The sequence below is a fragment of the Odontesthes bonariensis genome, chromosome 23 (genome assembly GCF_027942865.1).
Source record: "Odontesthes bonariensis isolate fOdoBon6 chromosome 23, fOdoBon6.hap1, whole genome shotgun sequence".
Classification (NCBI taxonomy): Eukaryota; Metazoa; Chordata; class Actinopteri; order Atheriniformes; family Atherinopsidae; genus Odontesthes; species Odontesthes bonariensis.
Window position 1 is genome coordinate 22,109,870 of NC_134528.1, and position 286,101 is coordinate 22,395,970.

The window sequence follows — 286,101 nt, forward strand, 5'->3', positions numbered from 1 at the left end:
ACTTCCCACACTGCATTTGTAGAGACCCGTTGACCCGGCAAAGTTATTTTGAACTTCCAAAGGCAGAAAACACCAAACACGTTGAGCTCGTTCTAACGCAACATGTTGCATAACAATTACAGCTGTTGCATTTTACTGTATTAAAATATCTAAATGTTATAGACACTAATTAACATCCACACAAAGGAACTAAAAAGTCTCGTAAGAGTGCAGTTCAACGGTTTGATTGAAGCTCTTTTGCAGAACAAGGGAAGGTGTGTGGGATACAAAGACCTCATGATGGATAATTAGACTTCTTTTGTTTCTAAAAATGATCTAATTTCTTTCCGTAAGAGAAGATACACTTCATCTGCGTGCATAAAATTTGCAAGCATCCATCCAAGGCAGCTGACGTCTGTACATTGGCGCCCTCTTGTGGCTATTAGCTCCATCATCCACTTTTACTCGAGGCATGAGGTGAGGTACTCGGGATTTATAATCACATGAATAAAGCAGACTATGCTCTTCCTTTAAAGGTCTCCGCTATAGTCAGATGGCTAAATAGGAACATATTTTCGAATAATAAACTTCATTTTACTACATTTGGTACAAATTGTGAATGTTTATGTGTTGTGAAAATGCAAAAATCAAAACAAACTCCCGTTTTTGTGTTTTTATAGCATGTTTATTTCCTTTTTTTTTTTTAAACAGTTTTCTTTAAAAAAATGACAGGGACCAAGTGTTTTGGAAGCCCCATTCTGACCCTTATGTTCCCCGGCCGGGTCGCTCAACTCTAAAGCAACCAGCAAAGAAAAATAGTCATATGGACAATTGATAATATACACCCCATATACAGCAATACATAGTGGTCTACCATAATGTTACCAAGAATACGCAACCTCCAATGAGGCTTCAATTCAAACTGTTGCCACCGATATGGTTCAATTTAATAGCAACTGGTGGGGTTCAGGTTGCCAACAGCTGCCTTACATTACACACCATCAGTGGCTCAGCTGATCAACAAAACACATGGCGGCTTTCACTCAGCTCCAGCCAGCGCTAAGATTATCCACTGACCTGAACGCCCCCTCTAAACCAATCAGATTCAGCATAAGTGCAAAGTTTAGGAGGCACTGGCACACACTGCTATCTCACGGAGGCCCAGCAGGCATCGCCGACAATCCCTCCTCATCTCTTAACTGTCAAACTTCCAAATGGTTTACATTAAACCACCTAACATTGCCGGTCCGGACACAGGAAATGGGATTTTATTACCCTGGCTGTAACCAGTCCGCCGTATGGTTTCCCATAGATTTCAAATTCAAAAAGGTCCACCTCAGTTCCACCGAGTTCCAGTCCTTTTTATGAACTCAACCTCTATGTTTCTTGCATATTTCACCTCAGCTCGCATACAGAAACAGCCAGTGACAAACCGTGTGAAGGTGTGTGTGTGTGTGCGCGTGCGCGTGTGCCAGTGACCCCCGCAGTGGTAGAGACAGCATAGAGAAGTATGTGCATGAAATAAAGACGGAGCCTGTACACAGTGTGAGCGACCGCATGTCCATCCGCGTGCGTCTCTGTGAGCGGCTACAGACACGACTCCCAGTGCAGCTGCAGGTCTGTGCTGTCCAGAAAATCGGTCGAGAATACGCTCTGCGGGGTGTGCGGCGCCAGCGGGGCTAAACTCGTCCCTCCATCTCTTTCACCCGCCGCTGCTCCGCCCGCCCCCCCTCCGTTGCCGTCGCTCCCTCCATTTGCACTCCCCACCATGGAGATGTCCAGCCAGTCCATGCTGTCCAACGCTGGGTCGCCGAAGTCCAGCCCCGCAGAATGAGGCGAGAAGCCGAGGTCGGACGTGTCCATGGGGGAGGGAGAGTGCTCCAGGATGCTGGGCGTGCTCAGCATCTGGCTGTGGAGGTCGTCGATCAGAGTCAGGCCGCCGTCGGCCTCCATGCCCAGCAGCGGGGTGCCGGTGGTGCTCTCCAGGAAGTCCTCCAGGCGTCCGCTGCTTGTGCAGGACGACCGAGGGGAGATGAGCGACTCTGTGGGGGTCGGGGGGGAGAGGTGGAGCGGGGAGGGGGCAGCAGATGGGGAAGGTGGGTCAGATTGCAGAGGGGCGAGGGAAGGGTCCGGGTTGGCCTTAAAGCCCGGGATTTCTGTGGGAGGACAGAGACGGATAAAAACCATCAACACACGCCGACAGACGTTCTCATGAGATCCTCTCCTCAGGTTTATGGTTTTCTTACCTCCACTCTTCAGCAGGATATCAAACAGGTCATCCATCTGCTGGCTGTTCACACCATTCTCCTGCTAACAGAGGGGAACATGCCATCAAATAATAAGCCCAGTTTGGTCAGTTTCTCCCCTTTGACAATTCCCCTATTTCAGTACAAAAAAACTCAAAATGTGGAGAGTTTCGAAGATGCTTCTTGATGCAGCGACGGAACAAAATCCAGAGTTTTGTAGCCTAATTTTTTTCCGGTATCAGTGAAAGTGGCACGAGGAGCTACACTAGCCATTTTTTACCCAGACCAAACATCTGCAACCTCGACGAACACTTACAGCACAGCTAAAGGGCCAAGATTTAATAAAGCTGCCGGCATCCTTTTGTTCAAAGAACGGCCGGTTACTCCGCAGTGTGAGCAGAGGTTTCCCATCAGAACTCTACGTCCAAACTGAAGCCCAAGAACTTGGTGAGTACGGTAGCAGTTACACGCGATAAGGTGAGTGGACGTCAGTGCTGAACGACTTGTATGTAACCGAGGTGGGTCAGCTTTTTTATGCTGGACACAGTCGTCTGAGTTTAGTAAAAACAAAAACTTAACAAAAAAAATAAATAATTTCAGATTAATTCGACTCACTGTGTTCATTAATGAAATGTATGTACAGTCCCCTCCAAAAGTATTGGAACAGCAAGGCAAATTCCCTTGTTTTTGTTGTTCACTGAAGACATTTGGGTTTAAGATCAAAAGATGAGTATGAGACAAGAATGTCAGCTTTTATTTCCTGGTATTTACATCTAGATGCGTTAAACAACTTAGGATATATCACCATTTGTATTACACCACAGCATTTTTAGGTGAGCAAAAGTAAAGGAACAAATAATCTTAAAGTAAATAACCTTTAATATTTGGTGGCATAACCCTTGATTGCAATAACTGCCTCAAGCCTGCGACCCATCGACATCACCAAACTGTTACATTCTTCAATTGTGATGCTATTCCAGGCTTTTACCGCAGCTTCTTTCAGTTCTTGTTTGTTTCGGGGGGTTTCCCCCTTCAGTCTCCTCTTCAAGAGGTGAAATGCATGCTCTATCGAGTTAAGGTCAGGTGATTGACTTGGCCAGTCTAAAACCTTCCACTTTTTCCCCCTGATGAAGTCCTTTGTTTTATTGGCAGTGTGCTTTGGGTCATTGTCCTGCTGCATGATAAAATTCCTCCCGATTAGTTTGGATACATTTCTCCGTAAATTGGCAGACAAAATGTTTCTGTACACTTTGGAATTCATTCTGCTGCTACCATCATCAGTTACATCATCAATAAATATTAATGAGCCTGTTCCAGAAGCGGCCATAAATGCCCAAGCCATGACATTACCTCCACCATGCTCACAGATGAGCTTGTATGCTTCGGATCAAAAGCAGTTCCTTTCTTTCTCCACACTTTGGCCTTTCCATCACTTTGGTAGAGATTAATCTTGGTCTCATCAGTCCATAAGATTGTGTTCCAGAACTTTTGCGGCTCACCTCTAGCCTGAGAATTCCCATGCTGCTTTGCGCGCGATTTCATTCACACTGCAAAGGCAGCCTGGAAACCACCGCCCTTATTTTTGCCTGAGTTAGGGAACCAATCACAGAACAGGGGGGGGGAGGCGGGCAGCAATACGATGACGACGTCTATGCGCTACACCGAAGCTTGTAGAGTGTTAATCCAACATGGCAGCGGACACAACGTTACCGTTCAATGCAGCCTTGGAAAGTGTTTTAAGTAGCTTAGAGCGCAAGTTTACTTTTAAAAAAAGAGCAACGTTTGGCGTTGAAAGATTTCATTGCCTTCTTCCTCGTCGAATTTCTGTCGCTCTACATACGTCATCTGGTATAAGTGATACAATTGGCTATGAATCGCGCGCAAAGCAGCATGGGAAGAACCAGACGCCATTTGATAGACATTCGTATCGCCCAATAAACGGCTCTAGGCATTCGTAAACCACGCCTCAAATACGAGAAAATGCACACCTAGTTCCCAGACCACCATCTCATCGAGATGTGGACGCGTCAGCCAGGCTAGCTCATCTCTGTACTTCTTTGCAAATTTCAATCTGGCCTTCCGATTCTTACTGCTGATGAGTGGTTTGCATCTTGTGGTATGTCCTCTATATTTCTGCTCTCGGAGTCTTCTTCGAACAGTGGATTGTGATACCTTCCCCCCTGCACTGTGGAGGTCGTTGGTCATGTCACTTTTTGGGTTTTTTCTTTACAGCTCTCACAATATTTCTGTCATCAACTACTGTTGTTTTCCTTGGCCGACCTGTTCGACGTTTGTTGCTCAGTACACCAGTAGTTTCTTTCTTTCAAAGGGTGGTATGTCCTGAGTTGTTTAACACATCTAGATGTAAATACCAGGAAATAAAAGCTGACATTCTGAACTCTTGTCTCATACTCATCTTTTGATCTTAAACCCAAATGTCTTCAGTGAACAACAAAAACAAGGGAATTTTCCTTGCTGTTCCAATACTTTTGGAGGGGACTGTATGTGCAGTTATAGAGGAATTTAAGGATGTAAGACAATGGGCCTCATGCAAGAACCGTTCGTACGCACAGATTTGTTCTTAAATCCGTACGAGTGATTTAAGAGAATTTGCGCATTCACCAATCTTTTCGTATTTTACGTTTTCTTTCAGGTACGAACAGAATTCACAAGTGATCCAGAGCTGTCGTAGGAGTTTCGTAAAATAGTCCGCTGTTATTCAAATCAAGTTTGCTTGACTAATGGATTGTATATTTAATTACTTTGAAGAAAACATAAATAAATATATACATTATACCCCATAATTATGCTGACATTATTCTGTTTGACTTAAATTGTGCACTAATTGAAGGTTAATTTGACTCTGTATATAACAAGGTTAATGGGAAGCGTATCCAGCGGCTGTCTTGCTACTTTTGGATGCCTTGGCGCGTCAGGCTCTTGAAGAGACCGTGTGGAGACAGACGAATGGCTGACATCGCGATTAAGACTGCCAAGGGCTGTGCTGCTGCAAATATGCAGCTTGCTAGAGCCACAACTTCAGAGAAAAACACCCCGATCAAACCCAATTCCACCACATGCCCAGGTCCTCACCATCCTTGGATTTTTGGCCACGGGAACCTTTCAGAGGGAGACTGGAGACAGATCGGGTGTGTCCCAGTCCTCTGTGAGTTCTCATCAGTTTATCACCCATGATACATCAAATTCCCATACACCGCTGTCCAACAAGTACAAATTAAGAGGGACTTTCATGCCGTGGCGCGACTGCCAAACATAATTGGAGCAATAGACTGCACACATATACGCATCAAAACACCCGTGCTGTCGGGAGCGCACTGAGCTGAAGGCCAGGTGGGTGTGTCTCAATACCTCGTTCATGGCGCAATATTGCCATGAACGAGGGTCTCCACCTGAACCAGCCCAGGCAGACAAGAAGCTGTGGTGCCAGAAAACCCCCCTCATGGACCACCCCATCAAAGTGCCATCATGATGAGGCAACAACTGATTGCACGGCTTTAGTTGCAGTCATCAAGCGCCTGGCCATGGCGAGACGTTTTTTTTTAAGCCATTTTCATATCAAACCATTTATTTTTTTATTTCGGTGACATGGTATTAACAGCACTCCTAATTGCTTCCAATTTCTTCGCTTTAGCAGGTCCCGCAATTCCACTGCTGACACTGCTAAAAATGACAGATTTTCCTTTTTGGATCTCTGAAAGCAGAACTTCAATCTCAGAGCCCGTAAAGTTGTTCTTTTTGCGCCTTGATGCCATTCTCATGACTCAACACTTCCTGACACAGGAGAAAGGAAGCACTGCCTTATATGGTATAATTTAGGGCGTGGAGTATGCAAATCTACTATCCTCGTGCACGTGAACTTAGATACGCACGAGTGGGATTCATCATTTACGCAGGTCGTTTACACACTTTTTACGAAGTTAAGAGCGTTTGTTGAATCTGACGTGGCGTGTTCGTACGAGACCTTCTTACGAAAAAAGTGAGAGAAATTTAGAGTAAAAATACGAAAATGTTCTTGCATGAGGCCCAATGATACTGGATGAAGGATTTCACAATAAAATCACAAATTAAAGACAAGAGGCATGTCTTCCTCATCCAAACCACGGCATAGTGTGTGGAGTTTCTTTCTAAAACAATGGAACTAGAAAAACACGCTCAGTTTAGTCTTTTCTAAAAGACAAAACGGCAGCAAACATCACAGCGAGCTGAAGTGGGCTGAATCCCACTTTTTGACATAGTGAAATGGCATTTAAATAAAAACAGTCCTTTCATTTTTGGAGCCGATGTGAAATCATAGAGCATCGGTTTCATCCTGATGTCTGGTTTCATGCTGTTGAACAGGCATTATGCAAATAGAACAACAACAAAAAAGTTTGAATATTATTATTATTACACTTATTATCTATAAATAAGACAAACTCGACGCATTGAGCTCTTATCGCTGTACGATACAGTGTGTTGTGGTTGCTGCAACAAGTTTACTTCTCTTGACTGGTCACCATATGCTTCCTGCACATGTTTCACAGCTTTATGCAGCACGGTTACAACAGCAACAAGCAGCTCTGGGAGCCAGACAAAGAACTAAAACCACAAAGAAATCCGACAGCCAAACGAGTCAAATACGCAATAAAAATTACACCCCACTGGGCCACTGTTATTCTGTAAATCAGAATCAAACTTTTCCATTTGTCCCCCAAGTTGAGGAACATGAGCACACGGCTCAGACTGAGTAGATAGAAATGGAGGCAAACACACACACGATAAAAAAAAGAGGGAAAAAAGAAAAGAAAAAAAAAAGGTAAATACAGCAAGAGAAATGGAAAGAAAAGACATGCTGGAGGACATACTTTGGAGCGCTGAGAAGAAAGGGAAGTGTTGGGTTTGGGAGAGGGAGGGGTGAACAGTGTGTGCCGGTCGTAAGGCGGACACACCTCCTCTCTCTGCCCGGGTGGAGTGATGAAGAGATGAAATGAGAGGGAAAGAAGGAACAAGGAGAAAGAGCTGATTACAAACGTGAAGAGAGATGACGTGCTCAACGGGAGCTCTGGCGCAGAGGAGGCGACGCTGGCGTTACCTTGAGAGAGGACATCAAGTTGCTTTGGCTTTCAGTGTCTGACATGTCGTCGAAGAAAGGCTGCAGACTGGGCGGAGCAGTGTGCGGCAGGCTGGGCTGCGGAGCGCCGTTGGTATCCAAGTGCAGGCCTGGCTTCTGTCCCTGAGGAAAGAGAGTGACCAACACATTTAGACAGGAAAAACCTTAAATTACATTTTTTTAACATTTTCATCAAATTCGCATTCAGGTTTGATCGGCTTTGAGGGTTTTTACACGCATCTGCGGTGACACCTTGTGGTGTGATGAAGTGCTGCGTTGCGTCGTGGCCACAAAGTTGCATTGCATTCATTTGGCAGATACTTTGTCCAAAGCGGCTTACACCTTCATTTATTAAATGAAGTAAAACCCAATTCCCAAAAAGCCGGAACCCTTTGTAAAATGGAAATAAAAACAATTTGTAAATCTAACGGACCACCATGTTTATTCACAGTAGAACGTTGTAAACCCGTTGAATGTTTGAAGTGAGGTATGTGACGTTTTTGTGAAAAATATCAGCCATCAAATTTAAGATGAGCCAGATTTAAAAAAAAAAAAAAAAAAAAATAGGAAAAGATCTCCAAACCTTTTGAGTTGGGGCAGTAATTTATCACAAAGGTTCAAATCGGGCTGTACCTTTTTCTCTGGTGGGCTCACGGGCTCGGTCTCTGGCTGCTCTTTTGATTGGCTGGCAGTGCTGGGGAGTTTACTTGGAGTTGACTGCAATCTCTGAAAAACGAAAAATCGCAGATGAATGTTTTGTTGTGGTTTTACGAGGCTGTTCGCAGCCCACCGGAGTGCAACGTCCCCTGTACCTGCAGCTTGATGCGTCCGTTTGTTTTGGCCAATGAGGACACTCCGTTCTGTCCGTCTGCGGTGTGACTGGTGAGAGCGATCAGGTAGTGATTGCCGTTGCTGTCGGTAACCAGCGTGGGTGTGCCGTTGGCCTTGAGGAGGTCTAATGAAATGGCTTGAGTCTGAAGAGGAGTGCCGTTCTGTTGGTTGATGACGACAGGAGTCACCTGGAAACGCAGATCAAACACCATCATTCAGGACTTTCCCGGCACTCCAGTTATTTTATTATTATTTTTCTAAATCAAACTTTTAGTTGCACGTATTCCTGAACGGAGCAGTGTCTCGTCACCTGTTGTGAGGTGGCTGCTGCCGTCTGCCGTTTCTGCTGCAGCCTCTGCAGAGCCCTCAGCTGCTTCCTCTGCTGGGTCTGGCTCGCTGCAGGCTTCGGGCTCGTCGCCGTCTGGTTTTGGATCTGCACCTGTACCTGTTTCAGCAGAACCTGGTTCTTCTGCTGAGCTTGGACCTGCCCTTGGGTTTGTTTGACCTGGCTTTGCTGCATCAGCTTCTGTTGTGCGAGTTTCTGCTGCGCTAACTTCTGCTGGGCCTGGAGCTGTTTCTGTTGGGTCTGCTGGATGATGAGCTGCTGCAGCTGCTGCTGCTGCTGAAGCAGGATTTGAGCCTCTTTCTTCTGCTGCATCTGCTGTTTTTGAGGGTTCGGTTTGACCTCTGCCACTTTCTGCAGCTGCACCCGACTCTGCAGTTGTTTGAGTTGTGGCTGCTGCTTCTGTTGTTCAGCTTGCTGGGCCTGCAGCCGATGAATCTGCTGCAGTCTCAGCAGAGTCTCCTGAGAGCACTGCATCTGCTGGACCGGCCTCTTTGTCTGGGCCTCCTCTGTTACTCCCTCCATGCCTTCCTCGGGCTCCACCTCCTTCTTCACTGTCAGCACGATGCCATTAGGGAGCGTGGGGGGCTGAATGGCTGAGGCTTTTATTAGAGTTTGGATTTTGAACTCTGGGGACATTCTGCTCTTTTCACTTCCTTCCTTCTTCACCATTATCCCACTTGCCATCTTACCCTGCTCCAGCTGGGACCTCAGGGTCTCCACCAGCCTCTGCTTCTGCCTCAGCATCCTGGTTAGCTCCTCGATTTGTTTGTCCTTCTCCTGGAGCATCTGGTCTTTGTCCATAGTGTCTGAGGCAGCTCCAAACTGGGGCTCTGGAGGCTGGACTGATGCAGGTGAAGACCTGGAGAAGCTGCATGAGCTCTGAATCTCCTCTTTGACTACAGAAAGAGGAGAGACGTTTGACGGGTGCTGAGGAGAAGGGTGGAGGGTGAGCTGGGTGAGGGGAGAACTCACCTGAAAGACAATAAAACAATTAGAGGTTGTTAGTGGGAGCCAAATAGAGTCAAACATTTTTTCTACTGATGACAAACAAGTGAATCAGCTTGTGGATCTCACCATCTCCCCAAACGTGTCTCCATTACAGCTCGTCTCATCTGGACTCATCCCGGCCAGCGATCGCTCCGATGGCGTAGGTGACACTGGAGGGCTGGAGCTCGTGCTGCCAAATCGCATGACCCGCCCTGGGACCGCATGAGCCAGCGAGGACAAGGCTAACCTGAACCCGCCGTCTATGGATGGCTGGTCAGGGGTGGAAGTTGTGTTCGGAGAAGACGGGGTGGTGCTAGCAGCTGAGGTGGCGCCCAGCAGGCTGTACTGCGATGTGCCGTTTTTCATAACCGCGGTGGTGCCGCCGTTTTGCTCCTGGTAGTTGCGGAGCCTCTCAATGAGATCATTCTTTGTGCCCGAGACGGTCAAACCACGCAATTTCAGTTCTTGTTTCAACTCAGCAACCTGGAGGATGAGAAACCATAGCAGCACTCATATAGCAGCAGGTACTGACTCAAAGTCAGAACTTACCAACACAAGAAAGGCTCAGTTCAGCTGAACTTCTAACTTCTATAACTCACACCTTTTTTCATAGTTTGGCTGGTCCTTCGACTTATAGTCAGGTGTGACTTATATTTCGAAATATATATAATTTAACATGTTTTTAATAGGGCTGGGACTTTAGCGAGTTAATTTCGATTAATTAACTACACACATATTAGCGCGTTAAAAAAAATAACGCATTTTAATCGCACACTAATTTTTTTTTATTTATTTATTTTTTAAATACAGACGGATGGAAGCGTCGACAAGAGCGTGCTTGTGTGCAGATTATGCAACAAGGAATTCGCGTATCACCGCAGCGTATCAAGCCTCAAATATCACCTCAACGCTAAACATGTAGCAGCTAGCGTGGAAGCTAACGGGGGCCCAACGCAGCTTAACATCCAAGATTCTATATACTGTGTTTTCATGCATGCTACATTCAGATTTCAAATAGGGATATGTTCTGTGTTTGTTGAAATATTGTTGAAAATGTTAATTTTCTAAAGGATAAAGTATATGCGATTAAAATGCGATTCATTTCGATTAATTCATTTCAAAGCCTGTAGTTAACACGATTAAAAATTTTAATAGAGTCACAGCCCTAGTTTTTAAATGTTAACTCATACTGACTGACATGAACCGAGGAGTAAACATTAATATCTGACTTTGCTTTTTTGCTTCTTGGTGTTACTGCTTCATGCAACACAATTCGCGTCTCTATCAGAGCACGGACAACCGTGTGTCAGAAACTGCCGGCAGACTTCCAAGCCAAGGTCGACAGTTTCCGTGAACTCATTGAAAAGCAGGTCTTGGATCTTGGGGAATAAATTTCTAAATAAATGCCGCATATAGTCCGGAAAAAACAGTGTATATATTTCCAAAATGGCTAATGATGATTTGAAGACTTCAAATCATTTCTGAATTCAGCTGCAGTTCTATGCAAAGTTTTCCTAGAAAACAAAGTCTCTGATCATATTGGATGAAGCAATGACATCAAAGAAAAGACAAAGAAACATCCATCATAAAGCACCGAGGGCAAATGTTCTGTGTGAATGAACCTTTATTTGTCCACTGTTTTGCACATCTGAGTGTGCAAATGTTGCCAAATGTTGTGCAACTGTGTGTGTGTATTTGTTAAGGCGAATCTCTTTGTGTTTCCGCATGCTTTAATGTCATCAGCGCACCAGTGAAGTTTGGGTGATTCGCTTTACTTGCATTTACATTGGAAGAAATCTTACTACGCATATTTGTGTTGTGACTCAGATCTGTTAATGATCCGAAATGTGCCAGCATGCATTTGGGTTCTGCCCTTTTCTACTGCAGCTGCTGCCCTCCCGCGTCTATGAGCACATGCTGTACTTTTATGACAAAACACTGACGCAATGAGTCGTCTGTGCAAACTCCACTAAGACGGTGAGCGGTGTGTATTTACCCAGCAGCGAGTGCTGCAGAGGGCAGCTGACAGACAGGATATTCTTGTGAACCATCATAAAGCACCAAGAACACAGTTTTCTTTAATATACACATATAAGCTAAAAAGGATTCATTTCTGGTACCGAGTAAAGCTTTCTAATTTACCTTGAACTCATCCAGGTTGGCTGGTAGAGTAGCTGGTTTGGCTCCTCCCACTGCTGCTTGGATCTGACGGGCCGTGGAGGTCTGACTTGAGGGGGCCGCGTTGGTTGTTGTGTGAGCGCTGCGGGAGGGGGAGGGACCGGAGCCGGTTGTGGGAGTCTGGTCGGTTTGCGGCCTGAGCGGAGACACAAAACATTAAAGCTGTGTCATAGGAGAGAGAGAGAGAGAGAGTAGCATACATCTATCCTCCTTCCCTGCCATAGCCCGCACACTGCGACAGAAACCGGTTAATGCGGATACGATTAATGGTAAATGTGGAAATTAGTGTCCTCGAGTGGCTGTCGCTTCCAATTTTAGAACTATAAAACAGCCATGAAATAGTTTTAGTCACTGACATGTTTATTTCCAACTGCACCACAAGTCACTGATGTTAAACGGTCATGTGACACTGAAGAGATCATTTTTAAACTCGACTTCTGCTTTCAGCGACAGCCTCTGTCGTCTCACCCAAACAACCACTGAAGTGGAAAGAAAGAAAAAAAAATAATATATATATATATATATATATCTCTCTCTCTCTCTGAAAGGCCTGGAGGGGACCACAATTAGTCATTCGCACTTCCACACACACCACAGCCTGCTATGCTTGCCACTTACTTGGGCGGGGCAGGCAGGATGGTGTGGTAGTTGTAGTGCTGCTGCTGCTGACTGAGAATCTGCAGCTGCAGGAAGAGCTGCTGCTGGTGGAGCAGCTTCGCATAAGATGAATCCATCTGAGGCGGGCGCTCCTTGTCTGCCTTCTGGTCTGGAGGGATGTACTGATGGTACTTCAGCTTCTTCACCTTCACCGAGGAGACCAACGGGGAAAATGAGACGACTAAACTCTGGAAATATTTTCACACTGTTCAAAGGAATCGGGAGCTTGAAATGAATTCTGTCTTGAGTTGGTGTGACATTCTGGATGGTCAACTTTAACTTCTGCCATAATGACAGTAAAGGATCTGGTAGTTTCAGCTATGAAATGAAGACTGTTTTCTAATTTTACGTTTTCCTGTGGTTGCAGGAAATGTCATCTCTTCCTCTTTCACCAAAGATTTCTCTGAACACAAAGTATAATTACTTTAAATGTCAAAATGCAGAGGTAACAGAGAACCATCTGTTCTACTTTTCAAAAGGAACCGACACCAAACCCACAAAGAGGCCTTCCAATTCTGAGGATTCACATTGAATATTACTCACCCTTTTTTTTTTTTTTTTTTTTTTTTTTTTTTTTAAATAATCTAATGGACAACATGCAAAATGAACACCCACGAGCTTAAAACGAAATCCTGACAGCTTTCCTCTGTTTTCCTTTACCCTGTCAGAGCTATAAATTCTGTGTCAGTGTGCTGAAACGACAGTGTGGAACAAAGCTCTTGCTGACCTTGGGTTTGTTGTCCTTTGGCTTCTTCGGTCTCTGTGGGGGACGGTCTGAACTTGTCTTGGCCTGAGACTGCAGGCAGAAAACCGTGAGAAATCGGGTTGGGGGGGGGGGGGGGGGGGTGGTGAGGAAATGAAGAGATGAAGAAGGGTGAGCCGGTTATAGCTGCTCCACAAATAGAGATTAAGGTCACAATAATTCCAAAGTCTTGAAATCTACAGAATGTTCAACTAGAAAATTCTCTGTTATCAACACCAACATACTTTGACTTGTCCAGAAGAGGAGCGGGAGGATGCCGAGGTCAGTGCTGCCCCGTTAGTTATCTTAGGGAGCGGAGAAGAATCTGACCCCGTCCCTGGGGGAGGAGGTGCCGGAGGAGGTGGAGGTGGGGGCTGTGTAAGAAACTGATGAGAGGACGCGTTTAAAATCCCGTTCAGGTTCAAATGATCCTCATTGGATTCAGCTGATTCGACCGTCATGACATGTTGAAATACCTGTGTGGGGGACATCTCCCCGTTCTGCGTGAGCGCATCGGAGGGAGACAGCTGCGCGGCCGCACTCAGGGGAGAGTCGTGATTGGTTAGCTGGTCTGGTGACAGAGCATCGCTGCTGTCTTCATCTAAAGATGAGCTCTCCCCCCCGCCTCCCTTTGGGGAATCTGTGATGGAGCAGAAATGTTTACAGACTCAATGAAAGAACATATCTGTCGAGGCGTCTTTATGTGTGAACTTCAGTGGCTCCCAGAGTGTGAGAACGGCTTGCAAAGTTTGGCCTCGATTCATGGCTTCCCCACAGCGCGTAAAAGCGAAACGAAGTTGCTGCTGTTAAGCGATCAGGAATGACTAATTCTACAGTGGGTTCTGCATCTAATCTCATGAAACAGGACTATGTCCAAACCCAGCTGCTGTGTAATTTCTGTGTAATTGTTTTCAATTTTATCACATCTCCGAGGATCAGGAATCCCGAGGCTGCTACAACAGCAGTGGAGGGTGTATTCACACACTCAGCCGCGTGTAAACCAGAATGTTGCGATTGCTTAAGGTACGCGAGTCCAGATGGGACGTCAATCATATTTTAAAAAACTGCACACAAAGTCATTAGTAGAGTGGCAAACATGCTTTAACTTGAATGCATCCTATGTCGTCAGCGCAGGGCAAATGTTCCGTGTGAATGAACCTTTATTTGTCCACTGTTTTGCACATCTGAGTGTGCAAGTGTTGCCAAATGTTGTGCAACTGTGTGTGTGTATTTGTTAAGGCGAATCTCTTTGTGTTTCCGCATGCTTTAATGTCATCAGCGCACCAGTGAAGTTTGGGTGATTCGCTTTACTTGCATTAACATTGGAAGAAATCTTACTACGCATATTTGTGTTGTGACTCAGATCTGTTAATGATCCGAAATGTGCCAGCATGCATTTGGGTTCTGCCCTTTTCTACTGCAGCTGCTGCCCTCCCGCGTCTATGAGCACATGCTGTACTTTTATGACAAAACACTGACGCAATGAGTCGTCTGTGCAAACTCCACTAAGACGGTGAGCGGTGTGTATTTACCCAGCAGCGAGTGCTGCAGAGGGCAGCTGACAGACAGGATGTTCTTGTGAACCAGCTCGATGGGACCTGGTCTGTGAGAGATCTTGTCATTGAGGTCGTCGGCCAGACGCGCTCTCTTCAGCTGCATCTGCTTGGCCTGCAGAGACGGCTCTGCCGACGTCTCTGCGGAGGGAACAGCAGGGCGTCAAGTGGGAGCTACAACAAGCAATTCTTTAACACTCTGATTTTGAGGATCTGCTCAAATTATTGTAACAGGAAGTTGGCTTTCTGAAGATGAGAGATATTGAACTTCAGGTCTGTTTTACCACTTCCTCCATTAGAATCAAAATGATTGAAACTGATAACACCCGTTACACTCGTCTTTTAAACTAAAGCATTGACGGACCCAATATTTGCTGCGAGCGTTTCTTTTTCCTGTAGTGTGCCAAAAACTGTGACGCACAGAGCTCCGTTCATCTTTTCATTGATCTATTATTATTATAATTCTTAATCTATTCACAATGCAAGAAAGGAAAAATGGACGGATCAAGCAGCGAGACTAGAACAAGGAAAAGGAAACACTGGGTCCATCTCACCTGGCGTTAAGCGCGAGTGTCTCACCAGCTAACAAATCAACTGCAGAATTAGCCCAATTGATGCAGGCTACTTCAGTAGGTCAGTGATCTGTCTGCTGGCAATACCGGACCCACACCAAACAAAGAAGAAAACCCGTTTCCAGGATCCAAGTAAACTTATACTCCTTACATTAAGTGTTCGGTGCTGGGAAACAAAGCAAATCAGTTTCTAAGATGGTATTTTGGATAACGACTTGATAATGTTTTTTTGATGCTGAATTAGGCCAACGAGTTTTACGATACTTCTATCAGTAAAACAAATGACCGCCTGCCGCTGTCCAAACATAAACATGACGCAGAAATTATAGGCCTGGTTACATGGAAACGTTTTTCACTATAACCGATATTTTTGCTTATAGTTTGTCTGTCGCGGCCATATGGAGCCGGCGTTCTGGGTACCCCAAAACGATATTTTTGGAGAACGGGTTCCAGAGTGGGAAGATCTAGGAACGCCGCCGTTCGCGTTTCCATTGTTACAGCCAGAACGGATTTGTTTACATCTGCGTCACAGCCACATGACCAACGCCAGTGACGTATACACATACGTCAGTGACCAGAACAAAAAGCGGCTTCGCGCGCAACATCCATTCAAAATCTGGAAGAAGAAGACAACACAACAAGGACAGACAGCGATCATCATGGATCCCCACAACATTAATAGTAGCACTGCTGCAGACACTGCTAACTACAGCTAAAAACCTCGTTTCATTTTCGTGTAGCTGTAGCCTATGCATGACTCTTATCACAAGGAACTGGCTCTGTTTTGCACACAGTACGCTTCCTTTTTAAAGAGGCCTCGTCTCGTGTCTTTGGCTTTTGACGATGCTTACAAAATGCTTTGGAGTTTTAAAAACCCCTTTTCAATTTAAAAAAAAAAAAAAAAAAAAAAAAAAAAAAAAAAAAAAGGCATAAACTCACCCTCCAGAATGTGCATCCTGACCAGCTCAGAGCGCTCCGGACGACTCCGGATCTTCCTCTTCAGGTAGTCCTCGGTCTGGAGAAGAAAAAGAAAAAGTCAAAAGAAAAAGAGGGGTTCGGTATTAAAGAAAGACAAGACAACAAAAACACAGAAATGATGATAAGGAAAGGCATCGTAATAATAATAATAATAATAATAATGGAGGAGGGTAAACAGCAAAGTTCTAATGTAATCATAATGTTTCCACACCTAACTAAGTAGAGACCTGCGGTTAACAGTGTACCCAGTGACTTACTGAGGGTAAAGTTTCTGCAGATCACACTTTTCAGCTAAATTTGAAAGAGTCTCTACTATCCAGATTAGTTGTATTACAACCCAAGTGGTATGTGTGGCTTCATAACTGACCGCCGCCACCTCACGATGTTAACGTTTCTCAATATTCCCATCTATTTTGCACAAATGCCATTTTCTACATAAGCCTGTTGCCTCGCTGAGGAAAAGTTACAATGCGGTAAAGGTGCCGCGCTTGTGATGCTCACCCTTGCTCGCTCCAGACTCCTCCGCTGTTCGTGAAAAGCTGCGGGGCTCTTCAGAGCTGCATGGAGAGACAAAAATAAATAAATAAATAAATAAAAATGTAAAAAAAAAAGAGAGAGAGAGAGAGCTGAGAGCGGTTCACTGAGGATCCGATGAGTCGTGCTGCTCCTTTCGGCAAAGTGAGAATGTGAAAACAGATACGGCTACAGTGGACTCAAAGCAGAAGTGTCCGGGAGAGAAGGTCAGAAATGTGCTCCAAACCACACACTCTGACGACATCTCAGCAGGCTGATGGCTTTACGTTCTCAGTGCAAGAATAAAGCATGTTTTTTTTTTTTTTGCAGGGGTGGGAGATCACCTCACTGAGAAAGTTGTTACTGCAAATGTTTCAGGTAACCAGTCTTTTTTTTCTTCTTTTTTTAAGTCAAAACAGTCACCATTTCAACCCAAGCTCATTTAAAGCCATCAACAAACACAACCTGTTCCATAAAGCCTAAAAGCTTTGTAAAACTACTCCACATCAGCGCAACGGCCTGACACCGTGACAGTTTCGTGGCCATTTTAAACGGATAACACTGTTCGTGACGGTCGGCAGTGGCAGTGAAACCACACTTTGAGATTTTTAGGTAGGCCAACAGTCGCATTCTGTGTGATCGAATGACTTTGGCAGGGAGGCTGAGGGACGGCAACACTTCATGAACAGCGGAACTTTGAACAGAAGTAAAGAGACAGAGGAGACGGTGGACTGATCAACAGACTGCTGCCTTCACACACACACACAAAAAGAAAAAAAAGAAAAAAAAAATCTACATGTGGGAGTGGGAGTGGATGTCTGTGATGTGTGTGCAGAGGCGGGTAGTAACGAGTTACATTTACTTGAGTAAGTTTTTGAAATAATTATACTTCTAGGAGTAGTTTTAAAATCACTATACTTTTTACTTTTACTTGAGTAGATTTGTGAAGAAGAAACTATACTCTTACTCCGCTACATTGGGCTACAATGAGCTGGTTACTTTTCTTCTTACCTCTTTGGTATTCTACGCATCATTATTTTTATCCACCCGCGTACGCTTCATTTTGATGTTTTATTTTGACAGCGAGAGAGAGACTTCTGCCAAAGATTCTACCATGTGACTGGGTTTCACCAATCAAACGTAGCCGTGCAGTCACATGACCATACTAAATCACAGCGGCGGGACGGGTTAGCTTTACAATTTACAGTTGTAGCAAACAAAAAAAGAAAGAGATGAAAAATGTCAGAATCAATGGTCAGAAATGAAAAGACAGACAAGGCCTCATACTGAAAGCATGTTTACCTTACAAAAAGTGCGAAACAGCAGCTACATTATGTGTCTTCTGTGTTAACCAAAACAAACGGACATTTCAGGATTAAAAACTCAACATCTAACTTGATCAAACATGTAGCTTACAAGTTTACTAAATTCTTTTTTTCCCCCCATGGATAGGCGAATGTTTGTTTTTTAGGTTTTAAGTTGATTATTTTAATTGAAGCTATTTTGTAATTAATTAATTCATTTTAATTTATTTCATCAATTGGATCAACTCTAATTTGCCTAAAGATGATTATTTTGTATTATTGTCTGTCTGATTGAATGCTTCTGTTAACAAATAAATCAGACGTTACTCAACATTTACTCAGTACTTGAGTAGTTTTTTTAATCTTACTCAAGTAATTATTTGGATGACTACTTTTTACTTTTACTTTTACTTGAGTCATATTATTCTAAAGTAACAGTACTTTTACTTGAGTACATTTTTTGGCTACTCTACCCACCTCTGTGTGTGTGGGAGAGCAGGACTGCGAAGTTCTACCATAATGGCACTTTAGAGAAGCTTTTTTAACATCCTCTCCTCCAACCACACCATTCACACTGTTTTGAATACGAAGCTGACAGTCTCTTAGGCGTCACGTTATCGCAGCAAATGTCAACATCAGAGCTTAGAGTTGCCAAGCAGACAAACAAAGTAGGCCACTTTATTTGGGGAAGGATATCGGAGGGACAGCGGCAGTTACGATGATGCAACAGAGCAATCGTCTGATTGGTCCCGTCAGTCAAAGGCTGGTGAAATCTATGCCAAGGGTGTGTTAGTGTGGAAAATCTGGCTGGGGTCAACTGTGTGTGTGCCGCAGAGGACTGGGCGGAGGTCGGAGGTATTCCTTGTGTCACAAGCCCTGAAGTTCAAGGAAGACCTACATACCAGTTGTGATGTAACCAGTGGTGGAAAGCACCATGAAAAGAAAAGTGAAGCAACATGAAGATGCTCAGAAATGCCCCACTGAACGCTCCAACTTTCAGTTCATAAATTCTTAGGGAACATGCGAGTGATCCGCAGTGATGATTGAGAGATCAGTCAACAGCCTTTCATTTTTATCACTCCACCACATGACATGAAAACATAAATCATGTCAAGACACTGGACCATTGTTATTCAGAGATCTACAGCGGCCATTTTAACTCTCACAAGCCAGCAAAACGAGTCTTTTTTGGTATTCTTCTGTGCAGAGAAAAACATTTGCCAATGATAGTGGCACAGGGCAAAGCTGAAGACACTTAGGAGCATCACTGCAGCAGGAGGCAGGTCAAGTGCCTTGCTCAATAACAACGAGACAGCAGTGAGGGTGGAAAGTTACTCATTCACACCGCCTTCAGCTGTAAAAACCAGTGTGAAGTCTTGCTGCCACAGCAGGAACTGACCATACTCAGCTCCCAGCCCTCTCTGTATCATCTAAAGCTGTGCAACACAGTTACAAACACATTGTGATGACGAAAAGATTTGTCTTATAAAAAGAGAGAGTTTGCAACATTTCACAGCCAAACAGGGAGCTCTTTCAGCGGAGACGGGCCAAATATCTAAAAGTTCTGCCTCCCCTTCTAGTTCAGACCAAGCTGAAGCGATCGACGCCCTTTGTTTTCACTTTTGTTTAAGCTTTCATTTTCATAATGTTACAATTTCCCAAAAGTTGATGAGAGTTAATGCGAGTTAGGAGAAGAGTCTTCAGTGGCTCGCGTGACCTTTAGTGTGCTACATTCAAAAAGTGTAAAAAAAAAATAAATCAATAAATAAATCCAGCCGTCAATCTTGAGATCTGTTTGGGATCTAACCGAAACCCACGTCTCTTTTCTCTGCCTGAATTTTGTGGGGGGCCAGTACAAGCTGATCCCAGCACAGCAACGGTCTGGCATGAGGCCTGTTGCAGAAGAAGGCACAGAGATTTACTGTAACTAATAAATGGCTGAATGTGAGACTCCACGCTGTCGACTAAAACAAGCCCTGGGTCTGCTCCAGGAGTTTATTCTTTTCGCCTCGGCCATATATTTGAAGCAAACTGAGCTAGATCAGTGACATTTAGGGGCTTTTTTAAGTGGACTAGTTAGTGCCATCTTTCTTTTTTTTTTTTTTTTTTTTTTTTACAGCCAGTCAGATAATAGCAACAGCAAACAGCAAAGCCATTCATATTGAATGAGATGCTGTTCCGGAATGAAGGTTGTTCTGGTATCCAGGAAAATATCCATCTATTTTCACACCTGCTCCTCTTGAAATGCACCTACAGCATTTTCTCAGATAAAACTGTGAATCGATGGATAAACAAACAAATATAAAAGATATGGCCCAGACGCTGCTGCACGGGGTACACTTGCAGCTATGATGGGCTCCTTTACGTTTGTTCACCGTGTATCTTACCGTCAGATCAGAAAAGCTGCGGCGATATGAGGGTTATGTTTCGCTCACTTGATAAGGAGCACTGTTTGCAGAGGTGTAAAAAAAACAAAACAAACAGAACTCTTGTTTAGAGAAATTCATTAGACCTTGCTCGCCTTGTTGAGAGTGAGTCACCGCTCACCACAGTATTTACATTGTGTGCAAATTTAAGGTAAAACAAGATTAAAAAAAACCCACAGGAAGCAGCTTTAAACTAAAACATGACCCAACACACAAATCAAATATAAGGAGTTGGAACTAAAATACCTTCTTCTAACATGAGCCTGCACCAGCCATCTTCTTTTTACCTTGTGCGATGGAGGTAAATGAAGGCACAGGTCAGCATTCCCTTTGTCAATCGTCAGAAATATTGTGCATTAGGCTGAGTGCTGGCTGCTACGTTTAGTGAAAAAAAAAAAAAAACAACAACAACAACAACAACAACAACAAAAGCCTTGCCTAACTTTTTGACAACGAAACAGGAGAAATTTTAAGAGGAAAAAAAGAAAAGAAAAAGAAGATATCTGCCTCTTGTGTGCGGAACTCTCGAAACAGGAAGTGAATCGTATAGAGGAGGAAGCTGCCCTATTTGATAACACCAAGTGGTGCTGAGACACAACTAAATATGACACGCGCAGATAATGCAGATAAAAGCTGAAATTTTAAGCAGAAAAGCCAAAAAAGGCAACCTTCACAAAACTATCTCAACAGACGATAAAACAAAAGACCGGACCATTTGCAAACGTACCAACTCTAGCTTAAGATAATCAGATATGTGATAGTGTGAGGCTAAAACAACCATAGACATACACACCATACATTATTATTACTAGTGCAACGCTGGAGAACAAAAGGGTTAAGACTTTGACCTCGGCTCAGGGTCACCGACACATTGCCCCGGTTGTCTGCATGAAGTGTCACAACATCACGATCATCGAAACAATAATCAAAAGTATTTTTGGGTAAGACTGAACGCTCATTCTAATATCCGCATCGCTGGCAACCAATACGGCACTCCGCTATATGCATGTTCCTGTTAATATGCAGCTACCGCAGACATGCTGTCAATACAATGCAACATATATGAATTCAGAGGGGGAAAAAAAACAACCTGCGTCTGACTTTACATATTTGAAATGGAGACTTACGCGGCATGATCCCTTGGCTGACCAGCTCCTCTCTTGTGCGTCTCTGCTGAAGCTTGAGCTGGAGGACTGCATGGAGACAGAGGAGGTGAGGAGAGAAACGAGAGAAGCAAAAGTCAGTGACGGCTCGTGAGAGTGAGAAACTGCAGGGATGGCGGTCTGAGCCTCGCGATCAGCAGTCCATCCGCCACACAAAGGTTAAAAAAAAAAAGCTCTAAAAAGGAACATAAATGTTTTCAGACTGACATGAGGGTGACTTGCACACTCTGGCAGCCTGTTCATCCTCCAATTTCCCCTTCTTTTTTCTTTTTTTTTTTCTTTCAAAATCACATTGAAGGCGGGTACAAAGTGGGTGTGGACAGACTACTACACTCTTCCTGTTTCTGGGTCTTCTTTTTTTTTCTTCTGTGTACAGAAGTGCGTTTAAAAAAAAAAAACTTAAAAAAAACACAGCAGTCACTCATCAGAGTCAGTGGAAGACAAAAGGCAAATGCAGCCGAAATGATGTGAGAAATTACAAATGGAGTGAAAAAAAAAGATGACATGGCGGACTGCAACGAGACCAAGATTGATTAGAAAAAAAGCGGAATATGGGCCGACTGCAAAACAGGAAGCACTTGTTATATAACCAAGAAGCCGGGTGAGAGAGTTTCAAAGAACACAATGCTTGGCAAAAAGAGCTGGACCATGTTTGACCTTTGGGTGCACATCGAATGTCAGTCGTCTAGTACTTGTCATGGTATTTTCTGAAGTCAAACTAATGGCACAAATCAACCCTGACGTGCCATTAGCCTTCACTGTAGCCTCATTACAATAGCTGAATGTAAGATTGGATATCAATTAACAGTAAATTACGAGATGAGGGCAAGAGTAGAGAATAAATACTTAAAAAAATGGAAGGCTGCAGAATCAGCCATGTGCCCAGTTTTTCCACAGTGTTTCTTCCTCATCGGTTTTAACACACTGGCAATTGAGGGAAGTGATCTGAACTCCTCAGTCTGCCACACAGACCAAAAAAAACAATCAACTGACCACGACAGAAATGCATTGAGAACGCTGCAGGGCCTGTTTGTGGTGTGAAAGTTACTTTTTAAAAAGTTGTTGAGCAACCGATACTGCACTATCCTTCAACTGTGCTCCTTGGCAGTAGGGGTGTGCAAAAATAATCGTCAGGACGATGCATCGCGATTCTAATTTTTCGTGATCTACTGCATCGATTCTTGACGCCAAGTATCGATTTTTTTTATTATTTTTTTTTTTTTTTTGGGGGGGGGGGGGGGGGGGGGGGGCCTTTTGTTATTTTAAGTTTTATAAATCCTATGCACTTTTTGTGATGAGTGTGTCAAGTAATAGTAATATTTGTGTCCAGTAATATTTGTTTTAATGGCAATACCTCCAAAAGTTGTTTCAATTCAATAGTTATAAATTGATTTGCTTTGAGTTATGTATCAATTAAAGACATTATCCAGATCATACACAGCCAGTCAGCCACTGGTAATGGCTGTATTTTTTTTTTAAGTATGTTCAGTGAAAACATCGCAATGCATCGCAATAATTCAAGTATCGTGATGCATCGTGATAGTATCGCATCGTGGCATGTGAATCGTGATTCGAATCGAATTGTGATTTCTTTGCCAATACCCACCCCTACTTGGCAGGAGCCCGAGTCTTACTTTCCGTCTATGTTTCAGTTAAGAGAATTAAGTAAAGTCAGGAGAGGAAGGAGTGTGTTGATGCTAATACTGTACTGACTGCAACAAACAGTCAGATGAGGCCTTTGTTTTATATGTGACAGTTGTCCTTGCTGAAAGGGTGTGAGTGCGGTTGTGCGGGTGTGCGGGTGTGTGTGTGTGTGTGTGTGTGTGTGTGTGTGTGAAGTGAAGTGAAGCACGCCGCTGAAGATTCCCAAACATTTCTGGCCAGAGTTATGTCTGCTACTTTGAGGACAAGCAGCACCTGTTCCTTCCCAGTTACAAAGTGACATCATTGGTACGCGCAGGCCAGCTAACCAGTTAGCTGCCGCGCTGCTAGCCCGCAGTTCTGACAAACCATTCAGACCTGGACAGCGACACAGCGAGTCCCCTGAAATAATGTCCGAGCCTGCACTTCTAAATGTCACTCTCTGGCTGAATGCTCCACATCTTCAGGTATCAGTCTAACACTAGAGCCTCCTCTCTGGGAGCAATAACACGTCAGGTCACATTCAGCAGCGTAAACTCTGAGCCAGGCAAATTCATGTACATGCTGAACTCGTGCAGCGGCCAGAGGATTAATGTTACCCTGGTGCCGGACACATGGGGTGCTTAAACTTGTACACAAACACACACAAATAAAAACACACGGACACACAGACCATACCACGCAGGATAAGATGCCATGCCACTTGCCATTTCCAGGGAAGAGGTTTATTCTAGGAAAGAGAATCTTACACTTTGCCTCTATGCCCCCGCCAGACATTCGAGTTGCTTATTTATTCTCTCCTGCGCTCTCTCTTGTTCCCCTTTTTATTCCTCAGCTCTGATGGGGAGTGAACTTAGAAGCCCAAGTACTGTACAGTAGTTTAGTCCAGTGGCAATACCGGCTTGTAATGTCTGACTATAAAGTATCATTGAAGAAGTGACAGTATGCAAGTTTACATTACACTAGAATTATTGCGTCACTCACATGTAAGGCCAGCTGATGTTGCACAAAATTGAGCATCTCAAAACCAGACTAAGGCACTGCAGTCCTGTGTATAAGCTCAGCTAGACTCAAATGGGACTGCAGATGGTTGAATGCATCAGAAATTGTGATTGATTACATGCCAACTCGCAGTCTCCATGCTTAACTTGGACAAGGATTCCCCACAGATAAAGGGAGCTGTGACAGAATGTCTTGAATGTTTTTTCACGCGGTCCGACATACTTAAGCCAATGACTTGGTTCCCCTCCTCCGGCGCATGCAAAATGTTACAGGGAACACGGTCCAGTTAAATGGAAGCTGTAACTACAGAAAAAAAGACGTAAATCAAAGCAGGGAACGCAAGTGAAAGTAAACTTTAACTACTAAATCATCAATAACTCGCTTCACGGCGAATAAAAGCCAAAAGACAAAACACACATGGAGGTTGTGAACCGTTTCTCCTTGAATCATTAACTCAAAAGTAAACTTGATGTGGGAGACAAGTCCTTGGGTGTGTTTTTGTATCTTAGATGAGGTTGTTTTTTCAGCACTTATAAAGATTTCTTCCTGAGTGTTTTACCTCAGGATCTGAAATCTTTATTTGATCTAATCATATATTCTCATTAAGATAGAACTTTCTTTTCCAAAAGAGGGAATCGAACTACACAAAACTTTAAGAGAAAAGCACAAAATCAGCACACAGACAGTACAGCTGAGGCCCCATAACTACATGAATCAACAGTAGTGTTGTTGATGAGTTGTGAATCGTTAGTGGGTAAATATGAGAGTATGTCTTCTTCTTATGGGGACCAGGAGACGCGCTGTGACCTAAATCAGGTTTGAAAGCCGTTGGTTAATTTAAGAAAAGGACAAAAAGGCAGGGCAATTTTATTGGGATACTAGGCCACAGCCGAAGCCTGCCTCCATAGTCATAAAAAGCTAGAGTGAAGGAACACAGAGCGAGGCAGGAAGACAGCAGAGATAGCAACATTTACAGATTTTAGATGAAGCAGAGGAAATGACTGTAAAACCACAGTCTGCTGGCTTTCTCAGAGACAAATTGCTCATTCAATCAAACCTGTGATGTCAAAGCTTTAGCCTGAACAAGCTTTTTAGGAGCTCATGTTGCTTGAATAACGATAAAGTTGGAATTTCGGGCAATCTCAGTGTTTCAATCGTGCAAAGAGACCGTCAATCGCTACAGAAAAGAGCAAAATAAGCCAAGACAGAAAAAAAAAAAACAAGGATTACAGGGCAGGGATAGAGAATCATTAGAGGAGGTAAAAGAGTTCGGTGAGGTAGAGCAAGGACGCTGGTGGCCAACTGGGCTAATCCTGCTGCGCTCGTGTGTCAGAAGATCTGATTAAACATGTCTGACTTGGTCACTGTCCCCAAAGACCCCTGGCTTGACACAACTAAGCCTTAACACGTGGCAAGCACAGCAGCGCAGATAAAGGCTAAATGATTCATGCCCGGGGATGGTCTAGGGAGTGGGTACACGCAGCAGGAAACAATCCCACCCAACTAAACCCTCAAAGAGTCTGGCTCTTTGATAGGCTGTGACACTTGGAGCTGGCATTGGAAAACATTCCGCGTGCGAGATGCCACCGAGCGTGAGCTCATCGTTTGCTCGGTTCGACTGCATCTGTCGAGCAGAACGACGAAAGCGGCGCCTGACCAAGTCAAATGTTCAGCGAGAACGGAAAGAAGCTACAGGAACAATGCAAGGTTAAGGCTATTCACACCTTGGAATGGCTCCCACTGCGCCATGCCAAAGAGCCAGATGACAATAAGAGGAGGTGTTGTGAATACTAATCATCTTAAAGTTCAAGGAACGTGAGTCAAATTCCCAAAGCACACATGGCAAAAAGCAGGCCTGGTAAGTGGCTGCGGAATGCGCAGCAGCAGTGTAATACGTCAGCTGTAGCTACTGGAAAGTAAGTATCTTTTCTTATTTATGTATTCCCCTTTGCTCCTCCATCTTCAATCACTGTAACCTCGCAGGAATGTTTTGTGTCGTCTGTAACTCTGGCCCGCGCTCATAGTGCTGCTTATAAACAAACTGAAGACTTTTTTTTTTCTTTTTCCTTTGCACTGCCGACACAGACCATACCAAATTAGGCTGCAATATCAGTTTATAATAAAAGGTCAGCGCCGGCTGGCCTGATTCTTTGGAACCAGGTTCTTTGGAAGCCCGTTTGCGCCCAGTGTCACACTTTTGCTTTTAATACTTCCCTGCAAACGTAACATAAAGCGATTCTGTTGAAACAAAACATCTGAAACTTCAAATCCAAAGTGTAATATTTCAGAAATATTAGATCCAACGCCACTAGCTCCGATTAGGTTACAATACAGAGCGACTGAGGGGATTCTGCCCACTAGTGGTGCTACGGAGCAATGATTTTACAAATCGTGTCTCTGTTTTCTTTGGTATGATGCTTAATCAGCCACATGATGGTAACGCCCAAAGAAATGCTGCAGCATACTGAGAGAAACACTGAAGAAGAATATTGCTAGCAAGTCAAGGTGCCTGCAAAGGATGTGGATTAAAAAAACGGGAGAAAAAGTTGTGTAGATACTTTAAGACTTCTTCTAGACTTGACCGTGTGAACAGAGCGATAACTGCAAACCTAAATTTGATTGTCTGCACAAATAATAAAATAAAACTCAACAACGAAAGCTATGAACAATGGGACTGAAACACCAGTCACTTACACACACGCAGCTGCTCACGTATCCTTTACTTAAAACAGTTTTCTCTATTGGAAGAATTTCAGAAATTAGAACCTCCGAGACTTCCTTCTGTTTTACACACACATGGAAACCAAATATCCTCAATAACTATGAAAGCATAAAGTACTGATATTAAAATCTCGACCCAGGATCACAACTAATATCTTGTGTCTACTGTCGATGTGTAACTCTAGATCGCCCACCTTCTTTCAGGCTGTGGTAGACGAGTTTGTCATGATCCATGTTCAAGCCTGCCTTCTCCATGTCATCTGCCATTGGAGGAGAGTCCAGGGGGGAGGGTTGAAATGACAGGCAATGGTTGGTGTCCAGCATTATCATTCGGAAGTGAGATCAATTATTTGGTAAGCATTGAACTGCTCTTTCAAAAGTGGTCCTCCTCTAAATGCTCGATAAAGAGGGGCAGACAGTAGAGTCCTTGGTGTGTCAGAGGCTGTCCCCACAGCTCGCTGTTCATGGGCAGAAAGAAAAAATTCTTAATGCTTCGGAAGACTCCCGTACGAGTCAAAGAATGTTTCCTTCCAAATTAGAACGGCAAGGAAAAGTACTGGTGCTGCCTCGGCTCTTCTCTCCCGCTCTGTCCCCTCTGTATCAGAGTGATCGATTGGTCTGCCTCAGCTTCTTTCCCCTCTCTCTTCTGCCTCCTGATCTCTCCCCTCTTTGCAGTGGCAGCCGGCGAGTCACGACGGCACCGTTCTGCGGTTTCCCAGAGAGTTGGGAGTGAAGAAATCCGCAGGGCGAGCTGCGGACAAAAAAGAGCACGAGAGCGGAGGGGAGGAAACTGAAAAGAGGGCAGCGGCTGAGGAAGGGAGGACAGCAGTGAGCTCGGTAGAGAGAGTACCCAGTGAGGCTGCTTTGGTTGCAGCTCCTCCTGAATCTCACACATACACACATACACACAAACACACACACACAAGCAGTGACTGTTGCTGATAAAGTTCTCCTGCTCAGCTGTTGCCATTCATTCACGGTTACAAGCTCAGGGGGGCTGCCACATGAAGACCTCCTCCCTGCTGAACACAAGCACGGTATACAGACCAAAATCCCAGCAACGACACAGAGAGCGTGTTCTGAAACGCCATCTGTGGCTACACAGGCTTCCCTCAAAGATAGGGACTCAGTGAAACAGTTTTTACTGTCATTTGTTAAAGTGGCAGCAACTGCTCTCTGGGATGACCTCATCCAACAATCATCAACCTTTGTCAAAGACGCTTGCGTAAATCTGATAGCGGGATGAATCACACGGACACACTGAGGGATCGATTGACACACAATCGCCACTAAACTTTGGCAATGTTTTCTGAGCAGTCTGCCCTTGAGTAACGGCTGCTTGTTCATGACTCACACCAGGAAATTGTTTCAGGCAGCTAATGAGACGGGAAGAAAATCGGATGTATCCCAATCTTGTCTAAATAGTCTCCGATTCATGTGCAGCCCAGGTTCTAACACTGTTACTGTCGGTTGGCCCCTGCAGAATTCTGATGGTAAACGCCACCCGTACCCCCACCTCTGGGCTGTTTTAAATAGCACGGCCAGCTGGCCATAAGGGGGCTATATTCAGCTTGGTATCACCTGTGTGCTGGCAGTCTAATGTTACTTTGAGGCACACATATATCCCAGCCTACAGATACACAAGAGAAGGTTAAGCCTCACTTCCTTGAACTAAATCAATGTTTTATTACATACCTTTGCATAAACACAGCACAGAGAGTGCACTTATTAATAATGAAACAGCCTGAGCAGAAACACCAAAAATCAAACTTGCAGGTGACGGCAAGCACACCTGAAAACTCAGACGACACCTTGAGCAAACGGTGTCTGGTAACAACAATTACTGTCTGTTATGAGTGTGAGATTAAAGTCCACCTGCTGTTATGATTTTCAGTCTGGGCAGGAAGCTCAGAGATGACACACGCCGGGGATTAGGACGTCAGTGTGTGGGCTGAACTAATCTCAGCAATACACACACACAAACAAACACAACAAACTGAAAAGTGCTTGTTTTCATATTCATGCCACGACATCTCAAATATACCGACATCCACGTGGAGAGAGAGAGAGAGAATAAGTTGCGTCTGTGGGGCAATGAAAATCTTCAGGTGCTCATCGGTATCCAAAGTAGCATACTTGAGGTAAAAAGAGAAGGGGTCCGAGGCACTCTGAAGTCCTTAAAAGTCCTTTATTAGATCATGGACATCCAAATAAGCCGACGCGTTTCGGTCGCGTGCGACCTTCTTCAGGGGTAATTGATACCGACATCCACGTTGCTCTCCTGAATCCCAACCTGTTCCGCGTCTGTCCCGCAGTTCTGTCCGTATATTCAACATAACTACGGCCCAGCAGTAAATTCAGATTTATTTGATACATGTCATTGTTGCCCAGGCTGATGGGCGAACGTGGCAGTTTGACTACAGAGTTTTTGTGGTTTTAGGGATTCGCAGCCACAGTGTGAAGGGAAGTACATTTAACCTGTTTCCCACCACTTGGCTGCCCTCATAATTAGTAGTCTCAGAATACACTTAGCTTTAACCAGTCGGCTACATGCTGGCTAATGGTTTTTCAGAACCGTTTTTAAGATATAATGTCTGACCACGTCAGAGATCACATGTCATCCTGGCAAACCATGCAATTAAACCCAGTAAAAAAAAAAAAAAAAAAAACGTCTGTCACGGAGAGAAGGGAAGCAAAATATTGACACACAGAATTTATAGCTATATAATCTAAGACCCTGACAAATCGAAACACACAGCTGCTTACCAAAAATATTGTTCATTAATGTGTGCCATGTTTATGACAATAGCTCTGTCCCAACTATGAGGGTCAAAAACGGAGATGAATCGCCTGCAAAGTAAACAGCTGAACAAACTGTTTGGAATCCATCCAGTGGATGTTGAGAAGCACATCAGAATCATTTAAGAAACTCTTTGCAGAATTGCAGATTAGAAATCTGGTGCTGTGGAGAGTTCTAAACGTGTACAACACTGGCGTGGCCAGAAAAAAGACAAATTCTGGGTGTGCCAAATTTATTTTCAACAGTTACTACGGTGGCCGACACGTGCAAACGGCAAAACAAATCCAACAGTAAAACGCTGCAAGAGAAAAATGCGGCAGTCACAAAAACGACCGGAGCACACGCGACGCAAACTTCAAAACGCATGCGACACAGACATTGCGTGCCCAATGAGATGAACATAGAGAAATATAACACACTCAGGCGCGTACTCTCACAGAGCCATAACGTATCCACATAATGCATGATCAACTAGGCTATTTAACCATCTGAACACAACTATTGGGCTTAGCAGCAGAGTAAAGGACACAACAATATTGCTGCTTACTTGTGCGCACTGCGCAGCTCTCAATTTAAAGGCGCGCATTTATTATTTCATCAGAAATCACCTCTTTGGGTGGCACCGGCACACCCTGGCACACCCGAGGCTACACCAGTGGTGTATACGCTGTATACCTACAGAATATTTTACAGGCTGGAACCAGAACGAAGTACTGTTGTCCCAGTTATTCAACCGAGCGCTTCAAACCTTTTCCGAAAGAAATTGGGGGCTCCCAGTTCTGGCTCAAGGAACATTCCAGAAAAGCTATTTGACCCTGAACACTCTTATCTGAGTCTTATTTTATCTTTCACCCAAACACATTGCTCGGAACTTTTCAAAAAACAAACCCTTTTGGTAAAGTCAGACGTGGCAAAATGGTAAAAAGACCATTTGTTCGAATAGTGATTAAGACTTCCTGTTGGGTCGCAGATAGGAAGGATTGGAATGGATTATAAAGAAAGCATCCTAGTGTTTGGCTTAATGTATGTGCAGAGCAGCGCATTCAACCCCCCTCACCCCGTCTAACCCCTCCTTCCCTTTTTCAATCCAGTTCCAGATTCCAGTCAGTGCAGTAAAAATCACAGCCGCTTCCTAATCCTTTAACGATGTCTGAAAATGATACCCTGATTGTGGGACAACCTGACCTTCTTGGCAAAGCGTGTACCAAATGATCCAAAACAAATAACGCTTTCCACAACACACACCCCCCCATAAAAAAATATTGGCATTGGAGCCCAATAGTCACAATACTGTCTAGACCTATCTTGGCCTCTAGTTGACTGAATATCTTCATGCCCTAAACCCTCCTTGTCAGTTTATTTCTGTGACCGTCTACGATGACTCGTCACCACTTCTATTTATTTTTAGTCAGCATATTTCTCCTCATTTTAGATCATGAAACCCCAACAAAACAGTTCAGCGACTGCAAAACTATTCAGTTAGATCTCTATCAGTTCCGAACATTCACTTTATAAGGCCATCACATAGAGATGTGGGTGGGGTGCTGTTAATTACCGTTACTCACTATTAAATTTGTGTACCATGATGAAAACCGAATTATGACATTAACATAATCTATTAAATGTTTTTATCAATTTGAAACGACAAAAACAAACCAGTATTTCCATTACAATATGGGAGTGATTAAGAGGCCGTAGCAGTCTCTAGTATTTGAGGTTTGCATCGAATAGTTGGCAGGAGTCTTCGTTATGTTTATTCACTGTTTGACCAGATGTTTTTCCAATTAAAAGTCAGGTGACTTTTAACATCACACTGTTTTTGTTCAAGTGACCCTCTGCACCCGACACCCGTCAAATATTTGGCTCGGTTTTAGAAGAACGTTAAAGGCCTGTTTCATCATTGAACTCGAGGAACTAATTGACGCCGTCCACCGTAATTTATATTCATTTGTATTTTCCCAAAAGTGACATGGAGTCTTGCAAGTAACTAAGAAGTTAAGCACCAAAACAAGGAAAGAAGGAAAGAAAGAAAAAAAACAAAAAAAACAAAACAACCAGGCCAAGCATCAATCTGCCGCAGGTTTGACCGACCATTAAAATTCCAGCTTTGAAAACAGAAGGTGTTTTTTCTCCTCTACTTCCTGGTTGCCCGCCCCCCAACCCGCTCCGGCGTGGAATGTACCAGAACCCCCCCTCTGCATTTGGCCGGGACTCAACACTGACATCAGACCCCAGGATTTGTTAGCGGCCGTCCACCGACATTTTCAAACCGCAAACAGGCAAAGCCTGAAGAATTTATGTAATGACATTTGAACCCAGCTGATGTCACTGAGGATACTCGGAGCTCCGTGGCAACCGTGTGTGCAATCACGAGGAAAGGATGTGGAATTTAGCACAAAAACCCAAATGTAAACAATGCAACGGCGAGCCTGCACTTAATCATTTACTGCTTTCACTGTTTGTGCTTAAAGGAGTAAACTCACTGCCAGAGGCCTGCAAGCCGACTCCGTGTGTTTAGAGCTGGATTCTACGAGTTCTCTTGGGATACCAGATGCAGTTTAATCCCAAACTGACCCGTAGGTATCCTCTCTTTTCAGCAGCCAGATGCAACTTGTTGCAATCCCTCACTGTTTAAAAAAAAAAAATAAATAAAAAATCGTTTTTCTTTGCACACCTATGTAGGAAAAGTAAACCGTGATTACTTACAAGGCCACTGGAAAGTCTTAAACTTCCAAATAACTCCCAGGAGTGAAACTACTTTATTTAAAATTCAGGGTTATTTTCTTTCAAACTGCAACTAAAGTTTGTATCCATTGTGATAAACTTGTGATAAAGAATCAATAGAAACAGGCGCATAAATAAAAATTCAGTGCAAAAGTTTTATGTGAGGCAATACCAAGTGAGCTGAAGATAAAAAAAACCTGAGGTTTTATCTTACCTCCAACCATGCTGCTTTCTGTTGTAATCTGATTACACGCAAATGAAGCTAAAGTCGGGGGGGGGGGGGGGGGGGGGGGTTGTTTACATCCCCCACATGATCATCTCAGCCTGTAAACTGTCACTTAAATCAACTCACATCTGTATTCCTGCACACATGTTCCGTTCTCTCTGGAAATCACCTGATCGGAATGTGCTCACTGAAGTTAGTGAACCTCTTCCTTCGCACTGCAAAAGGATGCCCCGAGGCACACGCTTCAGCCTCCAGTCGGTCCGGCTGTTTCGGCGTATACATGCTAATGAGGACAGGAAGACAAAAGGAGGACATATTTTTCCCAAGTTGCATGATGCACCGAGTTTGAAAATATACTGGACCCGTCTTGCACAGTTTTCTCACAGGACTGTAAGGCAGACAAATGATAGAAAGATAATGATATCAAATGAAAGCCACTTAAATTTGGATTGACGTGGGAAGAAATTTAAGAGCTCAGAGAGTCCCTTGTGAACTTCGTCAAAAGGTTCTTTGTTGACCAGCCCGCAGCAGCACTCCTCGCTGTCACATCGTGTCAACGAAAGAGGACCAGCTACGCTTAACGGCCTGCGGCGTAAGGAGAGAGAAGCTCATATGAAAACGCAACCGGAGAATTGACAAAAACAGAGTCGGGGTTTCAGAAGGCAGCTGTTTGAATCTGCTGCCATTTGCCTTTAGCGGGGGGGGGGGGGGGCTGAGGACACTGAAGAACAGAGTCTAACAGAGAGGGGAAAAACTGTACGAGCCCAGGAGGGGTGTTCCCTGCACAGTGATGATGGCTTCTTAGCAGACCATTACATAACTCGGACATCTGAAAATAATTTTTTTTCTGGAACAACCCCCCCCCACCACCACCAACCCTCTTGCTCTACTTACAGCGGAAACGTGACTTTCTTTTTTCCATTACGACTGGTTTCCCTCTCAGCCCTACAAAGACAAACGGTTGGAGCTGGACAGAAATACTGCTCTCAAACCGTTTCAGTGAGGATGAGCCCCTGCGCACACGTTTCTGAGTCAGAAGCACCTTTCAGTTTGTAAACAAGAGCGTCTTTTTTTTTCTTTTTCTCTGCGCGTTTCCATCAGGCTGCTCTTTGAGCTTTTACAGGCCTCTTCCTTCTCCCATCTCCTCTTTCTGTTACTGTATAGTATGACGTCTAATAAAAGCCTGGCTGTGAATTTGCTTCAGCGTCAGGGTTTTTTTAATAGACGCAGACCTTTAATGGGGTTTCAGGTTTCTATCTTTTTTTACACGAAGGCCCGAAGCTTAAAAGCAGAAGGGGATGGTGTTTTTTTGCAAATATCCACAAAAAAAAAAAATCATACAAAGCCTTCTTGATCTATTCAATGTACTGTGCATCCCCTTGTTCTTTTAATCCGCTTCCAAGAACATTCGTTTGTCATGGGGAGGGCGGGACGGGTTGCAGATTTGGTTCATTGCTGATAAAATATCCCTCTACCCCGTCTTATTCCCAGATTACGTCCACTATAAGCACTTAAAACTTGGCGGTTAGCCCGTTGAAAACAAGCTACAACATAACATGGCTGGGAATTTGTTTCATATGCAGCCCAACAAATCTAGCCTAAAATTTCCAGTTTTACTGTTGTTTTGCGAGAGAGACGGCGCAGCAGATTTGCATCTGTGACGGCCTTAAAACGTCATGAAATGTAATGCAAGGTTACCGATTGGGCAACATCTGTATCCAAATCAGACAGCAGCTGCGGATGAGTACATGCATGTTCAATTCTGTGTATAGTTTCAAAACAGAGGGGGGGGGGGGACTAAAAAGTGCATCAGAGCTCATCTGCCTGGCACTTCTTGCTCCAAGGCTGAAAGCTGGAGAACATGTTGCAAGATACAGTGGATGCTGCGTGAGTGGGCTTGTACCTGTTGGTGTACAGGCACCGTGTTCCTTTTTCTTTGGCTTCAGGCTACAAATTGGAGACAGGCTGTTCGGCTACGAGCTCCGACTTCCCCATTATCAAACAGGAATTTACTGGATCACAAATCAAACACGTGATAGTGTTGGAGCTTGCTGACATACCTGACGCGCAGTTACACTATACCGTTTGTCACAAAGAGATACACACTATCCTTTGTGGTGATTCTTAGTTGTTACTCGCTTATTTTCACTCCGTGTACTGGACCAGACCTTCCAGCTACATTATCCGAGTGCGAGAGTTCGGCGTTGAGAAGCTCCGTAATAAGTTTAAATGAATTTTAAAAAATACGGTATGGGTCGGACTAAAACAATGGAAATGTATTGACCATGTCGATTTGCTGTTGTTTATATTCAACCTTTGTAATGTGTCTGGCGAGCAAAGGTTTGGGCTGCTTTTTCATAAGCAGCGAAATCCCCCCATCCATCTATAATCAAATAACTGCGAGATACCAATGACATTATATGTGTTCAAGCTAGAGGTGCCGTGAGTACAAAGCACGCTGTTGTTACAGCACTTTTATGCTTTATGATAATTGGATGGGATGACATGCAATTCGTTTTCAGGGTCTTATTGCAGTTTGGAACCTCTGGGGTTTTTTTTAGATCGTCTCATATTGTGACGGAGTAAGAGGCGCTCAGGAGATGAGGCACACAGCAGTCTGCTTGGACTGAAACCTCACCTTTCTTAAGCCACATTCTACAGTATCTTTTCTTGCAATTCTTAAATTCCATCTACATTTATTCCTCATATCTCTTTTTCTCCATCCTTATCACCACTCTTTCTTGCTATCTATCAATCTCCCTATCTGATTCTCGCCCCTTCACCCCCGCCCTCCTACTCTCAGCCTGACACGGTGCTCTGGGGCCTCAGCTGCTGGCAGCCTCCCAGTCTGTTACATAACCGTACCACCAGCTCCCTGAATCACTGCTGGGCTAAACTAGCCTCAGCCAGGCTGGATATCTAACCATCTTATCTTAAACCCAGCTCACAGCGTACTCAGATTACATTAGCGGCATTAATCTGTGTAAGAAAATGGATCGTTTCTGCCACCTGCCAACCAGACCACAACATGGATCACTCAACATCATCTACAGACCCTCATTTGTCATTATGGGTGGGTGGGGACAAAGAGGTGTGCGATTTTTATCTGTTTCTGTTTAGTCTAAATGATGCAGGGCACTGCAATCCAAAGCATCGTAGATGGGATTTAAAGTAGCTCCACAGACGCAGTCCGTTTTCTGTCCCAACAGTCGCCGTCGTTTTTCTTTATTGTGACACAGTCTACAATTTTTTTAGTTTGTTTATTTTTTTTCAACGCAAACAAAACACTGCAGCACCGACTGCACGTCGAAGACACACCCAGGCGTCATGATAAGTGAAGAGATAAATAAAAACTAAACAAACGCTTTCTGCTGGAAGGGCCGTTTTGCATTTAGCCTTCACAGACCACTTTCTAGTCTCAGCGGTGGTAAGATGCAGTCTGTGTCGTGATCCTGGAACAGTTTGTTCTGACTGAAACGAGTGGGTCATTTCCACTTAAATCTGGAGCAGAGTCGGGGACGCACTCTAACCCCCCCATCACCACCACCACCAGCTCTGGTCTCTGTCAGTGAGCCTGGGCTCTGTCCCATTTCCTCCTCGCCTCAGCTCCGCCTGGAACCTGGCCCATTGTCTTGAGTCAGTGCTCATGGAGAAGTGCTAAATTGGCAGGACAGTTGACAGCTGCTGTGAGTGAGGAGTGCCCTCCGTAAGAAAAAAAAAAAAAAAAATAGACCGCTCTCAACCCCCACCCCGCTCAGTCCTGCATTAGAAACTCTGGCCTCACAGCCCCGCCTGCTTCCTTTGCCCTCGGGACACCAATTCATTTACAACCATTTGCAGTTTACTCCGTCGTTCAATAAAATTCCTCGTTTGAAGCTTCAGTTCCCAACTACAGCACATCGTAATACAAGATTTTAAAAAAAAGTGTGATGTGTCTAAAGAGTGTATTGTCCTTCTAAACTTTTGCAGCTGCGGTGTAGCAGTGCAGTGTAAATACAACTAACATATACGGACACCAGCAAGCGCTCCCTACACCCTTACTTAGCAAAATCCAGCTTAAGGTCGACTTTGTAGGAACCTTTCAGTCATTAAGTCAGTAGACGTGTACTCAAATAGACTTTACCTGACAGGATGGTCATATCCCTCTGCACCATGCCTTAAGGGAAAGCTCCGCCGTCCTGGCTAGATTAGCGCTTCATACTCCACCGTCGGTAACAACAAACCATGTGATCAAACACAACAGCAGCAGAGAGCCACAAAGACAAATGCCAGAACGGCTTCCCTTTGACCGGCAGCTGGTATTCCACAGGTAGCAGTGCACCTCGCACTCTCTCCTCTCTGGACTGTGTCTACAAGTGTGTGCACGTCCCGGCAGAGAGGGCGTGTGCGGGTCCTTGGGTAACAACAAGGTCCACCCATAGGTTCCAGTCTCTCCCTGTAGTTACACCTCTCGTGCTACCATCTACTTCTTTTAAGCTCCTCTTAGAGAGGAGAGGAGAGAAGAAAAAAAAAAAAAAAAAAAAAAAAAAAAGAGACAAGCCTTTGGTCACTCCTCCTCATTCTCCGGCAATTTAGAAATGCAAACTATGAAAAAGTACAAACAAGCTGGTGCCAAGTCTCACCTCCTCAAGTACAAGTAGCACACCCCCTCTTTTCTTGCTTTGCACTTTCCTTCGCTTTCTTTCTCCTCCCTGAGAGAAGTTATGCAATGCTGCCATTTCAGACGTAAACTCCCCCTCTTCTCCTCTTCTCCGCTTCCCCGTCCTCCTCCTCCTCCTCCTCCTGCAGCTCGCACTCCCACACTCAAACCAGATTCTCCGCCTCAAACTTTTCAATAGTCTCAACACTATCATAGCGTGACCATTGTTTGCTGCGGAACACCTCCGAAGCGAGTTCATAGCTGGAAAGACGGGAAATGTAAATGGCTTTTAGGAGCCGTCTGTTTCGGCTGTCTTGAAACAAAGCGGATTCTCCTGATATGTCTTAAAACACTGACACACACAAACACACACGCACTGACATCCCTGAACATCTGTCTCTGATTCTCATCCTGAAACACATGTCATCTCTCGCTATACACACACACACACACACACACACACACACACACACACACACACGTATGTGTGTTTGACAATAAATCTCTAAGCACTGGTCCATTCCAGAGGTAGGAATATTGTTCAGTAAACACATTGCATAACTGGGTGTCAGAGATAAAGCCTTACTATGCGGGCGCTCTGCCCGTGCAGTCACACGCGGTGCACTTCTCCAGCGCTCTGAAAGCATCTCCGTGCCGTTTAAGCTGCAGGAGTGCCTGCGTCGACATGTCCGCTTCTGACTGGCAGAATAAAGTGCAAGGAACAGTCCGAATTTGGGAGTGGTGGCCTGAGGCTGTGAAAGAGCGTGTCTTTGTGTTGGTCTGTGAGGAGAATACGGTTCTATGACACGCAGTCACACGGCCATTCTTCGGCGTTTGTAAATGATGTAAACATCACTTGACACGTTGTTTACCTGGCATAACGTTTCTTCCCCTTTTAGCTCATCGTATTACCACGGCTACTTCTGTTTCGCGCATGTTTTATTGTGCAGGATGTTGCGCTTTCACTGCCTGCCACTGGTGAGTGACCAGCCCTACAGAGGGTAAATCATTTACTGGTCCAGTCTTGCCTAATCTTCATCTCAAGAAAAATCCACCCCAGGTCACCAAAACAACAGGCAGCCAACGCCCTGCAGGGAACAATGGCTGATTGCACCATAGCGTGGGTGTATGTGTGTGTGTTAGCACCATTTATACCATCCCACAGTCGAGCAATGCACTGATATCTCTGCTTATCTAAATGACTGTTAGCTATCGTTTCCTGGTGGCAGAAATGTTCAGAAGCTTTACTGTGCTCCAACTTCTTCTTTCGAAAACAGAGAATTTGATTCCCACCAAGAGTTCCATCCGGCGAGGGGATCAGATGACCTTCGATATAGGCTGGCATTTTTGGATCACATACAAGATAAACAGTTAACAATTAATAAAAAGTTAACTCGTTGATTTTTGATCAGGTAAGCCAGTTAATGGGCTCCTGTTCATATCCAACTATTCTTCCGATAAGACAGGTTGTTAGGCTTTAACTGTAGACATATTAAAAAAAAAAAAAACTCTGCAAAAACCAACCCCATTCACTTGTAGCTTGGGAGCACAATACTAAAAGAAGCAAACACGGAAATCGAGCCAACTCGACTTTTCCACCGCGTTTCAGACCAAATGAAGCTGCCGCACTCCACGGTCTGAGCTTAGCTGACTCCAGACACAAAACAGGCCTGCAGAGTGTCGAGTCCACGGAGCAAGTGTGCAGGACGCTTTAATCCACTACAGCAGGAGGTCTGTGCAGAGGAGCAGGGCAATTAGGCTCAGCAGCTTCTTCACTCCCTTCTTTCTGAGGACTATAAAGCACTCAGTGTTCTAGGTGCACACAGTTTCATCCCTGAACTTACATTTCTTTTTGCCCGTCTCGCCTTTCGACGCTCTCTGGGGTGAGGTAATCTCTCTGCTGACAAATGAACAAGGCGCACTGGGACATCTGACATTTAAATTCTTCCTTGAAGAGAAGTGTTTTTTTTTTTTTCCACTTTCCACTTGGCCTCTTCTTATACAGCGCAACATACTCCCTAAACACACTTGTTTTTGAGGGAATTCATGTTCATTTCTGTGAGATAATTAGCCAATACATAAAGTAGAGGCAGAAGCGGGAGTTTGGGGGGGCAAGATGTGTAAAGTGATTCTTCTGAACTGACAAACAGACAGGTTTCTTTTCACTTTCCAAAAGTCAAATGAATGAAATAGGCCACAGATTGTTGCTCGAGGGCGGCGGTTCAGGCTAGTGGTTGTAATTCAGTAGAAGAAGTAGATGCTCTGACCCCAAACAAACCTTACAGAAGGGAAAAATTCTCTCGGGATAATCTGGGACACAATATAACATCTGTGAAGATGACGGTTCGTGTGAGAGTAATGCTCGAGAAAAAGCAGGCGAGTCGTATCATTTCAATCTTCAGACACGATTCTCAAAGATGTCTCCATCACCTGCGATGCATCACAAGTGTTTAAAAAAAAAAAAAAACTGGCAAGAACCACCTAAAGCAAGCTATAACCCGCCACGTATTAGCTGAGCCTTTTTCAACTCATTCACCTTCTTTTAATCACACTTTCTTTTAATCAAAATGGCAAAGTAAACCCAGCTCTGAATGGGAAAGCATGCGTTACTGTCCACATGTTGATATGGAAACATCGAATAGATAAAGATTAAGTAGTTGTTTGTCTTTCGGGCATTTCATCGTGGGAAGCTCAAAAGTCCTCCGTGCAAAACATTGTAAAAACTACAATTCCTGTTAAAATGAAATGATACCTGCGGCAGCTGCTCTGACATCTATCCCACAAACACAAACAGCAAACACACACCACACTGCGTTTGACAAACTCATGATGGAGAGAAAAAAGAACAACGGCGTGGTCTCACCGTTCTTGCGCTCCTGTAGAGGCAGCAGATTCGGAGCAGGCTGAAGCGACAGGTCCTGAAGCTCATTGGTCACTGCCTCGCTCTGAGGGCTCAGGGCCGAGCCTGGCGTCCCAGCAACTTCCATTGTGCCGGGACTTGGCTCCTCCCCTTTGTGTGAGTCTAATGTTGCCAGGGTGACGGACAGACCTCAAATAAAACAAATAAATAAATAAAAAATAAAAAAGTTCAATGCCTAATGAAAAGATCAGAATACACAGAGGCAAGAAACCAACCACTGAAACGAAACTGGGTTTTAACCTTAAAGGAGCAGATCATAAACCCTTTACATCATTTTTTTTTTTTTTCCTTCTGTAGTGTTTGTGTTTACATTTGGAAGTTGAGAAATAAAGTAACCGATGGAAGTATGTCAGCAAGAGGAAGAATGCATGGCTGTGGGCTCGGGATTAAATCTGCCATCAGTGAAGCATTTGCATGTTTAACAACTGTTGCTGCAGCAGCTGTTTTAGAGAGGCCATTTATAGATTTCTTTGGGTTGACTTGTGTACGACCGCAGTGAGGTTTCCATGCATTTAACCGAACCTGACAATGCACCGTCAGTGCTGAAGGAAAGAAAAAGGGACGAGACGGTTCATAATCCCTGGGTACAATAAAAGATCATCCCGGTTGATTTCGAAGCTGAAATGGTTTTTACTGAAAAACCAATCACTTTTTAGCCACACGTGTGACATTTGATTTCACCTCGGTTACTCGGACAGCTCCCACACAGTAAAGTCTCTAAATACCCTTTATTATCACGTTATTAATATAGTTCTGTTATCACATTGTTATTGGACTTTTTAATGTAGAACACAAATATTTAAAAAAAAACTCAACAGTTGGGAGTTTCTCAAATTTGACTAAGTTGACTACTGCTCTGGTACAAAACTAAATTGTCCCAGTAATCCATGCCGATAACAAGCGAAACCTGACTGCCGTTCAAACACACCTTATGGAAGAGATTATCTTGATCTGCTGGGTGGAGTGAGCCATTAGTTATTTGTCTTTGTGAGACGCTCCGCTGCAACTAGCAGAGGAGGACACTGACATTGATTTGTTTTAAAAAAAAAAAGAAAGAAGATTTAAAGACTGATAGAAGGGGGGAAAAAAAGGAAAAGGTGACAGCAAATAAACAGCAGTCAGAAACTATTGTAATTACCCCTCGAGCTGTCTGACACCCAGCAGCAAAGGACTTCGTGGCTGCATCAGCCCACCTGCCGGCCAATCCTTTTGGGTTCCTCCTAATCTAACTCACCTTCTGCCGAAGGTGCGCTCCACCTTTGTTGCAAAGGCGTGTGTGAATTGTGCATGTTGGGTTGGACCTGGAAAAGACCCGGACAGAATTTGCTGGGTGGATTTAGAGCGGATCCAGACAAGAGTTCGAGACTGACGGTGAAACTCTGATTTCCTACGAAATTTAATCACGGACTGACTTGAAACTAAACAAATGCCCAGCCCAGACGACAAGGTGAGATACAGCTCGTTGTCACGTTGCCAAAACAGCATGTGATCTCTGCCTTAATACAGAATGTCAGTTTGAGATGCATATCTCTTGTCAACAAGATGGGAGAAAAGTATGTGTGGCTTTCTGTTGCTGCAGTTTCTAAAATCGCTCTGATCTGCCAGATCAGATCACACGCCACACATTTAATAAACCTGGCCATTTGGTGGGCTGCAGCATCAGTTACCTCATCAGAACCTTCATAATAACAGATGGCTGCTGTTGAAACATGCTCCTGTGCAATGCGCTGAAGAAAGACACCCACATTCCTCTCAGCACGCCCACACTAGCCTCTCAGAAATGCATGACAATTACAATGGAACACAACAGAGGCACGCATGCCCTGACAGCTTTGCTTCTTCGGATGTGAGACACAGGAAAACCACTAGAACGAAACACATCGGCTCCCAGCTTTCAGGTGGAGGATGTGGCTACAGTCTGACCTGTAAAAACACGGATGGCAAAGCAGGCTCGCTGCTTACCTGAGTTAGAAAACATTGGAGCGTTCTCCCATTTCACCAGGACAGGGTTTTGAGCGGCTCTGTTGAAGAAAATAAGAGCAAAGCATCATCAGTAAATTAAAAACAAAACAAAGCAAAAAAAAAAAAACTGTGATCCCTTCTATCCCTTCTCATGCCAATTTAATGTCTTATTGCTCTCGTGCCACGCCACTGATTGTGGTGGTAAACAACAATATATCTGGACATTGTGTGGCATGAGCAAAATAAAAACCGTTGTCTAGTCAAAGCGGCTAAAAAAAGAACCATGACAGCCGACGGTATGGGCTGGAGGAATTCACGTTTCAGGAGGCCTCTGCACAGATGTCATGGGGCCGCAGCCGACAGCTGTCACTGTCCAAAACACATCTACATGCTAAGCTATTGTTAGCTTGTCTGGGTGGGAGTTCACCTAAACATTATTAGCACACGCTAAAGTCAGGCTGCAATAAAAGCCCTAAACAAACAGCATGTTGTACATGGAAAGCAAGTAACTACTGCAGTTACGAACTAAATGCCAACAGCGGCTCCATCTGAGTTCTACTCGGCTGACTGCAGACAGACACCCCAAGTTAGCTAGCATCCGTTAGCATAGCATGGCAGTCAGACATTACCGCTAACCTAGCTAGATGCTGAGCGCTGCTCTTGACTGTCAACGTTGCGGCTGCCTCTCATTTCACAGTCAATGCAACCCGAAGACTGTCCACTAATTTCATATGTCCGTGCTTACTTATCATGTTCGCCCCTTGTATGTTGTGTCTGAGGATGAACGGCTTTGGCATCACATCGCCACTTCCGAATAACAAAGGAAACTTTAACCGGAAAACCCTCCTCTGCGTGGAACGCAAAGACCCACTTCCTTCACAACATCGTTCCCGCGGGTTAACTACAACTCTGCTGTAACAGGAGACAATACAGCGAGAGCCGGGCCCCAAATGACAGAAACAACGCTATCCACCAGATAGAACATATCAACAATATTGAGGCTGAAGGTTAGATGTTTGCATTTCTTAAAACTAAAGCAACATCTGTCTGCATGGTGTTTGTCTCCCTCTAGTGTCGATCTTTGTGTACTGCTATTTGTAAAAACTTCTGAGCGTTTGTTAAACACTATCCGCGTAGCGAGCACTCGATAATTGTTTCACAATCATGATGTCTCATGTATCTACCCTGTTGACAAATAAGGTTAAGATAGATTTCTTTGAAGTTTTTAAACTAAATGTTTGTGAGGCTGTGAATAAAAGTATATAAATGATTAAAGTTGTGTTGATGCTAAAAACCTGTATTGTACTTGTTTCCTTGTGGAATTGATAAGGGAATCGATTAAGAACCGGATTGATAAGAAGGCTTAAGAGTCAGGGTCCCTTCATCTCCAGAAATATTAGATGACTCAACAGCTGTTGGGTGTATCAGTGATGGGCAGCAAAACACAACTTCTGTCCTAGGAGAAGAGATAGGGAGATGTTGGACTACGGATGGGAGTTTACCTGGACTGGAAATGCAACACTGATGCTGTCTACCAAAAAGGACAGAACAGACCATTCTTCTAAAGGAAACTTGGGTCCTTTAATGCCTGTACCTATCTGTATATCCTTTATACAGTAAGTCTGTGGTGAAGAGTGCAATCACTTTCAGTGATTGGGGTTGCAACATTAGATTCAAATAAACTGAATGAGTAGATGGGAACAGCTGGCTCTGTGCTGGCAACTGCTCTGGAGCCCCTGGAGCTGATTCTCCAAAGAAGAATGCTGCAGGAGCTGCTGAACCTGCACACAAACATCAGACTGTGTTTAGCCAGAGGCTTCTTTAGCTCTGTTGCAACAAAGAAATGGCGGCTGAGTGACGTCACTCGTGCCTGCAGAAGAGCTGAGCACAGGTGGAAGAAGGCCAAGCTTCAGGTGTTCCTTTGACACGTTGAAAGACAGTTGGAGTCATTATCAGATCACTGTCAAAGCTGAGAAGCAAAAATGTTTTTCAGAAATAATATCATCTCACTGTCACAAGCCACATGCTCTCTTCAGCACTATAAACTCCATTCTTAATGTGCCCCAGTCTGTCAGCTTGGAATCCTCGCCTGAAATCTGTGAGAATTTTTCTCCATTTCTTTGTAGACAAAGTTTCTTTAACTAGATGTCTCATTTCACCTCCTTCATATAACCCGTCCTTTTCAGTTTTTTGCTCTGCTGCCTTTAACCAGTTTGAATTTGAGCAAATGAAACGCTCCGGGTTCCCCCAGTGATCCTATACCCCCTCGTGTTTTAAAAGAAGCTTTTACTACCTTAGGACCTTCTGTCCTGGCTATTGTTGATGGCAGTGTTACCACAAGTCTGGTCTGGTTTGGTGTGCTCAGGTTTTTAAGCACGCTTTGGTGCAACCTTTAATTAAAAAAAACAGGTCTTGACCCATCCATTTTTTCAAATTTTTGACCAATCTCCAAACTCCTCCGTTTAAACTGGTTCCTTTAAAGAATCTTGGAGAAAGTTTGTTTCTACACAGTTGATTTTGATTTTTGATTGATTGATTTTTCGGCAGAAATGGTATTCCTGAGGTGTTTCAGTCTGGTTTTAAAAAAAGTTTTAGCTTTTGATGCTGGTAATTATGTTGTTCTTGTGTTTCCAGACCTTACTGCTGCCTTTGACACAGTGGATCATGGCATTCTAATTCCTCGCTTTGAGGACCGTGTCGGGATTAAAGGTGCAGCCTTGGAGTGGTTTCAGTCTTACCTGGCTGACAGAAGTTTTTGTGTAAGCATAAATGATTTTGTGTGTGTCTCTTGGCTGTTGGGTGCCTTGGGGCTCTATTCTTGGACCCCTCCTTTTCTCACTGTACTTGCTGCCCTGGGTTCCATTTTTTGAGAAAATTTGAAATCTAATTTCATTGTTATGCTGACGATTGTCAAATTTACATTCCGCTGAAAAACCATGATTGCGAATCTGTTCAGCCTTTGTCGGATAACTTTAACGACATCAAAGCATGGATGACCCTGAACTTTTCGAGTTTCAGTGATAAAAAAGACTGAGTTCAGATTATTTCACCCAAGTGGCTCTTGTGGCACCCACCATGTGGACCTTAGCGCTTTGACTCCGTATTCGAAACTGCCACCAATCTGTGGGTGAAAATAAATGCCGACCTCAAATTTGATACACAGATCACCTCTATAGTAAAATCCATCTTTTTCTAACTGCGACAAATTGCCAAAATAAAGGACTTTGAAAAGATTATACACGCCTTCATTACCGCTCATCCGGATTACTGTAATGTGCTTTATTTCGGGGTCAGCCAGGCTTCCCTCTGTCGCCTTCATCTTGTCCAAAATGCTGCTGCTTGTCTTTTAACCCAATCACACAGGCGAGAACATATCGCTCCCGTTCTGACTGACCTTCATTGGCCCCCTGTGTGCAACAGAACTGGTTTTAAATGTCTTAATGGCCTCGCTCCCTGTCTCTCAGGCTTGCTCCACCTGTACTCTCCTTCACGGTCTCTAAGAGTCTCTAAGAGAAGAGTCTCAATTAGTCTGGAAAGATAGTTTAATAACGTATGAGAAAGCCCTTTGTAAAGCTAGAACTGCTTATTATTCATGATTGATAGAAGAGAATAAGAATAATCCCAGGTTTCTTTTCAGCACTGTAGCCAGTCTGACAAAGAGTCCGAGCTCTGTTGAGCCAGGTAATCCTTTAACTCTCAGCAGTGATGATTTCATGAGCTTCTTTATAAATAAAATTGCTTCTATTAGAGAAAAGATTGATAGAGTCCTTCCCACTGTTATCAGTGATGTATCATCAAGTACAGCAGCTTTAGAAGTATCTTTAGAACCTGATTTGTATTTAGACGGCTTCTGCCCAGTTGATCTCTCTGAACTAACAACAGCAATAGTCTCTTCTAAACCATCAACTTGTGTTTTAGACCCAATCAGAACCAGACTGTTCAAGGAGGTTTTCCCATTAATTGACACTTCCATATTGGATTTGATCAATCTGTCTTTGTTGACAGGATATGTACCTCAGCCTTTTAAGGTTGCTGTTATTAAACCTTTACTTAAAAAACCTACTCTTGATTCAGAAGTGTTAGCTCATTATAGACCTATATCCAATCTCCCTTTTATGTCTAAAGTTCTTGAAAAAATAGTTGCAGCTCAGCTTTGTGATCATTTACACAGAAATAATCTGTTTGAAGAGTTTCAGTCAGGATTCAGAGTGCATCATAGCACAGAAACTGCACTGCTGAAAGTTACCAATGATCTCCTCTTAGCCTCTGATAGCGGACTTGTGTCTGTGCTTGTCCTGTTGGATCTCAGTGCTGCATTTGATACGGTCGATCACAGTATCTTATTACACAGACTTGAACATGTTATTGGAATTAAAGGAACTGCATTAGGCTGGTTTAAGTCATATTTATCTGATAGATTTCTGTTTGTTCTTGTAAATGAAGAATCTTCCTCACACACCAGAGTAAGTCATGGAGTTCCTCAGGGTTCTGTGCTTGGACCGATTCTTTTCACTTTATACATGCTTCCATTAGGTAATATTATTAGACAGCATGGCATAAATTTCCATTGCTATGCTGATGATACCCAGTTGTACTTATCTATAAAACCAGATGAACCCAATAGGTTGGTCAGACTACAAGCATGTCTTAAAGACATAAAGACCTGGATGACTCAGAACTGTCTGCTGCTAAATTCAGACAAAACTGAAGTCGTTATCTTTGGACCCGAGCGTTTCAGGGAGAAATTTTCTAGCTATATAGTTACTCTAGATGGTATTTCCTTGGCTTCTAGTTCTACAGTGAGGAACCTTGGAGTTATTTTTGACCAGAATTTATCATTTGACTCGCATATAAAACAGGTTTCTAGGACTGCCTTCTTTCACCTTCGTAATATTGTTAAAATCAGGAACATCTTGTCTCAGAGTGATGCAGAAAAACTAGTCCATGCATTTGTTACTTCAAGATTGGACTACTGTAATTCTTTATTATTGGGCTGTCCCACATATTCTCTGAAAAGCCTTCAGTTGATCCAAAATGCTGCAGCCAGACTTTTGATGAGAACTAACAGGAGAGATCATATTTCTCCAGTTTTAGCTTCTCTTCATTGGCTCCCTGTTAAATTCAGAATAGAATTTAAGATCCTTCTCCTCACATATAAAGCTCTTAATGACCGAGCTCTATCATATCTTAAAGATCTCATTATACGATATTTTCCTAACAGAGCACTTCGTTCCCAAACTGCAGGTTTACTTGAGGTTCCCAGAGTTTCTAAAAGTAGAATGGGAGGCAGAGCCTTCAGTTATCAGGCCCCTCTATTGTGGAATAAGCTGCCAGTAAATGTCCGGGAAGCAGACACCCTTTCCACTTTTAAGACCAGGCTTAAAACTTTCCTTTTTTATAAAGCTTATAGTTAGGGATGGCTCAGGTGATCCTGAAACATCCCGTAGTTAAGCTGCTATAGGCCTAGACTGCTGGGGGGCCTTATCTGTCACACCTTTCCTCACTTTACTCTCTTTATGTATAGGTGACATTATTGTGGTCATTAACTCGTGTTACCCTGTTCCAACAGATATCCTTTGAATGGTGTTACAGTGCCCCCCCCCCCCCTTTCTGTCTTCTCAAACCCCAGCTGGTCGAGGCGGATGGCCACCCTTCCTGGTTCTGGTTCTGCCAGAGGTTTCTTCCTGTTCAAAGGGAGTCGTTCCTCTCCACAGTCGCCTCAGGCACGCTCAGGCCGGGAGATTGGACCGAAAAAGAAAAAGTTTTCAGTGGAATCTGTTGGTTTCCTTAGCTAGGAAATTGTTTTTGAATTGGCTCTATATGAACGAATTGGATTATTTTATGAATAATTATGATTACAATGAATTGAATTCCAATTGGCTTCAATTGGACTTTATTATCTAAGTGCCTTGAGATGACATTTGTTGTATTTGGCGCTATATAAATAAAAATTAATTGAACTGAATTAAATTGAATTAAGGTCGGCTCATCAGTTGCTGTCGGCTGTTCCAAAGACGAGGCTGAAGCTCAGAGGGGATCAGGCTTTTTGTTCCTGGCCCCAAAATGATGGAACGGGTTGCCTCTACATGTTAGGCAGGCTTCTTCACTGTGTTCTTTTAAATCCTATCGAAAGACTCATCTTTTCTCTCTGGCGTTCAAAACAGCATTAGTGCCCCGGTAAACATGCGTTGTGCCCCTGTAAATATTCCCATATACGTACTTCTGACTGCTAGACTGCACTGGAAAAAATCTAAATCTTACCAAGTATATTTTTCTCATTGAGCATCTCATTACACTTGATATAAGACACAATTGCAGAACAAGTACCATTTCAGCAAGATATAGGGACTTGTTTTAATACAATACATCTTGAATATCTTGTTAAGTGGAAAAAGTCTTGAAAGCATCTTGTTTTGAGTCATATTTCACATGAAACAAGCTTTTTTTCCCCATTTGAAGAGGTTTTTTAGTTAATTTCAAGATCACTTTTAACTCAAAAGTCCTAAATATCACATTTTCTTTCAAGAAATCTTGACATTTCACTAGTTCCATTGGCAGATTTTTTGCTTATTTCTAGCAAAAAAGTCTTGTATTTGCTGTTTTTTTACTTATTTTTGGAGGGGCATTTTTCCAGTGTGATGTGCCAAGGAAGAATAAAATAGACACCATTTCCCTATTAACCTCCTTTAGCCAATGCTGCATAGGTCTATCAGAGAGTGAAGAGAAGAGGTTGTATTCGCATGGACATAAGGAAATTCTTAGAGAGTCAGAGACAGAGAAGCAACAAGGAGAACTGAGAATGAAGTGGAGGCAGGCGAGAGATTTGTTTTCTCTGTTGTGTCGACGCACACGCCTACCTATAGGCCACTGTAATTTCTTACGCCAAATACACAACGTTTGCATTTAGGCTTAAACAGTGTCTGGTTCCATGGCAGATGAAAAACGCGAGACAATATCCTATTCCGCCTATTATAGCCTATTTACTAAACTATCTTAGGCATTGTAAATGGGTAAAATGTGGGTAGGCTAGTTTAAAAGGCTACTCAATCAGTGGAATAACTTATCAGACCAAGTCAGGTACTCTTAATTTAAGATTTTGACTTTTTATTTTGCAATATTCCATCTTGTAGAAGTATTTAGCGACTGTGTTACAGTAAGATTAAAAAATGTTCAGCACCTGGACTGAAATATTGTTCATTATTTATTTGTTGATCCGTTGGAAATTGCAACATTGTGCATACTGTGTTTTTTTTAGTAATATTGCCTCTTGTAAAAGGCTTACTTGATTATGTTTGATGAGCTACAGAAGGAGGAATTAAGCTAAATGGTTGAACTCAAAAGTGTTTTTATTCGCTTAGAAAGCCTGTAGCTCTGTTAAACCTGTTGAGGTTAATGCAAATTTGAATAAATGTTCTTATACATCCAATAGGCTACAGGCATATTTTCTGTACACAGTAAGGCAGTGTTGGTGGTGATGATCTGGCTGGGGGCCTGTGCCCCTGTACAGGTGTATGCCTAGCAACGTCCCTGCCTGTTTCACTTATTTATCATTTTCATTTATTCTCTTAATGTAGGCTACAGCACTTTGGTCAAGCATTGTTGTTTTTAAATGTGCTTTGGGAATAAATTTGGACTGGATTGAAAGAAAGTTAGAGGAGCTCATTCCTGCCAGCAGCCGTAGCCATATGCAATGGCTGCTTATGATGAATAATTCAGAATTAACTGCTCATGACTATTCTTGACTTCATGTCTAAAAAAAATGTACAACAACATTCTATTCTCTCCTTGGGATTAACAAAGTATTTGTTTCATTTTGTGTGCTGGAAATGAATATTTTGAGTACTGAAAGGGAAAAAAAGAATAGTTTTAATCCTATAACCGAACAATCTCGATCAAAAACCTCCATTTTTCAACAAAACACTTGGATCTCAGGGCCATGCACAACGTTAGTGTGTGATACTGCTATTGCATTGTTCAGTTCAAGTCGATGCATCTCTGAGCCGGCAACGAGCTGCACACCAAGTCTGCATATAAAGAACATCCCACACCACCCAGAATTAGTTGGGCAATCATAAAAGAACATACCCAGAAAGCTAAGATAAAGGTTTTTTTAAATGTTGTTTTGGGAAACTTCAGGGAATTCCTGTAATGTCTAGAGAAATTTCCCTATAAAGCTGCATGTAGGACTTCCAAAGGTTCCATGGAATAATTCTTAGTAAACGTTCCATAAATGCTTCCTGGAGGACTGAAAAAAACCTTCAGAGCAGCTACAAGGAGATTTCTCCGAGGGTTTCCCAAGTAAACTTCCAGGAAACAAACAGAAAGAACCCAGGGAATGTTTACAGTGGCTTAATTGAGTGGTAAAAAAAAGAAACATCTTAGGATGTGGGGAATGCTCCATAAAAGGTCCATAAATTTGTCAACAGCTTAAACTGATGCACAAAACTCAGACTCTGGAGAATCAGTATTTTTTCAAGGCAGTATCAAGTGGATTATTACAGCGAATTTTCAGTTTTGCAACTGATTATAAATCTAATGATAGTGACATCGCTGCAGGCATGGGACAATTACTAAAGTAAGTGGACAATAAGGTACCACATAATCAGCTTAACAGTAAAATCACTAGTCATTATTACAGGTTAAAATGTGTCTTTATATCATTATGGAAGTGTGACAGGGAAAATAAGGTCACAGGTAGGGTGTGAGGTCCTTAAAGATTTCTAAAATGAATTCAGAAGTTTAATTTTCTTTAACATTTTAATTTAATATTTGAATTCAATTATGGTGACTCATGTGAAAACAGTAATTTGATTCTTCTTTCAGCAATAAAAACAAATGAAAATGATATATAATAATCAATTCAGTTAAGATTTTGTTTCAAAATAAAACTGAGCAATTAAAAGTGGGAGGGGCTAATCATTTGCATATGGACTGCTCTTACATCCTATAGTCTGTATGATGTCCGAGCTGATGATGTCATCATGGCATATCTGAGTACGCAACGATTCCATTTTTGAGACAGTTTTTTTTTCTGAGCTATATTGATTTCTAACAGAAGATTTTGACAAATTCTTTGACACTGATTTATTATTATTTATTATATTGATTTATTCCCGTACCATAAACAAACAAGAGAGACCAAAAAAAGAAAGACTAAAGACGACCGCACTACAAAGCCAACTTTCTTTTAACGCAGCAAGACAACAAAAGGTAACTTATCTGCAGAGTTTGGTGATTGATCCTTGTCATGTAATCACATTAACTTAACTTGTAGGAATTTATCTATTAAAAACTCACTTACTTAAACTACCCTTTATATGTTGCTAAATACAGAGTATTAGATCATTTTTGTAGCTTTCTAAAAGGCAAGAAACTAGTTATTTTAGATAGAAAGATCATTATTTAATCATTTTGTTCCTTCCAGTTGTACATATGCATATCTGTATATCAACCTGCAGCACAAAAAATGTGCCCCTCTGTCTTTCTACCATTTTCCAGTCATGTTGCTAAAAAGTTTACGTCTGCTAACTATTAGGTATATAAGGAAAGACCTGTTATCTCCTACAATGAGAGATTAAACTGGATCTTTTGAAGGAGACATCAACAGGGTAGTCGCCTCAGTCCGAAGCTTCCGGCTGATTATCCAGTTGATGATGAATTGGAGTTTAAGCTGACTGAAAGGGCCAGTCAGCCTTGGGTTCCTAATAACATCGAAGGACCCGCTCATTCACGGATAGACGAGCAGAATGAGACAGAGAGAGTAAGCACGCCTACTTTCCTTTACACATAGCTTTTTTTTTTTTTTATAAGGGAAACTCTTCCATAAGCATTTTTATTTTGTGACAAAGCTCTAATCATCTTGTTTGTCTTCCTCCACATATCCAGCAAACTCCAGCTTTCCTGTGAGGAGCGTCTGCTTTTTCATCATCTTGCTTCTTCTTCTCTTCTCTTTCTCTCAGTAAGTTTACTAATCCTTCCTTCTTACAATTGTTTTTATAGCCTGAGTAAAACTCCAGACAACCACTCTTATATCAGTCCCTGGTTCAGAAAGTTACTTTGTAAGCAGAACACACATGTCTGACTTTTATGTGTTTTGTATTTCAGGAGTCACCTCAATGGGGCTGTTTTTTCCCCTTACTCCTATCAAAATGAAACTGTACACAATGAAAGTACCCATGAACAGTAACATTTTTTGTATTACAAGTTTCTTTGAAAATAAATTGTAATATGCAAATTAGCTATACACTAATCGAATATGCCCAAAATACACCCCAATGGGGCTATTTTTTTCCTTTACTCCTATCAAAATGAAACTTTACACAATGAAAGTACCCATGAATAGTAAAAATTTTTTGTATTACAAGTTTCTTTGAAAATAAATTGTAATATGCAAATGAGCTATACACTAATCGAATATGCCCAAAATACATCCAAATAGGCCTAATTTTTTCTTTTACTCCTACCACAATAAAAGTTCACACAATGAAAGTGTACATGAAAAGTAAAACATTTTGTATTAGAGGTTTCTTTGAAAATGAATTTGAATATGCACATGAGCTCCACCCTTATACTAATTTCCACAGGCAGAAACACCATTCATGTATGACAAATACATCGGCCCAATCTTCATCCAATCATCCTACTACCAATGGGTGATGGCAATGCTGCTCTTAGACTGGTCTCTAACCTGAAAACTGCGTGGCTTGGTAGTACCTGCCAGGGGTATAACCCCCGCCGGTATAGTCTTCAGTGTCACGGAGGCACACAAGCCTCCCCACCACAACAAGGTAGCAACAACAGGGGAGGTTTTTTTTTGGTTTTTCTAGATTTTTTTATTTACTTATTTTTTATTAGTTTTTTTCTTATTCATCTGATAAATCAGGCAACTGTGAGTTTGTGCAGCTAGTACCACGACATTCTCCGCAAATGGTAGTGCAAGGGAGTCCATGTCTTCTGCATGTGCATTTCTTTGTGCTGCAGTCTTTCCTGCAACTACAGCGGACTACATCGAGTATCTCTGGTGGTGCCGCAGGCTGATCTGTCATTATTGGCGTAAATCTCCCATCCAAAACATACCACCCCCAGTCTTTTGGGTTCATATGTTCACTTTCCCCTTTCCACTCCATTATCTGGTAAAAGACCCGAAGACTGTGGAACTTTGCAGCTGTTGATGTTGGAGGGAGAGTTTGAGGTTCCACTGGAGACGAGTTCTGAGTGGCTTTCTCACAGAATCGCCTGTATCTCAGCATATCCAGTGATTCGTCTTTTTCGCCCCCATACAGTGATACCAGAACTTTCTCGCCTGCTGCAATAATGATGCCTTTTCCCACATGTTCCTGTGACTGGCTGAACACCTTAGCTTGTTCAAGAAAGCTAGTGTCATTCTTGACTTTTTTCAGTGCCATTCCCTTTCCTATGCCAAAAAGACGAGATGTAGAATCACAGCCTAAAATGGCATGGATAAAGAGGAGATTGTCACACACCTTGGGACCAAGTAACTCCTTCATTTGCTTTATGCACCATATCCGTCTTGTTTGTGTTGCTTTCTTTGGTTCTGGTGCCAGAAACAGCTCCTGTGCATTCAGATCAGCATGATGCAACAAGAGTACTAACAAGTCTGTGTCATCACCTACTAAGACTGTGTCTTTTGTTCTGGCATTGTGTAAAGTTTCATTTTGATAGGAGTAAAGGAAAAAGATAGCCCCATTGGGGTGTATTTTGGGCATATTCGATTAGTGTATAGCTAATTTGCATATTACAATTTATTTTCAAAGAAACTTGTAATATAAAAAATGTTACTGTTCATGGGTACTTTCATTGTGTAAAGTTTCATTTTGATAGGACTAAGGGGAAAAAATAATCCCATTGGGGTGTATTGTTGCTTGGCCCTACTGGCACACATCTCGGATTGATGAAAATTTAACATATTTCCTCAACTGTGATTTCTTAGGACTTTTAGTATGTTGTTCTGGACACCCCATAGAAATTATTTATGCTGAAAAAAAATCTTTTACAATTAGTTCCATTTCCACTTCCACTGTGCACAATGAGCTCCTCAGCTGACATCTGTCTGTTCATCAGGGCCGGTTCTTCCTACAGGCCACTAAGGCGGCTGCCTAGGGCGCCAAATTGCCAGGGGGCGCCCCCCCCCCCCTTTTTTTTGGGGGGGGGGGGGGCTTTTTATGCCTTTCACACGGTGGCCGACACGTGCAAACGAAAATGCCCCAACCCATATTTCGAATGAAAATTTAATATTATATTACATAAAATATGTGCATGGGTGTCGTCATGACGATGCAGTTGCAAGTCACAGCCACACACACTGGAACTAGATCACGCTAACGGTCGTAGAAGGTCAACTAGCGACATGAAAAGGACCAAACTCTCTGGTGCACAGGGGCGAAAACGAAAAAAAGATGAGGAGGAGAAGAAAGCCCAGTATAGAGGTATGTATTTTCATCTCAGACATTAGTTCTAAAGTTGAATCAAAATTGTGTTTTCTGTCACTGTTCATGGTTGACGTTTCATTGTAGAAGCTAGCTATCACTGCATAACGTTACTCCGCTAGCATTAGCTATTTATAGAAAGCTTGTGGGCTATCGATTAGCCTGCTAGCTTAATCCACAAGCTATCTTTCACAGGCAACAAAATCGTTTTTTTAAAGGAAACTTAAAACCTAGAGTTAGTCTTGTAAGCCACACTACTTTAAGAAATAGCCTAGCTAGTTTTCTTTTGTTTTATCATTTAATATTTGTCGAGCCTTCCAGCTAGGTAAACATTCAAAGTATCAGATAAATGAGTTAATTTGCTAGGAAATCTTATGGAAAAAATGGCTTATGTAGAATCTGCTACGGTCATGTAAATAGTAGATACATGTGAATACACAATTGTAATAAATGTGATTGTGTTGGTGAGTGGTGTGTTATGCTCATATTATTTTATATTTTTAAATGTCTAGGTGCACTCCAGAGATTTTTGCAGACACCCTCAACTGAAGAAAGCTCAGCTGATATCCCAGGTTCACCTCTCTCTGAATCTTCTGAGTTTATTTATTATAGTTTTTGGTAGTAATAGCATTTGTTTTAGTAGTAGTGGGCTATACATAATAAAGCTATAATCATCTGTTATAGGAGTATGTTAATACAGTCAAAATATGATCTCACACTTCCAGTCATTGTAAAACTATAAAACTGTAAAATTCCCTGATTTGTCAAAAGCTGGCATGACCACTATGGATCTTCTAACTTTCTTATACGAGAAGAAATTAGGAGAAATCTTTCCAAACATGTGGGTCGCCCTCAGAGTTGCTGCTACCCTTCCCGTAACAGTAGCTTCTGCAGAGAGAAGCTTTTCCAAGTTAAAGTTGATAAAAACATATCTGAGGTCAACATTGAGCCAAGAACGTCTCAATGGGTTTGCTCTTATAAGTGTAAACCAAGATGTGTCAAGCCAGATATCATTCGATGACACCATTGATGAATTTGCGATTAGGAAGGCTAGGCGTGTTTCATTGTGAGCAATTGGTTGTAAAAGTTCCAAAGTTTCTAAAAATAAAAATGTTCAAAATCGCCATCTCGCCTAGGGCAGCCAATGGGCTAAAACCGGCCCTGCTGTTCATTTCCAGGGCAGGACGAGCGCAGAGGATGAAGGGACCTTTTTCGGAGCTGCGGCCTACAATGAAGAAGCTGTTGGGTTTCAGACATTTGAACTGCATGTGCATATATTTTTCCTATTACAAAGTATCTTTATTGGTCACATTCAAAAACTGAATTTCTCACTTTGACATTACTAACATATCATTCCGTCTCCCTGCAGAATCCAGACAGCAGAGTTTTTAGTCACCTGTTGATAAAGATTCACAGTAACTATGGAAACAGTGAGTACAGCTGCTTTCACAGTGTAAGGGTCTATGGAAAACACCCTGTCTCACGGTAAATGTGGTGGCAAGACCTAAAAATAAATTAGTACAGGCAATACAACTTAATATGATCATTTCTAACATAAGTAATAATACAGCGACATTAGAATAATTAGTGACAATTGGTATAATAATCATTCATATCCATAACACTAATAGTACAAATTTTTTAAAGTTATATGAAGGTACAACCCCAGATCCCAAAAAGCTGGGATGCTGTCTAATATGTAAATAAAAATAAAGAGCGATAAGTGGGACATTTTGCTATTTCATGAATATTGGCTCATCTCAGGTTCGATTGCAGCAACATATCTCAAAAAAAGGTGGGAAAGGGGACATGATGCAATGAATAAGGTTTATTGGCAACAGGCCAATAAGATGAATGCATATATATATATATATATATATATATATATATATATATATATAAAAAAAGCATCTTAGAGAGCTAGGGGCTCAGAAGTAAAGATGGGAAATCACCGACTGTGAGCACAGTTTACTGTACCATCCACAAATCCAGGTTTAATTGTTATGAGTTAGTGCTGAAATATTACAGACAAGCATGGCAACCTCCGAGGAAGAGGATTTACACGACCAACAGATGTAGTTGCTTAGATACTGAAAAGATTTCTTTTCCAGATTCTTTACAAATGAGAAGGGAATTATATTGAAATGAAATGAATTATACTTTTCACATCCCCAAAGGTAAATTGTGTTGTTTGTTGCAGTATGCATTGTTGAGGAGGGACAAAAATTAGAAAAATAATGATGAAATCTCCCAAGTTGCCATGAATGCATTTGGATATTGTGCTTGAGGTGATGATGCCACATTCAGCGTTGGCATGTACCACAGCTGAACTCTCTGGGTAGGCAGTGTGGACACTAGTAACCCAGCCAACAGTTCTACATCTGGGTGCAGAGATGCTCCCTCTCAGTAACATGTCCAGGATTACACCATCCTTTGTGAACTAGCAGTGAGATTCTTCCTCCTATGTTCCTAACACTCTGTTTTTATTTTATTTTGGGGGGCTTTTGTGCCTTTAATGGATAGGATAGTTCAGAGAGACAGGAAGCAGGGGGTCCGATGCGGGACTTGAACCGGGGCCAGCTGCAGCGAGGACTATAGCCTCTTGTACATGGGGTGCCTGCTCAACCCACTATGCCACAAACCACCCCTGTTTTATCATTTGTTTTATTATTGTAAAAGTCTGTTGCTCACAGGCTTTTATTTTATAAAAGTCTGTTGCTGTCTGCTGCGGAACCGGAAAAGAAAGTAATTGGCGGATCCCCCAAACATGGAGAAGGGTACGGAACTTTTACTCGGCCATTTTCATTTTAAAGTTCTTCCAGACGGCGGAGTCGACAGAACCAAAGTAATCTGTAAACGCTGCCAAGTTGAATGGTCTTCTCACCGTAGTAGTTCCAGTCTAAAATATCACTTAAAGGCAAAACACACAACTGATAGCAGCAAGTCATTCAAAGAAACAGACAGTGGAGCGAGGCTTCTACATAAAAACTAAATAAAAATGCTGATGTTGAAAGTGTTTTATTTAAGTGTGTTAAATGTTATGGCGCTTTCATTCATATGGCAGCACATTTAAAATAAAACTAAATGCTAAAAGCTATACACTACTTTTGAATTAATTTTTGGATTTTGCGTACAAATGCGATTAATCGTGATTAATCAGGGAAATCATGTGATTAATTAGATTAAAATTTTTAATCGGTGCCCAGCCCTAATACAGACGCATGAAGTACTCATTGTAACACAATAAGGAGCCTCGTGTGCTATTCTTGAGCTGTTGAAAAAAAGTCCACACAGCGTAACATCTGCATCTGTTGCTGCAAGTCGTGCACTCCAGATGCTGCCTCTCCTCAGCATTTCCTGCAGAGGAAGCTTATCTCCAGCAGAAAGCCTCCTGCGGCGATGAAGTTGTGTGAGAGTCACTGTAGGACGACCAGACCAAATTGTTCCCACTATCTTCTGAACTGATCTCCGGTATTCATGTGTGAGAATGGCTATGGGCGGTTTTCAACCTTTTTGGCTTGTGAAAAATGAAGTGTTTGGGTTTCAAACGCTATCAAAAAAGAAGACTTTCATGGAGATCAAACAAGACACCAGTGTCAAAAGAGAAAATTAAAGAAAAGTTTTGGGAGAAAAGTGATGCACGGCTTAGTTTTTCCTCTTCTATTGATCATTTTACGAGCCTTCCGATTCCTCTGACGAACCTTTTGATCTTGTTCCCTCAGCTTGGAACCACAAGACTAAATGATCTAACTGGTTATAAAGTAGTTTGAAAACTGTCTGCAGGTTGAACAGCTACAAAATGAATAGCATCCCAAAATTGGAAGGCATTAAGCTCAGAAGAAGGTGGTCTTCTCACTTCATGATGAGTTTACAACACAAACTGTAATTTTTCTTTGTATTCTACGCAAATGAATGAACAATTCCCGTTTTCTCCTGGCACACAACATGCAGAAATACGAACACTTCTGTGTACATATGTCTTTCAGTTGCAACACAACATACACAGAAGTATCCACAGTAACTGGCTTCTAAATGATTTAACAGACAGTCAGAGCTTCTCTAACTAGACCAAATCACGTGTTAACAAGTGCACCTCTGACATTTCTGATGGTGTTTAAAGACCACATGTATTTGGGAAATCATTTGAAACGTAACAATTTAAAAGAAAACCCGTACCACCTCTCTCCCCATTTACAAACCTCATAAGTAAGGTTGTTTCTTCCTAGAATTCAACAAAAACTTATTCAGCTTATTTGTTTGAAACAGGCACAAGTCCATTGTATTATTTCCAGAGTTCATCAGTTTTCATAGAACATGCAAACAACTTCTTTATATCTTTCTAGAAGATTCTACAGTCGACAGATTAACTGCTACAAGTGAGAGTGTCAGAACTGAGTATAAAAGGAGCATCTACTAAAGGCTTGGGTAAAAAAAAAAAATCAAGAAAGATTGAACTTGGCTGGCTGAATTACCAAGACTGTTTGTACAAGCAAGTAAGACGGCCTACTGGAGGTGGAACAAGAGAGATGATTGTCTGATAAAATGATTTCGTGTCCATCCTTCTCGAGAAGGGTCAAAAACTTTTTCCCTGCAATGGGAAATCAAAGAAGGGCAAAACAGAGGATTTTGACTTCATGCTTTGTCTCATGGGTTCCGAGGAGCCCCTCGAGGGCAATGTCACAATTGGAAGTTTGTATGAGCAAACTGATCACAAGCTCCTCAGGATTTGCCTTTCTACAAAGGCCAGAGATGGTAGTGACTGTAAGCTGAGTAATGTTACAGATGAGCCTCTTTTGCCTTACACATCCAGCACCGCTGAAGTGTAAGGCTACAGTTTATCTACACATAAATCCTCATCCAGCTCATCAGTGGGTACCTCCACTGCGGCGAACAGGCCTTTGTCCACCCATGGGTCTCTCACTTGCAGCAAATGCATCTGCAGCCCAAGCTACTCCTGGTTCTCAGGAATCAGTCCTGCTTCATGCTGATAATGAAGTTATTTCGTTTTTTTGAACAATCTGTTTATAGAATTTTACATAATTAGAAAACAAACAAACAATTGTGTTTCATACAATAGTAATTACAGAGGTAAATTCAACATACCACAGAACAGATGCCCCCCAATCCCCTCTCCCTCCCCAATCCCCTCTCCCTCATGATGAAGTTATTGAATCTGACACAAACTTACCTTCTGATGACTTTGCTGACACACTGACGTACTCACCCCTACACGTCAGTGCTGATCAGCTAGCAGCTGTACTGACCACTGTAGGTTCAGACTTAACCCAGCTATTAGCCTCCAGTAACCAACGGTCATGTGGGACAAACATTTTCTGTTTAAATCAAACAGTGGCGGCAGCGGTAGCTGAAATTGAATTCTGCAAAGCTGCTTTCCTTACATGGCGGTTCCAAAGAACAATTACAGGTGTGAGCCTTCGGCTGCCTTGTGAACTCCAACATCTGACGGGAACAAGTCAGACCCTGTACAGAATCTGAGGAAAATCTCCTTTTAATTACTTTCTCTTATGAAGCTCAAGTCTTGATTGGTGTTTCAACATCTGATATAGATCCAAGGAACTGAATACAATCGGTGATATTTTTTGCTCTGGTTTTCAAGTCATCAAAAAATCTTGTTCAGTCCTTCACCACTTATGGATTCTCCGATAGATCTAAGAATTGTCCGCCAATTCTTTCTGATGCTGTCTCCTGCACCATCTCTTTGTGAGCTGTTCCTTCCACCAGTTTTGGCAGATTTTCTTCTGTTGGAAGCACAGTGCAGTCGTAACTGCTGAGCATGCTGAGGAGTTCTTCCATATCAGCCTTTGAGAAGTTGTCAAGAGCTTCAGTTGGCACATCGTTCTCAGTGGAGCTGATCTTGTCAGCAGATGCTTCAACCAGATCCATAAACCCGATATACAATCATGTGTTTCTCAACAATATTTACTGGATTTTCAAAGAAATCCCTTGCCATTGGGTTGGTGGATGCCAGGCCAAAATCAATCGTGGGATTAACATATTCAGATCTGAATTTTGCTTTGTATTCAAGAGTGGAGCGTGGGTGATGGACGTGTCCTAAAATATTTGTTTGGTGAAGCCACAAAGGATCAGATTCCATCGTTCTGTTACACATATGCCATAGAGGGAGGTAGAATTTTAAACCCTTTGTCGTTGCTGTTTTATTTCTGTTGAAATTGAAACTGTCATGCGGTCCCAATGGTGCCATGTGACAAAAAAAAAATCCAAAAACAGTCACACTGGAGTAAATTATCCAAGAAAACCACTTTATTTAGTATTCCTAAAAAAAAAAAAGACAGAAACTAGTTACTGTACTAATGGCATAATCCTGCACCAAAACTAGTGGCCACTCTAGGCTTCCATAGATTAAATGCCCCAGATAATACTTCTAGAATTTACATAGGCCCATCATTAAATTTAGTGGGAGCACCGGGAGATGGAAGACAGGATCTAATGTGAGCAGACTTTAGCGATAAGTGAAAAGGAGAATGCAGTTGTTCTGGTTCTTCACCGATGCTGGATTTTACAGTGCGCTGCCCAGAATGTCACCATCTATGGTTTGTAATCATCTTTTCATTTCACCATCTTTAAGCAAATTTCTCACTTAAGTTTGCTTTTTCAAATGAAGAGAAATGCTGTCTCTCCTTTATCAGCCAAACTGATGGAGAAAAGCACAGCTCAAACTGTGGAATAAATGCAATAACAGAAACTTCAACAAGCTCCCTATTTCCATCAGTCATTTTATGTATTTTATCTAGACATGTAAGTTTCAAAATGATCTAATGCTCACAACATTTCACAAACTCAGTCCGTGTTCCCACAAATCTCCCACCGGACCGCAACACATCGGCTACGGAATCCGAGGAGGGTCCGCTTAGTTAAAAGCGTGCAGGTGCTGTGTCGAGGTCAGTTTCCCTGCAGAGATCGGGTACCCCCGAGCTCCGCTCCGTACACACTGGGAAAGGAGCGCGCGGCCATTTGTTCCCGTTGTACGCTTGTACCACGGAGTTACGACGGAAAAAGAGGAGGCAAAAAATGTTTCTTTTTAAAGCGATTTGAAAACATTGTCAAAACTTTCTTAATTTTATACTCTCTACACTGCTGTTTCTTTTTAGTTTTTTTTTTTTTAGCTGTAATAGCTTATGTATTGTACACAATAATTGTATGATGTGGAAGACTTTTGAGTTTGAATGCATATGTGATGAATTTATTTGAAGGTGTGCACATTTCCCCATCAAGTCTAACTTCAAAGTGAAAAGTCTTAAGTCATTATAAAAGCATTGTATACAATACACTATCTGTCACTGCAAAAAAAAAACTGCTTTAGACTAAAAATGAAGAAAAACGGTTTTTTTCTCCACTACGTTTTCAATCTGCTTTCACTTTGTAAAGAAAAAAGTCGTTGTCGAAAACAAATTTGGGCCCTTACATTTTCCGTAGGAACTGCGTGTTACGAGCGCAGTTCGTCGGGAGCGACTTTTCAGCGAGCGCGTCTTTCACCGCGTGGACGAGGCGGAGCTGGAAGAGGGGTCGGGTCTCCACGGGGAAACTGACTTCGACGCAGCACCTGGTTCGCTCTGTCAACACTCGCAGAGCTCTGCTGCAAAAGGGCGACCATGTCGGAGCCGGAGTCTCTGAGGTGCTCCAGTGTCAGAAACCGTGGGGGCGTCCAGAGAGTCGAAGGAAAACTGCGAGCCAGCGTAGAAAAAGGAGATTACTATGAAGCACACCAAATGTATAGGACTTTATTTTTTAGGTAAGACTTAGCTCTGTGTTCGTTGGTAGGCGCTGTTGTAAGTGTCGTTTAGCTTCGACGCCGGCCTGTTCCAGATCTTTCTGCTGTCAACCCTGCTTTGACTGCTACTTGGATGTGATTGGTGGGATTTCTCCGCGGACCCACCTCCTCGTTGCGGTCCGTGCGTTTGTTTGGACAGTCGTCGTTTCGATCTTTAACGGGACGGCTAACTACGGCTGTAGGCTAGCTACATTTTTTGTTTTTTAGCAGCAGCACCACTGATAGCAAGCTAATGATAGCAGAGTCGTGTTAGCTAAGAAACTAATGGAAGACAGCGACAACCTGTCTCAGTTGTATTCGAGATAATGCTTCCCCCTAAAATGAACTGAATACAGGGGCTGAATATGTTCTTAGGTTTCGGCTGTCATTTCCTGAACTTGTTTGTTGAAGCTGGCCAGCTGTGTTAGCATGTAGCCATGTAGCAACATTCTGCTTCAGCGAACTCTGAGGTGGAGTATGACGGCAGGACATGTTCCTGCCTAGTTGATTGTTTTGTCTTCAGGTACGACCAGTCGTCGTTTGATCGCCATCATTCATATTAAAAGAGACGTCATGTCGGATTTAATTTGCTCCCGTGTGTTGGGTTTAATTTAGACAAGAAGCAGTCTCTCAACGTCTCACAAATCTAAACTCCCTGCTCCCAACACCGTGTAACGTAGAAAAAGCTCTATTTTCTCTACCTCATTCATTTATTTGTAAGCCCTTCTTTTCATGCGCCCACCAGATCTTTTGGCTAAATAGAATTATCCCTGTATTAATCTTGTTTGATTTTTTTATTTTGTTGCTGTTGTTCCAAAGAGAATATGTCTAAATATTATTGGTGGCTTGCAGTCTTCAACAAAAGCATCATAACCAAATCAATGAGTAGTCTTGAAGCTACACGAATCACGGGCGGTGCTGTTTTATGTGCAATACTAACAATGTTGTGTTCCATCAGGTACATGTCACAGGCAAAACATGCCGAGGCCAGAGAGCTGATGTACAATGGGGCTTTGCTCTTTTTCAGCTATAACCAGGTACGTGCTGCATTAGGCTTTTTTTTTTCAGTCTGAAAAATGTGGTGTTATGTTTGAAAATGGCTTATTAGACTGGAGACTTCATGTGCTGCTTTTATGTTTTGGGATATAAGGCTAAGATAATGCGTGTAGGGTTAAAAAAAAAACAACAAAAAAAACTTGAAGCCCGGGGATCTTGTGGGCACATTTCAGCACCCGTTTGTTCATCTTTGATAGTCTGGTTTTGCTTATTCACACAGCACTGTAGTTGTAGAAAATGGCAGCTAGAGGGTGAATTTGGTTGTATGTTACTTTTCAGCAAAACAGCGCAGCAGATCTGTCCATGCTGGTGCTGGAGGTTTTGGAGAAGTCTGATACAAAAGTGGAAGATGAAATCTTAGGTGGGTGGCAAATCGTAAATGCCCCTTAAAGGCTACCCGGAATGTCTTGTGCCAAACTATACATTGTACAATTTAATGCTTTTTTTGTATCTGCTGCCCACAAAGTAATGTCCATATCAAGTCTGATGGGAAATTTGTAGGTTTTGCTACCCTAAATGTACAACATACATGTACTATTAACCTGGATGTAAGATGTTAAGTGTGTCAGTGAGTCGGGATCCCAAATAAAAAGTCATCTGTCAGTGCTGATTTAATGGCTGCTGACATATAATTTGGACTAGTAAGATCAGCTTGATCTATCTGTAAACTTTTGGACTCTTAAAACCACCGTTGAGCGCTTGGTACATGTGCGTATTTTTCCATTTCCAACATCCCTTCTATTTGTTTTTTCTTTATTTTGCCGGCTTGCGGTTTGTGGAGCAGAAAGCTTGGCCAAGCTGTTCAGCCTGATGGATCAGAACTCTCCGGAGAGAGCAGCTTTTGTGTCCAGAGCCTTGAAATGGTCCACAGGAGGATCCGGCAAGTTGGGCCACCCAAAGCTGCACCAGCTGCTGGCTGTCACCTTGTGGAAAGGTAGGCGTCTAATCACTCTCCGCTCTCTGTGAGCAGAAAGAAAAAAGAAAAAAAAATGCACAAAACCAGCGTGACGTGAATGAAACTGAACAAGATGGAACGGTGCACAGATCCCTCCTTTGTCTTGCATATTTGGAATGCTGTTGTTTGTAATTAAAGAAGTTATCGCTTTTCTTGCTACGACAAGCCAGAAAGTGTGTTGTGGGGGGGGAGAGAGAAAAGAGGCCTGCGGGGATGTTGGAAATCACATCTCTGTTGGTCTCCACCTGCCATTTCTCCCATCAGGTGATCGGGCTATTTTTATGGTGTGCAAAAATAAACTTTTTGGAGGCTTGCATCATCGCGCTTATCTCACTGTTGCAGCTGGAGCTTATCTCGCTCTCTCCCGGCTGCTTATTCTTTTTGTTACCCAGAATTCATCTGGGTTTCTTTTTTTCTTTTTTTTAAAGTAACATCTGTCCATTGCCACCGAAAAAAGTAGTTTGTTTATTTATTTTTTCTCCCCTTTAACTGCCTATCCCCGTTCTCCGTAGCCAACCCCGGGCCTGTCCCAAGTGCGCTCCGACTGCAGGTTTTCACGTCCACATGGAATTTGATGCGCATGTCGCAATTTTAGAAAGTAAAATAATTTTTTCACCCCAAAACATTTTTTTTTTTTCCAGAGCAAAACTACAGCGAGTCTCGTTATCACTTCCTGCATTCATCTGACGGGGAGGGCTGCGCGCAGATGTTGGTGGAGTATTCGGCGTCACGAGGCTTCCGCAGCGAGGTCGACATGTTTGTGGCGCAGGCCGTCCTACAGTAAGTGAGCCGCCACGCCCACTCTGTGAGACGAAGATATCAGTTGTTGATTATGCCGCATGGTAAAAGCTGAAAATCGATGGAGTTGTGAAAGCTGTCAAACCCGGGCCTGCGGCGGTCTGGTACACGGAACCCAACCTTGTCGTATTCCTCAGAGAATCGCCGAGCTCTCTTGTGTTTTTTGTTCCGTCACGCTCCCCGACCTTGTCTTCATCCTCTGCCTCCTCTCTGTTTCTGTCCTGTCCCGCTATCAACCCTCCAGGTTCCTCTGCTTAAAGAACAAAAGCGGCGCTTCCGTGGTGTTCAGCACGTACACAGAGAGACACCCGTCCATAGAGAAGGGCCCTCCCTTCGTCCAGCCCCTACTAAACTTTATCTGGTTTCTGCTGCTGGCAGTGGATGGGTGAGGACAGCTCTATCTAATGCACGACTCTTTAGAAATGATAAGAAGCCGTATTTGGAAAAGATTAAAGCAATGATATACGTTTTTTGTTGTTGTTTGTTCTTCAGGGGTAAATTAACAGTTTTCACAGTGTTATGTGAGCAATATCAACCTTCCCTGAAGAGGGACCCCATGTATAATGAGGTGGGTCCTACTTTCTTCACCCATGACTCCTGTAAAATCTGATCAAATCTTTTCACGTCATCTCTTCTGTATATAATGCTGGAGAACTGATTGACCACTGTTCTTGACTGTAATCCTTCTGTCCTCCTTTGTCTTTCTCCCTGGACACACCTCTGGCTCTTCAGTATCTCGACAGAATAGGACAGGTTTTCTTTGGCGTTCCACCCAAACAGTCTCCATCGTACGGCGGCCTGCTTGGTGAGTTGAACAATGCTCGTTCGTTTCATAGCCGTCTGCAGCAGACTGCCTAAACCGATCGAACAACTAGTTGTTTAATGCAGGGTGCGTATTCAGCAACAAGAGGCTTTTAGACCACAGAGGGATTTTTTTTTTTATAGCTCTTATAACTATCGGAGGAAGCCATCTGTGACGTACAGCGCTGTGAAAAAGTCTTGAGCCAACCCTCATTTCTTTATATTTTACTTCCAAGCAAACCAGACTTTCTTGTGACCAATTTGTTACTAGCAGCCTGCCACAAAGACACTTCATTTGTTCCCATTTCTTCAGAATAACCGTATAGTATTGTTGCACCAACGAGGTGATTTCCTCAAAAAAGCAGTTCTCTGAAAACTTGGCACATCTCATGCACGGTGTGCAGCGTGTCCTTCGGTTGATCCGTCTACCGTTCATTGAAGCCTCATCAGAAATGGTCTCCGGGGAAGAGTGGCTGTCAAGCCGTTCTTAAGGAAGGGAAACGGGGAGAAAAGGCTGAGGTATGCCAGATGACACAAAAACTGGGCTAAAAAAAATCAATGGCAACAAGTCTTGTGGAGGGATGAATCTTCCCCAGAGCCCGGACCTCAACATTATTGAAGCAGTGTGGGATCATCCTGACAGAGAACGGAACAAAAGGCAGCCCACATCCAAAGAAGAGCTTTGGGATGTCCTTCAAGAAGCCTGGAGAACTATTCCTGAAGACTCCTTAAAGAAATGACAAGAAAGCTTGTCTCAGAGGGTTCAGGCTGTGCTGACCTCTGTTTTGCCTTATTTACTGCATTTCTCTCGATGTTTGCACATATTTAGTTTATCACTGCACCGATTTCTTGTTTTTATGGCCACATATAAGGAAGTGAGGGATGGCTCAAGGCTTCTGCACATTAGCGTTGATATTAGCTTACTGAATGGTTTATCGAGCCTATATTCAGTGAAGGAAACGCAGTGTGGTTTTCACACATCTACAGCGTGGCAGTTTCAGTGTCGGTGACGCAAACGCAACAAGAGAAGCTCTCGGAGGAGCTTCCCAGCCCCCTCAAGAGTTCCTCGAACTGTTCTGCCACAACATTATGACCACCGGCCTAATGCCAAGAAGGACCGTATGCTGCCAAAAGGGCTCCTGTTGGATGTAGCTGATGTAAAGCACGACCCTACTCAGAGAAGAATAGCAGGCTGAGGTGATCGTTTGGATATATACCGAGTTTCATAAAGCAGCACAAGTGGAACAGTCTGCTGCTGCATTAGTGGTTGTAATGCAAACGTTATCGTCGCCACTTCAGTGCATAATGAGACGGAACCCTCGTGATAAACCTCGATATCAGGTTTAAATGTAAATGTGTCTGAATGCAAACATCAAAGGCTTCCGATAACGACGGAAACAGCCCGTTGTTCGTGCTGCATACTCCCATGATACGATGTAGAGAACAAGGTAGCCGTAGCACCTTTGTATGTGCTTGCTTTTGCAATGTTCTTTCAGAGAGGATAATGATCGGTTTGTCTAACCTGGCAGGAAACCTGCTGAACAGCCTGATGGGATCTGGAGAGGAGGACGATGGGGCCGAAGAAGCCCAGGACAGCAGCCCCATAGAACTAGATTGACCCTGCAGCCCAGGACAACGAACAAAGACAAAAAAAAGGAGAAAAAAAAGAAAAAAAAAGAGAGAGGAAGAGCACCCCGCCTCCCTCCCTCCTCCACAGGTCAGAGGGAGGTGCTGGTTTGCATTTTCAGAGGCGTGCTGTTTGACTAAACTCCCACCATCCCGGCTATCCAGTACGAAATCAGAACAAGAATCATTCCGCCAAAAAACATCCCCATCAGCACGGCCTGGACTGACTGCGCCAAACTGCGAACTCTCCCCATGATGAACTGTCGCGTTGTTTTATCTTAACCATATTTCTTTTGTTGGTTTGGGACTTTCTGTTTAGAGGTGTATGGTTTTTAAACAGGAGACCACAAACTGTCCGCTTCCTGTGGAAACCTGCTCAAAGGAGATGGTTGAAGTGTCAAGATCTTTTTTGGGGGGTGGGGTGGGGGCAGCATCGAGTGTAACCCTTCGATAACGAGGGGTTTAGTCGGTTCACTACAGTTACCAAACTTCTAAAGTTGTCGTACAGCCTCGCAGAAGCTCAATCAGAGCCACGATGTAGCTGCTGTGAGCCCTTGCAACAACTTATTCCGTTATTCTCTTCTGTCAGTAGTAAATTAATTAAAATGTACTCCTAGCCAAGGCCGTGTGTCAGCGTCTCATCTGTAGTGCTGTGGACAAGAAGGCATCAGCGCTCTGTGGAAGTTGTCACCAGCTGTCATGTTGCACCTGAAATGTCAGCTGGACACTTTTAGTGCAAAGATTGTGGAATCATTTGTTCATTTACACCCAAACGACCACAAACGGAGAGCCGTCTGTAGAGAACTGGCTCGGTCGTATCGATCCAACTTCGAGACAAGTTGTTGGGAAAACATCCAGATTTGGCTTTTTTTTTTTTCAAAAAAAATTATTTTCTCCTCTGACATGATTGCAAGACATCAAATTCTAAAAAGTGGCTAGTGTACATGTTCACGCACAGCAATGCGCTGGCTATTCACCTTATAATCGAGACAATATTCGGAGGATGGACATTCTTACAGGACATTCCACTCCTACCTACCAGTTTACATGTTCCACAGTAGTCTGATTAATGAAAGGCACGTGCAGCCGGCGGTGCCACATCTCGTCTCAGAAACGAGCTCCAACGTTGGCAAGGAAAAAAAAAAAAAAACCTCCAGCAGCGTGTGACGTGATTAAGACGTGCACGTGTGGCTGCGGAGGTGCAGGTAAGGTCGGCGCGCTCGCCAAAGCTTAAGATGACCTCTGACGAGAAACACCAGTCGACACAACGGCTGCTGTTCATCAGTGTTAAATTAACGGGCCTCCCAGAGAACACATCTTACATCGTCTCATCTTCAATTTGTAGGGACACTCAGATCTGTTCAGGTGTTAATCTGCTGTTCCTTTTCTTTCATGTCCAAACTGCACCTCCCCGTATTATCTAAAGTCGGGGCTTTTATTAAACCGTGACACTGGGAATGTCCACAGGTCTTCTGCTGTGGAGCGATCTGTGTACTTTTTTTCTTTTTTTGTAATAATTTGCATTCGTCTGTGAAAGCTGCAAATGGCCAACATTAACTTGGAGATCAAAAGTAAACCGCAGATGAACCAGTATATTGTGAAATAACTCGGTAGGATAGTAAAAACTTTTTTTTTTTTTTTTAGTGCAAATAATTGAAGAAAATCCACTGCCGATGATTAGCTGTTTTAATAATTTATTAAATTGTCACAGGTTTTGATTCATTTGAAAGTTTTCCTCGAGTTTCGAGTGTTGATTGGGGTTCGGAGCTCCGGAAAAGGACCACAGTGTTGATTCGTGAGCGTTACGTGCTCTGCTACACCAGCATTCAGCTGATGGCATCAAAGCGCTGACAAAAGTGGTCACAAAAGAAAAAAGAAAATTCCAGCATCTCACTTAAAACATTTAAATAAAGTGTTGGCAACCGTTTCGCAAAGACGTCCGTTGGATGATCAGAGAGTGAGTTCAGACACCCAAACGAGCTGCGCGTTTTTTTTGTTTTGTTTTTTTTATATCTGGCGTTCAAGCAGTTTCCATTATTGGTGGGTCAGGAGCTGAAACATGAAACCTGATGAAATAGGGTTGTTTTTAATTTAGTTTTTTTTTTGCTCAGAATGCTTAATCAGAATGTGTGACCAAAGGCCGTCTGTGTCAGTGAACATCATTTCACTTTGATTTTTGTCCTTTTCAGAACTAAAGCGGAGTGTTTTTGCCTTTTCAGAAGTTCACTAATTCATTAAATAAACTACAACTGAGAAGTTTGAGAATTTCAAACGGCCTCCTCTCTTATTTTCCTTACTCTGCCTCCGAGCAGATTCATTCTGCAGCTCACAGAGTTGAACAGGACAAAGTAAGCAGTAAAACAGGTGCTGCAGGTCGTGTGCGTACATCATCAGTTCACATCTCCATGCGGAAAGCTTTAAAACAACTACTTGGAGCTTCTTTTTCTGCTTTTATTTACATGAACGTGATCATCTCAGGGTTTTTCTTGAACTCGTCTTCAGGTGCGGGACTGCAGTGCGAGTCTCTGGGCCGTATCGTTCAGGTGAGTCATGTCGGGTTGCTGAGCCTGATATTTGATGTACTCCAGAGTCCGAACCTAGAGCAGACAAAGGGACAAGACGAGTTAGTATTTAGTGCGACGGCGGCAGTAAATAAGGCTAACAATGTGACGCATTCAAGCCTCGATTAGATTCTAATTTGAGTCGAGTACGGGAGTCATTCCAGCAGTTGTGTATAGAGCAGCTCGAGGAATCTTTGCACTCACGGAGAAGCGAGTCTCGCAGTATCCGTGTTTGTGGCTGAGGCTCCACAGGTTGACGGTCAGCTGGCTCAGCTTGTTGGTGCGCAGATCGCCGTGAGCCAACAGGACGCCGAAGAGGGAGAAGGCCAGAGCGCTTTGGCGGCGCAGGCTCTGCTGCAAGAGTGGGAAAGTTGTGTCAGCCAAACGCCTGCGCATGGATACTGGGAGCGGTCTGCCCCCGCGTGCACGTGAATGAAGACAACACTGTTCAAAACAGGGATAGAAAAACCGAGCCATGATGGTCACATGGGGGCGTTTCTGTCTGGTCTGACCTCGTCCCGAGCGAGCGCCTTCAGATGGTCCAGGATCTGTCCGATCAGAGTCTCGCACAGCTTGTTGATCTCCGATAGAAACTTGGGGTCACCTCCATATAGTGTCTCATTGGAGTCCACTGGGATGAGGAGACAGAAATCAGCTACACTCCACAACTGACGAAACCAAAATACACACAAAATCTTATCTTAATCCGAGACATAATTGTGTGTCTGTGTGTGTGTTGTTACCTTTGGGGATGGTATAGAGATAGGTTTCCTGGCTCATGGCAGCCAGCAGCGGCAAAGCACTGATGTAAACCCGCACCTTCGCATCGCTGTTGTCCTCCCAGGTGTAATCCTGAACCATGTTGAGCAGACCGCGGACTAAGTAGAGAACCCCATGCTCCGGATGGTCCTGTGAATACACGTAAGGAGACGTAATGGGTCTGTTACACAGCCTGCAGACCCACATCTGCACCCTTCGCTGGACTGTCGGATGCGAAATGACAAAAAAAAAAAAAATCATTTTGAGAGTGAGAGAGAGAGAGTTGACAGTGTTACCGGGACAACAAGTAACGTGGCCAAGAAGTTATTGATGAAGTCCAGCAGAAAGCTCTCAGAGGAGCGAAGCTTCCCCTCTACGCTGATGGAGCGAGGGACTTCAGGAAGAATACTGACCGCTGCCTTCAGGAAAGCATCCGCTGCAGGAGAGGCACAAAAGACTCAATAATGGAGTAGAAATAAAGGAGGGAGGGTTAAGTAAGGGATGGAAACAGTAGGCCACAATGAGGTCGAAAAAAGGAGGAAATAAAGTGACAGAAATAGAAGGAGGCTGATAGAAGATGACAGAAGTCAGCAGATTAAGAGAAAGCCCACATTATGAGCTTAAAGGGATAGTTCGCCTCTTTTGACATGAAGCTGTATGACATCCCATATTAGCAATATCATTTATGAACATTGACTTACCCCCTGCTGCGTCCTGTGAGCCGAGTTCCAGCCTCGTTTTGGTGTTGACGAAGCCAGTCCGGCTAGTTTGCTAGGGTCCCAAAAATTAAGCGTTTTGCTTCTCAAAACAATATGTGTTCACAAAGAGTAATACATTTGCATCACAAAATCGTTAGCCAGAAAAAGTCAGACCTCACAATCGCTTGGCGCTATTTTTGCCTCCCTTCATTTCAATGCGTTCAGCCACCTAGCGATAGCCGCACCTGTTACGGTGTTTGCTGCTCGGAAGCAGCGGACTGCTCGGTCTGCACTTCGGTCTGCAGTTTGCACAGCCCGTAGTGATACGAAGGGAGAGAAAATAGCGCCAAGCGATTGTGAGGTCTGACTTTTTCTGGAGAACTTTTTTGTGATTGTTCAAATGTATTACTCTTTTGAACGCATATTGTTTTGAGAAGCAAGACGCTTTATTTTTTTAAGCCCCAGCCAACTACCTTCGTCAACGCCAAAACGAGGCTGGAACTCGGCTCACAGGACTCAGCGGGGGGTAAGTCAATGTTCATAAATGATATTGCTAACATGGGATGTCATACAGCTTCATGTCAAAAGAGGCGAACTATCCCTTTAAAAGCCAAAATAAAGCAGCAGCTCACCCTGGGAGAGGCACTGGTTGGCCAACGCAACCTGACCAGACAGCAGGTAGAGGTTGAGGCGGCTGAAGATGCTGCTGAGAGACGGTATGGTGATGAAACTGTAGGCAGCGCACGCCTAGAAGACAGACGTAAAAATTCATGTGGCCATGTTTAACTTCTGGTGAGAATGTAAAATGACCTGTAGTGATGAGAGGCTGTGTGTGTGTGTGGACTGACTCTGACAAAAGCAGCAGTTTTTCGGGAGTGACTCCCTCTCATCACCCTCCTGGTCTCCATGGCAAGCTGGTTGACAGTCTGGCAAAGATGGGGGAAACATACTGGTCGTGAGGACGGCGTTTGTGTGTGTGTTGACATTAAATTCAAACGTACAGACTTCTACTGACATGAATGAGCTGCACCAGCACTGGCTCCAGGTTACAGAAGGTGGCTCTGGCCTCCACGCAGAAACTCAGCTGCTGCTCGAAGTCACGGCCAAAGGAAACCTAAAATAAATAAGAGGATTTGAGCCACACTGTTCCCGTATCCAACACCCTGCTGCCTTGAGAGTCCCTGAGCTGCACTTTGCTACAGGGAACACAAACAGCGCTCTTCAGCTAAGGAAATGTCAGTTACGGGAACTTCTTGAACAAAATTCCTCTTCTTTTGAGAACTCCAAGCAATGTCTCCGACACAGAGACAAAAAAAAAGAAGAAGAAAAAGCTAACGTTAACATTAGTTCCACAGCTAAGCTAGCCAAACCGATATTAGCCTATCTAGCTAACAGGCTACTTTTAATAACAGCAAACGCTTGCTGACAAAACCTGTAAAATGTTAAGTAAGCATTTTTTTTTTTTTTTAAAGTTTGAAATTAAGGCAAACTGGAAAAACAGCTTAATGTGAAGCGATGATTCCTTCATCAGTTCTTCTCTTAAGACTTCACAGACTGTACCACCTGTACCATTTGAGTTGAACATTTTGGTTTACTAAGGTTTGATATATGACGTAACATGGCTGAATACCCTGTTTAGTTGACTTCACAAACGCACCTTAACAGTGTATAAAACTGGAGTTAAAAACAGCCCCCAAAAACTACACTGCCTACACTCCTCTAGCGTAATTTGGGCCATTCTTAAAAGATCCTTTTAGGTGAGGAAAAATCCAGAAGAGCTCAGGCAAAGCTCAGGAGCCTCACCATGCGGATGAAGCCGATGATCAGCTGAGCCAAAGATCTTTTCTCGTCCTCAAGAGTAAGAGCGCTGCAAGACAAAGAGGAGAGCGGTCACTGACAGATACGAGTCACCTTATTATATCAACAGAACTCAAACACTGAAAAACAAAATGGAAAATGATGATCAAAAGATGAAAACAAGAGGCAATTTTGCAGGATAGCAAAGAGGCGAACTATCCCTTTAAGGCATACAAATAACCTACTTGACAGAGTCGTGCATGGTCTTGCAGATGTGCAGCATGGCGTTGAGGATGACCGGGTCTCTGGTGAGCTCCACCTGGTGTCTGCAGGAGAGGAGAAAAACATGCTTTAACAAAAGGAGAAACATTTACTAAACCAAATAAACTTCTAAGTGGCTCTTACTTGATGAAGACCTCCATGATGGATTTGCAGACCTCCACCCTCACGCTGTCCTTCTGGAACATGTCCAGGAACGGCAGGAAACGCTCCTGAGGAACGGAGGGGTGCAAAGCTGTTAAACCCAGGTGAGAGGCAGGAGAAAGTCTGCAGCCTCATCGGGAACTTTTTTTCAAACCCGCTCACCATGGAGAAGAGGACGGAGAAGTCGTGGAAGTAGGCGAGGATCTTCCTGATGACCGACTGCAGCTGCGAGCAGAAAAAAAACCCCAGAACAGTCACAGACGGAAAGGGGATGAGCGAAAAAGCGCAGCTGGGTGAGTCATGGTGCCAACCTGAGGGTAGGCTTCTTCGAACGCTCGATCGGGGGTCATATGTTTGATGATGTCAGCCAGAACCGTGTTGACCTCGCGTTTCTGAGAGCGACAAGAAGAGTTTCAATCCGTGAGAAAGAATTGGACAATGGCTCTTTTTCTCCTCTCCTGATGGATGATAAAAAGGTGCTTCTTACTCACAGTAAAGTGCCGGCAGGTGAACTCCACCCAGATCTCAGCACAGTTGATGTAATCCTAAAACCCCAAAAAATTAAATCAGTGAGTAATAAGCTGAAACTTTTTGTTTGGAACAGAAGTGTTTTGTGAAAGCAGGCGTCGGCGTCACAGAACCTGAGGACTGCGGACTTTGGTGATGACCTTCCAGGCTTCGTTCAGGATCGTCAGCCTCTCGGACTCCGGAGGATCCGCGCAGGCCAGGCTGCGTCCCAGAGATCCGAACAACAGATGCTGCGGAGGAGACGACAAACGCTCATTCGCATTTCAGCCCGGCTTAAGACGACCCTCTGCGTAAAAACTAAAGATCGGTGAGCACAGAGGAGCTCTTACCTTTGGGAAGCCGGACTCATCGCAGTCTTTGATCATGCCGATGAAGTCAGTGGCTCTGGCTGCGACGAACTCCGGTTTGAACGCCCTCATAACGGAGTTCAGGAGCAAGGCACTGTGGGAAACAGTAACATGGCGAGTCTTTCTTTTCACCGCACCCACAAAGCTCCGACTCCCTTCATATACACCCTGAAATCCGCAAAAGTGTCCAACACGGTGAAAGAACAGCAGGCGGGAAACGTTTTGGGCGCCAGTATCTGACGAGCTTAATAATTAAGCTTAATGCTGCAAATTCCTTCATAAAAGTGTACGCAACTAAATAAATAAATTACAGCTGGGCAACGATTAAAAATTTTTAATCGAATTAATCACATGATTTCACTGATTAATTTGTACGCAAAATCCAAAAATTTATTCAAAAGTAGTGTATAGCTTTTAGCATTTAGTTTTATTTTGAATGTGCTGCCATATGAATGAAAGTGCCATAGCATTTGTTGCGCAAACACACTTTTAACATCAGCATCTTTCTGTAGTTTTTATGTAGAAGCCTCGCTCCACTGGCTGTTTCCTTGAATGACTTGCTGCTATCAGTTGTGTGTTTTGCCTTTAAGTGATATTTTAGACTGGAACTACTACGGTGATAAGACAATTCAACTTGGCAGTGTTTACAGATGACTTTGGTTCTGTCGACTCCGCCATCTGGAAGAACTTTAAAATGAAAATGGCCGAGTAAAAGTTCCGTACCCTTTTCCATGTTTGGTGGATCCACCAATTACTTTCTTTTCCGGTTCCGCAGCAGACAGCAGCAGACTTTTACAAAATAAAATACTGTGAGTTTTACAATAATAAAATATATTATAAAACGGGTGGTTTGTGGCGTAGTGAGTTGAGCAGGCACCCCATGTACAAGAGGCTATAGTCAGCTGGCCCCGGTTCGAGTCCCGCATCGGACGGCCCTGTGCTGCGTGTCGTTCCCCCTCTCTCTGCCCCCTGCTTCCTGTCTCTCTGAACTTTCTAATCCATTAAAGGCTCAAAAGCCCTCAAAAATGTTTTTTTTTTTAAATTTTTAAAATTTTCTTTTTAAAAAAATAATTACTGCTTTAATAACGAGCTAAAATAAATATATGGCCACTCGGCACCGATATCTGAGATTTGAGAAAACAAAGAGCAAAATCAGAAATATGACGAAGAACAAGAAAGTCAACAAATGAATTTCTGCTAAGACGCACTTACTTATTTGCCATCGTCTTGCATCTCTCCATCATCTCCGTTAGCAGCGGCTGATGTGGAAACAAGGATGACATGCAAATCAGAAACAGCAGCCAGTATGCCCCCATTTGCCACTTTCTTTTTTTTTCAGTTTGTACGTATCTGAAGTACCTCCGGAGCTCTGTAGGCGATGCACTGCAGGATCCAGTTGATGGCCGGAGAGTAGAGAGTCAGGTACTCGGGCACCTCCACCCGCTGTTTGAGGAGCTGCTTCTGGATGCTGTCTCCGCTGATCTGCCGGAAGGTGGCGAGCAGGTCGAAGAAGTTTCTGTTCAGGCTGTCTTTCAGGTGGGGGGCCACCTCCATGCCCACCTAGAGTTCAAAGTTCAATTCAGATTGAGCCCGAGGAGGAGCAAAAGAAGGCAGATGAATGTTGAGAGTCGAGCGCGTCTCACCCTGCAGAGGTAAGCTCTGGCGTATGCAGCCACCAGCGTGTCTCCGATCCCTCGGATCATGGCCGTCAAGCGAGGGAGAGTCTCTTGAATGCCGCTGTGTAAGTTGGACGGGCAGAAAGAGGGGGAAATATTTGGAAAAAAATAAATAAATCGAACAGGACTTATTTAAATACTACAGCTACATTTTTATCACGCGGGAGAAGAAATCAGGACAGAGACACCGGCTGGGAATTTGTTCGGACTCACGATTTGTTGAGGAAACGGTTGCACTTAAGGATGGCGGCTTCAACATATCTGTGCCCAGAGGTTAAAGAGTCACGTTTAATGCAACCTACACATAACTGTCGGGGTCAATAAGTTTCTGTTAACTCGAGGTGAAGCTAAAAGGAAAGAAAAAGGATGAACATCCTCTATGCTCCAATTGAAAAAACAAATGTTTATAATAGGGCTGGGCAACGATTAAAATTTTTTATCTAATTAATCACATGATTTCCCTGATTAATTGCACGCAAAATCCAAAAATGAATTAAAAAGTAGTGTATAGCTTTTAGCATTTAGTTTTATTTTGAATGTACTGCCATATGAATGAAAGTGCCATAACATTTGTTGTGCAAACACACTTTTAACATCAGCATCTTTCTGTAGTTTTTATGTAGAAGCCTCGCTCCACTGTCTGTTTCCTTGAATGACTTGCTGGTTTCAGTTGTGTGTTTTGCCTTTAAGTGATATTTTAGACTGGAACTACTACGGTGATAAGACAATTCAACTTGGCTGTAAATGCAGGAGTTTTTAAAAAAAATAATTTTGAAATACGTGCTTTTATGTTGAAATAAGTAAAACAGGACGTAGCGCCAGTTAGCTCCGTGAGCTTCACACAGAGACCGGGGAGCACCTGTAACGGTGATGTTACAGACAGACACAGACTTTTATAATAATAAAATAAATAATAAAACCTGCGTTAATGCGCGATAAAATATTTATCGGTGTTAAATAATTAACAAGTTAACGCGATAATAACGAGTTAACTTGCCCAGCCCTAGTTTATAATGCTTCCATAAACGGAACGCTAAAGTAGATCAGTCTGCAGACACTGTGGATGTAAAATAAACCATCCGCGTATCATTTTTTCTTTAAAAAAAAAAAGAAAAAAAGGGGGAAATTAATTAAAAAACTAGGCCTGTTCTTTGTGCAGAATGATCTGAAAGCTGTGGTGAGGGATACAGCCTGGGCAGCAGCTCTCTGATGGAGGCGATTTTGAAGAACCAGTTGAGGCACGTCTCCTTGGCCGTGTCGTTCACATCTTCAACTGTGAAAGAGTCTGAGGTGACACGAACAAAAAAATAAATAAAATAAATAAATGATCAAGCAGTGTCACAGCAGAAGGCGAAAACAAGCTGAAACTCCAGCACACTCACAGGCGCAGAGGACTAGAAGTAAGGCTCCCTTACCTGGTAAGGGTCTCGGGTCTGAACACATGCTCCAGATTCTATCGAACACCAGGCGGCCTACAAAGGAGCAAAGCCACTGTCAGGACACATGGAAAACATTTCTGTGACAGGGACTGATCTGAGGACAAGCAGGCTTCTTCCCTCACCAAATGTGTCGAGGATATCTGTGATGAGAACGAACTTGCTGGGATAGAACTGGATCACCGAGGTGTCGGACAGAAGCTTGGAGCACTGCAACACGGATCAGAAATCAATGCTGGCGTTCTTAGAGGGGAGGAGCGGGATCAGTGTTTTTCCACCCCTTTGGATTTACCTGGATGACAATCTTCAGGGCTTTGACCTTTTGGTCGGAGGCCCACGCCTCCTTCAGGGACTGGTTCAGCTCTTCGATGCGGTTGGCATAATCCTGCTGGGACAGGTTCAGCAGCTCTCTCTGGGAACCCTGAGCACACACAAACAACGAGATCCGAACAACATTCCCGGCTCTTTAACAGCCGTGGAAGCCGTTCATCTGAGAGGAGAAATTACTGATGCCGAAAGCTCGTAAAGGAGGTAGATAAGGAGGATCCGGCGACTTCTTTAAATCAAGACGTGTTAAAGTACCAGAACTCTGTAGCCTACGCCAGATAACACAAAGTGCGACGGGTCAGCAGACAGGGCGGCACGCACTGCACATGCGAAAACAAACCTACCTCCTCCAGGTCATCGAGCTCCTCCAGGCGAGTGCGGACTTTCTCTGAAACAGCTGACGATCCTGGACAAGGAGCTTTTCCTAACGTAGACCAGATTGATAGATACACTTTACAATCAATGACAAAATGCTGGGCAGGACAGAGTGTTTACATTACAAATGAAGAGCATACTTGTTTTAATCACTTTCCCTTTGCTTTAAAAGAGATCACCAAATCAAATCAAATCAAATTTATTTGTATAAACATGTACAAAATAATTAAAAATGCTTCACATAAAATAAAAGCAGTGCAGCAGGGAGTGTAAGAAGCATTAAAAATACATAAAAGAATATAAAGAGAAAAAAAATGTAATAATTTAAATAAATTTAAAAACAAGCAACATTCCAGATAAATTAAAAGATATCGTGCAGATTTCATGCATAGACACATGAGAACAGAAATGTTTTTAACCTGGATTTAAAAATGTCTCCATTTGGTGAAAGTTTAATCTCCACTGGCAGTTTGTTCCACTTGTTTGCAGCATAACAGCTAAATGCTGCTTCTCCATGTTTAGTCTGGACTCTGGACTGGACCAGCTGACCTGAGTCCTTGGATCTAAGAGCTCTGCTGGGTTTATATTCTCTGAACATATCACAGATGTATTTTGGCCCTAAACCGTTCTGGGATTTGTAAACCATCATGCAAAGGAATAAGACTCGTAGGATGTAGTGGCATCTGGATTTCTATTCTACTTCTATCTACTGCTTCAGTGATGTTGAGGTCCGGACTCTGGGGAGGATTCATCCCTCCATAAAATTTCTAATCCAGTGCTAGTCCAATCAGCTTGTTGGTGCAAAAGCACTGTTTTATGTCTTTAAAACTGGGCTCCTCTGAAAGAGTCAGGCTCATGGAACGGGACTGAAAATACGTGAAAAGGAGGCCAATGTCTGGAGAAAAACTTTGAAAAACTCTCATAAGCTGGGAGAACTACAAAATCTGGCTCCTTGGAAGTAAAATATAAAGAAATGAGGGTTGACTCAAGGAACAGTATTGTGCCTCAGCTCACCGTGGTCAAAAAGTTCTATTTCCATTCAACTGGTTTGCGGGACTTGTGTCCAAAATGCATCAGGTTCAGTCAGATCATTATTTCTCAATGTTGCGACAAGGACGTACATTTGGGGTGAGGACACAGGAAAGGATTTCTTTTGATAGCCTTTATGCGTCTGCTAAGCCTTCAAGGAGCTCTTCAGATTATCGTAGGGACAATGTACGAGAGGGCAACGTTTGAATAAAACTTCAGGTTTTGCCATCAACTGGCCTTTTTTCCAACAAAGAGCCTGAACAAGTTTAGCCCTCACGAGATGAAAGCGTTCTGGGATGTTGGTGAAAGTTACCTAGAAGCCCAAATCTCTTGCGGTATCGCAGCTGGGGTCATTTGTATTTAAATCTAAAACTGTACCAAACAGAGAAACACAAGAGTGTCTCTGTTCGGTCCATCGAAGAAAGTTGAAAATTGTGCTTTTGTAAGATCTTACCTCTTTCAGAGCCCATGAAAAGATTCTGTGAAGACAAGGACATGGAAATAAAGTTTTAGTCTAACAAACCATCCCTGTGCACAGCAACCAGAAGGTGAAAGGAAACGGAAATAAAGAACTAACACCTCCCCCCAACAAATTTGCCAGAGATGAAACCAATTCCTGAACAATAACTTTGCATATCCCTCTCGTGGTTATCCACCACAGCATTTGTTGTCTTTTCTTGAGGTAAGAGCTCTAGTTTCTGGTTAGAAAAATCAATTTTATGGAATTACAAGCAACAGCAATGCAGCTTATACTGCCGCCCTCGAGCGACACTACGCAGCCTAGTTCATTTACTGTTAACCAGTCATGGAAACTGGTTCGCGTTAAATTCACCTTTATTTTTTGCAGCTTTTCAAAAGATTATTCAAAGGTTTGAATTGCTAGTGAGTGGAAGCCCTGCTTATGTAAGAGAGTAACTGAACTGCCTCTTGTGTGCTATTGAAGCTTCGAGGTGTTGGTCTTTGCTGCTACAATGGAGCATGACTCACAATGGAGAGTTTCTCGGTGGTGGTGAACCGGGCTAGGATTTCCCCTCGCTTCGATGACCAGGGTTCAAAGTCTGGTCCCACTGCCTCTTCCTCATTCTCTTTCTTCTTCCTCCCGAGCTCCTGAAAGCACAACATCTCCTTTTATCGTCAGCTCGAAGCAATTCCACTTTTTTTTCTTTTTTTTTCTCCAAGTTAGAGAAGCTCCTGCATCGACATTTGTCCGACCGGAAGATGCTGCGTCTGCGATGTGAACTGACCCCTGTGGAGCCGCTGTGCGACGTGGCTGGAGGTTCGCTGACCGAGGCCGCGGCAAACATGGACAGGGGGTCGGTCCCGTCCAGCATGGAGCTGAGGGGGTCTGCCGGAGCTGAAGATGAGGATGACGAAGAGGAGGAGGTGCTGCCTTTGCGGGTTCCACGGCGGGTTTTTGTATCCGTCACCTGGGCGGACAGAAAAGGGTCAACTCTATCACATTACTGTACCAGTGCCTTTTGCTCATTCAATGCAAACATAGTTGCCATGACAACTGGCTGGATTGTGTGTATTTCATGAGGCTTCAGATTGTGCAATCAAATAGTGTGTAGAGCTCATGGTGGTGCAGCTGAACAGGACACCGATACCATGATGGGTTTGAGGGGATGGTAGTCTCCAAAGTCGACTGCGGCCGCCTCAGGACGCCACCTCTGTAGCTCTGTGTCATAATTGCGCCCACGGGAACGCCTGCTTACACAACAGTCAGGAGACGGAGCGAATTAAGAGAACACACTGTTCATTCACTCACAATTACTACAATTCATGCTTACCACGCTCTGATTATTAAGTCCTGTCAGGACATGAGAGCTGACTACAAACACATAAATGAGGGTTTTTTTGGTGGAAGTTGCATACAAGCTTGCACCACATTGCAAGTTACTATGACTTTGAGGTGCAGGCTGCTAACATTTGTCTTTGCATCTGGAAAAATTCTGAAAATATCATATGTTAAAAATGCACAATTAGTTATGTTTGTAAGACACATTCAGAGGTTGACATCTGCGCATAAAATGAAGAGCTATTAGTGATAATTAGAGGTATTATTTGATACTATTTCAGTCCCCTCTCTTCACTTATTTCTATACCCTGCTACACAAGATAATATCAGTGTATGACAGCAATTCTTGAGAAACCTTTGATTCACCTGGAGGGAACTGTGACATATACTCATAGAATTTGTAAGCTAGCAACCAAACTATAGCCAAAGACGACACTTTAATGAACTGCATAGCCTCACTAACGTTTGAAAACATTGATTTTCACTGGATATGTTGACAACATACAAAAAGTTAACGTTGTTTGTGATGCTAACCTAAAAATAAACGCGCGACACACTTTTTATTGCAATGGATTTACGTTCTGTAACGTTGCACTGCGTTAACAAAGTACTGATACAACCGGTATATATGAATATATGAACATGAAAACTATTTTTCATGATAAGAAAATAGCATCTTACCACTGCACGGCAGCCATTTTTTCTACATCACATGACACCCCGTGGACTTCCTGGTTAGGCGAAAACTTGATAAAGCGTTTTTGTTTTTGAAGAAGCGGCTCGTTAAAACTTTATAGCTGTAACTTTATGGCTACGGTAAATTAATAATTATGCACCACCATACCAGCACTTGTGACAACGATAAAGTGACAATAAGAGGCGTTTTAATGCACTGTCTTGGCACAAGATAACTACATTTCCCAGGGTACATTTCAAACCTTAGGGAACGGTCCCACCACAAAGAAAAAAAGACGAGGAAAGAGGTGCCACTCCAATGATATTTTGAGCACAAAATAATTCAACACGAAGTTTCCTTTGAAGAACGAGGGAAGTATTTATATCTTGCTGGAGCAGTTTTCTCCCTAACAGCCACATTTCGCGATACCTTTCTCTTAATTAATAAACGTTTGTCGTTTTTCGGCCACAGTGGCACATGAGCTGTGCTAACTTTCTTTCTTTAACATCTGTATAATATTCGATCTTTGTGACTCTCACCGCTTTGTCGGACTTGCTGCAGTCAATGCAAAAGCTTATGGCTCACCGGTTATATCCGACCATGACCTGACCGTGGGGCTTCGGCTTCTCCTCCCTGTTCTCCCGACTAGGTAAAGTCAACCAATGTCAAGTTTGGCCCGTGATGTTTTATTGCTTCTTGTGAAAACAACTAACCCGGCGATTTGGAGGTAGTTAGCAGGTTGCTAGCTCATGTTAAAGCATGACATGTAGCTAATTGGAGGAGTGCTTTCACGTCGGTTGCCAGTATTACACGATTCATACATGACAGCCTAACTCAGTCAGATTAAAATATTTTTTTATCTTGTTGACATTTGTGACAGTTAACTGGTTTCATTCGTCTCGAGTCTGTGATATTGTGACAGGTCTTATCGACAGTGTGAGGATGCTTTACGTCTGCAGAATTGCAGGGTGTGTGACACAGACAGGGGGGGATGAAAGTCACGTGACCAACACTCACTAATTGCTGGCATGTTGTGTACAATTTCTTCCGCTAGTAGTACGGTGGCCGTGAAGTGCAAACCACAACGGCACGTTGAAGTCACGTCTCTTTAACTGCATTCTGATCCAACTAGCAGGAGTGCTTTCTTAGTTTTCAGCTTTGCAGCTTTTGTAACAAGGAGCACATGCCAGCATGTGTTTCGGGGGAAATAAACTGTTTCCAGTATCCAGTGTTTCTATTGATCTGGATCAGCAACAAAGAACACCGTCTTCTTCATATTTTGGCTGATTGGGACCCTCTTTTAGAATAGAAAAATACTTTATTCATCCCCCAGTGTGGGAAATTAGCCATTTGGAAAATTAGTCAAATGGCTCAAAATTTAAAACAAAAATGAATATTTACAATGATGTAGATTACAACAATAATGATAAATTAATACATGAATAAATAAATAAATTAGAAAAAAACATGTCAGCACAGCAGTCCGTGTTAAAAAGTCTTATGGCTGTGGGGACAAAGGACCTCCTGAACCTCTCAGTCCTGGGGGTTCTGAGCAGCTGCAGTGAAGGTGAGCCTCTCACTGCAGCTGCTCCTCTGTCCTACCAGGATGCTGTGGAGAGGATGTTCATTGTTCTCCAAAACAGAATATTTAGCACCGTCTCTCTCAATGCTCAGACACATTCAAGCAGTGACCGCAGCAGACCATTTATTGTGGTATAAGCGGAGCGTTTCTGCTGGTTGTAAACTTTGTGTGTACGTGAGAATAAACCAAACCAAGGTAGAAATGCAGCCGCCGTAGCAACTCATCCATTCATTCGGCCCACACCAAACAAGCTGCTTTTAGAATGTATCCGAAGTCACTACCAGTTCTGTTTCTGGATCCTGAGCACTAATAATGCTCTTTAATGTTTTATCTCCTGACAAGAAAATCCGACGCATTTTTGTGTCCAATCAGAGCGACTGGCAGATCTCCACAAACCCTCATCATAGTGCGACTCCAACAGGCTATCTAGTATCTTCTTCCCCATAAAGTAGACTTAAGTAGACCCTGGATGCTGTCATTCTACAGGTGTTGCTCCCTTTAAAACGAGCTGTTGTGTTTTTTTTTTTTTTTTACCAAAATGCGTCAGAGACGTTCCATTAAGACCTCGTGGAATTATTTCAGCTTGTGAAAAAAAAAAAGAAGCAAACTATGCCTCCTTTAACAGAGTAAATGTTTGATCGTAAATCAACAATATGTGTGACGTTGCACGCATTTTATATCTATTCCCCCCCCCTTAATATGCATGTCGAGCAATTCTACTAATGTCTTATCTCTAGATGACTTATTAATGATGCATGTTGCCCATTTTAATGAAGCGGCCGGTGGAAAACTAGTTCCATGTGAAACTCAACAGGTGGCCTATGGGTGATATTTTCACGATGGGGACTTAGTGGACTTAGTTAGCTCTCTCCAATAAAGGTCTCTGCCTAGCACCTCTCATTATTAATGCCATCCAATTTTGGAGAACCTAAACAAGTCTTATCAGAGTAACCAATACTCAGTTTCATGAATGATGCCCCAGGATCGGGTTGCCACTTTATTTCCTCCTCAAGGCATTTCTTCTTTTGCATCTCCCTCGTACAAGGTTACCACTCTGCATCTCCACTCCTAATTTCTTGGAGCTTTTTTGGCCTGCAGGTCTGGATTTGCTTTGAATTATTAAGAGGAGAAGTTGTTTTGTGGGGTCTGATGGGTATAACTAATTACCTGATAGCCCCGGTCCTCGTTGGCTTCGAGGCACAGATGTCTCAGAGGGGGAAGCTGTCACAGTGCTTGAATGACTTACAGTTTTTTCTAGGAAAGAGAGCTCTTTCTAGAACTCGGAGTCTCTCCTCTTCTCTTGTCCGCTCGCTCGTCCTCCTGCTGGTTACCCTCTCGGTGCCCTGACTTCTCCTGAAGGAGATGGCGATGGAAAACTCGGCCGCCATCAGGCTCCGTTACGAGGAGCTACTGTTTTACGCGGCCTGCGTTTGTAACTGCTGGTCTGTGTGTCTGTGTGTTTGTGTGTGCCTGGAAGGCAGAGTGTTTAGGAGGGGAGGCAGCGGTGGGATGCGTGTGGGCAGCAGCTGGAGGTGGCAGCTCTCCCGGGCCATGCGACTGCCGCTGCGCTGGTGCCGGCTGTGCCGCCAGCAGAGAGGAGGCCGAGGCTGGGGGAGCAAACCGTGGATCAGCAGCAGGTTGTCGGAGCTGTGGAGCTACAGCAAGCTGCTGCTCCGCTCGCTGTATTACAACAGCCTCACCAACTCAGACACTCTGCTGGACTGTGCATTTGAACCCGTCTACTGGATTGTGGACAATGTGACCCGCTGGTTTGGAGTGGTAAGCTCTCGAATCTTCTTCATCTATACAATGCCACTTATAGTGTGTGTGTGTGTGTGTGTGTGTGTGTGTGTGTGTGTGTGGGGGGGGGGGGGGGGGGGGGGGGTGTAATTATTTGATCCCCTGCTGAGGTTGTATGTTTGCTCACTTTCAAAGAAATCTCTCATCTGAAGTCTCTTCATTTTAATGGAGAGAGACGGAACATCAAGCAAAAAGTCAGCATACAAGTTACAAAATGATTCGCATGTCATTGAGTGCAATAAGTATTTGACCCCCTTCAACCCAGCCATTCTGGCTTCTACAGATACTCCTGATCTCAACTCATTGAGTGTATAAAGCACACCTGTCCACAGAATCAATTTCTTCCATTCCAACTCCTCCACCACCATGTGCAAGACCAAAAAGCTGTCAGATTAGTCGGGTACAAGAGGCTAGACCAGCACAAGGCTGGACTGGGCTGCAAGACCATCAGCTGGAAACTTGGTGAGAAGGTGACAACTGTTGGAGTGATGATTTGTAAATGGAAGAAATAAAGAACGACCATCAGTCGGCCTCAGTCTGGCGCTCCATGGAAGATCGTACGTCACGGGGTGAGGATGAGTCATGAGAAAGGTGGGGGATCAGCCCAGAACTAAGAAGTCCCATGTACAGGCCTGTCTTAGGTTTGTCTGTGTGAAACCAAAATGCAGCTCTGTGGCATCAACTCGACCCGTTGTGTCTGGAGGAAGAGAAATGCTGATTATGACCCAAAGACCACCTTCCCCACAGTCAAGCACGGAGGTGGAAACGTTATGCTTTGGGGCTGTTTTTCTTACAAACGTACAAATTCAGCCGGGGATCAAATAATTATTTCCCGCACTGTATTCTCTTCACCCCACGCTCCTTTTTTTCCCTTCAGGTGTTCGTCTGTCTCGTTGTCCTGCTGACGACCTCGGTGGTGGTCATCATCTACCTGTTCGTCATCCCCGTGATCATCAGCACCTACCCCGTGCACTGGGTCGTCTGGCACCTCTGCTGCGGCCACTGGCTTCTGGTGATGGTGGTCTTTCATTACTACAAGGCCACCACCACCCCCCCAGGACACCCACCCAAGGTACTACATTCCACACGGAGAGTCGTGGTTACTTCGTTTTGTGCTTTGAGACAATTTTTACGGTGTTTAAATGTCACGTGTTCGAGATTCACAATTCGAGATTAAAGAGAAAGTGAGACCAAAATGCGGTCTCTGTCTCTCATGTGTCTTTTTTTTTTTTTTTTTTTTTTTTTTCTATTCTAGGAGAAACTTAACACCCCCTCCGTCTCCATCTGTAAGAAATGCATCACTCCAAAGCCACCCAGGACGCACCACTGTAGCATCTGCAACATGTGAGCTCATCCGGGAATAAAACCGTAGACAGCTGGCAAATGAAGTCACTCGATTGTCCTTTCATTCAGTCACAGCACACCTTTTCCTTTGCTGTTACAGGTGTGTTCTGAAGATGGACCACCACTGCCGTATCCTTCTAACCAGCAGCGCACGAAAAAAAAACAAAACCCAAAGCAAACTCTGGACAAAGGACTCAGTTTGCTCTTTTCCGTTGTTTTACATCCTTAAATGAGCGTTGTTTTTTTTCCCCAGCCTGGCTCAACAACTGTGTGGGTCACTTTAACCACCGTTACTTCTTCTCCTTCTGCCTCTACATGACCCTGGGCTGCATTTACTGCAGCATCAGCAGCAGGAACTTGTTTCTGGAGGCTTACGACGCTGTAGAGGTGAGGCTGTTTGTCTGTGTGTCGTCAGCTCTGTGACGGACCTGGCGACCCGTCCAGCGTGCGTGCCCCGCCTCTCGCACAACAGTAGCTGGGCTAGGCTCATTTTAAGACCCGGGGAGAGCCAGATGATGTGGTCAATCCTTAGAATTGGGTGTTTTCTTTCCTTTTCACAAGACCGTAAACGTTCCAGTTCAGCTCAGACACACTGTAACTGGATTTGTTAGCCCTTTTCTCGAGGTTTGTTTAGTCGTAGTTAATGGCACCCTAATCCTCAGTTTGGCTGAAGAGCATTTAAGATCTTTAAGATGAGGAAGTAAACAACTTTAGGCTTTGAAATCAGAAGACGTCTGTGTCCGAAGGTTATCGTCGGGGGGCCAAGAATGTTGAATTCACGACACGCCTATTCTGAGGGGCCGCCTTTCCCGTCTGTTTCAGACTTACTATCAGACGACTCCACCAGACTACAGCTTAAGAGAAAGCACTGCTCATAAATGTGTCATCTTCCTCTGGGTACTGACCAGGTAAGCAAAAAAACAAAAACTGTTGGTGACATCACACTGGGGTTGTAATGGGGTCCCGTCTCCTTCTTCAGATCTGACTTTCAGCAGCCACATCAAAGCTGTCACCAAGGCAGCTTTTTACCATCTCAGAAACATCAACAGAATTAAAGGTTTCCTCTCCCAAAAAGACCAGGGGCCTCATGTACAAAGACTTGCATGGATTTCCTACTGAAACATGGCGTACGCTCAAACCCAAATGCCCTCCAACGTCAGATGTACGAATCTGTGCGCACGGATTAATCCAAGCACATTTCGTTTGTACATCCCAATCAACGTGGAATTGAGCGCACGTCGGAGCACCCGACTCCTCCCTGTCCACGCCCCTACTTAAATACGCAAATCATATTTAAATGAGCCCTGCACCTGCGATTCACCTCTGTGTACGGTCAGAAAATAAAGAAAAAAGACTGAATAAGACGTGAAAAAAGAAGAACTTCACAGAAAGCGAGATGTCGGTGCTACTTTCTGAAGTGAAGGCCCGCAAAAATGTGTTCTGTTGGCACGCTGTCCTCCGGCAAACACAAGAAGAGTGGGTGGGAGAGCCTGAGGCTGTCAATGCTGGGGGGTCTGAGAAGCCTCACAAGCAGAGGTGAAGAAGAAGTGGTCCAACATTAAGGTGGAGGTGAAGCGGAGACTGGCTGCCCACCGCTGCAGTGTGGCCAAAACAGTCGGGTGGGGGGGGTGACCGACTGTTTGAACAGAGAGTCGGCGCAACTATGGGTTACACTGCTCTCTCATGGGGTGGTGGGAGCTCATGTGGGTGACTCTGATTACCCCCAAGGTAAATACCGATGTTTTTGTGTAACTCACAACAACGTGTTCATACAGTAACGTGCAGAAGTGCGCCGGGGAAAAGTCGAGGCTGATTAAGACATTTCACACTTTACGCACTGGGTTATTAATATATGCCCACAGAGACGATCAGGGTAAAACCGGCTCTCGCTTCAAATTGAGCTTTAATGTTGGCCTGTTGGGAATTTGATATACGTGGCTGAGATGTGGATAATTCTGTCCCACGCGGCTGGCATGGCTCGGCTTAGGGTTGACTAGCACAGTCCCAATCGGTTGGCCAGCTCCCCCTGGAATGCCCCGGTTGGAACCCAAGTGTGCACATCACCTGTGGGCACAGGCAGCGCATGGCTCCTCGCTGTGTTGCGCTCCAACGCCGGCCGCAGCTCTGCGCACAGTTCCAGGAGGGTTTCCCTCAAAACGGCTGATGAGTAATCACATCCCACCAGTTTTAAAATCTTTACACTGGCTTCCAGTCAGTCACAGAATAGATTTTAAAAGCCTGCTGATGGTTTACAAATCCCAGAACGGTTTAGGCCCAAAATACATCTGTGATATGTTCAGAGAATATAAACCCAGCAGAGCTCTTAGATCCAAGGACTCAGGTCAGCTGGTCCAGTCCAGAGTCCAGACTAAACATGGAGAAGCAGCATTTAGCTGTTATGCTGCAAACAAGTGGAACACACTGCCAGTGGAGATTAAACTTTCACCAAATGGAGACATTTTTAAATCCAGGTTAAAAACATTTCTGTTCTCATGTGTCTATGCATGAAATCTGCTTGTTTTTAAATTCATTTAAATGATTTTATTTGTTTCTCTTTATATTCTTTTATGTATTTTTAATGCTTCTGCCACTCCCTGCTGCAATGCTTTTATTTTATGTGAAGCACTTTGAATTGTTTTGTACATGAAATGTGCTATATAAATAAATTTGATTTGATTTGATTCAGCTCAGTCGCAGTAGCGCTGGGAGGTCTCACACTGTGGCACGCCATGCTCATCAGCAGAGGAGAGACCAGCGTGGAGCGCCACATCAACCGCAAAGAGGCCAGAAGACTGAGGGAGAGGGGCAAAGTACGTCCTCGCTTGGAATTTTGAAGCGATTGCTGTATATTTCTGGCCTTCTGGTGCCTACATATACCCACTGCCTCGCAGGATCCTGGACACAGAAAAGACTAAATGTTTGTTCTCTTCCTCTTTAGGTGTTCAGGAACCCGTTCCATCATGGTAGAATAGACAACTGGCAGCTGATGTTTGGCGTGGAGTCGACGAGGTGAGTTTGGTGGCCCCTTCAGATCTTGGAAGTTTTTTTAGTTTTTTTTTTTAGTTTTTCCACTTAACCGTTTGGAGCACCTTTAGCTCGATAGAAAGGGGGCTTGTAGAACACGTAGTCGGACCACCACTACCTGACAGACATAGAGGGTAAAAAAAAACATAAAAAAGGACACAAGTTGATTAAACAGGCTCTCATTTAACCTGAAAACTTCCAATGTGAGATGAGAGGGTTTTTAAACGCCTCCAGCCACATTTCATCTGATTTATTCTCCTTTTCCTCAGTCACTGGCTCACACGGGTCCTCTTACCCTCCGGCCATCCTCCCATCGGAGACGGCATCACGTGGGACTTCACCTTCATCAGGAGGGAACCCATTTCCATCTGACTTTTCAGGCGTTTCTTTCTCATTTGACATATCGAAAACATATCAAGCCAGCATTTACACTACAGATGTAGTGATGAGCGATGACGGGGTCGCTCACTTCTGAGCTCACGTGCTGAAATCACTCGAGACGGAAAAAGAATCTGTGAAGTCGCAAAAAAACCGAAGAGCCTTTGGCTGTGTTACTATTTGCACTGGCAGGACGTCGGAACCAAATGGAAGCCAATTCGCGATCCGTTCATCTAGGAGCAAGTTATTTCCCAGCATTTCCACCTGCCAGCCTTGTACAGTTTGTCTGAACTGGTGCTGCTGGTCAGCACCGTCGCAGAGCCCAAACGTCTCCCTGATCCCGAAACTAAAGACATGACCAAGAGCTGTGTGCACGCCCAACACAACGGAGCCATGCGAGTGGGTTAGGTGGAAAGATTTCACAAGGATTTGGTTGTGTGGGAGCGATGGCATTCTGCAGGTACTATGTGTTGCATTTTCAAACATTATTACAGCTCATTGTATACTTTTCCTCCGTCAGAAACGTTTGTTTCTATGCTAAATTTAAGCTTTATTTCCATTGCGTGCACTCTTGATTGGCGCTGTAAGGCAGTTGAGGTGGATGAGGATATAAAAGGAAGATCAGTTTTTTTTTTTTACTGGCGTAACGTGTACAATTCATTAATATTTATAGCAGTGCAAAACAGCACCGTTAACAGCCGAGAATCTCAGACTCTGGCTAAGTCTTAAACCTGCGCCTGCTCATTCAAATGGTTTGGTTTTGATTGTATAGTTTGTCAGTTCTGACTGTGGGAATTGTGACGTGCGGGAGGCGAATCTTGCTGAAAACATTTTGATTTTATGATTTGTCCTGTAATTATTTGAATAATTGTTTTTTATTCAACAACTCAGCATGTTTACATGCGAGCTGATAGGACTGAGCCTGCCTGATGTGACGTTCTGGTGCCAAAGATTGAGGGGGGAAAAAAAGAAAGAAAGAAAGATGAAACCGACACGGATCTTTTGAGTTTTTCCAGTTGAAGTGAAAGTGGAACAGAATCCACTCGATTCTCAGTTTTTACTGTTTCTTTGTTGTAAACTAGCGATTTAGGTGTCGTGTGCCTTGTTTGAACGTTCAGGCTTTTAACCGAGCCAATTTAAAGAAGCGAATCAAAGAAAAAAACTCCTCCTTACTTTTAAACCCCGACGGATTTTTCACAGCAACAAAGCTCACATCAGCGACTTTATGATGGACAAGCTGGATCTGTAGTTGCCATAGAAACAAGACGCACAGCTATGATGTAATGCGTAACCAACCGGAGCTGCGCTCCTCTTTGAATGGTCTTTTTTTTTTTTCTCTCTCTTTTTAATAAAAACAAGTTTTCGATACTTCCGGATTAAAAATGTCTCCATTTTCAAGTGACACCGTCTCATAAAATGACAACAAAGAAGCTTTTGGTGTAAATTACAAAGAAGTTTTAATGACATCTTAAGTTAGACTTATTAAATATTGTCTGTTTCCTTGGCATAAGATGATGCGGTCCAAAGTCGAACCTGCCTTGCTGAAATGAAAAACGCTGATATTCAGTCTCACCGGTTTGTTCAAATATTGACAGAATAGAAGGCAAATGTTCAACATAACTTAGACTCAGTCCATTAACCAAAATACAGATATTTAGTCATGTCAACATTAATTAGAATATTTCACTCTCTCTTTCAGTGGATTCATATAGAAGCGCCCCAAACGGTCACCCTGTAAGCAAACGGGGGACAGATGACGCCTCTTTCTCCCATTTAACAACTCGAGCGGCTGCTGCTTGTGATTTTGCTGCGGTTAAACATTCATGAGGTGACGAGGTCAAAGGCTCATAGTGTGGTGCTGGGTTCAGTGCTGCTCTCATCTACATGTGATCGGGCAGCCAAGTGGAGATCCCGGCCCCAAATTCTGAAAAAAAATGTCTGAAGGCGCCTCAACATTTTCATCTCAAAACAACGTAGCTGTACTCTTAGTACTTTAATTTGTTAATGAAAAAAAACAAAACCACATCAGCTTGTAACCTTTGGGCTTCTTTGGACAGATCGGTGGGATTGCGCGTGCAGCGATGAAGCGGCGAACAACCAAAATTGTTTTCCACGACTTGTTTGTTTGTTCCAGTATGTAGAGAAGGGGAGAAAAACATGTCAAAAGTGTGTTCTATATTAACAGAAGGCTCGTTTTTTTTCTTCTTTTTTTTAAGAAATGCTGGTAGGCTAAAAGTTTTGAGCAGCAAAAATGCCAAAAGCTGATCAATACTCCCATAAAGTGAGTACGTATGAAATGATTTGCCCTGGTTGCAAAGCATGCCAGTCCTGTAGGAGCTGTGGCCATCTGTGCTGAACTCCACTGATTTTAGATGTAACACGTCCAATCGCTGCCAATCCCCTGGACAACTGCAGATATTAACAAAGCAGCCATTTCAAACCCTTAACTTTGTGTGCACTCCACACTCTGATCCACGTGTCGGCCGATCGGTCCACTAACCCTTATCGTGGGTTCAAGCGAGTACAGCGAGTTGAAACAAAAACATTTCTGCATAAAGAGGAAGAAGGTGAGGAAGGGTGGTGGTAAGACGGGGAGCTGTGGAGCAGGGTTGCGCAGCTCTGATACTTGGTCCAGGAGTTTCTTCAGAATTTGGTTGCATCTGAGGTGGAAGATCACCTTCCCCCAGGACTTCCTAAGAGGAACCTGCGAGGAAATTAAAGGCAGAGACACTTTGTTGAGCAGCCAAGTTTGATAAAACACATGAAAAAAAAACGTGAGCACCACAGATGTGCCCCTCTGCAGTGTTAGCTGATCCTCACCACTCTCCTCTGGCCTGAACTGCTTCCGTCCTCACCAGCCTCTTCTTGTCGTCCAGAGGCCGAGCCAACGCTCGCAGCACCCGCGCTCGAAACGGCAGGACCTGAACCACACGGCGACACGTGCCAAACATTCAGTCCGGCGCCTCACTGATCACGTTCATTGTTCAACACCACTTTTCACTCTCATCGAAAGGTTCAAAGAATTTCGCCGCAAATTGAGTTCGAAAGCAATAAAAACATCTGGAGTCGTACCTCGTGCGCGGGGAAACGGGAGAGGGCGTGGATGCACCGTATCGAGGCAATCCGTACATTCTGCGAAAGAAACCAACATAATTAACACTTTGACTTCTTCTTGTGGCCGTATGTGGAACCCAAAAACATCTTCGCTCCACGACGAGCATGTTTTGGAACGGCACTGACCATGGCTGGACTACAGACGAGGGCCAGCAGCCTGTTAACCAAAGCCTCCAGCTGCTGTATGAGAACCTGCGGCGGGCTGACGAGGACGGGCTCCAGACAGCACAGAGTGGACAGCTGCACGGCCTGATCGGGACACGTCAAGGCCTCCAGCAGCAGAGAAAGTAACTGCAAAGGCAAAGGAAAACAAAAAGAAAACCCAGCTCGTTTGTTTTCTGAAGCTCACTGACACGTGCGAGTCGGCCACTTCTGCTGCCTCAAACTTACTGCTGGTAGCTCGGTGACTTGAACCTGCTTTGGCAGCTTATTCACGATGTTAGACAGCGCCTTCAGGTAGTTGGGCTTTTTCTCTGTTGGACAACAAAGAGATTCAGGAGGATAGCAACCAGATGTATAAAATGGCGAGTCCCTCTCCTCACCTTGCGGCGCGGCGTTGAAGCCCTGGACCAGCTTGGCCGAGTTCTCGCTGAAGAAGCGCTGGCGGTACATGATGCGAACGTCGGCGTGGCAGCTGCGGTTCAGGACGTCGGCAGAGTCGCTCATCAGCAGCGAGAAGCTGTCCGCTGCCGCTGGACCCAGGTCGGCGTCATCGAGCAGAGAGAAGAGCTGAACGGCGCACAGCGTGGGGCCAAAATGTGACTTAACGCGGTACAAAACAGAAGATCCGCTTGGCGTTGCCCTGCGTTCTTACCTTGTCGGTCAGCGCTGTGAACAGAGGGTGGTATCGCAGGAGCAGAGCTTTGGCAACCTGGAGATGAGAACAACTTTGGTGAACACGTCAATCTGTTGCCAATCGCCAGGATATCTTTGTCTGAAGTCGTATCTCACAATTCAAAATGAGCAGCAAAGATGCAGGAAGAGTGTCATTCTTACCCAAATCAGTAGTGTAAAAGCCTGAGTGCGCACAGCAGAGGCGGTGCAGTCCAGCTCGCCGCACACCCTCTTCATCGTCCTCTGAATTAAGCTGTCGAGAGCATCACCTGAAGAAGAAACCAGAACACCACTTTTTAAAAGTCGCCAGGTGCTCCTCTCAGATTCGCGACAGAAGCTGAGCTCTGACACAAAAACGGACCCTGAGGCCTCTTGTTGACCAGGCCGGCGAAGCACTTGGCCGCAGACGTGTAGGACAGCGGGTGGCTGCAGGTGCAGCTCATCTCCTCCAGCTGTGACAGCAGCTGGTCGACCCGAGGCACCTCCACCTGTGAGAAAACAGCAGCTTCAGATGGATCAAACTTCTCGAGATTTAGAGGGAAATTACGGTGAGGTGTTTGAGTTGAGACTCACGCCGCGAGGTAAGGAACACACGCAGCCCATGAGCAGACACACCAACTGAGACCGGCTCCACGAGTCCTGCTGCTGCTTCGGGAGAAAATGTCACGCAGCTCAGTATTCAAATAAGGTGATCGTAATAGAGAGTCAGACATTTTCATTCAGAGAGATTGGTTTGAAAAGCACCAGATCTAAGTGTTTTAAATGTGCAAGTGTCCGTGAAAACTAGACAAAACAACAACGTTAATGTAGCCATCAAGGTACAACTTGTAGAGTTCACCAATCTGCATTGCTTTGTATGTCAAACCTAAAAGTCTGGCTTTTTTTTAACACTTTCCACGCAAAAAAAAAAAAAACAACAACCTGGAAGCTGTTTGGTCTCTTTTTAAAAGTCCCCGCTTTCTTTTTCAAATTACAGTCAGAATCCCTCAAAGTTTTTACTGGGACATTCCGCTGCCTGATGTCTTCCCTGGTCTGAGTCCAAATTTTCCAACAACAGCACAAGAAACAGTTTGATAGTCTTGGTGACTATCAAAGCTGGTGGACACGACATGGGAGCTTTTACATGCTCAACCTCAGACAAACACTTTTCAATCCTATACAAAAATAATCATTCTCCTATCAAGGATAAAGCTGTATTGATTAAACTCTGTGAGATGAACATAAACAAATGAGAACTCAGAGAGTATCTTTTATAAAAACTACTTTTAAGGAATTTATAGAACTAATGATGTCCATCTGTTCACGTGCAAAGGCACACAAAACACACCTGAAGCAGCTGGATGTGTGAGGGGAAGGAGTTGTCGGGTAAAAAAGAGACATCGCCGTCCAGGAAGAGGGAGACAGCCCTCGACACCGTCTGTCCCGCCAACCTGATGACGTGAAACAGTCAGAGAGGAAACCACACGCACCTCTGTTGTGTGCACTGCACCAACAAAATCAGAAAGAATGACAAAAAAAAACAAAAAACTGCTAAACAAAGGGGAAATAGAATTAAGCACAGTCGGATCTGCCGGGTGGAAAACAAAAAGATGAAATGTGGCAGGTTAGAGCTGCTCACACGGGTTCAGAGCAAAGAGGTTTACAGTGGAGGCAGATTAATGTGTCAATGAGTCCTCAAACGAAAGGAGCAAAGCAAGAGATGAACAAAGGATGGTTTGGACTGACGTGGGCTGCAGCCGGGAGCAGGAAGTACTGATGACGGGAACCATGGCAGACAGGACCAGCTCCCCGACCAGAGGACTACGATGACCGGATGGAGAGTCACCTGCAAAAACACACACAGGAAGTGCTACTTAAAAAAAAAAAAAAAAGACCATTTGGGTTTAGTCAGACTGAATTCCAGGTTTGCAGAGAAGGAGCAGAACTCCATCAGTTCAACCGCTCACCCTGCAAAGCTGCCTGGAGCGCCAGAGACAGCAGGCGCGGGATGATGACCTCGTGGAAACACCGCCCCGTCTCCTCGGTGTCCTCCACCTGCTCCGCTATCCTCTGAAGGCTGCGGCACGCCAGCACCACCTCGTCCACAGAAAAACTAACGCTGCCTGAAATGAACACGATGCTACTGCGTCATTCATCTGAGACCAGTTTGGTCGTAGTTCTTCTTGAAATTTGACGGCGCATGTGACCGTATACGGCCGCTATCCTGCTCGACCAACGGCACCAGACAGCTGGGGGCGAGCTGGAACTTTCGAATGTTGCAATGTGACTCCACCTGAAGCCAGAAAAGTGTTTTTCCAGACAGATTACCTGCGTGTGCTGAACTGAGGACCTCCAGGATGACAGGCGTGCACTCCTGAACGACGCTGGGCTGAGTGGACACTGCAGCCAGAGCAGACAAACACCTCTGACGCACTGCATGATGGGAATTTAGCTTAGGAGCTTCTCTGTGGTCTTCAACAGAGGAGAGGAAACCATACAGTCAGGCCTACTGTAAAATTCAAGAAAATGCACAAAAGTGTCTGCGTGCGACAGCTGTTAGCATCTGAGCAGTGTTTGCACGCGCTCACCACAAAACATCTCCTGCTTTAATCTTGGGATCAGTTTAGCGATGAAGGCTGCTGGGTGCAGCTGTGCTAAAGCTCCGGCACACTCCACCACAGCAACACTGGAGCCAGAAACAGGACAAAGACATTAGAGGTAGGATTTGATAAGAGAGGGACAGATGTTGGCGTGTCCACCCTGAGCTCACCTGACTCTCTCATCCTCGTCAGTCAGTAACAGTCTGATCAGGTGATCTATAGCGAGCTCAATATCAGAGTCGAGCAGCAGACCTGAATAACAGGGAGCGGACGTTTATGGCAACTGTAATATTTTGGACAAGACGAGCTGTAAATATAAGAGTTAGGTGCCTCACACCTGTTTGCTGTGCCAGTAAGGTGAGCACAGAGGTGGCAGTCATCTGAAGAGTGGAGTTACTTTCAGAAAGAGCTGAAAACACCATGCTGCACAGAGCTGCTCTGTAGTCCGAAAACACACTTTCATCTTCTGAAAGAGAAGGAGAAACACAGAAATGAGGAACAGGCGAGCTCTGATCTGAGGCTTGTTTTGTAAATTCAGAAAAGGATGTTTCTGCTGATGTTTTTACACAGCATCGTAACTCTCCCAATATAAAACCCACGGAAAACACAGACTCTCAAACAGAACCAGTCTGGAGCTGGATCAGAGGCTCCGAAGCAGAGCAGTAGTGAATGCAGCACTCACCGCCATCTAAAGGCTGGCAGGCTTTCACCGACTGGATGAATCTCTGCACCACCTCCAGCAGCGTCCGTCTGTGGGAGCACTGCTCACAGAGAGAGAGAGAATAGAATATCATCACATCAAAACCCTGGTTTTAGTTTTATGAATATAACTAAAAGAGGAGATGCGGGAGGAGAGAAACAAAACAAAATGGGCTGAATAACCGCTCTCCCTACAGATCCTGCTACAGATCCTGCTCTTTCTGAGCCAAATCAACATCTGGCTACCAGCCGTCTGCCTTACCTGTGTTCTGTTGTTGTACTGCTCGATGACGGAGGGCATGACGGCGGCTGTTATGATGTGGTTCGCCCTGTTGGAGGCGCTGCAGGAGGCCTGGAGGAGCTTGGCACTGGGCCATACCAGCTTCAAGTCGGGCTCGCACAGGTGATGCTTGCAGTCTGGAATGAATTTTTCCAATTTTAAAAAAAAAAAGAAAAAAAAAGAAAGAAAATAGAGAGTTACCATTGATTACAGTTAAGAATGCCAGATTTCATATCATATGTAAATGATCAGAAACTGAACGTCTATCAAAAACTAGGGCTGGGCAACGATTAAAATGTTTAATCTAATTAATCACATGATTTCCCTGATTAATCACGATTAATCGCATTTGTACGCAAAATCCAAAAATGAATTCAAAAGTAGTGTATAGCTTTTAGCATTTAGTTTTATTTTAAATGTGCTGCCATATGAATGAAAGTGCCATAACATTTGTTGTGCAAACACACTTTTAACATCAGCATTTTTATTTAGTTTTTATGTAGAAGCCTCGCTCCACTGTCTGTTTCCTTGAAAGACTTGCTGCTATCAGTTGTGTGTTTTGCCTTTAAGTGATATTTTAGACTGGAACTACTACGGTGAGAAGACAATTCAACTTGGCAGAGTTTACAGATTACTTTGGTTCTGTCGACTCCGCCGTCTGGAAGAACTTTAAAATGAAAATGGCCGAGTAAAAGTTCCGTACCCTTCTCCATGTTTGGTGGATCCGCCAATTACTTTCTTTTCCGCTTCCGCAGCAGACAGCAACAGACTTTTACAAAATATAAGCTTGTGAGCAACAGACTTTTACAATAATAAAATAAATAATAAAACAGGGGTGGTCCGTGGCGTAGTGGGTTGAGCAGGAGCCCCATGTACAAGAGGCTATAGTCCTCGCTGCAGCTGGCCCCGGTCCGAGTCCCGCATCAGACGGCCCTGTGCTGCGTGTCGTTCCCCCTCTCTCTGCCCCTGCTTCCTGTCTCTCTGAACTTTCCTATCCATTAAAAGGCACAAAAGCATCCCCCCCCAAAAAATTATTTTTTTTTATTTTTTAAAAACAGCGTTACTGCGCGATAAAATATTTATCGGCATTAAATAATCAACGAGTTAACTCGCCCCGCCCTAATAAAAACTCAAACAGCAGGAAACAATCCATCATCTGAGGGGTAACATGTTAGACTGTTAACATGATATCCTGTCCAAAAGCGGCTGCTTAAATTTGTGTAAGGTGTAAAGATTTATTTATCTATTCTTATCTATCTTTTTTCCCCCAAAATGGGGTTTGGAGACACTCGACAGTCCCACTGGTCTTTTCAATACCGTTAGTCTACATCCTCCCTCGCTGACAGGTTAGACAAATTTCTACATCAAACGCACTCTTTCTGTCACACGGCTGCAGTTCACCTTTGAGAACGAGATCCAGGAAGGCGCCGAGGGCGTCTTCAGAGTCAGAGTTGAGGACCGAGCGAGACAGACAGGAAGTGAGTGCGGTAAGAGCAGCGAGGGCTGCGCACTCAATCTTCTCGCTGGTGGTCTGAAACACCTGCAGTGAAGCAACAAAAGCACCCGACTTCAGTGAGATGACACAGGACGTTTTTTTTTTTTTAAATGGTGGATGGAGTGAAAAAGTGACACTTAAAGAAGACGAACAATGTGCCGACAGAGAACACAAGCACGCTCAAAGCGGAGACACACGCATACACACCATTTCTGCTCAGATAGAAATCTATTTCAAGCAAACCTCTCTGCGCAGTGACACCCACAGTCCCTCGAGGAATTCAGCCAAGTCTTTGTGCTCGTACTGCATCACACAAGCGCTCTGAAACACAGGTAATGAGCAAGCTGAGAAATCGCCTTAGAATGTTCCCATTTCCTCTTAAAGACTCCTGCCAGATGTCCGCTGTTGGAGGGGCAGCTTCTCACCAGAGTCTGCAGCGAGTCCAGCTTCGCACTCTGAACGTCCGAGTCCAGCTTCTCGATGATGAGGGGTAACAGAAACTGTGCAAGAGAAGAGCGCGTTAAAAGACTGACACAGAAACCCCTTTCCTTTTTTTACCCTAATAGTCGACTCTCAAATCCGCAACAAAATCTCGTAACGTTCATCTGAATTGATACGACCTCATTTCCCAAAAAAAGCTTGAAAATGTTGAAAGTGGCACATTCTACTATCTCGTGATAAATATTAGCTCATCTTGAATTTGATGGCGGCAACATGTCTGCCATCAAATTCCCGGATTCCCATCGCACGTTGTCAATCAAATTCATTTTCGAGACCTGCGAATCGTTGCGGTCTGCTTTCATTCACACGTTTGGCGTCCAAACTTTCTCTCTTTACAACTGGAGCTGTACTGTCCTACCTCAGCAAAGTTTGGAGTCCCGGTGAGGACGGCCCTCAGCTCCTGAATGAGCTCTTCTTTAGTGATACCGTGGGGGTCGTTGGGAGGCTTGATGAGTGGAAAGGAAACAGAAACAGTGCGAGATTACAACACACAGAATGCTACACATTTGCACATGTGATGAGAACATAACCAACAAGATCTGCAGTGTACGTAAGGCGTCTATTAGAGCTGTAGCGATACACGAATCTCACGATACACGATATTCAGCCAACGATTCAATACACTTACATCATTTTCTGAAAAAAAAAAGGGACAGTGTGATTGGACTGGTGGTCCGTCCTTTGAAGCGGAAAGACAACACCGCCAGACAAACAGAAACAAACGTGAGAGCTATGCACTTTATATAACATTTTTATGAACTAATTTATCACTGTCTTGTAGAATGTGACCCCCTGGCATTGTATTGTATTATATTAATGTTCTGTGTTTTCACTTATTGGAACGCCTGACTTTTCAATAAAGTTTGCTTTAAAATAAATAAATTACATTTTTATTTTTTTTAAATCGATACTTGTGGCCGAAAAATCGTTACTTTATCGGGAAACAAAATATCGATATATATCGTAGTATCAATAAAATTGCTCAGCCCTAGCGTCTATAGAGCTTTCTTTCTAGGCTGATCGGTGACGAAAAAAGGAACTTTGGCAGAAAATTCTCTTGCTGTACTGTACTTCTGTTGCTCGACATACGGTAAAGATACTGGTGCGCCATCAGAGTCCTGGAGAACAAAAGCGAGTTTAGAAATGCGCTGCTTGTGTGAAATATAGGTTTGCAGGCCTAATTATGCCAATGCCTTCAAGCTCATAGAAATAAAACGTGCATGTATAAAAAGCGATGCTTCAACAGCCTTGGGCGCTTTCTTCCCGTGCCCCACACCGCTGCCCATGTTGGCTGAACATGATCAAATGATGCCGTTGTGCTGAATTTGTGGGATTCTGTGAGATTGTGGGGTTAATACACACGTTCCCTCGCTGGAATGCAGGCCCCGCGTTAAAGTACGACTCTCTCCTGGTATCGGCATTTTAATCAACAGCTGAAACGGGCGAGTAAAAATGTTTTTGTCGCATCAACTACTTAGATAATCATCGTTGATTGATGATCTAAAATTGGGGTTAGGGTTCATTATGAGTCAATTATTCATTTTCTATGCAAAAAAAAACAACTTCTCAGATATGAATATTTGCTGGTCTCTTCTGATTTCTGATGTTCCTCTATTGGCATTCCATAAAAACAGAAGGAGACACTTCTATGTCAGTTATACAGTACAAAAGGTCTTAATCAAAGCCTTGCAGAGAGGAGATGATGGTTCGTGAGTTCAGAGACTCGTTTCCGGGTTTCAGAGGAGTCCTTAGCACCGGTTTAAAGCATGTAAATGAACTCTGATGGTGCGCTACGTGCTGGATTTGTGCTGTTTGCTAGCTTGCTGTTTCGCTGCAGAGAGCCATGACGTGTGAACGGCACTATGAGGAGGTGGAAGCCACAGGAAGTATTCAATGACTCGCCGGTTTGTTGCGCTCTCCTGCTTTCATCAGCAACAAGTTCGAACCAGCTGAGGGAAACTTACCGGAGTGAAGTCGATGGGGAAATAGCAGGATGTCACTTCGAACAGCTCCTCTGTGAATTTACCTGAGGCAGCGGAGAGGAAAACAGTTTCATAAGCAGGTTAAAAGAGTGACAGAGATGTAGAGGAGACGGCAAGAAGAGGATGCTACGCATGTTCTCACCTAGATCGTACCCTCTGAGAATGATGTTTTTGGCAATCTGGAAAGCTAACAGGAGGTTGCGAGGATCCCTCTCTCCGTCCATTGATTGGACAAAACCGAACACAAAGTCGGTCCCCAATCCCTTCAGCTCTGTTGAAAGAAGAAGCAGGGACGTGCAATTTTTCTAGCGGATCATTTAATGTTTGAACGCTACTGATAGGGCTGGGCGATATGGGAAATAGTCATATCACGATATATATATATATATTTTTTTTAATATCAGTCGATATTGATATATATCACAAACAATATTAAACAAATTACTATTTTGTCAACTTTAAATGTTCCCTGTTACTCTTAAGTGAGATTTGAAGATATCAGAAGGTTAACTTTTAATTAAATATTAATTTTCTGTCAAAGTTGAACGTGACATGTAACACGATACAACCGTTTCAGATAGAATACACAACAGGTATTTTAAATTCAAATCCTTTATCTGACTGGTCAAGTAATCAAATAAAAGTTTGCGTTCTCCGTGCTCAAACGGGCGGCGCTGCTTCAGGTGATGAAAAAGATTAGTGGTATTCCCCGTCTTTGCCGGAACATGTGCTCGACATAATTCGCAGTGCACACTACTCCGTTTCGTGTTGACTTCCAAAAAATCAAAATACCTTCGCCCTCATTTTTTATTTTTTTTAATACGGCTGCAGGGGCACAAACAAACAAACACGCCACAACTAGCTGCTGGCATGGCTCTATTCCAGCCACGCGATTGGTTCGGCGCGGCACAACTCTCGTCGTCATTGGCTATTCGTATTGTCTGTCCAAGGATGGACGAATGTAATTTATCGAAAAGTGCATCAACCCTGTTTCATATATCTATCAAGGAAAAGCTATTCCTCGATGGCTATCGTTATCGTTTTATCGCCCAGCCCTAGTTACTGAAATCATTCTTACACGGGAAACACCACCACGGACCAAATTTACACAACCGAGAACATTTTCTTCATTAAAAACTGAGGGGGTTGTTGGGATTTTAAGCACAGAGTGAAACTACTTTCATGACTGCTTCAGGTAACAAATCCTGTTTGTATAAACCATGCCAAATCATTCATCTGCCCAACAAAAGCAGAAGGCGAGACAGTGTCGTTCTTCATCGCAGGGATACTACGCTCACGTGACCACCGCCATCACAGAGCCAACTGCTGAGACTTCCGGCTTTCGCAGCTTCCTATCTATTATTCCGAATCAACGGTGTGTTGAACTCGGAACCCTCCAGTTTCCTTCAGCAGAGCTGCATCCAATGTTCCCTATAAGCTGCGCGCCTGCGCAATGCTCGCACATTCTCAGCGCACAAGAAAATCTATGCAGCGCATAAAATAAAATTCACCATAAACGTATTCATTAATATCTAATACTAAGACCTAATCTAATCTAATTAATTAGACCAATAATGTGTTTATCTGTACCATTTTTCAATATAACACAGTGAGTGACAGGTGTTCAGCCAATGATACGGTTTACTTACGCTATGCAGCCAATCATAGCATTGATAGTGCTTGCATACGTGCCCTACCCATACGCGCCGTGCAGGTTAGCTAGCTAACAACAGTGCCAAACGAACGGGCAGCGGCAGCGACACATCCACTCACCAAGCCATAGTAAAAAAGAAATGCGGTTCTTTTAGGATGGAATGGCTGTCTGAGTATATGCAAATAGAAGAACAAGCGGTGAAACTGGGTGAAATTTTTTCTTTTTCGAGTGAGAAAGGTCTACTCTGCAAAACATGCAGAATGCAAGCATGACTCTCACACATAACAGATAACATACTACACATCTCATGAACAAGATTTTTGTCTTTTTCAATTTAAGTGGGCCAAATCGCTTATATTAAAAGTAAACTAATGGAAATTGCTGCTGTGATTTGATTCTTTTAATAAGCCGTGTAACTGGCTATGATCCAAGGTTTTGAACAGGTGTGAAACTGGTGTGTGGCCACAGCGTGCACACCTGATGTTGCTCACAGTGGTCCTCAGTGTCCTCAGGGAGCTTTTGTGTATGCCCAGACACATGAAAAATTAGAGGGAACATTGGCTGCATCCCTCTATTACTCACGCTCCTGTGAATCATACCCAGACTTGCCCATTATCCCTTACCAGCCTCTCTGCTTTCCATGAGGTTGATGAGCATGTTGTAGACGCACGCTCTCTCTGCAAGCATCAGTGACTGTAGGACGAAAACAACAGATCATACAGTATGAGCCAATTCCAACAAGCCGCAGTGGCAACAATTTCTGACGTGTCAGTTTTATGTCCATAACATACAGGTATTCAGTAAAAGCGGAAGGTCAAATACCACATGAGTGTGGGTTTGTGAATATCAGGACTAAAGAGGGCACATTGCAGCATGAGATCAGGCAAAGACACTTTGCGGTTGTGCTTTACAACAACAAGGAAAGGGTCAGTTACAAACAGTAGGCCGATTGATTCATCTACTGTTCATTTCGGTTGATCAGTCGTCACTGTATTTAATCATGAAACGTGAGCCTCACCTGTACATGGACATCCTGAAACAAGGACCTCAGCATTGACACGGCTGAGCCAGGAGGCAACGTCTTACATTTTGTCTGGGGGAAAAAAAAAAAAAAAGCGCACACAGTTACATGCGCATGCACTTCTGTCACTGCTCTCACCCATCTGTAATTTCGTACAAATCAAAACAAGCATCAAACCGACGTCACGCAGGATGTTCCAGACGTTGCCGTTACTGGAAGTCCATCCCTGAAGGACTCACCAAGGCTTGGAGCCCCCGCAAAACAGGCGGCGTGATGACGTAATGGTCCTTGAGACGATTTTCATAGAAGGCGATAAGCACTTCCACTGTGGGGAAAAAGAGAGACGGGCGAGAACATGATGATCACCCTTTATGTCGACACGTGAGGTCCCCAACCCCGTTATCAGTATTGTTTATGGCACTGGGAGTACAAAAGCATAGGGGAGCAGGCGTACCTTCTCTCTCTGTGAGCTCTCCATAGCGCTCCTGCAAAACTTCAGAGAGAAGCTGGACTCCTCGGGCTCGAGTGTGAGGCTGAGAACTGGTCAGACTGAGGCTACAACAGCACAAAAAAAACCATTGTCATTTTGACAGAGATTTAAAAAAATAAAAATCAAACATTGCTGCAATGGGCATACTTTTTTTTTTTTTTTTTTTAAGGTTGTTAGAAAAAAAAAATGTAACAGCTTACCCCAGTGCTTCCACTAACTGCAGTACAGTGAAATGTCCATCTTTGACACCTGAAAAAAAACAAGTTTAGTGAAATGCAACAAGAAAACCACGAAGACACCAAACTACAAGCACACACACAGCGGTAACTAGTAGGTAACTGCAGATAAACTAGCTGAAACGGCAGGTTCAAAGGTAATGTAACAGGGTTCAACAACAGGATGCGTTCATGTGGACACAAACGCAACAGCTAGCGGGCTGCTGGCGGTTAAACCTCGGCGGACCAGCGTTTTATTCAATTGTAGTCGCGTGACAGTGCAAAATTACACGAGGTGTATACTCGTTGTGCACATTTACAGTGAGCAGAGAAGATTATACCAGCGTCACAACGTCTGTATATTGTTTCATAAGGTCGGAACACCACAGACAGGATGTTGTGGCGCTAACTTAGCTAGTTAACCATCATGCCATGCTGCGCATCCTTTAGAACGCAGTTCAACAGCCTCGGCGGCGTCTTTTTCGGGAGGACTCTGGTGCAAATATGTCGAGCGAAATGTGACGAAGACTTGTGTACCTTTTGCTGCGTCCTTGGCCTTGCTGTCCTGTAGTCCGGAGACAAATTCCTCCACCAGAGACAGCAGCAAGGTACCGTCAGCAGCCATCGTGCTTCTGCCCCTTCGTTGGGTGTGCGCATGCGCGAAAACTTAGGGGCGAAAGTCACATTTTACATCAAGTTTTATTTGATATTACTATCAACATCCGATGAATAAATGAGGGGCGATCCATTGCAAATCTGTGCATGTTGTTTGGAATCGAAAGTATTCAGGAAAACATTTTTAAGTGGGATGCTGCTGCATACATGCACTGCCGAAATTCCAACAGCAACAAAGAGTTATGCCCTGTAACTCTCTAAATTCTCTAAATCATCGGAAGTTATAATCTCAGCTCTGTTTGAGGAGAATTTGGAACGTTTACCAAAGTCAAAAAGACTAATGGCAGGCAAAAAGTTCTCTGTAGCAAGTAAAATGAATTATATGGTACATGTAACACTTAGGTTGATATAAATATAAGTACACATTGGATTAATATGAGTGTGTTCTACATAATTCATGGTTTAGTTTGTGAAATCCCACATAATTACACGGAGCCAAAATTACTTATTTGATTGTAACAAAAAAATGAGTAAAACTGCAGATTGGGACATTTTTAATACTGGAACTATAAAGTGCTCTTGCGAGATATTTGACAAAATAATCAACAAAAATAGATGCCATTTTTTGTTACTGTATTCTAGCTAAATGTAAACTAATGAACAAGCAGTTATAACCCTCATATGTGATTAATGACACATTTTAATCTTACCCATATCCTCATATGTCCTTTTTACGTTTATCAATTAGTGCTGCGAAAAGTTATCAAGTGCCCCCCTGAGATAAAGTGGAGTAGACGTGTAAAGTATTATGAAAAGAAAAGGCTAGTTAGGCTGTACTCAGTTACATTTAATCATTGATAATTCTATGTATTTGTTGTGGGATACCTTTGCTGAGTTTAGGTCTAACTGACGTCTGAAAACCCACCTGCCTGAGTCCTTGTGCGCATGCGTTAAAAAGTTCGGTGGCGCTAGCTCACTGCCTCTGGTCACCTTTTAACCAGCAAGGGGGGAAGTACCGTTTGGGGTATTTAAAGAAAAACGATATGGAGACCGTGTCAATGGGTTGAAGTATCTCTTTGCACTGAGGCCCGGAGGAAAACGAAACTATGTACCTGCACATGTAAGAGAACCAATATGCTGGGAAATTAACTTCGCGCGGAAGTTTGTGTTCACTGACGTTGTTGTAGCTAGCTGGTTAGCTCAGTTAGCCTGTTAGCGAGAAAGGTGCGCGCTGTTTGGACAGCTGGACAACAGCATTTACAACTAACCCAGCTTAACAGGCAAGTTGGGTAGCACGCGCTTGCTGAGTACAGTATATCCTAACATTTAAAAATAGTTCTTTGGTTTTGAAACTCTCGTAGGGTTGGTGCGGGCCACGGGCTTTGAATCTTGTGGGGGGTTGGTTTCAAAGTAATTTTTCCGTAAGCCGAGGAAACGCTCATCCAAACACAACCTTCAATATATAGATCAGCTTAAGGCCATCAAGCATCTCCATTGGATGTCCTCATTGCGGTTTCGGATGACATATCAGGCTTGCAGCGTTGGACCTGCGACCCTTCCTCCTCACCGGACCTAGTTCATCGTCCTCATCCGCGATGGGCCCCCTGCTCAGCTAGTATAACACCCGTGGAGACCGTCTGCAGCCCTCAAACCATGGGAGGATGTGTGGGGAGATACTGGGAAGGCTGGGACGACACACAGAGTCGAGGCTCGAACAGGAACGGAGGACGAGGAGGTAAGGCTACATGTAGTGCGTCGTTAAATCGCTCAAAACTGTTTCTTTTACAGCTGTTCTGCTTTTAATTTTAAGTGCTGGAGTTGCTAAATCACTCTGTTTTGACACTGTTCACCATTTGAGCGTGTTGACCCTCGCCGTGACAAAGACAGGTGTCATTTGGCACCTGACATCTGATCAGCTCTGATTATCAGTTTGAACATCACGTGTAAACATGTCAACAGACTCGCTATGTTCAGGTGTCAGTTCAGGTTCAGGCTTTGGTTTGGAGGCTGCCTTCCTTTCCAGATTTCTGGAGGCACAGTTTTGGTGTGGATGTTTTGTTTTTGTTTTCCTTTTAAACTGTGTCCTTAGTTCCAGTTCATCTAAGTGGATCAGTGTGTGTTGACCCTCCAGGGGGCATGCGACTGCTTCTCTCTGATCACAACTTGGAGTAAACCCCTGCTCCATTTTGACATCTCTCATGTGACATCTGTAATAAACCTGACAATTTTCTCACCCAACAATAAAAATGTCTCTTTTAATCCCACAACAGTAAGTTTTATTGGGCGAATAGCTATTTTAAAGTGATAATAAGTCCTGTGAGCACCGTATTTCATGCTGAGACCAAAACAGGATCACCGCTTCGACTTTGCCTTTTACTGTTAAACTTTGGTTCTCTTTCTGAATTGCATCATGTGCTCTTGGTTGGATCTTTGCAGGACGCCCAGTTCCTTCATTTGCAGACAGTTTAACCTGTCATGGATTGATGAACAGCCAGGTCTTCAGTCCAGTTTTTTTTTTTTTTACATCTCTCTAATGCCTCAGCTAATGTCCTGTGACAGCTGTGATTGTGGCATGTTTCACACCAACCACTAATTCTAGAGAGGAGCAGAATTTGACAGCGATTAGACTTTGAAGGCCTTCGTTGCGGTTGGACGCAGCTCCTCGAGCCACAAGTCCAGTCTCATCTCGTTAACTCTTTCAGACCTCAGACTTTGTTTTTGGCAAACCTTCTACAACCCGGGGGGTTTTCTTGGAAGTTTAAAACATTCATCTCTCATCCTCTGAAGAAGGAGAAAAGTTTAAACCTTTACCCTTCATTGCAAATGACCAACTTTGCAGTTATGTCTGTCATTATACACTCGTATGTCGCGTCAGGTCTGAATAGGTTAATTTGAGCATCTAACATGATACACATGTTCCCAAGGCCACATTTTTCACACCAGGAACTCGATGTCTTGTCCATTTGTTACACACCCGAAACAAAACATTCCTCTGAAGATAAACACTGGTCAGCTGCCACGTTTTGCTCTTTTCCACCTGTGTTTGATAGAATGGACAGAATTTGGATCGTTGCTTCAGCTCTTAGTAAGAGTAAATGTTATATTTACAGCCAGACTAAACTGAACACACAGGTGCCTCACAGCTGAGCTGGCAAAGATCGTGGATTTTTGCATAACTTAAGCCTCAGACAAGTGTGTCTGTGATATTTATTCTGACCTTTTTTATTCTAGATTTTTTTTTTGGGGGGATAATTAGAGGCTAAACAGGCTGCAGATGTATAAATGTTGTCACCTCAAGGAGCTTAGAGTTCAAGCTATTAGTCCTGATTGTTAGAGAAAATGAATGATTTCGCATTAGATTTTCTCAGCTGTTTTAGGTTCTATACGATAGCGGTAGTGTAGAAATCTAATTATCCGTTGATGTGCAGTTTTCCTCCCCAAATCCGTTTTTATCTTGGTTTGTAGCTGCAGTTTCAGTGAGTTGCCTCCAGTTTGCGTCAGTGACGGTGCTTTTTAGATTAGTTCCAGTTTTGCACATTAGAAAAAGGTGAAGTTTACCTCTGTCCTCATGGCTGCATCCCTACATCAACATCTAATAAAGCTTTTAAGAGTGCAACATGTTGTGTGCCAAAGCAGCTTTTTATTGTTCGAGCTGTCATGGCCAACATTCCTCAGGTTTTTGGCCGTGGCTCGTGGTAGTTTCCCACTCTGATTGGTATCATCAGACACTCCCTCCTTGGCCAGGGTTTGATCAGAAAGAACAAGTCTCATCACGCCCTGATGTTTTATTGACTGGATCCTCTTTCGGGACTTAGTCTGCCCCGCTTGACACACCCTCATACAGGCAGCTAGCTTAGTAAGAGCAGCAGTGGCGCTCATGTGGTATATCTTTTTTTTTTTTTTTTTTTTAAATTAAATCTCATTCTTGCCAACATTGTGTCCTTTGCGTCCTCAACTATTGGAAATGTAAGCTTTTTATAAATGAAGATGCAAGCTTACTTGGTGCAGGCACTGTTTGCCATATTGGTTGTAATGTGGAAGTGTTTGCTGTTGAGTATTGAAAAGTTACAGAAGACACACTGTTGCATTTACAAGCTCCAGGGAAGTTGCTGCAGTGACTATTTGTGCACTGAATCAGATACCATTTTGTTTGCTTCTGGTCAGTTGAGGATGTTTTCAAAATGGATGCCAAATTTGGACTTCAAGGTGTGGGGGCTGTCTTTATCTGTAGCTGCAGAAAGCTCAAGGCATCGTTGTAGTGATAAGATGACTAGCTTTAATGATAGTACTGCATGTGTGTGTTGGACTGCACATGGGAGGGTATTCACTCTGAGGAATTACACTGATGCAGATGGGATAAACACAGCACTTCCCATCTATTCACTGTTTAAATGCAGAAGGAACACCTCCCAATCATTAATTACCTCAGTTCAGGAGAATGCGTGTGGCTATTAAATGTCTTTGCAAGGCCAAAGCAACAAGATGTTCCAGATTATTTTTTTGTATGGGTTAAGTAATCTTTTCGCAGCCACCTGTTGTTTTTTGTTTGCTGACATACAGCATCGAGAGGCTTTGTATTTGTTTTATGACTCATTTCGTTAACACCGACATGTACAACGCGCTCCGTTGCCGCCTCATCACGTGGCCCCTGCTTTTATGGCCCCAGCAGGAGAAAAACACCCTGATATTGCTTCATCTGTCTGCAATGCATCGTCTTATGCGTCTATTTTTGTACAACAAGGCAGTTTTAGAAATTGCTTCCTTCGTTACTGCCTGCTTTTCATGCATAAACACATAACCACAATTATCCCCATTAACTTTGTTTCTACCGCTGAAGTTCTCTGAAGTTTTTTTTTTTGTTTGTTTTTTTTTCTTATAACTGTAAAATTTTGATTGTCAGTTAAGTCCTCAGTTGGCCGTCTTCAAAAAAGCAAAAGAAAGTGGAAATTCAAATATCCCAGAATGAAGAGTATTTCAAAAGCTCACCTTCCCGATGTCACTACAGAGATTAATGTTCTGTTTCACAATATAAAGCGAGACATCTTGAGTAATGCCGCATCTGTTGCTTTATCATGACCCGGACATTACTAATGCCGAAACTAATCATGACCTGCACAAGCAAATGGGGGCGGGGGGAGTGCACAGTTATTTAAAATCTAGGGCCAGATTTACTAAACGGTGCAAATTAGCTTGATGTTGCAATCCAACAGTGTTGCAGTCAGTCAATTTCAGCAGTGAGTCCCAACTCATGTGGCGTCGCACATGAAGAGGCGGGTTGATTTATCAGGATCGGGTGATTAACAATCAACGTCTGTTTCTTGCATGATCTTTGTCATCGTTTGGGGAATGTGTTCACTGAAACGGACTGTGGTTGAGTAGTCGGCAACACACCTCAGCAAATGGACAGGTTTTGACAAATTCTACTTTACAATCTGCCACATTTAACATCAGTGACACAGATGGTAGTAGACACTTCAAACCAATCCTTGTCTGGAATAGTATCAGGACTTCAATTTCCCAGCATATGTTTTTATTTTTTTCTTCTTTTCTTTGAACAGAAGTGAAAAAACAACACAGTCCAAGCTAACTATGTAATCGTTTCTCGCTGCTGTCCCATACTAAGCTAGCTGTCAAATTTCTAAGTGAGTACTTGCATGACCTGATGCACACCATTGAGAATGCCATCAAGTGTTTTTACAAACAAAAATAAATTATGCAGTCGGATCCTAAATCATATATTTCTGTTCTTTAAATAGTTATGATTAGAGTTTTGCATTTTCAGACAAGATGTGAGCACTGTAGAGACGTTGCTGCCTTTAGGACTCCTGGGACTCGGAACTCCGGGTCTCTGGCCTCCGGTCTGCTCTTTTATAGGACTGGATCCACAAACTTCTTCGGCCCTTGGGGAAATGCCTGTGATCACCTTGGAATTTTGAGCCATTTCCAATCTACCTCTTTAGGCAGAAAAATAACGTTTAGTGCCTTGTCCTCTCTGTTTAGGATTTTGCCAAACAAACCAAGTTAAGTGCGGCCTTCCACTCCCTAGTTGTACAGAGACCCATCTATTAGCCGCTGCTCTAGCATTTGGAGTCTTCCCTCTCTGTGCTTGAAGCGGAGGATGCAGCATGAGGAACAGAGTCTTGCACTGAAAGGAATTATGGTTCGCTCTGATGCTTACTTTAGCTGGGAAAGTCTGAAAGTGTCCAATAGTTACTAAATCCATCTTGAGATGGCGTAATCCAACTAGCGTTCCTGCAAGATAGTGTATCGATCTGGTATGTATGTTTTTTAAAAGGGAGGGGCCAATGTAGTGTGTGTGTGTGTAAGAAAGGGGAGTGATGGGCTGAATCCAAGTGTTGCATGCAGCGCTGCAGTTATAGATTTCATTGTTTGGATAGTAAAAAGTTATGAAAATGATATGCAAGTGTGTTTCCAAATATCCGAGTGCCCATGAATATACCTGGTTAAGTATTAGCATTTTGTGGGGACAAGGGAGCATTATCTGCTGTTTATTTAACACAGGGGGCAAGTGGATAGTTAGAAAAAAAAAAAAAAGAATGTACAGGTAATATATGGAGGATTAAATAAATGTACAGGTAATATATGGAGGATTACATTTAAAAATAAATAAATGTACAGAATGTACAGGTAACATATGGAGGATTAAAAAATGAAAAAAAAAAAGTCTTCTAGAAGTTGAAGAAAAGGGTTTGATGAATAGTGGTCAGCTATGGTCACAGCAGGTCCACTTGTATTAACTTATTACTGTTAGTAAATCTGCCCCATATATGTACATCCAGACAGGTTTTTCTCTTAAGATCTTATCTTATGGTTGCTTTTTGTCTATTACTAGTTTAGCTGAGTGCTAGTGAGGACGCTCCTTTGGGACTGACTCGAAGAGGATTTTCTCTCCTCTAGTTGCTAATCTTACACCAAACCGTGTCCTACAGATCACTCCTCCTGAGCAGCGAGCACTATAAATAATTAGTCTGACAGGAAGGCAACCTCTTTCATGCGACTGGTGTCTTTAAAAGCTTCTTTATTTTCCAACACTCCTCTACTCGGGGACCGGCATCTCAAGTTTAAGTTCTGGATTTTAGGGGGCCTGAAAAATGGTTATCTTTTTTTAAAACCTAAACTCGTAAAACAGTTTAAATATGCCCCTTATTTTCAAGTGTTTACTTTTAAATTGCAGGTCTACACAAGTTTGTCCCGTAGTAGGAAACGGTTGTAGTGAACCATTGGGAGATTGATTGGGGGATTACTACAGTGGGCAGAGTGGTTGGACCTGTCCTGATACCAGGCTGTTTGTGTTGTATAACCTTAATGTGTTCCTTCTGCTTTAAGTGCACCCCTGGCCTCTGTGAGTTAATATTGAATGGTGGGAAACGCAGGTAAAGTTACATGGACACACATTGGCTGCACTTGCTTCATGCATATTGCAAACTCTGAATGACCTCCTAATTTTAGAAGCGGATGACATGTTGGGGTGTGGTGGGGTGTTTTCTGTCTCTGGTGACAGCTAGCATTTCTCCCTCTTGGCAGCTCTGTTTATTGCTGTCAATAGTTGAAAGCACAGAATTAGATTGAGTCCTTTCTTCCCTCAACGTTGCCCATATATCTGTCTGCAGCTTCTCTGAGCGGACTGCGGTGCACGCTTGTACCTGATAATGAGTCGCTTAAAAGGGGGTGTGACAACTTTGAAAATTCTCATGTAGTTTTGAAAGAAGTCCAAGGGGGGCTTTCGATTTTATTTCATAGATGTGTTTGTTGTTGTTAGAGGAATATGTTGGTGATGTCTTATGTTCTTTATATTTCCATTCATAAAAGGAATCTGAGCTGGTTTTATCACAAGTCACCTGGCGATTGACTTAAGAAAAAAAAAAAAAGATGTGTGTAATGCCGCTAAATCTCTTAACTGTACTAATCACAGGACGCAACGAGCCTCTGAAAAAAGATCGGCCCAAATGGAAGAGCGACTACCCAATGACGGAGGGGCAGCTACGGAGCAAGCGAGACGAATTCTGGGACACAGCGCCGGCCTTCGAAGGCCGTAAGGAGATCTGGGACGCCCTGAAAGCTGCTGCCGTGGCCCTGGAGTGTAATGACCATGAGTTGGCCCAGGCTATAGTCGATGGAGCCAGTATCACACTGCCTCATGGTGAGGATGAAATGAGATGACTCTTTTCTTCAAAGAATGAGATGAAATTGTTGTAATTGATCTCTTTTTATTTTAGATGGAGTTAAAGAAAATTAAGTAAATCATTAGAATCACCTTGTAGTTTGCCTTACTAAGACAAATACCTGCATTATGTCTCGGTATGCAAATGTGGAATTAAAAAAGAGTGCTCGGAGAGCTGAGTGAGCTGTCGCAAAATTTAGAGCAAGTGCAAACCAAATGGGATGTTTGTGACTGAACTCTAAGAAACCTGCTGAAGAGAAAATGAGATTTCCATCCAGAAGAGCCCAACATGAACCATCACTAACGCTTAAATGAAAGAAAACAAGCACTTTACTCATAATTTTTCTTCTTTATATGAAAAACATCAGTTAACTGTAACCTCAAAAATGTAGTAAAAATGTTACAAAGCCAGATGTTAAGCTGCTAAATGAAATGGCATTTTTTCCACAAAATTTAAAAGCTGAACATCATCCAATACGGTGTATTCTTTGCAACCCCCCAACCTCAGGCACTCTGACAGAATGTTATGATGAACTCGGGAACCGCTACCAGCTGCCAGTTTACTGCCTGGCGCCCCCTGTGAACCTCATCTCAGAGCGCAGCGACGAGGACCCCAGCGACAGCCCTGAACCCCCCGTGCCACCCAAGAAAGAATTCCAGCTCAAGGTACCAAGACAAGTACATCTCCCAAAAGGGAACTAGGAAATTATCCATAGTGAAGATGAAAATCTCACGTCTTTATTTACTCATGCAATATGCAAAAGTGACAACATTTTCTCAGTAATATAAGGTATGGAGCTTTCATTTCAGTCATATGGTGCAAAACATGCAGTTTAAATGTCATCTTTGTTCATCATCTGCTCCTCCACAGGTACGACTGTCCACAGGAAAGGACCTTCGTCTCAGCGCCAGCATGAACGACGCCATCAGGCAGCTGAAGAAGCAGCTTCAGGCCCAGGAGGACATCGACGTGAGCCACCAGCGCTGGTTCTTCTCCGGTAAGCTGCTGACAGACAATACGCGGCTGCAGGACATTAAGATCCAGAAGGACTTCGTCATCCAGGTCATCGTCAACCCACAGGCCCTCCGAGGCTCCAAACTGTCGCCGACCACTACCACCTCCTCTCCCACATCTGAGTAACAGAGGGGCATACAGGGAGGGGGGGCAGTAGGTGGGACTAACTGTAGGAGTATGCCCCCCTCCTCAATGCTGGATAACTTTCTTTTTTTTTTTCTTCACAACAGCTGCTGTTATTGAAAGAAGATTAAACCAAGGAGGGACAAATAAGCGGAAAAAAAAAAAAAAAAAGTTCTATATATTTATACATAAGGGAAAAACTGAAAAGTGCTGCTTTCATTCATTTAACATGTTCACTGTGGTTTCTGTTTTTTTTTTTTTTCCCTTGGAGGGCAGGGTGCCGATTTGATCCGGCATCCTCGTATACTTTGAGCCATCTTCTTCTATACTTTCTTCTTTTTTTTTTTCATCTAAATTTAAAACGGAGCTCGTAGTGCCGTCTTTTCAGCCCCATGAAAAATGTGCTCACCGCTTCATACGTAGAGTGCTTCTGGCCTTCTTGTCTGCACTAATACAAAAGTCGAACAGTCGAAATTCGGTGGCGCTCGGTGTTGGTTCTGAAGCACATTTCCACTCTGACACCCAGAAATGGGAAAGGGACGTAGACCATGTGACGCCGAACAATTCTTCTTCTCCCCTTTTTCTTTTAGCGAGGAAATAATGTCAACAAAGCTGTTTTGCACATTTAAAAGTTATTAATATACTTTTGTGGTAGTTTGTGTGCCTTCTACAAGACAAAAAAAAATGGGTTCATGTCATGAGGGATGGTAGTTTTACAGCCAGGCTAAACTCTGTATTTTTTTTTTTTGTCATATCAGTCTGAGCTATGACTGCTGCTGCCTTTTTTTTTTTTTTTTTTAAAGTTTTCTTAAATCTTGCTGACAAAACATGTAATGAAGTGTGAGCGTCGGCAAAGACTATCTGTGATACAGAGGCGACGAGACTCATCTGCAAGTTAGTCATCCTGCTGGTCCCGGGTAAGGGGAAAGTCCCACGCTAAATGTATTGTCTTAGCAGCTGCCTCACTGACTGCGTAATGACCACCAACGGGGAGCCGCACAGCCCTTTATGTAATCAGTGAAGCCACTGTGCTCGCCCGCGGTCCGGCAACTTTGCCGCAAATGCTTACTTTTTGTGTCACATTTGCTCATTTTCATCATCGGCACACTGCTGACTTGGACACGCAGCAGCGAGTCAAAACAGTGAACCCCCCCCCCCCAAAAAAAGCTGTAGGTTTAGCCTTTGAAATTCAGTGGAAGCTGCCGTAGCAGCGCCCCCTGCAGGGAGTGTTCTCAGAAATATTACACCCCTGCAATCTACACAAAGAACAGTTTACTTCCCTGGCTTTTTTACATTTATTTTATTTTTTTCTTTGGCTGTAGAAGAAAGATGAGCTGAGGTCCCAAAATACCCCCAACTTCCTCAAATACACTGCGGTGCTGGTGAACCCTTTTCATCATTTTTTATTCATAATTCGAGCGCCTCATCAGTTTCAGATGTCTTCTCGTTTGTAGTCCTTGTTCTCTCCCTGATTCTGAGTGAGCCCTGCTGTGGCGCAAAGACGAACGTCTAAAAGGAAAGGAGCCGGCTGCATGCCAGAGGAGATGAACAAAATGGCTCTGAATCAGCGCTGTCCACTCAAGTTTCCTCAAGGCCTGACAATCTCTCCAGTAAAAAAACAGTTTGAGACTGAGCTGCAGTTCAGAACAAACGCAGAGTTTAGATGGTTCCGCCATCATCAATGACGCCTGGACTGAGCTGTTTGACTGCCGTGGATCATATGTGCGCCTGCTCCTTTGGACTACTCGGCAGCTTTGTGTTCAAACGTGTCGGGGGGGAAGTCACTGTAGACGGAATGTGTCAGATTTTAAAAACGGTTGAGTGTTCGGACCTTCTTTATGGGTAAAAATAATGTTATTTATAAGTTGATGGGCTTTGTTTTCACTCAGCGCTCCTGTCGTACACTTCTCCAGCAGTATCAGCCAGTTTCAACTCTGAGGCTCTTTAAAGGATATCACCTTGTGTTCAAAGCATTGTTTTCCTCTGCAGTACAACGGACGCAGACCGGGTTAAATTTTTTTGCCTCTCGTTTCTGCAGATTTCATTGAGCACCAGCCGCTGGTATTGTTCAAATGTCGTCAGATTCCAGGTTGAGGCCGTGCAGTCATCTAGCGTCTGTGTCACATGAGCGGCTTCCTGTCGGTGGTTTTAAGAGGTTTTTTGGAGGTTTATTCCCGGCTGGACTGCTCATCTTCTCTGTAGTATCTGAACATTACAAATGGCAGCTGTTTTGCTGATCAAACGAAGGTCCCTGAGCCAGCTCTTGGAGGAACCTTCCGCTGATAACTTTATCGATAGCGTCTCCTGTTGCGGCATCCTTGCTGAAGTGAGCCACGAGTGGATGTTTTGAAATACTAGTGACACTGAGCGGTGGTCATTGAATCATGTTAAACTCAAAGGGATTATGTTCAACCATTTAAAAAGGGCTCAGAGATTACAGTGCTAAATCAGTTGCGATCTAATGAGGCAAACTCTGTCTGCATGGCTTTTCAGTAAAGTCATCCGTTTGTTGCTCTTCTCTGACCTTTTATTCAGCACAGAGACGGGAACTTCTGTCAGATAATGGTTCAAAGGTGTCTCTAACTTAAGGGAGAAGCCTCAAAGATGCAGTGTCGGATTCCCGTCAGCACATCACAACTAAAATCGTGTTTTTTCGTGTCTTAACAGATCATTTCTCAGCCTTGCCAGTTAGATCTATCATAGCAACGGGCAGAGTTTGTGTTTAGCTTCTTCAAGCTGTGAATTTCGCTCCTCTGTCTCGGCCCACAACAACTCCATCAGTGAACATTGTTCCAAGCTTGTAAAACTGTCGAGTACTAAATCAGAAATCCCATTAAATCTCACTTTTTGGGGAGCTGGAATTTGCTTTGACAAATCTCGTGTCAGAGTCTGGAGATGAGAGAAGAGCCTCGGTCTTCACGCTCAGAGCGACCGGAATGTGGTCAACGTCAGTCTGCGCGAATACACGAGCTGTCCGGCTCTCGTTCAAATGCACGCCCGTTTCTGCATATGTGAGCATAATGCAATGCTCGACTCGGACAAAAGACTCACGCACGTGTTCTTTATGAATTGCATATGAAATAGCTTACTAAGCTGATTATAAAAGCCATAACAGGCAGGACACTTTTACATTTCTAACAATAAGTAGAGCTCCATCAATGAATAAACTTGCCTTTTTAGGAGCTGAAAGTCCCTTCAGTGATGGTTAGGTCAAGCTTGTTGCTTTGTTTTCACACAAAAACAGCCATATCTAAAGCATTCAAAGAAAAAAAAAAACTTTCAAATTGTCTACAGCAGTCTGTGTTTAAAATATATATATATATAAATATTAAAAAAATGAATGAAACATTGGGTTTATTAAGTAAAGAGAAATATTAGGGACATGCCTTGTTGGTGAATGACAGGGATTTTACACTTGGGGAGTTCATTTATATGCTGATTTCATTTTAAACTGTGTTTTTAATTTGTTGAATAAAATCAAACTATGGAAAAAAAAATATATATATATATATATATATTGTGTTTTGAATTTTTTGCTTCCAGAAAGGTAGATGCACTTTGTTTTTTTTTTGTTTGTTTTTTTTTTTATTGCATGCTGCAGCGAGTCCACATGTGTCATTACCACAAGATGGCGCCATCCTCCTTTGTAAAGACCGTAGCAAACGATTGCCTCTTGGGCAAAGTCAGGAACACGAGTGCACACTCTCTGTTTCTGTCCTGAACATCTTCAGGCACGGAGACAGACGATTTACAGCATGTGTGTTCCTTGAAAGCAAATAAAGAGCAAAGCAGAGAAAATATTCACCATGAGACGCTTGTGGAAAGCTGGGGGGAAAAAATGCATCTATGGGACATGAATGCACGGTTCTGCCCACTCTTTCTCAACAGCTACATTGGAGTCGATTGGAGAGTCTTTCCACTCTTCCTATATTCTGCTAAACACTGTGTTGAGCAGCAGAGGTTTTGATAATTAGCTGCTTTCCATCTGTTTATAGCAAACTCACACCAGCTGTAAAATGCCTCACTTCCTGTGTCAACTCTGTTCAATAGCCACAGAGGGCATTTTCTGACGTTGTGCAAAGACTGCGTCCGCCAACATTAGCTGCTAGGGAATTTTCAAGGAGTGCAACTCTCAACTGTCTCTATATACAGTCAACACAGGGTCTCTGGTGGGTTGTGGTACACTGGGCCTGGAAAAAGCCCCTATTGACGGTGGAAATTCACAGGGAGCGCTGTGTTTGTGGTCACTCTTTCAGTCAGCTTTAAACTCTGCTCCTCCACAATGACCCCACACCACAGAGAGCTTTTAGACGACCTGGTCTGAGACTGGTGTCATAAAAATGTCACAGGATGGATTTAATCCGATTTTTTTTTTTTTTTTTTTTTTGGTTTGTTTGTTTTACTAAACTCCCATTACATAATGAGAATGTCTCTCTTTTTTTGGGTTTAGCAAAACCACTGAAGTTCCACTCTAATCTTCCTTAAAAAAAACAAAAAAAAAAAAACTGCAAAGTCAGAGCTGACATTTTATGGGATTCGTGTGCATCTACATGATTTCTGTTTAATTTCACCACTACCCTTCAAATGTGGAAATTCCCGACCTACAGGGTGATGTTACAACACTGGTGGCTTGCAGTCTTTCCAACTGTCAGCTTACAATGCAAAAGCTAAGACCAAGTGGGACTAAATACAGAAGGCAAGTGAAAACGGAGTCTTCAATGCAATTCATCTATTTATTTATTTATTTTTAATTCTTTTTTGTTCCCAAGTAGGGTTGTGTGATGTTGTCATTATTTTATCTGCTGTTGACAGCGGTCCAAGTGCCCCAAGTTTGGAGAATCAGAAACAAATCCAGATGAACAAGTTTAACTGTAGCGTTAGCAAGCTCAACACTCAAATCCACTGACATTAAATGCTGGCTAGCTACTATATTATTAAATATTAGCATTAGCAGGAAGAGGGATAAGAACATAAGAAATATTAGCTTAATTAACTTGTCAGCTTCTTCAACGGGTACTTTACTTTTGGCTAGGTTGAACATGATTCCTGTCACAGGCACAAGAAATGATTTTTATGTAGTTGGTTGTCTTTTAACAGACAACATTAAGCTTATGCTCTCGATCAAAGACTGAAAATTCGAAGCTGTTGCCCTGGTTGGCAGGTCGTAGCTAGTTTTTTAAAGTTTGTCTTGATGTAGAAAGATTGTATTTCTGAGTAATTTTTAGAGCCCCTATAACAGAGTAGCAGTTTGGGGGGGAAAAAAGTATCAGCTGACATTTTCCCCATTCATTAGTGGAATTCCCCAAGCTAAGAAAAGGGCAAGATTTCTGAAGGTAACTTGATTTTCTGTGTGGTTAAATATGTACATATCTTGCCCCGTACAGCTCTAATTTCTAATGCCCTGCATGATCCTTCCCTCTTTTCCATCCCAGGCTAACTTGTTTTTTTTTTTCTCTTCGGCCATTGTTATTTCTTTTTCTTCTAAGAAAGATCAAATTTCTGCTTCGCTCACTCTGATGACTTGGTTATTTTCTGGCTGGCAGAGGTATGGTGATTTTCCAATGGTGTGTTTGGTGCCATTTCCAAAATAAGCGTTGTTTCTTAGCAGCGGCAGTAACTGCAGTGCCTTTCAACATAATCCCGAATTTCTGTTGAAGAACCTACAATGATGTGGTGACTTACCGAAACTGGAGGTCATTCAGGAGTCATGAGAACGTTTATGAGAGGAGTGTGTGCTCCCTGTGGGATAAGTTCAGCGGATTGTTATGCAAAGCAGACTTTTGTCCACAATAGATGAAGTAAAATCCCCTAAGCACAGGGCTCAGTAGCATATCTGTGTGTGTGTGTGTGTGTGTGTGTGTGTGTGTGCAAGCCTACGTGGACTTGGAGGGCTCGTTATGCTGGTTTTAAAGCTAATCCCTACATTCCCTCTCTCAATGGACCTTCACCCACTTACCTAACACTCACCTGGCTCACATCTAAACCTTCTCGAATATATTATAGTACTGCATGTTAGTGAGCCACCTAATACTTTCTACCGTAAACCAGTACTGTGAACTTGCTCACCCTGTGGCCTGACAGACCACGTCACAGAGCCTTTAAGAGCAGAGCCCATGAAAGGTGTTCTAAAGCAAGACCGTGTTTCAGGGCTTAGCAAAAGTCTAAAGGCCGTCCTGTCTGCAACTCATCTAGCCAATCTGTCTATTCCCCACTCTTTTAAATCTCACTCCTACCTTCATTCTACCCTCCAGTCCGTGTCTCTCACAGCCCACTTCCTCCCCATCTCCACCTCCTCCAGTTAACTAGTGAGGCATCTCTTTAAATGTCTGCCGCCTCCTCAATCCGCCCACACCCATCATCCATGATGTCTTGTTCCACCACGACTCATCATTGGAGTCTTGTCATCATATATTTGTTACTCAAATTATAGTACGCCAATAAATTTGGTGTCATCCTTTCAATTGTTCTCTCCATGTTGAACAGCAGACAAACAGTGTCTGAAAGTGATGTCCTTAATATATATGGGGGGGCAAAAAATCCAGTAAAGACCTGACACAGAACCTTAGAGATGCATCGGGCCAATCAGTTGATCCAGCTACTGTTCAACAAAGCTTCAACAGAATGGGTGTCCATGGAAGCGTGGCTGTTAAGAATGGAGAAAAGGCTGAGGTATGCCAAATGGTACAAGAAGTAGACTAAAAATCAGTGGCAACGGGTCTTATGGAGGAATGAATCCTCAACATCATTGTGGGATCGTCTTGAATGAGAACGGAACAAAAGGCAGCCCACATCCAAAGAAGAGCTTTGGGATGTCCTTCAAGAAGCCTGGAGAACTATTCCTGAAGACGACTTAAAGAAATGTCAAGAAGCTTGTTGAAGAGGGTTCAGGCTGTGCTGGAGAATAAAAGTGCTCATAACAAATATTGAATTAGAAGGGAGAGGAATTTTACAAACTCGTTTTTTCCCTTATGTTCCCATTTATGTTTGCGCCAGTTTAGTGTTTCCATGGTAATATCCCGTATAGAGAAGTGAGGCACAACTTAAGACTTCTGCACAGTAATGTAGATATAGCCACTGTGACATGAGTCATTGGTTTGAAGTCTATCCTTTTGAAGCCTTGTGGTTGATATTTGACCTTTTGCTACCATGGGTTTTTGGAGTCTGACGTGACCCTGTTTGGATGAGAGAGACGGGCACTGAGCTTTTGGCTTGGTTAAAGAGGTGCTTTACTTGTATACCTCTAATTGCAAAGCCATGACAAGCTAGACGCTAACAATAGTCCACAGTTTGGTCACCTCTCGTTTAGATTATTGTAATTCTCTTCTGTTTGGCCTACCTCGGAAAACTTTACATAAATTACAGTTGGTTCAAAACTCAGCTGCCCGTATCATCACGCGGACCCCTTCAATCCATCATATCACACCTGTTTTGCAACAGCTTCATTGGCTTCCTATCCCATATCGTATTAACTACAAAATACTTCTTCTTACCTTTAAAGCTATTCACAATCTTGCTCCTCCGTATCTTTCAGACCTTCTTCACATTACTATACCTGCTCGTACCCTCAGATGCTCATCCTCTATTCATCTCACTGTTCCCCCCGTCCGTCTTGTTACTATGGGGAGCAGAGCATTTAGTCGATCTGCTCCCCAGCTCTGGAACTCTCTTCCACCTGATCTCCGTAACGCACAAACATTACCACATTTCAAATCCAAACTTAAAACTCACCTGTTTAAATTAGCCTATGCATTGTGATTACTATTGCACTGTTTTAATTAACTTTATTTTTATCTATTTGGTATGTATTTTAAATTGTGTTTGTTTTTTATGTAAGGTGACCTTGAGTGCCTATGAAAGGCGCCTATAAATAAAATGTATTATTATTAATACGAAAACTACAGTGACAAACATCAGGTGAAACGGAAACAGTGGCATGTGGAGGAAGTGCTGGCTGTACCCATTTCAGTGGCCCAAAGACACCAGATTAAAAGGACATCGCCTGGACAGCTGCATGTGTAGGCAGAAACCGAATTAAGTGAACTCAACACACTGACCAGACAGCTTTGTCCTCTTTCAGAGCCAAGACTCAGGCTGTACGACTGACCCCCCCCCCCCCCCCCCCCCCACCACAAAGCTGTCCAACTGTGCCAGCTAAACACACGCGTATACTCATGCTTTCTTTCCAAAGCAGGTTCATGGTAGAAGAGACTGATTCAATTACTCAGAGCCAAAGTAACTATCTGCTCATTCCCCTGCAGCCAATCGGAAAGCTTCTGTGCGGCTCCATTCTAATACGCAGGCTGCCCTGTACCAGACTGAAGCTTAGGTGAATCACTCAGTGGCCTATGGGGTCTTAGACGCTGATGTGATCTCTATCAAACAGAAAATCTTCACATGTTTAAGGAAACAGGTGAGGGAGCGGTCGCCTGGAGGTCAGAGACCTGTGAGTCAGACTGTCCGGGAAACTAAAACGGAAGCCTCACCCTGTTGGAAGTAAGAACTTAAAAAAGGGACTGCGTTTTTTTTTTTTTTTTTTTTTTTTTAATGAAGTAATAAAATCTTCTTCACACTAACGAAGAGGAAAAACTTATCGAACACTTGCAGACTTATTTTGTCAGCTGTAACCATTAACTTCTGTCAGTTGTGATTAATTGTTACAGTGGCAGCAGTGAGTAGGTTTGCACCTACATTATCTCACTCCCATATGTCTACTGGTGGGTGGGGAGGAAAAGCTACAAACAAGGCCCTCTCTCATTGCTCCAGAACATGTCGAGAACATTTAAAGTTTGTAGAATGAAACGAAGCTTGTAATAGTGTGGATTAAAGTCTGGCCTTTCTAATGGGCTGGACGTAGTTCTCGTGTACACTCCCCCCGTCGGTGCCTCGCAAACGCACGTCTAGGATGTTGTAGCGTTTTGCTGCCACTTGGGGGCAGTCTGAGACCTGTGGGCTGCTTTTGGCTGTGCTAGCACTGGCGTCGTTCCTTTAGCTTTGCGCTGCTGTGGAAACGATGGAGGTCGGTGTTAAATAGCAACTATTATTTAGTGCAGCTGTGGTCGTTTTTTTACCCCTGTGCTTCTTTTTTTAAAAATGTTTTTTGGCCGTTCGTCCTTTAGTTGTGAAATTGGTGGTTCTCGGACGTTTTCGGCTCTATCTGGCACGAGTTAACTTTCAACTTATCATTATTCACTCAAAGCTTAGCGTCGTCACTGAAACCTGGGTGTAAAGCCTCCTGCATGGTTGCCGCGTTGGCTAGCGCGAGCGGTGTTGATGACGTCATGATTTCGTGCACGATATATATGGTGTCGCAAGTCGATGCGCCACTAGTTGCAATTTTCTCCGTCACAGAGGTGTCGCTGCAACGTGAAGGTTACCGCTACTCTACAACCACGAAAGTCGAGAAGAAAACAATGCCACTGTCAAGAGCAGGAATACTAGCTGTGTTTGAAACTGCATACTACATACTTCCATACTGCATACTCATCGATCAGACAGTATGCAGAGCGTTTACCCACAATGCATTTCACTCCTTCCCGAGCCGAAATCAGCCGGCCTGATGCTGATTTCGCTTAAGCTCTAAACTCTGTAAACTTTAGCAACATTTGAAACATTTTCAGGCGAGAAAGTAGTCGTTTAGATCCCCAACGTGTTGAAAATCTGACAAAATACCGGCTCTTTACAATTTTGTTCCGACGAATTCGGCACTACTAAAGCTAGCCGTAGTGAGCAACGCACTTCCAGTTATTTTCACAAAATAAAATACCCGTTGCCTTTTATCATAGGGAAAGCCATTACGATACAATTGGTGCCTTTGATTTGAAAACAGGAAGTGAACCTACCCTCGTTGTAGCTAGCTTGAAACTGCCGTTTTGACAGGAAATGACGATCGGCGACATCACGTTACGTTGCATCTTGGGTAGTTTGAGTATGAGTAGTAACCTCATGATGCATGCTCAACATTTCGGCGAATCTACTATGCATTCGGGAACTTCTCGCTTACTCAAACTCGCATACTAACTCAAAAAAATTGTATGAGTAGTAGGAGGAGTAGGAGTCTACTACTCCTAACATTTTGAGAAGTATGCGGTTTTGAACACAGCCACTGTCATCAATGATACTGCTGCAGTATCTGGAAGATGAAATGCTTAGCAGTTTGATTCTATCTGGCTCCAGCCACCAATAGAAGGGCCTAGTGTATTTGTATAAAACCTTACTTTCTGCGTATTTCTGTGTGATTTAGGGCTATTTTGAGTCAGAATGCAGAAGAACCTCCTTTCTTCCTCTGGCACAGATGCAACCCACAAAGCAACTTGATCACTGACAGTCCAGCCATTTGGGTAATGCTAGTAGTGGCTCTAACGTAATCGTATTCAATTTGGTCTGGGACTGCGTGGATGCATTTTTCCATTCAGTCATACCACATCTACTCTTGGTCTTTAGCCTGTGATTACTTTTCTTTGACTATAAATATCAGGGGTGTTTAAATCTAACACTATGTGTGATGTGTAGCCGGTTCCACTGAAACCACTGGAGACAATGTCTACTTTTCTCTTCACTTTGGTCAAACTGTTCAACTTTGCCGTGCACTACAAACTCATCCCGTGGTCGCAGTTACACCTTAATAATTCCATTTCTTCCCCGTAACACAATGCATGATTTCAATCAAGATGCCGCTGTTTAATGGAGCCTTAAACCAGCTGCTCTTCATCACATCCGCACTTGGACGGCAGCTGCTAAAATGGCAGAAAAAAAGAAGTTGATGAGGCAAACGCTTTTCCTTCGTACGCTCTCTGCGTCAAACAGAATTATTCGTAATTAGATGTGGGGATTAATGCAGACCAGGCCTGCAGCATTCACAGGAAATTTAGAAAAGTACGTGTACCGCATGAGAACATTTGTGGCAGGAGAGCTCATCTCAGTCCAGTATAAAATGCTAATTTGTATGTAGTCCTGGAGTTTGGTGAGCTCTGTTTATATTAATGTCTTTTACTTTAAACCATCTGCTGTTCCTTCTAGTGATGTAAAACTCTGGGGAGAGTCGATTGCCTCAGGATGTCTGCGTGAAAACTGGAAGTCGGAAAGACTGTGTATGCAGTCACAGTGAAAATGTACATTCTTTTCTCATTGAAAGGAGAGTAGAGGTGTTAAAAGTGGAGGGTCTTTAAAAATTTCTTCTTAGATCTACCCAGATTTGTTATTTGAACTTTCCCTTTGTGAAATTCGTAGAAAAAAACCCAGCAAGGTGGTAAACAAAATGTTGATTTAAAGTGTACATTTAAAGCAAGAAATGTGGTGAAACGGTACAAGTTAGCTAATGCAGTTAGCTAATGAGCTCAGTCAAGGTTTCGTGTTTTGAAAATACGAATATCACGAGAATGTATGTATTTATCGATTAATTAGCTTTTTTTGAGCTTTTGTATGAAGCAACTAACACAGACCTAAACACTTAGAGGACAAATGCAAAACTCGGGTTCAACGATTTATTTGATCGTTTACAGCGATCACTGTTCCGGCTTAGCGAGAATACAGTCACAGGGCAAAGACAGTGGTTAAAAAAAAAAAAGAAATAAAAAAAAAAGACAATATGATAATGGAACACTTCTCACAGAGAAGAAAACTGGGACAGGAAGAAATAAACACACAGTCTTTGTACGCATGGAAGACAGACAATTGGATGCAGGTGTGACTTCCTGAGGGCAGACAACGGGGAACAGGTGACCACGAGGGAGGCAGACTTTAGAATAAAGCAAGAAAAACAAAACACGCGCCGTTATAGTAACATTTCAAAAGCTTGGCTCAAATCCACCTGAACCTGTCCCGATCGTGCTTTGCTGTGGTGTTGGTTTTGCTTTCTGAGCCTTAGGTGGGGCTGAGCAGGTTCCAGGAACTCCGAGGCGGAGTCTGGATTGCTCCTGCTCTCACACCTGTTCCTCGTCTGCCATCATCAAGGCGACTTCTTAAAGGGGAACTCCGGGGCATTTGAAGCGCAATCCCATTGCTAGAGGTTGTCAAATACTGATAGTAGGACACAGACAGGTGCAAATCGGCGCTCCCTGTGCGGAGACTGCGCTGTTTGCGCAGCCTGTCATGCGAGGCTAATACGTGGTGGCTAAGGGGCAAGTGCTAACCCTTCCACGTAAAACAACAACTTGCGCACTGCAGAAACGTCACACCACTTTATAAACCATCCGACAATAAAGTCACAAGCCTTACCATCAAAACCATATGCATGGTTCTCACATTACTGGCATGGGGACGTTACAAAACAACTTTATAAACAGCATGTAACTCACCGGCTGGTTGTAGGCTCGCGCATGTGAAAGCCCAAAAGAGTCAATGGACGATAATACCATATACAAAACAATTATCTTCTCTAGAAAAACTGCGTTCAAGTATTTAAAACATTACAACAATACATGCCCAGTAATATTGTCTTCTGCTCTCCTTTGCTCAAAAAAGTTTGTAGCCAAGCGTGTTTTCTATGACAGGGCTACATTCTGATCTCATGAAAGCATGAGATCATGAAAGCATGTCAAACCTGTCGAGATTGAAATGATTGTAATGCATGGTAAACAAACCCCATATTACTGAAAGTTGCATAGCGCCGCTTTAACTATTGGAAAAAGGTGCTGGGAAAAGCTCTTCTTCAAAGAGATGCATTCATAAAATGTGAACGTTACTGCTGGAAATTCTTCCGTACAGTTTAGTTTTCAAAGTGTGGTGCTGGCACTTTGGCTGAAGGATCAGATCCGAGCAGATTTTCCATCATCTTAATCTGTTCACAAACAACTTTTGATAAAAACATGATTGTTCTGCCCTCTAAACTCTCTGTAAACCAAGCCACTCTTTCTCTTGATCCCCGACAACCAACTCCATATGTGTGTGTTTGTGTGTGTGTGTGTGTGTGTGTGTGTGGGAGGAGCAAGCTGTGTTCTCTGTTTATCGTTCTTGTACTTCCCGCTCCTCAGTCAGGGGGTTGCGTGGTCATAAAAGTTGAAAGGTACAGCGAAGCTCACTGGAAACAGTCTGGGTCAAACCTGATTCAACCTGGAAAACCTTGAGGATTGCTCGACAACAAAAGAGCAAAACGGCCCAAGAGTCGTCAACAACAACAACAAAATTAAAGATGATTAGATGAGCTTGACTGGCAAAGAGAAACATTAAGCACATGCAGTTGTATGTTGAGCCAAGAGAGGCCTGGTGGAGTCCATGCTCGGGGAGATGGGGAGGGGAGTCTGTGCCACACAAGTCGCCCCTGGGGCCTGAGTGGTGGTGTTAGCTTGGCAGGAGCAGAGAGGAAGTAGGGAGGGGGAGGAGTGGTGTTTGTGTGGACTGGGGCCATTGAGGGCAGCTTTTAGTGCCACGTTTGCATCACAGAACTGTAATTCCTTTCAGAGCAAAGCAGAGCTGGCACGATGGCTGCCTTTCGCTAATTTTTTTTCAATCCGATGCTGCATACAGAACTACACGGTAACAGCGGGGTGTGGTTTCTTTTCTTTTCTTTCTGTCTTTCTTTTTATTTTTTACACAACAGTCACATGTCAGCTTTTGCTCGATCTAGCACCCTTATATGCACCTGTGAATGGGAGGGATGACAGGAACAACTTTACTCCTTAAACTTTCTAATAATGTTTAACCAACGCGTACTTTTTCTCAATGCTGGCCAGTGAGAATCCGTTTTGACGCCTAAAACGTAGTACTGCCAGGCAGAGGGGTTTTGAGGAAGTCTGTTGTATTCACCCACTTTCCCACTCGTTTGCTGATTTTTGGAGGCTGCTAAACCCTTTTCTGCTCCCTCCTACCAGCATAATGTCTCGCTCTTCCCATGCCTGTACATCATCTTGCAACAATCTAGACAAAATGAGGCTGTTTTGCCGCATGCTGCCACTAATGTCCCGATGAGAGATTTCATGCTAGCAGTTGATTTTGAGCTTGAGCTCAGTAGCTAGCTTGATTGAACAAGCAATGGAGTAAACCACTAATTAACTTAAAACTACAATTTAGTCAATTCCAAACATGGATAAACAACAATTTGCATTCTGCCATAAGACATTATTTTTTTTCACCCTACTTTCCCATCCATCTCAAGTCTGACTATGAAAAGTGACTGAGGTCACAGATGTGCTCAGTAACGCCATTAACAGAGAAAAGGGACTGCGAAGGTGTGTATGTGATCTTATGTACTTTAGAAATGGATTGCTGTCAATAAACAGTCAATATTAATCTCTATTTATTTAATAAAGGTAGATATGGGGAGGAGGGGCCAAGTTGGAGTCTTCTGTTGGCAAGCAGTGTTGGGGAAATTCTGGCTTTATACCTTAAAACCTGAAAATACTGTTGAAGTATTTTATATATATATACGTTAGGTGTCTCGTGGTGTCAAATAAACATGTGTTGGTGCCCAACCTAAAGTCCAGTCAGTTTTAGGTTGAGCGCCATTTTTAAAAAAAAATGAAAGAAAGAAATAGCTGAAATGTGCTAAAACAGCTCCATTCAGCTGAGGGGGAAAAGTCCCTTTTGGTAATGGAGATGATTAAGGGTCGCCATGACTCCATGTTGCTTTGGACTGGTAAAAATACGCCTGCACCGTCTTCAAGAACTGACTGTTCGCTTTCTGGTTAGCACGTCTCACAGCATACCTCTGTCACAAAATAATCTGTCTGTGGTTTTAAAGTTTTTTTTTTTAATGTTGTAACTTATAGAAACATCTATTACAAATCAGACCTAGGTGGTCTTAAAACAGTTTATGAATGTTTGGAGAACCGTCATTTGTTTCAATTGGCCGTGATATTTGAACAGAAAAGCCATACAACCTTTGTCATTGTTATGTATAAACAGCGTTGAACAGCTCTTCACTGAACCATTTTGAGCCATTTTTATGCACAGAATCGAGACCGGCCGCATGCTGTAATATACAGAGTTAGACCGAGCGAATATAGTCACACAGAAACCACCACTATGCTTACAGGACAGCTTTCTATCTTACTGGCCTGCTGTTTGCACTCAGACTAGTTACCATGGATACCAAGGGCATCAAAATACAGGCACAATGACAAATACCAACATCTGTGTGTGTGTGTGTTACTGTTTTATAGTGCTTCTGGGGTCCAGGAACTGGGAGCCCACTATACTTCTGAGGTCCAACAGGTTTCATGGGGCCCAAATGGCGAGCCCCCCGTTTTTAAAGGTACTTTTGAGGGTCAAAACTTGTTTCTATGATCAAGGTCTGACTAAGGTTAAGGTTAGGTTTAGAGTTCAGGTTTGGATTAGGTATGTAACTGTGGTGGTTAGGGTAAGGAGCTGGAGAGTGCATTATGTCAATGATGAATCGCCACAAAGATGTAAAAACAACTTTGTGTGTGTGTGTGTGTGTGTGTGTGTGTGTGTTGGGTCAGTGAGGTTCAGTCTGGGCGGTAATGTGAGACCAAGATGAAACATTCAGCCATCAGCACATTCCTATGGGCTTCGGTTAACTTCTGCTTTAAGGACAAAAGAAAGAAAGAAAGAAAGAGAAAGAAATCTATTATCATTTTATTATCATTATAATAAGTTACATAGAGAGGGTAGAGCAAACAGATGAAAACATGTCATCCCTTCTAGATGATGCAGTTGTCTCCAGGGCTCTCATAATTAAAGGGCAATAACTCCTCCAGCGCTCAGTTAGAACTGTATGTATGGCATGAGGCTGTATGTTGTTATAGATTTTATATAATGATATGTTTTGTGCAGATTTAGCAGAGATCTGCCTTCAGGCTCGTCTGCTTCGTGGTGGTGCTTGATGGGAGGAATTTGCTTCCCACAAATATTGTCTGAATATCTGCAAACCAGACCAGGAACAGAGCCGTAGCTTCAACATGATTGTTGTGGCGTGGCCGACGGACCATTAAACTGCCATTTGTGTCCCTCTGCAGTTAGGCTTTTGTTTTTGCTCAACCCAAATGGGATGCAAAAAAAAAAAAAAAAAAGAAAGAAAAAAGTTGGCCGTCAGTTTGAGGGGACTGTTGGAAAAAAAAAAATCCTCATTCTTTCATCAAGGCCACAAATTGTAGCGAGTGTGCAGCCATATGGATTACTCTCAGAATAAAAGTAACAGTTTTGACATTTAATGCTCGACTTTATAACCATGCAAACATGCCTTCACATCAGCATCATTTTCACTTTGGTGTCAAGAACTGCAGCTTCGGAAAGTATGTGGACGAAAGTATTTTTTTGCTCGATTATTCTGGCAGGGTTCAGCGTCTCGGTGATTACAAATTTACACAGATGGGTTCTTCTCCATCCACAAAATTCAAAAATGTAACCAAAAAACTCCAATCGTAAGCAGAACTGAAACGGATAGAAGTCGGGGATGGTGCTACAGCAGGCATGGTGAGGTGATGGGTCGAGGGAGAGTCCCAGCTGCTATTCTTGCTTTCGTAAGCTCACTCCCTCGTGTCTGCTTGAAGGACTTGGTGCCTCCTTTTCTCCATTCTTTTCTCGATTTTTCTGATTCGGCCAACTTCTTTCAACATCCCACATCCTCTTCTCCGCTGCATGCAGAGGGGGAAAAAAAAAAAAAACGCAGACTCCACAGTAATTACATTGCTAAAAGTGCTCATGGGGGCTATTCTAGCTGTATCAAATTCATTACCAACCAGAGTAACAGATTGTTGAATTCCCCCTGAGCGCACGATATGTTTTCATGCACACACTGAGGCATTATCGAGACACCCTGGAAGGCAATGCTCTGATCAACTTGAACTCGAGTCTCACACTAAGAGGTCACCAAAAGGTGCTTCTTTAATGTCAGTTATAAAACATGCACTGTTGAGCTTATAATCAGAAGGAGGAGGTAGTGAACCCATTATGGCAACAGAACGATGTGTTTGGAGAAGTTCAGTGGGAAACATTTGTCTGGTCCTCTCTTCCACAACAGGCAAGCTGAAAATGGGTAGATGGAAGTAATTAAGTGTAAATTCCATGTGAAAGAATTCGGCTTTTGCTTGTCTATGAAACGTTTCGTAGCATATATCCTGTACATTTTATGCCATATGTGGAATATTATGAAAGTTTTCTTCAAAGGGGCAAGACATGCTCGCTCGACTTTGGGCTAGCATGTTAGCGAAGATGAGCCTGTGAGGAAAACCATGGGACAAAAGTAAACCATATAATTTGTGTTTCTGTGAATCTGATTAACCATACTCACCTTTTTTTTTTTTATAATTCAATTCATTTCAGTTTTGGTTATATCGTGCCAAATCACAACAACCTCCAATCCAATTCAAGCCAATTAGAATCCAATTCCTTTATTTCTTTATTACTTGTCAATTACTTTAAACATTTCCCTTCTCCGTGTGCTAATATTAAAAGGACAGTTGGCAGCTCCTGAACTTTAAGCTGCTCTCTTAAAGTTGGAAGTCAAAAAGCTAACCATTTCCCACCATGACATCAACTGACCAAGGGTGAACGTGTGCATACTTGTAGTTGTAGAGATAAATTGGTAGGTGCAGGCCAGTGGTTATCGACACTGTAGCTTGTAGAACTGTACTTTTAATTCTTCTGAGTGACGCACAGAACAGCAAAATCAATTTGGAAATAGGAAAAGCAAATGTAATGGCAGAATAATTAGAAATAGCAAAAGCAAAACTGTTCTGACATAGCAAATACAACTGAGTATGAGCAATGCAGAATTTGTAATAACGAATATGAAAACAAAGGCTACTGAAAAGGAAGGGGCCAAAGGTAAAAAAAAACAAGAGGAAAACTATTTAGATTTAGCAAAAAAACTATAATAAAATCTTTTCATGTTTATTTATTCTTTTATTAATTCACCTTTGTATTTCCTCATTTTTATTTTCTTCTTCTTTTATAGATTTTTTGCTTTTGTGGCACTCTTATCATTCCGTATATTTCCGCGGGTAGCATGAATTCATAACTAGTAAACCCTGAGAACCTTATACATAGTTGAAGCTCCAGTCAATGCTTGCGTAGGTAGATGCAGAACAACCAAAAAAAAGGTTTGCACAGATTCATATCGTCATTTTTATTTCAGTGTTGAGGAGAGATGGAAAATACTTTTCGATTTCTAAAAGTGCCAAAAATTTATGCTGTCCAACATCTCAGATCTGATGTGTATCTGTCCTGCAGGCATTTGCTATGATGCATGACTCTGAATATCCGACATTCAAGTAGTGATCAAAATGTATTCTGTTTCCTTGTGAATCGTTTATAAAGTGAACATTATATTGTACAGTGAATATTATATATATTGCGGGGACAGCTTGTCAAATAAAGGTGTAATTTGCCAGGATTAGTGCATCCTAATCAACCGGACTGTATTTGCAATGTTATTTACAGAGCCTGTGTTCTTCCTGGTATACTGATGTATAATGATGAACAGTGCATTTGTATATGCAGCATCAGGTAAATGTATGGGAAATAAGCTAAGATACAGAGGATCTTGCTAAAGCAAAAAAACAAACAAACAGGAGACTGTATGTGTGAGGAGTAAGTACAGGAAATATTGCAGTTAACCAGTGCAGTGTGAGCTCTAAAAAGCAATAAGAAAAGTCCAAGCAAAAATGACACAGAACCATTCGAGTATAAGCTTAGGAGTCAACCTTTATTGATACTGTTAAAAAAGTCATGTCAGCCAAAAATAGAAAAAAATCAGTTACGTCGTTCATATTTACTTCAGTTTATATTGGTCATGTAAAAAAAAACACTTGTTACTATAATGTATCTGTTATGAATCTGTAGCACCACTGAAGAAGTATGAGGCATTTCTTTAGTGTTGTACAGTTCAAATCAATTAGCATAATACAAAGCTGTACCTCTCCATCAAGATGTAAAAAAAAAAAAAAAAATAGGCCATTTGATTGTACAACAAATGTCACGGAAAAACGATGTAATTCCTGGAACCTGGAAACAGTTTCAAACCTTTTTAAGGCAAAAATCTGTTTAGGATGCCATGTAAAAGGTGTAAAACAGGTGGGACATAATACATAAAAGTCATGTAGAATTAATTATGTAATTACCACAAACTAAGAACCATCACCACTTTGTTACAGCTCTAAATAGTCAGAGCAGATGGGAGCAATGGAGACATTTTTGTCATTTTGAATCAGGCAGGAGTACATGGCAACAGGGACTTGATGAATATGGTACATTTAGCTAATTTGATACAAGAAATTGCTAGCGTGTTGCTGTATGGTTGTCTTGTCTGTGTTGTTTTTGTTTATGGTGATTGCAACAAAGCATGGCAAATAAATTGATGATTTCCAAATGTAGCACATTAAAGGTTCAACCACAGTGTGCTACCAAGAGATTTTTGAATGCATGTAGTTAATACAGCGGTAAAAGGACACAACTGAATGACGTACATAAAAAAAAGAGGGAGAAGAAGAAAAAGAAATTGAAGAAAATTCCAGAAGGCACTGGATATAGGAGGAATTCCAGCAGTTTCATCCTCTCTTCTACACTCTGAAGTCAAAATGTCATTGTTATTTCTTTTAGCGGCTGATGTCCACCATTGTCTTGTTAGCTTCATCACTGCTAACAAGCTCATCTTTCACTAGCTAAATCTTTATATACGCTAGCTAGGAGCTACTTATAATGTACATGACATAAAATGGATCCAATTCTAATTAGCTTTTAGCTAAATGTTTTACAGTGTAGCCGAGGTGTCAAGAAATGCTGGTATGACTTATATGACTTTTAAATGGTTAGCTGTGTTTCTAAACTCTGCACAGTGTCCGTCTTGGTGGTTGGACACCTTGTCAATATTCAGTTACTCTCCTTTATTTCTGTAGGGGAGTAAAATAAATTAAATGCTCTTTGAACTGCCCTGCAGTTGCAATGTGACCGGTGGTGGTATAACTGAAGACATAAAATATACATAATGCTACCAAAGTACAGTATCAGGATTGTGTTTTTTTGTTTTTTTTTTAAAAAAAGAAAAATTACAAAGTGAGGAGAGACCTGAACCTGATTTCTGGATGCTCGATTTTATGAGTTTAAACTTCCAGATGTGGAAAAAAAAACAAAACAAAACAAACAAACACGTACTTAACTTGCCAAATAGTCTATGTGCACTGATACAAATAAAAAAAAAACTTAAAGCAAGAGACATCAAACAAACAAAATAAAAATCCATATTGTTGTTATCTAAATTCATCTAGGTGAATTTCAAAATCCAAAGCCTCAAAGACATCAATCAATGTAGCGCTTAAAACAAATCTCAAACATACACTGTAAAAACATATCCTCCATGTAAATTCCGTCCTCTAAACCATATCACAAATCAACGATCATTTGGAATTTGTTGGTTTAGCATGCTGTTGGATATATGTGTGTATATATCAATATATATAACACAAAATGGTGAATTTGTTTTAAGAAAATCAATATTTTTCCAATAAATCTGATCTGTCTTACCTGACAGTTGACACCAATTAGAATTGCTTTGAAATCCAGATCCAAAACCTATAATTCACCAAACAGCATCAGAGAAATAAACCAATCGATTTTGCTTTAATTTGTTTTCAGACTTTCATGCCCGACCTACTCTTCACCTTAATTCTCAATAAAAATGGCCGAACTCAGTAGTTGAAAAAGACAACAAAGGAATTTCTTCCAATGCTAAATTCTTCTCTGGACTTTCTGTTCCTACATGCTTTGCTGTCAAGCATCAATCCTCCCTGATTTCAGAAATGCAGACGCTGAGTGAAACATCTCCCTTAATCGCGCCACTCTGTCTGTATGACACACAATGTCATATCAAATTGTCGGTCATTTTATTTTTTACACATATATATATTTTTTTTTTCTCACCAATAACCAGTAGAAAATTTTAGTGCCTGATCTTTTGGTGGTCACTCTAAACACTGGCACTACATATTAACAAAAAGCCCAAAGGTCCATAAAATTTCATACGAACACATTTAAAAATGGTCTTTTTCTACAATTTTCATGCAAGCTGGCTGCACATTGTGACTTAACTAAAATTATGAGCCTCCAGTTTTTTCTTGAGACTCTATCCCGTAATAGAAAAGGAACGCAGTGGGACTGAGGTTCGAAAATACTTTTGATCTTTGGCTTAATGGCAGGAGCATCTTTGGCAGCAAGGACCACATTCTTCAAACTTAAAGAACTGGTCAAGAGGGCGGTAATATCAATGTGATATCAAAGCAGGTGCTTGGTGTGGTGCATAGGGGGTGGAGGTTTGCGTGACTCAGGGTAGAAGGCTGGGTGGAGGGCGCGATGGCGGTGGACAAGGAAGCCCCGGGGGTGTGCGGGATGGTGGTGGTCCTGGCGGCATTTGGCCTGAAGGAGGTGATCTGGCAGGTGGGCTGGTGGAGGTGGGGGATGAGGGGATGCTGCGCGCGACCGGTTGGTAGTCTGGAGAGGGTGGCGGAGGCGTGTGGATCGGAGTGCGAGGTGGAACTTTGGCTGCTGCCGCCTCATCTTTTACTCTTGTGAAGTTGATGCATCGACCCTGCAAAGAAAGAAATATGTACGATTAAAGACGGATCAAGTGCTTCCGGAAGGATTCAAACACCGCCACTTCCTGCTCGACAGTCCGTGTTAATCGCAAAGTGTGCAGCCACAAAAAATGTTCTGTAGGTGCTGCGTGTGAGAATGCAACTGTCCCGGAGATAGCCGAGCCAACAACTTAGTAATAACTCCAGGAAAAAACGGAGAGATTACATATGTAACTACAGCAGGTTATCCTCTGGAGTGAGTGCATGCACCAGTAGGAGTTGATGCTTCATACTCTCTTCTATTGACCTCTGTTCTTACTTTCCATTGACTCAGATATGAGTATTGCAGATATGCCGTAATACAGCTATGTGGTATTGATATCGACACAAAAACAGACTTGTGTGCTCTACCCAGGCCCCACTCCAGAGTATTCATTGTCTACGGTGGAGAGTCTCCCTCTCAGAAACGGACGCAGGAACAATAACTATTCACCGGTGGCCTCAACGAATGTCTTAAATTCTAGTGTAGAGATGGAGAACCGTTCCTCTCGAAGATTTTGTGTTTGTCAGTTTTGATGATGGTGATGGGCAGCGCCATCAACCAAGCATTCCAAATTCTTCAAGAGCTGTTCAGTTGGGTTGACATCTGATGACTGTGAAGATCATAGCAGATGATTTACATTCTTTTTACACCCAAGAAACCGCTCGATGAACCTTGCTCTTGCTCCGGTATGGTACAGTCACCACCCTTTGAATGTTTGTGTGTATGTGTGTGCGTAGTTGTGTGTAGCCAGCTGGTGTTACGGATTACATGTAAATCCTTGCTTTTACGCCCACACTCCAAATGATCCCAGATAGGCCAATGTTCTGTACCAAGAACAACTCGCTTACCAAAGTACTCCTGCTTCTGAGGCCATATGGTGAAAAAAGAAGGGGCTGGTGTTTGACTGTGTGTGTGAGCAACTCATAAAATATTAAACTAACCACAAACTACTGTAAGTTCACAGAGGTTGCTGCTGCCATAGAAACTCTCCACTTGCATGTAGCTGGTGGCAGAGGTGAAGAGAAGTAATGTTAATCCACTAATAAGCACTGTGTGATTTGAACCACAGGATCATGGGTTTACATAATGGAAAATGGGGGAAGAGGTATTTCAGTCAGTTATAAAGCCGGGTGGACCAAAGACTTTGGATTTGGATTTTGATAATATTATATATATATAATATTACTCCTATAGTACAGCATTGATGCAGATAAAGCACTGCAGATGTCCTCGATAGTGAGTAAATAGAATATCAAAGATAGAAATCCTATCTCCTCCTGTCATTTACACAGCCTCCTCTCTAAAAGCAGCACACTGGATGATGGAGGAGCTTCCATTGAAAAAAAAAAAAAAAGAGGTATATATCTAAAAATGACCAAATACAGACTGAGCAATGTCACATGCTGGGCACATTTGGCAGGGAATCGATTTAAAAACACAAAAATAACCGAAAACAGAAGAATCTGGCTGCAACCACCAGTTTCTGGTCTCTCGCCACTTAACTAGTCTGGCATTCTGTCAAAAAACTGTTCACGAAGAGGTTTATTTTTTTCTTTTTGAATATCTGTGTTGAAACAATGTTGCAGTTGATAAAAAAAAAAGAAGAATATTCTAAGTAAAGGCCTCGGTATGCTACTCCGTAGCTATCGGCCAATTCGAATCCGTGGTCACGCAGAGGCTATTAATCCCATTTCTGGGGCTGAGGTTGCCGAGGTGGTCAAAAAACTCCTCGGTGGCAAGGCCCCGGGGGTGGATGAGGTCCGTCCTGAGTTCCTCAAGGCTCTGGATGTTGTGGGGCTGTCTTGGTTGACACGCCTCTGCAGCATCGCGTGGACATCGGGAGCAGTGCCTCTGGACTGGCAGATCGGGGTGGTGGTCCCCCTCTTTAAAAAAGGGGACCGGAGGGTGTGTTCCAACTATAGGGGGATCACACTCCTCAGCCTCCCTGGTAAGGTCTTTTCGGGGGGTACTAGAGAGGAGGATCCGCCGGATAGTCGAATCTCAGATTCAGGAGGTGCAGTGTGGTTTTCGTCCTGGCCGTGGAACAGTGGACCAGCTCTATACCCTCCGCAGGATCTTGGAGGGAGCATGGGAGTTCGCCCAACCGGTCTACATGTGTTTTGTGGACTTGAAGAAGGCGTTCGACCGTGTCCCTCGGGGACTCTTGTGGGGGGTGCTCAGGGAGTATGGAGTGCCGGACTCCTTGATATGGGCTGTTCGGTCTCTGTATGACCGATGTCAGAGTTTGGTCCGCATTGCCGGCAGTAAGTCGGACATGTTTCCTGTGAGGGTTGGACTCCGTCAGGGCTGCCCTTTGTCACCAATTCTGTTCATAATTTTTATGGACAGAATTTCTAGACGCAGCCAGGGCGTTGAGGGGGTCCGGTTTGGCGACCTCAGAATCGGGTTTCTGCTTTTTGCGGACGATGTGGTTCTGTTGGCGTCCTCAGGCCGTGACCTTCAGCTCTCACTGGAGCGGTTCGCAGCCGAGTGTGAAGCGGCTGGGATGACCATCAGCACCTCCAAATCTGAGACCATGGTCTTCGGCCGGAAAAGGGTGGAATGCTCTCTCCGGGTCGGGAATGAGATCCTTCCCCAAGTGGAGGAGTTCAAGTATCTCGGGGTCTTGTTCACGAGTGAGGGACGAATGGAACAGGAGATTGACAGATGGATCGGTGCGGCGTCTGCAGTGATGCGGGCTCTGCACCGGCCCGTCGTGGTGAAGAAGGAGCTGAGCCAGAAGGCGAAGCTCTCGATTAACCGGTCAATCTATGTTCCTACCCTCACCTGTGGTCACGAGCTGTGGGTAGTGACCGAAAGAACGAGATCGCGAATACAAGCGGCCGAAATGAGTTTCCTCCGCAGGGTGTCTGGGCTCTCCCTTAGAGATAGGGTGAGAAGCTCGGTCATCTGGGAGGGGCTCGGAGTAGAACCGCTGCTCCTCCGCATCGAGAGGAGTCAGATGAGGTGGCTCGGGCATCTGGTTAGGATGCCTCCCTGGTGAGGTGTTCCGGGCCGTCCCACTGGGAGGAGGCCCCGGGGAAGACCCAGGACACGTTGGAGAGACTATGTTTCTCAGCTGGCCTGGGAACGCCTCGGGGTCCCCCCAGAAGAGCTGGAGGAAGTGGCCGGGGACAGGGACGTCATCATTTACAGGAAATACCCACCTTTGAGTGTAAGCTTCCCTCTGTGCTTAATTTCATACTGTTGATGACCTTTTCCACAGATGGAAAGTGACCAAAGCATTTGGTATCAACAGTATGTGTTGTGGGATTTCATATCAAAGTTGTTCGGTTTGGACAAAGGAACTGGAATAAGAGCTGTTATTCCACTTCGTTAGCAGAAACGTCTCCATTGTCTCAAAGCAGAAAATACTGCCTATGCTTTTGCGATTCTGAAACTTACTTTTAGATGCTTTTCAAAGACTTTAAGCTATGTACGTTTTTTTTTTTTCGTCCCGGCTTTTCTTCTTACACATTGTCCTGAGTTAGCTGCAGTTTGAACTTCTTAACATTTTCCTGAATTAAAGAAAACCGCACTTGCTTGTTCTTTCTCGCTGACCTCCTCCACTGTCTGCAGGCTTACCAAGGTCGTAAAATTGTCTAGGTCTGGGCAAAACGTGTCTGTGTGTGTGAGTGCGTGTGAGTGCGTGTGAGTGTGTGAGACACATGGCTGGTCGGCTGGTGGAGACAGGCTTGGCAGTCGTCTGCCATAGGTATTACCTCATGTCCTTTAGCCAGCTAACTGCCTCCCTGGGGAAGCTCGTGTTTATGTGAATGAGAAGGTCTCAGGCACCAGCTCTGTTTCATACTGTATACTCTTACGTCAGCATCATGGATGTGGTTAAGTGACACTCAGCCTTATAATGGCACACTACTCCCTCAAATCTAAATACCATGATCTCAACTCTAGTAAAGCCTAATATGACATATAAAAGGACTTACCTGTTTTTATCATGGTGTGAGTCGGCACCGGCTAAAAACAAATGTGGTTTGCTGATTTGAAACAGATTTAATATTCGAAGGTCATCATCTGTTTTTTTTAAATACCTTTGTAGCAGGGGGTAAAATGCTCATTTATTAGCATGAAATAGCTGGAAGTAGCTTGATGATAGATGCACTCTCCCTGTGCACTAACTGAGGCTGAATGGCAGCCTGGCAGCCAGGTCTTTTATCAAGTGTTACATTCAGCTGTTCCCGCGGCAATGTGCCTATCTTTTTAGTCTTAACATCTGCAACGAGGTGTCTCACCCGCTTCCCCTCTTTCCTCTTTGAAATAGAACACTGCACCACCGGGAGACGAGCCAGCCTGTTGGACTGTAAGATCTTTCTGCAGCTTTCTTCAAACCGCAAACGACTTAAAGGGGAGACGTCATTTAAGAGGAAAGAGGGACAGGAAAATAAGCATTGCAGAGCTTATGCATGAAGCCATGGCTACAAGCTTTTCTGGGTAGCAGAAATCAAGTGAAAATAGTTTTTTCTTTCTTTTTTTTGCGGGGGGGGTGATCTTACCACCAGTTTGCCCAGGTAAAGATGGAATTGTAAGCTCACGGAGACTTCTTTTTCTCTTTTTTTTGTCTCAGGGAAAGCCGAGCGATCATCTGTCTCTGTGCCCGAATGTTTTGCCAAGAAAACAAAAAAAACAAAAAAACTAACCAAAAAAAGCCAACAAAAACTCTAAAACGTGGAATTTCTGTTATAAAAAAGATCATCGGAAAGTTTCTGTTAATGTGGCAGGACTTTAACTGGTGCTCGGGATGGGGCCCGATCGGTGGGACAGTGGGAGAAAGAAACAGAGAAAAAGGGGTGGAAACAGCTGCAAATGAAAGAAAACCGAGGAGATCAGCTGGAGGGAAAGCAGAAAAGAGTGACCAGGAGAAAGCAAAGAACAATGGATGAACACAAAAAGATGTTAAGATTACTGCAGTTTGAGGGCCGATGTCCAGAGGCAGCTGTTGATGTGCAACCAAAATCATTTTTCCATACATATTTTCAAACGTTCAGCATAGACTTTGCTCTTTAAGCCCGTTGCAAATACTAAGCGTACAGCTTTTTTTTTTTTTTTTCCCCCTGCTGCGCTTTTTGTGCTAATATGCCGCAGCAACACTACCTTACGCATAATGCTGCTAGCATAAACAAAGCTTGGAGTATACACTCTTCATTTATCACGTACCACTGAATTAAAAACAGCCCATTATGATTAGTGGAGCTGGAAATTATTAGGAACACGTTTAATCACTAAAACCCAACTTTGCTGGATGTGTCTGAAGACTTTATAAGATCCCCGGAGAGCTTTCTGGCCCGAGTGTATGCCCATTTTATCTCCACATTCAGCCCCAACTATTATCTGGTGCTTTTTGATTAAGGTTCTGGGTATTAAAACTGAACCATGTGGTTCACGTGTTAAGACCAGAGTGGAGAAATAAAACAAACAAAAAAAAAAGGATGTGAGCTGGGGTTCTGCTTTTAATCTGGTTTATGGCATCTAATATGAAGCAGGTGTGAGACCAAGATGGGCTCCACACCGTGGAATAGGCCAGCTGAGGTGTGAGCCAGCTCAGGAACACCAAGAGTGAATGAGACGGACTGACAGATGGAGGAAGGGGGGGCACGGTGAGTCCTCGGTATGGATGAGTGAAGCAGTCCGAAAGCACCAGGGGACATTTAAAACTGGCATTTTGGAACCTAATGTTGGTGTTTCTCACCCTCGAGTGGATAATTGCACAACTTAGGAAGTTACATGTATCAAGACACATTTTGTCAAATGTGCTGTAGGAAAATGACCGTTTGCTAACCTTAGCTTAGCAGCTGGTGCTGGGAAGCTTTGGATTCCCCCACAGTGAAGTTTTATACTGTACAAAGGGCTGTCGTAGAGTGAAAAGCTTGGAGGGTGATGTCTTTTGTCTCCTTATAAAACTAGAGGTGTAAAGAATGGACCTTTATCTTCTCTAAAGTCAGCTGCAAACTTACTAATCCATGTCTGGTGACTCATACTATTGTATCCACGGCAGCACAGAACTAGTGTTCCCTCCGAGGCCGATGAGCATCTTCTATCAGGGCTAACTAGCTACACAACACAGTACTAATAAAGTGTTTCCGCCCAAACTGTCTCGACAACAAATCAAAAAAAAAAAAAAACGAACAATCAATTTAGGTGTCAACATGGGAATCTCTCATTTTTAAGATCAAGACAATCACACCAAAGGGTTATCTTATGATAAAATGTTCTCATGTGTTCTGATCTTGAGAAAACAAGATGAAATAACTTGTGCTCTTGAGCTACATTATCTTTAGACAACAGATTGATTAACTTGTGACTTCGAAATAATGGAATCAAAATAAGCACTTTCAGGCAAGTCCATTCATGGCTTCTGTAGAAACTGATGTGTTAAATAGTGTTTTTATGTGGCAAGAAGGTACAGCTGGGACCAGAGGTTGACATTTGAGTCGTATTGTTTTTGTTTTTCCGACTCATATCTCTCTCTTTCTTCAACCAACTCAAAAAATTGTGAAGGACAGCTGTGACTAAAGCGGTCATTCACTTACCTCAAAGACATAGATGGAACAGTGAAGTGAGGAGGAGAAAATGAAAGCGATACGATAGAGGGAGGTCGAGGAGGAAAGGTAAAGATATGATTACTGGTGGCGGAACAGAACTTAGCTGATCAAGAGAGATCAAAGAGTCTCACGGCGAAGAAACGGTAACTAATGGGGATGAACCTTATTCATAAAGTCAGATATGAGGTTTATTATTGTTATTATTATTCCTTATATACTGTAGCTGAGTGTCACCACCTATATAAAACACTGTTGGAGGCATGCAGCTGAAATGATTTGATGCCGAGAAACTTACATGGTCACCAGGCTGGGGCCTCATCAGAGAGACCTGATCGTACCCGCGGCGAAACAGAGCCCAGATAGCATCCAGTTTACCCTGAAAGGGACAGAGAGGAAGGGAGAGGTTCAACGTCTGGACACATCTGGACACCGAACTTAGATAAAACACGAGAGTCTGCAGGTTTGAATCCCAAACAAACGCAACAACAGCTGACCCTACTGATTACTGCTTCTATCTATGGCAGAAGCTCTACAATCCCCGATTAGCCTTAAAAAGGCAATTGTTGGTCAGTTCGCCACTAATTTATGACACGATCTCAACAATCTCAAATTACAACCGAGCAGCAGGCACACACACATAACACTGCATAGATGTAATGGTGTATCGTGGATAAATACAGCAATAGGGGTTTCATATTCAAATCTGATGTATATATAAAAGAAAAGGTGCATCAGAAGATCTTAAGGTGTAAAACTACAGCCCGACATCTACTTTCACTAGTGATGCTCAGTATTTACAGTATTCGCCCCACAGTCGGTGTGTGTTTGGCAGTGTAAAATGACCCTGTGAATCACTGCAGTGTACCTTTGAGGAAGTTGCGTTGAAAATACGATCTTGAAAGTTTCAATGTACAGTACCAGTGAGTGCAGATACAATACTGCTCCTGTATGAGAGGCCAGCGAAGAGCTGAGCTGTAGAATGTGATGGCAGCACAAACTGTGCGGCGGCCACTTACTGAAGCCTCACTGTCTGCAGTTTAAGTTTAAATGGCTTTGGTTGTGGTGCTTATGCAACTAATTATACATAAACATGGCCTGAGCAGGCTTTATTCCTCTCCGCTGTCTTGTGAAAAGTTACTCCATCTGCGGTGCTTTTCATGTTTTAACTTCAGCTCAAGGCTTTCAGGCCTCTCTGTGGGTTGGGAGGCTTTGCTACACTTGCTTATTTAAGGACCGACGGGCAAGAACTAAAAAACGCAGAGTGGTCAAACTGTAAACAAAGCAGATTCTTTCGTTTCTAAAACAATATTTCATGTCATGGTGGCAAATATGCATTCCTAAACTAAACGCTAACATTTGAAGCTGCTATTGAGAATAACAGAGGCTTTTAAGGGGTTCAGTGCTCCTTTGTCTGCTGATTCTGTGTGAAACTGCGGCCGTGTTTACCCGGATGGGCGTGTACCACTTATGGCTTTGCGGGGGCTTCTTGTTGTGAGGTTTCTTGGGTTTGGGCTCGTAGGGTTCGTACTCCTGCTCCGGCATTTTCACCACGGCATTCTTTGGCTTCTCCAGCTTGGCCCCCTCCTCAGTCGAGCCCTTCCCTCCCCAGCGTACCTGCAGACAGCAGACGGTGCCGAAACGTACGGCAACATAGGGGCAGTGAATGAAATTCGTAGATTCAATTGTGGTTCTTTGTCAGCATTTCGGTGGATCATCTTTTCACCTCCATCCTCTTGATTCCTCCGATTCCTCTTCCTCCATAATATGAGGCATCCACAGTTGGCCACTTCTTCTTGGGCAGGCCATCGTCATCATCGGACTCCTGAGAGACACATAGTAAAATCAGTTGAAGGTACTGCATTTTTATAGGTATTACCTTAATTGTGTTTATTTGTGTATGCGCGTGTTTTAACTCACAGGCTCAGGAGGAGGTGGGGGAGGTGGCTCCTTGATCACCTATGGACAAACAGGAGACAGGAAATCAACCTTCCTTGCTTATTGCATCAGCAAAGACAGATGAATGAGTTTTTTTTTTTTTTTTTCATTTTTGCAGCGATACGCATGTTGGTTTGTATCGGCTTTTTTGTCATTGTACCTTCTCTTTTTTTTCATTTACTTTTGGTTTTCTTTACCATTTTTCTCTTCTGAATGGGATAAAACATTCTTATTGCAATGAGCTGTAAGGTGTTTTTTTTTTTCTCTATATATTATAGAATGGGCGGTATCACTTTTTTCAAATTTGTCCGACTTAAATCAGAAATGTATGATCCGTACACCCGCCCAGCCAGTGTTGTTCAACTCCGGCCCCTCGGGGACCACCTGCCCTGTTTGTTTTAGATGTTTCCCTGCTCCAAGACATCTGATTCAAATGAAATGGCTCTACTTAAATTCTTGTTCTTAACTGCAAAAGCCTGTTAATGACCCATTCATTTGAGCCAGGTTTTCTGAGTCAGGGAACACATCTAAAAACTTGCAGGGCAGCGGCCCCCAGGGACCAAAGTTGAGGCACACGGCACCAGTCTACTTCAGCCAGCTCTCTGTGTTGGGGCTTCACATATGGACGTCTACATATTGTAGTGTTTTTTGGCCACTTGGGAGCAGTATCAGAAAGATGTGAGCTGTGAGCTGCTCTTGGTTTTGTTGGTGCAGTTGTTGGTCCTTTAGCTTTGCCCTGCTGTTGTCTCCTCGGCCTATACGCTGTTAGACTTTTTGGAGGACTGCACATCTGCCTTGAAAACATACCCGCCATTTTTTCCCTCCTGTCCACCGATGGACAAAGCCTCTCTTCACTGTAATTGGGATTTAGGTGCTTTCATTTTAAATCTTCAAATCCTAGATTTCCCCTGCGACCCTGAATTGGATTAAGCGGGTATAGAAAATGGATGGATGGATGGTAGGAAATTTCAGATTTTAGTTGGAGTTACTTACCACAGTGCAACAAAGAGGCCAGAACCACCACATGAACAGAAGAGCCAGCAGGAGGATCAACACCAGCAGGGTGATCAGGAGTATGGTGCCATCAAACTGGTCAGGAGACAGACACAATAGTTCTTCATTAGTACTGAACCAGGAAGGGCTGACTACTCATTGGATATTTACTAGAAACATTTGCAGCAGCATGAGATGAAGCTCAGTCATTGTACCAACAGAACTGGTGGTGACATTAAAAACCTGTGCAGCACATTCGCCATTGTTGTGGTATGACAGATTAGAGAGAAAAGAGATAAGGCCTGCCCTGATCTGGTTTTAGTTTGTCACTGTAGCATTCGTGTTTTTGTCCCAGTGACAGTGGCTGATATACATTGTGTGATCCCTGAATATGTCCCTCTGTTAACACTGCTCTCTTTAAAGGAGACAGGCCTCCATGAGTCAAACATGGTTCCCATTACAGACCACAGATGAGGATCACTTGCGGTTAGACTTTCCTCTATCTATCTTGGGGTAAAGATGAAGGGGATTTATCTGAACTCGGCAGTGGGGCCCACTGCAGAGAGCTTGTCACGGGAGCCAAATGAGTGCTTTTCAGATCTCTTTCTATTAATACGTTGTGATTGCTTTTAAGAAGAACCTCATGAGGTGACAGTTAGAGATTTTGATGCGGTAATTGTCTGGCAATCGCTACTGAAAGTTTCAATGGTGGCAGTTGGCAGACTTGTCCTGTCTTCTGAAGCATGGTGGGACTTCACCCTACTATATATGGTTATGCTTAGTGGTAAAAAGCAGTTAATTGCGATGGTATGTCTGACTGAGGTCTATATATCATGAACCACAACACAGCAGTTTGAATTCACAGTATCTTCATGACTAGGACGTCACATGGCCTAAAGGAGAACAGCTTCAAAGAGAATATTTCTTCTCGGTTGAATGGGGCTCTGCTGTGGCTTCACTCCATGTGCTCCATCTTCTATTTTGTTAAATTACTCTAGAATATGCTGAATTGCAATTTTTTTTTCTCATAATGAGGCTCTACCCTTCTTCCATACATGCACACCCATGGCCGTAGCGACATTAGAGGACAGCGAGGTCTGGACCTCCCTAATTTCATCCGAGTTTTTTAGTTTTTTTAGTTTTTTTTGGACCACCAAAAATGCCCAACTGAATCAAACATAAAAAACCTCGAAACCTCTGTGAAACGTGCTTTGCAGATTGTGGTTAACATCCATGGGCTTTGTTTTCGTTTTTTGCCTGTGTGAGTGAAAAAGACTGTACGAGTGGAGTGGTGCGACTCGTGGAAGAGAACGCAATTCAGCAGACATCGCAAGTGATTAAGCCTGCGCAGCGCAGCACTTGGGCGCAACAAAGCCAACAGTTTTAAAACAGTAGCCTATGCATAATGAGTTATGAGTAGGCTATGATGTCTTCTTTGACAACTTTGTGAAGCAATTTGATAAGTTACTGTTTTTAAGAAGCCGTCATTTGGTTAGTGGAGAAAAAAAAAGACCGACTGGCACCATCAGCTGCATTGGTCATAGGAGGATTCAGCTTGCATTTGATGAAAAAGTTGATTGTTGAGATTTTAGGTGATGCCATTTGTACTTTTAGGGGCTGTAATTTGCAATGATTTATTTCTACTTGAATATTATTTTTATTTTGGAATATCACTACCATTCATCATTCAGTTCAACAAGTTCAAAGTTACCCCCTATATTCTTTAAAAACATGGTGGTGTACTATTAAAAAAATGTAAATTTAGTACAGTACATTTAAAAAAATAAATGCTGGTTTATACAATTAAAAGACATTTAAACAATACAACTCTTGTGTGACCTGTAATTTAATAAATACATTAAAAAATATAAATATATATTGTACATATACATAAATGTAGGCTATATATTAAAAACTATATAATTTAAAATATATATATTGTAAAAATTTCGGCGCTCGCCTATTCCAAAATCCTGGCTACGGCCCTGTGCACACCCTAACAAAAGCTAGACTTTCTGGTCAGCGCCATTAGCAGCTACAACTCAGGGATAAACTCTGTTACGGTACTGGATGTTTCCTTTTCCCTTTCACGTGAGATTAAACCCTTCTGTCTTGCCTCCGAAAAAAAAACTATGGGGGATTCAAGGGGAGAAGGATTTAGATTAGATAGATTAGATAAAGGCGTCACTGCATGGAACAAAACAACGGACTTTTAGGAAAAGAGGAGAGGATGGAGAGGGCAGAAGAAGACTTGGAAACTACATATAATGGTGGAAGAAAATACATCATAAATCACACTTTATCTGAAAAAAAAAAACACTTCAAGATAAGAAACGCCAACTTACACACTCTGTGGTGGTGATGTGGACATTGCTGCTGATGAATGAAAGACCATCATTCATGCTCACTTGGAGATAAATCACCCTGAAACACAACATGCAGGACAAGAGAATCTATCAGTGTTTAGGTGTAACATCACAGTCCACAGTCGTTTGTTTGATAAGAACGTCATTTGAACCCGAGTTCACACTGAATAACGTCACCAAACTGACTGCAGACTGTGAGGCATTGCTTTTCGAAGTGAGACTGTGATTTAAACGAACAGGAAACAACCACAAAACACAAGGGATTATGATCTGAAGGAGACAGATTTTCAAGCTCAGAGCTCAGCCAACAGGACTGACGTTCACACTGTTTCTTCTTAGGCTGGAGAATCTGGGTTACTGTCGACCCTTTGCAGCTGTGTGAGGACAGGCTTTCAAAAATCTCTCACTAAATAAGCCACTCGGTGAGTCACGTGACTCGTATTTACGAGTGCCGTTTCACTTGTGATTGAGCAACCCGAACCAAAATGAGCCAAAGTTTTCCACAGTGATTTAATAAAAACAGAGAAAAAAAACAACCAGTAGTTGTGACTGAGCGACTTTAAGGTTCTTTTTTTAATTGTTTTTATTGATCTATTTTTTCCATTTACGTTTTTTATGCCGGTAATCTCATTGAGGCAGAGCCTCATTCTCAAGAGAGACCAGTTTTCAAACACACAATTGAACAAATCATCCAGATGAGACCAGAGTGTGTATTTCTCTCATCTCTCTCTTCTCCCTATTTCAATGCATTCTATCATTTCTGCTGAGTTCTGCAAAGTTTATCTTTGATGGACTGAAATTTCCGGCAAATGTATTTTCTCCCTTTTAAGAACAAAAACAAAACACACGAATACAAGTTTCTCCCTGCGCTCTCTCCACCTCAAACACCATCTGCGTCTAAGGTCTCCTCTCTATCTGCCTGCACCCCCGCCTCCTTTCCATCAGTGAAAAACAATTCTGAGAATTTTCATGTGATCCCCAGTGACCTTTTTGTTGGGGGGGGGGGGCTGGTGTGGTTGTGTTTCTAATAAATGAGGATGAAAGGCAGGCTTGGATGTGAAGGGGTCCGGCAAATGGGAAGCAGGCCATTTGACCGCTAAACCTGTCTTTAATCTGATGCACAGACCTGTCTGAGCTCAGAGAAGGAGGGCAGGCAGAGGGGAGAGCTGGGTTAGTGGATGGTCATGATCACTCCTGTGATGTCAACAGGCACAGATGGACGAAAACATGCTGATTCTTCTATTAAGCACCCGCTAAGTTAAACTGAGCAAGGTTTACAGATCCAGTTAGGTCGCTCTGTGGAGCACTCAACCTGATTCTTGTTTGTTTTTCCCTTCCACTCCTCTCTGCTGCTTGCTCTCAGTCATTCAAAGGAGCGCTTCTCAAACCTCTCATCTTGAGGATTCAGAGAGCCCCGTGTCTCTCTTTTCTACCGGCTCCTGTGGGTTGGCTCCCCAAAAAAAGGAGGGGATCATAACAGAACTGAAAGGTGGGGAGATGAATGAGATCAATGAAAGAGAGAAAGCTGGAGAGAGCACAGGAAGAGGGAAGACGAGTGGAAACAAAATATGCTAAAGATGGAGAAAAAAAAAGAAGTTAAAAACAGGACTATCAAAAGACAAGAATCTTTTCATAGCAATTAATCGCTTTTCAAAGATTTTTCAAATGCACATATGCTCCATACAAAAAGGCTGTTACTAGTAAAGACTGCACAACGACTCCATGCTGGCAAAGGCTATTTGATTAGTTCATCATCAGTGTGCAGATGGTTCTTTTGTTCCCGAGTCCCTGTTATCTGAATGTTGTTCACTGTGTTCAGTGTCTCGGAAACAGAAATAAGGACCCGGTGGATGCAGAGCCGTTTCAGAGTCACTCTACACATCTCTGCTGTTGGCCCAAACAGTACGAGCACGTTAGCAGCCGGGCTACACGTCGGGCTTTCACTGCAGACACACCATCGCAGTTGGGAGCAGCAGTTTCTACAGAGATTACACTACTTTTGTCAAGATTTTGTGTCACGTGTTAGTTTCCTTTTTTTTGTCAACACTTGCAACACTTTGGTCACCTTGCTTCCCAGAGCTTGCCTCCATGAGGATTCTGCTACTTTTTACTTCCCGTACTTGTCGGTCATTTGGTCTTAATTTACCTGCTGCCTTTCATTTGTCATTGGTTTTCCCTCAAAATATAGTCTGCCTGCATTCCTGTGTTCGCTGCCAGATCCTTGCCATCGTTTGCGGTTGCTTCCCATTTGTCAGTCCGCCTTCTGTGATTTGTTAAATTTTAAATTTGATGTTCAGCCTCTGGGTTCCGTGCTTTGGCAGTGCTTTTTTTCTTTCCTGAGTTTCAATAAAGCCTGCTTGGCTCTTGCCTGCTTGGCTTCTGTATTTGGGTCCTTAACCACCACTCAACGTGCCCCGTGACACTTGACACTATGGAATGGCACCGATTGGAGCAGATCACAGTCCGCCCTGTCATCAGGAATAACGCTGTTGGTGCTGTGTTCTGCGGCTGCGCTGTCATAATCATCTCGAGTGCCTCCAATATCCAAATTCACTGGAAAAAATGCCCCTCCAAAAATAAGTAAAAAAAACAACAAATACAAGATGTTTTTGCTTGAAATAAACAAAAAAATCTGCCAATGGAACTAGTGAAAATCGGCTTGTCAAGATTTCTTGAAATAAAATGTGATATTTAGGACTTTTGAGTTAAAAGTGATCTTGAAATTAGCTTAAAAACCTCTTCAAATGAAAAAAAAAGCTTGTTTCATGTGAAAAAAACAAGATGTTTTCAAGACTTTTTCACTTAACAAGATATTCAAGATGTATTGTATTAAAACAAGTCCCTATATCTTGCTGAAATGGTACTTGTTAGGCAATTGTGTCTTATATCAAGTGTAATGAAATACTCAATGAGACAAATATAAGATTTAGATTTTTTCCAGTGCAAGAAACAGTAACAGAGGTTAAGAGGCAACTACAGACATGAAAAATTCCCAAGAAGGGAGTCAGACGCCAGAGAAAACTAACCAGTGTGAATATGAGGATGTGGAGGAAAATCAAGGTGGTAGGGGTGAAATGTTGAGCATGGTCACAGACAGCTGTTGGAGGAGGAAATGAGGCAGACTGGGCAGTCAGTCCCAGCATGTACACACACATGTGCACGCACACACACAAGTTCCCACATCTATCCTTAGAAGCTGAAACAACTAAACGATTGCATTAACTTCTAAACCTTGACCTCAACTCACACTTTACCCCATCCCCTAACCAGGACTTCAGAAAAACCCTTTTGTCTCATTAAGACTGGACTTTGGGGGCGGTCGGTGGTGTAGTGGGTACAACAGGCACCCCATGTACAGAGGCTACAGTCCTCGCTGCAGCTGGCCCTGGTTCGAGTCCCGCACCGGACGGCCCTTTGCTGCATGTCTTCCCCCTCTCTCTGCCCCCTGCTTCCTGCCTCTCTCCAACTGTCCTCTCCATTAAAGGCATAAAAAAGCCAAAAAAAATAAATAAAAAAGACTGGACTTTGGTTCCGATCAGTTTGGTGTTTATGATGAAAAAGAACCCAATCAGGATATAAAAATAATTCCCTGTAATTTCTTAGCAGATGACTGCCCAACCAATAAAAGAAAGGAAAATTCAGCGTGGCAACAATAGCGGCTTGATTTTAACAAGGTAATTACAAAAATGACTAAAGCGTCAAATCTGCCACCAAAACTTAAGCAGTTTCATTCCTCTAATGAGTGAAAAACCTTCTTCATCAGTTTGGCTTTTAGAATACCAGGACCGGAGGTTTTTCCACCCTGCCGAGAGGCAGGCGGAGTGCAAATCACACGTGGCCACACACATGAAAAGACCAGGCTAGCTGCTGCATTGCTTTGATCAGGCAAAACCCGACAGGGAGACAGCTGGAAGAGAATGGAAGACTTATAGCGGATAAAGCAAGGAGCTCATGTGCAAAAGAGACAAATAAAAGTCAGGTACTGAAAGAAAGATGAAAAGTGAGGCAGGCAGAAGAGAGGCTGGGGCCGGAAAACAACTGACAAGATGGTAAAAAGGAGCCAACGTGGCACCGAAAGTGAGAACGGGGCAAAAAAACCACTCAGGGATTGGGGAGTTGGGAGGTCAAGTGTTCAGATACAGAGAAAAAGAAAGTTTCTAAGTTCTACAGAGGGGAAAAAAAAAAGTTTAGGAGAAGTAAGGACACACAACGTTCCGCTTAGTGTCACAATTCTTAAGCCAGGGTATTGACAAAAGATTTAGAGACCGACCCATTAGTGCAGGTCGTTGAAATCTTTCCACACTGCAGTTCAAATTCTCTCATTTCACACCACTGCCAGCCAAAATATCAACTGCAAATGTTATTTACAGTTGCTATGGTAGCGCACGTGCCTCCAAAAAAAAAGGGTCAACAGTGTATGTGAGAGACTGTGTGAGAAGCCTTCTTCTGTTTGTGTGTGTGAAGTCTTTACCAGCATCCACTCAACCTTGTGAACTGCTTTCTTCCCATGAAGACTTGGGTCAGAGAGGTTTGTGGATTGTTGACGTTGGAAGACGGTTGGTGTCTAAAAGGAGAACGTTGCCAGCTGATGAGGAGCAGTTCTGCTCACTGCCGGGGTTACAGCGAAAATTTGTGTGACAGTTGTGCGGTGGAGGTTTGGGTAAGACAAACCTCAGATGTCTTGGCTCTCACAAGACATTTGTTGTTTTTTTCTCATTGCAAACGTTGAACAAACAAATACGGAGATCTTCTCCTGTTTATATCGGCACAGTTATGATATTTTTTACATATTTAAACATATAAAACAAAATTATTTGTTGGGGAAAAAGTTAATCCAGGGCCAAAAAGATTAGATTTTATACAAAATCACGTTTCTACACATGCATGTCTAAATAGGATAGTCTTTCCCCTTTTAGCTGTTTTGGTTCCCAAACAGGGAAGTAATTGCCTCTTCAGTTGTTAAATGCTCCACGATGTTCACCAACGCGTTGCTAAACGTGCCTGCAGGTATCATGCAGGGTGCTTGAGAGCTTCTTTTTTTCCTCTTTTTCCTGGCAAAGGCTGACTGTTGTGGCTGGAAAATCCAATGTGAGACTGCTCCAAAGCTTCATTTAGATCTGTGGCTGTTTGATCATTCTCTCAGTCAACATACATGTTTACCCATGTATACCCATGTATACCCATGTATACATTTCTAATATTGAAGGTTTATAGACATACTTATGCTGAACAGCTGGGATATTTTGCAGAAATGACTTGGCAAGTTGTCGGCTGAGCTCCATGAGATTGGTGAGTTTCTAGTCTTGACTCACCGGTTTCTATTTGTGTCGGTATTGAAGTTTCTGCTCCTGTTTTTCCCGTTTTGTGCTAATTGAGGACAGAAGCAGGGCAAATGCACGAAGGCTTCGCCACTTCATGATCTGACACGGCTATGGAGCCCCTTGTATTTTGCTAGGCTGTGCTGGGATCTAGAAAAGAGGAATGTGGGCCTGGATAGGGATCATAAAAATAGCTAATGTATGTCAGGATTCGTATGGTCCGCTCACATATGCACATGAATGCATCCATGTGTTTCTTTGGTTTAAGGCAAAGCATGTGATATATGATGCACGTGGATCCCTCTTAGTTTGAAATATTTGCACTTTTACCTTGAGAGGAATCTAAAAGCAGATGAATGAGCACAAAAGAAATGATGGAAAAGAAGCACTTACTTTCCAACTTCATCAATGACGGGAGCTGGACACAGTAAGAATGTGTTTTCTACACCGGCTGGCTTTTCGTCTAGAAAAAAAACGAAAAAAAGACAAATGGCCGTTTGTGAGCCAAGATAATACCGATATTTCTGTATCGTTATAAAATTAACTTCCACTGGTTACACTGTGTTTTGCTTTTTGTTAGGGTCTGTTTTCTACATTAAAAGTAAAGGATAAAGTGTGGGTCTACTCACTGACTGTGATGGTGTCGTTGATTTTGAAACTGCAGAGCACCTGGTTGATGTTTCTCGCATGGAGAAATCCATTCCCTCGAACCACCACTTGAAAAGACTCTGGTTATACAGCACAAGGGGACGTTTTTTTACATTTTAGACAGACCACACGTAATACAGCAAAGTCATTACAGTTCAACCCCGCCACCTGTAACTGCTGCATTCACTTGAATAGTTGAAATGTCACCTGTAACTGGAGGAAAATACTGTTAAGTCTGCCATTAATACGCGGTCAAGTAAAAAATGAAATGCACGCCTTCTTTTAGTCGTGAGGGTTTACACATTAGTCCATATTAAAAGATAATTGAAGATAAATAACCTCAGAATAACAACACCACACGGCATATTACACCATGCGATTAGTTATGTGAAAAATACTAATTCAAACTGCAGAATCAGTGTATGAAAAAGTAAATCAACCCATACTGCTTCAATAGGAATAAAGCAGGTAAGCTGCAGCCAGGTGCTGCTACTCGAATGCACTTGATTAATTGATCTTGAGCGTGAGCACCTAGGAGGAAAGACATCAGCCATGATCTTAGAGAAGCAATTGTTACTGCCCATCGATCTGGCAAGGGTTATAAGGTCATTTCCAAACAATGTGGAGTCCATCATTCTGCAGAGAGAAAGATTATTCAGAAGTGGAGAACATTCCAGACAGTTGTCAATCTTCTCAGGAGAGGACGTCCCTGCAAGTTCACCCCAAGGTCAGAGCGTGCGATGCTCAGAGAAAGTGCAAAAAACCCAAGATGCTCATTCTCAGACTCTGCAGGCCTCAGTCAGCATGTTAAATGTTAAAGTTGATGATGGTACAGATAAAAAAAAAGACACAAATGAAAGCCTCTTCTCTCTAAAAAGAACATGGCAGCACGGCTTAGGTTTGCAAACTTGCTTCTGAACAAAGCACGACTTCTGGAACAATGTCCTTTGGACAGACGAGGCCAAAGTGGAGATGTTTGGTCATAATGCACAGCAGCACGTTTGGAGATAACCAAACAAAAGATGGCTGCCCAAACACCTCATACCAACTGTCAAGCACAGTGGTGGAGGGCTGATGATTTGGGCTTGTTCTGTAGCCACAGGACCTGGACACCTTGCAGTCATTGAGTCCACTATGAACTCTTCTGGATACCAAAGTATTCTAGAGTCAAATGTGAGGCCATCTGTCCGACAGCTTAAGCTCGGCTGGAATTGGATCATCCAACAGGACGATGATCCCAAACACAGCAGCAAATCTACAACAGAATTTCTGACAAAGAGTTGAGGTTGTTCAATGGTCCAGTCAAGGTCCAGACCTCAACCCGGTTGAAATGCTGTGCTCAGAGAGCCGTGCGTAAACAAACGCAGTAAACATCGGTGAACTGAACCAACCAAAATTGCTCAATAACGATACGAAAAGGTAGTAACGTCATCCAGAAAATGGCCACTTCAAGTTACTGCTGCTAAAGGTGGTTCTACGAGCTATCAGGTTTAGTTCTTCTTTTTTTTTTTTTTACACATTGAATCTGCATTTTGGATTATATTATATAAAATAAATGTAAAATAATTGTAAGTAATGCCAACGAGTAATTCTTCACGTGCTGTAGTTCATCTGAGGTTGTGTTTAAATCGTTCTAAAACTTGCCCTGATACGTAAAACTTTAGCTTTGTAAGAGGGTGTGGCTTCCACTTTTCTCGTTACATGACTGTATATGCTGAGGCTGAACCTGCAGGAGTGAACTGTGCAGTGCAGTGTTGGCTCTGACTACAGAACACTGATCTGTGTCAAATGAAATAATTTCCCTTGTCCATTTATTGAAGGATGAAAGTAATTCATTGCTCCGTAAAAGACAGAGGCAGATGTGAAAAACAGACAGAGCCCTCCTGCTTTTGCCAAAAGAAAAAAAAGAATCCTCACCAACCCAGACTTTTATCTGTTCATTCGGGCCTTCTAAACGTTCATTTATTACTGCTTTAACTGTCATGCTCGCGCTCTTGGCAGGACACTAAAGGACGTTGTCAGCTTTACGTTTCATCCAACTGCAGCCGCACTCTCACGGCCATTCTACTTACTCTAATGCAGACGTGTAATATTATTCCCAGTGCGGTTCCCCGTCCCAGTAGACATCCTGAGGGTGACCTGGATGCCCATATGTGGTCTTTTTTTTTATCAGTGTGCAATTGTGAAAACAGAAAAGAGAAAATACGGCACCCAGTAATTGAATTAACACAGTGTCGATGGCTCAAGAGGGACCCGTTTCAACGTGTGCGTGAGTGTGAGTGTTTGTGAGAGTGAATTCTTCTTGCTACCCACCTCCTGCACACACACTGGAGGGCTCGGCTGCCAAAATTTCAATGCAGGATTTCTTGATGATCTGGAAAAGAAAGACAGCTGTAATTTTGCGACACATCTGTTGACACTAACATACGGGCAGACTTTCGAGTTTTATTTATAACAGACGAGACTCTCTTAGTCTCGACAAGAGTAAAGTTAGTCATACATAATTCTGGCTGCTGTAGCTAGGCAGATGTAACAAAGCGCTGGATTTGTTTTTCAAATAGAAACACAATACATCCTATTGAGACACTTTTCTTATATGTAAGTGTGAATGCTGACTCAGCTGGAGACTGCATTTCCAATTTTGGGTGGACCTAAAGATAGCTTGATACGCTAGCTGGCTACGGCAGGGGTAAAGCAAGCCCTCATTTCGGGGGTTTATAAAACAGAAAAAAAAAGCAACTGTCAGCTGATGAAAGCTTTTTCAACATTTGTCACTGTCGACACAGAAAGCTTGTAGCTCTATGTTTTGCCCTTTTTATTTCTCCACTTTCTACACCAGCCTGTGTGTTTTACAATGAGAACCGTAATCAGGAGCTTGTGGCAAAAGATCCCAACTCCATTAAACTGCTCGCAAAAACCTCACAGTTGCTTCCCGTCACCATCTTGAATAACTGCTGTTTGACAAAGCGGTGCCTGAATATTCAAATGCAAAAAGTTTTCTTTTAGTTCCTGCAAAGGGAATGTTTGAGACGGGCAAGGGTTTTTGCCTGACAGAGACGCTTTGTTTGCTGTGAGTTGACAAGAGCTGCAGTGGGCTCTCGGGCCTGAACTGTGCTCCGAACAGGGGTTTCATCAAGTCAGGGTACACAAAGAGTTACAGTCCTGCCTGCTGCCTGGTAAAAACATTGAGCTGCGAATGAGTGAAACCTCGAGGAGTCAGAGCTCCTTTTGCACTCTGGTTAAGGACTTCTTTATGTTGGGACTCGACTGCAGTAATATGTTAAAAATAGTCCTTTTACCGAGTGGGTTTCCTGTGAATTTGTACTGCTAGTGTTGCTCATGGCCATAAAACAAACAAAGCAGTAAAGATGGCCAAAGTAACTGTGTTGTTGCGGGGCAGATTCACGTAAATATCTAAACAGCATGTTTGAGAGTTTCTGGGCAGAGAGGAGTTTAGTTACCGAATCAATGACACCCCTGAGGGCGTGGAAACCTCCCAAAACAGGAAACACGTGCTCAATGGTGTCAGCAATAGTGGCAAGCTGTAGTGGGAGAGATGGTGCAGACAAAGAAAAAACAAGGTGGGGGAAAAGAACAGAAGAATGAATCCACAAAATAATCTCACATGGGATAGGATGGTACCCTCTCAGCAGTTTATTTTTCATGACATGCCCAGTTTAGCCTTAATGTAACGATACGATCCCAGACATTTCAGACAATAACAACTCAACCTGTTTACAACCAGTGAACTGGCTTTTTACTCAAGGTCTGTCACATTACAAACAGGAACCAGAGTCCAGCTGTCACAGCTAATTTCTATTCCAGTTACAGATATATTTTTGTTTCACTGTAAGAGGCGGCCCAGGGTTAAAAATCACTGGAGTTGGTTTTCAGGAAAGACTGTGGGTGAGCCAAAGTGCATACACAGTGGTATAAGCCTTTTTTTTTTTTAGGTTTGCTCATCCTTGGAACGCTGAGCACATGATTCAGTGCAAATCCCACAAGAATGTGCTGTTTTTAGGCCATCATTGCCATCTCTTCTTCAAACCAGATGTTTTCCAGTTGTGTTACCTGCGTCTCGTTGAAGTCTTTGACACCGACACAATACACGATAGCTCCCAGGGATCTGGCTTCCTCTGCCTGGTGGAAGACGCAAGCGAAAAAAATCTGAGTTAGCTCCAGAAAACTGTCAAGGAAAGTGATGGGAGAGTTCCTGCCTCTGGATGAGACTGGAGGGAATTTTCTTACCTGTTGTTGTGCATTGATGAGCTGGTGCTCCTGCAACTCTCCATCTGTCAGTGCAATGATCACACTGGCTGTGCCTGGAAAACAGACAAGAACAAGCTGTAACTTCTACATTCAATGTAGAAGGGCTTCGCAACACGGGAGTTATAAGATGCTCACCAAAGTTCTCCCTGCGTATCTGCTCGTTTGCCTTTAAACAAGAAGCATTGTTCTTTGTTAGAAAGGATTTAGACATGTAAATCAGTGAACTTGAACTGTGTCGGAATTTGTGCTTAGGTCGATTTGTGGCGGAACAAAGACATCACAGTGCAGGCTTACACTCTGTAACCCGAGGTGCATGAACGTGTCTCCACCAGGAACCTCTTTTTGCAGGGCGTTCAGACCCTTTCTGATGTTCAATCTGCAGAGCAAGAAAAAAAAAGGTGGTTTTGAGATAGACTTCCACTACTTGGCTGGTTGTTTAATTTGGGATTTTGTCTTATTGCCCAGTGGTTCCCAACACATAGAAGTATATACTGGTTATCAAAGGGATATTGTTTGTTTTTGGAATCGTTTTATTGGAAATAAAACGATTCTTGAAAGAGCACATCTCAACTTAAATTAAATGAAAATTCAATTCAATTAAATGACAAAAATACTTTATTTATCCCAAAGGGAAATTATAGTAGTTTTTCTTAAACGATCATAAGCTTCTGTTTATTATGAAGAGTTATTGCTGCTGGCAGGAAGGACCTCCTGTATCTCTCTGTGTTACAGGAGAGCTGAAGAAGCCTCATACTGAACTCTTAAAAAAAAAAAAGGTCTCTGAATAAAAAGTAAAAATAGGTAATTAGAAATAATGATAATAATAATGATGAAACAGACCGATGTGCTTCTAATATAACAGCATATCCCTGACTCCAGCTCAATGGTAGCTAGGACAGGTTCCCTGGGGCTTTTTTGTGGAGATACAGGTGATGGGGCTTCCAGAAAGAAAGGCTAGAAGTCCAGGTTCTTGCTTATAAAATATGTTTATTAAAAATGTTAAAAAGGTAAAGGTACTGTAAATAAGAAATAAGCTATAGATTATTTAGTCTGTTGTGTAAGATCACTCATGTAACAAAAACATCTACATAAAACGTAAATTCCATTTGGGTTTTGTCAGTTTGTGTAAGTCAGTCATTTTAAAGAGATATGTTTAATAATCTATAGCACTACTTCCATTGTACCCTCTTTGATTTACCTGTTTTCTGTCAGTTTCATGATGGTGGATGACCTGGAGGAGAATGTGATGAAGGACATCCTCAGCATTGGACTGCAACAGGAAATCGGGGGGAAGCAAAAGGACACATCATTGCACCGACTATACAACAGTCCATCCTACAGAGTAACCTGCAAAGGCTGAAATTCAACATTTGCCTGCCTGTTATAATAGTTTCTAACTATTGAAAACACTTAAGCACCGTCCAAGGTTATTATACTTGAAATGTATTCAGTCATAAAAAGTAAATGTATTGTTATTACTCTGCAGTAATGAAGTCATGCCACTAGCCTGTGTAGAACTGTTTTGTTGTACTGAACGCAGAACCCCACACCGTGTTACACCATGAATGGAAAAAAACGTACCAGTGTGCAGGATTTGAACCCAGTTTTGCGTCACCATGACAAAATGTTGATATTGATACCATGTCTCTGAAGCTTCAGATCCAGATTATTTTTGTTTATTATCGGTGAATTCTGTTTAGAGAGAATTTTCACACATGTTTTAGTGTCCCAAGCGAATCTTTTGTAGTGTCGTTTGCGAGACACGGTGAATGAAGGCAGATCTGAGCTGTTTGAAAATCTTTCCTGTTTGTTTGAAACTGAAACTTCGAGGAAGCATGGAAGCATGTAGGGAGAACTTTTGCTGTGGTTGGGCCACAAAGCTCCAGGTGCGGCTGTGGCTGCCTTCGAATCAGACAAAGCAAAGCCACACACAAACTGAGGACAGATGGGACAGCTTTCTACAAATTACAAATACTTCCACACATGGCAGTTTTTCATCTGTAGTTCCTGGAAATCTGGGTATCTGAAATAAGACACAAGAGAGGCTATAAACCCAAGACTAGCCATATACATAAAGACCCTCCATCTTGTAATCAGTGAGGGTGACCCCCAAAGGCACCAAACATCAGCCCAGCTACTGCAACCTGAGTGAATCGTCAGCTTGGATACTGATTGAATTAGCATATGGTGAGCTGTAGCACAGGGGGACAGTTTTTATTTTACTTTACAGCTGTGTAAAATGTGTGTTTCTCTTTAGTTATCTATATCTCAGGGCTTCAGGAAGTCAAAAAGGGGTATTTGGAGACCCAGAATCATGTTTCAAAACATTTCACATGTTACAGTGCCATCCACTTATGCAGTCCTATGTTTTTGATGCATCTTTGCCTGCTTAACTGAGCTACCCTGCGTGTTTGCAGACATTTCGGAGGTCGTCTCTTACCTTTTGAATTTCTCAGCTAAATTCTTCACAAAGTCATAGATTTCGCTCCAGTGATCCTTCACGCTGCCAGACCTGAGAGACAGACACAAGGAAAACAAAGAACTGTCAAAAATCTAGCTACCATGGTTTTCTTGAATGACTGGCATAGGCTACCAACAAAATAACTGATATACTGTATGTGAGTGAGTTACATTTGATTTGTTCAGCCAAGTCTCACCTCAAAAAAATACCAAGATTTAAGTTATTTGACAGACACACACTGACCTCCATATGGTAAAGCATTCAAACTAGAAAATTACAACTTAGCTAGCCAAAAATGACAGGGGGGGTCAAAACATTAGCTCCACAACATGTAGAGCAAGCTGTACAGGTGCCAGGTCAAACACAACAGTTTAACTCTACTCTGTTAATAGTGTTTGCAACAAACTTCAGTTAATAGAAGTTAATGCTTTAACATGCTAACATTTTTGGCATTTAGCTTAGCCCCTGTAGTCAAAAACATTAAGCTAGTAAGTTGGACCAGACATTAGACATTCCAATTCATGTATCTCACACATTACTGGTGGAGTAACTTATAATAATTAGCCTGCACTGGGTTAGGTGCCGGTAAGTGTACTAGTGAGATGAAAGAGGGTCAGTAAATAAGTCCTGGTCTCCCCAGGGGACTTCCACAAAACTGGATCTTATTATTTCTGTTTAGGCTGTCTTTGTGTGTTTGAGGCAATTTCAATGAGTGTGAGCTTTAAAGAAGGGGACTTTGATTCGATCAGCCAGCGGGTCATCAGTTTGCTGATGAACAAGCCAGAGATGACTCTTGGGAAATAAGCTAACTGACTGTAGTAAAACTCCTTCTGAGAGGATGAGACATACTCAGTGAACAGTGCCATGCTGATTCAGTACTAATCTTTATACTGATTATCTGATATGTAACCACAAAGTGGAAGTACACACAGATTAAGTGTGTTAAGAAGTCAAATGGAAAATATTTTCAGGAGCATGCCAAATAAACGGTCTTGACAGTGTCTTTAAATTGTTGGTTTGTATCACTTTGATGGGAGAAAATGGGAAACAGAATGATTAATGACACCGTTATCAAACGTTACCTCCTGTGTTAGCTTCCAGCACATTAAAGACCCTGAAATCTGCCAGAGAATCTGGTCCAGACACAACAAACTGAGGGAACTATTTCTTGTATGTGGGCACGTCATGCTTTTCGCTGGTGAGAAAATATTTGCATTTGTTTTCAGGAGTATATACTGTATATAAACAGAAAAGAAGCAGCTTTCTGGAGTTCCTTGAGAAAACAGGACTATCCGTGTGGCTAAGGTTTATATGGAAAAGCACTGAGACGTGTTTAGTGCTTTGAAATGGATACGTAATTTTAACATTCAGCCAAGTTTTGGGCAAGAAACAGCCAGGCAATACCAGGGAGTTTCCCATCATGCTTTAGTCATTTAAAGCTTTTTTTTTTTTTTGTCTCGCTAAACAGAACACCAGATCTGTATTATAAGCTCTGTTGGGTTGACTTATGTTTTTGTAACCTTGTAGCTACGCATTTGCTGTTTTAAATGGCAATAACAACCCTTTTTATTGATCATATAATGTCAGATGCACTAAAAGTGTGACTTTCAAACACCGGACACCATAGACTGCAAATACACCAGAAGAATTCCACAATAGAAATAAATATATGTACCGTTTTATGTGAGTTACAGTGTGTTCAATCGTCTAGTCTGACTATTTATAAATGCTGGTCAACTAAAAGTCAGATGTAAGCGTTTTCTCTGTGTTGCAGCTTTTCTGATGACATGTGCTGTTCTTCCACATCAAGGCTTACATTCCAGCGAGGCTGACTGAGCAAAGACACAGGACAAGACCTTACAAGCTGAACTAAATTTGCCCCAAAATAAAATTAAAAAGCTCGAGGTAGAGGAGGAGAGCGTTCAGTTCAACGAAATGTGCAGCGCAAACAGAAATAGTCACAAAAGCTTTGGGCGCATGCACACACCTACACATGTTCGCTGACCCGAAGGAATAGCAGGAGCCAATTTCTTATGCAGTTTGTTCCATTATGGCAACAGAAGGGGGGGAGAGAGAATATACAATCCGGTGGAGACTGCAGCTAATAGTTGCGTAGAGGTGTGAGAATCATTTCTGAGTATTTATTTAACATGAGGTGAATCTGAGGACTCCCACTTTTGGTTTTTTAGCTGCTTATCTTTATTTCTGAACCACAGTGGCTCTTGTTTGCCTTGGAACACTTTGATTGTCTGAGGTGGCTTGCAGTCGTGGGACCGAGGCCTAGCTTGCAGTTTCACTCACCTGTCCAAACAATGTTGGGAGAGGAAGTGGGCCATTTCACTCTATGGTTCTTGATGAAACCATTTAATTCTCCTTGATCTAATTTTAATGATCTGACTCGAGCGCTTTAAGTTCAGAGGTTTGAGGTTTGGACACAGAGGGGAAAGGTTTAGAGAAGTGAGGGGGCATCACAATTTGCAGACAAAGTGATCAAGCCCAACAGCAGTGCGAGGTTATGTAAGAGTAAATTGTCAAAGCTGAGTGACTGTGTTTTTTTGGACTGGAGCAGGATGAAAACCATATGTCTGGTCCAGTGCCATCTGAGAGCGGAGAGAGAAAGAAACAAAAGAAAGGGAAGTGGAGAGGAGAGGAACGTTGATGAGCCTTGTTGGTAAAATGTTGGCTCAACAGCGTTCTTGTCTGCTCGAGGCTACTTGCAAATGTTTCAAGAAAAATTTCACCTGCAAGGTCAAGTCTTTGGCCTGCCACAGTTTTTTTCAGCTTGTGTGGTTATCAGGAAAGCAGATTATGAAGTAAACAACTGATTAAATCATTGTGTGACTAACAGATCCTTATTATAGAGACTGCGTGCCTTGACCAGGATTACTGTTAATGCGCTGGTGTTGCAAAATGCCACTTTTTCCATGACCAGATTTTAGATTATCTCTTTAAGACGAACTGTGCCAAAAGACAAACGGATGGAAAGGAAGGGTATGAGCATAATGATGAGCATAAAAGTATATGGAAGCATTTAAAACAAGCAACTTACATGACAGTGTAAAAACTGACGTTGATAGAACAAAGAATGTACAGTTGATACATCAAGGTTGAAGACGAGAAAAATGAGTAGAAATGAGGCCTATTGCCTGCTCCAATCTGTTTTCAAACTAACATCAAACAAAGATGTTGCTGAATATTAAAAAGGGTTATGCTGAAGTCTGGAAGGCATGCGCTGTTAAGGTCAACTGCCAGAAGTGCTTTCCCTATTCTGGATAACAAGAGTTCGGAAATGTGATCAAAGTTTTCCAACCAGACGTCATCTGGCAACAACTGGCAATTACAGAGACATTTGTGGATGTTTGCTCCTACGCTATGCGTCCATCTTCTCAAGCAGTGAAGAACTCATTCTGTGCTGGTAGCATTGCAACATTGCGCCATGCTGCAGCAGTAAGTTAATCGTGTGACACATTTAACTAAATTCTCAGTTTGAACCCCTCCTCGAGTAAAAGGATGTTTACACATTATGAGTGAGGTATTTTCCTGCTGACTCGGGGGAGATTGCAGGATCTGCAAGTTTGTGTTTTTTAGGAGAAAAGGCATATTTGTGTGTTTCTTGAGGAAAGCGCAAAGTTCAGCTGGAGGAGGATCGGGAGTCAGTGGTAGGGAGAAGACAGAAAACAGGAGATAGGACAAGAAGAAACAGGGTTGGGAAATAACGACGGAAGAGATGGAAAAAAACAAGCTCAGGAGAACAGATGCCATGTATGAGGTCTCCTTGTGTGTTCTCATGTTTCATATCTTTACTGACTAAAATGCTGACCGTGCATTTTTTTCCATTTTACCAGGTACCATACAGGTTTCTGCTCATTTTCATACCGTTACATCCTCATCCCACTTCGACAGATATTGACCATTGCTCATGATGCCACTGCCTCAGTTTTAAACGCATAGGGTACCCCCAAGAGTAAATCTCCTATTCACAGGGTATCTGAACTAGGAAATTAACAGTTGTGGGATATGTCACCATGGCGGCTTGGAAAATGTTAACAAAGCCTTGTGCAATAAAGTCTGAGTCTTGGGTTCCCGTCGTCATTGAGCCAAAATTGAGCTGATTAACACCTGCCTAAATGCCAATTAAACAATTTCACATTACTATCAAGAGTCAGATGTTAGTTGGTGTTAGCAGGTTGTTTGACCAGAGCAAAAAGGCCTTAAAGACGTACAGTAGAACAGCACAACAAGTCAAAATAAAGGGAAAAAAAGGATGCTTTTCCTTTCCTCCGTACTCCTTATGCTTAGTTTACTATAGGTGTTCTTACCCTCGTGTACAGTGTTCAACGCTACTGATGTCACAATAGCTGGCGCTCTGGTGTTGTTTCAGCTAGATGATACAACTATTTTAAAAGTTACAAAAACATAAAAAAGATAACTTAAATGTGAAACAGAGAAGTTGAAGCAGTGTAGTTACATTTTTTTTTAAATGCAAATTTATTTTAAGACTAATTCTAAAGCTATTCCTTTGGTATTGGAGCACCATTTTCTTAGTAGCGAAGCCTAGTGTTTAGGAAGTAAACGGTTATGGCGCAGTGTTGACATCCCGATTTGCTTTCGCAATGACCAGTGAGCATGATCGCAGCTTCCCCAGGTCTATGTTGGGGGCTGATAAGGTAGCACTAAAGAATGACGTTTCCCTGTTGGCGTTTGCAATTGGTGCAGCGGGGGAAAAATATACAGCCACAGATGGACACCTGGCAACATTTCAGGCCAAATTTTATATTTGAAATTCAAAGACCACATTCCTAAAAACAAAGTCCTTTAAAGCTCTTGTAGTCAATATTCTTATATGAACAGGCTACACTCGCCTCTGCGGTTTGCATCATTTTTCTTGGAGGTTTTTTTTATTCTTATTTCAGACTTATAGAGCTTGTATTTTTTAGGTTTTACAACCAGGAAGTTTTACGTTTTAGTTTAGTTTTCTTCTGATTTTAGGTGATAAGCATTAAAAGCACAAATTATGTCATTGTTGTGTTTACAGGTTTTTCTGCTGCCTTCAAGTTGACAGTGGAATAACGCTGCCAACTTTGTAGAAACCAGCCGAAGTGAATAAAGATGGTGGTGCAAAGGTTTCTACAGTAGCTATTTGGAATATCGGTGAGGTGTTGAGTGTGCCTGAGATCCTGAGAGGATATTACAGCTGAAATGTGTTACTTTAATATAAATACTTTTCAAATGATTCTCTTCGACTCATTTTCTTCTTTAATTTTCCCACCAAGTCCCCTCCTAACAACCCAACAGCTTCTCTTCTCCCAGAGTGCAACGGTCCAATGCCATATGGTAAAATGCTGCATTGGTGTAAAAACATAGCTGCTCAGTGCCATTCTCACGGTTAAGAGTGTCAAAAAGGAAAAGAAAAGAAAAAAATCCCAGCTCCGCTGTGGAGGCCGTCTGCCATTCCAGCCGGGCTTACTCACACCACCCCAGCCTGCAACCAATGACGATGATCCAATTTAACTGAGTGGGCACAAGGATTTGTTTGTTTAAAACCGTAAAACCGCTAACCTACTTTTGCAGCAATTGCACAAATCTAAATCTTTACAACATGATTGCTAAGCTATTGCTGTGAACCTTTCCCAAAAGTGAGAGAGACTCTTGGACGAAAACCACTTGATATAAGCTGCTGGAGAGGTATTCAAGATGTGTGCTAAGGGCATCTGAATTTTTCAGCCTTTATTTGACTATGTAAATCTGTGCTCTGTGATGCAGTTCTTCTGTAGGCAAAGCAGAGTCTTGCATCATATATCAGAGCGACATCTGACCATTTTTTAAACCCATTGTTTTTGTCCCAGAGTCCCTGAAAGACTGACACAATCATTTCAGCGGAGTTGTCCTCCTGCTGTAAACACAAAGGCAACATGCTGGAGGCAGGAGTATATTCAGACATATCAAGGGTATTACAGACTGCAGCTGCACTTTGGGGTTTTTTCCGCTGACTTGCCCGGATTCAGGCAGCATGACTCAAAGTCCCACCAGAGCGCTAACTCGTGACTGCATCTGCAATCGAGACATTTCACAAAACTATAGGCAAGATTTAAGTTACAGAGACCTATTAGCTATTGGTTATCAATGGTATTACTAAGCTGTAAGAAGTTTTTTTTTTTGTGTAAGAAGTAAGAAAGTAACATTAATGCTGCAGAACAAAATGGGTTATGCAGTGAAAAAGTTTGTGGGATTGAGAAAGATAAATAGAAAGAGATTGTGGAAAAGAAAGGAAGAAAATATGTATATTTTTTCAAATGACCCAGTAGCATTTGTACTCTAATAAACTAGAGCTACCATGTCCAGCAACGTCCTCTAGCCTGAGGCCAATCATCAAAAAACAAAGATGACTAAATGCAGCATTCATCCCAACGTGAACATACATGTAAGCATTTGGTCTATAGGTGGATTTCTTTCTCTGCCATGAACACACCCGAAACATTCCTCTGGCAATGAACTCCATATAAAACAGCAAGCTTTGGCCCGCCTGCTCTGAATCAGCAGATATACATCCTAATCTGCACACATGCAGCAATAAAAGGGCAAAAGGCTGGACAGCAAACGATCCCAGAGCCTAAAGGCTTGTGGTTTTATGATTTGACAGTTAATTTCTTGACAGCAGTTTAACTGTGGGATGGCATTGTGGGTCTCTTGGTCGCTTTAATCCAAGCAAAATATCGCATAGTTGTTGGATGGGTTGTTGTTGATGGGTCCACAGCCATTTATAGTTCCAATCTCAACAACTTCGATCATCCTTTGATTTTCAGCCAAGGACCAACATGATGCTGACATCTTGTCCTATTGGTGAAATGTCTTAGAAGCTGAACAGCTTTCATCAACTTTGATGGGGACATGGATCAATGCACCATAAAGGATCGTTTGATGATCTTTTAGCTTACTTGTCCATCCTCACGCTTGTGTATCACAAAGGGATTTTGCAAAAGATAAGACAGGTTTGTGTCAAGTTCCTAAAAGCTGAGTGTCTTACCTTCAGCAGACGCTGGTCAGAGCGCTCTCAGTTTGGAGAATCAGGAGAAATACTGACAGATTTAAGCTAACAGCTAACAGCTCCACTGGTCCTTAAAAAAATCCTTAAATTTTTCCACCACCTAAAACAACTTAAGTCTTAAAACTTTCAAAGTGGTTTGAGCACACACCATAGTATTTTTATTCTGAGTTGCATAAGACTCGTTGGATAGCTTACTGCTAGGCTTTACTTCAGCAAAGTTTTTCAGTTGAGAAAATAGTAACAAAGTAGATGACTCTGATGTAAAAGTGACTTAGTATGAATTCATTGTATGGAGCCTTTGTTCGAACCGCTATGAAAACTCAAAGTTTTGAGTTGTTTTAGATGGAGAAAATTAGCTTTTCTGTGGCTCCTGCTGAATAATTTACATCTTAACTACTGAAAACTGAGAGCGTTGAGTTGCCTGTTGTATGAATGCGCTATATAAATAAAGATTGATTGATTGATTGAGCGTTCTGACATCCGTCTACTGCAGGTAAGACACCGATTGCTTTTAAGTAATTCACACAACCCCACTTTAAAAAACTGATCCATTTAGGACTGACTGAGCTGCTTAGACTGTATACTATAAGTCTATACAATGGTTATAGGCCTTCAGTCTTTTGTGTAACTGATCATTTTAAGGTGAAAATGGAGAGGAAATCAATTTATTGCTGTGCTACAACTGCTCAAGAACTATATGTCACAATACAATAAAAGGATATGATGCCACAATCCAAAAGAAGGTGGTCTCATGGGTAACTATCGATTTCTTGTTTCTGGCGGATGTTGGTACATTTAACACTGCCAGGAAAAATGGACTGTTGTTGAGGAATCTAATTACACATTCACTTGCATTGAGGGTATCGATTTTAATGTTGTTAAAATGACATTGCATTAATGTGCTATTATCACTTTGCACTGCGATAGGGCAACATAATTCTTTTTGAGCCTCTCTGTTTTGTACATGGTGTATTTTTTATTTGGTTTTACTTGTGACAGGCCATCATTTACAGTATATCAAGATTCTATGAACAGCTGTCATGCCTTTTCTGATGTTGAGTGGAGTCATGCGTTTGAGTCTGCACTTGGGTCCTCCATCGCTACCAAACGTGACAGCTACAGTGGTCCGGAGTTGCTGTGGCATGGATTTTAATAAAGGAGGTTTTTGAAGAACTATAGAAAAGTTTCTTCTTTCCTAAAATAGTTTGACATCTTGGAGTTGGTAATTAGCTTTAGCTGTATTTGATTTGAACTTCTTATGCCTGTGCTGTTTTGCTTCATCTCGCCCCTTCGATCCCTGTCGCAACCCAACTGTCATATAGGATCTCGTATCTAGTTCTGCAAGGCAAAAAAACATTTTAAAAATAATGTTCTCTTTAATGCCCTCATTTTCCAAACCCTTCCCAGATGTCCCAAGTTCACACTGGCAGCGATACAGCCATTAGCCACCTTCTCTACCCTTTACACGTAAGCCAACAACACATCTGAACAAGCACTGCCCTGCATGTATGAGCCATGACATGACCTCATCTTCCCAAGTCGGCAATAACTGCTTTTGGAGTCCACTTTATGAGCCAAGGCAGCAGTTTCTTCCCCCATTTCAAACTCCCAATCCTTTTCTTTACCTAAACACACATCTCTCGTTCCAAATGCAGCATCTCTACAACACTGATGACAACCTGAACTGTATATTTTGCTCAGTGCTAATTTGAAAATGAGCGAGCTAAGCGCTCCACTTAGAGGGTAAACCTTGAAAAACATGTCTGTTAACAAATGTTGTGTTAACATGGTCACTATGACAATTTGAGTCAGATTACTGCTGTGCCTAAGTAAAGCGTTGCTCCCAGAACTGGTCTTTAAAAAGAGATGAAAGTTGTTACCATAATGTGTTATAGATAAAGAAAACTATTAAACATCTTCTGCCAGTCCAATTTAACTATCTATCCTTGTGCACAATTCTGGACTCTTATTTAAGATTTTAAGATGTGGACAGGTTTGCAATAGTTCTTGAAAAGCCTCCTCTTGCAAACAATGATGTTTATGTACTCCATATATATATATAAATTAGGACAGAGAGGTCAGGCTGTGTCCCATAAGGAGACCTGCGATTTGGGGATATGTTTAAAGCTGCTCAAAGGGGGCCGTGACATGTCTCTAATGAGTTTCCTCTTGTTTGAAGTCCACAAATGATGTCTTGTTAGTCACCTCTTCATAGTCGGCACCAAAGCACGCAACAGCTCTAATTATAGTATCTAACGTGGGGCGGTGGAGGGAGGCTGTTTCCTTATTTGTAGCATGTGTCAGTGTTTATCTCACATCACATGCTAAATGCTGGTCTTCACATCTGTGGAGCAGTCCCATGTTTTGTGCTATTCTTCTTTTTTTCCCAATTTAATTTCGACTCAAAAGCCAAGAAGAGTTCAGTGAGTGCAGCAAGACAGATTACATGGACTAACTCCTGCGGGGGAGATCACTGTGAAAAAATGCACTTTAGATAAAGCAAATAGGACAAGACGCTTTAGATTTCCAGGTGATTCTGAGCTGTGTAAAAGTTGCCATTTCCTTCTGCCACAACCTCAGTAATGAGTTGCCAAATCTGGCTTTTAAAGGTGCTGTGTGCAACATTTTTCTCTCCAAATTAAGACCAGATTTTCCATAAACATTGCTGCTTCCTGTGCTCTCTTGTTTCACTCCTCCCCGTTTCTGGCACTGCTCCATTACAATGAGTAGGAAGTGAAGAGCATATGCAGAAATGTTCTTTAAATCAAACAGGAAGTCACAACGGGAGAGAAATAAGGTTTTCTGTTTCTCTGTGACTCCATTGGCCTCCAAAGTAAATCTACATGCTCAAAGCAGCTGGGAGGTTGCATTAACTTTTTAAAAATCAGAATTCTGTTAACTCAAACGTATCAAGTTCCTCTGACAGTTTCCTCATTTTTTTGTCTTAATTCAACTATTTTTGATTAACTTCAACTGTCTTCTGCATATAAATACTTAACACTTAAAATAATTTCACTGTACTTCTTTCTATTGTCCTAAAAATGAGTATGTGGATCTGATGTCAGGACACGCAGGAGTTATGGAATCAATATCATTGGTCTAGTATCAGCTAAAGTTGACGGTGGTCAGCACAGCCCCGGTTCAGAAAAGCAGAGAGAAATACTAGCATAGCAGCTGGTTCTTGTGGTACTTGCGGGTCAGAAGCTGAAAAGTTTGGGAACTAGTGTCTTTGAGACACTAGAAAAAGTATCAGTACGTGTTTACTGTGCGTGTTTGCGATAATTTACAATATTCTGAATATCTCTTTATAATATATAATATAATATATAAGGATAACTCTTTACCTTGCTCCCAAACAGCCCTTTTCAATTGGAGACCGGAAGCTGTCATTTATCAAACATTCAGGCATTAACTTCCTCATGTAAAGTTGCCAGATTTCCCAGGTGTCACACGTATATAAATCAATGTAGCATGCATTTAAACTGATACTTATTTTCCTTTGCACTATCCTTAGAGTGCTAAAATACATTCTGCTGCTGACCCAGTTGACAAAAAGTGAGTTGTGTAGGTTCCACTCCGGCTAACTTTCTCTACTTGAAAGCCCTTTTTATACTGATGGGGGGGGGGGGTCACCTACAACCTTGCTTTTGAGTGCAATGTTAAAGTGTTTATTCAGCATACAGTCCCGCATCAAATGAATCTGCAGTAGCCGTTGGTTTTCATAGGCTATATCTCGCCATGGCGTTGATTTGAACACAGCACCCGGGTTTAAATGACCATTTCCACAGGCGAAACCTTTCGTTGAGGGCTAGAAGAGAGCGGGTGCAGCTAACATTGGCTTCGCGGAAAACATTTGCTGATCACAAGGTCTGACACGGAGGCCCTAAAACTGATAGTGACAACTCATAGACGAAAACGGATGGGATTGATTTTTCCTGCCCGAAAGACATTTAGCAGGCTAGTCAAACATACTAAACTTATCTAATTATCTCTAGTTCCCAGAGAGTTGTCTCTAGTTCCAGCCTGCATGTTGGTGTAGTTACAGGCTTGCCCCATAGAAGGCAGTGGTGGCAACTGTTGCAAAATCCCACTACTTTTGGTGTAAAAGTGAATGACTGTGGATAAGTAAACTTCAAACCAAGCTTTTTATCCTGTTACACCAGGCCTCAGAAGCTGGATTATCCCGTCATGGGAGCCGCCATCTTCTGCTGACATCAGCAATGTTACAAGTGTGCAGAGGGGGACAACAGGAAAGCATCCTACCTGTTTGTGTCGGAGGGGTGAGCAGACTATTATGCCTGCAGTCATAGAGTGTATTGTATGTTTTTAGGTGATACTGTACAGCAGAGTATGTGAGTGGGTGTGTCACTATGCACTCTGTCAAATTGAAAATATTCCGTTTACCGCTTTAGCTTCAGGCGTGTGTACTACATTGTGTAATGAAAAAGATTTTCATTTGCCAGAGATTAAATTTGACTTTAGTTCACATAAAAGAACATTTTGCTTGTTTACAGGAGTCGTTGGCTTTTTAAAATATTTTTATTTTCCTTTCCCTGAAAGATTCAAGACCTACATCATATGTCAGAAAACAGAGAGCGGGGGCAATGACAGGCGCTCCAGAAGTTTCTCCTGTTTTTCTCTGACATTTCATTTTCTCCCCAGCTTTCCAGCCTCAGAAGTCCAGAGCTAAGATGTCACACAACCACAACATTTTTCCTACGTGGGCGTACAGAGAGTGCAAATGAAGAGCGGACGGTGTGCAGCCACTGTGCAGGAGGGTGGGGGGTGTACCTTTAGCCTGGTTGGGAATAAAAGAAAAGCTTCGCCTCTATCCTTTGTTCTCTCTTTTTCTCTTTTGTCAAATGATGACTGTAAGGTTTTAAAACTTGGACATAGACGCGCCATTCTTGTTGCATCCACGTTCCATCTTTTTTGCTTATTCAGCAAAGGGGGAGCTCTGCAAGTCAGCCTCCTCGCGAGCCAGCGTCATCACACGCGCGCTCTCCTGCGCAGACGCGGAGGTGCTCTTTAGCCGACACTTTTGCCTGTTTTTTTTAATGCTATTTTAAAGATTACACGACACTCGACTCGGTTTCCGACTTGTGGGTCAGGAGCAAATTTAAGGGAAATTCAACTTAAAGCGCCGACAGGCAGATACTTCATTTCCCCGAGCTTTAATGATGTAAAAAAAACTTTTCAAATGGACCCTGTTGTCACCACAAACCCAACTTTAACACCCGTCGGCTGTTTGTTAAGTTTCGGAAGCTAATGTCAGCGTCGTAAAGAGTATGTTAGAAGTTCAACTTTAATTATTTACCTTTTTTTAATGAAAAAAAAACATGACACCAAACAAAAGTAAAGCTTGCATAAAAGCCCCACAGTCACTTAAGTGCAGATGCTAGCTTGTTTTGTTTTTTTTAAGCTTTGCTAACTTTTGTGAAATTGGAAGCTGCTTTAGAGTCACCTCGGAAGGATACATGTGTTTAGGAATGATGTCAAACCGCTTGCACTTACTTATCGAGCACAAAATAGAGGTCAAAAGCGCCCTGACAGGAGCTCTCCTCCTCCTCCTCCTCATCCTGCTGCTCCGGCTCCGCTCTTGATGATGGAGAAGAGAGCAAAAATAATCCCAACAAAACCAGAGCGAGACGCGCGTTCGATGAAAGCCTCGCCGTCATTTCTTTCCTGAGTGGGGAAAAGGTTATTCCTTTGCAGATGAAATGAAACCAAATGTCAAAACGGGTCTGCTCGGGTGTGTTTATCTGTTCTCCTTTACATCCCAGAGACAGTTGGGGAGGCAGAGATTCAGTAAGACAAAGGAAAAGGATGCAGATGCTTTGGCTTGTATAGTTTGGAGCTCAGTTAACAATCACGACCACCCGCATCTCGGTCCCAGTGCCAGCTGGAGAGTTTTTCTCAGAGAGGATGGAAAAAAGTTCTTGGATGGTTCAGAATCCACATGCATGGAACAATAAGAAAAGAAAAAAATTGTACAAACAAAAATTCCAAATTTCGGTTCGCTGAGGAAATGATGAAATAAGTGTGCCGGGTGGTTCGTGAAAAACTGAGAAAAGTTTCGTGTCAGTGTCTCAAAACTGGCTTAATTCTGGTTTTTGCAGAGCGGTGTTCAACGCTGGTGGATCTGGGAGCCCGGGGGACAGGCTTGACTAAAGTGAGCCAGGTTTCATATTTCATCCTGAGGAGGAGAGACAGCCGGGAAGAAGAAAAAAAAGGGGGTCAAGAGCCCATTTTGCGCCTCCCTCACGTGGCAGACGGGCTCATTTTACTGGGAGCGGGTCAAACAGGATGGGAAGATCATTATGGCGGCTGCTTTATTGTCACTGATCAGCACAGCATCCTTGCCAATAGAATCCTCAAAACCAATGTGCTTATTTCTCAAGCGTTTTTTGGCATTTTTTCCCCCCTGACAATTTGTTTCCTTTCCCTATGTTGCTACCAGTTAATTGTTAACAGCTCCATCCTCAGTAATTACTGCTTCATGAAGTAAAGGCTGCAACGACAGTGCGGTGATTACATTTGTTTGCCACATTTCCAGGTTAAAGCAGACACACAGTTAGCACAAGGAGGAAATCGGTGCACATTTAATCCATTTTGAAACTCTACTATCACTCAGGATGAAGCTATTATTACTGATTTTCACACACTTGTCATGGTGACCTTCAGAATAGATTAAGATAGATTTATCTCTGGCCACTTAATGGATACAAAAGATGAAATAATTAAAGAATTATAAAGAAGACAGTAAAGGCAAGCATAGAGTTGGACGTAAGTTTGCATTCATGGAAGTCAACTTGGTCTCACAACAGGACACAAATGGTTTCCAGATCTCATATCTGGTTGGAACCTTTGACAGTGTACCAAAGAAAAGCCTCAGCAGTGACGCTTTTAGAAACAAAGGAGACGCGCAGTTTGACTTTTTTCTCAACCACAAGTTTGCATTACGTCAACGTCTCTCTGTCGTGAGACACGGATGACTCCACTTTGGGTGGCTTTTCAAAAGGCTGTTTTTTTTTTTTTTTACACCAGATCAGCTGCTTCTAAACTTAAAGGGATAGTTCGCCTCTTTTGACATGAAGCTGTATGACATCCCATATTAGCAATATCATTTATGAACATTGACTTACCCCCCACTGCGTCCTGTGAGCCGAGTTCCAGCTGAGTTTTGGCGTCTACAAGGTAGTCCAGCTAGTTGGCTGGGGCTAGAAAAATAAACCGTCTTGCTTCTCAAAACAATATGTGTTCAAAAGAGTAATACATTTGCATCACAAAATCGTTCTCGATGAAAAAGTCAGATCTCACATCGTTTGGCACTATTTTTGCCTCCCTTGATATCAATGCGTCCAATGTAAACTGTGCAGACCGAAGAGCAGACCGAGCACTCCCCTGCTTCCGAGCAGCAAACACCGTAACAGGTGCGGGCCGGCTATCGCAAGGTGAGGTCTGACTTTTTCATCGAGAACGATTTTGTGATGCAAATGTATTACTCTTTTGAACGCATATTGTTTTGAGAAGCAAGACGCTTTATTTTTCTATCCCCAGCCAACTAGCCGGACTACCTTCGTGGAGGCCAAAACTCAGCTGGAACTCCGCTCACAGGACGCAGCTTGGGGTAAGTCAATGTTCATAAATGATATTGCTAATATGGGATGTCATACAGCTTCATGTCAAAAGAGGCGAACTATCCCTTTAACAGAGAGGTTCTGTTGCCTGATCTTTTCGAATCCTAATCGCCGTTGAGGGATTCGGTTTACAATCACCAAACTGTGATTGAGAGTTGAATTTTAAAATCAGCAAAACTTTCTTCCAGCTGATGACAACAACTGTCAAGAGTGGGGAAGAATGCAAAAGCCTCAAGGCAAGTGGTTGCTGGTATCTCCTTAGGGAGGACTAAACAGCGGTTAGCTGAGTCGAGCTACATTTCTAACTCGACATGGGCAGTTTATTGGGCCGCTGTCCTTTTGTCCCAGTATACATGCATGGGAGCGGAATCAAGCGACGGACTAAATCACTTCATGATGCTGTGGACTGTATGAGAAGACATTCAAGAGATTCTATATTCTACCACATGTATCGATAGCCTAAACTATACTGCACAAACACTGTCTATAAGTTGCTTGAATGGTGATCGTTTCCAGATGACGCTGAGGTCATAAAATCAGGATTTTTTTTTAGAGCACACAGTCTGTGGGGATATTTTAAACGGCCAGGTATGCTGCTTTCAAGTTACACTTTCTGATGCATTTAGCTGTCTGACAAAGGAAACGGAAAAATAGCGGCTTTATTGGGTAGGAGGCTCTTTTGGTGCACACTCACACCTTAGGCTACTCTCTTTACAATAAAAGAGAGCATGTGTGGAGTATCCAGGTTAATAAAAGTGTAGATGAAGCGTATAAACGCAGGAAGGATTTGACTCCCGCCTGGCATTTTGTTCTATGATAGTAATTTGAGGGACAAGTTACAGCATTTTCACAATGGGGATAATCCTCCTGGAAACATTCTTTTGCCACCTTTGTTTTTCTCTTTGTAAATAAACCAGGTGCGATGTGACAGAAACTATTTAAAAGGTCTGTCTAACATTTGATTCTGTGGTCAGTAATAGTTAGACTGATTTATGTCAGCTTGCTACCACCGGTCACATAGCCATAAAGTTTAGCTTTGACTTGTTGTACTCCTGCACTAAAAGCACAAATTTTACTGAACTCTGCGTCAGTAAACAGCCAATAATGTTAATCGCAGCATTAGATAAAACTTGGTCTCCTGACAATGTAATTTTTATCATTGCTCTTTCGTTTCCATTTACTTGTGAAGCAATCTTTGGAAAGACACAAAAAGAAATGGAAATCTGACACGTTTTCATTGATTGGTTTGAAGTTAAAGCAATACTATGGAACATTTCTACCTTAAAATAACAGCTTGAAAAAAATTGTGCGGCTAGAATAAGTTTTAATATTACGATTGGCCTGCCTCCTATGCCCTTCGGGTGTCTGAGTTGGAATAACTGCGCTATGTAACTTTGCTGGAGCGGCCCGGGAGCTGAGCGAAAGTACTTCGACTTGCTTTCTGGCACACCTAGCGCAAAAACAAATAGACCCCTCTCACGCTCCCAGGTATAAGGCTAAGCTAGCGCAACATTGTCAGTACGATCATTATGGCAGAGGCACCGAAGAAACAGAAGAAGACGTTGACTGATGAAGCAAGGAAGAGAAAGAGAGAGGCCGACAAAGCAAGAGACCGGACTAGAGTTGCCCTCGGAACAGCTTTTACTCGTTGGCGAGTGTCGTAAACGTACATTACCTCCAAGCCTGTAGGGGGAGCTCCATAATGGGCTTTTTGAGAAGTTACATAGTATTACTTTAAAAAAACAGGTTGGTACCATAGGGTGGCAGTATAAGCTGCTTTCCTAGTGGCTTTAATTCAGTAGAAGAAGTAGTTGTCCAAACAGAGAAAACACCCCAAAACAAAACCAGGGTGCACTTCCACAAGAGGTAAATGGAGCTCCTCCTCATGAATTATTTTCTGATATGTCATATCTGAGAGTTTATGACATATCACAGGAGATTATTGTTTGCTGGCGTCAGACCAGAAACAGCTGGTGAATCACGTCATTTCAGTCTTTGCCAGATCAGATGCATTCCCCACAGATGTTTCCATTTCTCCTCATGTGCACATGCCACATTCACACGACACGTCTTAAGCATTCACAGGGACCCGTTGTTCAGTGTTTTGAAGAAACCGGGAGTCAAACCACCGACCTTCCAATTGGTATGTGACTGCTCTTTGTCCTGAACTACAGCCACCCCTGTCCTAACCTTGTGAAATATCCTCTCCTCCTTGATTAAAAAAAACTGTGTGTTGACTTGTTAACTGGGTTAAAATAAATGTTATTGGGGTATGCTTGTTCCACCCAAAGGTGGGGTCAGTTTGGGGATAAAATGTACAAGTTAGATGGGTCTCAACTGCATCTGATGCAGGTCAGGGTAAGCCACGCTGGTATGTGAAAGTGTGTGTTGATAGAGCTCTGTAAGCTGTAGGTATCACGAGAAATTGAAAAATGTACTCGTGTAACCGGGACCAAATCTCTGCGTTGTGTTTAAGGTTTGGAAGGATGGAGACCACACCGCTGCTCTCTCGAAGGTCATTATTTTCCTCAACCTAACTAACCTAACCTAACCTTTCCTTTCCTTTTCTTTCTTTAGGCGGAACAGTGTCTTTTATAGCGCATGTTGCTCCCCCATAAAAGAATATACAGAAAAGAAAAGAAAAGTTCCACCTGAGTAGTCTTATAAATGTCAGGTTAAAAACATAATCATTTTGTGGAATTATAAACAAGCCATATTAACCCTTGTCACACTCAGGAGAGTTAAAGTATTTCTTAGCTGTTCAAAAAAAAAAAATGAATTGACCTTTCTTTGAGCACCGTCACCTCACAGAAGGTTCCAGGTTCAACTCCCAGCTGGGGCCTTTCTTTGTGGAGTTTGCATGTTCTCTCCGTGTATGCTTGTTACTCCGGCTTCCTCCCACTGTCCAAAAAAACATGCATGTTAGGTTAATTGGTGACTCTAAAATTGTCCTTAGGAGTAAGTGTGAGTGTGTGAGTGGTTGTTTGTCTGGTTTGTCTCGGTGTGGCCCTGTGATGGACTGGCGACTTGTCCAGGGTGTACCCCGCCTCTTGCCCGATGACCGCTGGGATAGGCTCCAGCCCCCCCGCGACCCGAGCGAAGGATTCAGCGGGTATAGAAAATGGATGGATGGATGGACCTTTCTTTGGTCTTTCATTCCTCACACCTTTGATAATTTTTTTATTTGATTCAATTCCATTTAGAATCCAACAAACATTTCAGTGGTTTTGGAATCTGGGCTTTGACTTTCCCATTCTCTTGTCCTTACTCTCTTCATTTTTAGGCATTCTTTTTGTCATTAATATTAATTTGGATGATTACAAGAACCATTTCAGGAGCAACTTCACTTCTGAGCACTTTATATCCTAGCCTTTTTTTTTTAATATGTTGCAGTATTCAGTGATGATTGGAGGCTGCCCCGTCCCTAAGACTGTAAATCAACTCCAAACTATAGCATTTACCCCACCATTGCTTGTGGAGTTCATTTGCTGGACTTGCCAGTTCTTGACAAATTGGCAGTCATTTAATGTTGACGCCTCTTGTAGACCATTCTCCTCCAGTGGAATGACTAAATAGGAGATATCTTAAAATCCTTTACCAGGAACATAGGCATCCACAGCTTTCTACAGCAAAAGGAGCACCAGATCTTAGATGTCTGAGGTTAAAATGAGCAAGCTTCCAGCTCTTATTTCCTGATGAGGTTCTAATCGTTGGCACCTAATGTGAAACTGGCTCCACCAACTTAATCCTCCTCTTTCAGAGCTAATTGACCTCTGAGAAATACTTGTCTTGCTGAACTGTAATCCGTTACAATATCCCTTGCACTCCAACAAGGGAGACAAACAGATTATTTAAACGTCAGTGGCAGCCTTACGTCTTCACACAGTCGATCATGCGATGACAGATTTACACCCACCACCTCTAAACCGTTGGCCATATTTAACACGTGCTTATCCTGATCACTGATCCTCTGTGATCTTTGTCATTTATAACTGAAATTTCCCTCCTTCCTTAAGCCTTAGCATCGCTCATTTCCTCTTGCTTATTACTAAACCTCACTTTAAAGCCAAAATGCTTGACTGATGAATACACAGTATAACACATGCGCGACTCTGTGTCTTGTATTAAGTGCTGAGTACTTTTAAATGCTCAGAGCCCGTACAGTTATTTTCTGGTAAGATTCAGGCCTTAAGCCTGGTCATTCTATCCGCTATACCATCATTAGCTATGTGATCTGATTTGTACTACCGAAATAATTGCATTAGTGAATCCAATGGAGAATATCTTCCGCCTCTTGTTGCATATTGTTTGAAACCTCATTTTGTCTTTAATAGGATGACTAAAAAGCTGGAGGTATAATCAGTTCAGATTAAGATCGATCACAAAAATTGGTTTTATATGTGTTTCTGTAGTTGTTTTGTGTTATTCAGAGTGCTTTATGCGAAGATCAAGGGGCAAGTCATTTTCTTGGAATAGAACTAACCTGCTGCTGTGGTGAACAATATGCTGCTGCTGCTGAAAAACTAAGAGCACATAAAGTGTCACACATCCAAGGCTCACACGCTCCTGCAGTCCCTCGTGTAATTTCCCTTAAACACTCTGTAATCTTCTCAGTGGTATTGCCACTGAAAACTGGATTTGAAAAGCTACAGGACATTCCTTTTACCGGATGTTTACAAGTTCCCATTTTTCACATGTTTGCCAATGAACTAATGCAGTAATTTATCTGCACATTTCATTTAAGAAAAAAAAAGAAAAGTTGACTCCCTTCTCGACTATTGGAAAATAGAGCTAAATTGTGTAACAGATACCAAATGTTGTGTACTATGGAAAATCTTGCTGAATCCACTTAATAAACGGCTTCCACGAACAGCTTGTAAATGAACTGTTGTCTGTGTGATGACTCTCAATTAAAGATAAGACCAACACACGCTCATTTTTGCACTTTAGTTGTCTTTTTTTATTGTATCTTACTGTAATTGATACAACCTATGAAGGTCAACGTGACATGATGGACATGCAGTATTTTTCATCCACAATGAGGACATCATATGCAATTGTACCAGATTAACAAACTGATGACTTCTCAAAGGCCTCACTTCCAAATATCTACCATCACAAAAGAAAAGCAAACTTTGTCTTTAAGCACATTTCCATACATTTGGTTAATTTGTACCACCTCCTTTTAAAGTTGCTTTGCTGTTGCAACTTGTGTTTGACACAGACATGGTCATACTCTTATCTGCAAAGAAAATGCATCGGCTTTTCAGCGCCACTCACTCCCACAAGCCGCCAAGACTCAATTAACAGGCATAAAAACTACAGAAAATACTTTTGGACCTTTGCTCTACATACAAGCACCCTAAGAAGGCTCAGGTTGTGGGAGAATTAAGAACAGATTATACTTTGCACTAAACCTACATCGTTCACTTCTTAAACAAGCCTAGATTCACGAGACCCTCTGGCTGCCAAAGCAAAAGTGAAAAAGGCGTCTCCCCTGGTTTTGTTCAGGACGTGGTTTACTGTTGGCCTGCAAAGTGCTTGTTGAGGATGCCCTTGGCCGTCTCGAGGGCAGCGGCAGCGGGGACAGGAATGTGAGGTGCGATGCCAGCTCCCTCCCAGGCTGGCCCAGCTGTTGTGTCTGAGTGGACTGTTGGGATGCTGAGGAAGACCCCGCTGTCTCCAACAGGGAAGATCTTTGGTGGGTGGGAGGCTCCAGCAGTGGTCTCTCCGATGATCATAGCGCGGCCTAGCTTTTTCATGATGTAAACAAACTCCTCTGCAGCACTAGCAGTAGCCTTGCTGGTCAGAAGGATGAGGCTTTTCTTGGAGCCGTACCTTGCACCTGAAGAACAGGTTGAAAAAAAAAATTCAAGGTTGAAAATATCAGTTAGACCAGGGGCAGAAGTGACAGGTGCATAGTGTTAAGGTCTGTGTAAAGGTGTGCAAGTGAGCCATGGAATAAAGTTACATACTAACCAAAGAGGCTCTTAACAGTGACACAAAAAGAATGTCATTGCACCCAGATAGCACAAAAATGTCTTTGAGCTCTTGCTAGCATTCATGCTAAAATAAATCTACCAGTACAACATGAATAAAACACTTTTATGGTTTTATAGACTTTTATAGTTTGTTTTTTTCTCATTACCAGTGAGCTCAGGCAGGGTTAGGAGCTCTGTGGTTGTGCCGGATGGTCTGTCATAGAGCTTGTCCAGCAAAATCTGCTTGTCTGCATCAAAGAAGTAAGAGCAGAAGCCTGCGATGGCTGTTGTTGGACCACCGATGTTGTTCCTGAAATTCCAAATCGAAAAAAGCAGTTAGAGAAACGCGATGCAATTCACTTTAATCATCTAAGTCCTTCATGTCCCAACATTTAGACCTGTACCGTTGAGCTTTAGCAGTTTTGTCAGATGTTTTGATTGATCAAAATGTACAAAGAGTTTTGAATGAACTCTCTGACCTCCACTGTGAGCAACATTACCCACCTAAGGTCAATGATCAGAGCGTCAGTGTTGATAACTTTGTTCCAGACATGCTCTACAATGATCTGGGCGATGGGCTTGACCTCTTCAAAGTCTCCGAACATATCAAAGCGCAGGTAGCCGATGTTGTTTTCCAACAAGTCTGTGTGGAAGGAGATTTTGATGAGCTCGATGTACATCTCTGGAGAATAATCCTGCTGAGAAAAGTGAACAAGGATTCAGCATTTGTATCATGTGCATGCAAATATATATGGGAATATATATATATTTCTATATTATCATATAATGCTTTAAAATTGATCTGAAATGTGAACAGATCATCTACCACAACAAATACAGCCAGTTTACTTTATTTAATGGCAAATGTCTTCAGTGTTAAAAAGTAATGATCATACAAGGGTCTTACCACAGGTGGTAGGGGTGGGATGTTGCTGTCGGCCTTCAAGCTCTTGTCTCCAGAAAGCGTGTTTAGATCAGCAGACAGCTTTGTCTCCAGGCTGCTCTTGGAGATCACCATGCTATATTCACCATTTGCCTGGAGTTCTTTCAGCTTTTCAGCAACATCTGCCCCGATATTTTCAAAGGCGTAGTTGTTGGCAATCAGGGTAGCTGTTTCCTCAATGATGGCTGGAACTTGGGCACGAAGGTTGATGATCTTGATGGCGGTTGCAAGGGCATCCTCTGCATTGACTTCCACATCTGGAGTCATGCCTGTGACCTCCCAGGTGGAACCTGTAATGGGGTTGATGGACTTTGCAGTTGGCACAGTAACATAGAAGTCGGTGTCGCCCAATTTGAATTTATCGACTTTCACTGAACCCCCAGCCGTTTGTTCACCCACAACGGTGGCTCTCTTTAGATTTTGGAGGCAGTAGGCAACATCTTCCGCAATGCCCTTGGTGTTTTTGCTTGTAAGCACAACCAGGGGCTTGGTTACGCCATATCTCTGTCCCAGCAGGGTCGACATAGAATACAGCTTAGTGGTAGAGTTTGAGGGGCGGTCATAAATAGTGTCAATGTGAATCAGAGGCTCCACTTCGGTGAAGTAAGATACAATGTAGGGAATTCCTGAGACGTCCCCGGTACCAGTGTAGCGTAAGTCAAAAATCAGAGCTGAGGTGGATAAGATTTTATTCCAGACAAGCTCTAAAAGCAATGGGCCAACCTTTTCAGCGACCTCCTCCCCAAGGATGTGATCAATCCTCATGTAGCCAATGTTGCCCTCCAGGATGTCTAGCTTTATGGAGGTCTGGAGGACAGCGACAAGCTGCTCAGGGGGCAGTGGAGGCAACTGTGGAGGGACCACTGGAACATAGTTTGGCTCATAGGAGACCTTAAGCCGTGGGTCGCTGACAGTGGTCTGGACTCCACTGCTTAAAACGTTGGCCAGTGATTCGGCATCTGGGATGTTCAGGACCTCTGTGTTGCTGGTGGCTGCTTCTATATCCTCCTTCATCCCCACCAGTTTCTCTGGGGAGCAGTAATTGTCCATGACGATTTTTGCCAGATCTGTGATAAGGCCGGTCGAGAATGAGGCATGCATAAAGGAAACATTTCCCAAAACGAGCAGAGATGCCACCAGAAAGAAAGTCTTTGCCATGTTTGTCAGCTCTGTCTGACAAAAGTGAGCAAACTGGATGTCAGAGAGCCGAACTTCCTTCTCCAAGAGGTTCTTTGACAAATGGCACCGTTTTGGTAAGAACGTTTCTGTTAACATACTCATAAGAGGATTTTCTCCACAGTAAACCTTTAATCGTATTATCCCGAGTGCTTTTGTGAGACAATAACAACCAAGCAATGTAGGTGTAGTAACAAGGTGTTGGCAAAGATTCTTGTCTTAGATTTAGACAAAGTAGTCTGGACAGCTATTTAAAGCTGCCTGTCTCAGATGAGGTCAGTTTTATAACTGAGAAGTATCTAGACATAGATTAAGTGTGGTGAAAATATTCATTCCTGTGGATGCATTGAACTTTCATGCCATTTTGAAGATGAATTCAATGTAATGCAATGTAAAAATGTAAAAAAAAACAGAATTGTAAAAACAAACTGAGCTCATGTGTGTCTCACTCAGTGATACCTTGATGGTATCATATCCCTATGAGGAACATTGATGTTAATAATTCAGAGACACTGAATCCTTTACTGTTTCAAACACCGTACACATTTATTAGCTGCAATTCTGCATAGTAGCGAGGTGAACAGGAGGCTCCAGTTCAGTTTGTTTGGTACTTGCTCCCTCTGCTGGTAAATTCTGTTCTGAGAAACAGCAAAGTTTTGCCATCATGACAGGATTCTGAATAGAAGTACAATTAAATAGACTCAGTGACATAACGGGATTTCACAAGACAGGGTCAACAGAACATGTGACCTCTAACACACAAAATTTAGAATGTGATCACACAGGGAATCTCACAAAAAACAAAAACAAAACATAATGTAGATAAAACATGCAGCTGCATTGCAAAACGCTACTTAATTATTTTTGAGAAACTTCATGTCTGAGGCATTATAAAAATTCAAACTTGTATTCAACATACTTACTGCATTTTAACGTCAGGGTAAAGATTTAGGGTTAATGTCCACAGAATGAGAAGCATTGCTTTAGTTGTATTACATGAATTACCCTTATATTAGTATAAAGGAAATGGCAATGCGGATCAGGAAAGTGTATAAGGTTTCTTTTCTCTTATCAACGTATTCTTACAGCAAGGCCTCCAAAATAAAACACAGAGGTATAAAACCTCTCCCACTGACAGGAAATTGACGATCTGATGACATCTCTGCAACACAAAGGCCACACATAATATTTGACAAATAATAGAGACAAATGATCTTTTTATTTGAAATTTGAGAACCATATTACTTTCTAATCAACCTTGCTGCTATGATCTTTTGAGCTACTTGAAGAGCTTCACTTGCGTGGGCAATAACATGAGGCTCCACCCCTGAAAAGCTCCACACCTTCCCAGTGGTGGCACTTAAAACCACCTGGTTAGGGATGGAAGCATACAGGACACTGTCCCTGATCTGGTAGGTTCCACTAGACAGAGACCCTCCAATTGTTGGCTCCCCAATAACTGTGGCCCGGTTCAGGTCCTTCATGGTACGAGTGAAGACCTCGGCTGCTGACCCGGTCATATGACTTGTGAGGATAAAAAGGTCCTTGGAGGATCCGTATCTCTTACCCCTTATGTGGGGTAAAGTCATGACTTCAGTCTTGTTGTTTGTTGTGCGGTCGAAAATGGTGTAAAGATGTTGCAGAGGTTCAGCGTCAAAGAAATAGGTGCATAAGAGAGGAATAGCTGTTGAATAACCACCAGTGTTGTACCTCATATCAATTATGAGGGCATCGTTGTTTACTATTTTGTTCCACACTAATTTTATGAGCTGGGAACCAATGGCTTTTACGACTTCTATGTCCGCCATCATGTCAAACCTCAAATAGCCAATGTTACCTGGCAAAAGTTCCATTTTAAACAGAGCATCGATTATATATCCAGCTTCTTCGGCCGTAGGGATCTTAGGAACATCGGGAGGCGACTCAGGTTGAACATCACAATGGAAGACATGCAGGCGGTGATCACCTGAACTCTCATGGAGATCTGCTGTCAACTGAGATGCCAAAGACTCAAAGTCAACCACTGACCGGTAAAATCCTTCAGCCCATTTACTTAAGAGCACATTGCTAACCTGTAGCGCGACTTCATGGATTGCATAGTATTTTTCTAACAGTTCTCCAGCCCCCTGTATGAGGGACTGAACACCTTTGTGAAACTCTGCAATTTCATGAACGTGGTCCACGGCTTCATCAGCTAACACAATGGCATCAGGGACCACGCCGCCTCCCAGCCAGCATTCCCCATTGTTGTCAATGAAGTTTATGAAAGGGACTGTTATTACAATTCCTGTCCCTTCTATTCTGAAGGTCTTTGAGTGCATCAGGGTACCAGATGTAATTTCCCCAATAACTGTTCCACTATGTAAGGATTGTATCAGATAAGCAAACTCTTCCCCAGCGCTTGCAGTGTAGTAGCTGGTTAAGATGTAAACTCCACGCTTGGAGCAATAAGTTGGGCCTGTAATTTTGGCCAAAGAGTTGTGTTCTGTTGTTGTGTTCTGAATTCGGTCATAAATAGTGAAAAAGTGATGCTTCTGGGAAGAGTTGTGAAGATAAGACAATATAAGTGCAAGAGAATTAGAGGATCCTCCCGTGTTATTTCGCAGATCAATAATCAGGTTATCTGTATCTTTGAGGGGTTCCCATATCTTTTGAGCCATGAGCTTTTCTAGTTTAGCCACTGCAGATGTCTCAAGTAACTTGTCAAAGCGGAGATAGCCTGTATTGGCAGGGAGAATTTCCACTTTAAACGTTTCATCAATGTATGCCTGTAACAAATCCAGATTGTCTGATAGTTTATAAAGCTCAGTATCCTCTTCTACAATGGCAGTATCATCTTGCATGTATTTGATTACCAGTCGTGGATCGTCTGACACTGTCTGAAGGTTCTGGTTGAGTCTGGATGCTAGGTCCTCTTCAGATACAACAGAGAATAACTCTGTTGATTGCAAATGTTGCAATATTGCTGGAACTCTTTCATTGAAAGCGTACAACCTCCTGATTGTGTCAGAGACGCTTTGCACGACTTTTGGAATAGCAATCCTTACAGCCAGAAGGGATTTGGCTTTTGCAACAGCTTCCTTAGCAACGACATTAACTGTTGGGGAAACGCCACTCACTTCCCAGCTCTGGCCTGTGACTGGATTGACCGATCTTGCTACAGGAACCGTTATGTAAAAGTCTGACTGAGCAATTCTGATCTTTTGGACTTTAACTGACCCACCAGCAGATCTTTCTCCGACTGTGATGGCCCTCTTAAGGTTTTTTAGTGTATACGCCACTGCCTCAGCAGCACCAATGGTGCGCCTACTGGTTAAGATAACAACATCCTTCTTCTTTCCATACTGTTCACCCATAATTGAAGCCGTGGTCCACAGCTCCTTGGTTTTATTCGAGGGTCTGTCATATATTGTGTCAATATGAATGGGGGGCTCAGGATCCGAGAAATAGGAGATTATGAAAGGAACTCCAGAAAGCTCTCCAGCTGTGCTGTACCTCAGGTCAAAAATTAGTGAAGATGTCTGAGCGATTTTGTCCCAGATGTTGTCCCGCATCAGAGAGCCGAGCTTTGCTATGGTCTCTTCCCCGATGATGTCATCTATTCGCAAATAGCCAACATTGTTTTCCAGAATATCCACCTTGAAAGAGTTTCTCACCAGCCTGATCAGTTGCTCTTTCCGGAGCGATGGTGGCATCACTTGGACAAAATTTGGTTCGTATGTAACAGTCAGCCGTGGATCATTCAGGGCTCCTTGTACTCCGACTGTGAGCACAGCTGCCAGGGTCTTCCTATCTGAAATCTGCAGGATTTCCCCACTGTTAATGGCTTTTTGGATGGCTTCCTGCATCCCCACCAGGTTCTCAGGGAAAGAGTAGTTTTCCAGAAGAATCTTGGCCATTTCTAACACCAGAGCTGGCTGGAACGATGAGTTTACAGAGAGAGAACACAGGAGGAGGATCCATGGCAGTGGTGAGCTGTGTTGCTCCATCACTAGTCTTCTTCAAAATTTATGGGAAGAGAGGCACTCTTTCTTCCTTTTCACTGGGCTGCTTTAGTTCATTTGTCTGTGCTGAGAGATGAAGGATTTTTGCTGGGGGGAAAATATCGTTGTCATAGATTTTTTGGATAGCAACGTCAGCATAAGAGGCTTTTGTCTCCAATAAACCTTTAATCGCATTATCCTTAGTGCTTCGGCCAACAGACAGTAGCAGAAAGATTGGAAATTTGGAAATGGGAGGTCCAGATTGTTATATTTTACCTACACAACACAGGCTTAGGTTCTTATTTAGCTTAGAAAGCTTTGTATTGCATGTGAAAATGATTTATAGCAATCAAAATTGTTTGATCGTTATTACATCGTCTGCTGTCTGAATCATTTTGCAAATGTATAGTAATATGTACCATCTGAATTATTATTTTTAAATGATTCATAGCTTGGTTCTGGACAGGAAAGAAATGCTGGCTGACTTATCAGAAACTCTCTCTCCTCCCTCCTCTTTTTAGTTCTTGGCCCCTTGTCTGTTACTGTATAATGGCTTATGGTGGTGCATTTTGGTGCTATTATTAGCTTTAGGGGTCATGTCTGGGTCGCTGCATGGGTGACATGATTACACAGTTTGTGAAAAAGTAAAGCCTTCTTAAAACACATGGAGATCAGGTTTGGGTTGGAAAAAAGGGATACACACCCACCTTCTGGATGTGGAAACAAGAGGTTTGATGAAAAGTTGTTGTTTTTCCTTTTTATCCGGACTGAATAGAGAATTAGTTGCCTACTTCCCTTTTTCTAGTTTTCGTCTGCTGGATATTTTCTGATGTGCTAGAGCAGATCTTCATGGCCATGAGCCTGGGGCACAAACATTATCCCAGGACACATATAGACAATGATCCAGGCAGTTTTGCTGCGCAGGTGAATTGTAGCCAGACAGCAGCTCCTTCTAAATGCTACTCGATGCTTAGCTACTCTTAGCGATTTAACTTTTAAGGCAGCTTCACACATTGCATAACGCAATCATTTCTGTGCTAAGTCCCAGGATGCTAATCAAGCCCTTTGCAACACTGAATTTCATCAGACTTTGTTCTTTTGTGCCCAGTGTTAAACAATTGCAGTGTTGTTGATAGTGAAATCCCTCAATTGTTTACAAGTTTGAATTGTGAAAGCAACCTAAACTTTTGAGTGTGGAATTGAAATTGTACAGATATTCTCTGTAAGCAAGGTGTGTCAACAGCTATGCAATAGTTGTTTCAGGGGGATAGATAGAGCTGAGATTCCAACATTGAGCTCTCCATATTAAACAAACAGACATGATTTATATACAACTTTCAGTTTTCCTTATCACAGCCGTTCTAACCCCTGGGAGGATTTGGATTCGACATCTCCAGGCCACAGACTTGAACATCACCCCCATTCTCCCACTCAGGGGCAAAACACCCAGACTGACAGAGAGATAAGTTGAAACATTTATTGATGAACATTAGTTGAATTTAAAACAATTTTGCTTGGCGATTAGATTCTGATGTCTCATCTTAGTGGAGCAGTGTGAATGAAATAAGAAGGACCCCTTCTTACGAACGACAGAGCAAAAGGCAATGTTTTAAAGAACAGGGTTCAGACTGATTGGCTCAAAGAGCAGCAGCCGGCAGGAACCCCGCTGGACCAGAGTAGTGATAACAGACAGCGAGTGAGATGCGTTTGACAGCGTGGGAAAATGGAAGTGACAAAAAAGCACAGCTGGACAAAACACCAGAGAATGAGGGCAGACAAGGAGCTAAAATGGACCTTAAAATGGAAATGTTGGCCCTGATGTTAGTGCTATTTTGAGACAAAAGCAGTTTAGGTTTACCCATGCAGGACACGCGAGTGTTTGCACAAACTTGTTCCCTCATTGGCTTTGAGGGCTCAGCTCTGATAAGCTAGTGTCACTGACTTTAGACATTTACAAAGCTGACAGTATTACTACACAATGAAAACTGAACGGGCTTTATGTGAAAGAGCTATATTTGACCGAAGTTATTTCATTCCGATATCGCTTGTTGTCTTTTCCTAAAACATCATGTGATAGAGTGCGAACCACCATGCATGTCTCACACACTGTCAAAATCCAGACAGTGTGGGCAACGGGGAAGTTTTCCTGTTTTATATTTTGCTTTGGTTGGGTTGCATTCAGGAATTTATGTGATTTATCTGGTGTGATTGTTTTATTCCCTCAATCCTTCCAGACCCTCCTTTGTGACTCACCTGATGTACCCGCCCTACTCTCTCACCGTCATCCACTTCATTTATCAGCCCCACTCCCTCGCGTCTTTTTGTTGAGGTTTAGATTCTTAGATTTCAGCTGTGACAGTTTCTGACAAATAAAATGAACACGAATGAATAATGGAACAAAGCTAATGGGCAACTATAATAATTTCCTTTGTGCGTCAGTTCACCAAGTTAAACTCAAACTCTTGTTTGTAGGTTGTGTTTGAGAATTAATATCTATTGGATTACTCATCCATGCATTCATTCAGTAGACTCCATTACTGTAATGCTCTTTTAACTGGACTTCCCAAAAAGAGCATTAAACATCTGCAGCTCATCCAGAACGCTGCTGCTAGAGTTTTAACCCGGACTAAGAGATCCGAACACATCCCACCAGTTTTAAAATCTTTACACTGACTTCCAGTCAGTCACAGAATAGATTTTAAAAGCCTGCTGATGGTTTACAAATCCCAGAACGGTTTAGGCCCAAAATACATCTGTGATATGTTCAGAGAATATAAACCCAGCAGAGCTCTTAGATCCAAGGACTCAGGTCAGCTGGTCCAGTCCAGAGTCCAGACTAAACATGGAGAAGCAGCATTTAGCTGTTATGCTGCGAACAAGTGGAACAAACTGCCAGTGGAGATTAAACTTTCACCAAATGTAGACATTTTTAAATCCAGGTTAAAGACATTTCTGTTCTCATGTGCCTATGCATGAAATCTGCACGCTATCTTTTAACTTATCTAGACTGTTGCTTGTTTTTAAATTCATTTAAATTATTTTATTTGTTTCTCTTTATATTCTTTTATGTATTTTTAATGCTTCTTCCACTCCCTGCTGCAATGCTTTTATTTTATGTAAAGCACTTTGAATTGTTTGTACATGAAATGTTCTATATAAATAAATTTGATTTGATTTGATTTATGGGAATTATGGACTTCTTTATATTTCTTAAACCAATCGGAAAGAGTGAATCTAGCAAATGAGAAAATTAGATTAATTACTAGATGTTTTGGGTCAGCGCCTTGAGTTTGTCAGTGATTTTTTAAAATTTTTTCGTCTCTCCTTCAGCTGACAGAAATCTTTTTGAGCGGTGCAGCGGACAGATGGGAAGGTTTTCACGGTCTTCTAAGTGTCTCCACCATAAGCTGTCTTTTAATAATCACCCACTCATTGTTTAGCTTCTGTAGTTTTTATACATAAATAGTCATTTGATTGTGTACTCGAAATACACATACAGAACAGACAAAACTTTTATTACATTTTTGTCACTGATGTGACATTTGCTGTGGTCTAATATTAAAAAAAAAAAAAAAATCATGTAGATGCCCATATTTGGTCTTGAAGCTGAACCATTCTCCATCTTTTGGGCCACCGGAGTGTGTGGAGGTTGTTCTTTCACTCTCACCTTTGAACATCAGACTGAATTGAATGATGTGAAAAAAATGTGAAGCATTCTAGTCACCCTTTTTTTTTCCCCCCACCATTCTCTCTGACTACCTGCAGCCACACTCTGCCACCTTCATCTCTTCATAAAGGTATCTTATAGTGAGACGTCCATTCTCTTGATACATGATCGTGATGGGGTCAAGTGTTATGGGGACGCAGCATGCCATGTTGGCCTTCTTAGGGTCCCTGATGTTCATCAGTGTCTGGATGAGGGCATGCTTTGACGGGGCGGATTCATCCGTTAGCGGGTGGTAACACAGGCCTCGACATTCAAAGGCATCATATTCAGGAGGCGCTACAATCCAGCTGTCCCAGCCGATGTCTTTAAAGTTGACTTTGAGTGATGTTCGGCGGCAGTATTCCCTCTCTGCTTTTCTTTTCGTTCTCCGCGGGTGCTGAGCTTCCAGGATCTCATTGGGAAGTTGATCTCCTCTGTTCCAGTCGGCCCCAGAGTGTAGTAGGATTTCTTCTTCATGAAGGATCATCTCTCTTATTTCCTTCTTTGCTTCCCTCCCCCTGCTACCAAAGTCATCTGAGAAGACTATTAAAGCGGCTGAAGTATTATCTCCAACAGACATACTCATATTTAAACAGTGGGCTCCCTCCTCTGTACCACCAGGGGTGCCGCAATCCGTCCTATCCACCACTACATCAAAAGCAGTTGCGCCTTGGCTAGACTTAATCCATCTCCGAATTGCTGTGGTCACATCAAACGTCGCCCATATGCTTTGTGGGCCTGCCACCTCTCTGCCAACCAGCGGTTGCATCTGGGATGGGGAATTGTCATCAACTTCATAGACTTTGACGGTGGCTTTGAAACTCTGTGAGACGACCTTCGACCTGACATCCGGAAAGAAGAGGAGCTGCATCTGGGCAGTGGTGATCTTTTCATGACTGGGGACGCTGATGTTGAAATGTAGCCTGTACTTTGACTTTGTGCCATTTGTCACACTCTGAGTAATATCTGTTGACGACAAGAGAAAAGATCAGATTACTTTCTACCGAAGCCAGAGGGATTTTAGGGTAGACATTGCTTTCCCTTTTAAAAGGACAGAGGCCTTTTGGGTTGAGAAAACTTTAAGAAGCTTAAACGTTAGAGAGATGTTGATTTTATGGAGGCTGTAGTTCAGGAGATAGCAAGGCTTTCTTTAATTGGAAGAAAGCCGGTTCAATTCCAACTTCTACACGTCAAAGTGTCATTGGACAAGCTAGTAAATCCCACATTGCTCATTGGATAAAAGGATCTGTCAGATAAATGTAAGACCATTTATAAACTCTCCAACCAATGATAACAACTAATGTGCCAAGAAAATGTTAATCTTTCAATTTTTAAGGGTAAAAAGCATATATTAATAAGATTCATAGATAACAAGGAGCTTTGAAACAGCTGCACAAATGAGATTAAAAAAACATCCCATCCCATTTAGAGGGGAAGGATTATCTTTTTCCACGTTCATTACCCAGAAAGGTCTCCTCCCGTCAGCTACACAGATTATATTGCTACTTCCTTCAACTCCAGTTAAACTTTTTCATGTACCTTTGACAGTGAAGCTTCGAATGACATCGGATTGAGGGACTGCCGATTCATCCGAGGCATACTTGTTGTACAGCTCCACCATGAACTGAGGGGGAGAGATCTTGCTATGCTCCACTGGAACATCTGACAGGTTGAGTTGTCTCAGAAAACCCTCCTTCATGGTTCCCAAGAGGTTCTCTATTCTTGACTCCATGTCCTCTTCCTCCAGAAGGTCCTCTGACAAATGAGAGTAGAATTCCTCCAGGTCCTTGCCTTGGATGTCATTATTGAGAGGATGGCAGGTGCAGAAGCAGACACAAACCGCCAAACCCAAGCCAAGCTGTAACAGGGAGGTTCTGGAGGTCTTCATCTTGAAATGAAGTTTGTAAACCACAGAGAGGGTAGAAACTTTACCTTCTTCACGCGTCGAAAACAGACTTTGCGGTGGCAAAGTTCTAAAATGGAAATCTCTAGTGCGAGAAACACTGTCCTGATGTCCGCTCCCATGCTCCCAGAGTAAACAGGGGGACTTGTGTCATCCAAAATAGTAGCTTGGTCGTGCTTATCACTGCTGTTAATGTCTTTTTTTAAAGCTTTGTTATCATTAGAGGGCTGGCTGCTAATGAAGACACTGTAAACACTTGACGGGGATAACGAGGAAGGCGCTGGAAAATGTGAGGTTACTAACGAGCAGACATTTCCAAGAAATGCCTTTTCCTCAAGACCTTATTGTCTTGGTGCAATTTCAACATACAAATAGAACTGATGTATTAATGAAAAAAGTAATCACCAGTAGCATGACCATTGTGGCAGATAACACCAAGAGTTTCGGAGGAGTAAATGTTGTGTGGACCTACACAGTGCTCAAAACGCTTTTTCTTCTGCTGTGTACGGAGATCAGTGTTTCTAAATGGCTGAACAGCAACGTGATGCAACCAATCCTTCCACCCTGTACACAATCAGAATGCTGCTGTCGACCTCTTTTGATGGCATCACCTGGCAAAACACGGCCAGTTGCTGCTTAAAACACCTTCTAAGCCCATTAGAAAGAAGAAAGTATAACTTTCGGTGCTCTTAAGGGATTCTACTAAGCAAAAGCCGACCAGAATGCAGTGTTCTCCGATGAGCAACAGATGAAAGAACATTTTTTTTAAAAAGGGTTCGGTGGGAATCTATAACATCTGAAAGCAGCCATCATTTCACACCACCAGCAAGTGGAACCAAGACCTGATTGACCGTAGATGTATGATGGGAAAGAGAGACTACACTGCATTCTTGTGGGGGTTTTGAGCCCTGACCACAAGCCAGTGTGTGTGGGGTTGCTGGCCAATCTTTGGAATTTTTGTCTTTCACTCATCCAGTCACTTAGTTGATGCATGCTGGGTTTCATAAAAATGCTTTCAATGTGGCCCTTTCATGCTTTTTAAGAGTTCCCCTCAATGGAGTTATTCAGTAATGAAAGCAGACAACAAAAATGCACTGGCGTGAATACAGCAAATAATGTAGGAAAGCAAACACGGAGGAGAAAGCTGGAGGGAATTCTCAAGTGAAACTGTGGTCATTTGATTATCGGCATGTGAAAAACGATGGCGTAAAAATGTGTTAAAGCATGTTTGCATAGTTGTCGGACAAATGATTGTTTACTGATGATCAACATATACACATATGTCAATATTTAGTTCCAAGTTTTGGGTTTTCACGTCAAGAAATTCAGAAAATATTCAAGTCTTTGTTCTTGTCAAGGTACTTTAAAATGATTTTAGTTTATTTAGTTTTTTTTTGGTTAACTTATAAATATCACTGTCCTGATTTCTATTGTTCTTTTAAGCTACATGGTGGCATAAAAACAACGTGAATGAGCGTCTATCGCTACCATATAATGTTGGAATTAATAACATGCTAATGTTTATTAGCAATAGCATGTAATTAATTATCATTATGCTAACATGTCACCAGCTAGCATTTGTGTTTCTGCTGTTTGGTACCTAGAAAATTTAGAATTTTTTTTATTTTCTCATAGCCTCAACAAGAGGTGTAAGATGATAATGTTAAACTATAACAAAAGAACTCGCTAAAACAAACCGAAACGCTCCATAAACTCAATTCCACACTAAATTGATGAATCATCTGATCCAGTGACAATAAACAACTGAAATTCTGTTTTTTGTCTTCTTTTTTTGGCGTAACTTCAGAAGAAGAGCTCCCACTTTGGAGAATCAAATGGGATTCCTTACAGCAAGACAACACAACTGCTGCTAAGACAGGGACAACAGAAGAGTACATTTTTGCCATTTGAAACAACTTAAAAATGTAATGGCGGTTTGTGTGAATCATATTGTGAACTTCGAACATGTCACTCTTGCACCAGACAGTCACACGAACTGTGGAATATGTTTCAGCAAAGACATTATCGCGGCAGTGACAAACAATTCTCTAATGCGAAAGCAACTCGGTGTGAAAAGAGGTTTCTGATGCCTCAGTTGTATTCGTTGGTAAATATGTGCTCCTCTTTTGTCGGCTTGGCTCGGCTGATATCCTTGCCTGATTCGCCAATCTGAGACGATACTTGCAGCTGTCCATTGAAGGGAAGACGCTGCCTAGTCATAAGCACAAGCTTAAAAAATTATCTTTTTACTAAGAACTAATGAAAAATATTGTGATTTATTCTGAGTTTTTTTTGGGCCTGCATTTTAGTGGGAATAGGCTTGTTCAGAGGAGAAACTCCGTCAGGATGCTCAGTCACTTGGCTGTTCAAAAACTGTTATTTAATTAAAAAAACAAAAAACCTGATTATCGTTGTACATCAATAAACATACATAAGAGCTTTACTGTTACACTTTTCATAAAACCTTAGTCTGAGAGTATCTTTGACTATATGTACAATTCATTTTCTTCATACCGAGCATAAAATATAATCTGTTAAAGCACACTTCCTATGACTATTTAATCACACATTATAGCTGCATAGTTATGAGGATACATACACAACCCTTTTAGCTACTATAGAAATCTACTATTGTTACTGTACATATCACTAACTGTACAAGTCATTTTGACAAGCAATGTTTATTTACTAAAGGGAAACACTGAATAAACCACAGGAGGTGCAGTATGTATTTCAATCCATGCTCTGAAGCCCCTTCCACTTCCAATAAACACACAGCAGGTGGCAGCAACGCACTGTTTCTAACCTGTGATGCAGCAGACTTGCCACACAACACTTGACATGCTGGAACACTCGGTGGGCGACAAAATACGTTCTTTATATACAAGATATAAACAAATAGCTACTAAAATTAGTTGCATGCATGATAAAATGCTCAGTGTGTCACTCACACCTGCAGTGCCACATCACAGAAGTACCACACGGTTGGAATTACGCTACAATATTTACACGACAAAAGGGTGGTCAATTTCGAGGAAACTGAACATGCTGCAACCTCTGTTTCTGAAAGTCCTCCTCGGAATGCAGCTTTCCATTTTGCCATAACTTCATAGGTGAAAATGGAAGCTGAAGGAAACAGCGGAAAAAAACTGTTGAAGAGCTCATCTACAGCTGAGCACAAACGGCTAATAAATCAGCAGAGGTTTCTGCGCAGGCCATTCTTAGAGGAGCCTGAGCAGATCCCAAAACGAGGCCCACTTGAGTCCAAGCTGACCACCTGAGCGTATCCTTTTCAAATACAAAAAGGGGAGAGAAAAAAACACTTGAAAAATTGTTCCAAATGTAAAATGGGAACAGAAGAGGACTGAAAAAGCTTTATCAACAGTCAAAGGAAATGTGATCCACCTGCAGGGGCTCTGTACTCAACCCCTCAATGTCCAGCTAGTCAACGGAGAGAATTACAAAGACGGGTTTCTTTAAGGGCACTTCCTCGGTCATTCTTTGAAGACGGGGAGAAAATACATGAAAATAGACCAAGCAATGAAAGACATCTATGCAGATTGTTAGAAAAGTAGGAGAAACTCGAGGCAACGTCCAGCCATGCCAGAAACCAAACAAGTTCAAGAATTCAGTAAGAAAGTTATTCAGACTTCCTCAGGTGTCCTTGTGGAGTCTTTCCACAGCTGTTCTTCCCTCTGACATGCGCCTTCCTGCACATCCTGAGTCTATACTAGCGTCTTTCTCCCCGTCTCTCATCTTCATTCATCACAGCTTCCGGTAGCTTGGATGGCCCTACAGACAGGCACACGTATCCACAGACATGCCGGGGTAAACCTTCAGCACCATATTCCTGTCTGGGTCCAGGAATAGAATACTGAGGGGACTCATCTTGTCTGGAACACAACACGGCTCAGGAACACCGGGGACGATCCCCACGGCCCTGACGATACTCTGAATGGTAGCATGATTGGATGGACGTGCCACCTGAGGAAGAAAAGAGTGCAAAACAGAGGCAATTATTACTCCAGCGACTGAACGAGAAACGTTTAACCCTTATAATTAGTATCTGAAATGTTTTTCATCCGTATTTCTGTCCCTTCTTTTTGGCTTTTAACTGAAAAGCAGATGACATTTGTAAAAAAAAAAAAAAGAAAAGAAAAAAAAGATCTTTATTCATACGGACACATCTCCTGCCTCACTGACAAGTTCATTCTCAGTGTATGTGCACTGGTGGATTCATGTTTTTACTTGCGTTTGTTGCAGTTTGAACCATAGTTAAAGGCAGGGTAGGGGATCTTTTTCTGGAACATTTTTTTACATATTGCTTGAAATACTCTTCACACCCCCATTGCAACCAATTAATTAAAAGTTTTGACACAAATATGAAAAGTTTTAGTGGCTTCTAGAACGTACAATCTAGGAAAAACACTATCCAATCATATTGAACGGACCGTTAACGATGATTGGATTCTGATGCCGTCTATCAAACTGCAATCTGCTCCTCCCTCCCCCTCCTTCCCAATGTGCGTGTACCCTGCTACGTGAACGAATTACGCGTGTCCAGAAGCTTGGCAGGAAGCTAAACTAGAGCCAGCTTGGCTAGCACCTAGCATTATTAAACGTATAGTTAGCATATACTAAATACTAAATACTAAATACGGCAACGATCGATGCTTGCTGTCAGAACAGCGCTCGTGCACCTTCGTGCTCGTGCGCGTTCATGTACTCTAGAGGCGTGCCTTCGGGGGGAAAGTGAAGAAAAGGGTTGGGACTTTTTACCTGTGTATTTTCAAAATGCTGCTTCGCTGGACTCAAAATCCAGGATCTCCTACCCTACCTTTAACTTCACAATTAGTTTCTGATGTCACAGATCGTGCTAATACGTTCGTGTGTAAAACTGCCCCTGCCTCATTACCCCGCAGATCATTGTAAGACACAACCCTCTAATTCCATTAACATAAAAGTTAAGTCTCTTTGGCTCACTTTAGGTATGGGGAATCCACAGGTCCCGGCGCAGTAGTAGGCATCAAAGGACTTTGGCGCCAGCACCCACTCATTCCAACCGATATCAGCAAAGTCCACCCTGAGGTAGCGCCTGGAGCAAACCCTGGGCTCGCTCCACTGTCTCCTTCTCGCCTTCTTCATTGTCCTCTCATCAAAACTCAACACCTGGGGCTTACTCATGCCCTCGCTGCTCACCTGGCCATGCTTCCTTCCCGCTTTGCCTGCAGCTTTGGCTTTGGCTGGGAAATACGTGTTCTGCCAGAGTTCGTGGTTTTTCAAGGTGCTGAAATGGACTTCGGGGATGTCGTTGGTTTGGATCTGCAGATGAAGATCTCTCCGGATCCTTGAAGCGGAGTTCGAGGCAGACACGTCTTCCCCGACAGGAAAAGGTCCGTACCTCTGAAGTGACAAGGCCACGCTGTTCGGCTCATCTATAGCTTGATCATCAGCGTAGAGCAAGATGTACGGCAGGTTGGCTGGAGAGAGTCGCTCTTGGCCATGAGCAGCTCTCTGCTGAAACCGTGCTGCTTCGAAAACTGTATCAAACTCCACCGTGATCCCAAGCTCCTTAACAGCCTTGGCGTGTTTCACCATCGCAGTTACATCCCGTGTTTGCCAAGAGCCTTTCTTGAAAGATGCAAGCGTTATGTTTCCAAGTGGCGTTGCAAAAGCATTGGTCGGGGAGGATCCATAGAAAAGGAGCTGTGAGGGGGGAGGATGGGAGTGCTGTGGGGCGCCAGATGGGTGGCGGGGCTTTCGGAAACGCCACGGTCTCTGGTGGTGGCGGGGTCGCTTGTAAAGAAAGTGAAAAGAGGCGAAAAGGATGATCTCAGAGTTTTGGAGGGAGGACAGGTTGAACTGGAACACGTCTTTGCTGTGCGAGACTCCTAAAAGGAATCAGAAGAGAAATCACAAGGCTGGCAGGAAAAGGTCATCATACCAACTCTCTTCTGTCTTCACCACTTTTCACATGTACACATATAAAACAGGTGCTAAAACATCAGATAAGCTGCCTTGAACCTGTTCTCATCTTTATTCTTCTTTATCGCCTCATCCTGTCGGGTCTGACCGAAATGAATAACAGCACCTAATATATCATGCACAACATGTTGCTCAACACATCTGATCGGCATAGGCAGCAGCAGCAGCATGGAAAAATATTAAGTGCTGCACGGTTAAGCGGCTGCCTCATGCACAACTAAAAACCTCATCCCAGATAGCAATACTCTTGAAGTTGAGCCTCGTCTCCTGCACTTCCACCCCAGCCTGAAAGACAAACATCGGGTCGGTCCAGTAGGTCTGTCGCAGGCATATGGAAGTGCTTACTGGAGAAAGAGCTCCTCTGAGGCTTTTTTGCTGTGCAGCCGGTGTCTGGCTGCGATAATAGGCTCTTGTCTAACACCTAGGCTGTAACAGCTACTGGGGAACTAACAGTGTTTGACTCTTTAAGTCTCCCAGTACAGTAAATCACAAGACTGGCGGAGCACAGAGGTGAAGACGTTTAGCCCAAAGGGAAGCAGGGTTTGCTCTACGACTGGCAAAAAACACCTGTACTTTGGATGTGTAGGATGGCGAAATATCAAAGATCAGATCTTTTTTTTACGGTTATTTTTGGTTTGTGACCTTAAACCTTTCAAGTTTAAGGTGTACTCACTACCCTTAGATCAGCATTTTCCTTCTTTAAGAAGTCGATCTGTGACTGAAATGAAAACTGGAAAGCCTCTTTAAACTGTACAAACCTTGAAGTTTTATGTAAGGGCAGAAATTTCAATCTTTAAAAAGATAAATAGGCAGGAAGGTGTTATTACCCAAATATCAATTTTCGTTTCAAAAGCTACTCGATGTAAAAGCTGTTTTTTGTCAATTTCTTATTCATTGTGAGCTTTGATTTCAGAACTATATCAGTTCTGTGACTATTCCCAACATATTTAAGTAAATAAACCAATTACGTTACTAATTCGAATGCCTATTCTTTAAATAAATGAATCAATTCTGTTTTAGTTCATCAAAAACAGTGTGAATTAGATCAATAACCCGAGAGGTGGGATTTTTTTTTTTTGTTATACAAGTGAGAAACTACTTTCTGCTCAGTTCTGTAACTTTGTCAGAGACAGCGGCTGTGTGATCACTCACTCGGGACAGCTTTAAAGCTTCTCACGGTGTTTCCCTCCCTCTGGCTCTGCGGCTCTTTACTGTACTTCTCGTACACTTTGAACATGTTGACGGCGACCGCGTCCCGCTTTGGGCTCTCATGCGCAAAGACGCGCCGCTCGGCGGCCGCTGAGGCGTCTCCCCCGCGAAGCGCGGCTCCTTCAAGACCCTCAGACGGGAGGTGAGCCCCGCTGGACTCGAGTATCATCAATAAATTCAGCACGTGAAAAAGTCGGCTCCCCATGGCCGATGACCTGGAAGGCGGTTGAGTCAAAAAGAAAAGTAGGGAAATTGAAGACAGACTCAAAGAGATGCTCCGCTTTCTCGTTTCTGCTGACTGATGCCCGCTCAACTCCAAGCCGGTGTCCAGGCCAGGTAGTAAGACCTCCACGGTTCACGGTCTACAGCTGTCTCTGAGATGGGGAGGAGACGCCGGGGTAAGACGCATGCTGCTGGATGACAGATGGTGACGCGTCTGAACGCATAGCCAACGAGAGCCAGGCAGCCCATTAGGTGGACTGCTTGTGAGCATTGAGTGGCCGCAAAGTTTAGAGGTGCCGCAGGACAGCGGCAGCGTCCACTGAAAATACATTTATTTACAGGAAAAGTCACACATTGCAGATTGCTGCACTGCACAAAACCCATCAAGTCCAGGCCAAGATAGCCTGTAAGCGGGTTCAGGGACATTATTGATAGGCTTATACATATATTTGGCGCTGTTTACCAAATTTGCTGAAAGCGTCCATCAGTGAGATCCTAGAGTGGGAAATCTGTAAAAAAGAGTAAGTTTGGAAGAAGGTTATGGCGGTGTATTGGGATGATATTATACACAGGGCCGCTGACAGGTTTGGCTGGGCCCGGGACAAAATTCTCTGAATGCCCCCCCCCAGCAACCCACCCACACCACACCCACCTCTACTTTCCCAGTCTCTCATTTATTGCGGATAAACCAAAAAGATTATTTACCACTTTGCCTGGATATGGATATGAACTGAGTGGAGTTATGGCTTTCAAAATCCTATACCACAATAAAACTCACGCTATTTTATTCATTTAGAGCTCATAAATTGCACATTTCATCAACCATTTTTCACTTGACCAAGGGAATCATGTTAAGGGTACTTTTATTTATCGCCAGACCCGCGTGTATGTCCGCTGAACTTTCTGAGAATTCAGGGAACAAGGCGGAGCCCATTCATCTGGCGAGTGTCAAGTTAAATCAGTCTAAACAAAAGTTACAGGCTACCCCAAAACGTCACGTTTATAACCCATGCGTTACATTCAACTCTATCTAAATGGCAATTTCACACGTTGCTATGTCTATACTGGCTTATTTTAAACAAAATAAGGTTAAACCAGAGCCGCGTTACACTGGCTGTCACTCAGCTGACCGAGGATGATTCTCAAATCAATTCAGCCTGATTGGCGTACGTGCCTGAAACATTTGGACATATTTGCGGACTAATGCGCATATTTCTTTTTTTTTTTTTTTTTTTTTGGGCCCCCCCCCATTCCTGGGCCCGGGACCAAATACCCGTTTGTCCCCCCCTCTCGGCGGCCCTTATTATACATCATGATATGTAGAGTTTATATAATTTTACTCTATCTACCATTATGTTAACGTTTGTTTACAAAGGGTGATAAAAAAACAACAACAAAAAAACAACATTTCTCTAAATCCTCATACATTTTAAAGCCAAAAACCAAGACCGCTTTTGAGAGCAGTAAGCAGCCTCTCCTCTGTGCAACGACTACATGTTCAGGCACAGTCACTCTGTTCAAATCTGTAAAAGTCATCTTAGCTCGGTTGTTTGTACCGTGAATAAGTACCCAGGCCGAGGTGTTAACATCAACCTTGATGGGCCCACTCTGCACCTGTTACTACAGGCGCGTTTGGCTTTGTGGCATTGAGCAGCACTAACTTGACACGATGCACGATGGTCTAGAAGCAGTGCATGCTGGTTATTTCCCTTTCTGACAGAGTTTTTTTGTTTTCCTCACACACCTGTACCCTAAACTGTCCAATTTTCTCATTCAGCAGCAAAGAACAGTTTGGTAAAGCCTTTGGAGTCACGTTGTTTATAATTCTGAACCTACTTCCCTTTACCCTCCGAGCAATATGATTTCATAGCACTTTTAAAAAGAAAATAGAGCTAACTTTTTTTTGCTAGCCACCTCTTACACCATCCGCAGGCCGCAGGCACTAACACACACACCTAGTATTCCTCGTTTTGGGGTCTCCTGAGTGACTTACCAGCACTATCCCATAGCTTATACATACATACTAGCTGCAGTTAGTCAAAATTGGGTGAAAAAAGCCAACACTTAACACCACAGTAATCTGGAGACTGAATTGAAGATGATTATTCTAGTCTTGGGATTGCTCACTGCTCATCATCAACATGACCAACAAGTGTTGGGAAGGGAACTAAACCGACTGACGGGAAGGCAGGGAGCCCTGCTTCAAGCTGAAACATTGTGATTTTTCTATAGCTTGACAACAGAGAAAGAGCGGCTGACTTCTGCTTTCCCCATTTCTCATGCAGCACAATGGTTTCCCTGTGAGAGACATGGCAGCAGGCTACTGCCACCACGGGTCGGACAGCCATTAAAATACCTCCTACTGGTCCAGACTGGGATCACAAGGCGCTCTTTGACACCACCGTGTCCTACACCAGAGATAAAGGACTCTGCTGGGACTGGGGATCCCCTTCAGTAAAACAGTGGCTTGTTAAAAGGTCATCCTGTTTCAACAAAAGATAGCATCAGTCTCCTCCCAGGGAGTAATCAGAAGCTGTTATCACTCAGCGTGGGGTTGTCTAATTGATTTTAATGGGACAGAAAAAAACAAATATTGCTCTTGTGAGTTTTCTTTTGATGGCGGTGTGTGTGTGTGTGGTTTTCTTTTGCAGTTTCAAGCGAAATTTAAGAAACCCTGAAGAATTTTGTTACGTCGAGAGGGCTGTTATTCTGCTTTTGCCCTCACCAGGAAAAAAACGCAACCAAAGCTTTAATCATTGGATAAGCCACTTTAAACGACCAAAGTCCTGCGGTCACAAGACTAAAGGTTCCTCCCTGTCAGAAACAAAGCTGAAAGTAGCCGAGGCTGGATTACCAATCGGCCCCTCAGGATTTGGTGCCCCAAAAGTAGTTTGATGTTGTTGTAGTGCCGTGAAACTTCTAAAGGAGGAGGTCAGCGAAGATAAATGGGGTCACAAAAGGGTATGACTCTGATGACTCTGACCACAGCTCACATCCAGTCTGTTGCTGACTTTTGAATTGTGGTTTCCTAATTTAAACCCAATGGCTTGAAGCGGAACCGTTCCTGGTGGCAGAGCTGAAAACACCCCGACGGTTCTTTCTGAGTGATAATAGGCACGGATGCATGTTCAGTTTTTTAGGTACGAGGACTTGAAGTGCTTCTTTTATGGCGCTTCTCTCTGGCACGAGAAGATCGCCCACGCGCGGGCAATACATGCAGGACATTTGCAGCTGCTTTATTACCTTTCAATTTGACAGTTTTTGTACGCTCTTTGTTTAATCGAGTACAATGACCCAAAGGGGCCGAGCTGCATTCTGGCATCAAAGCTCAGCCGGTTTGATGAGTTCACTCTTCCCTCCTTTTTATCACACAATCTAATCTCCCTTTGAGGTCGTGATCTGTACCTCCGTGCATGCAACACAAGTTAATACTGTGCCGCTGCTCCTTCTACTCACTGCCAAGCACTTGTAGAAAGTGAGAGAAGCCTCTGCTCATTTCTTCTGAACATTACTTAATGATGTTATGACATTTTCTATAATCAACCTCCACTGCCATCCTGAAGAACTCAAGCTCCATATTGGCTCCTCGCCACTGAGCCGGCGCTGCCTCAGCACATTGATTAGCCACCACTTCAAAGGTGATTTTTACCTGTCATGAGTTTTTTGTCACACCCACAGCAAAACCCCTCATTCAAAAACTTGCCTAGCATAGCAGAAAGTAGAGAAAAATGCGAGCGAGGGCTTTCAGAGGGATATTTATATAATTAATTCAGTTGAAAACTCTTATATCTAAGAGCATAGCTTCTCAAATGATCATAAAGTCAACTCATTATTGTGAGTGTGCTGCTGGAGATGAAAGGACCGTGTCTAGACCATGCGTCCCACGCACACATCAGCCTGGTGAGCAGTAAAGCTGCGAAACAAAGACTACAAGCAATAGATTCATTGAGGTTTGATATTCCACGAGGATTTGAAAAAAAAAAAGAAAGTTGTTTTATGAATAAACACTGTCTCTTTAAACCGGTGTGGTGCAAAGCGCTCAGTGAAACTGAGAGGAAAAAGAAGCAAAAACGACACACCGAGCATGTATTTGTCATCTGAAAACGTTTCACCTTCAAAGGTAAAAAAAGATCCTGCAATACGTCAGTCGTGTTTACATGAGGACTCTAAAGTTTTCATCTGTCAGTAAGATTTATGGATCAGGCTTCATTATCTTTGTCTTTTTTTTTTCTCATCAGCCTTTTAAGAGCTGTTTAACCCGTCAGAGCCAACGTACGGACAATCGTCTTTAATGTCACCTGACAAACCGATTCACCTAATTTGTCAGCACCAAACGCTTTCTGACAGCGTGAGGGGGTTAAGGCATTATTTGGAATGTGAGGATAGGTGGCCTTTTCTTTTTTTTTAAATATGTGGTTCCAGTGCTGTCAGCAGGGTATCAAACTGCATCGCTAAAATACATCAGAAAATGATCAGGATTATCTTGTGGCCCTTTTATCGGGCCGATGAAACCTTTCATCTTTTTTTAACACCAATCAGATGGAACAAATAGTTGCATCATCTTTTTATGCTGTAATGAAATGACAGGACCGCAAAATGATCTGTGGTGCCGGATGGCTCCAGTTTGTCTTGTATTGCGAATATCCACAATGGAGAGATTTGAATTCAGTGCGCACGCTTCTGTGCATAGTGTAGTTCTATCGGATGATGGATGATGGCCTTTTCACCGGATTTGTCCAGATGTTATGAAAAATTCACCAACATAATCTACTGCCACCCCTTCAAAGGGGTTCGTGATACACATGCCCAGGTATTTCGTCAGAGTATTTGCAGATATTATATTCCGGTCACCTCAATTCAAAAATACTTCATTAATCCCTGAAAGGAAATTCCATTGCTGCAGTATAAGTTGTTACAGACAGATGATAAAATGAAATAAAATGAAAATCAGCTCGTGAACATTTGAACAGTTGAAGTGTAGCAGAGATAGGTGTGGCAGAAATTTGGGATGTTGATTTTGTAGCTTGGCAACAACTTAGCTGATGATGTCACACAAAGTTTCTGCAGGTAACACAGGGGAACTTTCTGAGGCTACGTGCCCACGACAACGCTCTGAAGCATAAACGCAGATGTCCGTTTTTTTCCTCCACAATTTATCTGCGTTCTCACGAGCGTCTTGGGGTGGATATCTGTCTACCCATGGGAACAGGGAAAACGTATAAAACTCGCAGTTTGCCGATGTAATATGCACGCCCCGAACGTAGGTGGCAGTAGCAACAATACTTTTGGTATTGTTATATGAGTTATATATTAATAAATATGAGAAATGCCTGTTTTGTGGCTACTTCCTCCGCGTCAGTTAGAAGAAAATGGCGAAGCGCGGCAGCAACAACAGTACGCCTTCAAACTTTGTTTGGACAGATGATGAGGTCCAGTTGCTCCTGAACACGACACTGAACTACAAAGCCAATATATTATATTATTATAATATATTATATATTATTGGATATATATCCAATATATTATACTATTATGATATATATTATACATTATTGGATATATTAGGGCTGGGCGAGTTAACTCGTTATTATCGCGTTAACTCGCTTTTGTGCTTTTAATGGACAGGAAAGTTCAGAGAGACAGGAAGCAGGGGCAGAGAGAGGGGGAACGACACGCAGCACAGGGCCGTCCGATGCGGGACTCTAACTGGGGCCAGCTGCAGCGAGGACTATAGCCTCTTGTACATGGGGCGCCTACTCAACCCATATGCCACGGACCACCCTTGTTTTATTTTGAATTTCATTATTGTACAAGTCTGTTGCTCACAGGCTTTTATTTTGTAAAAGTCTGTTGCTGTCTGCTGCGAAACCGGAAAAGAAAGTAATCGGCGGATCCACCAAACCTGGAGAAAGGTACGGAACTTTTACTCGGCCATTTTCATTTTAAAGTTCTTCCAGACGGCTGAGTCGACAGAACCAAAGTAATCTGTAAACACTGCCAAGTTGAATTGTCTAAAATATCACTAAAAGGCAAAACACACAACTGATACCAGCAAGTCATTCAATGAAACAGACAGTGGAGTGAGGCTTCTACATAAAAACTACAAAAAAATGCTGATGTTAAAAGTGTGTTTGCACAACAAATGTTATGGCACTTTCATTCATATGGCAGCACATTTAAAATAAAACTAAATGCTAAAAGCTATACACTACTTTTGAATGAATTTTTGGATTTTGCGTACAAATGCGATTAATCATGATTAATCAGGGAAATCATGTGAGTAATTAGATTAAAAATGTTACTCGTTGCCCAGCCCTAATATATATATATTCAACCCCCACAACAATTTTTTTTTTTTTTGGCAAAATGTACAAACCAGCAGCTGTTTGCAATCAAAAAATCAAACAAGAACAATTTAAATAGCTCAGCACAACTGTTATTACAAATGGTTTCTCCAAATTCAACACAGTGCCACTTTTATTGACTTCTGCACTCTCAAAATGATTCAGCCCTTTCATAACAAGCATCATTAGTATTTAGTCGAGCACCGTTTTGCTGCAAAGACCTGGAAGTGAAGCAGCCTCCGAACATTACCGATCCACCACCATTCTACACGGTAGGCAGGGTGTTCTTTTCACCGTTTGCTTCATTCTTCCTCCTCCAGACATAAACGCTGATCCATGGGCCCAATATGTTCCAGTTTTGTTTCATCGCTCCAAATCCCAAAACCTCTTTGGCTTACTTACATAGTTTTTAGCATATTGGAGCTGACTTTTGTTGTGCTTTTGGGTCAGTAGTGGTGTATGTTTTGGAGTTTGTGCATTGGAGCCCTTCAACGTTTAGTATGAACCTTACTGTGGAAATTGAAACCTCAGTACTTGTTGCGGGTCTTTTGCAGTCAGTAGCCACTGTTCTCTTAACTTTAAACTTGTGAACTATGCTTCCAACTGTATCTCTGGGAAAATTCTGTGCCTTTGCTATCTTTTTGTATTCTTTTCGTTGTTTGTGACGTCCAGGTAGTGGAGGTGTTCTATCTCAAGCACAGCTGAAGCAACTAATGAAGCCCTTGATTGGTTGCGCTTGAGACCAAACCTGATTTGCAAATGTGTTCTCTTACTAGGAATTCTATTCAGGGACTTGAAACATTTAGAATCACTGCAGTAGTCATTGTAAGTAGGATTTGGTGCTGAATTTGGATAAAATCCTTGTAATATTAGTTTTAATTTAACTATTTAAACTGTTCTTGTGTCATGTGTTTATTGCAAACACCTGAACAATTGTACCGATAAACCTAATTTGCACTGGGGGTTGAATCATTTTGATTGCACCTGTATATATGTTTATGTATGTAGATATAAAAAAAAGATGGAACTTTGAGAGGGCCCATTTGAGTCTAGGTGAGCATAAAGTGATTTGAGTGATTGGAACCCCAACTGTATTATCTGGGTGTGCTAGTGTTGAGAAGTACCGTTTTGAACCCTTGTCCTCCTGACATGCTTACCTGTATTTCAAAAGTCTAATTTTGGTGGTACATACACATTTCTTTTTCTTTTTGGTGCCACGTCTATCTTCTTAGAGTCTGACAAGTTGCCAGTGTGAACGAGTAGCTTTTAGCGAAGCTAGGCTAAGCTAAACTAAGCTGATGAGCTGTCTTATTTTCTACTGCACATCTGAAACACTCCAAACAAGTGCGCGCATTTGTATCATCCTTTCCTCCGCTGCTGCAATGGTTTGCATGCTAACGTAGCTCTACCCTATCAAAACACTTTCTGGTGTTAACTTCAGTGATACAGTAATTAAGTGTACAGTGTAGCAACTAGACTGACCATTTTTCATTTGCATGACATCATGGATGAGTCACCTCTCTGCCACCTCCTCCTCCCCCCTCTTCTCCTTCGCAGGGTGAAACTGAAGTGTGGCTCCCCAAATATGCTCTCATTCACAGAATATTTGCCTGAGGTCCTCATCGGGACAGGGGGAACAGGACAGACGAGCCCACCATGTTTCTTTTGGCACTGGACCCCATCCTTCAACCTCCCCCTTTTCCTTCTTTTGACTCTTTTTCATACTGCTGGCTGCCGCTGAATGACCATTCATGCTCACTGATGCTGGATGTGGATGTTTGTGTTTGAGTGTGTGAGCGTCTGAGGGGCATGACATCCCTTCATTTCATGTCTGCCAAGCCACACACACACATATCCATGCTGGATTAGGACAGAGACATGTGAGTATATATCCATATGTATACACTCACCGTATCCTAATTCAGGCTGGATTCTGTACCTCCAGCATGACGAACCACAGTTATGACATTTCAGCTCCAATCCACATCACTCAAACAAGATTGACAGGTCCACACATGCACACGCACGCTCACACATCCTTGCTCTCTCCGGGAGATATCCGGTGGTCTCATTGCAAGTAGCTGCAGCAGTGCCAGCCAAAAGAAGAATGTCTGCTGGAGTCAGAGGGGAAAACTTGTGCATGACAAATTTATGACTGCAAATCGCTGCAATTTGCCAGACTTCATGGTGAAAAAATAACAGCTGACATATGGGGGGTTTAGACAGCGTTTATTCATTTTTGCAGCACCTGGGCAGCATGCTGACAGAGGAGTCATCACCATCGTGTGTGTCTGAGATGGATAGACAGATAGTGTGTGTCAAAATACAGTCAAAATGGGCTTGCTGAAACAAATCGGAAGTTTTGGATTACCCAGATTGTATTCCGGTTGATTTTAGATAGGCTGGACTCTATTGACTGAAAAAGCCATTCAAAAAAAGAGTTTGTTTTGGAAGCAGTTTGCATCAGTTTTCTTCAGATGCGTCTCAGTCTGACTGCTAAAATCAGATTTTAAAGTGTTCTTTTAAATTTCTTTTTTTATTTATGCTTCGCTCATATAGTGGCGCGAAATGATGAGGCCGAATCCAGAAATCCATGCTGCTACTAACAGAGTGCCAGGGAGGACAAAATAGAGAGCGAAAGCTCGTGGACACCGATTGGTCTGAACTTTTGTGTTGTGGCCACAAACTAAAATTGGAGCCTAGGGAGATGAATTATCTTGTGATCTTGCAAATCTGACCAGCCGCTTCGCAAGGTAAATTTCTTGCTAGCTTACAGCTAAACTATTTCATTGGTCATCTGCTTCACATTCTGGCTGGGACATGGTTTTAAAACACCTTTTATGTGGTTTTCATGTCACAGGAGTGTTTTAGAAGCTGGAAGTGTTGTATCTGACGAGCTGTTGTTACATTCAGTCAAGCAAATTCACTTATATATTTACTACCGAATCACTCACCTTTTAGTCTACAATTCTTGCTAATAATTTCCATTAATTGGAAGAAAAAAAAGGCTTAAAAGATGGTAAGAAAAGATAAATGGAAACGGAAAAAAATCGGAAAACTGTATGCCTGAGATGGCAAACGATAAACTCATATGAACCACTGGTGGCCACCTATCAAAATCCAAAATATTAGCTGAGATGAAAGTCATTCTTGGTTAAAAAAAAAAAAAAAAAAAAGGTCCCTCCACGTCTTTTTGTTGTTTTGTTTGTCCTTAAGGTAACAGCTGTTCGAATTCTCTAGATGCCAAGGAAAGGAGCTTCAGTGCTTCCTTTATTATCTTATGTAGCAAAGGAAACACTGGCAAATCATTTCTAAGATAAAAGGAGATCATTCTGTTCCACAATTCCTTGCGGCTGCAAGTTATTAAGCGATGCTCGATTATTTTGAGTGTGTGACTGACCAGCCCGTGGCAGCAAAACGTCTCACTTTTGTGCCTTTTTCTTGACTTTTTGAAGTACTTTTTGATAAAATAATTTCTACTTTTTACATCATTTTTACTTTCTTATTACACAAAACAGGAAATATATGAGATAGCCTCTGTGTAATAAACGTGATAAGATTGCATGAGATGAAGTATGTAGAGCGCTTTTATGCATTTCACTGAGCAGCTTTAGTTTCAGTGCTCCACATCCCACCTCCAGTGTAGTAGTGAGATTGTCTTGGCTGTCTTTTCCCAAGTTCTTGAGAACTTTACTATCTCTCCTTAACCCCATGATGTTTTCCAACAAGGTCGAGGAAAGATGCTTTGGAAAAGGAAAGTTGTTTTTCTTTTCTTTTACAATTAGGACGACTACTTCTTCTGCTGAATTACAACCACTCGCACCATGACTTTAATTGCCTCCCTGTGGCAACACTCCTTGTTTATGTGCTTTAAATAAGTCTGTGGAAATCAATCTAATTAACATTCCTTTTTTTTTTTTTTTTCTTTTGCAGCTTTCAAAAAGATTGCTTCAGATTTTTGCTCTGCTTTTAAATGGAAACCCAACTTTTGAGCAGCTGGACACCCCTGCTCCACAAACATGCGACCGAAAGGATCCGCTGCCCACATCCTGGTGACACCATAGGTCTCTTACAGCTCAGAAAGGTTTTCTTTGCATGGGGGGGGGGGGGGGCATAATACACTGTAGTACGTAATACTGAACAGGGCGTTTTAAAGTTGTGCGTGATCTGTGTATGATTTATGTCTTGTGAAGTAACACTATTAAACACATTTGTGACGACCCATTGTGCAAAGATTTGAAGAAGATGACAACATTTATGATACACAAATTACCAACAGCTCACAGACTTTTTCCCAGTTGATGTACAATTTCTCAACAGCTAACTGCTGGAAAATAATTCAAACATAGCCTCTGTATTCAGAGAGCTCTCACAGGCTCTCAGACGTGTGGTTTCTTGACCTCCGTGCTGCCTGCACTCTCCGATGGATGTCAGCTTGACCCCGTGCCACAAGACTGTCAGAGCCACACATGAGGACTTGCTCATTTATCATCCCACTGCAGACAACGAGGCTGATGACTAACCGCCATAATGAGTTGCTCTCGGCAGCGCGAGGGCTTCTCTCCTGAGATCCAACCGGCATTAGCAGAATCCAAAACCACAAGAACCCCAACAAACCCCACACAGCACCACCCCCATGTGGCTGAGTGCAGACAAGGCCAGTAATCAGTGTGATGGATTTCAGCCCTGACACCCTTTTACTCAAGCGGTTCAATTAGGAAAATACTTTTGTGTTTTTTTGTTTTTTTTTCTTTCCTTAACAAAGCTAAGTTCCCATTGTGTCTTACTGTCTGATCCTGTGGTTGATGTACTTTACTGGAGGCCAGAGGACGGGTTGACTTGAAAGAGGAAATTTTGTTTCATAGTGGTTAGGAATGAAGAGTTGGGGAAATCCCTTTGCTCAGAAGGAAAAGTAAGAAACAAGATCTTACGGTAGGTGCTGCACTCAAAAGCCAAAGACAGACGGCGGCGCAAAAAAGACTTGAAAAGATGCAGACAGGCTGACACGCACCTCTGAAAAATGAGATTGCTATTTTATACGACAGCAGATTTCCACTGAAGAGTGCGAGACTCGCTCAGACCACACTCTCACGAATCATGAAAAAGCTTTTCAGGAGAGGCCTTCATAGCTGAGGCCCAAACCTTATGAACTACGTCTAAACCCGGTGTCAGTCTGTGACGGTGTGACAGATGAGACTGAATGTCTCCCACGAGAAGAGAGGTCATTAGTAAATGATGATCACTCTCCTCGAGTGTTGTCAGGACTGCAATTTTCTCTAAGCGGGTTGTTTTGGCACGTCCTCCACACAGGGCTGAGAACAATCATCCACGTTGTGTTTGTCAGTTATTTGAAAAATAGGCATTGATCTCAAATTGCGCCTATTATTCACATCTCGGGCTTCTGGACCAGCTGTATTTTAAAAGCCAGCCGTGATTGCATAGCTTTCCTTGCCAGTAGCAATGGTTTGCAGCACCAGCTCTCCAGCCGATTTCCCACTCATACTTGGCCGCACCTTGTTAACCACCTCCACGCTATGTTGTGGTTTGGACAATGTGAGGTAGGTTGGTGAAGCTGAAACAAAAACAAAAAAAAAACGAAGAAGAGGAATGCAAACGGCAGTTTTAGATGCTTTGCTGTACAACAATAACTTTGTCCTAATATGTTATAAAGTAGATAAACCGAAGTATATAATTGTTGCTCTATCACTGACCAGATTAACTAAGAAATTAGAGAAACACTACATGTATTAGTTAATGCTTCAAAAATTCTAGTTTTGCGCAACTGTTCATAATCAAATCCAAGAAGATTTTTTTCTGTATTTTGTATCACATTAATGTTAATGAATGAATTACTCACTCCCTAAAGATTTGTATTTGAAGACAATCTTCCCACCTCATCTTGAGAAAACAACACGGAAAGGCGCGCAATCTTTTAAACAAGTTATTAAAACACATTACATCTTACCTCCACATATTGTGTTGAAAATACATGTTGGCACCATGGAAACGGTGGCCATATTACATCAATTGGTAGAGCTGTCATAGGGAGCCGAGAACTTTACTTGTGCTGAGCACGCAGATTCACAAAGTGATAAAGATTCACAAAGTCAGTTTCACAGAGAAGGAGTTGGAGGTGTTGTGGAATGATCGGCCGGCGTTCATCCAGGGGACTGGAGTTCTTTTCTCTATTGTAAACATTGTAAAAAAAAAAAATCCCATTCTTTAAGTTCCCTGTGGCTGTCGATGCTGTCATTTTCAGTTGCTGCTTGGTTGGATTTGAGCAAAAAAATCTGCATGGTTAGGTTTAGGCAGAGACAATATGGTTTTGGCAGTGCTAAATTATCGGCAATAGAGATTCATTTCATCCTGTAAGAACGAATCTCCAGCTGGTTGTCAAAATCATTAAAAGAGTGGCTGTCACCCTGGTGACCAAGCAGTCTTGTTTGACAGACATGAAATGAGCACAACTTTCATACACGCTACAATAAGTAGAGGAGAAGTTCCTCACATGATTTTCGAACATCAGACCCCCACTTTTAATGCAGTGTCCAGAAGTTATGCTTTATTTATGTACTTCTGTGACACCTGCCAACGGTCGTCCCCTTTTTAATAGAAACTGTTGCTAAAGCTTGGTTAGTAACCCCTGGCTACATGAAAAAAAAAGGACCAAAACAAAAGCAGCTTTTATTTAGTCGAGAAAGTTAGAATCTTACCCTCCTGAAATATCTAGCTTAAGTCTTGACCATAGACTGCATATAAAAGATTAATATAGTCAGTGGGGAAAAACGCTAAATTCGAGGCATTAAAATGTCATCACAGAGGCAACAGTACATCCATCTTTAACATTAAATCCATGGTCATAATTGTTGAAAAGCAAACGCTGGTTCATTGACTGCTATAAAAGTCTCTCTTCAGCTGCAGCCACTGCAGGTGATAGAGATGGAAAATAAAGCCGTTTGCATTATTTAGCAGCTCGTGCGCCAGCTTGCTCGTAGCAAAACTGGAATGAAGGAAAGTAAACAAGGACCACGACGCCACATCTTTTAAGATAGTATTAAAAATGGAAGAGATGAATCAAATAATTTGTGTGTAGACATTTTTCTACACAAGGTTGCAGGGGTAAGGAGGTCCTATTCACGGTCTGGTACTGTGTGGTTCCACTTGGTTCAACTAATTGAAATTTGCAAGTGACTTTGCAGACAAATGCTTCATCCATGCTTAGCATATTTTGAAAGTGCCTGCTCTTTTCCCTGAGGTTTCTATAAAAGGACTTTCCAGTTGGTTCTGTGAAAAAAAAAAAAACATTTGGCACATTGGGTTAAAAGGAAAGTACTCAAGTTCACCCCTACTGCATCCATTATTCTCCAATATTGGGACAGCCAGGATTGGGTTATAACACTTGTGCACAATAAATCACTGCTCACGCATTTATACGTGTGATGTTGCAACTGCATTTGCCTAAACATTGAAAAAGAAAAAACCTGAATTGAACCCCCATTAATGCAGTCACAGTGTTATATTAGGCAGATAGATTGAAGCATGAGCACTCTTTAAAGATGTTCCAGAGCCATATGTAAAGCTTTCAGACCAAATGAATACACTTTTTACACTTGTTTTTGGTTTGACTCTGTATTATTCAAAGTGCCCTCACTTTACAGAAAGACTCCCCAATTGTTTATGCCTGCGATGAGTTGTGGAAGATGGAACGCTGTGCCCTGTCTTCACTGCCATACATCACTTCAAGGACTATCCTACAGGAGGGGGCCAATTTCCCATCATCCCTCAGTCAATGAGGCCGTTTCTCTTCACATTAATGGACCAAATGGACTGACGACTGGCACCAGCCACCCTCCATCTTCCTCTCCCGCCTCTCCTCCCTCACTTTATTAATCTTTGTATATGCTCTTTTTTTCTTCTTTCCCCCTGTTCTGCTTGTGCCTTTCTGTCCCTCTCACACTTTCTCTAAGTCCTGATTTCAGCGTTTTGGCTCCGCCGTCCATAAATCACTTGTCATATCTCCGCGACGCTCTCTGGCCCCGCTGAGGCAGCCTGTGGTGTGATTTAGCCCCAAGTTGATTTTCGTGCAGAGTGATACTTTGTATGTCAGTGCCTCTGTCAGCCGCACACAATTCGGACACAGCGAGTTATGCAGCCGACTCAGAACGTTTTTATTCTCTTTTCATGCGAGAGAATGGAATTAAGTCGGTGCATTACTGACTGCAGCTTTTCTGGCCAGGCACATTGTTTTCCTTGGCTGCTGCACTTAAAGTCTGTTGAAACAGGCCCTTTTTTTCTCATGCCTATAAATGGGCTCTTTTCATGAATCCATGAGGGAATGCTTGCTTTTTGAAGGGGTTTAAGAGGATACTGCACCATACACAGTCAGGGGCCCAAGATTTGTGCTCCATATTCACACACTCCATCATATTCGTGCTGATATGGTATGGCGAGCTCACTCTAGATACATTGTCATGGTATTTATCAAAACGGCTTGCCAAAGTGCTGGAGACAGTAACAACTGGAGTGGTGATGAGAGGGGTTAGTGAACTGCTTCCTGTCTTTTAAGGGTTGATGAATGAAAAAGGAAAGGAGGTAGAGCCCAGACTAAAGGAAAATGAAGGGAACCAGTGAAATCAAAGGCTGAAAATTCTACTTAAACCGAGCCTATTTGGTCGAAGCCTAGCTTAAACCCAATTCCTTGTTACCTTTTCCACTCCTGAATAGTCCTTTCTAACGCAAATTTCATCATCTGCACCATGAGTATCCTGTGCAGGCAGCTCAAAAATGTGTGACCTGTTGTCCCATGGCAAGTAGATTGAGAGGAACACGTTGAGTGAACATTCGCTGATTTTAGGCGTGCAGTGAGACTCCTTGTTTTGGCCAACTGAGGGGCTGGCAGCTCTCTATCATAGCTTTATATCACTCTCGCTCCTCTAAGAACTTGTTTGGCCCATGTCAGTTTGAAAGAAAACCGTTGAGAACTTGGCCAGAATTTAAGAAGTTGTGGTGGAGTCAACTTATTAACATGATTCAAAACATCTTCTGAAACCAGGCAGAATGGAGAGGAAAGAGAGGACGGGCACTAAAGAAGATGGAGGAGGAAGGGTACATATATCACCACTAGTGGTTTGGTGGTAATCACAAGTGGTTTTTTGAAGTGACAATTCTCCATATATCTCAACGCAGAGTTGTTAACAGCTGCTGTGCTTTACTATGAAGCGCAATGAGTCAGGGAAGACTGGCTGATTTAAAAGCAGTAGCTTTTAGTGGCAGATCCTTTAAGCTACGAAGTGGGGCCCATATCGATTAGACTTTTTAAAAATTTAAACAAATGTCTGCAAACTGACAGGAGACTTTGTACCGAATTGTGTTCACTTTACCCGTTCGTTTTGTGGCTAATCCACACGGACCACTATAAAGTCCATGCTGATCACTGTTCTCCTTTTTTATTTATTGGACCAACAGATGTTTGAATAGCACGTTGATTGCCTGACAGGAAATGTTGGATGGTTGACATCGTTTCAGTTTAAAGAACAAGAAAGCAAATAAGCATATATCTTCAAAACGTCTGACTAAAGGTGCTCTCAAAAACTCCAAAACAACTACCAACAGAATAAAGAAAAAGCAATCATTTCGAAGTGACATAAAAAAAAAGCCATGAACTATGCAGTTGAGATATACAACAAAGAAACTATCAGGGGCAGACCTGACTATCCTGTAATACCACGTCGTACCACTCTAGTGTCTAGTCTGCCCAGGAGCCAACAGACGAAGAAGAGAAAGAAGTAGCCAGCAATCATGGACATATGAAGAATTTATAATGTCTTTTCATAATGTCTATGCCAGCAATGGCAGTGAACAGCAAACAAGCAAACTGTCAGCTGACAGAGCATAGAGTAGGATAATAGTGAAAATCAGAGTAATTACAGCAATAACTGAAGCTTCGGGTAAGTAAACATTACCATCACCACCATCTGCCACAAAGAAACCACATTTAGCAGCAAATATCTGAAATATCAGAAAAAGAGGAAAGTATTGGTGTTGCTTCTTTTTTTTATTTTCCTTTTCAGGTGATCAGCTATTGGCAGTAAAGGACTGATATCTGACTGATATCTGATTCAGAACTTGTAACTTTTTTCTTCTTGGGCTTGTTGGTAAAGAACTCACATTGCTAAAGCTGTGAATGCATCCTATGATATAACCATAACTTTTCTCAGCTGGCTCTGTTTGGTTTGTGTGGATCACCAAATGAGTTCATTTTTGACAATAAGGCAGAACCCGTATGTGAAAAGGGCCACAGTGTTACCATGTTCAACATATATTTGAGCTAAAAACCAAGCTGACCATATGTTGTTGTGGGCTGGTCACCGCAATACAGCAATGAGACCAAAATGTTACATTCAACTTGCTGCTAGCTTTTTGCGGGCTCTATTTTTCTGGACGGTTTGGCAGTTTAAATGAAAGGAGCCAGTAGAAATCGAAAGGGAACAAAGCAGACGAAGAAGAGTTTTATTTCCCCCTCGCTGTCACCCAGTAGGCTGGGGAAAATTCTGCCCCCCTTTCCCTTTTTTGAAGATCAAATCCACGTTTTGGGGAGAACATGCAAACAGCACCGAGATCGATAACGTGTAACTGCATAATTTCCTCATTTGGGAAAAGTTATATTTTGTCGTTCATGTAAATACTGACTCCAAATGTAGTCTTACACCACTGGCTGCAGCCTTTCCACTGGGAAAACACACTTAATACCTACGATGGAACGATTAGTGCTTGAGGTCCCCAAAACTTAAAGGGGAACTGCGGTATTTTCAACATTAAGCCTCTTTTCTGAGTCGTCTGCAATTTTTTGCCTGCTTCAGAATGGCAAGTCATGCGCATGTCCAAAAAGGTCCGTAAAAGCACAATAAACGTCCGTTTTCAAAATAATCAACTCACCGGAGTGGTTACTGGTGTGCACTGGTAATCCATATCAAATTTCGTTGTGAAAAGTTGCTTCTGTCGTGTTTTATTTGGCAGCTCGTTCATGCTCGCACTATTTTCTTAGCGGTGGCGGAGTAATATCAACGAACATCCAGTTCAAAATGTCAAATAAAACACGACAGAAGCAACTTTTCGCAACGAAATTTGATATGGATTACCAGTGCACACCAGTAACCACTCCGGTGTGTTGGTGATTTTGAAAACGGACGTTTATGGTGCTTTTACGGACCTTTTTGGACATGCACATGACTTGCCGTTCTGAAGCAGGTTGAGAAGAATCAAAATTAGGCAAATACCGGAGACAGCAGTAAACATCAAAAAAGCGGTGAGGGGGGTTCTAAAACATTGCAGACGACTCATAAATGAGGCTTAATGTTGAAAATACCGGAGTTCCCCTTTAACATGATTATTCTCGTGGTGCTAAAACTCTTTACGCAAACATCCAGTAAATTGATGCTGTGTTAAAGTAGTGTTTCCTGGTCTGAAACATGTCTGAGCAAAATGTAGAATAATCTTAACCAGCTTCTTTGTCTCTGTTTGCAAAGTTTCTGTTATTGCTTTATGCACTAATGTTCTTAAGAGCACCCTTCACTTATGTTACTACAAGGATCATATTCCTATTCATTTTTTAACTGAATTTGAAATTTAGGAAATTGGCTGAAGCAGCTATAGATTGCATTTCAATAACAAATAATGATCACGTTTAATGCAAAGCAGCTCCCCTCCACTCTCCGCTCTGTTGAACTGTTAGCGTCTTTCGGATCGTTTCCGTTTCCCCGTCCACAGCTTGTTGTGTTGGTTGTTTCAGTTCAAATATTCATAGTTGCAGAAGAAAAACTCGATTTCTTTTTCTTTTCTTTTTTTTTTTTTCAAAGTTACAATTATCCCCTTTCACTGACTCAAATGAACCCATAAATTCATCGCTGCAGACTACATGGTATGTGAAAGAGCAGGAACACACATGCACCATCCTGACAGTGAGCCAGCGCTGACGTGAGCTGAGCTAATTTCTGGTTTTGATTGAATTGTTTCCGTAATCACAATCTTCCACCGCACGCTGCTGTAACACTCTCTCTCGGGTTGCCGTTAATGACCACATGACCCAGTTATGAACCTTTTGACATCCAATACTCAAACGCAGTGTAATGGGACTGTAAAACTTTGACTGCTGCGTTTATCAAACCCCGGTGAACTCTCCGTCTGTCTGTTTCCTCCCTCCCTCGACTCCCCTTTCTTGTCTTTCACATTTCCTGTCAGTCAGTGTGTTTTTCTCTGCGTCAGGTGTGTTTAGATGTGAGGTCAGCTGGCTGCCTCCTGCCAAGCACTTCTAATTAAGACATTTGATATTGCTACTTCCCATTACTGCCGGAGAGATTTGGCTTAATGTGTCATTTTATAATTAAATTGAGCGTACATCCTCTCATATGCTGAGAGCTCAAAGGAACAGGAAATTGCAACAGAGAAATTAGTGCGTTTTAGTGCTACATGGTAAATAAAGAGACGATAGCGATGGGAAAAACAGACACAAATGACTCGTTTTCCCAGGTGAAACTGAAGGATGTGCCCCGTTTACTGCTAAACAACACGATTGTCAGCACGCTGAATCAGCTGTCACCATGCAAAGACCAATTCTGACTTTGGAATAATCTTTTAAAAAGGGTACGAATGGCTTGAATCAGGCTGATGCGTCACAACACACCAGTAACAAGTTTTGTGTGCCGCAATGCCCCATTTTGATAGTGTGGGAAATGGGGTTAAAATGCAATTCATCTGGTGGCCACTATATATCAGAACAATGAAGAGAAAAAACCACACATACTCTCTTAAAATATTAAAAATCCGTAAGTAGTGTCTTATTTAAGTTGAGCTATTTTTCATAAAGGGTTCTTAACAACTCACATGCAGTAAAGGCATCAGCACAATGCTGTATTAATTAGTTTTTATGGTCGTTGATACCCAGCCTGCGAATAATCCCAACTGGCTTTTCTTTAAAAGACAAACGTGTTCATCAATCATTACTAAATCAATTATTTCAAACGCAAAAAAAAGCCTTTAAATTATGTCTTGGCAAAAACCGGGTGCTTTGAAATGTTGTTCCAAGGACAATTAAAGCTTCAATAATGGGTATTTATCTCACTGTGAAGTGAGAATGATTACAGATATGTAGAACACAACTCTGTAGTTAATCTCAGCTCTGCCCGAGACGATGAGAGAAAGAGCCGAAAACCGCTGACAGAATCCTGAACAGAAATCTAATGGAAGATTCCGTGACGTGCTCCCACAAAAAAAAACATTCAATTGTCTGCATTGTAACAACCAATCCTGGAAAGTTATCAGCCATTTGTGTTGTCGCGATGACGCAAGTGCATAGTTGAGGTTCATGACAGGCTCGACTGTGTCGTGGCAGGGTGCAGACACAGTTCAAGGAATGGATACCACAGAAAGATACACATTGCATTTGGAAATGTGATGCCCTGTAATACTGTTGACTTTGTTCATGACCAACACTTGGGGAACCAAAGTTACATTGTTGGTGGGAAATCTCGACCAACGGAAGAATGATGGTCGTGGAAAAAAAAAAGCTTTTTAAACCTTATTTTGGGGCAAATTCACTCAAAAACGTTTTGATGCAGCATTCAGCGGTTTTGATGATCAATTCTGACATGCAGTATATACAGTAAGTCCAGGTGATTGCTGACCTTGGATTGTAGTTCTGCCCCATGAATTGAAAGAGAGACCTTAGCTTGCTCTAGCCCGTGTTCCTATATCTTACACTTTTGGAAACCAAAAAAATATGTAGCGGGTGTGTTTTTCTAAGCCTAACCAAGTGGCTTAAAGTGATGGTTCCGAGTAGAGTCACCCTATGGAAATTTTAACTGTGACATCCATCCAAGTAGCCCACCTGAAGTTTTTCCGATATTGGCTGAACATCAGCCGAGTTACTGAGTTATCCTGAATAGCTTAGTACAAGCGCTAATGGACAACAAAGTATATGCTATATGCTATATTCTACATGAATTTTTATGTTGTAGAGTTGTGAATTTATTTTATCAATGGAGAAATTGAGCAGCCTTGCTTTGTTGTCTACAGTAGTAGATCAACCCTCATCTTACTTTGAAGCTCCCAGATCAAGGAAGTGACGTCAACGCAGCTTTGGCAGCAGAGAAGCTATTAGGCTTGTGTTGATAATAATAAACTCCTGGACTATGTACAAACTTCCAAATGCATCGTTTTGTGAGTACAGACCATATTTGTACTACTGTAGAAGTTTGGTGTCATGGCATTTGATTTTAGTGTGGTAATTTTGGAGATACTGCCAGGTTCCATTAGCCCTTGTACTAAGCTATTCGGGATAACTCAGTAACTCGGCTGATGTTCAGCCAATATCGGAAAAACTTCGGGTGGGCTACTTGGCTGGATGTCACGGTTCAAATGACCCCAGGGTGAATCTACTCCGAACCATCACTTTAAGTGCTTCCATAAAATCAAAGAAAAGTTTGAAAAAAAGAGGGGAAAAAATACGGTAGCGACAGGACTTGCCACGAAGAGCAACAATCACATTCAAGGTGAAGCAAAAGGCGAGAAAAAACCTGTTCTCACTCCCAACTCACTGAGCACTGCAGCCTGGTCAGGGGCCTGTCGCGACCGTTTTGAACGCACAGGGTACCCCGCTGCATCAGTTTTAAACTTTGGGGTAATGTGAAAGTGTCTTCATAGCAATGTGAAATGGACTGCAATGAAAACGTCATACATTACCTGTTAAAAAACACAACAGAGTTCAACTAAGTTCTGCTATCTCTTTCTCTGTTACAAAAATAGAGGCTCACTTTTGTATCGTGGGGACACGAGCTCAGTCCCACTGTCATAAAATGTGAGACCGAGTCACAAAACTCAAGATGCGTGAAATAAATGTGGTGGACTTAACGAAGCAGGAAGACTGTCTGCGGCCGTCCCGTTAAATCCGCCACTTATCGTTATATATGGACACAGCTAGAGGGGGTTTAGAAAAACACCAGAAGTGACAGAATATGAATATCAGATATCAGCGCTGAAGCGACGCTCTGCGGGAAAAACCAACATCCTTGTGGAAATGACCCAGACGCACCTCTAAATCAGATGACCAGCTGAAATCCCAAAACCTGACATTTGAGGGAAGCTGAGTGAGTGTGTGTGTGTGTGTGAGAGAGAGAGTACATGTGGTGGAAGAAGACAAGAAAGAAAGTGATACAGGTAACACCGGCGTTGCTGATTTGCCAGCAAGATTGATTTCCAGGCATGCATGCCCGTAAAAAGTTTTGGTAATTGAGTTTAAATGAAGGGGAAGGGGAAAGGGACAAAGTTATACAAGAGAGAAAGAAAAGAAGGGCAAAAAATAGAGGGAAGAAAAGGAGGGAGAACATAACAGCTACAAAGACAGATGCAGGCAAAGATAGAAAAAGACAGACAACCAGCCCAGCTTCATCTCGTCAGTCAGATTCATGAGTGATAGCAGCCAAAGTCCCAGAAGCAGCCCGTCCCCGTTGCTTTCCACCCTCTGCTTTATTTCATCATGAAGTTTTATGCGTGGAAAAATAACAAGGCGCAGAGCCAAATGGCTCAATGGTTGAAAGAAAAGAAAGAAAAAAAATCTCAAGTGCCGAGACAAAAGGCTTCTGTTGTTTCTAAATCGATGTTAATTTTTAACTTGGCGGACCCCCGCCTCGAGGAAGCTTGTGGTAAAGAAAAGAAAATGAGTCAGGCTATTTTGTTCACAATCACCATCTGAGGTCCAGGGTTGTTTTTTATGCAAACCTAGTGGTTAAGGTTTAGAGTTTTGGATTTCACCTCCGCCCCCCGCGCACGAGAGCACCCCTTCCAACACAAATTACCTTTTGACCAGTGGGGAATGAATGTAGAGGTGACAATGAATCAGAGCAAAACCTTCCACCGGGGATTTGTGCTCTTTCAGAAACTTTTGTCCTACATTCATCCTTCGCATAATTTGTTCTTCATTGTCGCAAAAACAGAACGAAGTCCTTGCGTTTTGAATTCAAACTCTTGTGTCTCGTAAGTGCAAAGGTACAGTAAAAGGTAGGATTTGTACAGTGACAGAACATTAAACTTGATGGATCTCATGGGTTTCACAGGAGCAAAAATAACAGAGAAAAAGATTAAGCAGAAGGGAAAACTAAAGTGTTGAAAGTAAGATGGGCTCAAAATACCCTCGACATAATTAACCGTTTCTGTGGTTTGTCCAAGTCTTTCAAAATGAGGAGGAGAAGAAAGCACACTGGAGAAGACTCTTAAACAAGCCGGACAAAGCTGATACTTCACCTTTATTTTTCAGACAATACGTCATTTCTTATGGGAAACCGTTTCTTACCAATCCTGGGGTACCATAAATTCACTGCTAGGAGGCTTCCATTGCTATGAGCCATCGCTATATTTGTTATAATCTGTGCTTAATTTGTCAATCACAAGGTGCCGGAACGCAAAGTACATATGACAGCGCAGGGATGACGAGACGGGCACAGGTCCCGGAAAGCATACAGAAAACCAGCCGCGGCCGCTGTATTTGGGCAGGATGGGCAGAGCCCCGCCTGCCGCCACACCCCCAACCTTTCCGAAATTATAGATAAAATATTTATTTCAACTTCAATCACAGTGGGAATCGTTTTACACCATATTGTGGCTTGTGATGGACTTTGCGAGTGGAATCTGTTTTTATTTTCGCTGAAATATGGCCTACCTCCAGTGTGGCTGCTTAACGTTAGATCTATGGCCACTGGCCAGGGCAGATGCCTGGCTGCCCTCAGCTAAGCCCGGCCCTGCCGAACTCTCGAGCACATTCTACCAATCAGAATCACTGTAGGCCCCTACTTAGCATAATATCATGTAACATTTAGCGCGCCTGTATAGATGCTATTGGGGCAGGTGTATGATCTGCCCTGATATGATGTATGACTTGCCCTGGACATGGAAAGGACTCAAAGGGTTTAAGAAATATATTACTCCGCCCATCTAGCCAGTGGGAACTTCAGTGCCACCAAATTCCCCTACAAACTTGTTGGATAAAACGGATAACTATGTCGGATTTGATGAAGGATATTGGCTGTTTAATCCGAATTCACGTTTGTGGTAGGTAAAGATTTTACTTTATAGTTGCTATCTTACAAAGTTTAAGTGATTGTGGACGAAGTCTTTGCTAAATGGGAAACTGGGAGTGATTTAATGAAATATCTTAGCTTGATGAGCAAAGATATGTTGAGACAGTAAACAAAGTGTTGACAGCTTCGTACATGTACAATAGGTTACTTGTCTGCTAGCTTAGGTTTCCCCAAGACTAGCTAAAAACGTTGTAAGGATCTCCTCCGAGAATCTTTGCTACACACACTGTCCCGCCTACCGCTATATTACTCTGCACAACCTCAGGAGCGAGTCAGTCTGATAGTAGGCTACAGTGAGTGAAAGCAGTAATCCGCCGGTGAAGTTTTAACCATGGCTGCTAGCATCGAACCTGTACTCAATAGCGTTGAGTTTCTCTTGGAGAACTCATTTGAAAGACTAGATTTGGGAACAAAATTGGCTATTAAAAACCTCGGCCCCCATAAACCTGATATTAATATAGTTCAGCAAACAATGGATAAGGGTAGGTCTTTCAATCGGACGTTTTCCCGTGCGTGGTATGACAAAAAGCCCTGGCTCTCTGGTTGTTCCAATAGGAATAAAATGTTCTGTTTCCCATGCTTGTGCATTAAAGTTTCCCTCTAATTGAAACGTAGGCAGTATTAATTTCTTTCACAAACTTTCTCTTCGCTCATTTTCATGGGGCTTTTGTGTTTGTTGTATGGCAGACTTTTATGCGGGTGCGCACATCCCCCCCTGCGTATGGTTGCATAGACTATTGACCTATTGCGTATGCTCCATAAAAGCTTGCATTTTGATAACGCAGATCATCTGCCCCGCCTATTTTCCAGACCACGAGCCGCTACTGCAGAAAATGGTGCTGAAAACAACCTACAATGCCCACTGACAAAGCTGTGGGACTTACAAGCCTTCATTTCAAATAATATCCATTGTATAAATGTTATGACAATAATTTATAATTATTTTAGGCTATACTTCACAGCACAGGCTGACGGGCAACCTGATCTGCTGCTGCCGTCTTACCGGCCTCCTGCCCTGGCTTGGCTAGCTGTCGGTGAAGTTGGCTAGCGGTTGCGGCGCTAGTCTCCTGTTGCAGCCGGTTTTGCTCGTCAGCATGACCGCTGCAACTGCCCTTGCCACCGTTTATCGTGGCTTTTCTGACTCGTTTCGAAGCATTATGCAACTCTTCCTTCTTTATGAAAAAAGACAGTAAATTCAACTGTCTTTTTGACATGTTTGCATTGAAAAGGTAAATCTTTGTTCCTCTCTGCTGCTTGCTCCCCAGATGCCGCAAATTTCAAAAGTTTTTGTCTGGGGTGGTCGGTGGTGTAGTGGGTACAGCAGGCGCCCCATGTACTAGAGGCTACAGTCCTCGCTGCAGCTGGCCCCGGTTTGAGTCCCGCACCTGATGGCCCTTTGCTGCATGTCTTCCCCCTCTCTCTGCTCCCTACTTCCTGTCTCTCTCCAACTGTCCTGTCCATTAAAGGCATAAAAAGCCCCAAAAAATATAATTAAAAAAAAAAAAAAAAGTTTTTGTATAGTAGTTTTCAGTGCATCAACAACAGCTCTCCGAGTCTTTCAAATGACGTTGTTTTATCTTAACAAACAACATTAAATTCATGTGATTTGTTCGGAATATTATTGTTTTATTTTATACATTTTTTAAACTTTTTTTTAATATTAATATTTTTTTCTATACGAGAGGTACTGGATCAGTCCAAATAAGTCCTGGAACACAGGCAGGCCAAGAAAATCAAATTAAGCCCTGGTTATAATCAAACTATTCTGACTGTAGAGGGGTGTCAACACTAAAACAATTAAACCACTGAGATTTGCAGGACCCACTTTCTATCACATTGTCACATCGCTTTGTTTTCAGCAGCTGCGATCTCACAATTAAAGTTTGATTTATAATACATCAGTAATTGCAACATAAGTATGAGATGTAGCAACTACAGTTGTTATTTCAATGTTTGGCAATTTAAGACTAATTTGGATACACAGTGTGACATTTCTGCCTCGCTCAATGAAAACTATAATCAATAATAATCAGATGTAGTTTGATGATATAAGCAGATTGTTCAATATTGAGTTTAGTTCAAATGGAGTTCTTCTTGGTGTTACAATACATATTCTACACAGAGGACACCAAACATTAGAGTGATGGCCCTGTCACACTGTTGCGTATGAGTTGCGTATGAAAATGAATAATATAATTTTCATACGCACGAAAAGTCCTTGAAAATAAAGAATTGTGCGTATACTTACCGTATTGAACCTATGAGTAGCGTATGAGTAGCTTATGGTCAGCGTATTGACAGCGTATGGCCAGCGTATGTCAGCGTATGAACAACGTATAACCAGCGTACTCTGCGTATGACTAGCGTATGAGTAGCATATGAACTGCGCATGCCCAGCGTACGTTTCAACGCGCCTATATCAGCAGCCTTTCCACATTGCTCCATTATTGCAGAAGACGACGCGCTATCAAAATCTCTCGAGACATTCATCTCGATCATGCCTCCCAAGAAGCAATTGTAGTTTGCCCGGGCCCTGGGGCGAGGCCGAGGTCGAGGAAAAAAAACACAAGAATCGTTCTCATCCAAACCTGCTGAAATGCCTGATGCACCTGCGGCTGATGAGTTACATGCTTCTGAGCGATCAAGATCCCCAACTCCTCCTCCTGACCGCTCCCGTGAATCGTCGGTTGCCTCAGATATGTCAGTTGCCGCCTCCATCTCCGCCCATCTGGCGGAGATGGAGGCGGCAGACGGGCGGAGGCTATAAATACGCTAGCTGTACGGTACACCTTCATGCCAATGTATGGCAACTTATGTCCAGCGTTCTCGACCTATCAGTAACGTACCTATATCGTACCTCTAGCGTATTCAGCGTATGCCAAGCGTATGCTTAGCGTATTAACCATACGCACAAAAGTTTTGAGCATGTTTAAAAAATTTATTTCTGCCTCAGCGTATGCCAAGATATGCCAGCGTGCTTGAAACGTATACAACCTATGCCAAACGTTCCCCTAGCGTATGTCAGCGTATACCAGCGTATGAGTCATAATTTTCATATGCTGGCATACGCTAGTGCCATATGCAACAGTTTGACAGGGCCATGAGTTCATTCTGATTTTCATTCTTTGCTGGAGACTCAACTGAGACTTTTGATTCCGCAACTCTTGCAGATTGTTTTTGCAGAATATTTTGCATAATAGCAAGAGATAATGGGCTTCTCTTTGAGTTCAGAAAGTTTTCATGAACTCTTACAGTGTACATCGTAATAATCATGTGCGAGGGGACTGTCATCATCCAGGAAACCCATTTCAGTCCTGGGCCGCTTTTGAAATGTCCACTTGTTCCCTCAGTCACGCCTCCAGTGTTCACGATACAGAGGACTCACTGGGGGATTGGGGTAGACAGCTGCTGATGTATTTGAAGTGGTGTTTTATGATTATGTGCTGAAGGTTAACAGTTATGTGTTGCATAAACAAGGGAACACACCAAATCTGAAGCGATGGACAGAACAAGTTTGCTGCTTGTGTTGTGATTGACATCTATCCCTATTGTTTACATACATACAAAAATAAATGTTTAGTTTGAATAACTGATGTTTCAAATATGGTTCCTGAACATACTACACTTCCTCATAGAGTGGTTCTTTGGTATTTTGAACAGGTAACAAAATGACAATAACAAGCTGGAGTGGTTAGCATTAGCGTAACAAGCTGGAGATGTTAGCATTGCTTCGATAGCTGCTGGTTCCACGCTACAATGATAGTCTATTTCAAATGATGTAGCATAAGCTTCTGTAGACTAATATGGCCAACTCACCATCTCATGAATTAAAGTAAATGACTGGACATTTTAAGTATAGTCATGGTTTCATAGATCAAACATTAAAGCTACGACCTGTTAGCTTTGTTTGAAGTTTGCTAAAACTTGTCAGCAAGATTGTTTTTGAATGAAAGTGATTACACAGACCACCAACCTGTTGAAAACAGATTACTTGCTTTTATTGACCTAATCCGAACAGAAATAAAATCACAGAGCAGCTAGCTAAATGCTCTGAATTCACAAGGATTAGCGAACAACTAACAGTTACTAAGAAGGTCATGGACCTTCGAACACTTTTAGACATGTTTCCAACTCTAAATATTTGAACACTATGGATTTGCTGTGTTACTTAGCATTTTGTCTATGCTTATTCAATCAAACTTGACAAACTTATTTTCTGACTTTTGAAAGTTTAGTTACTGTGCTTTTACTTTGAGAAGAAGATATCAGATTGTGACCCTCAGCAGAAGGAGCGAAAGTAGTCCAAATAATACTGGTGAGGAGCCAGTAGATTAACAAAGCAGATATGTGGGACAGTGAATCAGCAGCCTTGTTGTGACTATAAGGAGGAAGATAGAGCTCATTTATCTTTTTTAGGACCTCTGGCCTCTCTTATACCACTGCCATCATGACTATTGTTGGCAGCTTGTACATAGTCATAACTTGAGTTTAGATCCAAACTGGTTGAATATGGTACACATGAAACGTAAATAGATGCAGCTTCATTTGAAATTGCTGTTAAAACATAGTTTTACAAAGTGGACTTGGCTTTTTTTTTAAAGAAAAAAAATGAAGAAGAAAGAGATAAATAGACTGCAAAGCTGCAGGAAGAAAATGTGAGAAAATAGTCCCATGTTCTTTCTCAGACAGAAGATGAAAAAATTCCACCCGCTACTGATGATAAAGATGATGTTATTGCAAGGCTCACAGCGTTGGGTTTCTCTGTGTTTGTCTCCCTGGAAATGAGCCCGTTGCAAAGGCGAGTCCAGATCAGAAACAGGTGAAGGCTCCTTCATGGACATGCTCTCTTTCTAACGTATGGTCTTAAACTTAAGTTGGACAAAGCTAACTTCCAACAGCAATTGCTCTCAACATGGTCAAATCTGGCAATTTGCTGGGTGAAAAAGCACTTGAAAGAGTATTTACATCATCACAGAACACTAAAACACACCACTGGGACCCAGATTAATCATATTTACTGACCCTAAGCAGCTTTTAAGTTTAGATGGCAGTGACAGAGTGCTGACTTCATGTGACTGTGCTAAGCAACTTTGAGTTTCACCTGAGAGCCATCGATCTCCATCTAAAGGGGCTATGTCTACTTGAAAGCCAGGTCTGGACCTGATTGGGAGCCGAGCGGAGAGGCAGCCAATTTGTCATAATTTGGGTGACAACTTGTGTGACTGACACGCTCCCTAACTGACCTCTCTTTGTGCTTTGAACTGATAACAAAACTGGATGTGTGTAACTGTGTGTGAGGAGGTGAAAAAAAAGAAATATGACAACCAGGAGGGAACAGGAGACGTTAAAGAGAAAAGCAGGGGGCTCTGGGTTCAGCGGTACATTTCCAGACTTTTCCAGACCGTCACGTCACAAATTCTTTCACGGATTTTGATATTTTTAAAGATCATCATCGAATGCCGTGACAAGCGAGACTTGATTCATCACTGATTTTGTGGTTATTTTTCCACAGAGAAGAATAAACAAAAGACGCAAGATCATTTTGAGATCAAAACCAGATATAGTCTGCATCTTTCAGCTGAGCATTGTTTTACCAATTATTCACCTGTCAGGCTTTTGGGGCTGAATTTTTTCACTCCTTAATTCCAAGATTTATCAGATCCAGAAAGAGCCCTGGGGCTATTTAATGTTCTGCAAATGTACGCATTGCCACACCAATGTGACATTTCTCAACCCAGTCTCACGGCAGAAATTGGAATGGTCACAAATAAACTAATCTTTAGTCCATAGACTTGATTTTTTTTTACTGTTTTTTTTTGCGCATGAACATAACTCCTGAGAGGAACACGGCTTCAAAACATTTTTTATCTGCAGTACTGGGAAGTTTTCTGTGGGACTGCGATGAATATCCTCATGTTGCAAAATCTTAAAGCTCCCATAATCTTTTTTAGTTCCTATTATTTAAAGAAACATGATCCAATACAATTACTTGACACAGATAACCGGGGGTAACTGTAGTCTTGGGGGAAAAATAAAACAAAAAAACACTGACTGTTCAGATAAAGAATGTCATATTTCAAACAAAAATTAACTCCATATACAAATGTGACTACTTTTTATGGAGAGCTGAACACCTACGTATACAAGTGCTGTTTTTGAGCTTAAGACTTAAGACTTCCTTGTAACAAAGTTCATTAGATTTTAACAGTGGGTTGCCAGGTCACGTAGCCGGCGTGAAACAATTGAAATTGTTCAATGTGCTTAATGTAGTTAGTTTTCGGAACAAATGTGGTTTCAGCACTGCTAACTAACAGCAGAGACTATGATACAAAAACAAGAGGATTGTCCTCACTTTCTCTAAGCCTATTAAGTTTTCCTCCTCCCATGTTTCCATCTCCTAATGTTTGTTGTCCAGATCGAGGAGGAGTGCTCTGGAGAAGTCCCGGGAGGATCTGACCTTTAAAGATATTTTGAATTTGTGCATAATAAACAGCAGTGGGAATCAAACTTACCACCACTAATGCACTGAAAGTTACTCAGACATTTACCCCCCCTCCTTTCAGGTAGAGTAGTTTTGGTATTAAAGCTGTCCACTCTGGTCTCTCTGTCATCGTAAGGAGACAATTAGCTGGCCCAGCAGGTATGTTTGTGTGAACATGTGAGTCCCTGTGTGTTTCCATGGGAGTTATGATCAGAGTGAGTGGAGACATTCACAGTTCATGCGTTTGTTTGCTTTCATTTTAGCCCAGTTACTCTCAATTTGTAATATTATGCGAGTGGTTGCTGATTTCTTGTCCGCAGCCATATTTTATTGTCGGTGCTTATATAAACACATTAGTGAGCTGTGATATTTCTGCACCGTCAACATCCAAATCAGAACAAAATAAAGAAAATTTCAGCTGACCAATAAAATAAATCTGAAGTTGATTAGGAGACATAATGACTTGTTTCAGAAGCCTTTTTTTCTCTCCTTTTTTAAGCATTTTTTTTTTACAAGCAGTTGGTTGCCTTGTGGGGAGCGAGCCAGGTAAGCAGCCGAGTGAGGAGGCATGCATTGTGAAAGCCGAAAAATTTCATGGCATGAAATATTTTTTGGGCTTAAAGCTCGGGTTGGTAGATTAGACCCCCAGATGGAGGATTTAAAAGATCCAACCTCTCTAACAGTGCTGGCTTCAGGACAACTGCTGAGGCAGACAAGATGTAAGAAAAGGCTCTTTCTGTAGAGTTCAGCCTTTATTTTTTTTTCAGTAGATGGATAAATAAATTAAAGAGAGAAAAAAAAAAGCAAGCATCATGAGTGCGGCGAGAGTTTAAAGAGTTTCCCACCACTTAAGGTCACCTCACAAGTCTCTCAGAGTTGTGGCGGGGACAGCAAGAGCATGCGTTGATAAGAAGGTGACAGAGTCGGACTGTGGCTAGTCGTGATTGCAGAAATCTGCAGTTTTTTCGTATTTAGATTTTTATGCATGTTTACAATGTCTACGTGCCTCATGCACCTGTTTTAGATTAATTCATTTTCTTACTTTTGTTGGTAGATGAAGCTGACTTGCTAATGTGCAAGTCAGCTTCATCTACCAACACACACTGTACATACTGTAGCCTACATGTGTCTTTTTTTTGCATATATATATACGTGTGTGTGTGTGTGTGTGTGTGTGTGTGTGTACAAACAACTGCTTTTTTTTTTTTTAGAACAGTGGTTCTTTGTTAGCAGACAGAAACATTTGCTCAACACAGCATGTTGCAGGCTTCATAGAAAACATACACACACACACATATATACAAGCTGAGGGAACCTATATATCAGTGGAGTTGCCCTCCTGTGAATGTTTAATAAGCAGAGAGTGGGGCCAGTCGAAATCCACACACAAACTTAATGAGGGGTGTCTCACACATAGTGTAGCAACTGATGCCAGGAACGGTGGGAGAGGGGAATGTGTTTGTGCAAGTATGTGTGGATGCTCAGTGTGGTAGGGTTGCTTAAATGTGTGACTCAAAAACGTAACTATGCTGCTTCACTCATGCTTTCCAAGGACTCACAAAAACACATTAACCTGTCGGTCATATTTCTAAGCACAGAAGACCTAAACTAGATTTCTGTATGTTTGATAACTTTGCTTTATAATGTACTAGAACTGTACACAGCTAACCCTACTCCGTGTCAGTCAGTATGATCTATTGGTGCCAGTTACAACATTTATTCCAAAAGATTTTGGCTTCTGTGTAAAATGTAAACAAGAACAGAACACAAGGTTTTGCAAATCTCATAAACCAGTATTTTATAAACAATACCACATAGAAAACATATCAAATGTTGAAAATATTAGCTCATGTTGGATTTGATGGCAGCAGCTCATCTTTAAATTGGGAGGGGGCAGATAAAGCCTGGAAAAGTAAGTGGTGCTGAACAGAAACAGCTGGAGCAACATGTGGCAACTAATTAGCTCAATTTGCAACAGGTCAGTAACAAGCAGCACCTTGGAGAAGTAGAGTCTCTCAGGCTACCTTTACACGGAAACGATCTGAAACCAAAACGCAAAAGTAGCGTTTCGTTTTCACTTTTAAATCTGCATTTAGACGAGCGTTTTAGGGTGAAACTCTGCGTGCATACGGAAACGCAAAAGTGTGTGATGTTTCATTATCGATGCAGTAAACACGCCAGATGGCTAGGTGGCAACACTACCAAGACCAAGTCTTTCTACCACTCCATTCATGAAGTTATCCCACCACTGAGAAGTCCTCCCAGGTCTCACCCACAGCTGTCTAGGTCGCCTGCTCTCTCTATGAACTTCAAGAATTTCGAGAATGTAGTTCATATTTTTGGTCTGTTCTTTACTACTCTAGCTCATCATTGCTGTTATCTGATGAAATTACTCTTGAACATCAATTACCGCGCCTAAGGCGAGTTGAAAGTCCGCAGGGACGGACATGTTGATAGCCTACTGATGTGTTTCCCACGGTTTCCTGGCGCTTTATTATGCTTGTCACGTTATTTCTATGTGACGAGAAACGCAGTTTTGCGTTTTCATCGTTTACACGGTGGCGCGACAGTGGAGCGTTTTCAAGATTTTCACTCTGGAGGGCGTTTTCACTTTTTTGCGTTTTCATGCCCCCAAAACGCCGTTTCCATCTAAACGATATAGTGCATCCGCAAAAAGGTTTTGCATTTTTAACCCGTTTTCATTTTCGTGTAAACGGCCCCTCAGAAGTAAAGATGGGCGGAGGCCCCCCTACATTGAGGACCTCCACAACAGGGATCTGACCTATAGGGGGTCTGAGACCTTAGGCTGCTTATGAATAGCCTGTCGCTGTAGCTACCATGAAATTATGTCACTTCACCTATGGTTTATTTGCAAAAAAAGGACCACCAGCACACTGATCAAAAGGAATAAAATTTCCCAATAATACCATCACGACTAATGGTTAAAAAAAACACTGAACCTATTTTTTTTTCATGAAAGAAGTTTGAATAGAAGTCATTTGGAGCCACAGATATTTTGGAGCCAGCGCCAAGCTACCATTAGCTATGAGGAGTATACCACTTTTGGACAGTACGTCATTGGCTTTAGATCTTACTCCTTGAGGCTATGTCCATCTTTTATATAGTGTCTATGGCTGGACCTAGCTGATAGCGAATTACTGTTTCAGAATGCAACTCAGCGGGAGTCCGTTATTGATCATTAAAGGGATAGTTCGCCTCTTTTGACATGAAGCTGTATGACATCCCATATTAGCAATATCATTTATGAACATTGACTTACCCCCTGCTGCATCCTGTGAGCCAAGTTCCAGCCTCGTTTTGGCGTTGATGAAGGTATTCCGGCTAGTTTGCTAGGATTCCGAAAATAAAGCGTTTTGCTTCTCAAAACAATATGGGTTCAAAAGAGTAATACATTTGCATCACAAAATCGTCCCTCCAGAAAAAGTCAGACCTCACAATCGCTTGGCGCTATTCTCGCCTCCCTTCATATCAATGCGTTCAGCCACCTAGCGATAGCCGCACCTGTTACGGTGTTTACTGCTCGGAAGCACGGGACTGCTCGGTCTGCACTTCGATCTGCACAGTTTACACAGCCCGTAGTGATATGAAGGGAGAGAGAAATAGCGCCAAGCGATTGTGAGGTCTGACTTTTTCTGGATAACAAATGTATTACTCTTTTGAACACATATTGTTTTGAGAAGCAAGACGCTTTATTTTCGGGACCCTAGCAAACTAGCCGGACTACCTTCGTCAACGCCAAAACTCAGCTGGAACTCGGCTCACAGGACGCAGCAGGGGGTAAGTCACTGTTCATAAACGATATTGCTAACATGGGATGTCATACAGCTTCATGTCAAAAGAGGCGAACTATCCCTTTAAGATAGAAAATTCCTTCTTTTTTTTCTTTCAAAAAGTGCTTAAACAGCTTGTCAAATATATTTTGGTATTCGTGAACATTCATGAACCTCGGTGGCTGGCCCCAGTCAATCTAAAATGCTGTTGAGCCAGTGTAAAAGCCATCCTAGCCATGCTAGTGTGTTAGCCATCTTAGTTTAGCGTGCTAACATCCAAACATGGCAATGCCACTTGTTTAGCAAGTTCATTATGGTGATACTCCTCTGTGGATATTGTGGGACTATCCCAGCCAACCACGTTCCTGCCCAAGCTGCGCTTGGCGTGTTTTACATTATAAACCAAACCACCCGACTAAACTTATGATTTTGCCAGATGAAAAGTCATTAGGTCCGTAAAAAACTTTAATTTCTTCTCACAGTTGGTGGGAATATCGCAAAACATGATCAGACTGTCAAATGTTGGTCTTTTCTCTGAACAGCAGAGACATACCCGAGCTGCCTCATTCTTCAGGGACTGAAACAGATTTGTCCACATGGAGGTGTATGTTTTGCTTATTTTTCTCTTTTTGTTTATTTTCAACCTTGCAGTGCCCTCGGTGCGCTTGATTGGTGTTTGCCCATTTGATATACTCTGTGGTGACTTTCAAAGGCTCAACACCAGCACATAATAATACATTCATTGGAATCCAAATGCTGTCACAACTTTTACGATTAAGCATCTAGATTCTAGAAGCTAACGTCACAATTTGCAAAGCGGTCTGATTTAATTGGGAATGTCGGGGTCATGAATCAGGAGGAGAATCACCCCTTTTTTTCCAACTTTTTATTCATCAAGGATAACTGTAACTTCATGTTTTAAAAAAGTGCATATCATTATCACTGCCTGTATGACAATAACCCAGCCCGGTATCATATCACACTGCTTTGCTGACTAGATTTCAGTTTAATCTGTCCTGAAGCATCCGCTCCTTTCTTCTCCTGTCAGTTACTTGATGAGTATTTGCTATTCCCTCCGGCCTAAGTTGTCTCTGCCACGCTCAAGATGTGTTTGTTGGTTCTTGAGCTTGCGCTGCCAATTAAAGTTAATGCGATTGACATGATTTAAGTACATGAAAGCATCTGAGTTTCCCTGGCAAAATACTTCAGTGGAGAATTGCTTCAAATTAGTCTGTGTGCACATGCATGATGAGACACATTGGGACTGAAGCATGCCCCAAGGTTGTAAATTGTCAGAGGTGAAAAGAAAAGTATCCATCTGAAGTAAAGATATGGCATCTGGTATTCATATAATGCACAGTGAAATCTGCCTGACATACAGATGCATTTATTCATTTCTCTGTCTTCACATTTAATCTGTTTGTGCCTCGCCACAAAGCAACCAGGACAGTAAATTTTAAAAACTGAGTCTCACAGAACATGTTGAAAACAGCAGAGTTTTGCTTGGCCTTACTAATGCAAAAAGTAACCTTCCCTTTTCAGTTAACATTTCTCTATTTAAAGGGTTATTTGGCATTTTTTGTTGAGTGTGTAGCACTGACTACTAATGAGAAATAAGGAGCATTCCCACTGTAGGAACCTTTTACAGTTCCTATAACCTTTTCAGGAACGGGGCCGTTTTTCCCCTCATTCGCACATACAGGAACTCAGGACAACGGCCCTCAGTTCCTATAACCATTTCAGCTCCTTCTCCGAGGCTGGGTCTGTTCTGGGTTCTATAGGAACACATCTGACGGAGGTGTTTGGTGTTTGGTAGCTACGCCCCTTGTCATGTTGTCATGGCTGAAATGTTTACTCTGCTCTCCTTCCTTCATGAAATGAAGAAGTATCGCCTGCGCTCGATCCTGACTCTCTCTGTGAGCTCTTCCAGCCTCGATGTTAGACGCCCGATGTGATCGTCCATGATTAATATAACCATCATGCAGACCATGAACACGGTGGCCTCCCCGCTCTCCATGTTAGCTTCTTGGTGGTGTTTTTTTTCTTCTCTCCTTACTTTTCGCGGGTTTTGTTTTGTTGTTGAATGTGGCACTAAAGCAACACGTCACTTTCGCAGACGGTTGCGTCGCATCAGTCCCTATCAAGGTCCAGACTCGTTCGAATGCAAAAACAGTTCCCCTGGGGAAGGACAGCTATTAGAACAAAATTCGAGATGGACCGTTCTTAGAACTGCGTTCCTAAACACTTCTTATTAATTGAAATGAACACGCTGCTCGGGACCTTACAATGACTGACCAAGTTGGTAACCTAGGAGTGTTGATAGACTCAGATCTGACTTTCAGCAGCCACATCAAAGCTGTCACCAAGGCAGCTTTTTACCATCTCAGAAACATCAACAGAATTAAAGGTTTCCTCTCCCAAAAAGACCAGGAGAAACTCATCCATGCATTCATCTCCAGTAGACTTGATTACTGTAATGCTATTTTAACTGGACCAAAATACATCTGTGATTATGTTCAGAGAATATAAACCCAGCAGAGCTCTTAGATCCAAGGACTCAGGTCAGCTGGTCCAGTCCAGAGTCCAGACTAAACATGGAGAAGCAGCATTTAGCTGTTATGCTGCAAACAAGTGGAACAAACTACCAGTGGAGATTAAACTTTCACCAAATGTAGACATTTTTAAATCCAGGTTAAAAACATTTCTGTTCTCATGTGTCTATGCATGAAATCTGCACGATATCTTTTAATTTATCTAGACTGTTGCTTGTTTTTAAATTCATTTAAATGATTTTATTTGTTTCTCTTTATATTCTTTTATGTATGTTTAATGCTTCTTCCACTCCCTGCTGCAATGCTTTTATTTTATGTGAAGCACTTTGAATTGTTTGTACATGAAATGTGCTATATAAATAAATTTGATTGGATTTGCTTCCTGTTAACAAGCTAGTTAGCAACAGGTTAGCAGCACTCAGTGGAGAATGGACGAGGAGAAACTGATCCAACATGTCAAAAACGGCAACCAGGAAATGTAAGAAATCTAAAAAAAAGAGAGCCAGAAGTTAGTTTACGTCCCTCCATGATTTGATTGTTTGGGAATCTGAACCAAAAGAATCACCCGCGACAAAATGGTCACGCTGCATATCAGGACACCCTCGCGCGACGTTTCGCTCGCTGTATGTCAGGACGGGGTGTTAGGCAATTATGTGATTGCATTTAAATTCTAAAACATAGATGTGGAAAACAAAATTCAAACTTCAATCTGACTCAGAAAAACCCCTTTTTATAAGAAACTTTAAAGTATGCTAGCATTAGCTAACTTTAGCCACAATAAGCTACCAACGAAAAAGCAACACAAAAATTACAATGAGCTTTCTTTGGCCTCTGAAAAATATTCTTTGACCAATATATACCCTCCTCCTCTGCCCCTTCTCCACCCTTGCGGCACCAGACTTAAAGTGGGGCCTCTGTCTCCATTATTGATCCAGAAAAAGTCTCTCAAGAGTCATTCTACTTACATCCATCCGTAAAATCTTTCTTCTGTCTGTATTTCCTGACCGAGCCTTGATTCATCCAGAGTGTTCTCTGGGAAAATTTATTAGGTAGACTAGCAATATGCAATTGATTTTACATTACAGATTTGACTGGAGCATTATGACTTTATGATTGTCTGGATGTTTACTGTAAGACCTACTTTCTGCAGCTGTGCTCTTTAAGCTTTTCCTTCATCCATCATAAAGTTCATTCTAAACGAGAGAAGTAGGAGATGGCTGCACCCTTGGCTTCCCAACAGTGTGCTTGGTGATAGACAGCACACACATCTGGATTCCAGCACTCAACATGAAAAAAAAAAACATCTAGTGAGTTTCTAATCGTGAAAATAAAGTGACCAGTTTGGGTTTTCTTGTTATATTTTCTTGCGCTGCTTCTGCGAGATGACAATTGCTACAACCCTCACAGTTATGCTTGACCTGAGTACAAGGAAACAACCAGTCTCAATGAAAACTGTAGAATTTGATTTGATTGCAATAGGCACTTTTAAGCTACGAGTATACTTGCTTCTAATTACAGATATGTGTTTTTATCACGGGTGCCTTGCATATTCTGCATTTGTTCTGCATCTTTTTACCTTTTTTTAAGCCCCATTTTACCTGAGGTAATGGAGCTTTTCAAATTACTATGCACATGTTAGGCCCCACCCTCCGTTATTACACAGATGCACATCACCAAGGAATGATCAGACTTAATGAGCATTCAAGTTTATATGGTTTTTGGAAGATGTGCAGCAATGTTGTTCAATCATTTTAGTTGAGGGTTAGGGACATTCTGCATTCCTACGCCATTATTTTCTCATAGAAAAATACAGAGTGAGGCCATAGCATCACATTGTCTGTGTGCAGTAAACGGAGTAAGGTATTGTTTTTCCTGTTAAATAAAAAGTATTTGTTATTTCCCTTCTATTATAAGTTTTCCTCAGTTCAAAGAAACATGAATTGATGTGTATCCACTAGAGGGCAGCGTAATGAGATGTAGACACAGCACAACACCTTTTACCTTAATCTGATAATACGTGTTGTTATACTTTATAGTGGATACTGCAAATCTTTTTGCAAATGGTTGCCTTCTATTTTTTCATTTTTATTTTCTCATCTATAAAAGTCTACATTCATTTGCTTTTTCATGGTTATCTGTCATCAAACTGGTCCTTCTGTCGACATGACAGCGTGAGTAACTTGTTGGTCTCCGCACTGCCCATGCTCCCAGTGTGATCTCATGTCGGGTTGACCAACCACACATCCGTGGCAGCGGTGGTCCTCTGTATGATGATCTGCAGCACCCTCTGGGAATGAGAATATAACAGTGTGCAGGAGATTCAGGACTAATCCAAGTTCTCACCTATTAAAATGAAACAGATCGGCAACTCAAAGAGAGGGCAAAATTCCCACTAATAGCTGTAAAGGCCTGTCACAGCCCTACACTCTCACTCGCACACACAGAAAAGACAGGCCGGGATGAAATGTGCTGGGAAAATCCCTGCTGTATGGATCCTTTAAAGGCAAAAACCTGCAAAGCTCTTCAAGGCAGATTTTTGCAGCAGTCTGAAAGAGCTCGCTTTCCTCAACTAAAGAGCATTAAGCAGAGTGAAAGCATTGGAAAGTCATTCGAACACTTTATTAAGATCTCAAGTCATAAAGCCACTGGAAAGCCATCGGATCCACGGCCATTTTGGCGCCGTCTCCTATGGACAGCAATCAAAAAGCTTGATGCGTAGCGTGCATCTGGGATAGTACTTTAGACCCTGAGTCTCCTAAGCTGGGCTCCGGTTGAGAAACACTCACAGAGGTGAGTTGCAAGCAGTGTTCTCTGCGAGCCAGCGCTGCTCAGTCCAACCAAACACTGCAACAGCTGAAACCTGCAAACCTTTCCACTGCACTCAACCGAACACAAGGGAACATTAAACGCATATTAATCAAACTCAGAATCAGGCCAAAGAGCTATATTCATAAAGCTAAACAGCACGGTGTCGTGTGCTGTTTAGACGCATCAGCACGACCAACCTGAGACGGTGCCAGTGAATTTGAGTCACTGGAAATTAAAAAATGCAGCTGTGTGACTAGAGATGGAAAAGCATGGTCCTTTCAGTGTGTTTGAAATAGCTTTTATAAAAAGCACAGAAAATATCAGTGAAAATCATCTTTATCCAAAATACGGAGGGCCCAAAACAACAACTTTAAAAATGGAATCCTCTCAATGCATGACTCTACTTATGCAAGTACAAATACTTGTTCAAAATTACAGCAATTATCATATTTCAAACTAGTCTTTTCCACATTGAGGATAATGAGGATTTTTATGGTTTCAGTTATGTGTGCTATTCAGTCAGGCATCCAGTTGATTTCTGGAATTTCGTGACTTTGTACTCGTGCTGGCAGGCAGCAAATCATGCTGGCTTTAACGCAGGTGCATTCACACACGCACAGACACGCACACACACACTTGGACAGTTCCATCAAACTTTATCGCTCTTTAACTCGATAGTTGATATTTTGATATTTCTACAGATCCCTCACTTTGCTGGTTCACACCTCTAAAAGGAAAGTTTGATTGATAGAAATTCTTTTAGTTTTTAGATTTTACATTTATCATCACCGAACCCCGACTTTCAAGGCGTGCTGAAAATTCAGTCAGTAAACAAGTCACGTTTCTCTATTAATCTTCAAAATGCAACAGAAGGGCAGGGACAATGGTCAATGTCACCATGCCTCAGTAGCATCCTTTAACACTTCCTTCTGCTCTCTGGGGCAACACAGCTGCCCTATAAAGAATATCCTCTTCCTATCTCTATATAATGTGTCCTTTTTTCACTGTGCTGTTCTGTCTGTGTGTCTGGGCCTTGTAAAGATTTACTTTTACCAGATGCTTTCTGCCTTGTTAACCCCAGTCCATTTGTCCCGTTGTACCTCAGCTACTTTTAATACGATTTGCAGGGCTGAATACGAAGTCAACAATTCAAAAGGCTACCCACAGCTATGTGTGGTGAGTTCAACACCCTTGAGGCTCCAGCCCAACACAGCTCTGGTATGCGCTCTCTTAACACACTGCTTTAAACTGTTCAATTAGCTTATTTTGCAGTATATTAGGGGAGGCCTAGTGACTCATATGCTACATCCTCTCCCTCTAGATACAGAAATGGTGTAAATGTACATTTTCCTGAAAGACAGGATACGATTGCCTTACGATTGGAGGCCAACAGTTTCATGCATTTGTTGCAAGTTGGAAGTTGAAGCTGTGGACTATTTTCACTGTTGTTCGCAGTAGCACACATTTATTACCCCTGAACGTCTCACATGGAGGCTTTGAAAGTGACTGAGACAACTCATGACATTGGAGACAAAATAGACCATCATCAAGACAGCTTGCAGCTAACTATCAGTCCTGCTGTGCGGGGCTGAAAAGGGCAGTCCGGTCAAAAATGATAAGCCTGCCAAATTATTCAAGAAATCCATGCTCATCAGAAACTGTAGTCCAACATAGTCCAACAGAACTGTTGCAAAGGATGTGGACTGTTCTCCCGCACTGGGCCTTGCGCTTCTTGGGGCCACACGGTTCAAGTAAACGCACAAGACGTCTTTCAAAAGTTCAGGATACTTGATTAGTGATTATTCCAAAGGGAACAAAAAAAGCTCCAAACACCTGTTTTTCTTTTTACCAAAAAGAACTTAGCTGTGACCTATGAGATTGTGTTCAAGTACAAGGTAATCTAAGGCTTTGTTCGAAACCGCATACTTCTCCTACTACTCCTACTACTCATACTAACTTTTTGAGTTAGTATGCGAGTTTGAGTAACCGAGAAGTTCCCGGATGCATACTAGATTCGCTGAAATGTTCAGCATGCATCATGAGGTTACTACTCATACTCAAACGACCCAAGATGCAACGTAACGTGACGTCGCCGATCGTCATTTCCTGTCAAAACAGCAGTTTCAAGCTAGCTACAACGAGGGTAGGTTCACTTCCTGTTTTCAAATCAAAGGCACCAATTGTATCGTAATGGCCTTCCCTATGATAAAAGGCAACAGGTATTTTATTTTGTGAAAATAACCGGAAGTGCGTTGCTCACTAGCTTTAGTAGCGCCGAATTCATCGGAACAAAATTGTAAATAGCCGGTATTTTGGCAGATTTTCAACACCTTGGGGATCTAAACGACTACTTTCTCGCCTGAAAATGTTTCAAATGTTGCTAAAGTTTATAGAGTTTAGAGCTTAAGCAAAATCAGCTTCAGGCCGGCTGATTTCGGCTCGGGCAGGAGCGAAATGCATTGTGGGTAAACGCTCTGCATACTGTCTGATCGATGAATATGCAGTATGCAGAATGGAAGTATGCAGTTTGCAAGTATGTAGTATGCGGTTTCGAACACAGCCTTAAGGCTCTAGCATGGTTGCTGCGTCGGCTAGCGCGAGCGGTGTTGATGACGTCACGATTTCATGCCGGTAATATATAGTGGCGCAAGTAGTTGCAATTTTCTCCATCACAGAGGTGTCGCTGCTACGTGAAGGTTACCGCTACTCTACAACCACGAAAGTCGAGAAGAAAACAATGCCGCTGTCAAGAGCAGGAATAGTCATTAATGATACTGCTGCAGTATTCGGATCATTTTAATTTTTTAATTCAGTCAATAGAGGTGAAGGTCTGAAGCCCCCGGCATCTCTTCCCTGCCCTCTTCTTTGCCTTCACGTATCTGTCCCGTAGCTTCTTCCACACATTCTTTACACATTGTTTCACTGCAGTTTCCTACAGGTGCCTGTACAAACGCACCTCCTGACCTCCTCAAAATGGTCCATCCGGTCTGTCGTTGTTGGCGCAGCCAAGTTACAAAAATCGACTGGTGCACGACACCGCGCTGCGCCGTCTTTTCAAGGGAAGCGCCAGGCCTGAAACGTCATTTTGACGTCACGGGTCGGCTGCGCCGTGACAGACGCGTCAACTGTAACTCCAGCTTAAGTGTGTGAAGCTGGAAATGTAGAAGTCTAGCACACGATTCCTTTGACAAATGCAGTGCATCCGGAAAGTTTTCGGAGCGCTCCACTTTTCCCACAATATCCTATGCTACAGCCTTATTCTCAAATAGATTCAATTCATCTTTTACCTCGAACTTCTACATGCAATACTCCATAATGACAAAGTGAAACAAGTTTGTTTGAAACACAAAAATAAAACATTTACATCAGTATTCATTCACAGAGTTTGCCATGACCATCAAAAGGGAGCTCAGGTGCATCCTGTTTCCACTGATCATCCTTCCGAAGTGTCTACAACCTGATCACAGTCCACCTGTGGTAAATTCAGTTGAAGTATCGACACTGACAATATCATTTGTGTGGGGACGTGATAACATGCTGGAAAAAAGCTCTATTTTGTTTTGTTTTTTCATTTTGTACCTTTGTCAGAAGACAGAAACATGAAGTTCGGATACCAAACTTGAAGACAACGCACTCTACACGTGCCCCCCCCTCTGTCCAATTTCATACGGAGGAACAAAGGGCAGCAGACCTCCACTGGCATTAGCCTGACATTCGCCAGGCTACTTTCTTTCCCTTCTTCTCAAACTTGGAGCAGACAGCGCTGCTACACGTCAATAAAGGCATCCTGTCTGCGTCCTCTGATAGATAAAATGTGTCAGTCAAGGATCATGCGCCGAATGGAGCCTAAACAGCCCAGACCTCCTCTGTGAGAACAAAACTCTGTAACTCCATCTCCAGTTATTAATGGGCTGTCTGTTGATTTGTAAATGTCTTATGAGTCCTTCATGCTTCGGAGACAAACTTGGGAATTAAGGGGAAACTGAAATCTGACGTGAAAGTACTAAACATATGTAAAAGATCACATCCCGAAATTTTTACTGTCATCTTTGTCTAGATCTGAAATGACTTTCCGCTTCATTTCTCTGCTCTTTGAAAATGAGTCATGCTTGTGAATGCAAGCTTTTTACTGCTTTAGATATTGACATACTTGACTCACTCTGAACTCATACGGCGTTTGGGAATAACATGGCATGTTGCAATAATGTGATACTGGGTGCTTTTATGATATAAAACTCCAATTGCAAAAGAGCTGAGATGCTGTGCAACTCTCATAAACCAATATTTGATCAACGATAGAACGTAGAAAACACATCAAATGTTGAAAGTGACGCTTTTTAGCATTTCATGAAAAAATGGCTCATCTGGAATTTGATGGCAGCAACAGATCTCATAAAAGTTGGGGCGATGGCAATGAAAGGATGGAGAAGTAAGTGATCCTAAAAAGAAGCAGCTGGAGGAACATGTTGCAACTAATTACTTTATTTGGCAACAGGTCAGTGACACGACTGGGTATGGAAAAGAGCACCTTTTAGGGGCCAGAGTCTCTGAGAAGTGAAGCAAATAACTGCATCTGCGGATTGTGGAACAATTTAACAATAATGTTCCTTAACATAAAATTGCGAAGACTCTAAATTACATAATATTATCAAAAGATGTGCATGATCTGGAGACTGTCTTTGTGCAAGGGACACGGACGAAAATCTTCTCTGGGCCAAAGCAAACTTGAAATGGACCGAGGTAAAGTGGAAAACTGTTCCGTTGTCTGACAAAACAAAAGGCAATTCTTTTAGGAAATTATGGATTCTGCCTCCTCCAGACTGAAGAGGAGAAGGAGCATCTGTCTTGTTATCGGCGCTCAGTTCCAAAGTCTGCATCTCTAAAGGTAAGGGGGGGTTGCATTGGTGCCTAGGGAATTGTCAGCTTCCACATCTGGAAAGGTATGTGCAGGTGTGAGAGTCCAGGAACAGGTCTCCTTGGATCCCTGACATATGTGGACTGGTGTTATAAGAAGAGGGGACGCCACACAGTGGTAAACATGGCCCCGTCCCGACTTTTTTGAGACATGCTACTGCCAGCAAAAAGAAGCTCCTATTTTTTCCTGAAATCGTAACAAAGTAATATATAGTCTGACCATGAGTGACCATTACCGTATTATGATAAGTATTTTTCAGAGATGGGTGTGCGATGGATTTACCGAAAGCCGGTCATTCATGACAGAATTTGATATTTTAAGAATTAGACTAAAAGCACCCAGTAAAAATATTTCTCCCCTCAATCTGTTTTACCAGTTACGCTCTTGAGGAGATGCAGATTTATTGAAACATCAACACGAAATAAATGATCAGTCTCTGTTAACCCATAAATAAGGAATGGCGGATTATTGAATCGCACCTGTGCACACATGAACGCGATTCTTTCCCTTTGCATTCCTCACGTCCTCATGGCCACAGTAGCCGTTGTCTCTGTCTTTCCTGACCCCTGGGGGCTGGCCGGCTGGCTGGCATGAAGGGAAGGAGGGTGCTGTCCTTCTTGCTAGCATTGGGACCATTTAAAACTGATTATAGGGAGCTGGCTGTGCCATAAAGCTTCCCTTCATGAGCGATCACCCAGACAAACCACACGTCCGACTGTCAATATGATGGCTGTTGCCGGGCCGGCCAAGCGGAGTTTGCTGGAATGTGGAGTGTTTAATCAGAAGACAAATGCCATATTTTGCGCAGTTTGTTTTTTTACGAGCCAGTGGGGGGTGGGGGGTGAGTCTGTGTGAAATATATGTCCCTTTGAATTTGTATCGAGGTTATATAAACATGCACGAAACACATTTTCTTTTGTTTATGTGCACTTACTTTTGGTGCATGTACCACGTTTGCGTGTTCTCACACAGTTAGAGCGGAGAAATTTAATTGAATGTGTGTATATCAGTGTGCAGCATTTATGTGCAAATGCATTTAATTTCTCTGTAGAATGTGTGTTTGTGTTCAAGAGAGAAACTAAACTGAGCATTTGCTACAGTAGCATTTACATATATGTGCATGTGTGTGCACACATAAGGCCAAGGGCCTAGTGTGGCCACCCATGATGACTGTGGGGCCTCGGGGTAACACAACTTGAATCAACAGCGAGACAAAACACATTTGAACCCTGCTGAGTTTTTCTGTAAGTAACCAGTCTTGCCTCGAAATGACCTGCCTTGAAAATACAAACAGCAGACAAACGCACAGTAGCTACCTTTGTGCGAGTCTGCCTGCATGTATCGACCCTGTTTTGACATGTCTGTCTTCAGTTTGGTAGAATGTTACTAACAATAAGAATGCATGGAGCTCGGAATAAGTTATTTCTGTAAAGAGTGAATGAAGTGGAGCCACAGCAGAGATGTGTTCCTTTCAAACAACTAGAACTGCAACGTATAATCTACTTTACCTGCTGCCATCTCCACTTTTATTGACAGAAATGTTTTTTGTTTTGTCAGGTATGCGGCGTTATTCTTGTCCAGTCTCGTCGCTTGATGATTTTTATGGCTTCTGGTGGTGTCTTTGAAGGCTTCATTAGCTTGACAACAAATTGACTTGTTGGGCTGTGCGTGATCATTGCTCAGACAGTTAGTTTTTCAAACAATTATGTCACATCCCACAACTGTAGAGGGAGCCAAAGAGCAAAAAAAAACAAATTGATAAAGACAGTAAAATTAATTTAGTTATACTGTATAATTGTTATATAGCTCTAAATCCCTGTATTTGCCCTTTTTTTCTGCACGGGACTGAAACCTTGGTATTCAGCATTTGCAGACAAAAATTTTTTTAAAAACATGTATCTCTCATGTTCCTCATGTTAAACACATGTTCACATGAAGTGACTTACTAACTTGTCTCTGCATATAGTTTCAAATTAACAAGGAAAACTCTAAACTCTAAACTCCCTCTCTCTCTCTCTCTCTCTCTCTCTCTCTCTGAAAGAGGACCAAATAAGAAGTCATGGTTTTGATATGGGTACGATTACATTTAAACAACGGACATCTGTCTTAAACAAAATGTGGGGGACCATTCAGAGTGAAAGTCTTACTAAACAAATAATGAATAATGCAGATTGCGCTGGATTAAACTCAAACACCAGCTCTGCAAATATCAAATATGAGCAGGGCTTTTGGCAGACTGTTCTGTTATTTTGTCCCAGTGCCTATGAATGATGCAGGATAAATAAATATATGACAGTGTCCAGGGCGGTTTTTCCTTACACACTTTTAAAACCTGTAGTGGTTGTGCTGCCAGATAGCCTGAGTTGGCTTATGTAGATTAACAACACTTGTTATGTCCTTTACACTCTTATTGCACTGTATACCATGTTTTGTTTTGTAATTGATAACTGATGAGTTTGTCAGGAGAAATGAGTAAACCTGAACGTGAACAAGAATTTCTACAGATACCTTCATTCTAACCAGGGCCAAAAAAAATTCTGCCTGAGGGTTGAGGTTTAAGATCTTCATTGGGATTGATTCGGGTCTTTGTGTGAGAAGTAGGCTAAAAGACAGAAATGCAATGCATGTCTTCCAAGTCATTAAGTCTTAACCAATAACTGCTGGGCCTCAGTGATATGTGAATGTGCTTGATTTAAAAACCATTGGAGTTCAGTCAGACAAACAACAATACTAACGGTGAAAATGTGGAGAGAGAGACACACCCCACAACACTTGGACTGTCCCGTTCTTTTGAATATTGTGATAAAGCCTCTGATAACACAGAAGCTATTTCATTTGACTTTTGCCTGATGTATAAGGTAATGTAAAAACAAGCTATTCCAACATAATAATCACAAAGTTGGGCATGTTTATCCTCACTGTCCTGTGCTGAGTAGTGTTTTTTAACAGAGGCATGGCATTGCGCTCTGTTTCCTTCCTTGATGTCCACAGGAAGGAACAGAAGCTCAAAAGGAAATGATCCCTCAAAAACATAACTTTATGGACTGTGGCATGATATCCAAAATAAACCTGCAAATGTTATCATGTTATTACAATAAGGTATTTGCCCACATGCTGTGGAGAGTTTGTAAATGACTTGACCAAAAGATATATTTTGTACAGGAACAGAAGTGAGTGTAAATTCCTGCAAAGCCAGTTTTGATCTGTTGTCCAGCATTGGATTTCCCCCACTGATAGCACCACAGCATTAAGCTCCCTCATGCTTTGGTTATATACTGTTTAAAAAAAAAAAAAATCTTTAAAACAGAGGCAGGCTAAGCACATTGTGAAAGTGGTTACTGCGTTACTTTACCTTACTCCATTTAGATAACAAACCACTACTGTATAACAGTTTCATTTAGTGTTTTGGAGATGGCCATTTCATAGCTGATGTGTTGTTTTTTTTCCGTCTACCAGCGGTGTATCTTTAGGAGATTTTTATGAAGGCACTGGGGCCACAACACAATCCAATGAAACATAACTATACAGAATAAAGAGTCATGATTACCATTACTGTCCAGGACAACTTCTGTTCTGCAAGCTACTGTTTAAACAGAAGCTAATATTTTATTTCTGGTTTTCCATAGAAGTCAGATGTTCAAGTTTCACATTGACTCCTCATAAATGCAGCTTATGACTCTCCACTCATAATACTTGCCCCTAGTGGCTCTACTTAGGCACAATGGTGCTTTGAGTTAAATGCTAACATGAGTACGCGGGCTAGCATGCTTACGTTAGAAGTGTTCTCATAAATGCTAACGTAAGCGTACACATTAGAAAACACACTGTAGCCTACTAAATTCATGGAAGTTTGTAGCTGTTTAAATATTTCACTGTTCGACTGAGTTTGATAGTGTAAAGCTAGAGCTAAAAGTCATGATGCTAGCATGGCTAAAACAGCAAACGAATATAGGTTTACAGAGGTTAATCATTTACACTACTGCATATTGTATGCATCCCCTCTCCTCAACCAGACAAATAACTTAATTACAGGTCCGTACAAGTCAGTAAAATCTGGATGTTCATCACTAAACAAAGGAACAGAAAAACTAAAGTTCACTAACTGGGCTAACTTTCACTGACACTGACATCCTCACTGACATATAATAATTGGCGTTTGGTAGCCTTATTAGTGCTTTTTCCCTCCCCATTCCTGTATTTTTGCCCAGCCAGTCTATACTATGTGGCCCACATTTAAAGATATACAGAAATCCTGTTTTATATTCACTTAATGGTTTTTGAAAGAAAAAAAGACGTTGTTGGAAATCAAAGAAATGTCTTGGTGCAGACAAAGATCATCTGAGTCTTATTTTTTTCTCTTTCGAAGGAAGAAACAATGTTTTAGGTTTGTGATTTAATGAAATTAGGGTGAGGGTACAGTGAGTCAGGAAAAGAGCTCACACGCAGTCAAACGGAGCCTCGGCACCTGGAGGGGTGCATGGCTAGAATATCCATCGCAGCAAGAAAAGACGACACATTTTACACTGTGAAACGTTAGCCTTCACTAGCCGGCTCAGCTGTGTATCCTGGGGCATTTGTTTTTGGCACAAAGGCTCAAACCCACTGAAGACTGGAGGACCTACAACGAAGTCATGAAATTTTAAGGATGGAATCGTAGTTAGTGAGATAATGGAGTTATTGTTAGAGTGACGTAATGGCAGATTGACCAGCCAATGTCCCACACATGCTAAAACACACAAGCACAGACACACACTATAAAGCTAAAACTGAACTGAGATACTGTACACACACCCTTACACACACAACCACTTACGCTCACAACCACTAACTGCCGGAGTTCACTGTCAGGGTTTGGGAAAGCGCTCTTACCCTGAGAGAAGCAGAATTGACCTAAAGCGTGACAGATGCTGAGTTCCTCTTTTCACCACTGTCATCAACTTGATTTGTGTTGTTATGGGAAGAATTCAAAGCTCATGACTGGTCTTTAAGTACATATAACTTCACTGTTTTCATTTAACCAAGACAACCAGCAAAATGGCCTCCAGGGGCGTGATGGCGGCATTGTAAAAGACGAGGTATTTTAGACCCCACCACAATGTTTTTCTAACCCTAACCAATTGATGTTATTGGCTAAACCCAAACAGCATGTAGCAAAAGTGTTTTAGTAAAGTCTCGCTTTGTTATTAACTGATATGGAAACATTGATTGAGTCATTTTCCCCTCCTGTTGCTTAATGAGGTGGCACTTTACGAGACACCATTATGGGTCCTGTGTAGGGGATGAACGCATTTTATGAATGTGGACTTTTAGAGGATTTGTTGTAATCAGTTCTATGCTGCACCTGCTTTGGCTTTTACGATAGCTTGACTTTTTTTTTTTTTTTTTTTTTTAGGCATGGACTTCATCAATGAAAATCAGGATTCTTCATAGTTCAGGTTCCAACTCTCTCAAAGGTCAGCGGACAGGTTGGCTTTCGGAGACGGAGCCTTGTCAAGGAACATTTTTACAATATTTACCATAACTGTGAACTCATATTAAGATTCTAACAGTTTGCCGGCCGTGTAATTGAGTTGTTATGTCTTTCCTGAAGCAAAGTTTGAACACTCTTTCCTCTGACACAAGAAATGTTATCATCCTGTAAAATGACTTTGGCATCGGGAGGCTTCCTTTTCACTGATAGAATAAAAAAAAGTCCTCAAAATTTCAATGCCCACCTGTGCATTTATTGTAGAGGGAATGACAGCCATCTCAGCTGGTCCTTTATCTGACATCAAACCCAGATCATCAATGAATGTGGAAATGTGCTTGTCTTCTTCAGGCAGTCATGCTCATATGTTTCATATGTTGGACCTGCACCGAACAGAAGTTACATCATCATCTCCTTGTCCAACGCAGATGGGAGATTCATCACTGAATATCACTTTCATCCAGTCATCCACGGCCCATGACTGCTTCTCTTTAGCCCAGGTTGCCTTTATTATTTCTTTTTAGGTGTAAGTGGTGGTTTACTGAATGTAAATCCCAATTTTGTTCAAGCGTTTCTATTTTCAGGCATATTGCTTTGAGTTTTCTGTCCTGACACTTTGACGCCCTTCTTGCTCGACCTGTATGTTTCCCTTTCACAACGTTCCCATTTTGTTTGTACTTGCTCCTTATTTCAGACACAGCCAACTGGGAACAGCCAGCATCTTTTGCCACAACCTGTATTGAAAAACCCTCTTTATGGAATTTTATAATCCTCTCCATTATTTCCACTGAAAGCTCTCTTGTTAGGGCCAAGTTTCCTGTCAGTCGGCCAGCTGCGGCACTTCATTATGGTTTGCGAGAACTTCAGACGAGCACTTCAGACTCATTTCGTCATTGTTGGGCAGAAACCTTGTATCTCATTATTATCTCAAAATGCTTATGATATCATCTTGTTACTCTGTTGGATCCTCAAAAATGTCTGCAAAAGTTCTTCTGTCCATCCTAACTCCATCTCGGAACAACTTAACTAAGTGTGAATCTGTGTAGAGCTGCAGAGGCTTCATTCAACTCCGGAGGAACGCACGGCAGTAGAATAAAGTTAGTTCTGCAAATGCTGCAATGCCTTCTTAATTAAAGAGTTGGTCATTTGAATAGTAAGAGATTTTGCAGCTTTTTCTTCACACGAGAAACTCTAAATCTATGATTGGTGACATTGTGAGACCGGAGATACTGTATGTTGAAGCAGAATGGGGAGCAGGCAAATCATGAGGATTGACTGCAGTATGGCAGTTTGACGTTTGCCCATGTAGTCATAGGAAATACTGTCTTAAGTTGCTTCTTCTTTTATGACAAGATATCTTCACCGGCTGAATTTTATGAAAGGTAAAACTGTCACAATAAGCACCGTAAAGCCCTAAGTTGATCATAAATGACGCCACAAATGGACTGCCTCATGTCCACTGTTGAAATGAAATTGATAATAGTAACATGTTTCGAATGTAATGACTTTTTTTCTGATTTACGTTTTTTATTCCATGTTTTTTTTCCTCCGCTAGATATAAAGACAAATAGAGTCATTTGTTGCGATGCCTTTTCTTGACGTATGCTTTACAAAGCCAACATGTTCAGCTGTTGAATGAAATACTATTGTGTTGTGTCTGTACTTTGTTGAAAGATAAAACAGCTGAACGATCATCCTCCCAAATGTGATGATTCCATATGTTCTGGCCTACAAAAATGTTGATTTTGATGTGAAGTGAAGACATATTGGTTTACAGTCAGCGGAATAGAAAGCTATTAAACCCTTGTTTCATCTGTGGATGCAAAATCCGAGAAGTACACAGATTCCTAATATGGGCCCATACGCAGCTGCACGTGCACATGTTCATATGCTGGAGTACACACACCCCTAACACACATGTTCCAGGAATCTGATGGTCTGTCTTGCTCTGGTAATAGCAACTGACAGCCTCAGCGTTGGTCTTTAATGATAACGGACAGGCCAACACGCAACATAGAGCCGAGAGTTCAGTGGCAGAGTGTGATGCTGACACCAGCTGAAGCTCTGCACTGCCATCTTCTGGATATGCACACATTATGATAACAAACTCCACCTGTGAGTAAAAATCTTTGTATTTCTTGTGAACACAAAACAGGGGTTACCAAAAAATAGTCAGGCGCGGATGGATGCAACTAACGTGTGTGTCATCATCCTTCTTTCCCACATCAATTAGCATGACAGATATTTTGAGTATTCATTTCAAAATGCAAAAACTATAAAACAAAAAAAAAGATAAATTTGCAATCTATTCATTTATTTGAGATAGAGGGGCAGAAGAGTGTCTTCAGTGTCTTTTATCACCCTTCCTTCTAATCACACTGTATATAATATTGTATATACAAGATTTCAGCTGCTCAACAGTCCATGGTTGTTTTTGTCTGATTCTCCTTTTCATGACACTCCATACAATTTCTGCACGAGACAGATCTGGACTGCAAGCAAGTCAGTCAAGCGCACACAATGGACCAGATGTCATTTGTTTTCCCCCAAAAGCATCTGAAATATGGATTCTTCTGACCACAGAACACATGTCCACTGTCTTTCTGTCCATCTGCACAAAGTTGATATATGGCTTCCTCCTTGGCTAATACAGTTTCAGCTTGCATCCAGTGGACTGTGTTGATTGAAATAAACTTTCCGAGGTACTCCTGAGCTCACGTGGCTGAATAGGTATTCAACCACGTGAGCCAAAATGGCCGCCTTCCTGTGGACGTGGCACCATGACGGCATGAGACTTTTTTGTGCGTCTGGGCATGATGAAGGAGTGTACCAAGTCATGGTGGCGTGAAAGTTTTCTCCTGCAATGCTGCCCGAGGGCTCAAAGGTCATTTGGAACCATCAGCGGTCTCGATCATCAACCTTTAACCACTGAGATTTCCCCAGACTCCCTGAATCTTTTCACAGTATCGGGCTCTGTAGATGTGGAAAGACCAAGGTCATTTTCCATTTTGCATTGAGATATTCGTATTTTGGAACTTACCGATGATTCTCAGACTGAGTTTGACACATAATGGTGAGCCACGACTTACCTGTGTTATGAAAGACAAAGCCTTTGGTGGGCCTTCCTTTTATAACCAATCATGACACCCTCACCTGTCACCCATTAATCTCATGAAAGTAAAATCTTTTAGAACACTGTTGCTCTTACACTCTATATACTTTAATGTCTTTCTTCGCCTTTCTCTGTTCCTGGTATCAAATTTAGAATTTTTTTCATAATTTATACTACTATGATCATTTTTACTATTGTATTTCCTACATACAATAAAGTTGGTCAGTGAAGACACTGAAAATATATAGATATTTTTTTTCTGCAAATGTTCCATCAATACCAGTCAAAAGTATGCTTAGTTTATAAAACAAAAACATTACCTCTTAATCCAGGCAATACATTTGCTATGATATAAATCTAATTAGTCTTAATTAATCTCGACAACACTTGTTAAGACAGCAGAGAAGTCATTTTGATGTTTCAGTTGAATATCCCTTGAAACCAAGCGCTTTCCTTTCATCACCTTGTGCCAGATGGTATCTTTTTTTTCCTGTGTGTTCTGATTTTTCACATCTTTCATCGGGTTTTCGTACAGGAGGTTCCAAACTCTTTCATCTCTGTGCTGCTTCCTGGTTGAACTTACAAAAATGGTGAAAAGATTCTCTGTCTACTTCTTACATCTACCAAAAAGGACATGCGGCTTGAATTAATGCATGCGGACGGAATAACGGGTGGAGCCAATTTAAACCCACAGGTCAGGACAGAGTATGCACACGGTCTCTTTTTCTACTCTTGCATGCATGCACCCGTCCTTTAATTCGAGCTCCAGTCCACCTTGTAGCAATCTCTGCATCGGATCGTCAGCTCTAAGGAGTGATTGAAACAAGATGGATAGGAGGATGATTTGTAAAATACACTGCAACAAATTAGTTACAGGGATCCTTGCCACCCAAAAAAACATTTACAGGGAGAGGAGCCTGAGTTTTTTACTGGGCCGAAAAAGACTTTTATTGGATGTGATGGACAGATGCAGGGCTGGGATTTATGGCTCTGGCATGGCCTGCTCATCCACAGGGAGGCATTAAAGAGGAGTAGGAAGGGAGAGAAAGAAGAGGAGGAAGAGTAGATGGTGAAGAGGAGGAAGAGGGGAAAGAATGTCCAGGGGGGAAATAAACTTGAGGAAAACAGAGGAGAAAAAAAATGCACTGAAGGAATTGTTGAATCCTTTCATTCACGACCATTTTCTGAAAGTCAAGCAAAAGGAAAGTGAGGGCAGAGAGGAGTGGTCGCAGTGCATTCCTCTGCAGAGATCTGAGTCTCACACAGGAGGGGAAAAAAAACTAGCAACATCTTTAAAGTGCTCCTGGTCACTTGACATCAATTTGAACAGGACTTGCATTGAAACCCATTCAACATATATCAAATTTCCACCTCCTACATTTGTGAATCATTGCACCCTTGTCCTTTCTGGTTTTAATAATGCCATAATCACAATGAAAGTGGATACTCATGCTTTAAAATGTACTTGGATGCAAATTTCAGTTTTAAGCATGTTTGCTCTAAAAGCTCGACTGATCTCTCATGGGGAGCACTCGATGACTGGAATTTGAAGGCCACAGTTTTTAGGCTGGAAGGTTTTCCGTTAAGTTTTTACCACAAACTGAAAAACAAATTCTGAATGGATTAAATTGACGCTAACATCTACGTCCCTATTTCTTCAATTCATGATTCACAATGCTTGTTGGAACCCTTTACACAAGACTCTATTCCTTCAAGTCACTATGGCAATTATTGTCTAAAAACATGATCTTTTTATCAAGTAAAGAGGGAAGAGGAGTAGGTGGTCTGACAGACCAAAATGAGAATCAAGTAGGGTTTGTAGCTACTTGGATTGTCAATGGTATTTCTCTATCTGTGGATGGGATGTTCGCATGCTGTTGGTAAAACAAATCTGAGATATTTTTGGATAAAATCACCAGATACGAAGAAATATCATCTGTAGTTTTGCCATATGGCTGCTGAACAACTTAAACAATTACTTCTTTGTATTTTTTTTAATTAGCATCTGGGGGGGATATTAACACTAGCATCAGACACCAATGGACTTCATGGCAACATAACAGTCTACATTTCAACATTAAAAAAAGAAAACAAATATCCATTTTGAAAGATTTGAGCACCAAACATCGCCAGACTTGCAGGGTCCCACCCCATAAGCTCGTTTTGTCGGTTCCTTAGGCAGAGGCCGCTCAGAGACGAGGCATGCCATTAAAGAATCATTTCCTAGGTTTGTGTCAAATGTTTTTTTCCCAGTGACCCAGCTTCTTGGTCTTCTGGTGGCCAAAGCGATGTCATTGTAGACTATAAAGTATGTACAATCCAATCATTGTTAACGGTCCGTTCAGTATGATTGGATAGTGTTTTTCCTAGATTGTATGTTCTAGAGGCCACTAAAACTTTTCATATTTGTGTCAAAACTTTTAATTAATTGGTTGCAATGGGGGTGTGAAGAGTATTTCAAGCAATATGTAAAAAAATGTTCCAGAAAAAGATCCCCTACCCCACCTTTAATGATGTGCTGCCCTTTAAGAAATTTAAATCCTGTGCTGTTTAAGCTTTTCCACTTTCCTTTCACTTTTTTACTTCCGCTGAACATCTGCAATTATTCTCTTTGCTCCAACCTGCCACTGGTTAGGGTTGTGAATAAAAAGGTACATGGTTCGATTTAGTTGTTTGAAAATCCACGTTGGGCTAAAGACACATTTTTAAAGCATTACTAGAGAATTTGGCTGCTTTGCCACTGCCGGAAAAAAAAAAAACTCTGAGCCCTGCACATGCTTTGCCATACACTCGAGTTTGTTTCCATCCTTTAGAGGTTCAAAAGATCTCCAGAAGCCACCAAAACTGTCAAGAGACAAGGTAGGGTTTTATTATATTATTATTAGGACCTCATAACAATGAGATTGCATCTGTTTTCATACTATGATTTATGTGATGAACAAATATGCTAAAAAAGAAAAGACAAAACAAAAGATAAAACAAAATGTTCTAGTTTATCGCTCACATCCTGATTTACATTTTTGAAGGGATCAGAATGTGGTGTATCTGGGTGGTGAAATCCATATATATGCAACGTAATCAACATTGTTTGTATTACCGTACCATGTGACATTTTGAAAGGCTGCACACTTCCAAGATTTTGACTGGAAAATTTTCATAAACCGATCACACTCTCTTACTGGAGAAGAACTTCCACATTAGTCTGAAACGGAACTAAGGCGTCATCTGGGAGGCGATGATGATATGGTTATAACTTCAAATTCTGATGAATGTTTCTATTGTAATGTTGTGTTGTTCCCATTAGTTATGATACAAAGACCTAAAGTAAATGTATGCACGATACAAACATGTTTCATTGGTTTTGCCATATGAATCAGCCACAGCTTCAGTAACTGGTGTAGACAGAGCAGAGGGAGAAATAATCAGGACTGTATTCTTTCATGACTTTAAACTTGCACGTCTGCAACTTTTCCGACAGATCTGAGCAAAGCAAACGCAACAGAACAAGAGAGTGATACTTGAGTGACGTTATTAAAACTGTTTTAACAATTCTCAACTGCTGGCCTACTAAGTTTATTGCAACAGAAATAAAACATAAGAAATGCTCCGTCCATGTTTAAAAAAAAAAAATCCTTGACGACCTCCTCCTCATTCTGAATTTAAGATGCTCGGAAAACCTTCAAAGAATAGCTGTGGTTGCCTCTTTTTCTTTTTTTTTTTTTACAACAAATACAGCGACCCAGAACAAGGGCCAGAGGTTAAAGTGGACGTTTGACTTAATGACTGTTGTGCAGAATGAACGCTCTACGGGGTCCTTAGTGGACCTGCTGTATATCTGAATATTGGGAACCTTTGTTTGTATATAACCAGACAGAGAATGGATGCATCAATTTTCTTAAAAATAAGAGATAAATGATAAGATCTTAAGCAGCTTAAATGATCAAGGCTTTATAAGTCTTAATGTGGTCATTAGATGTTGCTGGTTAACATTTTTTAAGCTTGCTAAAATCCAAACAGGACTTATTATCCCTACTCCTCATAACACAAAATTTTCTTCACGTAAAATCTCAAGCTGTGGGTGCTAATGAGGCCAAGGGGAGTTTTCTGGGAGAGGACGCGGGGCCTTTGGGGGGGGGGGGGGGGGGTTTGCTGACTGAGCTTTGCGCTTGTAAAACTTGTCTGGGGCAGATGCGGTCTTGTTGCGTTTCACGGAGGCTGATGTTAACTGCTGCAGCGAGGTGGAGGGTCCACGCTCAGTCTGTTTATCCTGGACAGGGTGTTAGCAGGGGCCTTAAAAGAAAGAATAAGATGAGTCTGGATGATCCAGGCTCTGACTGCAGATGGGGGAGCTTTACACTACATGTGAGAGTTGCACCACGTGGGATTCACCTCATTTGTTCACTTGGGGATGCTCATGCCACCCAGCTGAGAGAGTAAATGTTGACTTCACTATGTGCCCCCTAAGGTTCTTTCACACAGAGGATGTAACGCCACTCCTGCATACAAAAAAAACAATTTACAGTGGCTGACAATGCCTCTCATAAGCTCATTTACCTGTGTCATCTGTCTCTGCTGGGTGCATCCTGAAGCTGTGTTCTGTCCAAAGTTTCCACATGAAATCTAATGGAACAGATGAATAATATTTTGCAAACTTTTTTGCTTAAATTCTTTCACAATGCAAAAAAAAAGTGCAGCTCAAACAATTTACTTTCTCCTACTTTAAAAATTGTACTTGCATTGATTTATTGTCCTGTCTTTTCTGTACTACATCAGGATTTAAACCGTAAAGCTGCAATGGAGCGTGCCTCATTCAGCAGCACATTTGCTCTGCTAACACTACTAGTTAGATTCCCAGCTCGAACCAGCTTCCGTTGAGGTCTCTGATTTCCTGTGGAGAATCTGCTCCCTTATCTCACACTTCACGGAGCCGTTTTTCCAAGTTTTTCACTTGCTTTCAGAGTCCGAGTAAGGTTTGATTGTGCTGTGTATTTAACTGACCTAATCACCTCCACCAAAGAGATTATGTGGTTGGTTTGGTTTGATTGTTTGTTCACAGGATTAATAGAACAGTCAAAGATGACTGAAGGTAATCCTTTCCTGCTCTTGTTCTATATGGTTTCCAAAATCAGTCTGTTAATGTCCAGGTGAAGACTGTCAGTTTTGTTTGTTGAAATAACAAAAGTTGCCAAAAAAGTTCATGAAGACACTGTCCTTCTCCCTAAAACCTACTCACGTGTTGTATGTTCATGCTGGCAGACACGACCTAAAATCTATTTAAAAGAATGTGCAACCTCTAGTTATGAGAGTGACTGCAGTTGAAGTGCGAAAAAGACGTTCACAAGGGCAACAACTGCATTGTAAGAAGAATGTATTTAGCCCTAACCACAATTGTGGTTAGGGCTAAAATACTGGGCGGGTCTTTCCGGAACTGTACTAAACTGGTTCAAAACATACTTAGAGAACAGGAAGTACTTTGTGTCAATAGGTAACTTTACATCTGAGCACACAAGAGTCACATGTGGAGTTCCCCAAGGTTCCATCCTGGGACCTATTCTGTTTAACATCTACATGCTCCCACTGGCACAGATTATAAAAAACAACAAAATAAACTACCATAGCTATGCAGATGACACGCAGATATATATAACAATGTCACCAGGAGACCGAGGCCCTGTACAAGCTCTTGGTAAATGCATTGAGGAGATTAATGATTGGATGTGCCACAACTTTCTCTAGCTAAACAAAAACAAAACTGAGTTAATTGTCTTTGGAGCCAAAGAGAAACGATTACAGGTCACCACAGAACTTCAATCTATACACCTAGAAACTACCAACCAGGTGTTGTGATGGACTCAGACCTAAATTTGGAAAAACACATTAAGGCAGTAACAAAGTCAGCCTACTATCACCTTAAGAATATATCAAGGTTAAAGGATCTGATGTGTCAGCAGGACCTGGAAAAACTAGTCTATGCATTCATCTTTAGTAGGCTTGACTACTGCAACAGCATCTTTACAGGTCTACCTAAAAAGTCAGTTAGACAACTGCAGCTTAGTTAGAACTCTGCTGCTCGAGTCCTCACTAAGACCAAAAAAGTGGACCACATCAGTCCAGCTCTGAGGTCTTTACACTGGCTGCCTGTCCATCAGAGGATAGACTTTAAAGTTCTGATGCTGGTCTACAAAGCTCTGAATGGTCTAGGACCAAAATACATCAGTGACCTCCTGACCCAGTATGAACCTTCCAGACCCCTGAGGTCATCTGGATCCGGTCTTTTATCAGTTCCCAGAGTCAGAACCAGACATGGAGAAGCTGCATTCAGCTTCTATGCTCCACATGTCTGGAACAAATTCCCAGAAAGCCTCAGATCAGTTGAAACACTCAGTGTATTTAAGTCCAGGTTGAAGACACACCTATTTTCACTCCACAGCTAACCCATTTATTGGAGTAATCATATCTTATACATTGTAACCACACCCTTAATCTAACACTTAATTGACAGTAATGAAACCTATGCAACCTTTACATATACTGTCGCTGCTAGCAGAATTCTTTTATCTCCTTGCTTTCACAAAAATAGAATATATTGGTCACCCTTTATTTCTGTTTGTGGTTCCACAAATAACACTCCAATCACAAGTATTAGAAAAGATTGTGATCTAACCGTATTACTCCACTGGATCCTCAAAATGTCTGCAAAATCTCATATCTCCACTTCCTTGCCTTCTTTAATTTTTTATACCTGCATAGTCCAACTCAGGGTCATGGGGGAGCTGGAGCCTATCCAGCTGGACAGGTCGTCAGTCCAACAGTCCACAAGAAACACAGACTCTATAAATCATGATATCATGAGACCTGAGATATGTAGAAGCAGAATGGAGTGCAGACAAAGAAGTTTGACTGCAATCAGGCAGTTTGGCGTTTACCCATTTCGTGATGGGCTATCCTGTCTTTAGTGGCCTGGTAATACCATATTCTCTTTTATAACAAGATATTGTCAACAACTTTATTTAATGAAAGGTAAAAAAAAACTGAGGAGGCACACAGCTAGAAATTGCATTGTAATTTGTAAATTGATGACAAAGTGACGCTATAGACACCAATTCTTCTTGATTATGGTACCCTGTTACTAATGATAACCCATCTGATCATATACAGAGACCAAACAGAAACTTTGACAACACAGTATTCTTTCTTTTTCTTGTTTGTTTTAAATTAAGGGATTTCTTTCTTTTTTCAATTTTTCCTGAAAAATTGCAGTTCTGGACATGCAATGTTTCTGCCCCACAGTGACAATAGTTAACCTCATTGAAATGCTTATGTTCTGTTTTTTTTTTTTATGTTATGTGCTAGAAAATATGTAAAAGATTTTAACATCATATATATAACAAATCCAAAGATCCTGTTAATTTGTTGGATGGGGCTGGGCTAAGTTATAAGAGCTATCAATCGGGAACATTTACAATATTAATATTTAGCAACATATTACTGACTGTTTACCAAGTTCGAAAACTGAAGACTTATATCTGTTGACCTCACTTAATTTCATTACAATGTGAGCGCCTCTACTGCTGTTTTGGTGCTCTCTTTCTCCCCCACAAGTATACCGTTTTATGAGTGTATACTTGTATCACTCATACACTTTGTACTGTATGGCTCTGCTTTATGTTTTGTTTGCTCTGCTGGGAACAATAGATGGAGTCGAGAAATTGAATGCATGGGAAAGATACACTAATTTACAAAGAGTTAAACTGCAGGTGTAATTATGCTTTGATTCTGAGGTGTCATGGAGGTGCGTAACATGATGAAAAAAAGAGCTAGGACGTGAGCCCTGGATTCTAAATGCTTGTGGTGAATGAGCAGAGTTAGAATGTGGCAGACTTCTGATGGGATCTTGGGCCTCAGGAAAAGGTGAAGATCAGGAGGCAGTGAGTCGGCTGGTGATAGAGAAACAGAACTGAGATTTAAAAGAACAATGATCATACTGATTGTCTCAAAGAGTTGTGGAGAAGAAGACATTCAACCACGGAAGTAACATTAGAAGCAAGAAAAGGGAATGTCTGACAGTAAGGGTAAGTGACAAAAAGTAGCTGAGGAGAAGCCCAATGCCAGGAAATAAGAGCAGATGTGAGGGGACTACATGTTGCCGTATACCCAAAACTGAATCGCTACCGTCTGATTTGAAAATCAAGCACAAAGCATGCATCGTCTGTTTGAAACGGCTCACACTCCAGCAATATTGACTAATGAAGATCTGCTTGTGGCCGCTATTGTAATAGATGGCCCACCCAGGAGTGTGGTGACTTTGTGTGTTCATACTGCAGACCACCTTTTAAAAGAACAAATTTTGACAGTTTTTTTTTTTTTTTTAATATTTTTTGGGGCTTTTTATGCCTTTAATGGATAGACAGTTGGAGAGAAACAGGAAGCAGGAGGCAGAGAGATGGGGGTGACATGCAGCAAAGGGCCGTCCGATGTGGGACTCGAACGGGACTTGTACGACATCTGAGCATATTATTAATATATTATTACTTTACCAATAGGCTCTTGTGTTGATTGAACTTCCACGATCTGAAGCAGGGGTAGATTCCTGTGCGAGTTAAGTTTTTGGCAACACGAGGCTTCTTCCCCTCATGTAAGCCTCATTAAGGCATCTGGAAAAATGGGTTAATTTGTCACACAATACCTCATCCTTCTGGTCTTATCATCACTGTAATGGGATTGAGGCAAATGAAAGCCTGATTACTCTTCTGTCCACTGTTACACATACCATTCTTGTAAGTTCACTACCAGAGTTTTGGCCTTGAAGCATCCAAAACATTGGGCGCTGTAGTCTGCTGCTACCTCTGCTGTAGTCTCTTTTGTTTTTTTGATTTTTTTACACAGATGTGAGAGCTGAAAAACCTGGTTTATGGCATCGGAAGACCCCAATAACACTAACTGGTCGTGCTGATGCTTCCAAAAACACTCCAGGCTAACAGCTGAGTGAGCCAACCGAAAGCAGGAGGGATTGTGGCTGCTCTGTCTCTGAGGCGAAATATGAAGGGAATTTTTTGCTATTCGGGAGCCTGAAATTGCAGGTAAAGAGCAAAACTACACTCAGAACTATACAGCGGTCCCACGTAGCTGCTGTTTTTTTGGCCAAACTGTTTTTTTAACATCTAAAGACAGTAATCTTTGTCCCAAGGTAAAGATTTGCTGGAAGATTCTGACATGCCCCCATTAACTGCATTAATGGACTTTAAATTGGAGGGGCCAGCAGTGTGTCTAGCTCCCAGATGTAAATGGGTGTAACCAAGCGTGAAACTGGCCTTGCTGATAAAGAACATATGCATAAGATACTTTACAGTCACCTTTCCCACGATAGTTGGATCCTGTCAGCATTTCTTCAAGTTCTATCGGCTGATCTGAATGTTTCTTCCATCAAGAGCATTAGAACTTTTAGTCTCGCCTAGAAAAGCAATCGCTAAGCCTTTTGATACCAATCAGAAAACTTATCAGCCACCGACTAACTTTGAATATTGTCTGTATATTTTTCCTCACTTTTGACACATGACGTATTGGATTCCTGTCGTTAAAATGAATAAACCTCTCGTGATCCTTTCCGCTCTATGGACAGCAACAAACCACATCCCCCGGCTCCAGCACTGGGGTCCTCTGGTTAAGTTGTTTTGCTTTCCTAAAGCGGTGGAGATGTATGATGAGGATTTCCGTTGAAAGAGCTGTTGAATTTCTCCCTTGTGTGTCAGGCAGCGTCCCCCCTCGGGCAACCTCCCACACTGAACTGTGTTGACACATTAGGAGCGAGCTGAGCAGCTCTCCTTTTTCCTTTGATGCTCTCATTTTCTCTGAAAGCATGTGTATGCGTATATGAATACACCCCCACTTACTCCTTCACCCTCTATTCGTCTATTTGACATATTGAACTTTTATTCCCTTTTGACTGCTTCCTTTTCACTGACACCCCCTCAATTACCTTTTCAGTGTCCTTTGTCTTTTCAGCTCCCTCCAGAAATGGGGAATTCTTTGGTCAACAGTTCCATTAAAATGTGCGATTCTCAAGATTCTCAGATTTTTTTTAATGTGGACCCATTTTAGTCAGGATATAATTATTATTAGGGGGTCCTTTTTTTTTTCTCACCAGCAAGTCAGATCTGAGGAGTTCCTCCTCGTCATGTTTCAAACAGAGCTGGGGGGGATTTTTCCAAGTGCACACTTTGTGTCAGTGGATGCCTTAAAGTGCAGTCAATGGTGATGGATTTCAAACCGTTGTGAAAAACAACCCGGCGTACCTTTAATCGTGGCAGTCCACTTTACACGTTAGTACAATCAGTTTAATTGGAGGAAACAGCTGAGCGAGGGGTGACATCGTCAAACAGCCCGATGCGTGCGATCCCCAAGCATTCACTGGAGCCTCTGGATGTGGCTCTGTGGCTGCAGTGGAAAATCTGAACTGTCCACAGATCCTTGTTACGTAGACAACGGTCTTTGAGGCCTGCCAAACTGCATCATTACCCATTTCTCTAGTTGGGGTTACTTTGGGGGTCATGGAGCTCCAGCATGGGGCTCCAGGTAATCCATGTGCATGTTTACAGACACATTGTAGAACAATTAACTTCATAGGAGTCAGGATCTCACGGTCAATTCTCTTTTCTTTCGACGATGGCAAGAGAACAGCATGGCTCACATCCTGTTTTACTCAGTGTTCCTAGCACTTAACACTTGTGAGGTTTAAGTGCAGATGATCCTGTGTGAGAAGTAGCTTTTGTTCTATTTTTTTTATTTCTTTTTATCCAATTTTGGCCAAACGTCACAAAGCCAGACCCGCCGCCACAGCATATAGGACATGCTAATTTAGCTAAAACCAACTTTAGCTTTGTTTGTGTTTCTTTAAACCTGGAAGTAAAGTGTGGGATGAGAAATGGTTTCATGTGAATCGGCGGGCAAACATAGTTAGACATCAAATGTTGCAGTCGTATACTCTCTGGATATCTGAAAGAACCAGGAAGATCCAAATTTCCAACACAACTTTTTCAGCGTGTTTGCTTCAGCCGGAGGGCTTTTGTTTCCCCTTAGCTCTGAGACGATTTAGGGTAGCAAGAAATAAGATAGCTGTCAGCACTCTTCTCTCAGTAGTCCAAATCAGGTGAGAATAATTTGGCAAACATGTTGGCAACCTGTTACCTGCAGACAGAGCCAAGTAGCCTGCATGTTAAGCTCTGTTACTGGCCACACACACAAAAATGGCTTGGCTTGCTAGTTTTCTATTTTCATGGCAATGCACCAAACACAACATTAGCTTATTTTATGAAGAGGTTACCAGGGCATCCGTTACTTCAAACTTGATACTGGTTTGTCTGATACTCTGTGGACTCGCCTGCTAGCTTGTTGACCAAACAAGTGGCCACATGTGGACGGACATTTCTGGCCACACATGTGAGAGGCACAGCTCACTGCATTTCAGACTCACCCGAGCTTGCAGTTATGTCCTGTGTACTAAGGAGCTGAGAGGAAGCCACACAGCTGCCCATGTTGCGAAAAGCATCAGCATCATATACACTGAATACATAAAAAAATTTAGTGTTTACTTCAAATTGGTTTCAACTTGATATTAGAAAAATGGACAGCCCTAAACAATCAAATTTTCCCGTTTTTTTAATGCTAATTGCTGGTGATTTTCACTTTTAGAATCAAGCGTCTGATGTGAAATGATGCAGGTCTTGCACAGCAAAGGCTCATTTTAAACATGGAAATCGCCCAAATCCAAAGCGGTCTCTTCTGTTGTATGACTATACGCATATCTGCTTTTTGATTTTAAAGCACAATTCTCAACTCAACAGGATGTAAGTCATTTGAAAGACAACAAAAAAAAAACATCTTCACCTCATCACTATGAGCAGTGGCCTGAGAAGAGGCTGCAGGGGTCAGGACCATGCTGTCCACCTCTGCTGCCCGGCTCATGAACAAACAGAGGCCAGCGCATGGGTGTGCGCGTCCGTCAGGGCGACTACACACAGACGTGCTCACACAGCCTCGTGCCGATTTCACTGGCATAATTAGAAACATTTGGGATCATTTGCAAAGGGAACACAAGCTCTGATGGGATCCAGATGCACCGCTGTGTTTTGCCGAAAATACAGGAACCCTTATTTACGAGGGGCCATTGCTGGCTCCTCACCCAGGGAGTTGTGTGTGTTTCCTAGTTTGTCCACATACTAAATGGATCTCTGGGAACAGATCATCCATTTTCAGGTCGGATTCAGTTTAATGGCTCTCGTTTTTGGTGAGAAAATGTGGCTTTGCGTGCACAATGTGCGCCTGGTTAGAAGTAGTAGACAAACAAATGTTCTGGCGGAAACAAAGTTTGATGAAAGTTGCACCGTCTTTAATTTTTTTTTTAAATTCATTTTATTTACTTCAATCATCTTCTTCTCTTGGTGTCATCTTCTTTTCATACTTTTTATGGATATCCTGTGGAAATGGAAAAACAGTCACATCATTAGATGCTTGTTTCTTTTGTGGACTAAGAAGCACTGATGGTCGCAGTCCGAACTACAACGATGTCACATGTTGGGAAATGCTGCCACCTTGTGGACAATGTAAAAACATCAGGGCTGTCCAGGTGATCCATTTACATTGTGTTTTGACTTTATTTGCAGTTGAAACGTGACCGTAATCTCTCAATTTTCTGCCTCTGTTGATATAAGGTGGGTTTTATTTTCTAAAGGGATTCTATAGCTAACATATTTGTGACTGTACAGTCAAACAAAACTTAATCTCATGTAAACAATCTCATTTTACCCTTTATCCAGCCACTTACCCATAATTGCGGTCTTCCCTCCTCTAGCGCACGTTCCGCCTCCAACTTTTCTCCAGTCCCGTCTTTGTCTTCTCGATTTGCCAACGACACAGACAGGACAAAGCTTCACTGTTAAGTTTGACTTGAATAGTTACAGGAAATCTGAACAAAACAAACATCAGTACCAGTCAAACTAAATCACATCATGTCTTGATACAGCATCTATGTTGTGTCAAAGATCTATCCATATGGAGAACCCTATGCGACTGTAACGCCCACGTTGGGTACAGATATTTGGGCGGCCGTGGCTCAGTGGTTAGAGAAGGTCAATTATCGGAAGGTTGGCAGTTCAATTCCCACTCTCGTCACAAAAAAACTAAAGAAAAGATTCCTGGTTTGGGCCTTGGCTGGGTCTCCCTGTGCATACACGGGCACTCCGACTTCCTCCCACAGCAAAATGTTGGGCCAATTAGTGATCTTAAATTGATTGTAGGAGTGAGTGTGAGTATGCATGGTTGTCTGTCTCGTTTGTCTCTGTGTGGCCAGGGTGTACCCAGCTGAGACGGGCTCCACATTAAACCCTACATGTCTAAAAGCAGAACTTTGGGATTCCTTTCGGAACTGACGCCGTTGTCTCCCAACTCAGCGTCAGCAAGTGAAGAGCTGGGAGCAAGAAAGGGGTTGGCTTCTAACTAGCTGTCTATCGATGGGGTCGAGCTGCACTGTGTTCTGTCCAGTCACATTAGAGCATGTTGGGGAGCACCGCTGACCTTTCTGCTGCGCTGGAGTCCGCTGATAAGATCGGCTTAATGCACCTGTCAACTGATCAGAACAGCTTTATCAGCCGTGCTCCCATCAGTCTCTATCCCCACTTCCTGCGTCATCAGAGAGCACGCTGTTGCCTCTGAACATCCACTGATGCTGGGCGCTGTAGAACTCTGGGGCATCACTCATGTGCCAGTGAACTGGTCCACGGAAGGAAGAATCCCTGCGGGGCACGGACGAGGGAGGCGGATCAGCACAAGCAACCACCTTTATGTGCGTACAAGACCGCATATCTGTGCGTGTTTACCCGGTGCTGGTCGACAGAGAGTCAGTCGAACATCAGGTGGTGAAGTCTTGAACAGCTTTAGCACTTTCTGCAGGCGGGGAAGTAAAACAACGATCAGAAAATCAGGATGCGCGCTCTCCCGTATAGGATCTTAATCATTATTTTAAAGACAAAAGAGTCACGGTGAGAGAAAAAAAACTTCAAACGACAATAAAAGCATCACATGAGAAGAAAAACTCAGGATCTCAAGTAAAAGGAAACAATGAGATACATCCACAGTATAGTTAATCAATTATATCTATAGAGCACTAATGCAATACTAATCAATCCTGAAGTAATTACATGTAATCATATAACAGCATAATAATCCATAATTAAGAGGTGGATGAAAATATCTTATGTCCTCTAAGATCATTAGAAGATTATTTATGGCATAAATGATGAATAAACCTCATTCTGCACATACTGGGTAGGACAGCTCCTTGAGTGACTGGCCGTTGATGGCTAACAGAACATCTCCCTCCTGTATTCTGCCGCTCTGCTCTGCGGGCTGGCCGGGGAAAAGCTCCTTTATCCGGACCAGGCTTCCAAAGTCCCGAGTGGGAGGATCCAGCTCGCACATCAGAAAACTAAACCCCAGGCCATTGGCACTCTTAATCAAAGTCACTTCCTGGGTGTTTTCTTGGGGGGGTTTGGAGCCAGGAGGGTAGGGACATCAAAGAGACAACGATTAGGTCAAACAATTAGGTCAAACATGGTGCAGACGTATGGAGGCCAGGAGGTAATTCAGGTTGGAAAGAAGAGGCAAATGGGAGGCCAGCAGGGGAGGAAGCAGATAGTTGACCCTTTTTAATAATTTTTTTTTTCTATTTACTTATTTTCAAAGCAACTAAATGATCCTTCAACCCCCACAGTGCAGAGTTTGTGAGTTTAGTGACAAACTAGAAAATGAATTCATTCATTTTTGGTCACCAATTTGTTAATCGTCATTCAGGTGATCCGGAGTGTTTTTTTTTTTTTTTTTTATATCTAACACCTGTGTTCTTGTAAATGTGGCACTGACGGCTTCTGCTCCACAGGTAGGAGGTCCTGGGGTATCTGAGCAGGGCGCTACGAGGGATTGGCAGCTACTGTTGTGGCTCACAAAGTTTTCAGAACGAGCTCAAGAGTCTACGTGTTATTTCCAACCAATGCGTACGTTTGACCGCAACGACGCCTTCAAAATCATCTCCTTTGGATATAAAAAATCCCACACGGTTTCCAATAAATGACGAACTCACAGTCTAATCTTATATTCTTGCCACTCCACACGCGGATGGGTCAGAAATAACACAACCTGGACCGGTTCGTAAAGTGATTTTGCTAATTCCAAATCCAAATTCCTGAGGGTGGAAATTAAGAGAGGAGAGCTGTCACAGTCCCCGTCACTCTCACATCTGTCACATCAGCTGGTTAGCTCAGTTTAACTTAGCTTAGCTTAGATTATTAAAGCAGAAAGGCTGGAAGGAGTTTGGGTTGTTTTTTTTTTGTAAGTGTACAGTCTAAACCAGGGGTCTCAAACTGATCCATGAAAGGGCCGGTGTGGCTGCAGGTTTTTGTTCCAACCCTGCAGCAGCACAGCCGACTTGTTTCATTCAATCAGCTGAACTGTCTGCACTGAAGGTCTTAACCAGTTCAGTTGATTGAATGAAATAAGTCAGCTGTGCTGCTGCAGGGTTGGAACAAAAACCTGCAGCCACACCGGCCCTTTTTACGGATCACTTTGAGACCACTGGTCTAAACAAAAATATGTTGTTTTTTTTAACAATTCAGAGGTGCTAAAAGGCTTATGTTGCACTTCAGGAAAAGTTCTGCAGAGGTCGGCGTTTTTTTCTTACAATGGACTGGTCTTATTTAGAGAACGTTGGTTTGGTTGGTTTGGACGTGGAATAAGCCGTCCATGTACAGATTTTAGCTGGAACATCTTCACGATGTTGGTGTCCGTGCTACTGCTGCTCACAGAGCACCACACCGACTCCACCTTCGGCACTCGTCATAAAAGGATGGTGTGGTCGAAATCGGGGTGCGAAAATAAAAGAAATGTATGGAAGGTTGTACGGCACCGGTCACAGGTTGGGGCACACCTAGCCATTCATTTAGAACCAGAGCGCAGTCGGACCTGAAGCCATGAAGTTTTTACAATGATATTTTGTCCTCTTTAGTCTTCGTTGGTGTAACAAAAAGGACCTGTGAAATCTGTTTAACGCCCTCTCTATAAGTAAAGTGGAACCACATAAGACGAGTAAAAAAGATTCTCGAACATCGCCTCCCAAAAGGGACCAAATGTGATCCACCTGTCTGCTTTTCAGAGGAGTAGGCGTGGTAAGATGGATATAAATAGACTGGTCAAAGGATAAGGGAAGCCAGGGGGATAAGAAGAGGGAAGTCAGGGTCGGTAAGGTACATCAAGATGAAGTGCAGTTCACCTTGAAGCAGTCAGACTAGCCCTGCCGCCTAGTCAGGAGTTTGGGGTTCCCTCAATCAGGATTTCCCTCACTAGTGTGATGTGGTGAACATTTTGAGTTGCTAAGCACTTGTGCTTATGTGGGTGGAAAAAAAAAAAGTTTTGGCAACAAATGGGTCCTTTACTTTTGAGGCACCTGAATAAATGTGTTTTGTGTGTTTAAGTTCACAGGTCTGAACCTGTGCTAAGGTGTCCTACCATCAGTAACAAAGCTGTAGAATCTGGATCGGTGAGATATCGTGCTGGGGGGAGTATTGACGGACGAGCAGCTGTTGAGTCTCGGATGGCTGGTAACTGGACTGAGGCTCTGATTGGACACACTGCTGTTGGTGTCACCGCTGAGAGAAACCTTGGGTAGGTCGACGGATGCCCGCTCCACCACCAAGTAGACTACCTAAAAAAGCGGGAAGGGGAAGTGGAGCGGACCAGAATGAGACGGAAAATTGAGAGTTGTGAGTGCAGCTTAAAGCTCAAAGAAGAAGAAGCCATGTGTGAACATCATTTAAAATTAACTGAAACGAAGTTGAAAACTATTTTGTGGTTTGACTGGTCAAACTTTTAAATTCTTTTTGGAAATCACGGACACGGCTTCCTCCAAACTAAAGAGGAGAGGGGCCATGGCCTGGCTTGTTATCAGCGTTCAGTTTCAGTATGGGGGTGCATAGTTTCTAATGAACTGGCAACTTGCAGATCTAAAAAGGGCACCAGAAATACTGAAAGGTATATTAAGGTTTCAGAGCAACACATTTTCCCATCCAGACAATGTCTTTTCCAGGGAAGGCCTTGCATATTTCAGCAAGACGATGCTCAACCACATGGTGCATCTTTGACAGCACCATCAGAGTCCAAGTACTGGACTGACTTTCCGTCTAAAGCTTTCTCCAGTTAAAAACTTTTGGCACATCATGAATCATGATATATGTCTAATAATCCCCAGGACTGTTGAGCAACTTCGATCCTATATGAGTAAAAAATATGGGGACAACATTTCTCCCAAAGGTCCAGCAGCTGGTCTCCTCAGTTCCCGGATGTTTTCAGACTGTTGTTGAAAGAAGAGGGGATGTGATGCAGTGTTAACGATGGCCCCGTCCCAACTTTTTGGAGATTTTGTGCTGCCACCCCATCCAATATGAGCTAATATTTTTCATTAAATATAAAGTGTCTCACTTTCATCATTTGATGTGTTTCCTATGTACCATTGTGAATGAAAAATTGTTGATTGACATCTGCAAATCATTGGATCGTGGTTGTATATATACCTTTTACAAGGCATACCAACTTTTTTGGAATTGAGGTTTTACGTCACATAGGTGTTGTGCAAAAGTGGACATGGGAAACTCATCCTCCGGGGACCATGAACATAATTGAACGATTTATCCAACAGTGCTTGCTAACATTAACATGAAAAAAGTCCACACCCTTGGCACAGCTAACAGCTCATCATCATCTTCCGCACATATAGGCACGTTGGTCATACGCTGTGCTTTACCTCCCCAGTTTTACTCAGACACTCCACAGCTTGCTGGTAGGTAAAGCCATGGAAGTTAACTCCATCCACTTCCAGAAGTCTATCACCTGTGAAAAAAGCATTGGGACAAATAGACATTTCAGAGTTATGAAACGACAAGTATAACCTGTATCTCATATTGGGTTTCTTGCCGATTCCCCTTTTTATCGTGCAAATGTCACGTGTAATATTCAAGTTATAACTCCTTCATGGCGCCCGCAATTTGCCATTTGTGTCATTTTCCCAGCTTACAAAAAAAAACCGGAGGCCTTATTTTACTCAAAGCAATACTATGTAACATTTCTACCTTAAAATAACAGTTTGAAAAAAATTGTGCGGCTAGAATGAGTTTTAATATTACGATTGGCCTGTCTCCTATGCCCTTCGGGGGTCTGAGTTGGAAAAACTGCGCTATGCAACTTTGCTGGACCGGCCCGGGAGCTGAGCGGAAGTACTTCGACTTGCTTTCTGGCACACCTACCGCAAAAACAAATAGACCCCTCTCACGCTCCCAGGTATAAGGCTAAGCTAGCGCAACATTGTCAGTACGATCATCATGGCAGAGGCACCGAAGAAACAGAAGAAGACGTTAACTGATGAAGCAAGGAAGAGAAAGAGAGAGGCCGACAAAGCAAGTGACCGGACTAGAGTTGCCTGTAAGGGGGAGCTCCATAATGGGCTTTTTGAGAAGTTACATAGTATTACTTTAAAGTATTCTATTCCTGAATGTTTCTCACTGTCCAATTCAGTCAGTACTAAAGAACACATATGCAAACTGTTACATTTCTTCCACATACACTGAACTTTACTACCTGAATGTAAACGTCCATCTCTCTCAGCGGCTCCCCTGGAACGAGGCTCTTGATGAAGATTCTTCCATTGGGAGGGTTAGTGTTTACGCCACCCTATCCAATCAAACGGATGTTCAACTTTCATTCCCAACATAGCGATACTATTGGTGATATACTGAGAAAGATGTTGCTCAGGGTGCTCGTATCATCTCAAGTGCCAGGCCAGAGTAAATTTAAAGCGACCTGACTGTTTTCATTCCCTCCTGTGTACTGCTTAGACTCATACTTTCAGTACTATGCCACATTCATCTGACAAATTAAACTATCCAAAAGAATGTTAGATTGTCAAACTTAGGTTGACATAAAGTGGATTATAGTCTGTGACTACTGGCTTACTGATAATTAAGCCATTTACAATGGAGAATAGACCTTAAGATTAAGAAACACTTCATTTTACACTGTGGTATTTCTTTTTTTTTTCCACAGTAGTTTGTGTGAGTGAGGTAACTCTTACTGTGTCTCTCTAATCCTGTCAGAATCACAAATGTTAATCAGCTTGAGTCTAACATACCTCATGACCCTACTGCTGGAGATGACTCACTGTGCCAGTTATCCTCCCTGACTGTTCATTCCCTCATGTTCAAATCAGAGTCTTGAATTGTAAACATATCAGCTGGATGGATAAAAGGTTTTTTTGCAAGCCGATACCAAAACCAGAACAATTGCAATGCCAGACATCTTTAAAACTTGTGATTTTGGGCTCAAACATTCAAACATTCACTTGTCTTTGTGTGGGGGCCACGTCTGTCAAAAACTCACAGAGATGCTGATGCCCAGATTTCCTGATATCTTCCTCAGCGCCACAGCAATCTCTTCCGGCCTCACGCAGTTCAGTGAGGGGGACTGAGGGCAGCTGTCCTATGGCCGGTGTAGACATCGAAAAAAATACCTGAGTATTGAGTCTGTCTTACAGCATGAAGAGGCCAAAGCACCCATATACACCACCTGAATTGATTAAGAAAACTATTAAGATTAACATCTTTACGACCCTACCTGTGTACTGGGGACTCGTACTTCGCGGGGCACGTTCAGCCTGTTGCTGGTCTTTGGCGTCATTACGACTGCAGCAATCTCCTCAAGGCTGTCGTCTCTTGACCGTGCGTCCGTAATGAGCGTCGTTTGGGACTCATACTTTCGCAGCATAGGAGAACGCATAGTGTTGGGACTGATGGGAACTGCAGGGGCGGAAAAAAACCCTGCAAGAATCAGTTCTGTTATTGCTGTCAGTATTTAATACACAGTAGATTGGTGCCATTCTCATATTTGCTTGAAGGTCAAAACAGCAGACTTGTAGACCTGCTTTAGCACAAAGCTTGCTGTAAGAAAAAAAAGAATGCTATTGGGTCCTTAGTTTTATAGTTTTACGTATACACACACACGTAATGGAACTCATGAAAGTGCACTTTGCCATCTTTACACATAGCCAATAGCAATTTTCATATACTTTCCAGTGTTTGTGTAAAGCTAAGCTAACCAGTTGCTAGTTTTTGTTTCGTTTTAAATATAAATATCCTCTAACTTTAGGATTGGAGCGCAAAAGCACATTTTTCAAATTCTAGTCATTTTTCTGAGGCTGAAAGAATTTCAGACAGACATCGTCACTCACTCTTAAAGGACAATTGTTTTATGTGCAACCGTCGTTCCTAAGTGCGAGCACACAAGCTAGGTTAAGGTTAACATAAGAGTAGCTTATTATATATCGTCCCGTATTTAGTACGGTGCTTTTGTTTCTAAATACGGGACGATTCCGTTTTTCAAGGGACGGTTGGCTACCCTAGCTAACTGACACCTAAGCTATATCTATTTTATTAAATGTATCTCAATCAGTTTATTTGAATCCATCTCAATCTAAGAGACGTGTGAAGAAATGTTACAGTTATTTATTAGAATTTTATTTCTGTATTTTTAGTATTTTAAAGATAAGGGGAAGTGTAAAGGACACTACTTTCTGTTAGCACGTTTTTCTCAGTTTCAGAATAGCATATTTAACACACACACACACACACACAAACTAAAACATGAGAATCGAGGCTGGAACTGATTTGAACCTTTAGGGGAAGGTTAGTCATTACAAACTGGCGTTTTGGGATTGAACTGAACTGTACAAAAGGCAATGAAACAGTTCTCTCGGGGCTACAATATAAAGAAAAAAGTATCATTCACCACTGAGAAACAATGAAACTTTTACATCTTTTAAAAAGAGAGCAGGTGAATCAGTAGAATAGGCTAATTATGCATTGAACAACATGACAGTCCAAAGAAAAGAAGGCGCAGCCACAACACCATCCCACTCATAGCCACACGCGTCCGCACAGAGCACCTTTCGGCTGTGAGACGATGAGCTGGACCTCCTCTGGGCTGCTCTGCATGACATCCGCCGCTTCGTTGAAAGTGACGCCCTCCAGGCTGACGTGGTTCAGAGAGATCAGGCGACCGCCTAAAAAGCGATGGGGAAAGGCAATTTTTGCAATATTCTGATACTTTTTTTTCTGTTTTCTTTTTTTTTTTTTTTACACTGCATTCCAGGGACAAGCACCGTGCGAGTACACCCGTGTCCAAGTTTGCACCAAAATTATTTGAAGCTACACGGAAATAAATAATTTATTCTTCAGTGGAAAAACAAAGTCATGTATTAAAGTGAATCTCATGTGAGTCTCTACCTGCTCTGATGCGTCCATCCTTATCAGCGGGTCCACCAGGCACTATGGAGGCAATATAGATGCCCAAGTCATACCGCCCTACTGTCTCCTCTCCAACTATCACCATGCCTGTATGGACATAAATCAGAAACTTACTAAACTATGCACCTTTTGACTGTCGTGTTCAAACAAGTCACAGTGCTGTGATTTTTCTTAACATGCCCTTATTGTGTTTCACCATGAAATGCCAGTCAAAAATCAATCAGTGTAGACAGCGCAAATACAGTCTAAATATGAAGCAGAGCGGGTATTATGATACTATGCCATCCACATATAGAAGCAGTGATAGTCTTACCCACGCCAAGTTTTGGGTCTTTCTTTAAGGAAACACATATGACTTCTCTCTCTGATGATGCCCCCAGTTTAGGTGGAGTTTCTGCGAGTCATACAGTTGAATAACACCGTTAACTTATGGTAGCAAACTGTTTTCCACATTGAGATGCTTTGGGGGGGGGGGGGGGGGGGGGGGGGGGGGGGGACTACATGCTGTCCTCGGTAGCAGCACCGGAGCACGTAAGGTGAACCATGTATGTAGATTGTTAGCTGTGGAAGCAGAGAGCTGCATGCTCGGTCATGTTGTACCTCTGGCTGCTGGGGAGCCAGACTGAGCTTCAGATCCAATCTTTGGAGAGCATGCCGGGGAACGGATACTAGTGCTGCTGCGCAGGCTGCTGGAATAGGTACTGCAAAGCAAACACATCCAGGGGGAAAACTGTTAAAATTAATTACAGTTATTTCATAAAGGCCTTCGTTATTTTTGTGCTTTTCACGCTATCCGGAACTGATACTCGAGGCGGGGTAAGAACTGTTTTTCAGCAGCAATAGTTTGTGTCGTGATTTGTGATTTTTAGTTTGTCACTTCCTGTTTTACTCCAACGTGGCATGGACCTCCGAAGGTGTCCTGTGGTAATGTGTATCACTGAGATGTTAGAGGCAGATCCTGTGACTTAGGAGTTGGAAAATGTTCACAACATGTCTCTGGTGTGTGATCTGTCCCTACAAACTGTAAATGTCACTCAGGGTTCTAACACCTGCCCATTTCTACTGCACTTATGATCTAACATATTCCACAGCTTGAAACTCACAATCTTTACAAGACAACCAGCATTATTTAAGTGGTAACATTCATTGGTTCATCTGTGTTTTGAACACAGAGTTGTGCTGACGAAAACAGCTGGACAACTAAATACCTGTGATGTTTTACTCGGGCCTCGATTCTGGCTGCGACGTCATCACACAGTTTGGTCAAGGACTCTTCCTGAGGTGTGGTCAGACCGCTGTCATCTTGCGGCGTCTCAGAACACGAGAGAGACTTGAGCTTGCTGCTCTGAGCACGGCACACCGCCGCATACTGCACAATGTTGTCCTCTGGACAAGGACGGAGGAATGATCATAAGTAAATGGTAAGTATGAGCAAGGGGATCTGCCAACTAGCAGAACGGGAGATCTGATGAACTGTACAGGAGGCTGACGGCTGACATTTGCGCCTCAGAAGACAGGCTTCACAACAGTAAGGTTTCAGTAACCTACCTGAGACAAGGCTGTGGCTTAGCTGGCGGGAATGCATCTCATTGTTAAACTTGTGCTGAGCTGAGCAGAGGTTGCACAGGTATTTGGCTATCTTGGACCTCTCTGTGACGAAGGTGTACTTCTTCTTGCTGCCTCGGCACTCTATTACAAATTTACGCCTCTGCAAAAAACACGAGGGAAGACTTTTTAGGGCCCGAAAGCAAAATCCGGTGAATAACTTCCTACAACAGGCTCACATTGGAGGAGATAGTTGCCGTTTCCCTCCAGTAGAAATTTTGAGCGGTGGTTCTGCCGCCGTCCTTAACATCATAGACGATGACACCTTTGGCACAAACCCCGAGGATGATCTCTCCGTCTGAAGGCTTTTTCTCCTGCATCACACGGTGGAACAGGACTCCATACTCAGGCAGCTGCTGACACACCTACAGGGGTAAACAGAATAGTAATCGTGGTTATATACGATCCTAATTCCAAAAAAAAGGTTGGGATGCTTGTGTAGAAATCCTGCAAATCTCACAAACCAACATTTTATTCACAGCAGAACATGGAAAGCAGGAAAATTTCGTGAAAAATATTAGCTTATCTTGAATATGATGGAGCCAATGCGTCTCATAAAGAAGTGGACAGAAAGGCTGGGAAAGTAAATAGAGCTAAACAGAGGCCGTTTGTTAAACACATTGCAGCTAGTTAACTTAAAACAATACTATGTAACTTCTCAAAAAGCCCATTATGGCGCTCCCCCTTACAGGCTTGGAGGTTATGTACGGTTAAGACACTGTCGTAAATCTCTTTCTCTTCCTTGCTTCATCAGTCAACGTCTTCTTCTGTTTCTTCGGTGCCTCTGCCATGATGATCGTACTGACAATGTTGCGCTAGCTTAGCCTTATACCTGGGAGCGTGAGAGGGGTCTATTTGTTTTTGCGGTAGGTGTGCCAGAAAGCAAGTCGAAGTACTTCCGCTCAGCTCCCGGGCCGGTCCAGCAAAGTTACATAGCGCAGTCATTCCAACTCAGACCCCCGAAGGGCATAGGAGACAGGCCAATCGTAATATTAAAACTCATTCTGGCCGCACAATTTTTTTCAAACTGTTATTTTAAGGTAGAAATGTTACATTGTATTGCTTTAACTAGCAACCGGTTGGGAACATGATAAAAATCGGGTATAAAAAGAGCACCTTAGAGAGGCAGAGTCTCTCAGAAGAAAGTTTCATTTGTCTACAAAAAATCTGGATTGCCTGCAGTCCACATCTTTGACCAACTGAAAACATTTGGCACATCATGAAATGCTCCTCAGTACTCAGACATTTACAGACTGCTGTTAAAAGAAGAGGTGATGCTGCACAGTGGTAAACATGACCCTGATCTGAGGCTGCCATCAAATCCAAGGTGAGCTGACATTTCCCTGAAACAGTAAAATGTCACACGGTATCATATGATATGTCCTCGATGTTCTGTTGTGAATGAAACATTGGATTTTGAGAAGTGCTTTAGTTACATTTTAAACAGGGTCCCAACGCTTTGGAATTGAGATCGGACAACAGATGCAGGATCTTGTCAAAAGTCAAAATCAGGACTATTTTTCAACCTTTAGGAATTCAAGCTCTGATTCATCTGTGAGCATCTGAGCGTTGTTGGCGTGAAGTCGCAGCAGCTCCCCTTGAATGCAAGGCAAGGCACGTTTCTCCATGACACTCTTGGAGACATACTGATCAGGCCGGTAGTAATTCCTACCGTACACCTAAACAGAACAGAATTTTAAACAACACATCTTAAATTTAACAGTTTTAGAACATGCTTTTGATGTTGAAACACAAGCTTTTAATAGAACGTGGGCTCGTGGGAAATGTAGTCTGCATTGAAAAAGTGCCTCCTCTTTGGCTGTAGAAGAGCTTAGTCCAATCAAAGAAAATTATCCTTACCAATGTCATATGTCAAGTTTGGAAACTACATTCCCATATCATAAGATATTAATGGAGGGTATGATATAACATTCTAGGGATCAACAGGAAGGATTTCCTAACCATTATCACGCCAGTTTTCACTATACTTCTTTAAATTTCATCTCTTGTGAGACACTCAACTTGAACTTTTATTTTTGCTTTGAATGCACAACCTCAGGCATGCAGTCTCCATACTCTGTCTGCAGGGCCAGACCTCCCAGGTACAGAGCAGTCTCCTCATGGCAGGACAGCCTGTCATCTAAAAGGTCTCTCCTGAGCTGGAGGTAATACTGATGACGGGTCTGTTTGTGCCTGATGGAGAAGATCGCACACATTTGGGTACTCGTTACTTGTCTCATGACAGGGAGTTAATTATATTGCAATCAGGAGAAGAAAACAAGGCGGTCATCGGGAGTGCCACGCCAGCATACATAGATGGCATCTTGACAACTGTAGCAACTGATTTGAGCTGAAAATGTCAGAAGGCAAACAGGGGTGGCTTAATGGCGTTAGCCGTAATACTGATCCCAGGCGTTATCTGAGCAGTTTCTGACTTAAACGGAGAAAATTAGCGTTGGTCAACCTTTCTTCTGAGAGCCATCAGAAGACATTGGGCCTCATGCAAGAACATTTTCGTATTTTTACTCTAAATTTCTCTCACTTTTTTCGTACGAAGGTCTCGTACGAACACGCCACGTCAGATTCAACAAGCGCTCTTAACTTCGGAAAAAGTGTGTAAACGACCTGCGTAAATGATGAATGCCACCAGTGCGTATTTAGGTGCACGTGCACGAGGATAGTAAATTTGCATACTCCACGCCCAAAATAATACAATATAAAGCAGTGCTTCCTCACTCCTGTGCCAGGAAGTGTTGAGTGTTGAGTCATGAGAATGTCATCAAGGCACGAAAATAATAACTTTACGGGCTCTGAGATTGAATTTCTGCTTTCAGAGATCCAAAAAGGACATTTTTAGCAGTGTCAGCAGTGGAATTACGGGACCTGCTAAAGCGAAGAAATGGGAACTTATTACAAGTGCTGTTTATTCCGTGTCACCTGCAGTTCGAAATGTCACCGAAATAAAGAAGAAACTGTTTGATATGAAAATGGCTTGAAAATGGGCTCGATGACTGCAACTAAAGCCGTGCAATCAGTTATTGCCTCATCATGATGGCACTTTGATGGGGTGGTCCATGAGGGGGCTCTTCTGGCACCACAGCTTCTGGTCTGCCTGGGCTGGTTCAGGTAGTGGGAGACCCTCATTCATGGTAATATTGTGCAAAACGCAGCATGCCAGAATAATCTGGCCTTCTCTGGGCTATAGAGCAGTTTGCCCCCCCCCCCGCTATATCGAGACACACCCACCTGACCTTCAGCTCAGTGCACAGGCTTTGATGCGTACATGTGTGCAGTCTATTGCTCCGATTAAGTTTGGCAGCTCAGCCATGGCATGAAAGTCCCACTTAATTTGTACTTGTTGGACAGTGGTGCATGGGAATTTGATGTATCGTGGGTGATAAACTGATGAGAATTTTTATGACCAAGGGGAGCGCACGACTCCTATCTCCCTCTGAAAGGTTCCTGTAGCTAAAAATCCAAGGGTGGTGAGGACCTGGACGTGTCGTGGAATTAGGTATAATCGTCGTGTTTCTCTCTGGAGTTGTGGCTCTAGCAAGCTGCATATTTGCAGCAGCACAGTCCTTGGCAATCTAAATCGCAATGTCAGCCATTTGTCTGCCTACGCAAGGATATTTACACGGTCTTACCAAGAGCCTGACACGCTAAGGCATCCAAAAGTAGAAAGTCAGCCACTGGTTACGCTTCCCATTGACCTTCTTATATACAGAGTCAAATTAACCTTCAATTAGTGCATAATTTAAGTCAAAGAGAATCATGTCAGCATCATTATGGGGTATAATGTATATATTTATTTATGTTTGCTTCAAAGTAATCAAATATACAATCCATTAGTCAAGCAAACTTGATTTGAATAACAGCGGACTATTTTACGAAACTCCTACAACAGGTCTTGGATCACTTGTAAATTGTATTCGTACCCGAAAGAAAACGTGAAGTACGAAAAAATTGGTGAATGCGCAAATTCTCTTAAATCACTCGTACGCACGACTTAAGAACAAATCTGTTCGTACGAACGGGTTGTTGCATGAGGCCCATTGTTTCCTCAATAACTTAGCTCCAGTAAATAAAGGCTACCCAGAAGAACTCAGATTCCTGGAATCAAACATTCAGCCCCACCCCTCTTGAAAAAGGTCGAGGAAAACTTACAAAAGGAGAGCGATGTCGTTGACAAAGAATTTTATCCTGAAGAAAAGGACAAAGGTGGTTGCAGGCACTTTCTTCCAAGTATCGGGAGCGACTTTGGAAATCTTGGTATCATTGTCCACAAAGAAAAACTCATTATCTGACCAGAGAACAAAGAAAAGACCAGAGGAAAATTCTAAGAGACTTGTTAAGGAATGAAACCATCGTGTCACAAAGTCCCATACAAGTTATCATATCCACTTATAGTTGTTCTCAGCAATGTCCTGTAAACATGTTGACCTTATGATACTCTACACACTCACTCAGTCATTATTTTAAAAGTCTTTTACCATCAATATAAGCAAGGCCAAAGTAGAAATGTTCCACAAGGTTTGAATGAGCCACAATCATGTCAAAGACGTCTCGTCCTCTGGATTTCTCTTCACACTTGACCAGAATGCTCTGGCCGTTTGGCATCACCACACTAAGCTCTCTGTGGGTGGTTGGAGATTTCCCCTTCCTCGACTGTGAAGCGGGACAACAGGTTGTGCAAAGTATACTATTAAAGAGTGTAACTATAGATAAACAGGCAAATTAAAGAGTAAATTTAACCCCGCCAAATTGTCACAAGGACTTTTCTTTTGCCATTTACTCACTAGTATGGATCCAGGCAGCTCCAAGACAACCACAGGCTCATCTAATACTCTAATAAACTCAGGACCCATGTCCTGCAACAGAAAGTGAAAGTATTAGGGAGATAGAAACTCAGCCATCATGAGTTCTGAACAGGACATTTGGATAGATTTGTTAACATTGTGGTATTTTAAATACCCTAAACAACACATATAAACCCATCTCACCTTCAGTTTCTTGTCATTCAGACTCAACGTGGACTCAAACTGTGTGAGGGATCTTGAGTTGGCGTTCTGATTACCATCCATGCATGGACTACAGTGGCTGCGGTTCAGGTGCTGGCAGCTGGTGTAACTCTCCCTGAGTCGACCTCCGAAGGGAATCCTGAGGAAAGTGAGTCTATTCTCAGTCTGATGGAAGGCGAGACCTGTCACTAAGACAATGACTCGTGACCAAACAGTAGGCAATATATTTTACTGGGAGAAACTTTCTGAGATGCTGTAGTTCAGAGTTGGTCCGTCTTTCGTAGTGTGTCTCTTTTTCTGTACTGTTGCATACTGTTATTTTTTTTTCATGCGATCCAGTAAGTTTAACTTGAATTTGGTTGACTGCCAAGTAAACAAAATACGATTTCACAGTGAGTTGCTTTGTACTATGACCGAAAAGAGTAAATGGGTTTATGACATTGGGCCTCATTGCAAGAACCGTTCGTACGCACAGATTTGTTCTTAAGTCGTGCGTACGAGTGATTTAAGAGAATTGGCGCATTCACCAATCTTTTCGTATTTTACGTTTTCTTTCAGGTACGAACAGAATTTACGAGTGATCCAGAGCTGTCGTAGGAGTTTCGTAAAATAGTCCGCTGTTGTTCCAATCAAGTTTGCTTGACTAATGGATTGTATATTTAATTACTTTGAAGCAAACATAAATAAATATATACATTATACCCCATAATTATGCTGAAATGATTCTGTTTGACTTAAATTATGCACTGAAGGTTAATTTGACTCTGTATATAACAAGGTCAATGCGAAGTGTAACCAGCGGCTGACTTTCTACTTTTGGATGCCTTAGCCTCAGGCTCTTGGAAGAAACCGTGTAGATACCCATGTGGAGACAGACGAATGGCTGACATCGCGATTTAGATTGCCAAGGACTGTGCTGCTGCAAATATGCAGCTTGCTAGAGCCACAACTCCAGAGAGAAACACGACGATCAAACCCAATTTCACCACACGTCCAGGTCCTCACCATCCTTGGATTTTTGGCCACGGGAACCTTTCAGAGGGAGATTGGAGACAGATCGGGTGTGTCCCAGTCCTCTGTGAGTCGTGTGCTCCCCTTGGTCATCAAAATTCTCATCAGTTTATCACCCATGGTACATCAAATTTCCATACACCACTGTCCAACAAGTACAAATTAAGAGGGACTTTCATGCCATGGCTGGACTGCCAAACATAATCGGAGCAATGCATACGATGCGAATGATGCACTCGTGCTGTTGTGGAGCGCACAGAGCTGAAGGCCAGGTGGGTGTGTCTGGATACAGCGTTTATTTTCATGTTAAACCATTTATTTTTTATTTCAGTGACATTACAAACAGGTGACACGGAATAAACAGCATTTGTAATTGCTTCCCATTTCTTGGCTTTAGCAGGTCCCGTAATTCCACTTCTGAAACTGCTAAAAATTACAGATTTTCCTTTTTGGATCTGTGAAAGCAGAACTTCAGTCTCAGAGCCCGTAAAGTTGTTCTTTTTGCGCCTTGATGCCATTCTCATGACTCAACACTTCCTGGCACAGCAGACAGGAAGCGTAGCCTAATATGGTATAATTTTGGGCGTGGAGTATGCAAATCTACTATCCTCGTGCACATGCACTTAAATATGCATGGATGGCATTCATCATATTCGCAGGTCGTTTACACACTTTTTCCGAAGTTAAGAGCGTTTGTTGAATCTGACATGGCGTGTTCGTACGAGACCTTACGAAAAAAGTAAGAGAAATTTAGAATGAAAATATGAAAATTTTCTTGCATGAGGCCCATTGTTTTAGGTTCCAAAAGTCTCCGCTCTAAGATATATGAAATATAGTTAGACTTCATACCCTGTGGAATCAACTGGATAAGACGCTCCTGAGAGTGTTCTGGGGATCTTCTTCTTCAGCGTCCATGTCGAGTTGCTAAAAGAACCTCCTGAAAAAAAAAATGAGTGTGGAATTTCTTGACAAGCACTAAAACTTTGAACATGAGGGTTTGCAAAAATCTAAGTTGTGGTTCGCCAAAGTTTTTCATCTTATTAGCTTTCTTGCAAAGAGTTAAATGGGAAGGGATTGATATTTTCTTAATTTGTGTGCTGAGCATGAAGCTACAACTGGCAGTTAATTAGCGTAAACTAGCTTAGCTTAGCATAAAGGCTGGAAGCAAAAATGACATGTCAATTTCTTAGTAAATTGTCCACATATGGAGAAAAAAAACCTGACATGCGTCATAAAACATGTTTTAACTCATTTGTGAACTTTTCAAATATTGTTCAGAGTCTCTGCTTCCATTCATCATGCAGAGCTAACAGGCTGCCACCAGTCTACAGTTAGAAATTATAGTGGTATATAAGCTACATGAGGCAGTCAGGTAGATTTGCAACTGCTTCTCACACAAAGACTAGAAAAAGAGTGTAACGGCTAGCCTGTGTCAAAAGCTTAACTCTGACTCTGAAGCACTTTGATGCATCATATGATGAGTGCTAAGTGCACTTATAGAGGATGTGAAGGGACTTGCTGGGACAGAAGTGCCATTTTATAAGGATTGCTCTCCTGTTACTTTAGCCAAGTGCCATTGTTGGCTGGTTAGTTTTTGTTTTGTTTTGCTAAAAAAGACAAATCTAATGGAAGAGGCAAGAGATAGAGAGAGACAAAAGGAGAGAAGAAGAATCTCACTGATAGTAATTAAATTATGCAGGCAAATGCAAAATCTGCTCATTGCATGAGATAATTTCTTGTATTGTGCTAAAATCTGATCTCCTGCAAAGTCCATTCCCTTTTATAATACTTCTAGATACATTTAGCAGATGTTCATTATTATATAATTATATTATGTGGATTTTATAAGCCACTATATTAATAAGAAAGAGGCATTTTAATCTTGAAACTCATTAGAAACATGTTTTTTTTAGGTTGCAGTGGACAAAATATGTTAATCTAGCATTTGGTTATGAAAAGTGGAAATGGACTGAGATATAATTTTAGAGGTTGATCCTCAAGTTTGAACATAAAAACACATAAAAAAATCTTGAACTTGGAGTTCAGAGTCAGTGCCCACAGCAGCCCCAAAGTAATAGAGAATACAGTATGACGTCTAAACGAAGTGTTGCTCTGTGTAGCGTACCTGACCACACAAACCGTGTGCTTTGGTCATTTTAATCATAAGCTCCCTATCGTTGTTAACTATGTCCATATGTACAGTATAATGTTAATGTATTTGCCGGCAATTAAATGACTAGACTTTAAGAGATGCTAAACCCAGCTTAAAGACTTGGTGCAGAAGAAAACAGTTAGCCACAGCTTTTCAGCTTATGCACTAATTAAAGAAACAAGATATGACAATTTGCAGCCCATTTAAGTGACTTAGCTTACTAAGCTGTTTCCTCTTTAATTCAATAAAAAGGATGGATGCATTCACTATAAAGTTACGCACTGGTTTGTAAATTACTGTTCTGATATCTTCAGTTTAGCATTTTGCTATTGCCTCTTTAACTTCTTTGGAAATGTGTGCAGCAAATGTGCTTTTTACTTTGAAAATTAAACATAATGCTACCTTCTAAGAGGACATGTGCTACATTCGTTGCCTTTCTTTGTTCCTCTCTTGCTTAGTGTTCTGTCCAAGTAGCTCTGTTTGAGCTAGTGGTTTGCACTTATAGGCTGGGTAATGCTAACTTAAAGTCACTACAGTCTTGTTTGACATGTTAGAGACATGTTTTAGGGATGCTGTTAGATGAGTTAGTTTTTTTAAATGATTAAAACAGCACACACTATCCTCCGTTCCTTCTTTTATCCATGTGTGCCTTCTGTTTAATGAGTTGTTTAATGAAAATTACATTGAATACATTTCAGGCTCATCATTATCACCTTTTTAATTTATGTTTCTACCTTAATTCTAACAAAGTTAGATTTCAACAACATGAAAAAAGCAACTGAGACTATTAGCTCAGGGAAATGCTTACTGAAGTCCTACATGAAATGAGAAGAGGGCTCACTTTCTAGCCTCCCAAGCAACTAGACTTTTTCCAGGAACCAGGTTTTTATTTTTACTTGGCGAGCAAACATAAGAGTGGTATCGATCTCCTCATCTCTTGGCAAGAAAACCAATAAGCACATTCCTGAAAAAAGTCAAACTTTACCTCTGGCAAATACGATCAGTTTCTTACTGTGTAATCTGTCTCTGACCACCTGACTGCGGTCTGTTAGCTGGGATCCGTTTTCAGTCATGGACACATGATCAACCTGCAAAGACATCACTGTCCAGCTCAAAGAAACAAGCAGAGATGGTGTTCAAAGAACTCAAGTATGAGAGCAAACTGGACTACTGAAAACCAAACCTGAGCTCACCTCACCAGCAGAAAATAAATGAAACAAATGAGTCACCACTCACTGAGTTTCTGTAGACATCTTCGACCAGCTGCCTAATGAGCCGCTCGGCAGGAGGCAGCATGGAGGTCTTGTGGTGAAGCTCGCAGGTCTCCTGCACCGTCAGCAGGTCGGTCCGTCTCACCACTGTGTCCTCGCACATGCTCAGCAGCAAACCCTCCAGCTCGGGGCTCACCTGGACCGGCTGAGGAGAAAACACG

The 286,101-nt window shown here is 42.5% G+C and overlaps 12 protein-coding genes across 27 annotated transcripts in view; 3 read left to right on the plus strand and 9 right to left on the minus strand.

Annotated features, from left to right (window-relative positions):
* Positions 1 to 642: 642 nt before the first annotated feature.
* Positions 643 to 43,166, minus strand: mrtfab (myocardin related transcription factor Ab). 12 transcript variants are annotated; one of them, XM_075457753.1, is made up of 20 exons: positions 42,966 to 43,165; positions 42,221 to 42,279; positions 40,202 to 40,387; positions 21,550 to 21,615; positions 16,681 to 16,736; positions 16,141 to 16,216; positions 14,609 to 14,770; positions 13,553 to 13,716; positions 13,322 to 13,462; positions 13,062 to 13,130; positions 12,296 to 12,480; positions 11,642 to 11,813; positions 9,587 to 9,982; positions 8,477 to 9,484; positions 8,148 to 8,354; positions 7,969 to 8,061; positions 7,318 to 7,458; positions 7,091 to 7,183; positions 2,226 to 2,286; positions 643 to 2,135 (listed from the first exon to the last, which is right to left on the minus strand). In XM_075457753.1, exons 2-20 carry the CDS (start codon positions 42,234 to 42,236, stop codon positions 1,567 to 1,569), a joined length of 3,861 nt encoding a protein of 1,286 aa, XP_075313868.1. In that variant the 5' UTR covers positions 42,237 to 42,279; positions 42,966 to 43,165; the 3' UTR covers positions 643 to 1,566. The 12 variants fall into 12 exon arrangements, with proteins under 12 accessions (XP_075313868.1, XP_075313867.1, XP_075313873.1 ...); XM_075457752.1 differs by having other exon boundaries at positions 2,226 to 2,289; XM_075457758.1 differs by lacking the exon at positions 42,966 to 43,165 and adding an exon at positions 41,397 to 41,559 and having other exon boundaries at positions 2,226 to 2,289.
* An 18,983-nt stretch (positions 43,167 to 62,149) lies between these two features.
* get4 (guided entry of tail-anchored proteins factor 4) lies at positions 62,150 to 69,536 on the plus strand. Of its 2 annotated transcripts, none has more exons than XM_075457988.1 (9): positions 62,150 to 62,437; positions 63,414 to 63,492; positions 63,791 to 63,872; positions 64,296 to 64,445; positions 65,108 to 65,246; positions 65,509 to 65,649; positions 65,757 to 65,832; positions 65,997 to 66,069; positions 67,595 to 69,536. In XM_075457988.1, the coding sequence occupies exons 1-9, from the start codon at positions 62,298 to 62,300 to the stop codon at positions 67,681 to 67,683; spliced, it is 969 nt and encodes a 322-aa protein (XP_075314103.1). In that variant the 5' UTR covers positions 62,150 to 62,297; the 3' UTR covers positions 67,684 to 69,536. The 2 variants fall into 2 exon arrangements, with proteins under 2 accessions (XP_075314103.1, XP_075314104.1); XM_075457989.1 differs by lacking the exon at positions 62,150 to 62,437 and adding an exon at positions 62,734 to 62,978.
* On the minus strand, positions 69,369 to 82,162 carry vps35l (VPS35 endosomal protein sorting factor like). 2 transcript variants are annotated; one of them, XM_075457987.1, is made up of 30 exons: positions 82,127 to 82,162; positions 81,255 to 81,354; positions 80,892 to 81,074; positions 80,635 to 80,754; positions 80,102 to 80,126; positions 78,588 to 78,667; positions 78,209 to 78,337; positions 78,042 to 78,126; positions 77,896 to 77,952; positions 77,669 to 77,765; positions 76,694 to 76,741; positions 76,448 to 76,541; positions 76,164 to 76,364; positions 76,017 to 76,063; positions 74,787 to 74,898; positions 74,571 to 74,687; positions 74,421 to 74,474; positions 74,241 to 74,321; positions 74,092 to 74,154; positions 73,912 to 73,997; positions 73,752 to 73,832; positions 73,513 to 73,576; positions 72,725 to 72,823; positions 72,558 to 72,635; positions 72,342 to 72,456; positions 71,308 to 71,447; positions 70,996 to 71,161; positions 70,765 to 70,883; positions 70,457 to 70,603; positions 69,369 to 70,288 (listed from the first exon to the last, which is right to left on the minus strand). In XM_075457987.1, the coding sequence occupies exons 1-30, from the start codon at positions 82,141 to 82,143 to the stop codon at positions 70,190 to 70,192; spliced, it is 2,904 nt and encodes a 967-aa protein (XP_075314102.1). In that variant the 5' UTR covers positions 82,144 to 82,162; the 3' UTR covers positions 69,369 to 70,189. The 2 variants fall into 2 exon arrangements, with proteins under 2 accessions (XP_075314102.1, XP_075314101.1); XM_075457986.1 differs by having other exon boundaries at positions 70,457 to 70,606.
* A 182-nt stretch (positions 82,163 to 82,344) lies between these two features.
* Positions 82,345 to 91,617, plus strand: zdhhc16b (zDHHC palmitoyltransferase 16b). 3 transcript variants are annotated; one of them, XR_012768649.1, is made up of 11 exons: positions 82,345 to 82,770; positions 85,181 to 85,482; positions 86,381 to 86,575; positions 86,759 to 86,847; positions 86,948 to 86,976; positions 87,101 to 87,234; positions 87,670 to 87,755; positions 89,534 to 89,657; positions 89,786 to 89,856; positions 90,141 to 90,709; positions 91,141 to 91,617. XR_012768649.1 is itself a non-coding variant. In XM_075457670.1 (10 exons), exons 2-10 carry the CDS (start codon positions 85,213 to 85,215, stop codon positions 90,241 to 90,243), a joined length of 1,101 nt encoding a protein of 366 aa, XP_075313785.1. In that variant the 5' UTR covers positions 82,345 to 82,770; positions 85,181 to 85,212; the 3' UTR covers positions 90,244 to 91,617. The 3 variants fall into 3 exon arrangements, 2 of the variants coding, with proteins under 2 accessions (XP_075313785.1, XP_075313786.1); XM_075457670.1 differs by having other exon boundaries at positions 90,141 to 91,617; XM_075457671.1 differs by having other exon boundaries at positions 85,185 to 85,482; positions 90,141 to 91,617.
* Positions 91,618 to 91,689: 72 nt separating this feature from the next.
* mms19 (MMS19 homolog, cytosolic iron-sulfur assembly component) lies at positions 91,690 to 105,756 on the minus strand. Its single transcript, XM_075457669.1, has 31 exons — positions 105,651 to 105,756; positions 105,099 to 105,147; positions 104,863 to 104,963; positions 104,648 to 104,733; positions 104,406 to 104,480; positions 104,011 to 104,080; positions 101,876 to 102,004; positions 101,716 to 101,777; positions 100,110 to 100,196; positions 99,676 to 99,750; positions 99,494 to 99,571; positions 99,157 to 99,295; positions 97,738 to 97,892; positions 97,459 to 97,537; positions 97,114 to 97,242; positions 96,947 to 97,028; positions 96,765 to 96,862; positions 96,505 to 96,648; positions 96,144 to 96,299; positions 95,923 to 96,022; positions 95,525 to 95,627; positions 94,771 to 94,842; positions 94,559 to 94,685; positions 94,360 to 94,466; positions 94,178 to 94,234; positions 93,906 to 94,092; positions 93,754 to 93,836; positions 93,490 to 93,654; positions 93,322 to 93,381; positions 93,070 to 93,170; positions 91,690 to 92,953 (listed from the first exon to the last, which is right to left on the minus strand). Exons 1-31 carry the CDS (start codon positions 105,736 to 105,738, stop codon positions 92,923 to 92,925), a joined length of 3,075 nt encoding a protein of 1,024 aa, XP_075313784.1. The 5' UTR covers positions 105,739 to 105,756; the 3' UTR covers positions 91,690 to 92,922.
* Positions 105,757 to 106,697: 941 nt separating this feature from the next.
* On the plus strand, positions 106,698 to 118,554 carry ubtd1b (ubiquitin domain containing 1b). Its single transcript, XM_075457672.1, has 4 exons — positions 106,698 to 107,463; positions 113,662 to 113,889; positions 114,419 to 114,576; positions 114,782 to 118,554. Exons 1-4 carry the CDS (start codon positions 107,382 to 107,384, stop codon positions 115,049 to 115,051), a joined length of 738 nt encoding a protein of 245 aa, XP_075313787.1. The 5' UTR covers positions 106,698 to 107,381; the 3' UTR covers positions 115,052 to 118,554.
* Positions 118,555 to 133,653: 15,099 nt separating this feature from the next.
* antxr1c (ANTXR cell adhesion molecule 1c) lies at positions 133,654 to 174,285 on the minus strand. The gene is made up of 18 exons (XM_075457722.1): positions 173,659 to 174,285; positions 161,079 to 161,150; positions 159,837 to 159,908; positions 158,933 to 159,014; positions 158,774 to 158,804; positions 158,618 to 158,691; positions 158,441 to 158,509; positions 157,831 to 157,911; positions 156,683 to 156,743; positions 154,351 to 154,449; positions 154,115 to 154,184; positions 148,383 to 148,461; positions 146,038 to 146,133; positions 145,027 to 145,065; positions 144,833 to 144,931; positions 144,556 to 144,723; positions 143,405 to 143,485; positions 133,654 to 136,523 (listed from the first exon to the last, which is right to left on the minus strand). The coding sequence occupies exons 1-18, from the start codon at positions 173,820 to 173,822 to the stop codon at positions 136,260 to 136,262; spliced, it is 1,701 nt and encodes a 566-aa protein (XP_075313837.1). The 5' UTR covers positions 173,823 to 174,285; the 3' UTR covers positions 133,654 to 136,259.
* Positions 174,286 to 181,303: 7,018 nt separating this feature from the next.
* On the minus strand, positions 181,304 to 183,866 carry LOC142374367 (retinol-binding protein 3-like). Its single transcript, XM_075458015.1, has 4 exons — positions 182,673 to 183,866; positions 182,270 to 182,460; positions 181,933 to 182,075; positions 181,304 to 181,629 (listed from the first exon to the last, which is right to left on the minus strand). Exons 1-4 carry the CDS (start codon positions 183,864 to 183,866, stop codon positions 181,304 to 181,306), a joined length of 1,854 nt encoding a protein of 617 aa, XP_075314130.1.
* Positions 183,867 to 185,125: 1,259 nt separating this feature from the next.
* Positions 185,126 to 187,873, minus strand: LOC142373729 (retinol-binding protein 3-like). The gene is made up of 3 exons (XM_075457108.1): positions 186,911 to 187,873; positions 185,997 to 186,022; positions 185,126 to 185,408 (listed from the first exon to the last, which is right to left on the minus strand). Exons 1-3 carry the CDS (start codon positions 187,871 to 187,873, stop codon positions 185,126 to 185,128), a joined length of 1,272 nt encoding a protein of 423 aa, XP_075313223.1.
* Positions 187,874 to 191,622: 3,749 nt separating this feature from the next.
* On the minus strand, positions 191,623 to 193,598 carry gdf2 (growth differentiation factor 2). Its single transcript, XM_075457804.1, has 3 exons — positions 193,506 to 193,598; positions 193,113 to 193,431; positions 191,623 to 192,539 (listed from the first exon to the last, which is right to left on the minus strand). Exons 1-3 carry the CDS (start codon positions 193,596 to 193,598, stop codon positions 191,623 to 191,625), a joined length of 1,329 nt encoding a protein of 442 aa, XP_075313919.1.
* Positions 193,599 to 195,986: 2,388 nt separating this feature from the next.
* Positions 195,987 to 200,954, minus strand: gdf10b (growth differentiation factor 10b). The gene is made up of 3 exons (XM_075457384.1): positions 200,614 to 200,954; positions 198,460 to 199,367; positions 195,987 to 197,460 (listed from the first exon to the last, which is right to left on the minus strand). Exons 1-3 carry the CDS (start codon positions 200,873 to 200,875, stop codon positions 197,269 to 197,271), a joined length of 1,362 nt encoding a protein of 453 aa, XP_075313499.1. The 5' UTR covers positions 200,876 to 200,954; the 3' UTR covers positions 195,987 to 197,268.
* Positions 200,955 to 267,237: 66,283 nt separating this feature from the next.
* frmpd2 (FERM and PDZ domain containing 2) overlaps positions 267,238 to 286,101 on the minus strand; it is a 19,608-nt gene continuing 744 nt past the window's right edge. Inside the window, 25 exon segments of the mRNA XM_075457109.1 lie at positions 267,238 to 267,275; positions 267,360 to 267,426; positions 267,805 to 268,019; positions 270,040 to 270,235; positions 271,331 to 271,416; positions 272,161 to 272,187; positions 272,190 to 272,253; positions 272,959 to 273,057; positions 273,193 to 273,374; positions 274,520 to 274,636; positions 274,860 to 274,967; positions 275,194 to 275,274; positions 275,481 to 275,581; positions 276,071 to 276,266; positions 276,429 to 276,588; positions 276,665 to 276,850; positions 278,012 to 278,164; positions 278,540 to 278,678; positions 280,653 to 280,788; positions 280,979 to 281,153; positions 281,285 to 281,356; positions 281,489 to 281,645; positions 283,367 to 283,454; positions 285,682 to 285,757; positions 285,906 to 286,085. Coding sequence (XP_075313224.1) covers positions 267,238 to 267,275; positions 267,360 to 267,426; positions 267,805 to 268,019; positions 270,040 to 270,235; positions 271,331 to 271,416; positions 272,161 to 272,187; positions 272,190 to 272,253; positions 272,959 to 273,057; positions 273,193 to 273,374; positions 274,520 to 274,636; positions 274,860 to 274,967; positions 275,194 to 275,274; positions 275,481 to 275,581; positions 276,071 to 276,266; positions 276,429 to 276,588; positions 276,665 to 276,850; positions 278,012 to 278,164; positions 278,540 to 278,678; positions 280,653 to 280,788; positions 280,979 to 281,153; positions 281,285 to 281,356; positions 281,489 to 281,645; positions 283,367 to 283,454; positions 285,682 to 285,757; positions 285,906 to 286,085 — 3,099 coding nt within the window.

Excerpts from the sequence above, each read along its gene's own strand:
- ubtd1b (XM_075457672.1), top strand. The coding sequence starts at position 107,382 with ATGGGAGGATGTGTGGGGAGATACTGGGAAGGCTGGGACGACACACAG. Across the intron at positions 107,464-113,661 it reads CAGGAACGGAGGACGAGGAG|GACGCAACGAGCCTCTGAAA; the intron begins GTAAGGCTACAT and ends TACTAATCACAG. Across the intron at positions 113,890-114,418 it reads CAGTATCACACTGCCTCATG|GCACTCTGACAGAATGTTAT; the intron begins GTGAGGATGAAA and ends CCCCAACCTCAG.
- zdhhc16b (XM_075457670.1), top strand. The coding sequence starts at position 85,213 with ATGCGTGTGGGCAGCAGCTGGAGGTGGCAGCTCTCCCGGGCCATGCGA. Across the intron at positions 87,756-89,533 it reads TTCCTCTGGGTACTGACCAG|CTCAGTCGCAGTAGCGCTGG; the intron begins GTAAGCAAAAAA and ends GATTTGATTCAG. Across the intron at positions 89,857-90,140 it reads TTTGGCGTGGAGTCGACGAG|TCACTGGCTCACACGGGTCC; the intron begins GTGAGTTTGGTG and ends CCTTTTCCTCAG.
- vps35l (XM_075457986.1), bottom strand. Across the intron at positions 76,542-76,693 it reads AACCGTTTCCTCAACAAATC|CGGCATTCAAGAGACTCTCC; the intron begins GTGAGTCCGAAC and ends CAACTTACACAG. Across the intron at positions 74,322-74,420 it reads TCACCTGCCGGCACTTTACT|AAACGCGAGGTCAACACGGT; the intron begins GTGAGTAAGAAG and ends TGTCGCTCTCAG.
- antxr1c (XM_075457722.1), bottom strand. The coding sequence starts at position 173,822 with ATGACGGCGAGGCTTTCATCGAACGCGCGTCTCGCTCTGGTTTTGTTG. Across the intron at positions 157,912-158,440 it reads AAGACTTCAACGAGACGCAG|CTTGCCACTATTGCTGACAC; the intron begins GTAACACAACTG and ends CTCCCACTACAG. Across the intron at positions 144,724-144,832 it reads GAGGAATCAAGAGGATGGAG|GTACGCTGGGGAGGGAAGGG; the intron begins GTGAAAAGATGA and ends TGCTGTCTGCAG.
- gdf2 (XM_075457804.1), bottom strand. The coding sequence starts at position 193,598 with ATGGGAGCGGACATCAGGACAGTGTTTCTCGCACTAGAGATTTCCATT. Across the intron at positions 193,432-193,505 it reads GTTTTCGACGCGTGAAGAAG|CTTGGCTTGGGTTTGGCGGT; the intron begins GTAAAGTTTCTA and ends TCCCTGTTACAG. Across the intron at positions 192,540-193,112 it reads TCGAAGCTTCACTGTCAAAG|ATATTACTCAGAGTGTGACA; the intron begins GTACATGAAAAA and ends TGTCGTCAACAG.
- get4 (XM_075457988.1), top strand. The coding sequence starts at position 62,298 with ATGTCGGAGCCGGAGTCTCTGAGGTGCTCCAGTGTCAGAAACCGTGGG. Across the intron at positions 62,438-63,413 it reads TATAGGACTTTATTTTTTAG|GTACATGTCACAGGCAAAAC; the intron begins GTAAGACTTAGC and ends GTGTTCCATCAG. Across the intron at positions 65,650-65,756 it reads CTGCTGCTGGCAGTGGATGG|GGGTAAATTAACAGTTTTCA; the intron begins GTGAGGACAGCT and ends TTTGTTCTTCAG.
- LOC142374367 (XM_075458015.1), bottom strand. The coding sequence starts at position 183,866 with ATGGCAAAGACTTTCTTTCTGGTGGCATCTCTGCTCGTTTTGGGAAAT. Across the intron at positions 182,461-182,672 it reads TCCCACCCCTACCACCTGTG|GATTATTCTCCAGAGATGTA; the intron begins GTAAGACCCTTG and ends TTTTCTCAGCAG. Across the intron at positions 182,076-182,269 it reads GCTCTGATCATTGACCTTAG|GAACAACATCGGTGGTCCAA; the intron begins GTGGGTAATGTT and ends TTGGAATTTCAG.
- LOC142373729 (XM_075457108.1), bottom strand. The coding sequence starts at position 187,873 with ATGGAGCAACACAGCTCACCACTGCCATGGATCCTCCTCCTGTGTTCT. Across the intron at positions 186,023-186,910 it reads TAAGGATTGCTATTCCAAAA|TCCCTCATACAGGGGGCTGG; the intron begins GTCGTGCAAAGC and ends AAAGGTGTTCAG. Across the intron at positions 185,409-185,996 it reads ATACAGGGGGCTGGAGAACT|TCATATGACCGGGTCAGCAG; the intron begins GTTAGAAAAATA and ends TATCCTCACAAG.
- gdf10b (XM_075457384.1), bottom strand. The coding sequence starts at position 200,875 with ATGGGGAGCCGACTTTTTCACGTGCTGAATTTATTGATGATACTCGAG. Across the intron at positions 199,368-200,613 it reads AAGCTTTAAAGCTGTCCCGA|GAGTCTCGCACAGCAAAGAC; the intron begins GTGAGTGATCAC and ends GATTCCTTTTAG. Across the intron at positions 197,461-198,459 it reads GTGGATTCCCCATACCTAAA|GTGGCACGTCCATCCAATCA; the intron begins GTGAGCCAAAGA and ends TTTCTTCCTCAG.
- mms19 (XM_075457669.1), bottom strand. The coding sequence starts at position 105,738 with ATGGCTGCTGACGGTACCTTGCTGCTGTCTCTGGTGGAGGAATTTGTC. Across the intron at positions 104,734-104,862 it reads AGAGCTCACAGAGAGAGAAG|TGGAAGTGCTTATCGCCTTC; the intron begins GTACGCCTGCTC and ends TTTTCCCCACAG. Across the intron at positions 96,863-96,946 it reads GACGAGGATGAGAGAGTCAG|TGTTGCTGTGGTGGAGTGTG; the intron begins GTGAGCTCAGGG and ends TTCTGGCTCCAG.
- mrtfab (XM_075457752.1), bottom strand. Across the intron at positions 11,814-12,295 it reads ATCCTGCCTGCCCCGCCCAA|GCCGCAAACCGACCAGACTC; the intron begins GTAAGTGGCAAG and ends GTCTCCGCTCAG. Across the intron at positions 7,184-7,317 it reads ACTTGATGTCCTCTCTCAAG|AGAGAGGAGGTGTGTCCGCC; the intron begins GTAACGCCAGCG and ends CCACCCGGGCAG.